A 288358-nucleotide genomic window follows, 5' to 3' on the forward strand; every position below is an offset into this window, starting at 1 on the left:
GAAATGGTAACGGCGTTATAGTTACATTCATAGTAATTAGTTAGATTACTCATTACTGAAAAAAAGTAACGGCGTTAGTAATTAGTAATTCGTTTTAACGCCGTTACTCCCAACACTGATCAAGAGACAGGCCGCTGACCGCTGTGTGAATGGGAAATCATTTAACGCCATTCACGGTGCCGGTTCAATGAGAAAGTCCCTCCTTTTAGGGAAAACAGCCAATCAGCTTGCTGGTTCAGCTTGAGGGTCAGTGTGAGTTTAGGCAGCTGGAGCAGCTGACGATAAAACATACATGGATATATGGCGATTTTTCTAAAAGAAAGGTAACTAACTGGTAGATAGTTTAAAAGACTATAGATTGTCTCCCAATCAAAACACACAGATCAAATGGATTTACTGATGGAATATATCTGGTTCATGTTCTTTAGTAAAAGCTTATGATATTATTTTTAGGCCACCAAAAGTCATTTTGCAGAATTTGTGCATCCTTTGTTCAATTTTAAATCCATTAAATAAAAAAATATATAACGTATAAGCATTCCTGGCAAAAAAGTTGAGATTTCATGTAAATATCTAGAAAAGTCAAATCAAATCAATTCAAATTTATTTGTATAGCATTTTTTACAACTGGTGTTGGCACAAAGCAGCTTTACAGAAACATGATCACAGGACAAAGACTCAGGCAAAACATTAAACACAGAAAATACAGAATACAGAACCCCCAGTGAACGCGGAGGCAAGAAAAAACTCCCTCAGAGCTGCAGGAGGAGGAAGAAACCTTGGGAGGACCAAGACTCACATATAAGAGGGGACCATCCTACCACTGGTCAAACAGCTTTTAAATTAATTTTAAAAAAGTCTTTATACATCCACATAGGTCTTATATATTCAGGAGTATAGCAGCACCACTAATGGCTTGGATGTAATCTGTAGTGGAGAGTAAGATGGATGATGAGCAGCTGATCTGTGGTGGTGGTGGAGAAGAGCTGACTTCAGAAACTTCCATCAGTCCGGCGCACAGAAGACATGAGATCCAGAGGGTCCAACATCCATCAGTATCGGGTCAGACAGGTGGGCAGTCAGTAACTCGGAGGAAGGCAGAGAGATGGAATTAGTTTAGACTGGATTTATGTAAAACAGAGAATATAAAACATTATCAGAGTGTGGCTAATGACTCCGGCAGATCTGAGTAAAACAACCTAACTAAAGGGAGAGAGCCAGAAGGTAACAAACACGAAGGCTCCCTTAAACCCCAGCATCCACCCACTCCACCGTCCACGAACCTGAGTGACCGTGTGCAGTGGGAGAACAGCAGCACCAGCATCTCAGTTTACCCACAATTCCCTCTGTCCATGAACCCCTGGATCTGCAGCCTTATCTAAAGGAAAAAACATGAATTACCAAAAGCTAAACTAAACAAGTAAGTTTTCAGTCTAGACTTAAAGATTAACAGTGTCTGAATCCTGAACATATTCGGGGAGATTATTCCAGAGTTGAGGAGCTTTATAAGCGAAAGCTCTTCCTCCTGCAGAGCTCCTCTGAATTTTAGGAACTACTAAGAAACCAGCACCCTGAGATCTAAGTAATCGCGGTGGTTCATAATAGGAGATGAGGTCTCGTAAATACTCAGGAGCGAGCCCGTGTAGGGCTTTATACGTTAACAGGAGAAGTCTATGCGGAATTCGACTGGAAGCCAGTGCAGTGCTGACTGGACTAATATGGTCAAATTTTCTAGTTTTAGGAAGGACCCTGACTGCAGCATTTTGAACTAGCTGAAGTTTATTTAAATTTACTGCAGGAACATCCAGACAGTAGCTCATTACAATAATCTAGCCTTGAGGTAATGAAAGCATGTACTCATTTTTCTGACATTGTATGATCACATATTTCTAATATAAATATGAAACCTCAAATGCACGACACTGATTGCATGAGATTAAGTTTGTTTGTAAATGGCAGCCCGTGCCCATATATATTTGTTTTAAATATATACGTCTGCCATATGTTGCCACCCCTCAAAATTTCCTGCCCCACTTCTGCCACCCCATGAATATTTCATTACAACATTACAGAAACAGCATTACTGGAAACAGCATTGCTGTAATACTGTTGTATCCCAGCAAATTAAAGACATTAATATTTTTTACTTGAGACTCAAATGCGTGAAATGTACTATATTGAATTTAGAATACACAAAAAATGTAGTTCTAACTACATTTGGCTTCTAACACTTCTTACTCCTCTGAAGTCCTGGACTGACTGTTCCTTACCCCTGTTCAGACATGATTTTCCCTTTTTCCCTCTCTCACTCTCTGCACCTATGATCACACTGACCACACTTAATCCAAATGTGCCCATGTAACTGAGAGCAGCTGTCTATGTCTCCAACTGAGACCAGAATCTGCAGGCCTATCATGGTGTTTCACTTTTAATAATCTGTACAAAATCTGTACAAAAATGTACATCAGTTGTAATAGCTTTTCACCTGCTATTAATGCAGAAGCAGCTGCTTTATAGTGTATTATTTTTGGTGTGCTGTACTCAAGACATTTTAAATAAGATAAGAAAGATCCAGAATTTAGTAATTGGCTAGTTTTGTGTGTAAAATGTAAGCACATTAGAAACTAATCAAACGCATATTGTGCAACAGCAACATGACCTGAATCAGTAGTATAGCCCACAACAGACAGTCGTTTAGAGTTTTAAAAATTGTGAATAAAAATTGGACAAAATTATGTTAATTACTGTACAAAAAAATATAAATGATAACAAATATTACACCCCAAACCAAGGATATATCAGCCTACCTCTCTCTGTCTTCATCTCATCATAAGTATTGGGTGTGTTTGTTTGTTTAGACTTAGCAGTAATTCCATTTCCCTAAGTAACAAATTTAAAGAAATAAAAAAATAAAAGAAAAGTGTAAAGGATGTGAAATTCTGTATTCTGAATAGTGACAAAACATATACTATAAATAATTGATCAGATTCATCAGATAACAAATCTGTAAGGGAGGAGTCAACAGGCCTATGCCTTGTCCTCCTAATGCGTATTCCGTCTAACCGGTACTTTTAGATGAGACTTAGGTGAGACACTAATTTAAACTAATCTGACTCCATTTATAATTATCAACTAGGTAAAGATTAACTGTTAACTATTAATAGTAGCACATCTACTAAGATTAGAGTCTATCTAATAAAACTAGGTCTTGTTAAATAGTTCAGTGATAGGAGATATGGGCATAAAAGCTAGACAACAATACTACATAACATGTGAGAACAGCCTGATACCTGGGTTGAGATGTTCAGCGGTCCAGAACTTAGTCTACACTAGCGGTTACAGAACATAACACTCAATCTTATCTATTTCCCTCAGAGGTTAGAGTGTGGCATAGCCAACAAAACTACATAACATGTGAAAACAGCCCGGCACCTAGGTTGAGATGTTCAGCGGTCCAGAACTTAATCTAAATTAATAGTTACAGGACATAACACTCAAACTTCATATTCCCCTCAGCGGTTAAGAGCTTAGTATAGCACCCAGTGAAACTCACTATATAACTATGAAAGTCTAGAAACTTAAAGAATCTCAGACTACAGACCTCTTTGGCTCCTAGGCTTACTAGGAAAAAGACTCAACAAAGTAATTTCTACAGATTAACAGTTAATGGTTTATTGTGACCTTAATTGACATATGTAACAATGTAACAATATTCCTAAAGTAATCTAAAGACAGATCTAAAGATAACAGTTAAGAATAGTGCACAGTACATTTGAAATACAATGTTGTATGGTATATTTGAAGTGATGGTTACATGCAGAGCATGGGAGGTCTCATACTACCAGACAAACTCCGAGAGTAGGTCTTTGTGCTTTCCTTAAATATCCAACCAGAACATTACACCTCAAATTTACATTGAGATTGGAATTTGGCACTATTTACCGACTATCACGACCATTTGTTCATCATGGCCTTTGATCATCACGGGGCAATCCTAAACCCATCAGGAGCAGGAAGGGGAGTGTCTCTCCAGAATGGAGACATTTCTCCCAAAGTTCAGAGATGTTTTATTAAGGTTATCTTTAACATTTCTTCACTGAGACCATTGTACTTCTCACACTGAGACCATTAAAATGATACCAAACACAAAGACATTCACATTTCATATTAACAAGATACATTTCAGATCCAGCATTTAAAAATATTCTTCAGCTCAGTAGACATCCTCAAGCAAGATGGTCAGTTGCCCTTTGGCCCCATCTTCAAGCAAGAGGTGTCAACTGCCCTTTTGGCCAGGCTTCATGATTTCATTTGATTAACAACACAATGCCCGAGGTGAGGAGCGGAGGTGTGCAAAGACAATTAGGGTACCCCATGGAATAGCCTTACAAATCTCACCAGCTAAACAGCTTTGCACCATAATTCAGTTCTAGCACTAATTGAAAATGCATTCTAAAACTAGAACATTTGATTATACCAGCCCAGTTCTATCAGCACTGCACTGGTTTCTAGTTAAATTTTGTATTGATTATAAAAAGTCTCCGGGCACTTCCGGTGGCGCGCTAGACGAGATGGCAGCTTAGTTTTAGAGCTCCGGTGTCAGCCTTTAATTCCCCCAATTCAAGAACTATAATTCAGTTAAACTAAGTTAGATTGACAAAATAATGAGTGGGGACAAAAATAGGAGAGTGGGATACGAGCTGCGAAGCAACCCCGAGCGAGAATCCGAGAAAGAAGCTTCGAACAGCATGGCCTCAATAGGACAAGATGGAGGCAGCGGAGAAAACGAAACTTTGGACTCGATCAGAGAGGTGATGAGTGAAGTTCTGACAGCGGGGATGGCGGCACTCCGTGCGGAATTAAAAACAGATCTTTCCGACCTCCGCGAATGTTTTCATGAGGACATTAAAAAACAGATGGGCGAACTTAAATCTGAGTTAAACGGGAAAATACAAGAAATCACGGGCCAGATGCAAGGTATAGCGGAACGCGTCGGAGGGATCGAGGAAGGTATGGCCGACATGGAGCGCTGGGATATCGGTGTTAAGGAAGCTCTCACCCAGCTGCTGAGAAACCAGCGAGTGCTGCAAGATAAAGTGTCTGATTTGGAAGGGCGCTCGAGGCGCAACAATATCAGAATCTATGGCGTTCCGGAGGAAGCAGAGGGCACTTCCACAGCGGCGTTTGTTACAAACATTATAAAGTCCGAACTGGGAGATGACCTCGATCTGGACCGAGAGAGCGACCTGGGAATAGAACGCGCACATCGCGCCCTCGCTCCAAAGCCACCCGCGGGTGCCCCGCCGCGCTCTATTGTGGTCCGCTTCCTCCGTTTCTCAGTTAAAGAAAAGATTCTCTACACGGCGTGGAAGAAGGAGGTCAGTGTCCTTAACAAGCGAGTATATTTTGATCACGATTACGCAGCGGACGTACAGAACAAGAGGAAAGAGTACATACCCATCAAGAAGGCGTTGAGGGAAAAGGGAATACGTTTCCAAACTCCATTAACCAGAATGCGCGTCTTTCTTAAAACGGGTACGGTTATGTACAACAGTGCGGAGCAGGCGGCCGAAGATCTGAGAAAACGAGGATTCCACGTGGGGGAGGTCTCCCGTGGGCCAAAGCACGAGGTAGTTACGGAGAAAACGCTGTCTCGACTTTTACCGTGGGAGATCCGGCATGGTGGAGGGAAAAAACAGTTCCAGCGGCAGATCCGGGAGAAACTGCAGGAGTACCGTCGAACGGACACCGGTGCGGCAGCTGGAGATGGATGAGCGGTTCAGCCGCAATCCCTCTCTTCCTCTTTCTTTTCTCATTTGGATAACAACACCGGCTGACACCCAGGTATCATAGACAGAGAGCCACAAAATATTTTTCCTTTTTTTTTTTCTTTCTTTAACTCTGCTAAAAGAGGGACCCCACACGGTGGCTATTTCCCTCACCATTGAAGGCGACATAGGACCTTTCTTGTTGGAAGTTCAGTTTCTGTATTATAGTTCCCTGGTTTTGCTTGATTGTGTTAGTGTTTCGAGGTCTGGGATGGCACAAGAACAACTATGCCAATGTGAAATTGATGCATTATCAAAGATATAATATTCTTTCTCTGAATGTAAATGGGCTAAATAATCCAATCAAACGCAGCAAAATGTTAGCTAAAATAAAAAGGGAGAAGATAGATATAATCTTCTGGCAGGAAACCCATCTCTCAGATGGCGAGCATGACAAACTAAGAAAAATGGGATATAGGAATGCATTTTTCTCATCATATAGAAATGGGAAGAAAAGGGGAGTTGTTATCCTTATTTCAAACTCTGTTAGGTTTGAACTGGTATCTGAAACAAAAGATAAGGAGGGCAGATATGTTTTAGTAAAAGGAAAAATAGACCAAAAAGAAATAACTTTATTCAATATATATGCCCCCCCAGGGAGCCATACCTCTTTTTTTAAACAGGTATTCAATCTTATAACATTAGAAACATATGGCACCCTTATATGCGGAGGAGACTTTAATCTGCTCCTTAATCCTGTATTAGATACTACAAATAAAGAGAGAAGGAGAAACCCAGTCGAAAAATATGTAAATAAGGTAATTAAAGACCTAGGTTTGAATGATGTTTGGCGTTCAATACATGGATCAGATCCAGGATACACCTTCGACTCTGCACGATATGCCTTACATTCAAGAATAGACTATTTCTTAATGTTTGCTAGGGACTTACATAGATTGAAGCATTGTAAAATAGGTTCGCGGGATCTCTCGGACCACTCAGGGGTTTACTTAAATGTACATTTGGATGGTAGACGGCGTAATACATTATGGAGGTTAAATGTTGGCCTATTAAATGACCCAATGTTTAAAGAATCTATGGTATCTGATTTACAGGCGTATTTACAGGACAATGATAAAGGAGATGTTAATCCCTGTATATTATGGGACGCAGCTAAAGCTGTCCTCAGGGGAAAGATAATAGCTAGGGCAGCACAGAGGAAAAAGGTAAAAAATCTAAACCTGCTGGCATTGCAAGGAAAATTGAGAGAGCTAGAACAACAGCAGACTGTAACTAAGGGTCAGCATATCATATCTCAAATCAGAACTGTGAAACAGGAAATAGATAAAATATTAAGTGAGGAAGTAGAGAAGAATATTAGATTTATGAAACAGCGGTATTACGAGGCAGGACCCATGGCAACGAAACTATTGGCCTGGAGGCTCAGAAAACAGAAAATGCTGTCCATAGGATAAAGGACCCCACCACAAATAAAATTCTTAACAATCCGGATGATATAGAAAAAACCTTTGAAGCATATTATAAGTCTTTATACTCTCAGCCGTATGAGACTAACAGACACGAAATCACCGAATTTCTCAATTCTTTAGACCTACCTACAGTAGGCAAAGAAATCAATGATAAACTTATTTTACCCATAACACAGGAAGAGATAGATAGGGCTATAGCAAGACTGAATAACAATAAATCACCAGGTACAGATGGATACCCTCCGGAGTGGTATAAAGCTATAAAGGAACACCTCCTTCCTGTGTTGGAATCCTGTTTTAATTATATCATGAAAGAGGGTTTTCTCCCTCCCTCTTGGAAAGAGGCTTACATATCAGTTATTGCAAAAGAGGGAAAGGACAGGTTAGACTGCACAGGGTATAGACCTATTAGCGTCCTAAATGCAGATTATAAAATTTATGCCTCTATTCTGACAAAGAGGATGGAAACTGTAATGCCCTTCTTGATAGATGAGGATCAAACAGGATTCATAAAGGACAGGCAGGCTCAAGATAATATAAGGAGAACTTTGCATGTTATTGAACAAATTAATAAAGAGAAGATAAGTTCTATTGTCCTCAGTCTAGATGCCGAGAAGGCTTTTGATTCGGTCAGGTGGGATTTCCTTTATCTCGTAATGGACAGATTTGGATTTAGTGCAGATTTTATACGTTGCATTCAAGTACTGTACTCCTCCCCTACAGCAAGAATAAAGATTAATGGTAGCCTCTCTAATACTATAATGTTACAACGGGGATGTAGACAGGGTTGCCCTGCTAGCCCTAGCCTCTTTAATATCTTTATCGAGCCTTTGGCGCAAGCCATACGCCAAGAGAAAAGTATAAAAGGTATATTAGTGGGAGGAGAGGAGTATAAAATAAGCATGTATGCTGATGATGTGCTGCTTACAATAATGGACCCAGAGTCAGGGTTGCCTCTGTTGCTGAATATGATGAAAACATACGGGATGTACTCAGGCTACGTCCTTAACATTCATAAAACACAGGTTTTAACATTTAACTTTACCCCCCCTCAAGAATTTGGTCCAAATTTAAATTTTAATTGGCATCTTTCCCATATCAAATATTTAGGAGTATATATACCCAAAGATCTGTCGCAGTTATTTGATCTTAATTACAACCACATTACCAAGAAAATTTGCAATGACTTAAATAGATGGGACCTGCTTCCTTTAGGTTTCGGTGACCGAGTTAGAACCATTAAAATGAACATCCTGCCTAGATTGTTATATCTTTTTTTGTCTCTCCCGGTAGAAATACCTCTGAACCAATTCAGAAATTGGAATAAGTATATTTCCCGATTCATTTGGGGGAAAAAAAGACCAAGAGTTAAACTTAGTACCCTTCATTTGCCAAGGGAGAGTGGAGGCATGGCCCTCCTATCTCTTAGGGATTACTATATCTCAGCCCAACTGAGACCACTTGTGTGTTGGTGTAACCCATCTTATGAAGCCAAATGGAAAACAATGGAGCTATCCTTGAAAGACATGCCCATACAGTCACTATTAGGTTTGGTAGGCAGGGAAAAGGACTTACTACAGACGGCAAACCAATGGGTGAATCTCTCATTGAAAGTGTGGAGAGAGGTGGTTAAACATTTCCAACTCCAAAAAGAAATTAAACTACTAAGGTGGCCAGCCTATGATACTGATTTTATGCCAGCATTACTAGACCATAGATATAAGCAATGGACTGGCTCCGGTATTACTGCATTATGTAAAATAGTAAAAGACTGGGAACTAAATAGTTTTGCCTCTTTATGTAAGTCACATGGGTTGAGTAGTCAAGATTTCTATAGGTATTTACAGCTCCGCAATTACTTTCATAAAAAGATAAAGGGTCCACATTTTAGTGAACTGCCAATTGTAATCCAGGTATTCATTAATGCTTATAACTCTGGAAATATGAAAAGCCTTATAAGCAAGTTATACAATGGCATCATAATATTGAAAAAGGATTCAACTGACTATGTAAAACATCGTTGGGAAAAGGAGCTGAAAATTGAAATAACTGAGGATATGTGGCTGACAGCCTGGAAAATACAGTCAACCACTACATGTTCACTGGATTGGAGAGATTTCTGTTGGAAGAACTTAATTAGGTTTTTCATCACTCCTAAACAGAAATCTAAACAGCTTGGCACTCAATTACAGTGTTGGAGGAACTGTGGAACAATCTTGGCTGATCATGCACACATTTTTTGGTCTTGCCCCTTCATTCAGTCTTTTTGGAAGGACGTGGCTGCGATTGTCGCAAGAATTCTGGGATTTGGCATTAACACAACTTTCACATGCATGTATCTCTGTATCTTTCCAGATGGTCTGAGTAATGATGACATGTATCTCCTAAAGATTCTATTAGCCGCAAGCAAGAAGGCCGTTACCAAATGAAAAAAAAGCTCGTACAGTTGGTACTTTTATCTCCATTGTTAAACAAATGCACCTTCTAGAACAGATGACCTTTTCAATAAGACTCCAGAAAGAACTGGGAGAAAAAAGATGGGGTAAATGGAGAGTTTATTTAACCAAACTGAAAGATAGCCCATATTGACTTTTGATTTAAAGTAAGTATATGGAATTGTCAAACCCAGCTATTCTGTGACCTCATGTGTCTTTTTTTTTTTTCTCCCTCCCCCTTTTCCCTTTTAGCTTTCTCACTCACCTTATTATTTGTTCCCTTTTTTGAACACTGTGTTAGGTTGTTTTGTATCTCAAAATTGTGAATAAATAAAGAGTATATAAAAAAAAAAAGTCTCCTGTTATAGACCTACATAGACTGTCTTTGGAATACCTGCACAGGACCACAAGGTACTGAATTCTTACTAGTTCTGGGAATTCTGAAAGTTTAAGAAGACAGAAGGGCCTTTTCTAGAAAGCCTTCCGACTCTGGAGTAGATTAACAGAAAATGTTTGGCACTTAATCTAGCGTCTAGCCTGAACACTCACCTGCTTAGTTAAGCTTTGTGTATTTAAAGTTTTCCTTTAGATACAGGATGCAGATGCAGGGATTTATAGGATTTGTGGTAAACTGAGATGCTGGAGCTATCATCCAGCCGTATTTTGATTAATCTACTTTGCTGCAATATGAGTTGTAAGAAATGATTTATATCTAGAAATTTGATTGTGCTTATCACAATAACACCATACAGTGCTGGTCTCTTTTAAGTGGTATCTTACCAATGGTATTAAAAGCAAATATTTTAATGATGATTCATATTTGATATATGATTCATATTTCTTGCTGTCTTTGTGCTATAATTGTTAAGTATTATTGTGATAAGGTCAAAAAAAGGAAATGTAACTAAAAAGAAAAAAAACGTTTTCTCAGTGACCAAAGTTTCTACTCCAAACCATGGGTTCAAAATCAGGTAAAATATAAAATTAAAATATTCTCAAATGTCCCACTATACCATACTTATGATAATGCCTAATTTAGAGCCCCAAATACATTTACAGTGTCATGCCTGCAGTTTTATACGCCTCTGAGGTCAATTTGTAGTCATTTGCACACACAAGTGCTGGACTAAACTGGTTTGATTTGTTTGATGTTTTGGAAAATCGCCCCTATTGGACTAAAGTATATTTCCAACAAACTACTGTATGATCACCGAGAGGGCCTGATTGGTGGCATTTGCCGCTGTTAATTAATGGCCAAGTACCAAGTGACATGACCTCAAAAGTCAATAGCACTGAGTTTGACTTTTAGCCCATGTGCTTTTAAAAGTCTGGGGAGGCAGTGTGAGCCAGATCATGCAGGCGGGTGGGGGCATAGCTGAAAGAGTGTGTTGTGTCCGTTCTTTAAAGGGTCAGCATAGCGATGTCCAGCATGCGTGGCTGCCTGATCAAAGGGCTGGTTTATTTAGAGACTGAGACAGATCAGTCATCAGCAGGCTGTCCTTAACTGCACACTTTCTCACACCCTGTGTGGGCAATATAATAAAGCTTAACATCCAACACACCCACTTAACAAACATCTAGATTTGAGGTCTCAGGACCAAACTTTAGCTTCGAAACTTTTAACAACAATTGTAGCAGGACAATATTTAGAAACTCCATTCCTGTCTTAAACAGCTAATGGTAAACTATATGACCATCAAAGTGTCTAGCCACACACACGCACACACGCACGCACACACACACATGCACACACACACACGCATACACACACACACAAACGCACGCACACACACACCTGCACACACCAATAGGCACAGCTGTTGGGTCCTGCTGATCATTGGAGAAAGAAAGCAAAGAAGTCTTGTAGAACTACAAGCAGTAATGTATGGTAAAATAGACAGTGCGTGTTGGAACACTGGTGTATATGGCGTATATGATTGGTGTATATGTTTATGATACACACATTCTGTTCTGATTCATTTCACCCAGTAGAGACAGTAAAAGCTTCAAAGGGTAAATAAATATGAATAATTTTACATTTTATTCTGCAAAAACACACCACTGCCTATAAGGCACAATTTGTGTTTTTGCTTTATTTAAAATAGCTGAATATATAAAATCTAGAATGTGAAATGTACAAACACTTTTTTTATTTAGTCCATTCATCATAAAGGACAGCTGTCAAATGTAATTAATATCAAAAAGTAAAAATAACTGATTTGTGTGAGAGTAAATATATATTTAATTCAGCAAAAAAGGAAACGGTGCCTAAAATGTGCAATAAAAATGTGTGAGGCAGAGGATTTATTTACTTATTTTCCCATAGAAAATCAACACAATGTGTTATTTGACAAGGGGTAGCCAACTTTTGTAAATGATAGTTATGGGAATAATCATCACTTGAGACCTATTGACACCAAGTCATATATTTTGCAAAAATGGAGAGAAATGGGAAGCGAGTGAGAGAGAAAATTGTAATCCCAGATCATAAAGAGACGCATATTCTTGTGAGACGCATTGTGCTTGACGTTGCTCTTTACTCTGCACTGGATTGTGATAAATGCAACACAATCCCAGTATCAACAGCCAACCACCAATAGTCATGTGCAGGCACACACACATTGCTTGAGACTGAATACACTCTACGTGCTTCTCAGCATGTATTTCTTGTGACAAAGGGCTTGTTCTGAGTTAACCACTTAATATCTGCCTGATGTTTCCTCCTTACACTAAGGCTGTTCTTTACATTACTTTTTACATTTAGTCCTGCAGAAGGATATTATTAAATGAGTGTTGTGTGTGTGTGTGTGTGCCAGCTGAAGCTTTTTTAGGAATAGATATTTAAAAAAAATAACAATGTGAATATCCAAACAGGTCAATTACTCTACACTCTAAGAAATATAAGTACAGATTTGTACTTAAAAGAGTACAAAGCTTGTCGCTGGGGCTGTACCTTATATTAAGGTTCAAAAAAGTACCTTTCAGTGAAAGTACTTTTTTGTACCCATGGTTTTTGTGCCAGCAAAGATTATAAAGATTATAAACATTGTCATCAACTAAAAATGTCTCAAAAACTTGATGATACAAAATTGTCTGGCTTTCAAATAAAAAATGTGCAATTTAAATATATACTGTTCATTAGTACAGTGATGCAGAATACTGAATGTACCTTTTGGCTGGTTAAATGGTACAAATCTGTACTTATTGCTGTTAGAAATGACTTTGTACTTCAGAGGGAACAAATCTGACCCTGTAAAGACCAATATTGTACCTTTGAGGGTACAATTATAAAGAATGTACCTTCGAGTACAAAAAAGTACTCATATCGTACCTCTGTTTTTTAGAGTGTAACACGCTATCAATGTATCTTACAGAACAAAGAGTCTATACAGTGTTTAGCATCTGTTTTCATTTTTCTGTCTCTTTCCTTATGTCTGTCTCATGGTTTGTAGAGCCCCCTGTGCTTATTCACTTTTAAAACTCCTCTTATTTTTTTTTCCTTCTGGGAAGAAAATCTATTCAAGGATATTTTGGCTTACTTTGACTCTCTTTCACTATTTCTGCTTCTAACCCTGTATACTTTCTCTTTGTAGGCACCCCCTCCTTCCCGTCTCAGCTGACAGTCTGACAGTGCAGCACGGCTGAACCCAGCACTTTGGCAACGTGCAGTTTGCCATGTCTGCTGTTGCTATGGGAACCAGCTACACAGTGGAAAAAGTGAGAGAGAGAGAGAGAGAGAGAGAGAGAGAGACCTTTAATGGTGAGTGAACAGTGGCCACTGCCGGTGAGACTGCAGACTCATTCAGGGAAAATGTGTCCGACAGAAGCAAGACTTTGCAGTCAAAGAACCGTCTGAGGCTTTTGGCCTTGAGCTGTCTGTTCTATATTTAGATTCTGCTGCAAGCATGACCAGGAGAAACCAAGTTCATTCATGGAGCGCCTTGTGTCACATATCACTTATATTTGGGTGGCAGGCATAGTTGAAATGATTTAGAATCCCATTCAATTCACAGTCCATCCATTTAAGAGGATAATTAGCAATTAGGCATGAAACAAGTAATGCAATATTAGGACAGTTGTGCCTCTTGCTCTGTATTTTGTTCCTCAGATATCAAATGACACTTAAGACTGAAGCTGGACTATGACCAGAAACATATTACTAAAGCAACGGAAGATATCTGAATATAATAATTTGCATAGGGACCAATTATATCCATCTACAATAGTCAGAAGAGACTAAAGTGGTCCAAGTAGTTCCAGTGTCAAAACATTAAACATGGTGATTAAATTGTTCTAGACGATGTCCAAAGCCACAATTTAGCCTGGCCCCATCCCATTGCAGCTTACAGTGCTGAACTGCTGGATGTCCAAGTGGTTTTGGTTAAAGCCTGGTCTTTTAGGTAGGGATGTTGTCCACCCCACCTGGGGATGCTGCTTGTGCTTACTGTGATGCAGCCTAACTTTTTAGTTAGACAGCAAAGTAGTATAAACAGCTGTTGACAATCCAGAGCCGGGTCCAGATATTAGTTGGATTTACTTGTTATACTAAAGATATTTAAAATGTTTGGAATCCTACACAACCAAGACCAGTTTGTAAAGATAAATTATCTTTAACAGCTTCATCCAAATGATCAAATTATATAAAAGTAAAAATTTGTCACCAAGGCTCTATTTTTTATATTACTATTATTTTTCATGTTATACTGTGCATGCTGCCACTGGACACATAGCATTAACTTCCACACAATGCCAAATATCAGCCAAGTATCCGAATGGCACATGGAGTTTGTAATTAAGGCACATTGTTTTTCTGGGAAGACCAGAACATCAGTCTTAGACTAAATTACACTGTCAGCAACATTTATCTGTTTAAAAGGCCAATGATTGAAAATCTAAGCCTAAGCATAAGTGCCTTAAAACTGGGTCTATTTCTCTCAGGCTAGATTTTTCTCAGAGCTTATATTGACAATTGATTTAATATTAAAAACACTGCCCCTAAATAATAAACTTGAATATGATTAAACCTGTAATTGCACATTTCATCGAAAATTTTATTCATGATTGTTATGATCAGGGGTAAAACACGGGACAAATAAAGCACACAGAGTACAAGTTGTGTCTGATAAAAGTTTTATCATTAACATCAACATTATTGTGGTGAATTGGAGGTATATAAACTAATGGTCATACTACAATTACATGTAATAATGCTTTGGTTACATTGATGTGCATACTGATATGGGTAAATAATAAGACTACTAAATTTTAATAAAAAAAAGAAAAGAAAATAAAAATAGCTGAAGTACAACAGAAGTCATCTATTGCATATATTGTACAATAAATACACTTAAACAGCTTCTCCCTCATCTCCTTGGCTAATGACTGTAATATCATCAGCAAAATAATAATGCATACAGACTTATATTAAAAGAGCTCAACTCATAGCCCTGTCGGGGTCTCAGTGCTTATAGTTCTGAAGCTGGATGAATGACTCTCTGACATCTGTCAGTTTAGCAGTCCAGCACAGCTGTAGAAGGGGGGTGTCATTCTGAAAGTTGGTAGAGGTGGTTATATAAATAAACCAAAGAAAAAAGAAAAAATATCTCGTAAAAATGATTTGTAAAAAAGGCAAGGTCAGGCTGTCCTGGCAAGTTCAAGGTAGCTCTTGTCACATTGTAAATTAATTCACCATCAGAAAGAGACAAAACCTGATTTGATTTTAATGGGAGGTGTGAAGCAGGAACTCATTATCAGCAAAAAACATCTCGACAATTACTAGGAGTAGGTCTAAAACAATGTCTGAAACAATGTGCTTTGGACAAATTAATCCGAAGGCAATCTTCTGTCTCTCACAAGTAAGCATAGCGTTGCATTTACTGTTGCTTCCCACTTTAATAATGTAACCGTGAGATTTTTTTCAAGGACTTCCTTTCAGGATGCCTATGAAGTGTTGTAAATTTTTGTCAAAGTGTTTTGATTTGGAAATTAAACAAGTTGTTGTAAATGTTGATAGGTTGTGCACAGATTTTCCCTGTTATATATCAAATATATGGTGATTGAGTATTTTTGGAAACAATTTGAATTTATTAAAAAATAAAACACATACTGTAAATTCAAACTATTCTCTATTTTACTCTACAGCATTTTAAACTGTTTTTTTTGGGGGGATATTTCTCAAAAAAAGTTAACTTAGTGGTGTAACTATTTTAATCAATGTTAATCATAGGAAGTCTTTTCCAGTGTGACTCTCTAATGTGCAGAGTTTAGGATAAAGTATGCCTGACCTACAAACACAAGGGCATATCACCCATGAGCACGCGCCTACACACTTTTAGTGTAAGGGGTGTGATCTCCAGCGTGACTTCACTGGGGAGCAGGAAGGGGCAGCTGAATGTGATTGGAGTAGCAACTGAGGCTCTGCAGCTGTGTGGGCCTACGTGAGTACTGGCATGAACACACTCCTCCCTCAAACACTCTCACTCTCGTCTACCCCTCCTTTATTCACTCTTTCTGTCTGTCTCTCTTTCTCTCTCTCTCTCTCTGGCTCAGTCTGAATCCTCTTGCCTCACCCCTCCACTTTCTCCTTTTCTCTCTTTGGCCTCTATTTCCCAAGACCTTGACAATGAGAGATGTGACACTTTCAGCCCTCAGTAGATATCAGAGACGTGTGAATAGACAGGCAGCCACACCAAAAGCCAGTTCCCAGACACACACACTTAACCTGTTAAAACGTGCCAGCCCTTTACTTGGAAATGGGAAGATGCTAAATGCAATAGCAGTTAAAGTGAGATGTTTAGCTGTGTGCTTTCTCTGTTTCTGCTCATGCTGTGGTCAGTCACACAAACTGGTTCTGTGTGCATTGTTTGATGAATATGTTTAGCACCTGTTGACCAATAAAATAGCAATCATTAACTACAGTCAAAAACATAATAAACCAGCATTTACTTGCACACACTAGCACACACAATTAACAGTAATATAAAGAGCATGGAAAAAACAGAGACACAGTCAAAAATGAATACACAAGCTGCTCTTTTAGCAGAACTCCAACTTACTGAATATAATGAGAAAAAAGAGCAGGTATATGGATCTCATATACGTTACACCAGTACTTAAGGTCATCTTCTACCATCACCACAGTTTAGTCTGTAACGCCATCCAGTGGTCCAGCAGCAGAACTGTGCTGATCATATACACCAATAAGCTTTATTGCTTTATTACTTATCACTTATTGGCACACATAATTTTATTCTGGCAATAATGTTTAATGAGTTAATGAATGAATGAATGGATGAATGATACCTTGAATCATATACCATTGTTATGTTATTGTCAGGGCCAGACAGGAATGAGACTGGTGCAGATACAATAAAATAACTTTATTAAAAGTTATAGAGCAGACAGGGGTAGTCAACGGAAACAGGGTCAGTACCAGTAATACACAGTGTAGAGAAACCATACCATAACCGGAAGACAGTCCAGAGTTCATACACAGGTAGGCAGTATCACAGGGTAGGCAAAAATCCAAAGTAGTAGAAACTAGTGATGCTACCCTTGAACCTGAAGCTTCGAGGCGTGTGTTGAAAAAACGACACGCATTGGTTCGAATCACTGAGCCGATGCTTGATTCGTTCTACAAAGATCACGTGACCAATGACGTCCGAAGCTTCATTTCGGCACACAACCACGTGACTGCTTCAGGGAAAGATTCAAAAGCGGCAAATCCTGGCGCGCAGTTCGAGGGTTGTTAGCGGAGATACAGATACAGAGACAGAGACAGAGAGCGAGAGAGAGAGAGAGAGAGAGAGAGAGAGAGAGAGATAGATAGATAGATAGATAGATAGATAGATAGATAGATAGATAGATAGATAGATAGATAGATAGATAGATAGATAGATAGATAGATAGATAGATAGATAGATAGATAGATAGATAGATAGATAGATAGATAGATAGATAAGATAAGATAAGATAAGATAAGATAAGATAAGATAAGATAAGATAAGATAAGATAAGATAAGATAAGATAAGATAAGATAGATCATATATAGATAGATAGATAAGATATAGATAGTAGATAATAAAATATTAGAATGGAACCAGTAAGAAAAAGAGGCCGTTCTGAAGTTTGGGAACACTTTGAACTTTTGCCATCAAATAAGGTAGAAAATTATTATTTAGAAAATATAAACTTTGAAAGAAAACTATGCCTTTTAGACATATGGCATTTTATTAGTTCTGTAAGAGTGTACAATAATTATATATATATATATATATATATATATATATATATATATATATATATATATATATCCTCATAGTTCAATGTGTGTACTGTCATGGCATACATCCAGTAAAAGTGTTGCCTTATGACAACATATTTTGAAATAACCAACTGAACCCCAGCACTGTGGAAAAAAAATTATTCCTAAATAAAAACTAAATTACACATGTACATAACCACGTCCATTAAATATGTGCCCCCTGCCCCTTACACAAGCACCTTCACCTTTATGAGCATACATTTCTTTCATCAAATTCTTCCATATCCCCCATGCAGCATATCTACATGAGCCTTGCCTATGGAAAAATAGGCAATGGACTAGTGATACATGTAAACATGTTACAAACCCTGCTTGGAAAGATGTGAATAATAGTGAATAATATAATTTTAAAATTTGGTATATTAACAGATTAATAACATGGTGAAGGGAAAAAAGCAACAATGTGAATGCAATTAGAATTATAAGTGTAGTTTCTCCAGTGTGCCTTATCAAGGTACATTCTAAGTGTATTATATATTAATTAAAAATATATTACAGTTATGTCTTTTAATATAATGCATTAAATTATCCAGACATCAAAGTATTCTTCCATTTCCTTTTTTCAGTTTTTATTTAAACCTCAAATGTCATGTAAATGCACTGGAACAGGTTTAAAAACTGTAAAAAGACCAAAAAAACGCCCCTCGTCCTTTAAATACACAAAGCACTTTCAGGTTTTGCCCACCAGGTGCCGCTGATGTCCACTGTGTTATGAAGCTCCGAGTAATGAACCTTTTTTCGATACAATTAGGAAAAAGGCTTCAGTGCTTCAGAAAGCCTCGGTTTGCCATCACTAGTAGAAACAGTCCAGGTCATACACGGATATCCAACACAAGGGAGTAGGCAAAAATCAACGTCGGTAGAAAACAAAAACAAGATCATACACGGATAAAGGCAAGGGCAAGAGAAACGCTTTGTATTGTAGGATTTACCAAACAGATACTCGGCGAGGTGTGAGCGTGAGCATGGTCCTTATATACTGAGGATAATCAGTACTCGGGACTTCCTGGTGGTGTCATGTGATGTGTCATGTGATCGGGAGTGTGTGTTGTGTCATGGAGTGGTGCGTTCTGGGTATTGTAGTTGTTACTGTGGGAATCGCAGATAGAGCTGGATGTGGGAGACTCAGACATGCTTTCAGCACCAGACATGACAGTTATATGTTAGTGTTCCTATTATTATTATTATTATTATTATATAAATATAAAATTACAATAACATTTAAATAAAATATTTAATAAGGTGAGCTAAAATAAGGAACTTCGTGAACAAAATAATAAACATAAAATGGTCAAGAATAAAAGGATAAGTGGACAGGCTAAAATGTAAAGCAATAAAATAAGCAGATAAATAATTAGAATAATAAAACAAAACAAACACAAAATAGAAGAAAAAAGGCTAAAATAAAAGTAGCTAAAAAAACAAAAGAAAGAAAATGATAGAAAATAAATAAAAGGGTAAACAGAGTAGAAAATACATAAAAGGACAAAATAAATGAAATGAAAATGTAAAAGACTAAAAGGTGAAACATAAAATAAAATAAATAAAAGAACAAAATAAATGAAATAAATATAAGTAAAAGAAAAACTCAGGCTGTCTGAAGGAGGTCAGCGTCCGAGTTTCTAGAGTGCCTAGAGTTTCCTGTAATGAATTCCAGCCAATGGTGCTCTGGAGCTAAAAGCAGATTTTCCCAGTTCAATAAAAAACGGTACTGAAGGGTGATTCAGGGTCGAGCAGGTCTGATAAATACTGTTTATAGAAATCATGGATGAGGCATATTAAATGAATAAAAGCGAGTATGTTTGCCATCAAGCTGCTAGTAAGGACCAGCCTACTTTTTGGTACAGTCTGCAGTGTTGAGTGCTGAAGGGTCACCAGAAATGAACCTCAGAGCACAATAAGAAACTGAATCCAGGGGAAGGGAAGAGAAAAAAACAGATATGTAAAAAATTAGACAAATATTAGGAAACAACAAATAGATCTGAACATTTACAGGAAAAGAATGGAGATATAAATAAGCAAGTAGATTTTTTTTTGCTTTTTTCCCTTCTTGTTTGATTTTATGTGGGAATAGATAGAGAGAACAAAAGAAAAGATGTAGAGAGAGAGAGAGATAGTAAAGGAAAAGTTAAAAACATGGTCAATATGTTCAATGTATTAAAGAGCAAAAAAACACAGACACACACACACACACATATATATATATATAAAGAATAAGGGTCAAACAATTCAAAATTATTGTAAAATATCAGGAAATCTGTATTCGGGAAAAATAATCATCCTAAAATAATAAACAATCATTAAAAAAAAATAAGTAGAAGAAATGTTCTTCCATAACACCATATTAATTGTTTAAATATTAATTAAAGTACAGTCAGTGTTGTCACTGCTATAGCATCAGATGTAAACTGTAATATAATGATATTAACATAATCAGATTTGGTTTTCTTTCCTCTTTTCTAAATGACTTACATTCTATTACTTTCATGAAACAACATGAGGAAACACACTTACCAATGTTTAATGTATATTTTATAGAAGTTTATTAAGTAGATCAAAGATTATTTCAAGATTTTTACAGTGTTTTTATTTTTAAGTAAATTGATAACAGGTGTTGTATATGGCCATATGTGTGTAGATGAAGTTGCAGCCCACACACAGACTTTTTCTCACAAAATCTTGTATGAAATGTTAAGGAATAAATCAGACGTTTATGACTTTTGTTACGGTATCTTCCCCTTAGAGTTCATTTAGTGCAGGGAAACATCCTAATGGTAAGCATTCCTCTGTCAGAAGCTCAGTTTTGTTGAGAGCTGTACCATCACAGCCCCAAGTCCCAAACAGCACATTAAATGTCTTCTTTTTAATCACCTTTTCTTTTTATGCTTCTGTCTTTGGGCCACAGTTTCTATGGGCAAGCAGTAGATGTGCATGGGTATGTTCTTATAGTAGCTTGTCACCCACGGCCTGCGAAGAACAACAGAGTTGTGACTGTTTCAAGTGACATTTTTTTAAAGATTCTAAATGACTGTTACAGTATCTGGTCAAGTAATGCATGTTTACAGCTTTATACCAGTCATGAGCATTATGCATTTTAAGTAAAATAAGCAAGCAAGTGTTTTCCTAATATATGCTTTAATTAATATAATAATAATATAATAACTGTGAAATAATATTTAGTTATGTAATAACTGTAAAAAGCATTGAAATGTTATTGTTACCAGCCCCTGTTAATTTAACTTTTTTTTGTATGTTTGCAGTGGAATTGTTGCAGAAGATATCACTGGATCTTAAAGATCTGCTTCGGTCAGTTACTGACACTCATACGTTAGGCTGTAAGTGTTATGCATCCAGCCTGTATTGGTTTAGTTATTATATGTTACACTCTGATCATTTTAACAGTTTTGGGTGACATATTGTTTGTTTTGAGAGACAGTCCTGAGCTTGGTTGTTGAATTTTAATATGAAAGGGATGTTTAGACTCAGGGTCAGGGTTTTAGATTGTAAGGTGTGGAAAGCTCATTTCACCTAGGGAATGTTTTAGTGATTGCACTGTGGCAGTTGATTGTCATGTTGACCGTGAGTGGAATGTTTGTTGTGTTCTGGTTTGGTTTGGTCATAACTGATCTCTATGGGAGCTCTGAATAGAAGAGCCAGAAAAAGCTTGAAGAAGTGTTCCTCCCCTTCGAGAAACTGGAAGAACAGCCTTTCTAGATCTTAGACAGTATGTTCAGCAGTGCCAGATGAGTACAATCATGTCACATCCTGATGGGGCACTAAACTGGGAAAGTGCATTTGCAGACCCCAGCATGACGCCAATCTCCAGCATGCTATTCAAACAACCATACTGTTTACAGTAGCTGCACAGAAAGTGTTGAATAGAACATCAAGAAAGTAATCCTCAGTCTGGCATTAGCAATCACTTATACATTTACTGGAGTATATTATTTTTATTGTTATTATTATTAACTGTCTATATAATAATTCGATGTGATAAAATAAGCTTTTTTAATATAACCTCCTCATTATTCTCCTCATGGCATTCCCTCATGGTTTCTTGGTTTTTATCTTTTACATTTTCTCTGTCAATAAATAAATAAATAAATAATGACTTTAATTATTTAATTATTTTCTATTCCCCAAAAAGAACATAGTCTTCTTATACGTAAAATAAAACATAACAGCACAAAACAAACGGCATCTTTTAAAACTGTTATCAAAAAAACAATTTTAACTGCATGTTCCTTTATTCACCAGTAGGGATGTAATCATGCACTGTGCTCCTGATTTGATTTCTCATTAGATTTTCTCACAAAACACAGAACAAATTTTGACTTTGGCTTTTTTGTCTTAAGTGTATAAACTATGCAACATGCTCTTTCTATATAAATGCTTCCTGTAAACATGTTTGAACAAGGACTTGAGGACTTGCTTTCAAATGGGGAACCCTGAGCACCATTAGCACCCTTTTCCTTCTAGATGAGCTGGAATGCTTGCCTTGCGACAGCTCTAAGCCATTATATAAGCCATTATATTGTACCTCCAGTGCAAGTATTCTGTGTTTTCACAACTTGGTAAAACATGCAGTCAGGTTCTGTATTCTTTGTACTGTAAAGAAAATATCAGAGAGGTGTGTTCTGATTCTTACTTCGTAGTGCGCTGGTTGAGGTACAGGAAGCACAGACTTCTCCAGCGCTGCTGGTTCTCCTCCTGCCTTATACGCTCCAACTCCTTCTGCCTCTCCTCCTCCTTTTGCAAACTCTCCCTCAGTTCCTGTTCAATACGCACTAGCTACGCATCACCAACACACAAACACAAAGATAGACAAACATCAAGAATTTCCAGTGGACCCAAGCAATTTCTTCTGTAGAGAAATCATAGTGATTACTTTTCTTTGCCAGCATACCAAATAATATAACTGTCACTCAGAGCTCTCAAGTGTAATAAGTAAAAGACTATACACTATTAAAGATTCCAGCAACATGAGCAACCTATTAATTGATATTGAACTTATTAATGATATTCTTCCTCAAACTATTATTCTTATAAAACACAAATCACAAAAATGAGACACATGGAAAATGCTACTAAAATTGCAGTGTGACCTGTATTTACTTTTTGATTGAGAACACTATTAACCCAAGATTTCATGTTTATTTCATTTATTAATATATATCAATTTCTGCATTCCTAAAGAATTTGGGACATTTGCCCCTTTATTATGTTGCCATTCTTTTGACAACTTTTGTTTAGGCACTTCTGATACTACTGATGAAGTGTTTCAGGTGTTTGTTTCATTAATCCTACAAACAAATCTTACTGTGCGACAGTACAGAATCATCATCACATATTTCATTTTAAAATTCTCCACACATTCTCTACTGTGCACAGATCAGATCAGTACCCATACCCTCTTCTTTCTCAGCCATGCCTTTGTGTGTGCAGCATGTACTTCTGCATCATCTTGTACCAGGCTAGAGATAAACCAACTCTGTACCAGACTAGAGTTAAACCCACTCTGTACCAGACTAGAGTTAAACCCGCTCTGTACCAGGCTAAAACTTAGCTTGAACTGTGCTGAGCTGTGTGATGTCACAGATCACCAGAGTATAGGGTCGTCACCTGTGTCTGACAAAAAACAGGACACTGTCATACTGACAGTTGCCCACAAATATACGGTTGATGTAACAGAATCAGAGACGGCTTTGAGAAGCAGGGTTGTTCAAACCTATGAATATTTTAAATACATTAGTTATGAGAAACTGCTGATTACCTGCTTATCTAAGTACTGGTGAGAGCTTTGTTGTGTTTGCTTTTGCACCCTCTTGGCAAAAAGGTTAAGGAGAGAGAGCACACCAGATGGAAAACTAGGTAAGGAGATTCTTATAATGTGTGTTTCAGGTTTATGTGTTTTCTTATCTTCACTTCTATCTTTTCAAATTATACACAGTTAATGTATATAGAGTTGTTTTAAATGTGGTGATGTTGAATCTCTCCCTCCTTATTATTTGATTCATCTGTAGGCGCCACCTGTACCGATTGGATAGTGAAGTCACATGATTCCACAGCACCAATTAACACTTTTCTACCAAAAGAACTCTGGTTCTTGAACCAGTTCTGTTCGGACTTATAAGAACCGTGGTGTTTTCAGCAAACCGGCCTGCGTTTCCACCAGTTTTAGTGAAACCATCAAAACGTCAGTAAACGTACCGGCACTATTGGCTGAAGTGGACGAAGTCGGAGAGCCAGGGTTGCACCAGTCCGCTGCTGTGACCGAATTCAGCACCCCAGCCATCTGGTTAGCTGACCTACTGTCCAGCACATCATAAAATGCCGGTACACCCCCCCCCCCCCCAGCTCCAAACCATTTTTTTTTTTATTGTTTATCACTTGCTCTTTCATGCGAACATATCCTGCACGAGATAAATCCACCTCTAGTTCACCATACAGTTTCTCCATCCTTGTTCTCCCTTCAAGTTTATCCTGAAACTCCGGAGAACACCAAATCCAGAGTAAATACTCTGTTTCCTAAGCAGACTCAGACTGCATTCTCAGACACGCCCACAGATGTCGTCACAGTTCGTGCTGAGGAACCTAGTATTCTTTTGTTTCCGGTGCGAACGAACGTTCTTGGTTCAGGAACCTACTTTTGCTAGTGGAAACACTGCAAACGGTTCAAAATTAGGTTCGCAAACCAGAACCGTGCCGGTTTCACATCGGTGGAAAAGCACTGAGGCACAATGGTGCATATCAGCAAGAAAACATATTTGATGCAGAAAAAAAAAAAAAAAAGAAAATAGTCAGCTAAACTAATCTAGTGAAAACCGGGACATTTTTTCCTGTGATTGTTTACATAGAATATAAGTCTATTTTCATTGTTTAAACAATAAATAAAACTACTAGAAATCATGTTTCTTAGCTCTCTGTTCTAAATTGTATTACACTTAATACAACATTCTTTGTTCATATTGTTGTGCATCTCTTTCTTCCAAAATAAGGGGATAACACGCAGCTAGTGATCTATTCATCATGGTCACAGATTGTTGATTTTATAGATCATTCATTAAAATATAATTAGCTGAATAGCTAAGAGTTTCTGTATAAAATGAATATATAGCTTCATGTATAAATTGACTGAACAAGACTTTTCTATATTACCTCTGCCAATAAACATTTGGTGTCTTCAACCGTGCTTTGCTGTTCAGGTAATGTAGCCAGGGATGGATCTTGTCTGACTGTCTTCTGGCCAGCAGTAGGGCCAGTCGGTGGGAAGAGAATTGAGCTGAGGGAAATAAAAATGCATGCTCAGTTGCATTCTTTATATGCTTTTAGAATGAATAAGACATACATCATGATATGAGAGGTATGAGAGGACACACTATTCATCAAGAACAGAAAAGCTGAATAAAAGTTTAATAACATTATACATCTGCTGATGCAGCTAAAATGAATTTGCTTATGTTTACATATGTGCTTTTTGATATTCGAACTTTCTTAATAAAAACATATGGACAACTGAATTTGAATTATAATTAAATTGACATTTATTTACAGTTGTATGAACATTTTCATGATCTTGCTTTACAAATCATTGGTTGTTTGGATCAGCAATTTCAGTTAAATATATAATATAACAAACTAACCCAGTGATATTTGGGAAATGTGATAGGATTTACATAAAGTGTGCAATGATTCTTTAAACAAAATTAGGCAGGTGCATAAATGTGGGCACCCCAAAAGAAAAACTACATCAATATTTAGTAGATTTAGTAGATTGCCAAAATAACAGCCTCTAAATACTTCCTACAGTTTCTAGCTAAAGGTAGTTTAAGTCATTCTTCTTTACAAAACATCTCCAGTTCAGTTTGGTCTGATGGTTTCTGAGCATGAACAGCCCACTTTAAATCAAACCACAGATTTTTTGTAATAGGTCTGGGGACTGAGATCATCAGTCCCTAGAACATTGTACTATGCTTTAGTAGATTTTGAGCAGTGTTTAGGGTCGTTGTCTTGTTGCTTCTTCTGAATTACTTTCCCATACAGCCCAAAGTGCACTAAATAGTTTTTGGAGCTGCTCTGTGGGTTGACTATAACTGTTCTCTCCATTCTTCTCCTTTGCTTATCTGAGATTTTCTTGACCTGCCACTTCAGGCCTGAACTATAACTGTGTCTATGGTCTTTCATTTTCTCACTATGTTCCTCTGAAACTGACAGCTGAAATCTCTGAAATGTAATTGCCTGTATTTAAATATACTAGATGTTGTGATTGTAAGCTTGGGGCCACAGAGACTCAGTATGTACCTGTCTACTGCCTTGACCACAAAAATGAATCTGAACTGTAAAAGAACTGCAGAGCTTATTTTAATAGTTTTACTGAGTTCTTAGCATGTAGGTCAACAAATAACTTTTTGTAGAATTACCTGCTGTAAGTACAGTGTATAGCACTATGTAAATAACACAATTTTCTTGCTTAATAAATGAGTAGAAGGACTGTAAAAGAAAGCAGAGCTTATTTCTCTGGTTTTACTAAGTTCTTACCATGTGAAAAATAGCAAGTGTAAAAAAAAAATGGAAGGCGTATCAGACCACTGCAAATCTACCAAGACCCGGCCGTCCCTCTAAACTTTCAGCTCAAACAAGGAGAAGACTGACCAGAGATGCAGCCAAGAGGCCCACGATCACTCTGGATGAACTGCAGAGATCTACAGCTGTGGTGAATATCATGAATCTGATTGGTTAGACTTGCTTTCACTTTGCAATATATATATTATATATTACAAAGGCCAGAGCAAGATCAGCCGCAGGGCCTAACGACATTGCATATAAAGTATACAAAAACTGTGAAAGGCTTAGAAGATGACTCTGGAGGTTACTAAGAGTGGCATAGCAGAAGAATTCCATTGCTGACAGCTGGCTGGTGGCAGAGGGATGCTTTATTTCTAAAGAAGAAAACTCTGTAGGTATCGAGCAATTCCGTACATTTTTACTTCTGAACATTGAAGGCAGATCTTCCTTGGGATTCTGGCAAAGGTGTCCCTTTGACAACTTTTATGTTGGACAACGAGTATATAGATACATCTCTGTGATTCTGTTCTCAGCAGTGACGAACCTCTATGTCAGCAGAGAAGCTGCGACGGGGGCTATGCTGGCAAATGGTATCCAGCAGGTACCTGTAAGAGTGTTTATGGATGACCTCACCATCACGGCAAAATCAGTACCAGAAGGAAGGTGGATCTTGGAGGACCTGGTTGAACTCACAGATTGGGCATGGATGGAGTTTAAACCTGAAAAGTCCAGAAGTCTGGTATTGAGGAAAGGACGTGTCCAGGACCGGATCCGCTTTAAGATCAAAGACAACATGATCTCGACAGTAAAGGAGAGGCCAGTGAAGAGCTTAGGGAAATGGCACAGGGAAGACCTTAATGACATTCAGAGCGTGAGGGAGATGCTTAGTCAAACAGACATCTGGATGACAATCCTGGACAAAAGCGGTTTACAAAGCCTGGGGGTATCAGCATGGGGTACTCCCTAGGTTGTTGTGGCCACTGCTTGTCTACGAAGTTCCTGTTACTATCGGGGCACTGAAAAGAATAATTACTACCTACCTAAGGAGGTGTTTGGGCATCCCAAGAACTTTTGGGGATTGAAGGTGTGACTAGGAAGTGGCTGGGAGCTTCCATCATCTATCAACCACAAGGAAGACTGTTAACCTGCCTCTAGAACCTTTTAAAGACTCTGGATATACTGGTGGGACTGTCTAAAATATGTTACACAATAGACTGTTCACTCCTTAAGCTAAGATTCCAGGGACTCCTTTTAATAGTTTGGTTTCATGATGTGGGTTTTGGGGTGGTTTGTATTAATGGTGTTTTGTAAGAAATACTAGACTAATGATTTATAATAATGTAGATGTTTTTTTTTTTTGTATTAGATGTAGATGTTTTTTTGTCTGTATTAAAGTGCCTAGAAGATGTCTTACATTGATTCAAGGCAGTACTTAAATAATTTCAGCAAACAAGGAATGTCACTGTAAGCTGTAAGAAACTGAATGTAGACAGAAACACTATTGCACTGGCTGTGATTAATGCAGAAGTCACCATCGCTGCACAAGGGCAGGACATTGGGCCACTTCCAGAGTTCAGAGAAGGTGAAAAACTGAATAATTTTGCTCAAAGAGGCAAGACCTTTCTAGGTAGCAAAGAAAAAGGGCTCAGGGACAAATCAAAGAGTTGAAAAAGGTCAGAGCTTCTTCTAATAAAGAAAAAGTTTCATAAATTTAGTAAAATAAACATGAGCTTTTCTATGTGTGCCTAGAAATACTCACTTTGTTTGTTGTTCTGAGGGTTAGATCTTTCTTATATAAATATGTTTACATTTAAAATAATCACATAATTGCTTCTATTAACTCTTTAGATCTGTTAGATTAGTTTATTTTTTAATGGAGCAGGTTGTCTGGACCAAATATGCTGCAGTGTTCAGTAGGTATGAATTAATAATCTGATCTGTTATGATCTGTTCATGTGGTATGAAATGTGCATCACACAGAGTGTAGGCTTCCAGTAACAATCTGAGTTGATTCACTGATTACTGAGAACGGGATAAAAAAAGGTTTAATTTAGAAACAAAAAAATAATGAAAATTTGAAAATCTAAAGGTATATCACTATAGACTAATGTCTTGGCTCTTCAGAAATGTACCAGTGTAAGAATTAGTTTTATAGTTATTACTGTATTTTTGTCAACACTGTCAAACACAATAAAGCACAATATGTTTATTTATTGGGTTGAGAATGTTTTTACATTTGAAATCATTATCTGGCATTCTTAGCAGAACCTAGACCAGAACCAATCAGGTTTTTAAAAAGAAAACTCAACTGAAACAGCTCTGTTGTAACAGAAGCATTGAAAACTGCCAGAGCGGCAGGACAGTCCTCTGTGCTCATTCTACTGGACGTCTCGGCCGCCTTCTACACAGTCAACCATGACTTCCTCCTATCTATTCTCCTAAACATGGGGATCTCAGACAATGTGCTCTCATGGTTTTAAATCATACCTCACTGGGGGCTCATTTAAGGTGTCGTGGCAAGGAAAGCTGTCCTCAGCCCACTCCCTATCCACTGGGGTCCCCTAGGGTTCGGTACTGGGACCCCTTCTCTTTTCCATATACACCACCTCTCTAGGTCAGGTTATCCGCTCACATGGCCTTTCCTACCATGACTATCTATCTACCTCAAGCTAAACCTTTCCAAGACTGAACCTCTGGCTATACCAGCAAAACCCTCTATCTAACACAACTTCACTATAACCATCAACTCACTCTCCATAAGATAAGATAAGATAAGATAATCCTTTACTAATCCCACAATGGGGAAATTTGCAATGTTACAGCAGCACAGAAGAAAGGACAGAGAAATAGGTAAGGAAAATATAAAAACAAATATTAATAAACATATTAAAACAAATATTAATATATATATATATATATATATATATATATGCATATATTATTATATTATGTTTTATGGGACGCAAAATTCTCTGAAAACATACATAATAAATACAATTAACAATGCTCTTTAAACCTTTTGTGGTATCGTTTGATTACAATTTGCTTATTTTGTAGGAATCCAAACATTTCTAAAATGTTACACTGTTTTACAGATAGGTAGCTGTCTTTCGGGTGTATATTTGTTGATTACAGCTTGTTAAATTATGTTTATTTAGTTGTATATCTATCTATAACTATAACTTAAACAAACGCGCTGGCTTCCAAATAAATCGGAGTAGTTTTATTTTGCGCACCTATCACAGTGTAAAGGTGGATCTCACGCGGGTCAGAGGGCAGGTTGTGTACAATGCCCAGCTCTGGTGTAGCAGATAGCTCTCTGCCTGCTATTCCCAGTAGTCTTCATGTTTACACCCGATAGCCAGAGGACAACATATATGAATATCTGCTTAAATTAGATGTATTACATTTTTTCAAGCACAGTTTGCACAAAAAGGATTTAGGATTAGCAAATAAATGGAAATACACATATTTGGGGTCATTTTAAAGCCAGCTGGGAGAGGTAAGCGCCATTAGACTCAGCTGTATTGTTTTTTTTTTTAGAAAAAAAGTCTCCTGTTTAAAATAACCCACTCGTTTGGCTCTAATTCAGTAACCGTGCATCCTACAGTAAAACGGTTACTTATAATTAGTTCCCATAATTCAAAGAAATTCAGCAGGAGGAAAGATTTTCATCATAATGACAATTATATTTTCAAATTTGGGAATAATCTCCCACATAATATTCAGTGTTTACCTCATTTAAATACACACACCATTCCTAATGTGGCATTTGCAAAAGCATAACCTAGAAGAAACACTGGAGTACCAACGCATGTCACCATGTGACTCTAACGTCTAACCAAAGACTTCAGTAGGCTCATCAATGATAAAATCTGCACACACCCGGTAGATGATGTAAGAATATCATATAACTTTAGTCTAAAAAACTGAATGTTGTTTGAAAGTACATTAGAGATCCAGTATCTTGTGTCTGAGTGATTATTTTTCCAAAGCCTGGACAATTATTACCTGAAAAGGTTTTCCCTAGACAGTTTTTTTCACAGTACAGTATTATTTAATCATACATTTTCATTGAGACAGAAGGTTAATACAAGTATGAACATAAACTTAACACATTCATATTCCTATATAGGAAACGTATGTACAAAATAGGTAGTGTGGACGAGTTAATAATAATATCCAACCTTGCATCCTTCCACTCTGCCTCATTCATCTGCTCTACTGTTTTAGAGAGTTGTTTCCAAATGCTTCTTCAGCAGCACCTGCTGGACAAAAGTAGAGTAAACGCTTTGGTTCAGACTTTTCTTACCTCAAACATGCAGTTTAGATTTAGTCTGTTTGAAGGCCAATCAGAAGGTCCTGCACAGCATTACTAAATGGACACTACATGTTTTAGAAAAAAAAAAAAAAACAGATCAAAACAGCATTTCATGTTGAATGTGGTTATTGCCACTGGATTTTACTTCAACCTGAGCTTTTTGTTGCTGTTTATAGGACAAAATACATTGCAGTTCATTAGAATATTCTGACTGCTTTTCTGTCTCTGTGGTTCTATAATTATTTTTATTCACAGCATCAGCTGCAGGCAGGCTTCATGTTGCCTGTGATGTACAGCTGATAGACTTTCTATAATCCATTAAAAAAGAATTAGGTTGAGCGCCAAAAAACACTTGATGCACTGATTGATTTTAAATATAAGGAAACCTATGGCTGATTTTCTAAACAATGTATGTACACCTCGTTAAAACCTTTGCCTTTAACACAAGTAAACTTAAGAGCATTTGAGCTTTTTCTTAACACCATTATAGTGATGGTGATAATATAACTAAGCCAAAAATACAAAACACTGAATCTGTTGGATCTAACAGGATTTTTTATTAAATTCTTTTTTAATAGTTTTACCTTCAATTACCATTTTTTAAAATAGGAAAACACCCTTCATATATTTTAGCATCTAAACATTAAATTAGTTGCACCACACCAGCTTAAATTGACTGAAATAGTTCAAAATTAAACAATGTTTGTCTGAGAACATTTGGAGAAAAAATAGGACTTCAGGAACAATGTGCTTTGGACACTTATATATGCACTTTGGGATCACCCTTATATAAGGAGGACAAAAAATAATAAAGGGTATATAATAGCTATAGGATGCTTTCCTTAGAAATGTCCTATAGCAATAGCACAAACTGGATCCTGAGATTTACAGGAGAAAAATGTGCACAGAACAAAGTGCATAGGGTTCTGATATATATATACCACAGATTGTGATGGAGCGATTGTAAAAACTGTAAAAACTATGCCCAGAGTGGGATAACGTGACTGCAAAATAAAACTTTAAACAGGATTTTTTAAATATTAACAAAGTGCAAATATTGTACAAATATACAAAATTTAGTTAATTTAATGTATATGAATACGTAATAACTCATAAAAAGATACTTGCCTGATTCCAGTGTAGGTAGTGTTGAAAATGAAGTGCGCTCCTGAGGTCACCTCACCTACACCAGGCAGGAGCTCTCCTTCTCACTGGAGTAGTGAAGTCACTCTTTTCAGGCGTCCTTTGCTCGTCATTGTTCTTTAATAATGCAGTGCTTCTATGGTTTCTCCTTCCATGACTTCAAGTTTCCTGCTGTCTGTCCTCACAAGCAATTAGTATATGTGAGCAATGCAGTCTTTACCCTTAAATAAGTCATAAGAATATGTGCCGAGTGTCATGTTTCTTCCTATTTGTGTTTGTGTTTTTTTTTACTAGGTGACACGTTTGTTAGATGTTGGCTGCTTTTCTTCTGCTTATCTCCCAACAAATCTTCAAAATTACTCTTAAAAAAAAAAAAAAAATCAATGCACTACTTCTTTCACCAGTCACACCACTAATGAATACCAGTGACCCAGTTCTATTAGCAGCAATTCATGTTGATGTACAGTCCCTCGACCATGTTTAATAAATTATGTGGTTTTAACCTTAGTTCATGACCCTCCTCCTTTTCTACTCCAAAAATGATGGTTTCATCTGTCGTTAGAATCTCATTTAGGAACTTGCTAGGCTTTTTAACGCAAATTTTTGTAAAGGTGCTGTGCGACAACATAAATCAAGTAAATAATAAAATCTATGAAAATATATTAGCAATTAAAACTACAGTCACAGGCAAAAGTTTTTTTTCCAGAAAATTATTGTAGTTACTCATGTTTATTTCCTTTGTGTTTATTGGAGCAACACAAAAAACAGAGAATACATATTATATAAATTACTGATATAACAGTTATTGGCACCCTCATCCCTTAAATGAACTGAAATCAAACGCTTCCTACAACCACCAACAAGCTTCTTACACTCTTACCACTCAACTGGAATTCTGGACCACTTATCTTCTGCAAACTGCTCCAGGTCTGTCATATTTGAGGGTTCCTTCTCTCAACAAAATTTTAAGATCTCTCCACAGGTGTCCATTGTAATTTAGATCTAAACTTTAGATTGCTGCCCATTTTAGAACTCTGGGTGCCTTTTGAAATATGTTTATGGTCATTGTCCTGCTGCAAGACATATTAACTAGTACACAAACCACAAACATTCAATCTTCTCAGCTTTTAGTCTTGGTCTCATTTGTCCACAAGAAGTTTTCTTTAAAAAATGTTGGCTTTCTCATGTGCATTTAGGTAAACTTTTAATGTGTCTGTAACTTTTTAAGCTAGCTTTTTTATATGTCTCTGTGTCAGCAGTGGGTTCATCATGGGTCTCCTGACATAGCGTTTTATTTAATTCAAACGTTGATGGAAAGTTCAGATTGCAGTGGTGCACCCTGGGCCTACAGGACAGCTTGCAATTATTTGGAACTTAGTTAGGCCTGCTTATCCACCATTCAAACTGTCCTGCATTGAAACTTTTCATAAATTTCTCATGAACTGCTCTATTTACTCTCAGTACCTACTGTTAATAAGGAATGGCACTGATGAGAGTCCCACATGTTTCAACTCCACTATGTTAAATAAACTGGACTATGTTTGTGTAAGTACCCATGTTACTAAGAATCAAACAACTATAGTTTTTTCTATGCTTTCTATTGCCATATTGTTATAATTATTGTGCATTTTTCTTATAAAATGATCAATGACTTTTCAGTTTACTGTATATATATGTACAATAAAAAAATGCAAAGTGGTAAAAGGTTAGTAGAACCCATGTTCAGTTTTTATTATGGACATAGGCTGGCTGACACAAAAACATACTGTGAATACACTCAACAATACAAATGGAACAAAATGTACCAAAAATGTTTTAATATATTTGGCAAAATGAAAATAGTATATTGGCTCCATTACACTAATGGAAACGGCTACTTCTATACAACAATTTTTGTTTCAACATCATGAACAGGTCATTAATAACAGGAATTGTAAGCCATATAGTGCCATGTTTCATTAAACACACACACACACACCATACAACTGTACAGCATTGGAGAAGCTGTTATTTTCCACTTTGGTGGTCAGTATCAGTTCATAGTGAGATATCAGGAAATCCTTTCATATCACTGGCAGCGGCGGTAGAAATGGAAATGGTAGTCAGTAAACAGCAATTCAGCATAGTTGGGGTCTGTGGCACAGTCAGCCTGACCCTGCAGGACACATAAATGTGGACTTTAGCTAATGGCAATTTCTGCATAATTTACATTTAGGATAATATGCATCCAGAAGCACACAATTAAACTTTAAAATTCAGTCACCTATATCTTAAAGTGTGTACTATTCAATACAAACTAGGCATGCAATATCATGTTTCTAAGTGGATAACCCTGCAGAGAATGCAAGAAAGGCATAGTGCTACAGATCCGTCAGTGATTAAATTTACATGCCCGTGACAAAGCTCAGTCAGAGATTTATTTTGACTGTATTATGTAAATATTTAACATAATTTGGCAGTTGATGCATGAAGGTGTAAAAAGAAACTCTTACTGCTACGGAAGCACGAAAGTGGTAAGATGATCTGTAATGTCGAGAAACCGGCAGTGGCCACTCATGTACATACCCCTGTAAAACAAACCAAGGTACTGGCTGTGATCAAAAGTGTTGTGAAAATACTCACAGGAATTTAACCCAGTCATAGACTATATTTTACTTTCAGTAAAACATTTACATTTAAAAAAGATTTTTTTACTAATTTAACCATCTTTTTATCTGGATCTCAAATACTTACATACTTACATACATATCAAAATACATTTATCCATACATCTTTAGAAATCAGTTTTTAGTATTGAGTTCAATAGAAATCTTATTCAGCTTGACCTGTTATTCTCCAGTCACTCAATGTCTTTAAACACTCTTATTCAAAAGAACCCCATAATAAACAGTAATCTTGCACTTATTAAAATCTAATGAAATGTCTTATCTCACAACAATAGACAAACACAGTCTGCTTAAACTAATACCAATTATGTGTTTGCATGGTTTTATTGAAAAAAACATGTTAACATTCACAGTGAGGGGGAAAAAGTATGTGAACCCCTAGGCTAATGACTTTCCTAAGAGCTAATTGTAGCCAGAATGTGATGATATTGGATGTGTTGGTTAAAGCTTCCCTGCCCTATAAACACATACCAGTTTTGAGTTTGCTGTTCTTAAGAAGCATTGCTTGATGTGAATCGTGCCTCACACAAAAGAGCTCTCAGAGGACCTACATTCTAGAATTGTTGACTTGCATAAAGCTGGAAAGGATTACAAAAGTATGTTCATGAGTCCACGGTAAGACAGACAAATGGAGAAAGTTCAGCATTGTTGCTACTTTACTTAGGTGTAATTGTCCTGTAAAGATGACTGCAAGAGCACAGCGCAGAATCATCAATGAGGTGAGGAATATTCCTAGAGTGTCAGCTAAAGACTTACAGAAATCTCCGGCACATCGTAACAATAAGGAAAATATTAAAGAAGAATGGGCTGCTTTGCTGCCTCAGGGTCTGGACGGATTGCCGTCATCAACAGAAAAATGAATTACCAAGTTAACCAAGGCATTTTGAAGTAAGACTTAAGACCATCGGTCCATCAACTGAAGCTCAACAGAGGATGGATGATGCAACAGGACAACAACCTGAAGTACATAGAAGTAAATCAACAACCGAACGGCTTCAACAGAATAAAATACGCCTTCTGGAGTGTCCTGACCTCAACACAATTGAGATGCTGTGGAATGACATCAAGAGAGTGAATCACACCAGATATAACAAGAATATTGCTGAACTGAAACAGTTTTGTGAAGAGAAATGGTTAAAAAATCCTCTGACTGCTGTTCAGGTCTGATCTGCAACTACAGGAAATGTTTGGTTTAGGTTTTTGCTGCCAAAGGAGGATCAACCAGTTATTAAATCCAAAGCTTCACATACTTTTTTACCCTGCACTGTGAATGTTAACATGCTGTATTCAATAAAACCATGCAAACATATCATTTTTGTGTGGTATTAGTTTAAGCAGACTGTGTTTGTCTATTGTTGTGGCTTAGATGAAGATCAAAACACATTTTTGGACCAATTTATGCAGAAATCCAAGTAATCCCAAAAGGTTCACATGCTTTTTCTTGCAACTTAAGGTATAGCACTGACTCACATCTGCCAGTATATTAGTTCAATCTTTAGATTATTTTCCTATTGATAATTCTAATAGCTATCTTTATATATGTGGATATTTGGGTGAATAAGATGGAAGGTGAAGGTAAGATGGTACAAGTTATGAAATCTGATTTAATTGATTGTTTGCACATCTACACTGTAATAGGTTGCCTCAGTAACAACACACCCAGATGCGCAGATGCTGATATTTACTGTTAACAACTTAACCGTATCAAATCCAACTAGCATACTTTCCACTAACTGTATTCCACAGAATTACTCAATCAATTACAGTATGAACAGAGCAGTACATTAGTGCACCTGGTCTAGAAAGCAAATCATGTTATCTAACAAAGCTAACAAATCTACAACATGAAGCTGCCAATAACTAGAACTTGCTAATCTAAATAAAAAAAACATTGTCTTGCAGTGGTTGAAAAATGGCAATCGATTTTTATTAGATAGTTAAGTTATTTAAGTAAGATTTAGAGAAAGTGTCACCTGTGTATTGGGAACAGTGTTGAATTCCAAGAGGCTGTAGTCGAACAGCGTGGCACATTCCGCCCTCAGGTCATACCCACACAAGCGGACCACCAATAGCTCAGAAGTGCTGTTCACAGAGACACCCATGATTACAAATAGGACCGTATTTGGGCAGAAATCACTGTACATATAGATAATGAGATAATGAGAAAATGAGAATGAGAAACTACAGAAAATAGTGTTCAATTTAGAAAGTGAATTGCATGAGCTGCCTCAGCGAGACAGTTTTTAGGTACTGTTGTGTTAGCTACGGTACCCGCTTTGTTGACCACACAGCTTTTTAACCTCTACATTAAACTATTTATAGCAGTGAACAAACATATCCACACTAGTGATTAAGTCAGTGACAATACATAACCACAACAGTGGGAAGCAAAATTTTGGTGCCTTGCCTGGGGATCAACCTTCCAGCCATGTAATTCTGTGTCAGAATTCTATAAGAAAAAAAATTGCTGTTTGCAGAAAAAAAAGGGTGAACTGAAGTGAAGTGAAGACTAGAAGGACATGAGTTTTGCTTGTGGAGCTTCTCAAAAGCTGCAGAGTGGCAGCCAACAGCCAATCAGATACAAATACCACATTAGTGTCAGGGCAGGGAGGTGGTGGGAGGGTAACTATGTTTAGTGAAGCTAAGCTAAGTAAACAAACAATTCTTAAACATCAAGTCAGACAAGTGCTGTATGTAAATCTACAAAGATTCATCTCCTGAAAACTGTTTATTTGGGAGGGTAAAGTACTCCATTTATTTACAGTAAGCTTAGATTTCCACTAAGGCTCGGTGCAGCAGCATTAGCGGCTAACTGCTAGTAAATGCCACCCAAAAGCACTACACTGAGAAACCCTGATTATTTCGGTAAGCCAGGGAGATATTAGCTAGTGGTTTATCCTACGTTGCTCATTTGAACATGGTAAACATGCAGACTACAGTCTAATATACTCGCCTCTGAATGGTGAAAGAGCTAGCGCTTAGCATGGTTAGTAGCTAATGCTGCTCCATCAGTTTGCAGCAGGCAACTAGCCGACAATACTTGTCTCTGAACAAAGAAAGAGTAAGTGCTTAGCAGCTAATGCTAATACTGCTCCAGCCTCAGTGCCAGAAAACTAAACTGTGTGGCTTTTCTGCTTGTTAATACCTGAGTGGATTAATTAAATTAAATAGAAATCGCAAAGCTGGATCATTTGTAAGCAAATAGAAGCTCTCTACACATGGCCACCCCTTAGGTTCTAGTCTGCTAGAAAACAAAGTCTTGTTAGGAACTTTACCCCTCAGCAGGACAACAATTCCTGCCGGGGCCAGTGCAGCTCAGGTGAATGTTTCTCAATGGTCAATTCAAAGTTTAGATATATAGCCATTAAAAAATGTGGCAATGTTTGAACAGCCTGGCCAACCTAGAGCAGTTCATTCAGGAAGAAAGAACAAAACATGCAAGATTATTACTTTTAAGGCTGAATAGGTTTTAAAGCAGACTTACTTCATCTGCAAAGTGATGGGCATGTTGATAGGAATGTGTTTACTGATAGGGATCAGATAGCTGTAGTTCCCTTTCCTGCCAAAAAGAGGCGATACAGGTTGAGAGGTATCAGTATATGACAGTTGTGCACCAACCTGGTCCAGTCCTAGTCTACCACCAGGCAGAGTTAAGCTACAATCCAGATCCAACACCTCTAACAAGGACAATACATGCTTTTTGATGGTGTCTGTTCTGTCTTGTTTAACCTAAACTGTAGAATGGCAAATCTTAAAGTCCAGGACTGGGTACACCTGCTTTAGAGCATCTAGTTTATTATAATCTATATTCGATAAGAAAAACATGATTAAACAATTAAAGAGGATAGCAAATAACACCTACCCGGAGTTTTCTTTGTCTATGTAATACTTGTCTATGACTTGTTGATTTTGTGTAATAAGAATTGACTGGATGGTTGTGTTTGTCCCTGTAGGGAAAGCACACACAGAGACATAGTTACTCTGCAATGAATTACATGTGTCTACACATACAGTTAAACACTGCAAACTATGCATTATTCTTAGTGTGACTTGTTCTACGTACAGTCACTGAAATGTCTGAGGTTTTTCCACCAAGCCTTATCTGGAAACCCAAACACACACACACACACACACAGATTAACTCAGTTCATGCCTTTACAATAAATATCATAATATTCATTATATATTATAATATATCATATCATAATATATCATAATATTCATAATATATTAAAGTGTAAAGTGTATTTTAGTATTGTTAGCTCAGACCTCCCAGGCTTTGAATAGCATCTAAAGGTGCACGTAAAGAGCCTGTTTGAACACTTGGACTTGTTGGACTTGTCATAAGAGAAATGTGGTCGCCGGCTGTGGTAAAGTGGCAGCAGTAAATGTCCTCGGAGTAAAACACACTGGAGAAATCCACATCTGGAGGCCAAGGGCGAGTTGTAGCTGTGGGAGACACTGTCAGTGGGATAATATTAAGACACATGTCAAATAATGGTCAAAGTAAAACGTCTACACAATGTTCCCTGAGAAGACAATAAGGCAAGTTGAGTTAAGGCAACAGTGTTTTAGTTTTAGTTTTCTTAATATATGTCAAGTTTTTCAGTGAGCAAATGGTTTAGTTGTATAAATATAAGCACCTGTGCAGCGGTTTGGGTACAGATTTAGTTATTTGGATAAAAGCATAGCCTGCAAACACTTTTCATAGCAGTCCCTTGCATGCACAACTTGTGTAAGCTCTATTTTCAGATTGTAAATGATGGTTACCGTATTTTAAAGGCACATTTAAAATGTTTTAATTGTCCCAAAAAATACCAGTGTGCCTTATAATCTGGTGCACCCTATGTATGATTTTTGCAGTCAGGTTGTAAGGAGCAATAAAGCCACTGAAGTGCAGTGTTATACAGGAGTTTCAGTTTAGCCTGAGGCACCAAGGCTAGAGCAGCATTAGCATTAAGCGCTAATGATAATACTGCTGCTGCACCCAGCCTTACTGGAAATCTGGAAATCTTAACTTACTGTAAATAAACAGAAGTGCATTATTCACCTAAATAAACAGTTTTCAGGATAGAAATCTGTGTAGATTAATATCCAGAGCTTAATTAACTTTAAAAGAAAATGAACATTGCGACATCCCATTCCTTGATGCGCTTCATTGTATGAAAATAGACAAGAAATTGACGTTTATTGATAATGCGCCTTATAATCCAGTGGGCCAAAATAGTGCAAAAAACTGTGAGGTGCACATAAAATCCATTAAGCCTTTTAACAGATTATTTAACATTTGCATCTTGGATTTGAAAGCACTTTGTTGAATCCAATCTTCTTTTCTCCTCAGCAGTATTGTCAGCCTAAATCACGATGGATAAAGCCTTAATCAAATGTATGTGATAAGGTAATGCCCCAATCTCCAGTTATTCCAATCTCTTTTTCAGACAGGTGGTTAGAAAACCTCATTCTCCAGTCAAAATTGAGTTAAATTTATGTTGAAGAAAACAAGCAATAGGTTTATTTAATTAAATTTCAATACCACATCCTAAAGAAATTAGGATAAGAGCATCACCTGTAGTCAGTGTGTTTGTGGTAGTGTGTGCTGGAAACACGCTGGAGTTGCTGTGGAACATTCAAAAAGACAAGGTCAAAAAAGGATTTGTACATAATATCTAATGGCAGTTTATATATACACTGCTCAAAAAAATAAAGGGAACACTCAAATAACACAATATAACTCCAAGTAAATCAAACTTCTGTGAAATTAAACTGTCCACTTAGGAAGCAACACTGATTGACAATCAATTTCACCTGCTGTTGTGCAAATGGAATAGACAACAGGTGGAAATTATTGGCAATTAGCAAGACACACTCAATAAAGGAGTGGTTCTGCAGGTGGGGACCACAGACCACTTCTCAGAACCTATGCTGTCTGGCTGATGTTTTGGTCAGTTTTGAATGTTGGTGGTGCTTTCACACTCGTGGTAGCATGAGACGGACTCTACAACCCACACAAGTGGTTCAGGTAGTGCAGCTCATCCAGGATGGCACATCAATGCGAGCTGTGGCAAGAAGGTTTGCTGTGTCTGTCAGCGTAGTGTCCAGAGGCTGGAGGCGCTACCAGGGGACAGGCCAGTACACCAGGAGACGTGGAGGAGGCCGTAGGAGGGCAACAACCCAGCAGCAGGACCGCTACCTCCGCCTTTGTGCAAGAAGGAACAGGAGGAGCACTGCCAGAGCCCTGCAAAATGACCTCCAGCAGGCCACAAATGTGCATGTGTCTGCACAAACGGTTAGAAACCGACTCCATGAGGATGGTATGAGGGCCCGACGTCCACAGATGGGGGTTGTGCTCACAGCCCAACACCGTGCAGGACGCTTGGCATTTGCCAGAGAACACCAGGATTGGCAAATTCGCCACTGGCGCCTTGTGCTCTTCACAGATGAAAGCAGGTTCACACTGAGCACATGACAGACGTGACAGAGTCTGGAGACGCCGTGGAGAGCGGTCTGCTGCCTGCAACATCCTTCAGCATGACCAGTTTGGCAGTGGGTCAGTAATGGTGTGGGGTGGCATTTCTTTGGAGGGCCGCACAGCCCTCCATGTGCTCACCAGAGGTAGCCTGACTGCCATTAGGTACTGAGATGAGATCCTCAGACCCCTTGTGAGACCATATGCTGGTGCGGTTGGCCCTGGGTTCCTCCTAATGCAGGACAATGCTAGACCTCATGTGGCTGGAGTGTGTCAGCAGTTCCTGCAAGATGAAGGCATTGAAGCTATGGACTGGCCCGCCCGTTCCCCAGACCTGAATCCGATTGAGCACATCTGGGACATCATGTCTCGCTCCATCCACCAACGTCACGTTGCACCACAGACTGTCCAGGAGTTGGCGGATGCTTTAGTCCAGGTCTGGGAGGAGATCCCTCAGGAGACCATCTGCCACCTCATCAGGAGCATGCCCAGGCGTTGTAGGGAGGTCATACAGGCACGTGTAGGCCACACACAATACTGAGCCTCATTTTGACTTGTTTTAAGGACATTACATTAAAGTTGGATCAGCCTGTAGTGTGTTTTTTCACTTTAATTTTGTGTGTGGCTCCAAATCCAGGCCTCCATTGGTTAATAAATTTGATTTCCATTGATGATTTTTGTGTGATTTTGTTGTCAGCACATTCAACTTTGTACAGAACAAAGTATTCAATGAGAATATTTCATTCATTCAGATCTAGGATGTGTTATTTGAGTGTTCCCTTTATTTTTTTGAGCAGTGTACTAATTATATCTTAAAGAGTTGGATGGTTAAACTGTACCTGGAAACATAATCAGAGTCTTCTTTTAGTGTAAGCATGTAGAGTGTAGTGATGCAGATGGCACTGAAAAAAAAAAAACAATTTCACGTGAGAAAAAAAGGTTTTGCAAAAATTAAAGGAGAACTCCGGTGTAAAATGGATTTTGGGTATAGTAAAACATGATAAAGAGTACTACATTTTGTTGAATAGTACACCTCCATTCTGCTATAGCTTTCCGAGATCCATTAATTTTGTGCCTTTTTTCCAGCACTCTTCTTTTTCTTTTGCCCCAATAAATCGCTTTATACACCGTTATCCAGGTTCAAAGTAGTTCCACACCTCCTTGGTAGAAAGTGCACAAGAATCTTGTTAAAAAACACTGTTTACTCTCCTGGGCATGTAGAGCTTCACAGGTTGCCACTGGAACACTTTTCCACTCGTCCATTACGAGATCACAGAGCTGGCAGATATTCAAGACTTTGAGCTCCTCTTCTGCTTGAGTCTGCATAGCCTGCCTTATGTCTGTCTTTAATACAGCTATCATAATCCCAACTCAAACATCTTTCTCAGTGTAAATAAATGCAGTGGGTGCCTGCTGTTATGCCAGCAGACAGGCTATGCAGAGTCTATATATATATATATATATATATATATATATATATATATGCAATGGAGGTGATTATTAGGGCTTCTAAGTGGGTCGTAGGCGGGGAAAGGCTGCATGATGGCACCCGGCTCCCTCCAGTTAGGGCGTTTATGGACGATATGACAACATTAACGACCACGGTGCCATGTACCCGGCGACTGCTAGGGAAGTTAAATGATAATCTTAGGCTGGCTAGGATGAAAGTTAAACCGAGCAAGTCTAGGAGTGTATCAATCGTTAAAGGGAAATTGATACAAGAAAGGTTTATGATGGAGGGAGAAGTCATACCATCTATATTGGAAAAGTCAGTTAAGAGTTTAGGTAGGTGGTATACTGCAGCACTGAATGATAAAGAGCAGGTGGAAGGGTTGAGGACAGAAATGGTGGAGGCCATTAATAGAATTGATAAGTCTTTTCTGCCAGGTAAATTAAAATTGTGGTGTCTGCAGTTTGGTTTGTTGCCTCGTCTAAGGTGGCCACTTACAGTTTATGATATTCCGATTTCTGAGGTTGAGAGGTTAGAAAGGGTTATGAGCAAGGCTATAAGGACATGGTTGGGGGTGCCGCGTTGCCTTAGTAGTGTGGCGTGGTGTGGGAGAGGGATGCTGGAACTGCCGTTGACGAGCTTGGTTGAGGAGTTCAAATGTGCTAAGGTAGGACGTGAAATGCAGTTGTTAGGGTCAAAAGACAGGCTGGTTAAAGCAACAGCACCAGTGACTAGGTCTGGGAGAAAGTGGAATGCTCGAGAAGCAAGGAGGGCACTGGAGCACAGGGATGTTGTGGGGCAGGTGCAAAATGGGAGGGCAGGATTAGGTTTAGGTGATTCTTGGAAAGCATTCGGCAAGGCCACATCACCTGAGAAAAGGCGTATGGTTACAGGGTTTATTCGTGAGCAGGAGGAGGAAGCAAGGAGGGCAAAAGCAGCAGGGCAGAGTAAACAGGGGCAGTGGATGAGATGGGAAAGTGTAGAGAAGCGGAGAATCACCTGGCGAGAGTTATGGGGATTGGATACAGGCCGTATAAAGTTTCTGTTGGGAGCTACATATGATGTTCTGCCAACGCCACAAAACCTTGCTCAGTGGGTGGGTGAGGATCCAAGTTGTAAGCTATGTGCAGGAAGTGGCACACTGAAGCACATTTTGTCGGCATGTAAGGTGAGTCTATCCCAGGGGCGCTACACATGGAGGCATAATCAGGTACTTAGATCTCTTGCAGGTGCACTTGATAAGAAACGGTTAGAAGTTAATAACATGCCCGTGGTAGGTTGCAGTAGGGTAATCACGTTTGTGCGTGAGGGGCAGCATAGTGGAGAAACAGCACAGTGCTTGAAAACTGCTGGTAAGTGGGCCAATGCACGAGATTGGAAGTTATTAGTGGATGTAGGTAGTAAACTGCAGATCCCAGAGTGCATTCTGGTTACAACCTTGAGGCCGGATGTAGTGTTGTACTCTGAAAGTAAGCGGATAGTGTATTTTATAGAGCTGACTGTTCCGTTTGAAGACGAGGTAGATGGAGCTTATGAAAGGAAAAGGCTGAAGTATACAGACTTGGTGGCTGAGGTAAGAGAGTGTGGGTGGCAAGCGTATATTAGACCGGTAGAGGTAGGTACTAGAGGCTTTGTTGCGAAGTCTGCCACAAGACTGCTGTCTGAATTCGGAAGTAGAGGTCGTGTGCTAAGGACTGTAGTGAAGGAGTTGTCAGATGTAGCTGAAAGATCTAGTCAGTGGTTGTGGTTCAGAAGGGCTGAGGCTGTGTGGGGAAGGGAGTGAGTTTGTGCTTCTACAGCAAGCTTGGAGGGGGGTGGGTCTGGGACGCCAGACTTCACTGTTGAGCCTTCTGGAGGTGTCGTGGGCCTAATTCAGCGAAACACTGACGAAGGAAGGTGCCTGCCTGATGACCCCTGAGAAGAGCTTGCACTGAAGTTTGTGTTAGAGTTTGGATGAAGGGGATTGGTGTGGTCCTGCTCTTGTAATAATTTGTCTCATGAGTTTTTGTAGACGTCTGAGTACTTGGCAGTTGAGGCACGGACCATGAACATAGTTCGCTATGCTTCTGGATTCTTGTCGAGCCAGTATCAGATGGTAGTGGTTGCTGTGTTCTGCTCACGCAACTTATAATGTGATTTATTGTGTGTGATTGTGCTTAGGTAAGTGTGTTGTTGCCATAGTTAAAGGAAGTGAGCTTAGATTAAGGAGGGATTCTGTTTGTTCATAGGTTATTTTTTGGTAGGTCTGTTACTTGGCAGTTGAGGCAATGGACCATGAACATAGTGTTAGGCTGTGCTTCTGGATTCTTGTCGAGCCAGTATCAGATTGTGGTGGTTTTGCTATTGTTGTTAGTTGAGTGAGTAGTAGATCCTGGCTGAGCCCTATGCATAACCCCAGCTGTTAGGTGCAGGATTTGTCAATTTCCTGTATTATATTACTATATATATATATATATGGGCAAAATGAAGCAGCCGTTGTAAAGAGGGCTGGGCAAAAATAACAACATTACTGGATCTCAGAAAGCTGTAGAAGAACAGAGGTATGCTATTCAACAAATGCAAGTACTCTTTATCATGTTTTACTACACCAAAGGTCTCTTTTGACACAGTAAACATCCAGCAAATACAAGTGACTGAATATTAATACATAATAAATCAAACAAAAGCAAATATTTAATAATACTTGTCAATTTAACTCTTTGAGTATTTGAAATGTAAAGAAATGTGTGAAAAGTATCAACTGATATTAAGTAAAAAAAGAATGTGAAAAAGTATATAAATTTAGATGGTCTGATAATAGATTTCAAATCATCTCTAAACAATTCAGTCATTCCATATATTCACAACCCGAAAATCAGAAAAGGTTGGAACAATATGGAAAATGCAAATCATTACAGTTTCTTTTACAGTGACTTTGATTCACAGACACTGTGAACACAAGGTATTTCATGTTTTCACTGCTCAACTATTGAATATGTCAATCCTGCAACACTTTTCATGAACAGTTGGGAAAGTAAAACATATACCAAGTTGAATTGGCATTCCTTCTCTGTACTGTGTGTGGTGATTCTGTGTATTGTGTGTAGTGATTCTGTGTATTGTGTGTAGTGATTCTGTGTAGTGTGTGTAGTGATTCTGTGTATTGTGTGTAGTGATTCTGTGTAGTGTGTGTAGTGATTCTGTGTAGTGATTTTGTGTAGTGATTCTGTGTAGTGCATGTAGTGATTCTGTGTAGTGATTCTGTGTAGTGTGTGTAATGATTCTGTGTAGTGTATGTAATAATTATGTGTACTGTGTGTAGTGATTCTGTGTAGTGTGTGTAGTGATTCTGTGTAGTGTGTGTAGTAATTCTGTGTAGTGTGTGTAGTAATTCTGTGTACTGTGTGTAGTGATTCTGTGTACTGTGTGTAGTGATACTGTGTAGTGTGTGTAGTGATTCGGTGTAGTGTGTAGTAATTCTGTTTACTGTGTGTAGTGATTCTTTATAGTGTATGTAGTGATTCTGTGTACTGTGTGTAGTGATTATGTGTAGTGTGTGTAGTGATTCTGTGTTGTGTGTGTGGTGATTCTGTGTATTTTGTGTAGTGATTCTGTGTAGTGTGTGTGGTGATTCTGTATAGTGTGTGTAGTAATTCTGTGTACTGTGTGTAGTGATTCTGTGTACTGTGTGTAGTGATACTGTGTAGTGTGTGTAGTGATACTGTGTAGTGTGTGTAGTGATTCTGTGTACTGTGTGTCGTGATTCTGTGTAATGTGTACTGATTCTGTGTAGTGTATGTAGTAATTCTGTGTAGTGTGTGTAATAATTTTGTGTACTATGTGTAGTGATTCTGTGTAGTGTATGTAGTGTTCTGTGTACTGTGAATAATGATTCTGTGTAGTGTGTGTAGTTATTCTGTGTAGTGTGTGTAGTGATTCTGTGTAGTGTATGTAGTGATGCTGTATAGTGTATGTAGTGATTCTGTGTAGTGATTCTGTGTAGTGTATGTAGTGATTCTGTGTAGTGATTCTGTGTAGTGTGTGTAATGATTGTGTGTAGTGTATGTAGTGATTCTGTGTAGTGTGTGTCGTGATTGTGGGTAATGTGTAGTGATTGTGGAATGTGTGTAATGTGTAGTGCTTCTGTGTAGTGTATGTAGTAATTCTGTGTACTGTGTGTCGTGATTGTGTGTAATGTGTAGTGATTTTGTGTAGTGTATATAATGATTCTGTTTACTGTGTGTCGTGATTGTGTGTAATGTGTAGTGACTTTGTGTAGTGTATATAATGATTGTGTGTACTGTGTGTCGTGATTGTGTGTAATGTGTAGTGACTTTGTGTAGTGTATATAATGATTGTGTGTACTGTGTGTCGTGATTGTGTTTAATGTGTAGTGACTTTGTGTAGTGTATATAATGATTGTGTGTACTGTGTGTCGTGATTGTGTGTAATGTGTAGTGATTGTGTAATGTGTGTAATGTGTAGTGATTCTGTGTAGTGTATGTAGTAATTCTGTGTACTGTGTGCCGTGACTGTGTAATGTGTAGTAATTGTGTAATGTGTGTAATGTGTAGTGATCCTGTGTAGTGTATGTATTAATACTGTTTACTGTGTGTCGTGATTGTGTGTAATGTGTAGTGATTGTGTAATATGTGTAATGTGCAGTGATTCTGTGTAGTGTATTTAGTAATTCTGTGTACTGTGTGTCGTGATTGTGTGTAATGTGTGTAATGTGTAGTGATTCTGTGTAGTGTATGTAGTAATTCTGTGTAGTGTGTGTCGTGATTGTTTGTAATGTGTAGTGATTGTGTAATGTGTGTAATGTGTAGTGATTCTGTGTAGTGTATGTAGTAATTCTGTGTACTGTGTGTAGTGATTTTGTGTAGTGTATGTAGTGATTTTGTGTAGTGATTCTGTGTACTGTGTGTAGTGATTCTGTGTAGTGTATGTAGTAATTCTATGTGTAGTGTGTAGTGATTCTATGTACTGTGTGTAGTGATTCTCTGTACTGTGTGTAGTGATTCTGTGTACTGTGTGTAGTGATTCTGTGTAGTGTATGTAGTGATTCTGTGTACTGTGTGTAGTGATTCTGTGTAGTGTATGTAGTGATTCTGTGTACTGTGTGTAGTGATTCTGTGTAGTGTATGTAGTGATTCTGTGTACTGTGTATAGTGATTCTGTGTAGTGTGTAGTGATTCTGTGTAGTGTAAGTAGTAATTCTGTGTAGTGTATGTAGTAATTCTGTGTAGTGTGTGTAAAAATTCTGTGTACTGTGTGTAGTGATTCTGTGTAGTGTGTGTAGTAATTCTGTGTACAGTGTGTAGTGATTCTGTTTACTGTGTATAGTGATTCTGTGTAGTGTATGTAGTGATTCTGTGTACTGTGAATAATGATTCTGTGTAGTGTGTGTAGTGATTCTGTGTAGTGTATGTATTAATTCTGTGTACTGTGTGTCGTGATTGTGTGTAATGTGTAGTGATTGTGTGTAATGTGTGTAATGTGTAGTGATTCTGTGTGGTGTATGTAGTAAGTCTGTGTACTGTGTGTCGTGATTGTGTGTAATGCATGTAATGTGTAGTGATTCTGTGTGGTGTATGTAGTAATTCTGTGTACTGTGTGTCGTGATTGTTTGTAATGTGTAGTGATTGTGTAATGTGTAGTGATTCTGTGTAGTGTATGTAGTAATTCTGTGTACTGTGTGTAGTGATCTTGTGTAGTGTATGTAGTGATTTTCTGTAGTGATTCTGTGTACTGTGTGTAGTGATTCTGTGTAGTGTATGTAGTAATTCTATGTGTGGTGTGTAGTGATTCTATGTACTGTGTGTAGTGATTCTGTGTAGTGTGTGTAGTAATCGTGTGTACAGTATGTAGTGATTCTGTGTAGTGTATGTAGGGATTCTGTGTAGTGTGTGTAGTGATTGTGTGTACTGTGTGTAGCGATTCTGTGTGGTGTATGTAGTAATTCCATGTACTGTGTGCAGTAATTCTGTGTAGTGTATGTAGTAATTCTGTATACTGTGTGTAGTGATTCTGTGTACTGTGTGTAGTGATTCTGTGTACTGTGTATGTAGTGATTCTGTGTACTGTGTATAGTGATTCTGTGTAGTGTGTAGTGATTCTGTGTAGTGTATGTAGTAATTCTGTGTAGTGTGTGTAGTAATTATGTGTACAGTGTGTAGTGATTCTGTTTACTGTGTGTAGTGATTCTGTGTAGTGTATGTAGTGATTCTGTGTACTGTGAATAATGATTCTGTGTAGTGTGTGTAGTGATTCTGTGTAGTGATTCTGTGTAGTGTGTGTGGTGATTGTGTGTAGTGTATGTAGTGATTCTGTGTAGTGATTCTGTTTAGTGTGTGTCGTGATTGTGGGTAATGTGTAGTGCTTCTGTGTAGTGTATGTAGTAATTCTGTGTACTGTGTGTCATGATTTTGTGTAGTGTATATAATGATTCTGTTTACTGTGTGTCGTGATTGTGTGTAATGTGTAGTGACTTTGTGTAGTGTATATAATGATTGTGTGTATTGTGTGTCGTGATTGTGTGTAATGTTTAGTGATTGTGTAATGTGTGTAATGTGTAGTCATTCTGTGTAGTGTATGTAGTAATTCTGTGTACTGTGTGTCGTGATTGTGTGTAATGTGTAGTGATTGTGTAATGTGTGTAATGTGTAGTGATTCTGTGTAGTGTATGTATTAATTCTGTGTACTGTGTGTCGTTATTGTGTGTAATGTGTAGTGACTGTGTAATGTGTGTAATGTGTAGTGATTCTGAGTAGTGTATGTAGTAATTCTGTGTACTGTGTGTTGTGATTGTGTGTAATGTGTAGTGATTCTGTGTAATGTGTAGTGATTCTGTGTACTGTGTGTCGTGATTCTGTGTAATGTGTAGTGATTGTGTAATGTGTGTAATGTGTAGTGATTCTGTGTAGTGTATGTAGTAATTATGTGTACTGTGTGTTGTGATTCTGTGTAATGTGTAGTGATTCTGTGTAGTGTTTATAATGATTCCGGGTACTGTGTGTCGTGATTGTGTGTAATGTGTAGTGATTGTGTAATGTGTGTAATGTGTAGTGATTCTGTGTACTGTGTGTCGTGATTGTGTGTAATGTGTAGTGATTGTGGAATGTGTGTTATGTGCAATGCTTCTGTGTAGTGTATGTAGTAATTCTGTGTACTGTGTGTCGTGATTTTGTGTAATGTGTAGCGATTTTGTGTAGTGTATGTAGTAATTCTGTGTAGTGTATGTAGTAATTCTGTGTAGTGTGTGTAGTAATTCTGTGTAGAGTGTGTAGTGATTCTGTTTACTGTGTGTAGTGATTCTGTGTAGTGTATGTAGTGATTCTGTGTACTGTGAATAATGATTCTGTGTAGTGTGTGTAGTGATTCTGTGTAGTGTATGTAGTGATTCTGTGTAGTGATTCTGTGTAGTGTGTGTAGTGATTGTGTGTAGTGTATGTAGTGATTCTGTGTAGTGATTCTGTTTAGTGTGTGTTGTGATTGTGGGTAATGTGTAGTGATTGTGGAATGTGTGGAATGTGTAGTGCTTCTGTGTAGTGTATGTAGTAATTCTGTGTACTGTGTGTCGTGATTTTAATTAGTGATTTTGTGTAGTGTACATAATGATTGTGTGTACTGTGTGTCGTGATTGTGTGTAATGTTTAGTGATTGTGTAATGTGTGTAATGTATAGTCATTCTGTGTAGTGTATGTAGTAATTCTGTGTACTGTGTGCCGTGACTGTGTGTAATGTGTAGTAATTGTGTAATGTGTGTAATGTGTAGTGATCCTGTGTAGTGTATGTATTAATACTGTGTACTGTGTGTCGTGATTGTGTGTAATGTGTAGTGATTGTGTAATGTGTGTAATGTGTAGTGATCCTGTGTAGTGTATGTAGTAATTCTGTGTACTGTGTGTCGTTATTGTGTGTAATGTGTAGTGATTGTGTAATGTGTGTAATGTGTAGTGATTCTGTGTAGTGTATGTAGTAAGTCTGTGTACTGTGTGTTGTGATTGTGTGTAATGTGTAGTGATTCTGTGTAATGTGTAGTGATTCTGTGTACTGTGTGTCGTTATTGTGTGTAATGTGTAGTGATTGTGTAATGTGTGTAATGTGTAGTGATTCTGTGTAGTGTATGTAGTAATTCTGTGTACTGTGTGTCGTGATTTTGTGTAATGTGTAGCGATTTTGTGTAGTGTATGTAGTAATTCTGTGTAGTGTATGTAGTAATTCTGTGTAGTGTGTGTAGTAATTCTGTGTACAGTGTGTAGTGATTCTGTTTACTGTGTGTAGTGATTCTGTGTAGTGTATGTAGTGATTCTGTGTACTGTGAATAATGATTCTGTGTAGTGTGTGTAGTGATTCTGTGTAGTGTATGTAGTGATTCTGTGTAGTGTGTGTAGTGATTCTGTGTAGTGTATGTAGTGATTCTGTGTAGTGATTCTGTGTAGTGTGTGTAGTGATTGTGTGTAGTGTATGTAGTGATTCTGTGTAGTGATTCTGTTTAGTGTGTGTTGTGATTGTGGGTAATGTGTAGTGATTGTGGAATGTGTGTAATGTGTAGTGCTTCTGTGTAGTGTATGTAGTAATTCTGTGTACTGTGTGTCGTGATTTTGTTTAGTAATTTTGTGTAGTGTATATAATGATTCTGTTTACTGTATGTCGTGATTGTGTGTAATGTGTAGTGATTGTGTAATGTGTGTAATGTGTAGTGATTCTGTGTAGTGTTTATAATGATTCCGGGTACTGTGTGTCGTGATTGTGTGTAATGTGTAGTGACTTTGTGTAGTGTATATAATGATTCTGTGTACTGTGTGTCGTGATTGTGTGTAATGTGTAGTGATTCTGTGTACTGTGTGTCGTGATTGTGGGTAATGTGTAGTGATTGTGTAATGTGTGTTATGTGCAATGCTTCTGTGTAGTGTATGTAGTAATTCTGTGTAATGTGTGTCGTTCTTGTGTGTAATGTGTAGTAATTGTGTAATGTGTGTAATGTGTAGTGATTCTGTGTAGTGTATGTAGTAATTCTGTGTACTTTGTTGTGATTTTGTGTAATGTGTAGTGATTTTGTGTAGTGTATATAATGATTCTGTGTACTGTGTGTCATGATTGTGTGAAATGTGTAGTGATTGTGTAATGTGTGTAATGTGTAGTGATTCTGTGTAGTGTTTATAATGATTCTGTGTACTGTGTGTCGTGATTGTGTGTAATGTGTAGTGACTTTGTGTAGTGTATATAATGATTCTGTGTACTGTGTGTCGTGACTGTGTGTAATGTGTAGTGATTGTGTAATGTGTGTAATGTGTAGTGATTCTGTGTAGTGTATGTAGTAATTCTGTGTACTGTGAATAATGATTCTGTGTAGTGTGTGTCGTGATTGTGGGTAATGTGTAGTGATTGTGTAATGTGTGTTATGTGCAATGCTTCTGTGTAGTGTATGTAGTAATTCTGTGTACTGTGTGTCGTGGTTGTGTGTAATGTGTAGTGATTGTGTGTAATGTTTAGTGATTCTGTGTAGTGTATGTAGTAATTCTGTGTACTGTGTGTCATGACTGTGTGTAATGTGTAGTAATTGTGTAATGTGTGTAATGTGTAGTGATTCTTTGTAGTGTATGTAGTAATTCTGTGTACTGTGTTGTGATTTTGTGTAATGTGTAGTGATTTTGTGTAGTGTATATAATGATTCTGTGTACTGTGTGTCATGATTGTGTGTAATGTGTAGTGATTGTGTAATGTGTGTAATGTGTAGTGATTCTGTGTAGTGTTTATAATGATTCTGTGTACTGTGTGTCGTGATTGTGTGTAATGTGTAGTGACTGTGTGTAGTGTATATAATGATTCTGTGTACTGTGTGTCGTGACTGTGTGTAATGTGTAGTGATTGTGTAATGTGTGTAATGTGTAGTGATTCTGTGTAGTGTATGTAGTAATTCTGTGTACTGTGTGTCATGTCTGTGTGTAATGTGTAGTAATTGTGTAATGTGTGTAATGTGTAGTGATCCTGTGTAGTGTATGTATTAATACTGTGTACTGTGTGTCGTGATTGTGTGTAATGTGTAGTGATTTTGTGTAGTGTATATAATGATTCTGTGTACTGTGTGCGTGATTGTGTGTAATGTGTAGTGATTGTGTGTAATGTGTAGTTATTCTGTGTAGTGTATTTCGTAATTCTGTGTACTGTGTGTCGTGATTGTGTGTAATGTGTGTAATGTGTAGTGATTCTGTGTGGTGTATGTAGTAATTCTGTGTACTGTGTGTCGTGATTGTGTGTAATGTGTAGTGATTGTGTAATGTGTGTAATATGTAGTAATTGTGTGTAGTGTATGTAGTAATTCTGTGTAGTGTGTGTCGTGATTGTTTGTAATGTGCAGTGATTGTGTAATGTGTGTAATGTGTAGTGATTCTGTGTAGTGTATGTAGTAATTCTGTGTACTGTGAATAATGATTCTGTGTAGTGTGTAGTAATTGTGTGTAGTGTATGTAGTAATTCTGTGTACTGTGTGTCGTGATTGTGTGTAATGTGTAGTGATTGTGTAATGTGTGTAATGTGTAATGATTCTGTGTAGTGTATGTAGTAATTCTGTGTACTGTGTGTCGTGATTGTGTGTAATGTGTAGTGATTCTGTGTAGTGTATGTATTAATTCTGTGTACTGTGTGTCATGATTGTGTGTAATGTGTAATGATTCTGTGTAGTGTATGTAGTAATTCTGTGTACTGTGTGTCGTGATTGTGTGTAATGTGTAGTGATTCTGTGTAGTGTATGTAGTAATTCTGTGTACTGTGTGTCATGACTGTGTGTAATGTGTAGTAATTGTGTGTAGTGTATGTAGTAATTATGTGTACTGTGTCGTGATTGTGTGTAATGTGTAGTGATTGTGTGTAATGTGTGCAATGTGTAGTAATTGTGTGTAGTGTATGAAGTAATTTTGTGTACTGTGTCGTGATTGTGTGTAATGTGTAGTGATTGTGTAATGTGTGTAATGTGTAGTAATTGTGTGTAGTGTATTTAGTAATTCTGTGTACTGTGTGTCGTGATTGTGTGTAATGTGTGTAATGTGTAGTGATTCTGTGTAGTGTATGTAGTATTTCTGTGTAGTGTGTGTCGTGATTGTGTGTAATGTGTAGTGATTGTGTAATATGTGTAATGTGTAGTGATTCTGTGTAGTGTATTTAGTAATTCTGTGTACTGTGTCGTGATTGTGTGTAATGTGTGTAATGTGTAGTGATTCTGTGTAGTGTATGTATTAATTCTGTGTAGTGTGTGTCGTGATTGTAATGTGCAGTGATTGTGTAATGTGTGTAATGTGTAGTGATTCTGTGTAGTGTATATAGTAATTCTGTGTACTGTGTGTCGTGATTGTGGGTAATGTGTAGTGATTGTGTAATGTGTGTAATGTGTAGTGATTCTGTGTAGTGTATGTATTAATTCTGTGTACTGTGTGTCGTGATTGTGTGTAATGTGTAGTGATTCTGTGTAGTGTATGTAGTAATTCTGTGTACTGTGTGTCGTGATTGTGTGTAATGTGTAGTGATTCTGTGTAGTGTATGTAGTAATTCTGTGTACTGTGTGTCATGATTGTGTGTAATGTGTAGTGATTCTGTGTAGTGTATGTAGTAATTCTGTGTACTGTGTGTCGTGATTGTGTGTAATGTGTAGTGACTTTGTGTAGTGTATATAATGATTCTGTGTACTGTGTCGTGATTGTGTGTAATGTGTAAAGATTGTGTAATGTGTAGTGATTCTGTGTAGTGTATGTAGTAATTCTGTGTACTGTGTGTCATGACTGTGTGTAATGTGTAGTAATTGTGTGTAGTGTATGTAGTAATTATGTGTACTGTGTCGTGATTGTGTGTAATGTGTAGTGATTGTGTGTAATGTGTGCAATGTGTAGTGATTCTGTGTAGTGTATTTAGTAATTCTGTGTACTGTTTGTCGTGATTGTGTGTAATGTGTGTAATGTGTAGTGATTCTGTGTGGTGTATGTAGTAATTCTGTGTAGTGTGTGTCGTGATTGTAATGTGTAGTGATTGTGTATTGTGTGTAATGTGTAGTGATTCTGTGTAGTGTATGTAGTAATTCTGTGTAGTGTGTGTTGTGATTGTGTGTAATGTGTAGTGATTATGTAATGTGTGTAATGTGTAATGATGCTGTGTAGTGTATGTATTAATTCTGTGTACTGTGTGTTGTGATTGTGTTTAATGTGTAGTGATTCTGTGTAGTGTATGTAGTAATTCTGTGTACTGTGTGTCGTGATTGTGTGTAATGTGTAGTGATTCTGTGTAGTGTATATAGTAATTCTGTGTACTGTGTGTCGTGATTGTGTGTAATGTGTAGTGATTCTGTGTAGTGTATGTAGTAATTCTCTGTACTGTGTGTCATGATTGTGTGTAATGTGTAATGATTCTGTGTAGTGTATGTATTAATTATGTGTACTGTGTGTCGTGATTGTGTGTAATGTGTAGTGATTGTGTAATGTGTGTAATGTGTAGTAATTGTGTGTAGTGTATGTAGTAATTCTGTGTACTGTGTGTCGTGATTGTGTGTAATGTGTAGTGATTGTGTAATGTGTGTAATATGTAGTAATTGTGTGTAGTGTATGTAGTAATTCTGTGTACTGTGTGTCGTGATTGTGTGTAATGTGTAGTGATTCTGTGTAGTGTATGTATTAATTCTGTGTACTGTGTGTCATGATTGTGTGTAATGTGTAATGATTCTGTGTAGTGTATGTAGTAATTCTGTGTACTGTGTGTCGTGATTGTGTGTAATGTGTAGTGATTCTGTGTAGTGTATGTATTAATTCTGTGTACTGTGTGTCATGATTGTGTGTAATGTGTAATGATTCTGTGTAGTGTATGTAGTAATTCTGTGTACTGTGTGTCGTGATTGTGTGTAATGTGTAGTGACTCTGTGTAGTGTATGTAGTAATTCTGTGTACTGTGTGTCGTGATTGTGTGTAATGTGTAGTGATTGTGTAATGTGTGTAATGTGTAGTAATTGTGTGTAGTGTATGTAGTAATTCTGTGTACTGTGTGTCGTGATTGTGTGTAATGTGTAGTGATTCTGTGTAGTGTATGTATTAATTCTGTGTACTGTGTGTCGTGATTGTGTGTAATGTGTAGTGATTGTGTAATGTGTGTAATGTGTAGTAATTGTGTGTAGTGTATGTAGTAATTCTGTGTACTGTGTGTTGTGATTGTGTGTAATGTGTAGTGATTGTGTAATGTGTGTAATATGTAGTAATTGTGTGTAGTGTATGTAGTAATTCTGTGTACTGTGTGTCGTGATTATGTGTAATGTGTAGTGATTGTGTAATGTGTGTAATGTGTAATGATTCTGTGTAGTGTATGTAGTAATTCTGTGTACTGTGTGTCGTGATTGTGTGTAATGTGTAGTGATTCTGTGTAGTGTATGTATTAATTCTGTGTACTGTGTGTCATGATTGTGTGTAATGTGTAATGATTCTGTGTAGTGTATGTAGTAATTCTGTGTACTGTGTGTCGTGATTGTGTGTAATGTGTAGTGACTCTGTGTAGTGTATGTAGTAATTCTGTGTACTGTGTGTCGTGATTGTGTGTAATGTGTAGTGATTGTGTAATGTGTGTAATGTGTAGTAATTGTGTGTAGTGTATGTAGTAATTCTGTGTACTGTGTGTCGTGATTGTGTGTAATGTGTAGTGACTCTGTGTAGTGTATGTATTAATTCTGTGTACTGTGTGTCGTGATTGTGTGTAATGTGTAGTGATTGTGTAATGTGTGTAATGATTCTCTGTAATGATTTTGTGCCCATATCCCATATTTATTGAATGCATGTCTACAGATGGTACAGCTTGTTCTTAGAAAAGATTTCTACAGATATTTAAGATACAATGTTGTTCAAGTCAAGATTAAACACCAAACGTAGTAGAATTACAACAACTAATATACACTAATCATGAAGTGTTACAACAGGGAACAGCTTGAGCAGCTTGAGTTGTGAGAAGTTCTCATTCGTGTGGGTTCCCATGTAAAAGGCGATGTATTCTACATGCAGATTTTGCATGATCTGTTCATGATCACGAATAAATACTGATAGAATGGAAAGTACTCACCAAAAAGCCATTGTTGCCACCAGAAGAATGATGCTAGCTTGAAAAATTCTGTGCTGAAGGCAGTACTGGTATTTCTCACGTACATACTCCTGCACCAGATACATATTTTTACAGTTTGCTTTTGATTAGCAAAGGTTTTTTTTATCACAACAGTACTTGTAATTGTTTTGTTACCTACTTTTCCAACTTTCAGTGAAGATGTTTTTTTGGGGGGCACTGATGTTGGATTTTTGTTACTCTTTGTGCATTTTCTAGAACACATATATAACAATGTGTGAGAAGGTGTGTATGAACAGCATTTCAGGAAGACATAAAAAATTATATTTGCAGACATTTTGACAATTAAATAAAGACCACACATCTATGGTACTTATGCTGCATTTAATGCCAGGTTCACACTACACGATTTTGGACCAGTTTTTCAGTCGCCGACAAAAAAGGGAGGAAAATCCGGGAATCGCTCCCTCTGTTGCATAGCGTGAACTACTAAAAGGCGTTTGTCGAATATTTCTTTAATTTTAAATTCTTTTATTTTAAGATGCAGAATAATGTATATTACTAAAAACTAAGAAAGTATGCCTGTATATTTCAGTTTATCTAAGAAAACAGGTTTTTACCTCAGATCAGATATTTACAAGTTCAGATTTTGCTCAGTTTGGCTCATATGAACCTCTTCATGATGAACTCATCACAAGTGTGTATTCTCCTCTATAGAAATTGAACAGCACAATGACTGAAGACTCAAAAAGTGGTGTAGCGTGAACCTGGCATAAATGGTTAGTGTGAGCCAATTACAGCAACAACAAAATAATGCCAAAACATCTGTGACTCTAGTCCTAATAGTCTTAATGCTTCAGATCTTTGGTACACACTTACTCTTTATCAGAATTGGCACTTTTGGTCCTCAAGCTCCCCAGGTTCTTGAGCTTGGCCAGGCGAGCATTCCACACCTCCAGCTCTTGGATTCGCATTTCCAGGTTATCTGTGAGTTTACATAGCTGCTTTACAGCCCCTACATTCTCCATAAAGATCTGCTCCTGTAGGAAAATGTGGGAATACGTTTATGCTTATTTAATAAAGCAAGCAATGTGGTTTCTACATGTCTGCCACTTACTTTGTCCACCATAAGGAAGTTGTGAAGCTTCTGTCCATCTGAGCAAGTGATATCTCCTACTTCCCTCACTGCTGTGGGAAGCAGCTCCCTCACCTCTTGGGCTATGATGCCTGAAAGCCAGAGAGAAACACAGTCCTAAAGAACCACACTGCCAGTTGTATGCTGAACTTCTTTTTGTTCGGATCAGTATGAATTTTAGAATGTTGTACTATGTGGACATTATCATGTAAGGAATTTGCTGCAAACAACGTTTCCATGTTGTACTTTTTTTTACTGCTTTACATGATGATACTGATTATACCTTTAGTGATGATACCAGTGTCAATTGGGCAATAGATGCTATTTCTATACATTCCTATATATATATATATATATATATATATATATATATATATATATATATTCCTATATATATTCCTATAAACAGTTAAATAAGAGAAACTGATTATTTTAAATAGATAGATAGATAGATAGATAGATAGATAGATAGATAGATAGATAGATAGAGAGAGAGAGAGAAAGAGGTGGTGGTGACTAATATTAACCATGTGTGAGTAACCAAATAAAAATACCTTGATCAGAAAATAACTTGGAGGCAGGAGTGATAGGAGGTGGCAACAGAGAGAGAGCAGAGGAGTTATCAAGCAGAAAGGGACGTATGGAGGAAGCAGTACAAATGGCAGTGTGTTGAACTTCTTACATTGTTAAAGAAATAGTTTGAGTCAGATTAAGATTAAGATATTGCAGGAAGAGGAAAAATAAGGTAATGAGATTGTGGAAAGCAGAGGCTATGAGGAAGGACCATGTAAAGATATCTTTTTTTAGACTGTAAATGTTTGTTAAAATCCTATTTATGAAAAATCTGGGAGACTAAAAGTGGAGAAGAAAGAGTTTGAGGAAAATTTACGGTGTTTATATATAAAAAGGGCAACAGAAGATTTTTTAATGGAAAACAGTGAGGTTAAAGAGAAAGGGATTATACCAAAATAGTGGCAAAGGGCAGGGGGTGTCTTTATATTAAAAGTGAAGGATTCTGTTGCCACTGAGTGGTTTCACCCTATAGGCTTGCTTAATGTGGAGGGCAAGATTTTCTTTAGTGTCACAGAGAGAACGGCTGTGTACCTAAAAACAAATAAGCTTCTAAAGCAGTCATATATGGCATCACATTCAGCAAAGACAGAGAGGATAAATTTCTATACAGTATTTTAAGACTCTGCTGATACTTTTGGTTGTGTGCCGCATACTATAACATGGAATACATTTGCATTTTTTAGATGGCACATATAATTAAAAGGCCAGATAAAGTCTAATTTGAAGATATTCTGTTTTGCTTTAGCTAATCTCATTTTAGGCATTTATAATGGACATGGAGGTGCTTATTGTGGCTTCTAAGTGGGTCGTAGGTGGTAGGAGGTTGCATAATGGTATACCTGGCTGATATTGTTGAAAACTGCTCTACGTACTTGGCGGCTCTTAGGCTGGCAAAAATGAAGGTTAAACCAAGAGGGGCAATTTCCTAGACAAGTCTACCCTTGAATGGAGATTTTCATAAAACAGAAAATATAGTCTATGACTAGGCCTAATCCCTGTCTGGTAAAAAAAAACAACCAACAAAGTCTAGAAATCCCCAATTCCTAACTCATTTCAAATATCTTTTTATAAAACACAGCTCCACTGCTCCACAGCTCAATACTCAGGGCTTTATACCCCTCTAGCCCGGGTCTGACATTAGACACTGTGCCAACAGGTTCATGTTTATCTGCCACTTGAAGTAGCTGAATGCATGCCTACATATTTTGCTAACTTAAGAAACCATAATTCTGACTAAATGCCACCAATAAAGCAACATGTTCCAGTATTAACATTAATTCCTCTGAATTTTTACTTGGAAAGTCTACATTGCATTTGTACAGTTTTTGTAATTGTGACCAGGCTTTATAGGTTGCCTTAAAACTTGGTGCTACAGGAAATTCTGTCTGTTTTTGATGAAAAAAACAGACCCCTAGGCATCCAAGATGACCCTATACTACCCAGCACAGGGCATTATAACCACACACAAATTTCAACATGCCTGATTAGCTTTAAACCCTCTACCAGACATTCATTTTATTAGAATGTGTGGTCTGACTCTGAAAGTTCACCTGTTTCGTGCATCTGGTCAATTCCCATCTTTGATGCAAACTCTGGCTTGTAGTCGTACTCCACAATCCTCATCTTAGCTATTCTTTTCAGTTGTTCTGTTGAGTCCACCTGGGGAAGTATACCAATAATAATAATAATGTATCAAAGCAGATCACTGATTACCACAGACAGAAAAAGTTTGGGCACCCCTATTAATCTTAATCATTTTTAGTTCTAAATATTTGGGTGTTTGCAACAGCCATTTCAGTTTGATATATCTAATAACTGATGGACACAGTAATATTTCAGGATTGAAATGAGGTTTATTGTGCAGAAAATGTGCTATATGCATTAAACCAAAATTTGACCGGTGCAAAAGTATGGGCATATGGGCAATACTCCTAACTACTTTTCACTGACTTACTGAAGCACAAAATTGGTTTGGTAACCTCAATGAGCTTTGAACTTCATAGCCAGGTGTATCCAATCATGAGAAAAGCTATTTAAGGTGGCCAATTGCAAGTTGTTCTCCTATTTAACTCTCCTCTGAAGAGTGGCATCATGGGCTCATTAAAACAACTCTCAAATGATCTAAAAACACAGATTGTTTAACATAGTTGTTCAGGGGAAGGATACAAAAAGTTGTCTCAGAGATTTAACCTGTCAGTTTCCACTGTGAGGAACACAGTAAGGAAATGGAAGACCACAGGGACAGTTCTTGTTAAGCCCAGAAGTGGCAGGCCAGTAAAAATATCAGAAAGGCAGAGAAGAAGAATGGTGAGAACAGTCAAGGACAATCCACAGACCTCCTCCAAAGAGCTGCAGCATCATCTAGCTGCAGATGGTGTCACTGTGCATCGCTCAACAATACAGCGCACTTTGCACAAGGAGAAGCTGTATGGGAGAGTGATGCGAAAGAAGCCATTTCACAGAGTTGCCTGAGGTATGCAAAAGCATATACCTCAGTATTGTTGAGCGATGCACAGTTATTATTATGGCCCACTCTGTGCTTATCTTGTTAAAACCTTTACAATGTGGAAATCAATACAGTAATGAATTTGAGACTCTCACCTCTTGAATGTTCTCTTTGGCTCTTCTGTCTGACGGATGCATAACCGTGCCCATTATTTTGGCATTCCCACAAATCACAAGAGCCTCATCTGGAGAGTCAGTGTTGACCCCAACCCTTCCTTGACACACCACTGAGTCAGAGGTCTGTCCTTTCTGCCAGAACACCTCACTGTCATTTTCAAACTGCCCAGGATTGGAGGCCTTACAAAGAGATATGCTGTGGTCAGTTACTATGCTATTTCCAGTCCTAGAATAGCATCATTCTTAAAGATGATTTAAACAAGAGATTAGATATAGAAAAGGCAAGCATCTAAGACAGTTCTTTTTAACCTGGAGCAAGGCAACACTTACCCTAACGATGATTCTCTCAGATATGTTTGCAACCAACATGTAACTTTTCCCCCTGACAGTTGCATAAAGCCCCACAACCATTAAAAAGTACCTGTCAAACAGAAAATATTACATCTTCACACTCATAACAACATCTAACCTCTAGTGCTTAACTGTCAGACACCAAAATTATGACACAAAGAGGAATTTTACAATAAATGTGTAGCACAAGCATATCTGGCTCACTGACCTCTGGTCAGGATTAGGCTTGCCTTTCTTCCTCATGTTATTGGCAGTGGTCTCACTAAAATGCAGTCGACTAAGTGTAACCTTGGTGATTTTGTTTCCAGGCAAATTCACTCTAAAAAAGATTGAGATCAAAGTGGCGATTAAGCATATTTAAAATGACATTTTAATGTCCTTAATGCCAATGTATGAAATGTGTATATTGTGTAACCGAGCAAGCTCTTTGGATTAAGGTCATGAATCATGTTGGTTATAAAGGTGACTTACTGAACTGGCCGGAAATGTTTTTTGCTGCGATCAGACTGTGATTGCTCTATTGTGATTTGGTGGTTCTGGGCTTCAAGCTGAAAGACAAGTCAAAGGGTCAAATCACAGAACAAACATAGATATTAGAATGATTAGCAGATGTATGTATACTACATTACCTTCACTCCAAAAACATTCACTTCGAATCCCTCTATTGGCATAGGACCTGCTGGGGTTTGCACATAGTTAGGGTCTCCAACCATCCCGATGTGAACTGTGACTTGGAAGTGATTCTTCTTCTGACATACAAAGGCTTCATCAGCTCTGGAATAGCTAAAACCTTTATCTGTGTCCACATGATAGCCAGGGGGTGGGCTATAAAATGCATGCACAGACAAGAAAACAGACATTTTGGAAAACACTTTTTACATTTTACAAATTTTAGGTCAAAGTTAAAAAACGACTGTAAGTTACTTTTCTAGGGAAAATGTCTTGTTGGAGTCTAACTTCAAAAGTATGGTTATTTACACACTCAGCACCCGGTGCTTTACATGAGTTACTACGTCAGTGCAGCATGGCATAAGGACAATCATCCTGTGAAACTCCCTCTGACACTGATTTCTCACCTTCCTCTTGAAAACAGATCCAGTTATATCATGGTCAGAACACCATTTAATAGCAATCTTGGCATAATAAGCAGGTGCCAAGTCCTGCTGGAAAAAAAATAAGCATCTGTATAGATTTTTTACAGCTGACTTAACAACAAAACGTACCAAACTCTTCTAGCCGATCGCTGACTTATGTTGGACTACATTATACACAGTGGACCAGCACCAGGCAGATGGCACCCTAATCACAGACTGTAGAAACTTCACACTGGACTTCAAATACCTTGGCTCTGTGCCTCTTCACTATTCCTTTATACTTCATGACTGTAATTTACAAATGAAAAATAAAATTGAATTTCTCCTTGCAATAGACCTGTTTTTTCCCCGGTCAGATTAACCAGATTTGTCTCCAGTTCAGGAGTGACTTGATACTAATAATGTGGTCTAGGGATATCTGCGCGTGGTGGATCTTGATGCCCTGAAACCAATTTAAGTTACTTAACCAGGAAACTTACAGTGTTTGATAACTGCTGGTGTAGAGGGAACTGCACTGGTTGGGCTGGAACCTGTCCCATGTCAGTAACTGGTAGGCCCCCATTACTGGACCTGCCCCATGGGCATCACCATCATAATGTGGCATCTCGCATGTCCCGTCCTCAAGACTTACTACAGTAACAGAAAAAAAAATGTTTGTTTAGTCTCTCTTTGCAATACAAACCAACTAATTGAGCCTTGATTTGTGTCCTTCACTCACAGACTGAAGTCTTGGTCCAGCCAGAGTCATTCCATTGACACTGGTCTGTGTCATCTTCAAAAGAACCTGAGCGCCTTCTCTTCTTTCTTTCGGGCACCATTTGCGTCCTGTAAAAGCAAACTGCACTAATGAAACTGTCGAGAGGTAAACAAAACCAGGATTCAATCCTTAAGAAAAACAAGCTGAAGCTCACCCTGAGTTCAGCTCAGGTTTGGGGGGCATGAATGGGTCTAGACATGCAGCATGCGGCAACGGATACGGGGAAGCGGTGGAGGTGCTGGCTTCTGTGCAGCCCCCTACTATGGGAAGATGTCTGCTTTCCCGTGTAACCTTGTGGACTGGTGCTGTGGGTGGTGTGCTGGCTTGAAAACAGCCCTCAGCTGGGCTTGTGTTGGCAGTATGTTTTTTAGGAGAATCACAAACAACCTGAGCTAATGCAGGTGTGCTGGACTTTATTTGGTTCAGAGCCCAGCCATGAAGGTGATGAGGAGATGCTGGAACTTCAGAGTGCTCAGACAGACTTTCTTTTTGGTGCCGTCCTGCCAAAGCAAGAGTGTCATGACTGCTCTGTTTGCTGGACCAATTAGAACCTAAGCAAACATCTGAAGAGACAAAGTAACAACATAATTATTAATATCTCTAACAAGGAGGCATATATTAATCAGATAAGAGATTAAAACACAAAGTGGTATAAACAATCTTCCTGAGTTCCTTTTTTGCATGTTTGTCACTCTGTTTTAGATCATCAACCTAATTTAAATATTAGTCAAACACAACACAAGGAAACCTCACGGTTTTCATTATTAAGGGAGAAAAAATCCAAACCTACATAGCCCTGTATGAAAGAGTGTTTACCCCTAAACCTAATAACTTGTTACGCCACCCTTAGCAGCAACAACTGCAATCAAGTGTTTACGGCAACTTGCACAGCACTGTGGAGAGCTATTGCCCCAACAGCATCTCAATCAGAACGCCAAAGTCTTCAGCCATTCAGAGGTGAACTTGCTGGTGTGTTTTAGATCATTGTCCTGCTGCAGAACCCAAGTTCGATTCAGCTTGAGGTTACGAACAAATGGTTGGACATTCTCCTTCAGGATCTTTTGGAAGACAGCAGATTTCATAGTTTCATTTATCACAGCAAGTCTTCCAGGCCCTGTAGCAGCAAAACAGCCTCAGACCATCACACTGCCACCACCATGTTTAACTGTTGGTATAATGTTCTTTTTCTGGAATGCAGTGTTTCTTTTACGACAGATGTGCTGAGACACGCACCTTCCAAAGAGTTCAACTTTTGTTTCATCAGTCCAAATAGTATTTTAACAAATGTCTTTGGGAAAAGAGCTGGGGAATTACCAAGCCTTAACCAGCCTTAAATGTTCTTTTTGCTCAGCAGTGGTTTTTGGCACTCTACCATGCAGGCAATTTTTGCCAGGTCTTTTTCATATGGTGGGGCATGAACGCTGTCCGTAAATGCCTGCAGTTCTTTAGATGTTGTTGTGGGGTCTTTTGTGACCTCCTGGATGAGTCATCGCTGCGCTCTCAGGGTAATTTTGGTCAGCTGGCCACTTATGGGAAGCTTAATCACTGTTCCTAATTTTTGGTCAGTTTCCTCTGCTGAGAAGCGTTGGACAAATCCAGGTAGCTGCACCTCTAAAATGGCAATCCACCAGAGCACACCTGGCTCTTAATGTAAGTGGTGACATGCTGATTGCAAGTTACACCCAAAACACACCCATGATTAAGAGAATTAATACATGCCTTTTGCATGTTTCTAGCCATGCAAAGCTTATTTTTCCCTTTGTTAGGATAGGAAAAGCTGCATGTTGCACGGTTGAAGGCTCGTCTAAAGATCACTTAAATAGGGCCCAATGGGTTATAAAATCTCTAACACTGAGGAATTTACACTCTAGATGAAACAAGACTGCTTTAAAGCTTGCAGCTTCTGTTACTGATAACAATGACATTCATGACAAGAACATATTCTTTTGTTTGATAAGATTAAAATGGGTCTTTATGGCAGACACCAAACACTGCACATCACCTCAAACACAACATCTCTACAATGCATCATTATACAGTATTTACCAGTGGCGTGCAGTGAATATAGTGGGTACCCCTTCTGCACCCCCGCAGATATGTGTATATTAAGTAAATCTTTTTATGGGACAACACTGACAAAATTACACTTTGACACAATACAATTTATAATGTTAAATACTACAAAAACAATGCAGTATTTATGGCTAGAAGAATATTGCGTAACGATTTTAAACCCTCCTAAAGTGGATAATACCATTCCATGTTAATAAGCTTAATAAGTTTACCTGCCTGCTGACTTATTATTGGTCACTCTGCTCAAGCTTTAGCATAACATGTAAGTATCTACTTAACCTTTTAAATATGCACCTTAAACACACTTTTCCTTACATAAATAACTCACATGAATTTGCTATCCCACCTTAAATGCTGCTGTTGCGGCACACAGGCTTCAGGCTGTAGTCGATTTTCACAGTACTTTTCACTGTGTGAAAGTGTCATTTTGTCAGATACTTAAATATCTGCAGAAATGTGAGAGGTGAACTCAATTTTGTGATACACTGTAGGGTATTATGTACAGACCATTTGTAAATTCCAGTCTGTTTATCAATATATACTGTATATAATGCTGTGATTTTAAAATATGCACATACATTTTTTTTTTGGTTTATAGTATACAAGAAGACTGATACATGTGACACTAGGCAGCATGTAAATAAGACATGATGACACAACAAATATATAAATTGGCAAATTGTGTCATCTAGTAATATTTAGCTACTTTTCAAACGGGCTGTAGAATCTGAATAAAGTTGCAATGCTGGACAGAATATGAATGTTCAGAAAGTCCTGATTCACATTATTTTATAAGTCTGTGATTAGGTTCCCAAAAGCATTGTTAATTTATTTTGTTTTTTTCCCTAATTCTCTTAAATGAACTAATGTGAACTTGCTCGCTCACAAATTAATGTCTACCCCAAGTCAAAGTACTTCTTTACCGTTCTTCTTTTCAAAACAGCAAAAGATGTCAGAGTCAGGGATCCAGATGAAATTGGTGGAAAAATAATAAAGAACATTTTTATAAATACATTCATTCTCACTATCCATTTGACCAGATCCACTTATCCTATCGATATTTTTTGATTCAATACTTCTGGGAAGTTAACACAGTTATGATCACCACTGTATTATGACCCTGTTCTTCAGGGGTCAGGACACCACAGAGCAGCTATTATTTGGGTGGTGGGTGATTCTCAGCACTACAGTTTTGATACTAATTTAAACAGGTGATCATTTTTAGTTGCAATAGTAATAGTTGAGTTTAATGGAGTTTAATGCATGTGTGAGGTATAACTTTTATTTATTTAGTAAATAGATTTTTATCTTTTGATAAGTCGTGCTTGGTGTGGCAGCAAGATCTGCTCATTTTATAAACTTTACCTGGCATTTGTGGTGGTGAACAAGGTTCTGAACCTGAATCTGGAGGAGATTCGGGTAACATACTAAAAAATATAGAAACAAAATTAAAGAAAGCATACAGCACACAACCAATATAACCAATAGAAAGGTACAATGGAAATCTCTTAAATAAAATCCTGCCAACACTGGTGTGTACATTGTTATAAATCCATTTAAATCATTTAACCACAATCAGGGTGTGACTAGAATTAAAACCTCTCTGGCAATGCACAAAAAGCACATTTAATACATAATATATAAGCAGAACTCACAAAGTGGGGTCAATATCATTGCTCAGATATTGTTCAAGAATGCTGGTGTCCACTGCTGCACTCTCCAATATGCCACTAACATCCTGCCCTGCAAAATTGGCAAAGAAGTTGAGCAACCATAAAATTCATTACAAAACCTCCAGTTGCTGGATGAGTTGTTGGAAAGGAAAGAAACTGTGTATGTGTGAATGTAATTATGGTATATCTATGTTGGAAATAAGTAATTACAATACCAGCATGAAAGATACGTTCCCCAATGGTGAAACAAACTACCTTCTACTACCAGAGCAGGATCATCCCTCGCCATCTTTAAGGAACTCCTGAAGACAGAGTACTTTAAAGAGCAATTACTCTCCTAACACCTCTAACACACTAACTACTTCTAACCCACTACATCCCTTTGGCCTCCTTTAGGACCTGCCTAAAGTTTTCGTTTATCTTGAACTTCTTTGTCTTCTATTACTAAATGTACATGATTATTTGTAAGTCGCTTTGGATAAAAGCGTCTGCCAAATGTAATGTAATGTAATGTAAACGTGCAAATAGGCTTAAGTACCCTGTTGGCCCACATTTAAGCTGGATACAAATTGAGATACGTTTGGACATGAAGGCATACAGGTTGTGTATAGCAGTCTGTGGCACACCTACCACCCAATGTCTAATTAGACCATACCCATAATCATTTATGTATCAGAGTTTCGCAGCAGTGTGGGTGTGTTTCTTTTTGGCCAAAAAGTGTATTAAAGCATATTGAGTCCACTATGACTACGCTGTAATTACTCTGACTTACAGACGTATGACCTCAAACCTGACCCTGACCTCATGATTGTATACTGCACCTACTCCAAGATTACAGCAGGAGCTGTTATCTATCCCGTTGAGTCATCAGAAAGAAAAAAAAAAATCACTAACAGGCAAAAGGTCTTAACTGGGAAATGTGATTACATTAAAAAAGTGATGGCAAGACAAGCTTTATAAACAATATACAATCATTCATATACAACACCCAGGACAGTTAGGACAGTACTTTCTTACATTGTTTCTTCAGTTCTCTCAGTGCAGTTTATATTATTTTTTTATGTACTAATATTAACAACATTTTGACACTGAGGATATTAAATGTTTCAGTGTTTGTCCCATTCCTCCTACAAACTTAAGATGTGTAACAATGCAGGATCAGTATCACATTTTTTTTATCACAAGTTTTCCACACATTCTCTACTGGGTTGAGGTCAGGACCGAAGACAGGACAGTCCAGTATCCATACCCTCTTCTTCCACAGGCATGATCACAGGAGTTCAACAGGGGTTCGGTTTAGGCTTTTGCCCTTGCCCTTTACACACAGACATTCCTCCTGAATACTTACTGTTATGAAAAACCTTCCAACAGTTTTCATGACACTGTTTAAATCTTTTCACACATTTCTAGTCATCTTTGCTCCTCAAAGGCATGTGCAAATATCCTTTGCAGAGGTCGAGTGTAGACAGAAACTCAGCTCCCCCAAACCTTTCAATAAGTTTATTAACTCTCACCATCATTTGAGAGGTTTTCCTTAAAGCTGCTTCAATTCAGTTGACCCCAGTTCTCCTATGAAAAGGCCCGTTGGAATAACTTTGGACATTGGCTCTAAATGATTATGTTGGTTTACGGCTAACCAGCGGTTATGTTAGATGATGCACATGCTTTACATTTCAGGGGAGGTGCGTGTCGGGCTACGACCTAGGTTCGACGCAGATGTACGAAAAGGTCAGAATGGAACATTTGTATTACATTCGTGTGCCTCTTTGTCATCAAGTGTTTGTGGAGGTCCAACAACCACCACTGCATATGTTAGCCATTTTCTCAGGACTTGTCATTTTGTTAGTCTGGGCCTCATGTTCTAATGCTCTCTCTGTGATTCATCTTATGTCATCTTATCTCACTATGGATCTTCAATTAAAGGGTAGGTTAAGCATAGGGTCTTGTTTTCACTTATTCTTAATGAAAAGTAAGAGGGATCTTAGACTGGACTGTAGGTTTACCTTCCAACAAGACGATGACCCTATTATGTATTGCATTTAATGTATGTAAATCAATATTTGTTTTACTGAAATAAAACAGCTTCAAAACAATATTAATACTCCAATTAATTTTTCGCAATGGAGAAAAGCATCTAACTGCACATTGGAGTTTAGCAGGCAGAGCAATGCTTGTGGGAACTGCATAAAGTTATATTTTTGTAAAATCCTGTAACATTAATCGTGTCAGTCCACATTAATCGTGTCAGTCCACAGGTTCTGTATCTCTTGGCTTGACTAAATATGCATTAAAGGAAAGTCTCAAAGAGTAAATTACACCTTTTGACTGTAACGAAGGCGCAAGTACAGTGCTGGTTTATGCCACGCACATTCTATAATATAAATACATTAATACAGATGATATTTAATCTGCCAATCTTAAAAATCTACAGAGTTCAAAGTGGACTTAAGTGCTGATCTTCCCAGATTATCCTGTACTGTGTGGTGTCTAAAATTTGGACTTAACTGTTCCGATCTTTTCTCAGGGCAGTCGCCTAGTTGTGATTGGATGTATAATAACTTTTTTAAAATCATTTAAAAGCTTTGTGACGAGTGGTTGGATGGTTCTCCCAAGGTTTCTTCAGCTCTGAGGGAGTGCTCACTGGGGGTTCTGGTAGTGCATGATCAATGTTTTACCTGATTCTCTGTCCTGTGATCACATTTACGCAAAGCTGCTTTATGAAGCATCAGTTGTAAAAAGCGCTATAAAAATAAGTTTAATTTCATTTAAAATATTTCGGTGTCCTGTAGTGCGGGGTGGACAGTTATTCTTTACTGTAAAATGAGACGCTGACTTTATGTCTGAAACATACTGCAACACAAGCATGAGGTAAATACAACATACAAATAGGATGCATAATAAAATTAAGTAAACTACTACAAATAAGCATTTGTGCACCACAACAGAACAAAGATTTTTCAAAAAATCTTAAAACCTATTTTAAAAAAGGAAATAATATTTCACAAAAAAGCTTTACCTTTTGCATTTATTTAATCAAAAGTGTTTTTGGGTGAATTAATTCTTACAGCCGAGAAAAACAGATTTTAAATATACAGGGTGTCTGTTTGTTTTTCTTCCTCTTGGCTTGTTTGCGTGGCGTAGCAGAGTGACAGAGGTTCAGAGATGTCCGTCAGGACTTTTTGTGTGCATAATCTGAAAGTGTGTGGCGTTTATTGTAGGACACCTTGTATACTGTTTTTAATGTAAATCCAGCACTGATCAATCAGTGAAAATTTTTTTTACACTTATTTATAATATTTGTATCACCTGACCTTTTCAAAATGATAGACCAAGCCATAGCTCACTGCTAATCGGATGCAACAATTATTTCTCTGAAACTCTTAAAGCCTTTAATTCTAAAGCTACCAGTTTAAACTGGAAAAGAAATGTAACTGAATAACTAAACTGAAAGACTTCAAGCACACTAGCAAAAAAGAAGATTATATAATTCAGTTTTTTTTTTTACAGGTCAAGAGAACAAAGTGCATTCAGGTTTATTGCTAGGACCTCAGGTATGCAGCTCTATATTTGTGTTGGGACAAAATTCTCATAAACACCCAAGAGTGTACATGTTTTAACAGCTTGCCAACACAATCTAAGAAAAAATGGTTTATTTGTTTTGTAGTTTATCTTGGATTGCTAAAGTATACTGAAAAAAATTTAATGAATATTTTTTTCAGGTTGATCAAAAGTCAAAAGCCTTAACAAAAGTATAACAACAATAACTGAATGTTGATTCAGCAAGAAAACATTTGTAGAGAATGTATACTTTACAAATAAAACTATTTACACTATATGTTGGCACAAAAATATGTTTGTCAACTTAGTTATACTTTATCAAACTGAACAAATTATTATCATGTAATATGAGAATCTGGATTACTGCAGATAAAGTATGTACATGTATATGTTTTGTCTGCAGTGACATGGGACAGGATTAAACTTATATATTACATACATGGGTCAATCACATCACTTGAGTCCATTATTTATATCATTACTTTAAGATTCCCTACCTCTTGTAAACCTATAATCAAAAACAAATGTGTTATATCTATTCGGATTTGTGTTCAGTTTCTGAACCGCTGTTTAGCTTAAATTGCAATCTTGGCTGTTTTATTGTATGATTAGAAAAAGCAGTTTTAAATGACTAGTATAAACTGAGTACTGTAACAAAAAGAACAAGTTCTGTGTGTAGTGCAAATCTAACACGCAGCTAGCTCCTGGTGGCTTAAATGCTGCAGGTTAGGTTCCCTGTTTCAACTGATCAGCTGACGAGAGGCTGTCATGACTTGAACACAGGTGCAATGCCCAGTCTGACATGACTTTTTCAATGAGATATACAATAACACAAACACATGCAGCAAATGGTATCTATTTATCTACCACATAAGGGCTCAATCTAATTCCAACCATAAACATAGTCATTGTCTTAGTACAGCCCCTGAAAGCAGAAAATCTAGCTCATGTTACTGTGGGACTTTTATTACTAGGCCTGAACTGTGGACAGAGCTTTAAAAGTGAACAGTCACCAGCTCTTATTTACCTCTTAAGATCACTGTTTAACTAAACACACATGTGATCCTGAGTAGTGGCATGTGGTGATTGAGGAAAATCACTGCACAAACTTACAGAAAGAGTTTGTGTGTATAAATTCCTGTTTTTGTTTTTTTTAAGCTAGTATAAGGCACGTTGATTGCAGGCTCCTTACCATTAAAAAATTGCTGGAGGGCCTCATTTTCTCCAAGCACATCCATTGGACTGTCTCCAACTTTTTGTGCTCCACCTGTTGGACAGATAGTTGTTTACCAGTTTGGCTGCTATTCATCCAATCTGCTTTTAATACAGCAGTGGGTGGTCAGCGGTGGTCACATGTAAATTAACTAATAAGGAGGCTCGTAGAGGACATTTTAACACAGCTTCTGTTATTTAATCTTTGGTACAGATGAGCTTTTTTATGATTATTCCCAACATTTTTCTTCTAGGTCTTAACATTAAACGTGTAACCATTATCGAAGTCTGCTGTATCTTTTCAAGTCAAAATACCTTTGGATATTTTCAAAGTAAACAAAAAGCATTTTTGTTTGTCACTCTGGAAAAGAGCCTCTGCTAAATACCTTAAATGTAAATATAATAAAGACAAATGGAGTAAATCAATCACACAAAACTAAAGGGCACAGCAGGGGTAAATATTAGGAATACATTGTTTTAATGTTTATTTTACATTAATGTTTGATTAATAAGAATTTAAGTGGCTAAAGGGGAGATGGAAAAATCAGAATAAATAATCTTTTTTTACTATTCATACTATCAGTGAAAGAAATGGGACTTAATTTCATTATTAAAACAGTCAAAAGCGTCAGTTTCACATATAGAATAGTTGGGACAGTACATTTCTACTCACATCATCAGATAAAGAGCTTACCTTTTCCTCAAGATGGAGGTGCCGGACTCTGTTGAAGTATCAGCTGACCAAAACCAACTTCTCAATCAAGTGCAATCCATTTGGCGATGTTCCATATAATTCCACAGGTGGTGGAATACCACCGGCAGTATTCAATTTAAAATTTGAACCTTTCCTAAATATCTCCTGCAGTAAATCGTAGAGAAATGTAGTTCCTCATTCAGTGAAAATGGCGGCTGCTGTGTCCCTGAATCTAACGTACTTTGTTCACTGATCAGAGGCAAAACTCCATCTATCTGCGCAGGCGTTCACCAGTTTGCATATAGAGGAGGGGCAGATGGCCTTGTTGCAGGCCATAAAAGAAGCATTCTTTATGGTCTTGTGGATGTGTGTACAGGCTGCTGTGCTGTAAGCAACACAGAGGGAAGTGTTGCTAGTGAGTAAAAGCAAACAGAGAAATGATCTCTGCTAGAGACAGTCTCCAGCTCCATCTAATCAAGGTTTGTAGCTACTCTAGACAGGCACTGTAACTAACAATTATAACCTGTACTGAAGACTGATAAGAACACATTAATAGTGGCTGGAACATACAGTCAGTACAATTTTATTCAGTGTTCCAGAAAGGCACTAAAATCAAAATGGGGAAGCTTAATGGTCTCTGGGTGAAAGCACACAAACAGTAAAGACATATCAAGAAAACATATGCACAGCACATTCCACACAAACACATATAACATCACAGTAACTTGTGGCTAGCTAAACTTAGGATTAACAGAGGGTTCAGGACATGTTCATTGGTGTAGACTAAAACTTTTCCTTTGTAAAACATACAGATTTGAACAGTCCTTTGTAATGTAAATCCAAAACCAATATACATACCCCCTCATCACACACAGACACACACACACACACACACACACACACACAGGAATCAAATTGACTTTAGCAGTGCATGTTGTACTTTGATTAGGAAGGGGACCTGATATATAGGTCCATCACGCATACTGAGAAACAGGACACAGCCTGTCTGCTGGAATGAGATGAAAAGCCAGAGTGTTGAGGAGGGGAGTAAGAGGTGGTCCCTGTGATGCCCCTTTTCAGCTGTTTGACAGGATGATTCTCACTGCTCACTGTGTTTTCACTGAGATGAGACAGCATTCCTATTCTCGAGGCTGACTGGTCACAGTTCATCTCTGTAGTAGCCAAGCTTAGCGTAGGACATCTCCTTCCGTAGCTGCATCACCTCCCAGAACATCTGTTCAGCTAAATGCATAAAACCAGACGACAGACATTCATCAGACACTTGTGGAATGTACCGGTATATAAGCTTAATACCCTTAATGAGGGTTTCCCAATGCCTGTGCACTTAGTCTATACAGTGTGTAATCTTTATGTGCACTGGGCTGCACTAAGATGAGTATTCTTTGTTAGTCTAGCACAGTAGCATTACCGGCGATAATAACACAGTTGTGAAACAACAGATCCATTCCAAAAGTAATGTTTGGTTATTAATTACTTACAGCTTACAGACTGACTTTTTGCCACATAGCTATTTTGTCTTGCTACTAGCTTAGTTACTCAAGCTAAATATTAGTAAGCTAGCTGGCCAACTATGTAAACATGGCCTTATTAGCTATTCACTAACCAATATGTTAACTTTGTCAGTTCAGGTTTCGGATAGTTCTATTTTGTAAAAATGAAAATGTAGCTAGCTGGCAGACTAACTTTAAATTAAATTGGATATAATTATTGCTAGCAAAATTGTTTGGAACTGGAAACTCTTTATTTCCAGCTGATTTTTAAATGACTCAGCCAACAGTGCGGTTATTTCTTTCCATTAAATATTAATTTATTCATTTCTAAATTATCTAACTAGATTTTTAAACATTTATCACCCCCTGACAGAATATTGTTCAAGCAAACAGCAATAATCATAACCACAGGAACCACAGCGTCAGCCTCTGTAAAGTTCCTCCAGATTTTAGCTCCAGTCCAAACCAGCCCACCTGATTCAGGCAATAATGGCCTTCAGGAGCATCTCAGCAACAGAAGCAGCTGTGTTGGATCTTAACTCACCAAGGAGGTAGATCTCCAGGACCAGGGTTGAACACACACATTTACAACAGAAGGGCTACTGTGGCACAGTTCACAGCAAAAAATTTAAATAAGGTTACAGAAGAAGGTTTCACCACACAGTGCTGTCAATTGTTGAAAATATGCAGTGGTTTCCTGTGAGGTCAGCTGAAAAAAACTTTTACTTAAGTAAAAGTAAAAGTACCCATCTAAAAATCTACTCGAGTAAAAGTAAAAAAAGTACTCAATTTAAAATGTACTTTGAGTAAAAGTTACATAGTTACTTTTAATTATTTGATGTAAAAAAGTAAAAACAAATTATACAATGATCCATTTTTTTTTCTTTACTGTTAAAAGGTTATGGTCGTATATGTGACTATAAAGCATAGTTTTATAGTTGTACAGTTCATTGTCATATTTTAACTTGCCATTGTTATGCTTTAACTGCTATTTACATGTTTTTTTTTTACATTTAAGCAGATCGTGTAATGATAAAAATACTCACCACCACATGCTTTCGCAGGTTTGGTGTGGAAGTTTTGAAAGCTGGCAGCTCTGTCCAGCGGGGCACATTTTGCATTGCATGAGGACTCATTATGCTCGTTATTGCACTGCCACGTTATTCCACGCGCGAGCATCCGTGCGCCGGCGTATCCGGCCAATTATTATTTTTTTAATTCAGACAATTGTTTTTTTCCCAGCATTTTATTTTTTATTCAGTAACGGTGAGTTTTCCAATGTAGCAAAGTAAATTACTTATGTCAAAATGTACTTGAGTAAAAGTAAAATGACCTATTTTAAAAACTACTTTAACAATTACAAATTACTATAAAATCTACTCAATTACAGTAACTTGAGTAAATGTAATTCATTACTTTCCACCTTTACAAGTATTGCTTTGGTTAAACATTATAATGCTTACTTCAATTTTACTTAATTCCACTACCGTACAGGCCACAGTCCTGCTGATTTTTACCTACTAGTAGACAATATTCATTTCCTATCCAGTCTGCCTGTTGAAAGTTCAGATATTATGTTTGTGGAAGCTCACCATCCTGTTGCTTGACCAGTCCTTGGTGGATATAGCGAATATAAGTGAAGAAGTTGCAAACAGATGTAATCTAAGAAATTGAGAGAAGAAGTTCAGCCATTAAGAACAATCCATACATACAGCAATCAAGCACACATCTGAACTATGTTCATCTTGGTTCTAAGGAGTACTTGCTTGATACCTCTCTAGACAATTTTGCTCTATTGAAAAGTGAAGCCTTAAAGCATATAGAATGGCCTGATCATGATTAGGTATGTGGAATACTAGTCATGGAAGAGAGTGAGCACTGAGCTGCAGGAACAAATTCATTACTTTTTTTTCAGGCACACTTAAAATCTTTTTATTTCTCCAAAAATCATCAGTGTGCCTTACGTATGAATTTTACCAGTCAGGTTTTAAAGAGCAGTAAAGCCACTCTGCTGAAGTACAGTGTTACACAGGAGTTTCAGTTTAGTTCTGAGTTTTATTAACTAACTCAGCCATCATTTTGTTTACTTAGCTTAGCTTTACTTATATACTTAGATAATAAGGAATTTGCCAAATCGTGCATTAATAGTGTTTTTTTTTCTACCTTTTTTACCCCAAATATATTAGTTCTTAACATGGCTAAAACTAGAACTGGATGCATAAGTTGCAATAATTATAGGACATGGTTAGAGAACATTGGATAGTTTGGTTTGTTGTTGACTGTTAAAACGTGGTGAGTGGTGAGATCCATCGAGATCTCTGATGCCTTCAGAAAGAAGGCTTTACTGTAGATTATTTTGAAAATAATTTAAGTCAAGAAGATATAAAGCATCTAACACAACCAGATCAGGCCATCCTAGCAAGTTCAGCCCAAGAGCAGACCGCAGCAATAGTAAAGAATCTACAACAATCCTAACATTTTATCACAGGACCTACAGATAGCTCTTACCACAGATGATGTCAATGTATGGTAACTACAATCAAAAAGAGACCAAACAAGTTTGATTTTCATGGGAGTTTTGCAAGGAGAAAACCCCCCAAAACTTTAGGCGGTCAAGACTGATTTGAAAGAGTCAACTGCCTGTTTGACAGTGAGGGTGTCCTCCTTGCATCTCCTCCGCCTCGTGATGGTATTTTAGGGTTGTTGGAGACTTCTTTATGCATTTAAAGATCCTAGTTTATTTACATATCTGAAATCATGTGTCGTGTTTAAAAGATACAAACACTGCTATATTTAAGATCAGTTTCCCAGACATGGATTAAGCCTAGTTTTGGACTACACAACATTTTATCAAGATTTTATATTGTAAGGAAAATATAATTCATAATCTCTGTCTGGGAAAGCAACCCGTAGAGAACATGTAGAGGACCACTGCTGTCCCTTGAGTTAGCCAGTTAATGTGGGAGTTCCTCTTTGTGAACAGCAGTTTAACCGAACAGTACATGTGGTAGAAGTACTCACCCTATACCTACAAAATGGGGACACATAGTAGTAGTTGCTGCAGTCCCCAAACTTGATCCTATGTTTGCAGGTTTTTGTCTGGCCACTGAGGGCACATTTTCTGTAAACAGAAAAACAGGTCTTTTGTAGTAAAATGCTTTACTGAGTGTATTTTCAGAATTGAGGAAAAAGTGCAAGGCTTCATGGGGAATGATAAAAAAAAGGAAACAGGAAGCAGGAGAAATACAGAGAACACTGACCACTTACGTGACTATTTGAGAACGTCTGCCACTAGTGGGTGCCCATTTTAGTGTGAAGAACACAACAGACAAAAAAAGAAATCAAAAGAAACAGAAAAATGGAAAAAAAAAATGCCGACTAAGCCAGCCAAGCAGACACTCTAAAGAGCAGCTTATGGGGAATCACTGATGCAGTGAGGAGTGAGAGAAGGTGAAATGCATGAAAGTTAAAGTCCAGATGACAGTGGACTTTAACTTTAAAATCCTTCACAGCGCTATGCTGTTATAGAGTCCTAAATCACCATGTTGTGAAGAAAAGTTTGAAATCTTATTGTTTTTAAATCAGTGAAGTCCTTTAATTGTGACTTCATTAGTGTAACATACAACCTTTACACAAAATTGTAAAAACAAAACAGATAACACATAGTCTTCCATCTACACAAGCACAACAGACCACAAACAGACCACGCAGAATATATACTACTGTTTTTCTAAAGCTATTATGTGTGTTTGGCAGTACTCACTTGGGGCCTCCACACTCCATGGCTGAGGCTTTAACTACAGGCAGTGGTTGGAAACCTACTGGCTCCACACTTAGCGTGTTCTGCTCCACTGCCTCCAGGATTGCTGACCCCAGCTATGGATAACAGTAAGAGGGTGAAGATAGAAAAATAAAACGGAATTCTCTTCTCTAAGCACAACTAGTGATACTCCAGACTTAACAACTAGGGACTGAGCTAAGCCAGTCTGCATTTTAAAAGACAAACTGAGGGCTTATCTACTGCTTTGCTCTTCAAACTTATATACACCACACCACACATGTGCTATGTATTAGTAGGTAGTATGACAACGCAGCTACTATAAAAGCGGCATAATAGTGAACTGAGTGAGAAGGAAGGCACAGTTTATCAAGGTTAAAAGATATAAAAGAAATTAAGGGGAAATAATCATATGAAAGAGGTTAATGAAACATTTAGGGTCATTTTTGGATTTACTGTGATCAATAATTCTATTCTAGCATCTGTTGAGGAGCATTTGAGTTTTTTGTCAGACATAAAACCCAACGGTGGTGATAGAAAACTGACATGACATGTTCTGGTTGTGCCAGTAGTTTAAGAGAACATGATAAACATGTGATAGCACGAGTGATCTTCTTAATAAAGTTAAAATGATTATCTCTATCCTGAGACAACTGGTTTTGAAGGCAATATGCCATAATTTAATCATTAAATTAATAAAAATGAAAAATAAACCTATTAAAGAATCTAACATGTAGGCAAAGGACCTGATTATAATCTTGATTCTTTTTATTAATAAAACAATTCTTTCTTAGTGGAACATGTTTTATTCACATTCTAAAGAATCAGTGGTATATCAAACTAATTATTCTGTAAGTTTTCCACACTATATACAGTATCTCACAAAAGTGACTACACCTACCAGCTACACCACTCACATATTTGTAAACATTTTGTTTTACATTTTCATGTAATAACACTGAAAATACAGTGCCCTTCATAATTATTGGCACCCCAGGTTAAGAAGTGTTCTTTGGCTTCTAATAAATTCTTTAAAAATAATAATAATATAGGACAACAATACAAAAAGAGAACATCTAAGCTTTAAATCAAGTGACATTATTTGTTGGGTAAAAAATTACACATTAAGAAATAAAACTTTTAGATGAAATCATGTGTGCCACAATTATTGGCACCCCTGGTGTTAGTACTTTGTTCATCTTTGTTCAAAGATACGCTTCTTTATTTACTGTTCCAGATGTTTTAAACTTTGTGATGAGATTGCTCTGACTGTAGATAAGTTAATCTGCAGGTAAGTGGCTATTTTCTTGTAGCCATTGCCTGATTTATGAAGGTCGACACATCTGCCTTACTTGAAATATTGTGTTCTCTTATTTTTACTATGTTTAAGAGTGAGTAAGAGAAATGGGCTTCTGTGTAACGCCATATTTATACCCTAGGGAAACACGAAGGGATTAATTACTAGTTAAAGGTTCCTAGATACTTTGATCTACTTTATAAACTACAGTAGAAATTACATAAATGGTTCAAATACAATATATAATTCTCAAGAAATTGGGAAAGGTCACAATAATTATAGCACAGGTCATTTTATTTCCCTCCCTGGTGTCACATTAAAGTTAGTGTTCCTGGTACAATTCCCTCTTACTGGCCACTGGATATTCAACACGGCACTTATGGCAAGAAAACTGAGAATTGTTGTAGGTCATCCATGAGATAAAGCACGATGACCAAGGTCAACGGCAGTTTTCCAGGAAGGGTTCTGCTTTTGTGAGATACTGTATTAATATACAGAATGGGCAGATAATAGTCATGTGGATATTTGTGAAAGCCCCCCTACCTACCTCACTCTTGCAGAACGTGAGGCACGGATAAATGTCTTCTCTGTAAATTCGGTCCAGAAAAGAACAGTCCCTCTCCAAAGTGGGCTCCTCCTTCCATGCCTTAAACTCACTGAACAGGAGGGAATCCACCTACACTCACACACAGAATGAGGGAGAGACAATTCCACCACTGTTATTGTCTATACTTTTGGGAATAATATAAGGTAGTTGTTAAAGATGAATGCACTGCAGTGAGAGCAAAGGTAAACAGCAGAAAATAAAACAAGCAAAATACAGTAGTGACACAGAACAGGCATCAAGTGTGACAGTGGGGCTGGGTATGACTTTAGTCAGCAGAAAGGCAAATGTGGATTAGCTAAAACGTTATTGTGCAGTTTGTAAAGCTGTTAACACAGACTTGTTGTGGGCTTATTTGCACAAAACAATGGCAACATGCAGTGCCTACCCAATATAACCCCTGTGAGGAGCTTGTGATCTGGTGGGTGGTTAAAATACTGGGCCCAATTATGAGGTCATGAAGTTGTATTGTTTCATTTCCATAATGTCCTTTTTAGAGGAACTATACACTTTAGCCGTTTAGCTCCAATTATGTGAACAGTTCCAAATTGGCTAAATTGATTCAAAGCAACATCATGAACAATGAATATTTACATCTTAATTAAGTATACATTTTCATGGGTGGATTTATCCTAATACACAACTAGGAAATCACAAGTGATTGTGAAATGTCATTACTGTTAAAATGTGAACACTGTTTTATTGAGCAATGCATTTGAACAATATTGCAGTTCAGTTATACAATGCAGTTCATAAATCAAAAGCAACATTTTTATCTCTGTATTCAAGCTGTTAAATGTGTAAAAATGGATGTAGAAAGTGTAAAAAAAATGTCTGTTTGGAAATCATCCTATTACTAGTCACTTCATCTGACAGAAGACCAAAATGACAGTCAAAAACAAAAGTGCTACATAAAGTTACTAAAGTAATGCTAGAAGATTCTTTAGATTTTTTAGAACCAGAGTTGTGAAAAATGGGAGTGTGAAGAAATTTTGTAATTGATTATATTTTTGAGAAGTAGCATGTAGTGTAATGCAGTTACTCTTTCACTGTTTAAAACAATGAGGCCTGTGCAAAAGTGAGATACTCAGCACAAGTTTTATTTAGCAAAGTTTAAGATTTTAATTGGCAAATCAGGCTTGAGGTATGTAACAAAGGAATTATGTTGCTAAGCTTTATCAGTTCATTTTTCCCCATATTCAAAACCAATCATACATGGGTTTCTCTAAGCAACTATTGAGAATATTAAGAAATTAATCTGACCCAAAAAGGATGAAGCACAGTTAATCTGAACACCATTGCTAGAACAAACAAAATGAAACCTTAACTGTGACTTTATCATAAAACTGTTTGAAGAAATGCTGCACAATATGGGCAAAATGTCTATCAAGATATATTTCTTAATTTCAATTGATATAATATAATTCAAATACTGATAATAAAAATCACAGCACCTTCAATGCCACGCTACAGTAGTCTTTAAGGAACTGACAGCTACACCCTGTAATCAACATCAGTCAGTAACAAATGCAGTAAATACTCTTACAATCTCTTACAACAATAGACCAGTTTATTATAGCTACACCTTTATTCACCTAAACATCACAAAGCATGTATATGAAACACAAATAGTTACCAGAGATTATTTACAGGAGATTTAGGCTACTCAAACATGTCTTAAGTCCAACTTAAATAAAATAGTCCAAAGAAAAACTGGAACTTTTACTTAATGAGATCTGGCCTGAGAACTTTTGCTATGAAACCTACAATAGCCTATTAGGCACAATGGCTAATAGATAACTGGCGATGCAATCTGTTTTCCTGAGCTGAATTAATGGCTGAAGCTTAATAACAGATCAATAACAATGTGCTGGTTAGATTAGTATGTTCTGTCTTTAGTTACTGAGCACAGAATACCAGCATGCAACTGTTAACTTAATGCTAGCTAACATACGCCTGGACGCTATGGAGCTGGCTGAAGGCCAATGAAGATTATTCTGAATTAAATTATGATAGAATGATGTAACTGCTGATATATAGAGTAAAATCTGCTGATATACAGAGGGAATTCTGCTGATATATTGAGTAAATTCTGCCGATATATAGAGTACAATCTGCTGATATACAGAGGGAATTCTGCTGATATATATCATAAATTCTGCTGATATATAGAGTGAATTCTGCTGATATATAGAATAAAATCTGCTGATAGAGTGAATTCTGCTGATACATAGAGTAAAATCAGCTGATATACAGAGGGAATTTTGCTGATATAAAGAAAAAAATCTGCTGATAGAGTGAATTCTGCTGATATATAGAGGGAATTCTGCTGATACATAGAGTAAAATCAGCTGATATACAGAGGGAATTTTGCTGATATAAAGAATAAAATCTGCTGATATATAGAGTGAATTCTGCTGTTTAATAAATAAATTTAGACTAGTCATTAGAGCAGTGTAAATGTAAACACACACACACACAGTGCAGTGGTCAACAGCCTCAGTTTTAATGAAAAGAGGTGTCTCCAAACTGTATAATAAATGTTAGGACATGTTAATTTATTGGCGAGGTTAGAGGCTGTGCTTATACTTTTGCAGTTACAACCATTAGTGTGAGCTAAGCATTTGGCAGCATGACTGTGCAATATCGATCATTCATTGCCACTAACCAGCCATATGTGAAACTTGGGTGAACATGCTAGGTGTCAAAGTGCTTCTTATGACAAGCTTCTTTGTCAATTTCTAGCTTAAATAATCACCCATAACCAAACCCGATCAGCTTACCAACACCTCTAATACTTTTTTTTTTTATGGAAGTGTCCAATCAGCAACAGAGTTACATGACGCCTGTCAGGGCATTAACATGAGCTGCACTTCATTTGATATCATTTTAGCTTGTCAGCTGACCTCCAACCCCCCTGCATCAGAATTCAATAAGTAGGCCAGGCCTAGACACAAGATGACATCACTGTACACGTGTGAATAGTACAAATGAATGCTTCTACTTTTTTTTTTTTCTCGATGAGATGACATTTACACTAACGTCAGCAGTGACAGGTTAGCTGTGATACAACTCTGCAATTACACTATTCCAATGAATGCATTGTTCAACCTTGCACTTTCCTGCTCACTTAGTGACACAGAAGTGAAGCAAGCTATTGTTTTATTAATGTAGGTCCGGTTAGCCCTGAAGCTCCTCGGCAGCTGCTCTGAACGCGACTGGCTGGATTGTATGGCGAGCAATCACAATTCTACTGGCATGTTTGTGAAGAACATCTGATATGCTGTACACAACTAGCGGTGTATGGTATGGACAAAACATCTGACGTGTGATGATGCTGTTTAATATCCCAAATCTATGTAAAACATGATACATTCAGAATGTGACATGATTAGTGCAAAATTTGAATATTTTGTTATTCACAATGTGCATGCAACACACACACGGTGCTCAGTGGATGAAGCAGCACAGACAGCGTTTGTCCATGGCAGTATATTATCTGGCTAATATATCGAATTAAACTGTGTCTTATCAGCAGTTTAGCTCAATCAAAAAGAAGTATATTTAATAGCTGGGTCGAATCGAGACACGGTCTTACTGCAAGCGAACTGCTCCAGAGTTTGTTTGTGACCTGTGACCGTGACTGTGTGTTAGGCGGGGAGTGGGGCAGATTACAGCAGAAGTTGGGGTGGCGTAATTAATTGCGTAATTGTGCATTACTGATTCAAAATTTGTTGCGTGTGTTATAACACTTTAACGTTGACAGCCCTGCTTTTTACAGGTTCAGAACAATCTAGTCTACCACATTCCCACACAGAGACTTCCTTGTTTCTTGTTCGTCCTTGTTCAAACTTCAGATTAGAATAAGCATTCATTGGAGTAGGTGGAGAGTCTTAAACCTGCACACAAGTCCAAAATATCATTAAAAGTGATAATGAGTATGCTTTTTCAAAAAACTAAAAGTATGGACCTGGATGCTCTGTTGTTTCTTCTAGTGTGAAAGCTTTAAACAAAATGGTTTCTCCATCACATGGCATTAGATCACTTCACCACATGTGTCAGTGTTCTACGTGGATTATGAGGATACCACATGGTAGATAATGATGTGTTTTGTCTCGTCTTCACTCAACTGCAGAACTTGTTCACAGTTGTGCTTTGTTTTGCTGTGATTTCAGGACTAAAGGACATGTTTTGGCAAAATAGTGCAAAAAGGTGTCAAACATGATCTGAGGTAGGAACGCAAATAAGACCATAATAAGGTCCACTACCAATATGTTTACTAGAAAAGGCAATATCTGAAACAATATGTTTAAATTACATTGCAGTATAAATGCGTGATACAGGTGTTACCCAACCAGAGGTAGACAGGTAACAGCAAATCAATCTGTGTGTAAATTTATGTTTTCGATTTAGGCTTTCATACTCTTATTCCCTGGCACAAATAAAACAGAACAATGGTGAATTTGTCATTAAAATGAAGATAACTGCCATGTTATATAGATGATACTATATAGATGTTCTAGGTTTTATTTTCTTAAGGTTTACCAGAGAATAATCTTACGGTGACAAGCCTGAGGTCATGCTAATGAATTCTTCTTTATGGCAGTTTTTGACAAATTTGCGCCTAAATCTATTTTGTCCTCAAGATTTACAGTATTCATATTAAAAGAGTGACATGTTTCGGACTTATTAATTGGAATGTTTCTATGAGCACAGCTTTATTGGTCTTGACAGTGCTCAGAGAGGTGATAACACAATGATAAAAGTGAGATCCTACTCAATTCCTTGTTGGCAACAATGCATGTGTGATGCGTTTATGGACTTGTATAGAGAGATTATAAAGAGAGCATAAATTTCTTGCCTCTTTACAGTCGCGCACTATGGGCTGGGGCATACTGAGCTCTTGCTGGCTGCCCAGCATGGCGCTGCTTGTGCTCTTGTTGCGGGCATGGCCTTTCTTAAACGGAGCCTTTGAGCCTGACGGCAGCTCCTTGCATGGTGAGGTGGGAGAGGTGGACAAAACCAGTGTCTTAAGAGCAGCAACTTCTGCCTGAAGAACATCAATCTGAAAGGGAAAGATAAGAGAGAAAATAGGAGGGAATAAAGACAATGGTAGAGGTTTGTAATTGTGTGTATGTATTTGACGCTGGACCAGATAAGTAGGGTATTCTATTTGATGGGTGCCAAACAGGGGCTGGAGTGATAAAAGAAAATGTGTCTGTTGTTTCTTATTGCATACAGTATCTCACAAAAGTGAGTACACTCCACAACTTTTAAGATATCACACTTTCATACAATGTAAAGTGCCCTCAAAACAACACAACACACAGCCACAATTTAGCTAACGAAAACTATGACGAAAAATATTAGTTGATATTCATCGTGACAAGCTAAAAAAAGAAAAATGAAACCTTAAAAACGAGAACTATAAATAAATGTATTAAACGTTTTGTCAATAAATACACCACAAACCTTATGAGCCATATATGTCACCGCTAAGACATTTAATAAGGTAGGTTAAGCTAATGAAGGTTTCGTACAGATTTCTGTAGCTCTGTTGGCTAATTAGCTAGTTTGATGTGTCTCCGGTTTAGTTTTACCAAGCATTGTTTAATGTGCAACCCATAATCATTAGCTAATGTGTTTAGGTTATAGGCCTCGTAAACTTGAGCGGTGAGACACAATTCATACATCCTTCACTGCATTACTATATACTATTAGTGTGAATTCACTTTACGTGGGAGTTAACTTTAACTCCAGCACGAACGAGTAATGCATAACTAAACTTTTCTTCTTTTTTTTATCCCACACTGTTTCTGTCAGAAACCCCTGAAGGCAAACTTCTCCCCTGTCTCTGTTAGTTCAGCGATTGCTTGGGTTTTAAAGGTTTTAATAGCTAGAGGGTTTGTTGTGCTGGATATTTTACTAAGTAGAGCAGATTGTATAATCTGTGTAGTTACATATGAACAGAGTTTGCTGGCTTTGTAAAGTACACCCACAGCTAACCACTGACTAAACACTGCTGTTTCTGGACTGGATGAGTTTACAAAATACCATTGTTAAGTAATTAACTAAGAAGCTGAGGCCACATGTTCAAAAAATAAGACACATTGTTGCAGAGCTTGTTGCAGAGGTGGGGGTCAGCCCACAGTGCTCAAACTAACCACTACACACTGCATCAACTCTGTCTGCAAGGCACTGTCCAGAAGGAAGCCTAAACTGAGTGGAAGAGGTTTTCAGTGGCAACCTGTGAAGCTCTAGTGAACTCCATGCCCAAGAAGGTTTAAGGCTGTGTGCGAAAATAATGGCGGCCACAAAAAATAGAGATTGGGCATAATTTGTCCATTTTCATTTAGTGGAGAACTCACTTTTGTTGCTAATGGTTTAGGCATTAAAGGCCAATTTATACTTCTGCAAAATTATTAATTGGCTTTAAGGGTTGAGTTTTTTTTAGGGCACAGCAAATGTACACTGTTACACAACTGACTACTTTACATTTGATCAAAATATCTTTAGTGTTGTCCCATTAAAAAAATATAATAAAATATTTACAAAAATGTGAGCGTTTGCTTTTGCGAGATACTGTATATGGAGTATAAATTAACAAGCTTAACTTCATCTAGGTTCAACATCTTCACTTTAATTAAAGAGGCTTTAAAAAATGGAACACTGCCCTCTTTGTGTCGACCTGCATAACTAATTCATTTACTACAGACATAGTACATATCCACATTTAATAGTTGGCTCTTTTTCCTACCTTTCCAAGGGCCTCCTTCAGTTGCTTTTCTGCAGTGGCTTGCTTCACATTCGCCTCCCGTACCATCTTATGAGCCTCCTGTGGAGACAATCATCACAATAGTCTTCAGTCAGACCTGCAGTAATTATCCGCACATTTTAACATTTTGCACGCTTCCCACAGTTCCCCACACCAAGAGACACCTAGCTAAAACAGTCAGCCTTACAGCCCACTGCAAGAGAAGCAGGTTTTTATAAAAAAAAAAAGAACCACCACCATGAAAAAACACTAAAGAAGAGAGAGAACTATTAGAACAGCTGCACAGCACATCCTCCGGTCTCAAGATTTCATATAATCTACAAAGCAGGTGAACAAGTAAACCAGGGGTTTCACTTCAATATGACTGAGTTGACAATAACATATCCAAATGCAATGCAATAAAATTATTATTTTTTTTTTGCATATAGTTTCAAAATGGCATTGTTAATAACTCTTTGAACTGCTGTGCTATGCAGCTTTGTATCTACTGTTGCCCAAAAGATCGCAAACACAAGAAACCATGTGAGTGATTTGAAATAATTTAAATAAAGGTAGATTGGGAGGAGAATGAAGAAGAAATCAAACAAACAAAAACAAACCTCAAACAGGCTAGCAGTGAGTTCCTCCAGCTCCTGCCCCAGCTGGTCCCTGACTTTAGAAAGCCTCTCACACTCTTCGTCTTTTAACTTAAGTTCCTTCAGGCAACATACCATGAAATGAACAAAAAGAAAATGGAAAAAAAATGAATGAATGAACAGAAAAGTGGGCAGGAAAACATGTCTTATTTCCTTCTCGGTGGTTCAGAAAAGAAAAAGTAAAAAAAACAATAAAACGTTGGACCTTATAATGTTTGTTGTGAAACACTGAACATTGTAAATGTGCCTTGGTTAAGCAGGCTAAAGAGTATAGTGTGGGTCTCTAAAGTTACAAAAGGCATGTTAAACCTGATTGGCTGCAGTGGTTTACTATTTCCACACATAGCAAATTCACATAAACATGTATGACAAGTAAATACTGAATTAAAAAAGAAAAAACCTATACAGTGACTGATTAACGGCTTATTTGTAGACTAAACCAGTGAACTGATATTCACACTTACTTTATTCAGTTGCTAAATTGTCAATTGGCAATACACAATAAACATTCCATTGTGTAAATTTCTCAGATTTGCAGTTCCAGAATCATGTTTATATTAAAAAAAGAATAATGCAATGTCTTAATATATAGGTATTATTCATTTTTACACACAGACTGCACTCAGAGCAAGCCTAAAATGTCACCTTTTTTCATTTTAAATAGCAAAATAAGTTTTTGGATACATTCATTATTATTGGCAAGGTATGGTTCACGAACCCAAGTAGTGTCTATGTGCAAGGTCACGACCCTGTGTATGAGATTTTACTGTGTGTGTGCGTGTTCAGGATATGTACATATTATGATTGCATTAAAACTGCAATTCACATATGCACCTAGCTTTTAGTACAAGCTGTGCTTGGTTTTAGAAATTAGTTATATATATAGATATACAGTACAGGCCAAAAGTTTGGACACACCTTCTCATTCAATGCGTTTTCTTTTATTTTCATTATTATTTACATTGTAGATTCTCACTGAAGGCATCAGAACTATGAATGAACACATGTAGAGTTTTATGTACTTAACAAAAAATGACCTGGCCTCCACAGTCACCGGACCTGAACCCAATCCAGATGGTTTGGGGTGAGCTGGACCACAGAGTGAAGGCAAAAGGGTCAACAAGTGCTAAACACCTCTGGGAACTCCTTCAAGACTGTTGGAAAACCATTTCAGGTGACTCTACCTCTTGAAGCTCATTGAGAGAATGATGCCAAGAGTGTGCAAGGCACTAATCAGAGCAAAGGGTGGCTATTTTGAAGAAACTAGAATATAATTTTTCTTTTTAGTTATTTCACTTTTTTTTGTTAAGCACATATAACTCTACATGTGTTCATTTATAGTTCTGATGCCTTCAGTGAGAATCTACAATGTAAATAATCATGAAAATAAAGAAAACACATTGAATGAGAAGGTGTGTCCAAACCTTTGGCCTGTACTGTATATATATATATATATATATATAAATAAATGTTTATAAATAGTTGTATGGTTGTTTTGATGAGCCCATGATGCCACTCTTCAGAGGAGATTCAAATAGGAGAACAACTTGCAATTGGCCACCTTAAATACCTTTTCTCATGACTGGATACACCTGGCTATGAAGTTCAAAGCTCAATGAGTTTACCAAACCAATTTTGTGCTTCAGTAAGTCAGTAAAAAGTAGTTAGGAGTATTCAAATCAATAAAATGATAAGGGTGCCCATACTTTTGCACCGGTCAAATTTTGGTTTAATGCATATTGCACATTTTCTGTTAGTACAATAAACCTCATTTTAATCCTGAAATATTACTGTGTCCATCAGTTATTAGATATATCAAACTGAAATGGCTGTTGCAAACACCCAAATTTAGAACTAAAAATGATTAAGATTAATAGGGGTGCCCAAACTTTTTCATATGACTGTAATATATACTATGATTCATAAGGATGTACAGTATACCTGTTAAACTTTGCTGTGTTCTGGATTTTTTCTAAGCTGGCGGGTTTGTCTGAGCTGTGCCTTAAGAGGATTATTAATCATTCCTCATATCCTTACCCTCCCCTCTGCTGCTGCCGCTCCAATCCTCTATCTATTTTCCTGTATTCATCTCAGTCACTCTTTACAGCTTTTATTTTTATTTTCTTTATATTAAAATCGCCTAAACACATCCACGTAGTCATCATAGACTGGCTATTGGTCTCATTTAAAATGGAGGTTCGGGAACATGGGAGCTATAGAGCAGCTTTCTCAATAGACCTCTTGTTCAGGGAACAGCCTGCATCTTTATCATGTGCAGTTCTCACTGCTCATCACTGTAATGAACACTTGAAATTAAACACTAGAGCCTGTCTGGCCAACTGAGAGAAGATGCTTTCTGCAGACACTGACAGGGCAGGAATTTATGTTGAAGGTAACACACACAATTACAGATTTATACATTATTACAAGTAAAGATATAAAAGCTTCATGCTATGGAAATGCAAATACAAAGGAATTTCGTTGCAGAAAGTATCAACCAAAGATATTTCATGTTTTGTCTGCTTAACTTTACTTAGTTTGTTAACATACATCTAAACTGGCAACATATAGAACAGGGGCAACTGTGATTTTGAACTGGCGACTGTAATCAAGATTTTGTCAAATGCATTACCCACGAAAGACTGGGACTTACCATGGCTTGCAACAGTATTTTGTCCACATTTTGTCACCTTACAACCACAAACTTAAATTTATTATATTGTATTGTCATGTATTTTATTAAGATTTAAATGATAGACAAACACAAAGTATTGCATAAGCGAAAATGATACATAATTTTTTTTAATCAAACAAAAATCTAAAAAGTGCGACATGCAAAAGTATTCAGCCCTATATCAAAAGTATTCAGCCTTATATTAATACTTATTAGAGCCACCATTCGCTGTAATTAAAGCTGTAAGTGCTTTGCGCATCTAGAGACTGAGATTTTTGCCCATTCTTCTTTATGAAACAGCTCAAGCTCAGCCAAATTGGATAGAGAGTGTCTGTAAACAGCGATTTTCATGTTTTGCCACAGAAGCTCAATGTGATTTAAGACTGGGCCATTCTAACACATGAACATTCTCTGATCTAAACCATTCCATTGTAGCTCTGGCTGTGTGTTTAGGGTCATTGTCTTGCTGAAAGGTGAATCTTCTTCCCAGTCTCAAGTCTTTTGTTGCCTTTAACAGGTTTTCTTGCAGGATCCTGTATTTAGCTCCATCCATCTTCCTACAACTCTGACTAGCTTCCCTGTCCCTGCTGAAGAAAAGCATCTCTACAGCATGATGCTGCCACCACCATGTGCCACCACCATAAGCAGTGTTTCTTTTCCTCCCCATATAGAGCTTTGCATTTAGGCCTGAAAGTTCAACACTGGTCTCATCTGACCACAGCGTCTTCTTCCACATGTTTGCTGCAACTGCAAACAGCAATTCATATGTTTCTTTAAACAATGGATTTCTGATTCCGTTCTTTCATAAAGGCCATACTGTGGAGCGACTGTGGGCTTATTGGCTCCTTCTCTGACCAGTGCTCTCCTTGCTTAATCTGTCAATTTGGGTGAACGGCCATGACTTTGCAGGTTAGAATACCGTTCCTATTTTTAGATGACGGATTTTACAGTACTACTTGGGATGCTCAAAGTTTGGAATATGTTTTTATAACCTAACCCTTCTTTAAACTTCTTCTCCACAACTTTATTTCTGACCTGTCTGGTGAGTTTCTTGGTCTCCATGATGACTAAATTACTCACAGCTGGATTAATTAACTAAGATAGTTGATTCCACTGGATTTTAATTCAGGGTTTTAGAGTAAACACTTTTTAGATTTTAATTTGATTTAAAAAAATGAAAACCATGTATCATTTTCGTTCCACTTCACACTTATGCAATAATTTGTGTTAATCTATCACTTAAAATCTCAATAAAATACCTTTAAATTTGTGGTTGTAAGGTGACAAAATGTGAAAACGTTTAAGGGGTATAAACACTTTTGCTAGCCACTATATGTTAACCATGTCTAGAAGTGTCGTTGACCTCTCTCTAGGCTCTGAGGCAGCTGGGATAAATCATCAGGCTATGCTAATCATCTATGCTGCAGGCTTGAAATGCAGGAATAATAAATAAAAGTTAAGCAGACAAAAGATAAATATTGTGGGTTCATACTGTTTACAATCGAATAATAGTTTGAAAAGTAAAAATAAGAAGCACTGCATTTTTTATTAGAAGTTTAAAAAGTGACAACAGACCTAACATGAAATTAAAAGGCATATAGTTCAATCACCTGAAATATAGTCCCAGCAGAAATCTGGACGTTTATTATTTTTTAGTGTTCTTTATAAAATGTTTACACAGGAGTAAAATAAATGAGTTATGTATAGGACCTCACTGTGGATTCACCCTGCTTCACATTTAATTATATACAGTACACTTAGTGCTGGCTCTTTGAATGTGTGTAAAACACCATGTTACACATCAAAAACTTGATTTACTTCTGCGAAATAAAAGCAGTAGTATCAAGTAGGGCTGGGTAATATGTAGGGGTGGGCAAAGTGGCTCTAAAATAATATCACAATATTTCATGATATTTTCACGATAACAATTCACTTGGCGACATGACAAAACACTGAATTACAGAATTATTTCAAGAATACACTGCTGCAACGAAATGCAAAATAAAATACATTTTATTATTGCATATGATATATGGCATACCCCTAACTGACATATTTAAAAATACAAGAATTTTATCAGATTTGTAACAGAAGTCAATGATCCAGAATATCATGATACTAATAATGCACTCCATTTATCTCTATATATCCAGGACTGAAAAAAATGAATGATACTGTACAGATATAATCGGTCTCTAGTAGACATATAATGGGAAATGAGAACAGCAAAAAAGCTGTTCTGATGTGATAATTAGGTGTGGGTGGTATTGGACCAATAATTTAGGGTATAATATCGTTCACGATATTAAAAAATGTTGCCAATATTATTGCGTTCAATACAATATGGTGCACCTCAAAAGGTTGTATCAAAAGGTTCCAGAGAAATGGTGACATATGATACAATATGACGAAAACATCAGTACATATTTTATTGGCTGGATTCTGCTATTTAAACTGCAATGTTTTTAATTATTATTATTTTTTTTTTTTTACAAAATGTGCATTCATTTTTGGAATAAATTGCAAATTATGATAGGGTCATTTTTATATCTGGATTTCAAATATTTATAGAAATTTAAGTTTTAGATTGCCCAGCCTTATTATCAAGTGGACAACCATGTCTAATTAATATAATTCTGTAACTTGACAAGTACTGCTTGTAATACTGAATGAACAGACTTAAGCATTCAGCTTAGCCACAGAATCAGAATCACTGATTATTACTGGCAGAATAGTTTGCCTATTAAGTTGCTCATATTGTGTAAAAGAGACTTATGGAAAGGATGGTCCACCTCCACAATTCATCTTTAGCAATGGTAGGAAAAGCTTCACTATACAGTAAGAGATTCACAGTAAAGATTAAATCAAAAACACGACTGCCGCTCCTAGAAAGGTAACAGAAAGGATCTCCATACCTGCTGTGCTTTTGCAAGCTCTTCCTTCAGCCTCTCATAACCTTTTTCCCTTACTTCCATCACAGAGGGGCTTCTGAGCCGTGATAGGCTGTCTGTGCTCAGTCCCAGTGCATCCTCTCCTTCAACACCCAATGAGGTACCCCCTTCAAATGCCCCCACTTCCTGGAAAGCAGCTGAGCCTGAGGCTGCAGCCTCCAATCCAGGCACACTGTAAAAAAAGAACCAAAAGAAAATTCACACTGGGGGGGGGGAACCTCACCAAATCCCCAATTTTGAAACCTACATAAGCTTTAATGGCTTCCCATTCTAATCCATATGCATTAACAGGAAGTTGCTCCCCTGATGTTGAAATATCTATGAAGGAAGAAATTTCATCATCTGACTTGTTGCATTGATGCCATTCTATAACTGTAACATGCTGAAATTCAGTAAGCTCTTTACAACCACTTGATTAGTTCAGTGATGAAAGGGTGAGCCCTTTACTTCACACCTTGTTCCTCACCAGTTTACAATTGAACATTTAACTTAAATGATCTAGTTTATATTTTTTCGCAGTATACCCAAAAGATCCAAATAATCAGATAACATCAGATCAGATCCAAATAACACAGCCCCTCATCTGTGGCCGAATCGTACCAAAGTAGTCTTGTTGGTTAGTGCTGCGTTAGCATTAGCGCTGTTGTGTTTTTTGAGATATTTAACATTATATATTTGCTGTTATCGTTATTGAGATATTTGACATCTGATTTCTTACCTGTTATGTAACACAGCCCCTCATCTGTGGCTAAATTGCGCCAAAGTTGTCTCGTTCGTTAGTGCTGTGTTTGTGCAGCAAACATTAGTGCTCGTGCTGTTATTATTATTGAGATATTAAACATTATATTTGCTGACATTAAATAGTGCGTTGTTTGTAAAATGTATTGTATAAAATAAGTTCAGTTTAGGGCACTAGAAAGGTAAGGGGGCAGTGCTCACATATTATTGTTGTTCACTTAGCATAAACAAGTTAACCAGTATTAAGGTAATAAATACATGCATTAAATATGTATTTTTTTAAGATTATCAAAAACCATAATCATGATTAAGCTATACTACACGATCAAAAGTGAGTGGACACCCCTTCTAATGAATTCACTTAGCTAAGGGGAGCACACGTTGCTGACCTAGATGTGCAAATGCACACAAAGCTTTTATAGTAATGTAGAAAAATATTGCCAAAAGAATAACTAGACAAGCTGTAACAGGTAAGAAATTTTAAAGTGTTTAATATCTCAATAATGATAACAGCACACACGCTAATTTTTGCTGCACAAACCAGCACTAACCGATGAAAACCTTTTTATTCCTTTTCTGATGATATGAGGGGCCAGCTTTACCGAGGTGTTTACACCTGGCATTAATGTGTTTTTTCATGATTGGATTGTGTGGATTTTGATTGGTTTTACTGTATAACTGCCTTAGTTCTTCTACGCTATTTACAAGCTCCCAGAGCAGGAGAGTTTTGTTGTAAACTACAGCAATACTGCTGCTGCACTCTGATTACCTGCCATTGTGAGGCTCATCATTGGGCAGGTTTCGAGGGGCAGGGTAAACTGGCTGCGTGGGCAACTGGTCAGCATAGAGTGTGTTGGGGGTACAGGTTGCAGATGTCAAGGAGTGGGTACGGTACAAGGCGCTTGGTGGGCCGCTAGGCTTCTGCAGACGGGGGTCAGCGACTCCATGCAGGTCCGGTGTGGTAGGTGATGCCAGGTTCACCTCATGGAAACCTTCAAGGGGTTCACTGGCCATAACTGCAGAGTCATAATACTCTTATCTGACCAGATACATGAAGCAGTTCTTGTTTAGAAGGCTATTAGAGAACACTGTTGTAGTTCAGCATCGTACCCTAAAAGCCAGGAACTAGGTGTAGCATTCTGATGAATGCGTTTGTAGTCAGGGACAAGTGGCTCTGTAGCGCGGAAACTGGAAAAACAAGGTCAGCAGGGTCTCCTCCTGTCCTTGTAATAACCTATGTATAAGAGAACAACAAAAAAGTAACATTTCACTGATAGATTTCAAATGTAAGCATTAAAACAGCAGTGAATGTGTTTACATGCACTAAATAATCGGATTTTGTCAGGAATCTGATCAACTCGTTTACATGCATTCGAGTAATCAGCCGATATGGAAACTCTGGGTTTACAAAGGTCTGGCAATAATGGATCACAGAAGGATGTGTTAAAACTGCATTTCACTATAGTCTTTAATAGAACACAACACTGCCCTTCCTACTGCCCTGCTTTCTTTCTATTACTATTTCTATTACTGCAAGGATGAAGACAAGCTTTTTAAAATGAGCATCTGTTACGTGAACTGAGAAAAGCAAAACAAATGTAATAACTGCCACTGTAAACACATTACATTATACTAATGTTTAAAGTTCAAATTTAAGTTCAAAAGCTTTAAAGTAAATAAAACCATACTGCCTACAGAAACATCAGAGTTTGGCAACAAATATCACTATCATACAAACAAAACTATAGTGAGAACAACATGAAAATTGTAAGAGAAGAACTGCTCAAATACAAATACCTGTATTTAACAGTCACGCCCAATCTCTCATTCCAAAGGTTAAACCATGTCAATGACCCCAGTGAAGAGTTTTTACTGTTGCATAAACAAAAACTCAAAAATAGTTCAACAGCTCAAGGCGCGGTAACAGGGTGAGCATTGGATAGGAACTAGTCCCTTCCTTGAACAGAGCAGCTACAACGGTCGACAAGCCACCCTAACATCCTATCCACTCTTTATGACTTTACAGTACTTAAAATAATATTCACCACTTTGGATAATTTCCCATTGAATTCCAAAAATGTCAAAGTAAAAACAGATACAAAATAATGAAAATATGTCCTGGAAATTAAGTGACTCCATACATGTTTGCCTCCTTTAAAGTGACTGAGCTAACACATTCATTGGAGCAGGAAGTTGGTGCTGCTAATCTCACAGTTAGTGAAACAAAGTCAAGTAAAAGTGTCTCAAGTGACAGCAGTATAAAGAGACCTGTCTGGACCCTACACCCACTGCTTAAACAGTATTTTTGGCCACAGATAAATCATGAATACAAAAGAACACGCCACACAACTCAGAGATAAGGTTATTAAAGAGTATCAAGTAACTGGATTGTGAGTAAATCTGCATACAGCAGGTGGTCCTCACACAGTGAGTAGGTGTGTAGGTAAGAGACTAGTGAGGGCAGACCACCGACCCACTTAAGGCTACCCTACTCTGAAGCAGCTTCAGCAGCCGAGATGGAAGAGACTCTGCACAACACAACAATTATTGAAGGGGAAAGCTACACTGAAATGGTTTTCAGTAGAGATGCACAGTATAGCATTTTCATCACATTTATTCTCCATATTTCATGCTGCTGGGCAATACATGGTTAAAGTATATTCCTGCAGTTTATTGTTTTCTTCTCTCCTCTGCAAATATTTTTGCGCATTACTGCAGGTGATATAGATAAAATTTGCACACCACACTATTTACAGTGGCTTGCAAAAGCATTCATACCCCTTTGAACTTTTCCACATTTTGTCACATTACAACCACAAACTTAAATGTTTTTTTTTGTGATTTTAAGTGACAAAATATTGCGTAAGTGTGAAATAAAAAGTATTTAGCCCCATTTACTCTAAAACCCCAAATAAGATTCAGTGCAATCAACTGCCCCTAAAAGTAAATTAATGAATAGAGTCCAGCTGTGTGTAATTTAGTCTCAGTATAAATACAGCTGTTCTGTGAAGGGTTCAGTGGTTTGTTAGAGAACACTAGTGAACAAACAGCATCATGAAGACCAAGGAACTCACCAGACAGGTCAGAGAAAGTTGTGGAGAAGAAGTTTAAAGAAGGGTTAGGTTACAAAGACATATCCCAAGCTTTGAGCATCCCAAGCAGTACTGTAAAATCCATCATCTAAAAATAGGAAAGGTATTCTAACCTGCAAACACAACAAGACATGGCTGTCCACCCAAACTGACAGATCAAGCAAGGAGAGCACTGGTCAGATGGCCCATTATTGTGAAATAGTTTCACAGTGAAGGACGGTCTTTAACAATGCTTTTTAATTAGATATTATACAATATCTGTCTCATTTGCAGTCGCAATTCCATGATAGTTAGCTAACTATCAAACTACGTCAGTATTTGTGCTGTTTCACGACTAACCAATTCATAGCCCCTTTATCAGAACACTAAGGAGGGGTTAGACAGCCATGGCCCCACCCCTGTAGTGAAAATCATGAATCTGATTGGTTAGACTGTCCTACGACTTCAAAAAATCAGTAGAAAGGGTACGCAGACACTGGGCAGAAGCCATTTTAAAAAGCAGTTTTGATTGGTTAGTACCACTGTCAGTCAGATAAGGTGAAACAGCTGGTCAGGATTCTCTCGATGTCTCCTCCATAGAAGGTGCTTATGATGGGGGTGGGGGCTCCAGCTCTTCTCAGCTTGCGGAGAAAGTAGAGACGCTGATTGGCCTTCCTGGGCAGTGATGCTGAGTTGGTGCTCCAGGAGAGGTCCTCTGTGACGTGCACACCCAGGAACTTGGTGCTGCTCACCCTCTCCACAGCAGTTCCGTTGATGGACAGAGGAGTGTGCTGTGTGTGAGTTCTCCTGAAGTCCACAACAATCTCCTTGGTCTTCTCTGCGTTCAGAGAGAGGTTGTGTTTGCACCAGGAGGCCAGCCGGCTCACCTCGCTCCTGTAGTGTGACTCATCGTTGTTGCTGATGAGACCCACCACCGTCGTGTCATCCGCAAACTTGACGAAGAGGTTGGAGGTGTGTGCTGGTGTGCAGTTGTGGGTCAGCAGAGTGAACAGAAGGGGGCTCAGGACATATCCTTGGGAAGCCCCTGTGTTCAGTGTGACGATGCTGGATGTGCTGCTGCCAACCCGCACTGCCTGTGGTCTTCCAAGAAGTCTAACAGCCAGTTGCACAGTGAATTGCTCAGCCCCAGACTGTTTGTGTATGAGCTGTTGGGGGACGACTGTGTTGAATGCTGAGTTGAAGTCTACAAACAGCATTCTGACGTAGGTGTTCTTCTTGTCCAGGTGAGTGAGGGCTGAGTGAACAACAGTGGAGATGGCATCATCGGTCGAGCGATTTGACCGATATGCAAACTGGTAGGGGTCCAGGGAGGGGGGGAGCGAAGACTCAAAGTGATGCATGACTAGTCGTTCAAAGCACTTCATGAGGATGGGGGTGAGTGCAACCGGACGATAGTTGTTGTGACAGAATGGCGATGCATTCTTTGGGACAGGGATTATGGTGGTGGCTTTGAAGCATGTGGGAACCACCACCTGAATCAGAGAGGTGTTATAGATGTCAGTATAAACCTCTGCGAGTTCCCAGGCACAGTCCTTCAGCACACGACCAGGAATGTTGGCTGGCCCAGGAGCTTTCCGAGCATTGATCCTGCTGAATGCTCTCCTCACACTGTCTGGGGACAGCGGCAGCACCTGGTCACCAGGAGGAGGGATGGATTTCTGGGCGGTGTGTTGTTGAGTGGCTCGAACCTTGCAAAGAATCCATTCAGGTTGTTCAGCAGAGATGTGTCGCTGTCGCAGGTCTGTGGATGTGGTTTATAGCCTGTGATAGACTGGATACCCTGCCACAGGTTCTGTGTGTCTCTGCTGTCACTGAACCGTTGGGAAATCTTCTTTGAGTAAAGCCTCTTAGCTTTCCTGATCCCGCGGGACAGGTTGGCCCTGGCTGTCCTCAGGCCTGCCTGGTCTCCTGTTGTGAAGACTGCATTTCTAGCCTTCAGGAGCTTGTGGACCTCTCCTGTGAGCCATGGTTTCTGATTAGCTCCAACGGTGATGGTCTTGAGGTCGGTTACATCATCAGTGCACTTGGTGATGTAGGCAGAGACAGTGTCCGTGTACTCCTGAATGTCTGTGAAGTTGATGTGGATGGCAGCCTCTCTGAACATATTCCAGTCTGTTGTGCTGAAACAGTCCTGAAGTGCCTCTGAGGAACCCTCTGGCCACACTCGTACCTGCTTAAAAACTGGTTTGGTGACTTTAACCAGTGGTCTGTAAGCTGGCATTAGCATAATGGTGAGGAGATCAGAGTCTCCAAGGCTCCAAAGAGTCTGGGTGTGCTGTCTGCTGTTCACTGATGTACTGGTACAGTTCATTCGGTGCTTCACTCCTCACGCTGTTGTTGGAGGTCAGAGGGAGATAAACAGCAGCGATCAGCACGGCAGAGAAATCTGGGTAGATAGAACGGACAGCACTTCATAATCATCAGTTCCACTACCGGTGAGCAGTGTTTACAGACCACAACAGCGTTACGACACCAATCATCGCTGATGTAAACACAGAGTCCGCCGCCACGGCTCTTACCTCCTTCAGCTAACGCTCTGTCTGCCCGATAGCATGTTAGCCGCTCCAGCTGAACGGCGTGGTCCGGTACGCTTTCGTTGAGCCAGGTTTCCGTGAAAATATAAACACAACAGTCTTTCACGGTCTTCTGAGTTGACTGAAGTAAGCAGATGTAGTTCAGTTTATTGTCCAAAGTGCGTACATTGGCCAGAAGCACGGTGTGGATAGCTGGCTTGTGTGGGCTAGCCGCTAGGGGTGGGCGATATGGCTCTAAAATAATATCACGATATTTCAGGGTATTTTTGCGATAACAATATACTTGGCGATATAGGAAAACTAAAATAATTAATTAATTTCAGAAATATAGTATAATAATATAACAGTATAATCATAATGTGGCAAAATAAATAATATAGCATAAAATAATATAATGCAGCAAAAAATATTGCATAATATTTAGTGCATGCATATAAACTGCAAACTAAAACAATTATACAATAAATACACTTAAAGCTTCACAGTGAATAATAGACTACTTTTAAGACAGAACAGCCCTATTATCACGATATGGATTTTTAATATCACGATATTTCTGTGTCACGATATATTGTATACGATATAATATTGCCCACCCCTACTAGCCGCTAGCCTCACATTCTCTCAATAAGCTTCAAGAGGTGGTCACCTGAAATGGTTTTTCAACAGTCTTGAAGGAGTTCCCAGAGGTGTTTAGCACTTGCTGGCCCCTTTGCTTTCGCTCTGGGGTCCAGCTCACCCCAAACCATCTGGATTGGGTTCAGGTCTGGTGACTGTGGAGGTCATCTGCCGCATCACTCCATCACTCTCCTTCTTAGTCAAATAGCCCTTACACAGCCTGAAGGTGTGTTTGGGGGTCGTTGTCCTGTTGAAAAATTAATGATCGTCCAACTAAACACAAACCAGATGGGATGGCATGTCGCTCCACATCACAGATCCTCCTCCATGCTTCACAGTGGGAACCAGGCATGTGGAATCCATCTATTCACCTTTTCTGTCCTGAACAGCAGAGGGTACTCTTGGTCGTCCTTTCCTGGGTCATGTGTGACAGTTTCGTTGTAGCGCTTGATGGTTTTTGCGACTCCACTTGGGGACATACTGACCTTCATTTCTTAAAGTAATGATGGCCACTCGTTTTTCTTTAGTTAGCTGATTGGTTCTTGCCATAATATGAATTTTATAAAGGGTGTGCAAAGCAGTAATCAGAGCAAAGGGTGGCTATTTTGAAGAAAGTAGAATATAAAACATGTTTTTTTTTCAGTTATTTTACTTTTTTTTGTTAAGTACATAATTCCACGTGTTCATTCATAGTTTTGATGCCTTCAGTGAGAATCTACAATGTAAATAGTCATGAAAATAAAGAAAACGCATTGAATGAGAAGGTGTGTCCAAACTTTTGGCCTGTACTGATACATGTATATATTTTTTATTTAAGAAAAAAAACAGAATTGCACTGAGAGAAAGAAAATTGCATATTTTTTGTTGTTTTTTTTAAGAACAATTCTATTTGGAAAAAAAAAGAAACAAAGAAACAAAGAACTAGAAAAGATGTCTGAGTGAAATTTTTTATTTTATTTTTGTACTGTGGTTTCTCCTTTTCTACCTCAAAAATATTTATTTTCTAAATGTTAAGGCAACCTTTGTGTTGTTACTCATTCATTGTTTGCAAACAAAAATGTTGATTGTGATAATAAATATTTTGTTGTCACGTACAATGTTTGGCGAAATACTATCCTAGGTCTTTTGGATCCTTTGGATCTATGAAGCTTAAATAGATATCCACAATACTAGCCCTGCATTTACTTGGTATCAGATCAATACAAAAATTACCAGTATTGCCCACCTCTAATGCACAGTAGAGTTTTAACATTTTATAAGTTGTTAAGAACTGAAAATGGTAATTTGTTGAATTTGCAGCACTAGGAGGTCGCATTTACTCAAATCAAAAGCTATTTAAATAAAAAATATCCTAATAGGCCAAGTTACATGTTAACATAGGAACACTTCTTTTTAAAGAGTTTTTAAAAAGTTTCTGCTTATTTTTTTAAAAAACCTTTCCACTCTTACCTATACAGCGGTATGAATAAGTTTGGGCACCCCTGATCATTTTCATAATTTTTCTTTATAAATCATTGATTGTTCGGATTATCGATTTCAGTTAAATATATCATATAGCAGACGAACACAGTGATATTTGAGAAGTGAAATTAAGTTTACAGGATTTACCGAAAGTGCGCAATAATTATTTGAGCAAAATTAGGCAGGTGCAAAAATTTGGGCCAAACAGAAAAATTCCATCAATATTTAGTAGATCCTCCTTTCACAAAAATAACAGCCTCTAAACTCTTCCTATAGCTTCCAATGAGAGTCTGTCTTCTGCTTGAAGATATTTTGAGTCATTCTTCTTTATAAAACACCTCCAGTTCAGTCAGGTTTGATGGTTTCTGAACATGAACAGTCTGCTTTAAATCACACCACAGATTTTCAATAATATTCAGGTCTGGCGACTGAGATGATCTGAGATGATTATTCCAGAATGTTGTACTTGTTCCACTGTAGGAATGTTTTAGTAGATGTTGAGCTGTGTTTAGTGTTTAGGGTCTTTGTCTTGTTGAAGTATCCAGCCCGGCGCAACGTCAACTTTCTTACTGATTCTTCAACATTGTTCTCTAGAATCTGCTGATATTGACTGGAATACATGCGACCCCCAACTTTAACAAGATTCCCAGAACCTGCAGTGAACACACAGCCCCACAGCATGATGGAACCACCAGCATTTTTAGGTAGCAATTGTTTGACTTGGAATGCTGTGTTCTTTTTCCGCCATACATACTGCACTCCAAATATCAACATTTTTGTTCATCAGTCCACAGCACCTTATTCCTTAATAAAGCTGGATTCCAGCTTTCCAAATGTGTTTAGCATACCTCAAGTGACTCTGTTTGTGGAGTGTGCTCAGAAAAAAGCTTCTTTTGCATTACTCTCCCATACAGCCTCTCCTTGTGCAAAGTGCACTAAATAGTTGAGCGATGCACAGTGACTCCATCTGCAGCAGGATGATGTAGGTCTTTGGATCTGGTCTGTGGGTTGATGATGATGATTATGATTATGAATCTTTGTTTTTTGGGTCATTTGAGAGTTATTTTGAGGATTCCATGTTGCCACAATTCATTAAAAAAAAATCATAAAAATATGATCAAGGGTTCTCATTTTTTTTGTTTGTGTTTATGAACATCTGTAGCTATATTTTTTGTTTGCTATTGTCTGTGTAATTGTTGTTGGTGATACATACAGGCCCCAAACCGTAAATATTTAATCTATGCATGCAAATGCTATTCACTATTTCTACATTACAACTGTCAAGTTTCTTGACAGTTGTCACGTAACTGTTTTGTTTTTCCATATTAAGCTGATAGTCGATCTATTAACTCTGTTCTTTAACTTACTGTCTTCCTGATTTTGTTTCCACTACCATGGCAACAAGGAAAAAAACATGTGATGGAATAAAATATCATCATCTTTATTCTAAATCTAAAAAGCACTGCTGTGCTACACCAATTCCAGACATATACAGAAAAAGGAAATAAAATGAAACAATTGTTAGCCTGTTAACTGATGCAGTTCAAGTCATATTTGCTTGGGCAGCGGGCTTTGTTATGTGGGGGGGTTGTCGTAAGCAATTCTGTCTACAAAGCTGGGCTAAAAGTGCATGTGTCATGATGTAACAGAGGTGCTACAGAAGTGCAACACTTCCCCACCCCCACATGAATAGTAACATTAGATTCTGTCCTGCAAGAAAGCTGCACACCTGTGGATCAAGTGTCAGCCCCCCCTACAGACCTGCTGTTACAACGGACTGGGAAACAGTCTTTAAAATCTACAGACAGAATATTCTTGACATCAGTGAAAGCTGTTATTGTGACCACTTCCCATTTTATTAGTAAAAATTGTAAAACACTTTTGTTGAAAGAAAACTGTTTAAATTAATATTATATAAATGTTAATTAGTAGTTCAACAAATATTAGCTATTTGAAATATATAAATATGTAATTGCACATTGCAATAAGCTTTGTGCCCATCTTTTTATTTAGCTAACTGAACATAATATAACGAGAATTTCTCATTCACTTATCTGCTAATAATGAATGCATGATGTATAAACATTTGTAAAAATCTAAGAGCATAAAAATATTAGAGAGTAATGGTACACGTTCTGTAAAGGATTAAAATGTCACCTAAACCCATGTTAACGGCACTAATATGATATCTAATATGTATACCACCCATTATACCAAGACTATACCTTCTCTAGTGCAGAAAGCCTTGCAGAGAGCATCACTTGCTTATACTGCATCTTTTGAATGAGGGGGAAGGGAAACACCAGGCAAGGTTCTCCAAACTGTTCCAATTAATCAGTTCATGTGTAAATATATATATTTCTGGAAAATATATGTTTATATTAAGAACTCTACAGGGCCTCAGTACATGCTCAGTTGTGGAGCACGTATCCGGTAACAAGGCACGATAAGAACTTGTAATGTAAGAAATGTAAGAGGAAAGATCAGGGATCTGCTGTGCTGTGCTGCACTAGCCTCTCCTGCTCCACTGCTATATGATAGCTCCTGTAGCCGCTGAACCACAGCAGTGTGCTAGCGCTTTTAATGGAAACAGCTAAGCTGATTTCACCGGGTATGCCCTGTGTTATTATTCAGCTCTGCTGATCCACCGCTGATCCTGAGCCTGTAGCCTAGGCTAACTAGCCTGGTTTAATAACAAACAGCGCTTCTGACACAGGAGTGGCCCAGACACCTTTATCAGACGGAAAATCCCGCAGTACAGTGTCGGAGGTTGTCTGTAGGGTTAGGCAGAGCCAGGCGGTGAGTGCCTAGCAGTAGTGTAGGTACTGAACCGGTCAGTGAATGAGAGAGAGAGCTAGCTAACCTAACCGAGCCCCGGCAGGCTAAACCCAGCGTCACCTGTCCGCATGACTGAACGTAAGCGGTTGTTTACGGGTTAACATACCTCTATTACAGGATCTCACTGCCTGCGGGGAACAGTAACGCCGCTCTTCATCAATTCATTTCCTTTAAATCCTCTCCGCGGTGAGCCTCCCGACGGATCCCCCTACTGGCGGCGGCTCGAGCTAAACACGGCGCATCCTAACCGACCGAACGACCCACCCCTACGTTGTTCTGTGGATATCTGCTTCCTGTCCAAACGTGCTACTATGGTAAAGGAAACACTGAATGTAGGATATTAAAACACAGAATGTAGGATATTATTTGGATATTAAAACACAGAATGTAGGTTATTCTCATAAATTGAAACGCCTTTTGTTAAAGATGCTTTCATCATACGTACACATACAATATCTGCATTACCTAAATAACTGTATTATGGTAAAAAAAAAAAAAAAAAAAAAAAAAAATATATATATATATATATATATATATATATATATATATATATATATATATATATATATATATATATTTGTACCTTTTTGTAACGAAAACGATAACAGTGAGGAAACCTGAGGAAAACAGAATGATCATGAACATTAAAAACGTGGCTCACCGCATGCGCATTGCCGTAAGTAACCAATATCGCTGAGTAACCCATCTCGGCAGAACACCGGCCGCCTGCGTCACACGCACCTTCCCCTTCTTCTGTGGGTCAGAACTCTCACATCTATATAATAAATAAATAATTAAAAATAAAATAACAATTAGTATCAAACTGTACAATAATAGCACAACTGAATGAAAATACTGTCAGAACGTAAATTTAATAAAAAAATTGAACTGCCCAAGCGTGATTAAAATGCACACTTACACTAACAATACCTTTACACTTTGAATTAAATTAAATTACTGAAATGATTTGTGCTTGTATATATATATATATATATATATATATATATATATATATATATATATATATATATATATATATATATGTATGTATGTATATATATGTATATATATATGTATATATATATATATATACATATATATACACAGTACAGGCCAAAAGAAACACCTTCTTTCTTTTTTAATGTGTTTTCTTTATTTTCATGACAATTTACAATTTTCTCACTGAAGGCATCAAAACTATGAATGAACACATGTGGAGTTACGTACCGAACAAAAAGGATCTCACCAATAACTAACAACATTCTAGTTTCTTCAAAATAGCCACCTGAAATGGTTTTCCAACAGTCTTGAAGGAGTTCCCAGAGGTGTTTAGCATTTGTTGGCCCCTTTGCCTTCACTCTGGGGTGAATTCGGCAGAACACTGGCTCTGGCAGTACGACCTGCGTTTAGACCCATGAGAATTATAATTTAAAGAACAGCGCCTCCTGGTGGACGCAGAGTTACCCTGACGTGTAGATCAACAGCAGTGCACGGCACTTTTACACAACAAACCAGCGGTCCTAAGGTCTAGGGAGAGGGGGTCAAAACACAGACAGCACTGCTCAAAACAAATAAAAAAGATAAAATTAAATCAAATTATTACCTTAATGAAATTAGGATTGCACAATACAGACAGACAGACAGGTCAGCTGTTCCTGGAGCAGGGGAGCTTTTGGAAATGTAAGTTATCTGGCAGGCGCAGTAAGGATAATGTAGTGTGAGTGAGCACAGAGATACATTTAGTCGTGTTAACTCAGGCGTGTCACAGTGACCCCGCGACTTTCCAGATACAGCACTTCTACCCTGCTGTCTCCACTCCACTGCCCGCTGCGGGGTTCAGTGATCAGTAAACAGCGGCGCGGGGCTCACACAGGACAGGGGGAGATGACCGTCACCTACTCCAGTAAAGTGGCTAACGCCACCTTCTTCGGCTTTCACAGACTGCTGCTGCGCTGGAGGGGCAGCATTTATAAACTGCTTTACCGAGAGTTCCTGTTCTTCGCTCTGCTCTACTCCATCCTCAGCCTCGTGTACAGGTAATTTACTCTAATCTGTGTTTCAAGACCTACATTCTGATGTGATTTAGTGTTGTTGAGGAGTATTCTGTACATGTGCCCAGTTACCACTTAAAAATTATGAGTTTCTTTGATTTTACTAAATTGAAAACCTCTGGAATATAACCATGAGGAAGATGGATGATCACAAGTTGTTATTTTATCCATTTCTCATTTTCAGCAAATAAATGCTTTAAATGACAAAATTGTTATTTGGAATTTAGGAGAAATGTTGTCCCTAGTTTATAGAATGAAACAACAATGTTCATTTTACTCAAACACGTAAATGCACGTTTTTTTATTTTTTTTACAATAATTTATAGTAGAACAGTTTTATTATTTGAGTGCATTTTCGCATTGCTGACTAGGTTGGCTACAGCTGCCAGCTGAAGCATGTTTGATTAGATTCTCTTATTCAGTTGTATATAGTATTGAACGTCTCAGTGCTACAGAATTGAACTGTTTATGTTGTATTATTGAACAACTTTGAATGTTTAATGCCTCGTGCAACTTTATATTTTATCATGTTCCACTTTCAAATGTCAAATATATAAAACATGTACCTAAGCTCCATAAATTGGCCTTATAAGTATATAAAAAGCTAAATATGATAATATAAAATATATTAAAACATTAACTGTTCCATTCTGAAGGCAGCTGCCCAACTGAGCAGTTTTTAGGCAGCATGTGCTCCAGAGAAAAGGACTAGGCCTATCCCATTTAGTAGGCAGCATATGATCCTTCATGAGCAGAGTTCTTATTTTACCCCGATTCTGACTTGTTGCTTGTAGTCTTGCAAGCCGCGGACAGACCTTTCTCGATTCTGAAGCAGCGTGAGATTAATCTTTACTTACGAAGGCAATCCCATGATGCATTTCAGCAGAGTTTCAGTGTTCAGGGTTAAAAACATGGCGGGCGGTTCGGCACTACGGGGAAAATTCTGTACAAATGTGAGTAATTTTCTTCTGTATTTTCACTCACTGCTGCCTGTGTTTACCAAACTAGTACATTTAATACTGCTTTAAGTTATTTTCCCATGTAGGTAATTTAAAGTAAGATCTGACCTGGTGTAGTTACCGTTATTTTAGCAGATTAGTCGATTCACCGAGGAAGCTACACGCATTAGCCGGATTTCTGAGTACCAAACGCGGCTGGAATGGTAAAATAACCCCCGCTAGCATGCTAAAATAATCTCACTGGTGCGCTTGTGGCGTCAGGCAGTCGTACAGTGAAAAAGTTTAACTGTTAGACTAAATAACTGTATATTAACCTGTAATTGAGTGATTTAATGTGTAAATAGTTTAACTGTTAGAGAGAATAACTGTAGATTAACCTGTAATTGAGTGATTTAATGTGTAAATAGTTTAACTGTTAGAGAGAATAACTGTATATTAACCTGTAATTGAGTGATTTAATGTGTAAATAGTTTAACTGTTCGAGAGAATAACTGTAGATTAACCTGTAATTAAAGGATTTAATGTGTAAATAATTTAACTGTTAGAGAGAATACCTGTAGATTAACCTGTAACTCAGTGCTTTAAAATGTAAAAGACAATGAATTAAACTCAAGATATGAGTAGAAAATTTGTTAAGTTTCAAATTTACAAATGAAGCAATGTTTATTAGCCCTTGGCCAAACATACTGTATGTAATATAAATGTGTAGGGGGGTGTTTTGATATATGTTTTTCACAAAAAATGAGCCAATGCCAATGAGTTAGAAAAAAAACGTTTTTAGTATCATTTGATGAAAAATAAAAATGGGTCCCACAGACCCGAACACCACACAAGGGTTAATGCATATTGCACATTTTCTGTTAGTACAATAAACCTCATTTCAATCCTGAAATATTACTGTGTCCATCAGTTATTAGAGATATCAAACTGAAATGGCTGTTGCAAACACCCAAATATTTAGAACTAAAAATGATTAAGATTAATAGGGGTGGCCAAACTTTTTCATATGACTGTAACTGTAGATTAACCTGTAACTCAGTGATTTAATGTGTAAATAGTTTAATTGTTGGAGGGAATAACTGTAGATTAATCCGTAACTCTGATTTAATGTGTAAATTGTAGAATTATGATAATGTTTTCCCTAAAGCGCTGTTGCTAATTCAGATTATTTTATCCCCAGGTATGAGCACGATTACCGGGCCGGAAAAGAGTCTCTTATAATGGGGGAGATGAACTCTGCACTCTTTCCTTAGAATTTGATAAAGGTTTCTCTCTTAACCTTGTTTATTTCACAATTTTATTATACTGATTGATTTATTACTGACTGCAGACAGTTTTGGGGATGTCCTCAACAGTGTGGTTCTCTTGTCGTTATTTATCAAACAAAACAAATACTTCTGAGTTCAGGTTCAGAGAAAAGCAGGGTTACTTGGTTCGATCACCTCATCCGGCTTTCAGAGTCGAACTCCATTTGCCAACTGTGGATCAGGGGGCTGTTCCACAAAGCGAGCTAACTCAGTAATCCAGGCTTTTAAAGACGAGTCTGGCTCATTTTGCCCTAATTTCGGTTCCCTGAAAGAGGCTAGACTTAGGGTGCGGAGTTTGGACGTCCAGCGCGTTCAGTCCCACCCACTTTGTCCACGCCTTGTCAGTCTCACAAGCTTGTAGTGTATACACAGTATTTATAACATTACATTTAGGCTGTGACCGAAATATTTACTAGTTAGGGCACTATTGAGTATGTCAGCCATTTTTCTTTGAGTGTCCAAATAATAAGGGGGGATTCGAGCGTGATTTTGAGGGCACTAAAAACTCCCATAATGCATCATGATTTATAGTAAACTTCGCTGCTTACTAAGCGAGCTGAATGTGTCCCAAAATGCTTTGCGGGTCTCGCTACTAAGCAACAGACAGCCAAAGAAACAGAGCGGACAGCGAGCCGCCAGGGTTGCCAGATTGTTACAGTGGGATTTAGATAAAACCAATTCACAGGGAAAAACGTGTTTCAAATCCACAAAATTACTGAGAAAACCACCGAAACAACTGATGTTCGTCATACCATTGTGGTAGGCCCCTGGGGTAAGGGGCGTGACCACAGTGACCCGGAAGGAGGAAGCACACAGAGAACACAGACACGGGGAGTAAATGGAACTCAAAGCATACCTTTATTCGGCTTTTAAACTGCCCTCCACCACACCCAAAAACAACTCAAAACAATGCTCAGCCCAATGGGGCTCTAGAGTCTGTAGAATTACTTTTAGTTTAGTTTTTAAGGTTTTAAGGTCCGTGCAGCCTCAGCCCTCTGCTCCCCAGTGTAAGTTCTCCCAAATGATGGCTGAGGCTGAGTTTATATGCCTGTCTCAACTGGCGGCTCAATCAGCCCTCATGCGGGCCAGCTGACACAGGCATGGCTTTGCGCTCTGGCGTGGGGCGGACCCACAACTCCCCCGCCTCCTCACGCCACAGTCCCTCCCCCTAAGCTTCCAGCCACCAGGGTCGAAGGTGAGGCGTGACCTGGTGACTGGAGCGAACGAAGAGAGGCGGGGTGAGGAGAGCGGGGGATGCAGTTCGTTCACTTGGGCCCCCCCCTCCAGAGAGAGGCCCGAGGAGATGGCAGCCCTCCTCCCAGCCTTAGTCCCCCAGCGGCTCTCGTCAGCGCCGTGGCGGGAGGTGCGGCGGCTCTCGGCAGCGCCGTGGCGGGAGGTGCGGCGGCTCTCGGCAGCGCCGAGGCGGGAGGTGCAGCGGCTCTCGGCAGCGCCGTGGCGGGTGGAGCGGCGGCTCGGGGCACCGGGACCGGTGGAGCGGCGGCTCGGGGCACCGGGACAGGTGGAGCGGCAGCTTGGGGCACCGGGACAGGCGGCGCGGTGGCTCGGGGCACCGGGACAGGTGGAGCGGTGGCTCGGGGCACCGGGACAGGCGGAGCGGCGGCTCGGGGCACCGGGACAGGCGGAGCGGCGACTCTCGGTGTCGGGACAGGCGGAGCGGCAGCTCGGGGCGCCGGGGCTTGCAGAGCGGCGGCTCTCGGAAGCCTAGGGGCTTGTGGAGAGGCGGCTCTCGGCAGCGCCGGGCCCTTCGGAGCGGCGGCTCTCGGTAGCGTCGGGGCTTGTGGAGAGGCGGCTCTCGGCAGCGCCGGGGCCTTCGGAGCGGCGGCTCTCGGTAGCGTCGGGGCTTGTGGAGCGGCGGCTCTCGGTAGCGCCGGGGCATTCGGAGCGGCGGCTCTCGGAAGCGTCGGGGCTTGTGGAGCGGCGGCTCTCATAAGCACGGCGGCTTGTGGAGCGGCGGCTCTCGGAAGCGCCGGGGCTTGTGGAGCGGCGGGTCTAAAAGCGGCGGGTCTAAAAGCGCAGCGGCTTGTGGAGCGGCGGCTCTCGGAAGCGTGGCGGCTTGTGGAGCGGCGGCTCTCGGTAGCGCCGGGGCTGGATGAGCGGCGGCTCTCGGTAGCGCCGGGGCTGGCTCGGCCTCGCTCTTGTCAGGGCCGTTCTCCCCCCTCCACAACTCCGACTCGGCCGCCGAAGAGTTTCGCGGGAGAGGTGGGTGCTGCTGCAGCCGCCTCTCGCTGGCGTCCTCCCACCGCTGACGGAGCCACTCCGGCAGGAGAGAGGAGAAGGGGAAATCCCCAACGTCACCGCTGCAGAGCGGTGGAGAGAAGCTGGGGGCGGGCTCGGGCTCGAGGAGTAAGGAGGCGAAGGGGAATTCCCCGGCGTCACACCAGTGCGGCGGTGAGTAGCCGGGGGCGGGCCTCCCCTTTTTTCTCCCGCGAGGCATTATTATAATTTTTTTTTTTTTACGAGAAAAAAAAGGCAAAACAAAACTGAGGTGTGGCTTCGGGCGGACAAACAAAGGCACGCTTTGAGAACATCACAGCCCCGTGTCGTGCTCCACTCCGCGGCTTCCTTCCAACCAGGTCACTGGACCCCGCCCAAAAGGGGCGGAGCCCGCATTCTCCACCACTGTGGTAGTCCCCTGGGGTAGGGGGGCGTGACCACAGTGACCCGGAAGGAGGAAGCTCACAGAGAACACAGACACGGGGAGTAAATGAAACTCAAAGCATACCTTTATTCGGCTTTTAAACTGCCCTCCACCACACCCAAAAACAACTCAAAACATAATGCTCAGCCCAAGGGGGCTCTAGAGTCTGTAGAATTACTTTTAGTTTAGTTTTTAAGGTTTTAAGGTCCGTGCAGCCTCAGCCCTCTGCTCCCCAGTGTAAGTTCTCCCAAATGATGGCTGAGGCTGAGTATATATGCCTGTCTCAACTAGCGGCTCAATCAGCCCTCATGCGGGCCAGCTGAGACAGGCATGGCTTTGCGCTCTGGCGTAGGGCGGACCCACAACTCCCCCGCCTCCTCACGCCACACCATATATATCTTAAATATCACTGATTACAAAAAATGATATTTAAATGAGTTTATCTGCATATTTGTATTATGTGTTTTGTGCTTTGTATCATTGGACACATGAAACAAAAACGTAAAAACAGTAACTTACATAAAAACAACCTTGCAAGCAATGAAAGAAAACTAAGCTTCAAATTTCCATTAGCAGGACTAAAAGCTCTGTCTCTGCAGGGGTAGATATCTAACTATAACACCACCGAGTTAAATTTCCAAACTCTTTACACTTGGTAGTTTTGTTTGTTTACCTGTCAAATCACAGCGTTTCCTCCATACAATTTCAGACACAATTCGACATTTGGCATCAAACCACCCAATCTGGCAACAGTGCGAGCGCTGCTATTTTTAAGGTTTTCTTCATGTAGTTCAGTAATGTGAGGATCATCTTTTAAACAGAGTAAATATAACAAGCAGATAAATAACTTCATGATCAGCTCAGAGCTTCACTATCTTTAATTCAGAGCTCAGTTCAGTGTGTTTATGGAGTTTTAAACACGGCTCAACCCCCTTCTCACCTGTGTGTGTTTATGCGACCGGTGCTGGCACATGATAATGATGAGTTAGTGTCCGAATTCACTCCAGTTTTACCACTAATTAGTGAACTTATTAGTATCTCCCTACATAGCACAACACTAATGAGGGAGTAGGGAGCCATTTCGGTCACAGCCTTAAAGTCCGCTAACTGCCCTGTACATTGTTTACTTCCGTTAAGAGGCGGAGCTAAGACATGATGCTGACAAAGTGGGCGGGACTTGACGGCATTACGCTAAGAAAGTGGGCGGAGCTGGATGCACTGGACGTCCAACTCTGCTTTCCTGCAGGCTGCAGTCAGTACCCTCTCAAAATAACCGGAAAAGCAGGAAAAATGAGCCGTGGATACAGTTACTTCAGCACAAGCTCGTCCGTTTGGTGAATTTGAACTAAACTAGAGTACTGTGTCTGAAGCTGTTGCTGCTGGTATAAAAAACACAATAGCAGCACTACTATGGAGAAGAAATGAATCTGTTCATTCATTTTATCCTGATCCTGGAAAGGCTTTCCACCGAATGAACCACCCGCTGAATTGTCAACACGCCAACTTCAGACGCATGTCCTTCTTAAACCAATCAGCGTCAAGTTAAGGAAAACGCATCGATACGTAAGTGATGATGAAAGGATGTAGGAGTATCACACAAAGGTCTTTGGTGCGCTCCCTAAACTGCAGTGTGAAAACAAAAATAAGCGGACCAAATATATACAATGTCGCAACACATGAACCTTGGTTCGGACCACGGTCCGGATTTTCAGGTGTGAAAGCACCCTTAAGCTTTGTTCAGTTACTACAGCAACATATACATTTTGTAAAAACCTGCTTGACGCTTAGCTGCAGCGCTTCTATTGGAGGAGCAGTGTGACGCCATAGCCTTGCGGGTGGGAAACAAAATCAAGGAACAACGTTCCACCAAGGTTTTATCGAATAAATTGCAGTGGATTCAGCAGATATATTTGCATAAACTCTATATCACAAAAACATATTTATTAGTATTAATGATGCAAGGGGACTTTAGATGAAGTTACTTTTAAGTATATTTGTAATCAAATAATTCTTGTTCAGATTTATTCAAGTGTTTATACAAATAATATCAATTCACATATGTGATCATATTTGTTCAACATAAATAATATAAATGTTTGGTCAACTTAATGATGCAAAAAGGGAATGGGTACAGACAACTACCTTACCAATATTTGCATACAAGTGATATAAGTTAGCAAACAATTTAGGCTATAAAAAGAGCAGACAACATTGAAGATTGTAGGCAGATAATGGCGGCCATTAGAAGACAATTCAGTAGATGAGGGAGCGCATGTAGTGCACAGAGCTTTAAGGCTCAAGGTCAAGCTCCAAGGTCATTCCGGGACAGAACAGATCCACTGTGAAATGTAAAGCCATCAAATATACAATAAAGGTTCCAATAAATTATATAATAATAAAATGTAATATCTGAGAAACAACTGAACCTACCCTGAACATATGGCTCTGTTGCATGGGGACAGACAGAATCAGATGATGTCCCTCCCACAATTCCTGCAATGATGGGACGTCTAAGGTTTTGTTTTAAAGCTAGGTCTTCTGCAGGAGTAAGGGCTGCTAGAGAAGGCCCACCACCAGTAGCAGCAAAAGCTGATTTCTTTCTGGTTGCTACAGTATTTCATGCAGTTAATTTATATCATAATAATACATTAAAATATGTAGTTTAGGGTTAGGTTATAAAACACATCCCAAGCTTTAAGCATCCCAAAGAGCACTGTTTAATTGATCATCCGAAAAATTTATTATACAACTGCTAACCTACCAAGACATGGCCATTCACCCAAACTGACAGATCCAGCAAGAAGAGCACTGGTCAGAGCAGCAGCCAAGAGGTCCTTGGTCACTCTGGAGTACCTACAGAGCAAGCGTGGAAGAAGGTGCTCTGGTCAGATGAGACCAAAGTTGAACTTTTTGGCCTAAATACAAAGTGCTTTGTGTGGCTAAAAAAAAACTAACACTGCTCATCATACTGAACCATCCCCAAAGTGAAACATGTTGGTGGCAACATCATGCATTGTGGATGTTTTTCTTCAGCAGGGACAGGGAAGTTGGTCAGAGATGATGAAAAGAAGGATGGATCTAAGAACAAGGCAATCCTGGAAGAAAACCCAGTCTTAAATCACATTGAGCTTCTGTGGCAAGACATGAAAGTTGCTGTTCACAGACGCTCTCCATTTAACTTGGCTGAGCTTGAGCTATTTTATAAAGAAGAATGGGCAAAAATCTCAGTCTCTAGATGCGCAAAGCTAGGTGAGACAAACCACAAAACACTTACAGCTTTAATTACAGTGAATGGTGGCTCTAATAAGTATTGATATAGGGGGGGTAAATACTTTTCAGATTTTTATTTGATACAAATTTTGAAAACCATGTATAATTTTTGTTCCACTTCACAATTATAAAATATTTTGTGTTTGTAGGTTTAATAAGCAGAATGACAGAATTTGTTGGACAATGTGATATTTAACAGCAAAAAAAAACAGTTACTCATTTTTTTCATTTATTTTTCTCACACACAATTATTGAAAAATAAAGTCTATTACATCAAGGTCAGTCTTACATATCCCTTTTCTCCTGTTCTTTTCCTGCTTTATCCAGCACCACTTAAACCTATTATTAGGGCTACCAACAATAAACTGTAAATTAGTAACACATTTAACAAAAATGAATTACGGCATCAAGATCTGCCCCACCCAACACGCAGATTTTTTCTGGAGCGTTTCTGTATTGAAGCAGCTTCACACTTCACAGATATAGGTGCTGGAACGCAGAACCTTCTCACTATATTTACTCTTTTTACTCACTATATTTACCATATGTGCTTGTGTGGTTTATTGTTCCACATTTTGGTGTGTTCGGGTTTATTCCTGTGTGAAACCAATAAAACAAACTCATTATCTAATCCGGACCATAGAAACCAACTACAGGTGTGAAAATGCCACTTTATATTCAGCAAATAAAGCTCTAATTCAGAAATCCTTACATCCAAAATGATATGTTTACAGTTAAGGGAAAAATAAGGTTTCCTCTCTACAATTTATCATCCATACTTTATTCCAGCGCCCCACGTTGTTTTTTATCTCTACTCAAACATACAAGTATATACAGTACAAGTATTTTAATTGACACCAATGATATAAATATAATTGCATTTTACATTTCTTACACTCATTCTTTTATTTACATTTAAATATCCTCTACATAAACAAGTGCGATTAATCGAAGTTAATCACAGAATATTGTTGTGATCAATCTGATTACACTTTTTAATCGATTGACAGCACTGATATATACTAGTGCAGAATAGCTATGTATTATATATATACTAGTAGGGGTGGGTATCGTCACTGATTTCAATTCACAAGGTACCAATTCGATTTAAAATCGATTCATTTAGGTAAATTTCAGTTACAATAAAAAAATTGTAGTTTAAATATAACCTGCTAAGCTAATCGTGGACTCAGCTGGTCAGGTCTTAGCTCAAATAACCTACAGGTGAAAACAACACTGGAAAACAACTTAAAACAGTGTTAAATGTAGTAATTTGATAAACACACACAGCATTGGGTGGAAACAGAAGAAAATTACTTACATTTTTACAGAAACTCCTCGCAGTGCCGACTCCTCTGCTCCAGCTCACTGGTGCCGTGTCGTTCGCGAACGATTCGTTCGAATGAATGAATCATTTGAGTAAGCTCACCCCAGCCAGAAAAGCGGTGCTTAAATGGGGAAAATGGGCTATTTCAAAAGATCAATTCAGGTTTACATAAATCAATATCGGATCATTCAAATGAAGATTGATTTAAATTAAGCATAAATTTTTTTAACACACCCCTATATACTAGTAAGAATATCATTAAGTTACTTTATTCAATTCAACATGTAAAACTCATATATACAGAGATCTCTTTTAACCTCATAATTAATATCTGCCTGTGTTTATGATTAAATATATATCTCAATAGAGACACCCTATATGCCATTTTAAAGCTTAAAATCTCTGCTGTTCAGTTATGTAACTGCCTCGAAGCAAAGGCAGACACAAGTGGCTTTCTCTTTACAGGTTTATTCGAATCTTCTCTCCAAAACCACCGTAAAAACTACATACAGTATTAACGGCGAATTAGCCACATTAGCTTAACATACAACAATAATACAGAAAAAAACACTTAATTCACCACCAGTAATATAGAAACAAATACCTCGTTGGCTGCATGCTATGTATAAGGGAATTATATTTAGCGAGGATTTCTTACTCCATTCATCATCACAGCTACCAGTAAAACTACTCAGCAGCACGAGAACTCCAGCTTTAGTCTAGCTTGCAGGTAAAGCTGTACTCCCGTAAGATTTGTGGCTTGCAAATGATTAAGAATAATAGTTCTGCTGCTAATACTAAATAAACAAATATATTAGAGTGATACATAAATTCGTATTAACCAAACATATATACATTATGTAAAATACATGCCATAGTTACACTTCCACCAAATCACACAAACCCTGATGTGGGGTTTCTTCAAACAAAGGTTTTCATTAGGTAACGCTCTCAATTCAAGTTCCTGTTACTTAATCATTTAGGGTGAAAGCATTAAACACCTTAGTCAGCTTCAAGCAGAGTAACAACCTTCTGGATATGGAATGTTATTTTAGTTGTGGGCTTCCCCATTTTGGTCAAATGTCTTGTCAACTTTCTCACTCTACCATCTAACCCTGCATGGACTTCTGTGACTCTGGCCAGCTTCCATTTGTTGAGTGGTGCTTGATCATGTAGTAGAAGAACAATGTCATTGACCTTCATGTTCCTTCTACTCTTGTTCCATTTCTGTCTAGTCTGCAAATTCAAAAGATACTCCTTTTTCCATCAAATCCAATAATTCATTGAATAATAATTCAACACTTTTGATAGTTCTTATTTGCCTTTCCCAGGCATCACCTCTGTGACTTGGTGCAGGGGGATTCATAAGAAACTCACATCCTAGAGCCTTTACTCTTTCTTGATTCATCTGTTTCATGATTTCTGCGAAATCTCTCTTCACACCAACAAAATTGGTTCCTTGGTCGCATCTTAGTTGATGAACATTTTTCTCTTATAGCAATGAATGATCTTAAAGCATTGATATATGCATCAGTTGTCAGATCGTCAATCACCTCTATGTGTATGGCTCTAGTACAGAGGCAGGTTAGGAAAATACTGTATTTCTTAAAATCCTTTCTTCCTTCTTTAAAGTAGATGGGACCAAAACAACCACCATATGAAGTATCGTTCAATCTGCATTTCAGCGATATTAGGTAGGTCTCTGAGCCATGACTCCCACCGAGGTTGAAAGTTTTCTGGAAGTTCGTCATCCCAGCCAACTTTCTCTTTGCACATTTGTTGGAGTATTTGTTTTCCCAAAAGTATGAAGGGTGCCATGAACCCAAGGGATCATACATAGAGGCTACAGTGGACAGCACATATGGTAAGCTCAAGTCCATGTCTGGATCTTCAACCATTGAGTGTTCTTCTTCTGGGATAGTTGCCATGACATTCCCACTATTAGACACAAACTTGTAGAGTCTTAACTTGCCAGTGATGCAAAGTTCTCTTGCCTTCTTGACAAGTTGAATGACTTCTTTCTCAGTTTGAAGACTTACAATCCGGTCGTCAACGTAAAAATTATTCTGGATAAAGTGTATGGTGTCTTTCTGAACTGTCCTTGGCCTTTTTCAGTCAGATGTTTTAGGCCGAAGTTGGCACATCCTGGGGATAAGGCTGCTCCAAACAAATTAACTTTCATTCTGTACACTGATGGTGTGGTTTCGCCATTTTTCCAACAGAAGAATCACAGGTAATCTTGATCTTCCCGTTTCACATGAAATTGGTGGAACATCCGCTTTATGTCACACATTACTGCAACAGAAGTGGCACAGGACACCCCCCAAGGAATTTGTTAAGTCAGGGCTGGTGAGAAGATGGTCGTTTGAGAGATGTTTCTTGAAACTTGGCAAATGTATATATGAAACTGTACTGTGGTCAAGTTCTTCCTCAAGGACCTTTTCTGCCTCATCACGTGAAAGGATGTCATTCATAAAGGTCACGTAGTCTTTGTAATACCTTTAATCCTTTCTTAATCTTCTTTAAAGACATTTTAGAGGTTGTATTGCACATATCTTTACACAGAATCATCTTCTCTAATTCTTTCTGAAAATTTTGATTCAAGCACTTTTATTATGTCTACTGGAGTGATCTCTTTCACCTTGATTCGGATCACATAGTGTACTTGAGTTTTCAGATTAACAGAAGTGTCTATGCTTGTTGTCACTACTATCCGATGGCGGATTCCAATGACGTCACCATAGTCCACACAGAGATTGCCATAGCTAACAATACACCATCCAAGGTCTGTGCTCTGGACATAAGGCTGATTTTCTTTGCCAGAAACAACTTCCCTTGGAAGCAGAGCCTGTTAGCAGTTATATCCAATGAGTATACCTACATCGTAGTCCTAAAGAGGTGCAATCTCATCTTGGAGGTGCTCTAAGTGGGACCACGCCTTTGCAGTATCATCTGTAGGTATATAGGTTCTGTTGGCTGGAATGAACTCACATGTGTAGACTGGTGGTAGATGAATCTGCTTATCACAGTAAAAGCCACGTACTTGGAGGTTGTTTACTCTCTGAGAGTTCACTACTGTGTTTCTTGATGTCATAGTAGCTGGTAGTTGTACCAGTTTTAGTGAAACCATCAAAACGTCACATCAGTAAACGTACCGGCACTATTGGCTGATGTGGACGGAGTCGGAGAGCCAGGGTTGCACCAGTCCGCTGCTGTGACCGAATTCAGCACCCCAGACATCTGGTTAGCTGACCTACTGTCCAGCACATCATAAAATGCCGGTACAAACCCCCCCCCTCCCCCAGCTCCAATCCATTTTTTATTTTTTTTATTGTTTATCACTTGCTCTTTCGTGCGAACATATCCTGCACGAGATAAATCCACCTCTAGTTCACCATACAGTTTCTCCATCCTTGTTCTCCCTTCAAGTTTATCCTGAAACTCCGGAGAACACCAAATCCAGAGTAAATACTCTGTTTCCTAAGCAGACTCAGACTGCATTCTCAGACACGCCCACAGATGTCGTCACAGTTCGTGCTGAGGAACCTAGTATTCTTTTGTTCCCGGTGCGAACGAACGTTCTTGGTTCCGGAACCTACTTTTGCTAGTGGAAACACTGCAAACAGTTCAAAATTAGGATTAGAGCTATTTGAGAATCCAACAGAGCATATACTAGGACTTCATGTGCTGGTTGGGCAGTGGATGAAAGCCAAACAGGAATTATTACAGCTGTTTGCAAGTTAAACTTGGGGTTCTCCTTGTAGTTTCCTTGGGTTGAACTTGGGTTTTCTTGACTTAAGTTTTCTTGCTTGGCTCGTGGTGGTTTTTAATGTTCTTTGGTTCTGGTTCTCTCTTCATGTAAATATGTAGGATGTTGTTTGTGGCATATATCACAAACACTTCTACAGTTGCAGCTGTCCTTAGGTCCTATCTTGGGCCATGTAAGATATACTCCCATATTATATACATTATGTGAAATACATGCAACAATTACAAGTTATCTAGCCTATTTAGTTGTATTTACTTTCAGGGTGACATTTAGGGCGAAATATGTCTTGTTTATTAAAATCATGAATCATATTTTTCATACTTTCATATATAAAGTGGTTGCCGGGTGGGCTAAAAGGCGTGCTAAAAACAAACAGCTTTGCAGAGGTTCCACGCTCTGCTCTGAGGTCTGCACTCCTAGAGGTCTAGAGGTCTGCACTCCCGCGGAACCTGTCAGAATATGTTGCGGCGCGGGACAGAACTGAATTGTTATTGGCGGAGTTTAATCAATCCAGGCGATGTGGGAGCTGGACCACATTACCATGTAGTCCCGCTCCCGCAAATTGATAAATAGTTAAGAAAATAATACTAATCATGCAATGATTCCCATGCAAGCAACAAAAAACCCTCAAGAAAAATCTCAAAGCAGAGGATGGACCAACACACACACACACACATACCGATAGGAGATTTTCAGCATCTCCAATTCACCTGACGGCATGGGCTTGGACTGTGGTAAGAAACGTGACAGCACTATTCAGCACTTATTTGCTGTTTTAATAAATACATAAGTACATTTGCAGCACTAAATGTAACTAATTCAATTCCTTTAGGGCCGCGGGACAGGAGCGGTCAAACCATCTATTGATTAATTTTGATTAACTGGGTAATAAGAGATCTACCAAAAGCAAGAGAGTCTTCTAGCGACCTGCAGTGTCTATCTCTGAGAACAGCCAACAGACTTTAGATACATCACAACTAACCTGTTATAACTGAAAATGCATTTTTCTGAAGGCTGGGGGAATTTTTTCTCCTGTTAACTGTCTTTCCATTTCCAGTGTCTAATTGCAGCAGTTTTCCATAAGCTAAAACTGGCACATTTTTATTTTCACCTATTTTCACAGGTGGGGTTACGCTTACAAATGAATTTGAAACTTGGCTGGAGAAGACCTTTCCGTTCATTACACTGAGTAGCTAATCATAGCGTTGTGTTTGAGCATCTGGCAACTGGTTATTTTTGTAAAATGTTTGCAACATAATTTGTTTGAAATATATATATATATATATATATATATATTTTTTTTTTTTTTTTTTTTTTTTTTTTAATATGGGCTGGAGAAAAGGCACATTTTCAGAATTGTGAGCTGTCCATCCTGACATGTTAAAATATTAATGTTTGTTAAAATATTTTTTGAAAATCAGAATGAATCTTTGAAACAGAAAAAGATTTTCATAAACAATTTAAAACATCTGCAACTCTAGGGCAATCATGTTTAAATCAAATGCCAAATTTTACTAAAATTGTCCAATATAAATTCTGTGTACAACCTCAATTCCAATATAGTTGGGGCATTGTGTAAAACATATATAAAAACAAAATACAATGATTTGCAACCTACATTCAATTGAATACACTACAGAGACTGTCATGGTGGGGTACAGAATACAGACACTCACGGAACCAGTTAAGGATTTTATGAAAAACCCACAGGGAATTAAAAACAGTAGCAGTGAGTAAACAACACCGGTAAACAGATACCTGGAGGCAAAGACCAGTACCGGATAGTGAGGCAGTCCAATGGTCATACACGAGGCAAGCAGTATCAGAGATGATCCAAAAACAGAAACGATACACAGTCCAGGAGTGGTCATATACGAGGCAGGCAGTTTCAGAGGTGATCCAAAACAGAAACGATAAACAGTCCAGGTAATACACGTTCCACATAGTAGGCTAGGTCATACACAAGAAAACAATCACAGAATTAAACGCTTTGTAATGTGGGCAAAACCAGGCAATACGCGGAACAGGTGTGTGTGTGAGCAGTCCTTATATACTGCAGAGAATAATCAATATTCGGGATTTCCTGGCCGGGGCAGGTGAGGTGTCACGTGATCGGCAGTGGGTGGTGCATTCTGGGTGTTGTAGTTGTCTAACAGTGTGGAAGGACAGGGAGCGCCTACAACACCAGACATGACAGAGACAATAAATTTAGTGTTCAAACAGATAAACTCTAATGATTTTTCAATCATTAATCAATCAACCTTTATTTAACCCTCATTTACATTGATGCTGAGCATTTACAGCATCAAAGGAATTGAAATCATTTATTAAGAAATTAGAAATAATAAGGAATAAAATATAAAAAAATAAAAGACCATAAAAATCAAAAGAATCAAAATATAAAACATTAGAATAAAAAATGAAAAAGTGATAAATACATTTAAATAAATTAAATTATTAAAAAATAAAATGATAAGAAAAAGATAAACTAATAAAAAAAATCATTTAAAACTCTCACAGGCTTTCTGATGGTGATTAGAAACAAAAAGTTTAAAATGGTTCAGTGATTCCAGCGAGCTGGGATTTTTCTTTTAGTGAATTTTCTGTAGTGAATTCCAGCTCGCTGGTGCACTTTAGTAAAAGCAGATTTTCCCAGTTCAACTCTTGGTACCTGACAGGTGATCCAGCCACTGGAACGAGTCTGACAATTACTGTTAATAATTAAGATTAAAGAAGAGATATAAAATGGCAAATTGCTAGAAAGAGATTTATAAATAAAAATAGCCAATAAGATTAGCCAATTATTCTCAGAGCAGAATAATAGATTGAGTCTAATGGTCTGAGAGCACTGGCGGACACTTTTTTTTATAAATTACATCACCATAGTCCAGGACTACAAGTATGGTTGCCTCCACTATTCTTTTTCTAGCGTGCACGGGTAAACAGGATTTATTCCAATAAAGGAATCCAAGCTTTTATTTGCACTTTGTGGCGAGTTTGTTAATATGAGATTTAAAAGAATGTTTTTCCTGGAGCCAGATCCAGAGATATTTATATTTGCTAACTTGTTCAATCGTGGATCCTGTCAGGCTAGCAATAGTACACTATTTAAAAATCTGGAAAACAGCATGAATTTGGTTTTATTAGCATTTAAACCAACTTTATATAGAGCAGTCTGTAAAGTGTTTTTTAAGTTTTTCTAGTGCAGCGTGTGCAGAATCTGCAAGGGGGCAAGATCATTGATAAAAAAACATTAAATAAAACTGGACCCAGATTGAGCCCTGTGGGACTTATTTTGTGTTTACCAATAGACACACATTGCTTTCTGCCATAAAGGCAGGAAATATTTCTTGCAAATATTCACTTCATTTATATTTGATGCCTGCAACATGTACCACAGAAGTTGGGACAGAGGCAACAAAAGACTGAAAAAAATTGAGGAATGCTTAAAAAACACCAGTTTAGAACATTCCAAAGGTGAACAGGTTAACTGAAAACAGGTCATTATTGGGTATAAAAGCATCCCTAAAAGGCTCAGTCGTTCACAAGGATGGGGCGAGGTTCGCCACTGTGAACAACTGCGTGAGCAAATAGTCCAACAGTTTAAGAACATTTCTTAGTGTGCAATTGCAAGGAATTTAGGGATTTCAACATCTATAGACCATATCGTCAAAGGATCATCAAAAGATTCAGAGAATCTGGAGAAATCTCTGCAAGTAAGCAGCAAGGCAGAAAACCAACACTGAATAAGCATGACCTCCCATTCCATTGCACTGCATTAAAAAAAACCACATCATTCTGTAACGGATATTATCACATGGGTTTAGAGTTGCAGCATCAAATTCCAAATGAGTTTTGCAAAAAACAATAAGGTTTATCTATTTAAACATTGAATATCTCGTCTTTGTAGTGTATTCCATTGAATATAGGTTAAAAATGATTTGTAAATCCTCATATTCTGTCTTTATTAATGATTTACACACCCTAACTTCACTAGAATTAATGTTGTAGTCTGAAGTCGTATGAATATGATAAATACTCAAAAATATTACAAATTAAATTTATTTTAAGATGTCCTGATAGTGACACAGTTGCTTTTTTAGAGCAACGAGATCAGAACATTTTACACCAAACCTCTCTGTTTTTTTTTTCTTTTTGTCTTCAAAAATCAGTGTAATATAATTCTAAATTAAATGTGAAAGATCAGTAAATTGTTCCTTAACTTCTTTCTAAATACTGTTTTTCCCTGGTGTTTTTAGGTGGGTGCTTACAGATCCTCAGAGGCGTCTCTTTGAAAAATTGTCTATATACTGTGACAGATATGCAGAACAGATTCCAGTAACTTTTGTACTTGGTAAGTGGCTACTTTCCATTTAGTAGATGGGACATATGTCACATGTGACCTGCTGTCTAAACCAAAGAGAGAGATTTTTTCTTGTTTTGATATCATAATGCATTATACCAGATTCCACTTTATAGTGTAACCAGGTATTAGCACTGCTTCTGCACTGATCATATTAAAACCACTTCCTCTGTCTTACACTCACTGTAAATTTAATCAGCTTAACTGAGCTGTATGAGCACATTGTAGTCCTGTACTTTGTACTCACTGTTCTTCACTGATCACAGGACCACCACAAAACAGATAGTATTTGGTGGTGGTGGGTCAAGGAGATTGTGTTAATGTTATACTTAAATCTGATGTACACTAATCAGCCATAACAGCATGGACTGCATAATAACAATTAACCGCTCTTTATTTCATTTTTTAAATTTTTTTTAGTTCTTGAAGGGTTTGCTTAAACCTCTCTTAACTATTATGCACGGATGGCCGTTAATCATTCTTTGAACTTATTACATTAGAAATGTTTTACTGGCTTCTGCAAATTGATAAAGATCCAAACAATCATTCTGGCCTCTGAGGACAGACCTTAAAAAAGCAGTGCATGCAGTGTGTACCCAGAATCTCACTGAACCTGAATCCTTTTGTAAAGAATTAGTGAAAATCACACAAACAACAACTGAACAACTGCTACAAAAGCTTTTATAAGCTGTGATATTGGTGTTACTAAGTACAGACTATGGAGGGTGTTGTGTTATGTTGAAAATGTAAAAGTAATCTTGCTTAAAATGTAACATTATGCCTTAATCTTACTCTTAACCTTTTTACATGCTCAGTTGTCATCAATAGCATAAATCTTGACGACCCAAATATATATTTTTTAAATTGCCTAACCTCTGTGAGTGAACATGCATGGCCAGCATGTTGGGCTAAGTGTCACCTATATTAAAGAGAAATCCTGATTTGCTGTTTGGGACAAATTATAAATTGATTATTTTTATTGAGATTTATTGTCAGCTGTTAAACACACAAAAGACAATGTATTGTGCAAAATTGTGAAAAAAAATTAGCAGACAAAATTAATCAGTTGGACATAGTGGCTAGCTTTTTCTTTACATTGTTTTTTACAAAGCAAATGTCTGAATAGCTTTTTAATGCAATAACCAATAGAAACTTAATTTGCACCATCGTACATCATCATCCTAAACCAGTGTGTGGTGTGGACACACTGAATGCACTTAACTGCATTATGTTGCACCCATTGCTGACACAGACCTGCAAACCACAGCTTATCTAGACCCTGTACAAAAATAGACATAAGAGAAAAGCTGCATAATACTCTTGATTTATTACTCTTGATTTCAAAAGTAACAATGGATAAGCAGGTATCCCAACTCAATTGTACATGTAGTGTGAGATAAAACTGATCTGTAACTCTTTCAGATCTTACATTAAACAGCATTTTTCTATTGAAGTAAAAAAACATGTACCGTATTTTTCGGGCTATAAGGCGCACTTAAAATACTTATTTTTTCCCAAAAATCGTCATTGCGCCTTATAATGCAGTGCGCCTTGTGTATGGATTTTGCTTGTGTTTACTGACCTCGATTTTATGTGGTACACGGCGCTCTGTTGTGCAGAATTCCTCACCCACGCCAGAAAAAGATCCCCCTCTTGGGCTAGCGCGCGGTTACCTTTGACTGCCGTACTGCCTCTCGGCTGTGGTTCAGGGTAGCTAGTTTCCACTGTAGCTCCGTGGCCAGAACAAGGTGCCGGTAAACTTTCCTTTCCACCCGTTCTGGGGTAATAGCACAAACTGTTTCTTTTTAGCGCCCACTTCTAAGTAAAGTTAACCTCTTAACACGCGCTGGCCCACCGGCGGGCCAGAAATATTTAATATTTCATAACTGGCTGTGTTTCTGAATAGTTACAGAACAGTTACAGGTTCAATATAGACATCCAATATACCATTTTAAAGCTTAGAATCTCTGCTTTTGAGCTATTTAGCCTATTTAGCGGAATATCCTTTCAGAAAATAAACATTTAGGGCGAAATATGCCTTGGTTATGATTTTAATAATTCATAACTCTCATATTTGCGTTTATCGTTCGTCCATATTTCATCGAATGCGGTCATGTCATACACCATTCGAACCGTCTGGCTCTCCGGATTCCAGAACTGTGCTTTTACTGTAGGATGTATGTTTCATGAATTAGAGCTGCGTCAGAGCGCATGTTTCCAGTAATAAAAGGCTCTCCTTTTGTCCTGGGGTAACCTCCGGTCACTGCCGCCACCCCCCGAACACACACACGCGCTCAGCCACAGGTCCTACCTTCAAAACGCGTCCAGACTAAAGAGAATCCATCAATCCAGTCTCCTGTAATCCACAGTTATATCCAAACAGCGCTGGAAATCACTTCATCCAGAAATGAAACTTATCCAATCTTTATCTCTGTTTTAAAACCGTTTTATTCACCGAATTCGGCACAACACGCTATTATAGTCAGAAGCCTCGCGGAGTAATGCGGTACTTGCTGTGCTTCAACATAATATTATGGTCTGTCGGAGCGTTGCGGCTACCGTTGTCAGGAGCGTCGCGGAGTAATACCTACTTGCTGTGCTTCAACATAGTAATATTATGGTCTGTCGGAGCGTTACGGCTACCGTTGTCAGGAGCGTCGCGGAGTAATACGGTACTTGCTGTGCTTCAACATAGTAATATTATGGTCTGTCGGAGCGTTACGGCTACCGTTGTCAGGAGCGTAGCGGAGTAATACTAACTGTGCTTCAACATAGTCTTACGGTGTGTGTGTAAGGACCGTGAAATGGCTCCAGTTAAGAGACATGCTTAAGAGACATTTAGTGCGCCTTATAATCCAGTGCGCCTTGTGTATGGACTAACACTAAAAATAGACCGTTCACTCATCGTGCGCCTTATAATACGGTGCGCCTTATAGTCCGAAAAATACGGTAAACTATATTGGCTTTGAATCCACATCTACATTCATTGTTGGTATTGTTTTAAAATACGAATTTATTGTGTTATTTTGAAAATGTGTATATGATCAGTTGATAATCTTGTTGGCATACCTGTGATACAGTGAAATCCGTGCATTAAGTATTTTTTTATTTGAATGTTACTTTACGTCTCTACTTTGTCTTAGTCCTGATTCTGTCTGCTCTTGTTGGTAGACCTCCTATGTGTAAACAATGTGTAATCTTATGTATGTTTTGTGTTACTCATCTTCTTATCTTTTACCAGTGATTAATCTGTTTTTGACCACAGAACTGGACCACTCTGGACCACCATAACAATGACACTTGTTACCTGATACAACTGTACCAGATTCTCACAGATTACCATGACATTACCATGAATTTGTTACTGAGAATGGTTCAACACCCAGTGTTTTTCCTTTTCGTTGATTGGATAAGGTCCATTGATGGCTCTTGGGCTGCTTTTTTAGGGTTCTATGTAACGCTGGTGGTGAATCGCTGGTGGAACCAATTCCAGAACCTGCCATGGCCAGATCGTCTCATGTTCCTCATCTCTAGCTGTGTTCAGGGTCAGGATGAGCAGGGACGGCTGCTGCGTCGCACGCTAATGCGCTACGTCAATCTCACCTCTCTGCTTATCTTCCGCTCAGTTAGCACTGCTGTCTGCAAGCGTTTTCCCACCATTGACCATGTTGTAGAAGCAGGTAAGCACTTTGTGGTAATTATTTCATTTTCAAAAGGCGTTTTTTTTCTAAGGCACTAAACAAAAAGGTGTATTAACAGCAAAAATAGATGAATAAGGATGATAAAGCTCCACACAGTGCAATTGTCTGTTCTAAATGACAGTTAGAATGATTGAATATAAACTTTTATAATTGGAGGATTATATTTAAACACAGAGCAACATTGTAAAAGTTACTTAGTGCTTAAATTGTACCATACTGCAGCCTATGAGCCTCCTGTGGTATCTTTAATGTTACCTTTAATGTTTTGTGGCTATCAGTGCAATGCTCTTGGAGTTACAGAGGCATAGCTTTGCTTTACACTTGACTTGCCCATGTTTAAAGTTGTTGTCCACACAAAAAAAATTCATCACCTGGATTTAACTAAGCAAATGATCTGGGTTTGCTGCAGTTGGTCAGGTCTAGGTTCAGTAACAGTATATGCTGAAAGAATGAGGTCAGCTGACTACCTGAATATACTAAATATAGACCAGGTTATTCCATCAATGGATTTTTTTTCTTCCGTGATTTATATTGTCTGCTACCAAAAATCTTTATAAAACATAGTTACTTTATTTTAATAAAAGGACACCATCGTAAGTGCTTTCAGTCGAGGACCCAGGACCCAACGCTACTTAGGTTTTTTTTAAAAGAGTGGAGTAAATAAAAAAATACAAATATACAAATAAATTGACATGCCAAAACGTAATGATAATAATAATAAAAATAATAATAATAACACCAACAACCAAATCTGTTTATTATTTTAAATATTAGATGATAACTGATCAGTCATATATGTATATAATTCACACATTACACACCTAATTTTTTTCGAACAGTAAATGTAATGTGGAGTAACGTGTTTAGGTTGTAAAGTCACCTTTACTTCGATGTAACTAATAATAAATAGAAATACAGAAAAAAAAGGTTTATTTGTAATTAAAAGTAATTCCACAAATGTTTTTCTAAGTCACTATAGGGTGGGATTTGATTCATATTAGCAAATGTGTCTCTCCCCAATGTCAAACCTGCTCCTACACCTTTGTATACATATATACCTGAACCAGTTTTAGGCAGCAGTCATGAACCTGCCTGGAACAGGATAAATCTTGGACTGATCGACCACATAACCTTCTTCCATTGCTCCGGAGTCCAGTATTCATGCTCCCTAGCTAATTGAAGCCGTTTTTGACAGTTTCTCGCACTAGAACTGAGTTCTAGTGTTTAAGATTTAATTTTACAAACCGTTTAAGAGATCCCCATTACTATCAATCAAAATTTTTCTGACAACATTCCTTCTTTGAAAATGATTTTTCCCCACTCTCCTTTCACTTTTTAATAATGCATTGGACAATTCTTAACCAGATTTTAGTAGGTTCAGCAATCTCCTTAGATGTTTTCTCTGCTTGATACATGCCAATAATTTGACCTTCTATAACAGATTAACATAATTTCCTTAACCACGGGACGTCTCTTTCCACGCCCAAAACACACCCATGATTAATTAGGAGAATTAGTACATGCCTTTTGCATGTTTTTGGCCACACAATGTGTACTTTTCCTGTCGTTATGATAGCAAAGACACACTGTCATGTCTTAAATCAAGCTGTGCGGTGCAGATGATTTACCTATAGACGGCTAAAATAGGGCCATTTATGTCCGTTTGTAGTTTAGAAGTATTTAGAAGTAGTGATGGGCTGATCCACTTTTTTCAGCTCCGATCCGATTCTGATATAAAACTGATATAAAACTGCAGATACCGATACAAATATCGATACAAAGGCTCTTTTAGTTTGGTCCTATGATTAAGGTTACATAATGAGGCTGAAACAGACCACACAGCCTTTTGAAGAGTATATACAAGTGCATTTAATGTTAATGCATTTCAAAGTCATTTATTTGACACACTTTACATACCACACACAATAGTTTTCTTTCAAATTAAATATTTTAATTTGTATTAAATATTTAATATTTAACTTTAAAAAATATGTTAAATATTAAATACAGGGCTCTTTGGGCTTTTTGCACTGGTTTGACACGTAGCATAATGGATTGGTTCAATGGCTAAACGGCAACGCTAACTGTACTTCTGAGATGAATTAATCACTGTTTTTTTTAAGAACAGATTTAAGAACATGATTTCTTAGTGCTGGTTAGAGTAGGACCTGTTGTTTAATATTTGATGTGGATTATGGCTCTAGTTCACTTAAGTTAGTTAATTATTACATTCACAACCCCAGAATGCAGCTGTTGGTCCAGTGCTTGCTAGTCTAAAAGACTGCTGGTGTTAATCTGTTCGGCCCTCGAACGCTGACTTTACAAATATTACGTGTAGCCATTTTGCTGTTTGGTGTTTCCAAAGTGAAAACTCAACATTTTTTTGTAGACAAACAGCTAAAGTTTACTCAGTCAGCCACAGACTGAAGCTGCTGGAGGTTCGGGGTAAACTGTGGAACTGGAATCCGGATCAGTGATGTGTTTCGTTATAACGTTACGGCGGGGGTGTTGTCCAGCTCAAGCTGCGGAATGGAATGTGGATTAGCCGCGCTCGCCCAATATCCAATTGGTTAAATTACGTCAATATCGGCCCCGATGCCGATACTGTATCGGAACACTCCCATCTCTATTTAGAAGTGTATTAACCACCTGCAGTGAGTCTGGCAGGTTAAGTACACAGTAAACATAGAGAAGTTTTAGTTTTAATGCGATGTAAACCACTGAGGTGAGATAACCACATGTATAGAAAAATAACATTTAACATATAATTTACTTATTTAAAAAGTATTTATCCAAAACTTAACTCTCACCATTTCTTAGGATTCATGACACCAGAAGAGAAAAAGATCTTTGAGAACCTTAAGTCACCACACCTGAAATACTGGATCCCAACTGTGTGGTTCACCAATCTGGCCTCCAAAGCAAGAAAAGATGGACGGATCCAGGACAGTGTGGATCTTCAGACCATTCTCACTGTAAGATTGTTACTGCCTTATTTCAATTCATTAAAAGCCTACAAGTCATCGGCTCTTTCTGTGTTTACTTAACGTTAACAAACTTAACTGAAGCCATTGGTTTTCCTCAACACTGTAACTCCCTGTGCTGTTAAAGTATTGAACACGGTCCAAGAAGGCGGGCAGCCAATAGAGTCACACATAGGCCACAACCTTGCTGAAGGTTAAGTTGCTGGCTCATGTATCCATGGAAGGACCTTAGCAGTCCATCTGGTGAGACATCTCTGGGAATGTCTACATGTCAACTTGGGGAACAAATAGGTGTTATCAGGTTACTGAGATAGAGTGGTTGGAGTTTAAACACTGAGGGAATTAGTTGACCTTTTGACTGGAAACTAAAGTCAGAAGATGACTAATAAACTGTCTTCATATTTAAATTCAGCTGATGTGTCATTGTTTTAAGATTAGACCACAATGAGGAGTGGAGTGGAGTGATGGTAGTGTTTCTGTATAGAACATGAGTGTGTGTTTGCTTAAAGGGGGTTGGTGTACATGGTACGCTCTCCCCACATCACTCTCAAGGTGAAGCTAGTCAGCATAGTTGTCTGTTAGCTGGTGTATCAGAGCTGGGACACTGCACTTTCCAGTGGGTGGTATTACCAGAGGTGGAAAAAAAGAATAAAAAATGGTAATTAGGTAAAAGTACCTTTACTTTGCTAAAATTCTACTCAAGTAAAAGTAAAAAAGTACTCAATTTAAAATTTATTTTGAGTAAAAGTTACATAGTTACTTTTATTTATTTGATGTAAAAAAATTGTAAATTGTATTTTTGTAGTTTTACAGTTCATTATTATATAACTTGCCATTGCTATGCTTTAACTGCTATTTACATGTTTTTTTTTGTTTTGTTTTTTTTACATCCAAGCAGATTGTTTAATGTTCCCAATAAAAGGAATTATCTTTTATCTATTAACTTCAGGAATTATCATGAAAAACAAGAAAACATACAAAAAAAAAATAATTTGGTCGGCGCATGTGCAGTGCCGTAAAGAAGCACATATCGATGGGTAGCATAACTCGACAGAACACCGAACCGCGCACACAGACCCCAGGCTACACAGCTAAACACTGCTGGGAAAAGTTCAGCTGCGCTGCCATGGAGAACAAAACTTTTTTTTTAATTCAGACAATTAGTTTTTTTTTCCCTAGCTTTTATTTGTTACTTAATAATGGTGAGTTTTCCAATGTAGCGAAGTAAATTACTTGAGTAAAAGAATTACCCCATTTTAAAATCTACTTTAAAAATAACAAATTACTAATAAAATCTACTCAATTACAGTAACAAGAGTAAATGTAATTCGTCACTTTCCACCTCTGGGTATTACATATCGTCGCTGTCCAATTAAAAAACAACAACATTTTTATTTTACTACATAATTTGAACAGACAAACTGTCCCTTAAACTCTTCAAAATGACCTGAAATAGATAAAGTTGACCTAAAAAATTTGAAAGGCTTTTGTCATGCCTGACTGTAAGCAGGCAGAGAGGAATCAAGAGACACTGCTGGGATGTAAACAAAGCAGTAAACTTTATTAAAATTAAACCCACAAAAACAACAAAATAAAACAATAATAAAGGGAATATTGCAACACACTATGGCTGGGGAAAAACTAGAAACAAATATAAAAACTGGCAAAAGAAACTGGACTGGGCCAACAGAAACAGGGACCAAAAAACTGTAAATAAGAGAAACTGCCAAAACAATAGGACCAGGAAGTAGCCAAAACAGTATAACCAGGAAGAGCACTGGAATGGAAAAAAACAAAGGAAGCACTAGACTAAACAAGCATACAGAAAACTGCTAAGCAGAGTTTAGAAAAAAACAGCTAGACTAAGAAATAAACTGGGGAAAACAAACAAACAAGAAATTAAACAGGGATACTTAGGCAGGAAGGAGTCCAGGGACACACCCGGAACTAGGGAGGACAGGCTTGGGAATAAGAACACTTTTTAGAGTAGCAAACAAGCTGGAACCACAAGGAAACACAGACCATGGCTGTATTCGGAATGGCATACTACTATATAGCGTACTGCATACTACACACTGCCCAGTATGTAGTATATTTAAGACTACAACACTTTTGAATGTAGTACCCTACACGGTCCCGTGACACACCACTCATTGCTCTGGAGTGCTCCGAATTCCTCAGAGTGAGTTGTAAACAGAAAGAACATGAAAAATGTCCTACCTTTTCATTATTAAGACTAATGAGATCTGCATATTGTCCAGAACAGCAATTGCTGCTTTTATTTTAGAGTTTAATGTAAGTGCAGTTAACCCAATTCTAACAACCATTTAGCAGCAGCCCCCACAACCCAAGTATGTTCCAGTTATATTTAAATATGTTTTCCTATTTATTTTAGTAGATTACTATTTTCATCCATGTAAGTACCAACAAGAAGACAACATTTAAATAAATTCATTCATATTTACACAATCTCAACAATAAAAGAAATGAGACATATTGCACAAGTGAAACAATTTTATTAATTTGTATTCAAATCATTCCCTTATTTAAAAGAAAAATATGTATTAAAACTGAGGGAATTATTTATTAAATCAACAGAACGATTTATTAAACAAAATTAATTATTTATTAATTTAACAGAACGATTTATTGGAATTATTTATTAAATAAAGAGATTAATTTATTAAAACTGAGGGAATTATTTATTAAAATAACAGAATAATTTATTAAAACGGAGGGAATTATTTATTAAAATAACAGAATAATTTATTAAAACGGAGGGAATTATTCATTAAAATAACAGAATAATTTATTAAAACGGAGGGAATTATTTACTACATCAAGGAAAGTAATGGCTCACCGCAATATTAAACTGTCCATAGCAGAAGGTAAATGTATAGTATGGAAACAAGTCAATTTAAAGTGGCAGCACTGTTGGGAGCAAGAGGTTAAAGGAAGACATTTATTCTCATTGTGTGCAAGAGTGACTGATTCAGTATCCTGTAAAAGAGGAGGGTGGAAAAGGAAGGATGAAGTCGTTATTTCTAGATTAAGACTAGGCCACACATATCTATTCCTCCTAGGCAGTGATGGTATAGTTACTTTGAAAAAGTAATCCGATTACTGATTAATGATTACTCCTTTAAAAAGTAACTTAGTTACTTTATGGATTACTTGATTTTAAAAGTAACTAAGTTACTTTACAAGTTACTTTATTAGTTACTTTCAGCAGCTGCAGACACCACCTCCCGCCGCCTTAACATAAACATTATAACCAGTTTTGCCAATACTCCCTTTATTGGAAAATGCATTTTAACAGCAACAATTTATCTCTATTAAGTTGAACTATTTCCTAAAAAAATAAGTTTTTTTTTTATAAAAATAAAAAAATTAACTTAACATATTTTTTTTTATATAAAAAATAAAGTATGGTCTTTCTTGATTTTACTAAACATAAATACTTGTTTTTATAAAAAATATATAAAATAAAGAAAGTCTTTCTTGACCTGACATATTTAACACTGTAAAACTGAACATTGAACTTGTTGTTCTCTGCAGGGCAGCAAGGAGTGGTTTTATAAAACAGAACCGTGTATATGGTCTAGACCAGGGATCACATATTTGCAGACTGCGGTCCGGATCTGGACCCAGACGTTGTCCAATACGGACCCATACCGGACCCAACTACTGAGAAGGATTTAATTCTGACAGTGTTCATTTAAAGCACCGGAACTTTTCTTGTCTTTACGGTATTGTGCGCTCTGCGCCACAGTGAACTTCCAATCACGTGTGGTGTAAAATCTTTAAATGCTCTCCTCTGCCAATCAAATTTGTGGCAGACCGCTGCCCTGGCTAGTGAATTGGGACGCGGCCGCAAAAACGCCTTTATAAAGAGATAGGGAGCCCGAGAACTGGCGAAAAACGGAAACGGGCGGAAACTAAAGACACGCTGAGCACACAGCAGAGGGTCCCGGCCACGGAGAACGTGCAGCCGCCTCATCGGATGGTCCCGGCAGCGGAGGGCCACGGCCGTGGCAGCGGAGAGGCTCGACAGCGGCAGCGGAGGGGCTTGACAGCACTGAGCCAATACTTTCCATAATAATCTAATTTAAAAATATATATATTTCCATAATTTAAAAATCTCTCGCACTCGCCACCATCTTGTTTTTTTTAAGCGAGCTGGAGAAGCCAGTCGCAATGCATGATGGGATGCAGTACAGCACGAAGATAGCTCCCCATGCACACTGCGAAATCGGAGCGGAGTAGTACACCATCTGGGTACCTGTAGTACTGCGTACTGCATACTAACTTTAGTAGGGATGGGCGGTTTGACACCGAGGCTTCGAAGCTTGTGTCACTTTTTCGACACATACTGATTTGACACAGTGTACCGGAGCTTGTATTGAAGTCGCTACTATCACGTGACTTCGAGCTTCGAACGGGTCAATGAACCACCGGAAATGGGCGGGACTGGTTCAAAGGTTTGGCGCTATCCCATGTCTCACTGACTACCTAATAAAGCAGTAAAGCTCTGGATGGCCCGTCTGTGTTGTACAGTATCATTATTGATCTTGCAAACAATATGGAATCTTACAGCACCTCTACCTTAACCAAGTGTTCCATTGCTTGGAAACATTTTGTGAAAATAGCGAGAAATAGGTACTAATTATATTTTAAAATCTTATCTACATTAATATTAACTGTATAATTTGTTATTTTAATAAATGTATTTATATTTTTAAGGAGCGTTGTCAGCTCTATTCCCAGGAGTTGGCATTTAATAATAACATCTTCTCAATGCTGAGACGAGAGCACCACATCACCACATTCCTCCAGTGACAAGCTTGGGACATTATTGGTATTTTCATATTTCATATTTAATTGTCAAAATTTTCATTTATTTTAACATGAATTCAATGTAAAAAAAAAAAAACAATGTATAAAAAAAAGTTTTAATAAACATTTGTGAATCATTAAATAAAAAAAGTCACCTTTATGATTTTTTTTTGTGAAAAAACAAATTGCCTAATATACATCTGCATGAGACGTTCAGATGTTTTAGAAATGTAAATCTACATTCAAAGGTTTTTCTTTGTCTTTTTTATTGAACATAATATATACAAATCTATGTGTGAAGTTCAAAGCATTCATGTTGTGTTCACGTTTCATCACACACAATCGTTCAAATGCCAGGGTCATATACTGGCATAATATTTCTTTTAATCGTATAAAAAAAACATTATATTCATTGTGATTTTTATTAATGACAACAACCAAGTATTTATTGCCTCACTTTAATAATAAAAGAGCAGCAGATCAGAACAGATACTGAGTGAGCCGTAAATCTCACAGGGTTCATTTGCTTCGTGGTAAAGTGCAGGCTGTAATAATTTATTTCAGCCACCAGATGTCACTCTTTCTGAGGCTTCAATGCCTCAAATCTTTTTCGGCACAATCAGGAAGAAGCTTCAAAAGCTTCAGTGAGGCTTCATCCGCCCATCACTAAACACTAGGCAGATTTAGAATACGAGTAGTATGTAGCATGCCATTCCGAATACAGCCCATGACAGCGACCAATACTCGGCGACAGCAGAGAGAAGCAGTGTGCTTTTAAGCAACTCTGCCCAGGTAAAGCTGATCTCTAATCAGGGCTGGGTCGCTGCGTGTGCGTGCCCTGATTAGGGGAAGTCCTTATTTGGGCATGGAGTGCCTCTCAGAGCTTGTGTGTGTGGGTGTGTGGGTACATTGCAGCATTGATAACATTTCTCGGATGTGGAGCCGCTCGCCTCGCTGACAGTCTGACGTTAAGTTTAAGGGTTAACTTTATCTAGCACTTCTTTAACTAAGGCTGTATCTTTGAAACTATTTTTGTCCTTTGAGTTTTAGAAATGTAAATTTGACTGTGGGGGGAGGCAGTGCTGCAGTGCCAATCAGAGGCAATATATTTGCATGTATGAATATTCATGAGCAATAGCCAAATCCTATCTTTCTTCAGAGACCACTATTTTAGTGGTCTCAAGCAGGGCTATACAGAAACACATGTCTTAAGTGTAAATGAGAGAAATATGTCTTTTTTTTCTTGTTTCTTTATGTTTAGGAGATGAACAGGTTCAGGACTTGGTGCTCTACATTGTTTGGATACGATTGGGTTGGGATCCCCCTTGTCTACACACAGGTGAGGATTTTTTCAGGTATGTATATAAACACACACATATTGCAAAACCAGTCAAGCCATAAGGCATAAAATTGCAGTCATCCTGAAACAGCACACTCCATCCCTCTCTGCCTGAACTGAAATTAGCTTTCCAGTAACCTTATAGCCAGATCAACATACTTATTTGGGCTAGAGGCCACATGAGACAATATTTTTTTCTGGCCTAATTAAAAGCTCATTACCATTTGTATTAATGAGATCAGGAGTAGGAAAAACTCGGATGTACTTTACATAATGATAAAGATAATAACATATTAAACAACAGTTACTTTTCTTTTGCATTGTATAGCACGTTTTACAACTGGTGTTGGCACAAAGAAGCTTTACAGAAACATGATCACTGGACAAAGAATCAGGCAAAACATTAAACATAGAAAATACAGAATACAGAACCCCCAGTGAGCGCGGAGGCAAAACTCCCTCAGAGCTGCAGGAGGAGGAAGAAACCTTGGGAGGACCAAGACTCACATATGAGGGGGGACCATCCTACCACTGGTCAAACAGCTTTTAAATTAATTTAAAAAGTCTTTAAACATCCACATAGGTCTTATATATTCAGGAGTATAGCAGCGCCACTAATGGAAGCAGTTAGATAATTGCATAATAAACTGTGCCTCTCATTTACAGGTTGTCACCCTGGCTGTGTACACATTCTTCTCAGCGAGCATTATTGGACGGCAATTTCTTGACCCTGCTCAGGGCTATCCGGGTCATGACCTGGATCTCTATGTGCCAGTCTTCACTTTACTCCAGTTCTTCTTTTATTCTGGGTGGCTTAAGGTCAGATAAACACTTCACGCTCGCATCCTTTCCTTACGCATGCCTTTTTAAATATTTAGACTAGACAAAGAAGGCTTGAAACAAAGGGGCTTATATAAACAAGGAGGGAACAGGAAACTGGAAACACCTGAGGATCAATCATGAGGGGGCGGGGTTACAAATAACTGATGACAGGGTGGGGCTAGGGCAGAGACAGGACCAAAACACAACAGTAACACATGGCTGGGAACACATGACAGGTAAACAGAGGGGCAGGAGCACAAGAGACCAAATGAGGGAGAAACACAAAACAGACATGGGCTAAGGTGTGACATAACTCCCCCTCAACGGCGCCACTACCAGAGACGCCGAGAGAGAGGGAACAGAGACTGGACAAAGTGCTTAGACTGGACAGAGGACATGGGCTGGACAAAAGACTGGACAGGGGACAAGGACTGGACAAAAGACTGGACAGGGGGCTTAGACTGGACAGGGGACACAGATTGGACAAAAGAATGGACAGGGGGCTTAGACTGGACAAAGGGCTGAGACTGGACAGAGGAGTGGACACTAGACTGGATACTAGACTGGACACTAGACAGGGGGTTGAAACACAGACTGGACAGTGGCTGGGAACTGGGACTGGACATGGGGCTGAACTCTAGACAGAAACGCAGATGGGGTAGTGGACGGGAACGAGGACTGGACAAGACTGGGCAGGGGAACTGGGACAAATACATTAACAGGGACGGACACGAACACAGTGACATGAACAGGAACTGAAACATGACTAGACACAGGTACAGGGATACAAACAAAAACTGGGACTAAGACAGGAACTGACACAGGTACAAATACAAAATTAGACTGGAGCCCAGGACTGGTAAAATTCAAAGTCTGTGGAACCAGCCTGGGCAGAGTTCGAGGGGCTGGAGCAGAAGACCTTGGAGCAGGTCTGGGAGCACACGACTTGGGAGCATGCTTAGTTCTAGGAGCGGGTACAGGATCAGAGGCCGCCGGGGCTGCGGCCACAGGATCAGAGGCGGCTGGGGCTGCGGCCACAGGATCAGAGGCGGCTGGAGCCGCGGGCACAGGGTCAGACGCGACCAGAACCGCGGGCACTGTAGCAGAAGCAGTGGGTACCACATGAGCGGCAGGCATTGCAAACACTGGAGCTGGGGCTGGAGCAGCGGGAGCTGCTGGTGCTGGAGCTAAGGTTGTAGCAGCGGGAGCTGCTGGTGCTGGAGCTGAGGCTGTAGCAGCTGGAGCTGTAGCAGCGGGAGCTGCTGGTGCTGAAGCTGAGGTTGTAGCAGCGGGAGCTGCTGGTGCTGGAGCTGAGGCTGTAGCAGTGGGAGCTGCTGGTGCTGAAGCTGAGGTTGTAGCAGCGGGAGCTGCTGGTGCTGGAGCTGAGGCTGGAGCAGCGGGAGCTGCTGGTGCTGGAGCTGAGGCTGGAGCAGTGGGAGCTGCTGGTGCTGGAGCTGAGGCTGTAGCAGCGGGTGCTTGAGCTGGGGCGGCGGGTGCAGCTTGGGCAGGCACGGTGGGTGGCGCAGGCAGCGCTGAATCAGAGGTGGCGGGTGCCGCGGGCAGCGCTGAATCGGATGCGGCGGGTGCGCTGAATCAGAGGCAGCGGGTGCCACGGGCAGCGCTGAATCGGAGGTGGCGGGTACCGCGGGCAGTGCTGAATAGGAGGCGCCGGGTGCCGCGGGCACCACTGAATCGGAGGCGACGGATACTACTGGAGCTGGGGAGGATGGACCACGCAGTTGGGAAGCCTGGAACAGGTATTCTTCCAGTTCCAGCAGTCTTTTGAAGGTCCAGTACTCCTCCCCAATCTCTGCCCACCTCTGCGAAGATATTCTGCGGACGGCAGACAAACCAACACGAACAAAAGAGTAGACAAAGAAGGCTTGAAACAAAGGGGCTTATATACACAAGGAGGGAACAGGAAACTGGAAACACCTGAGGATCAATCATGAGGGGGCAGGGTTACAAATAACTGATGACAGGGTGGGGCTAGGGCGGAGACAGGACCAAAACACAACAGTAGCACATGGCTGGGAACACATGACAGGTAAACAGAGGGGCAGGAGCACAAGAGACCAAATGAGGGAAAAACACAAGACAGACATGGGCTAAGGTGTGACACTTGTGGCTATCATTCATTCTTATGTCAGACAATCTGTTTCTTGTAATCTACGTTTAATTGTGTTTATCACGGTGGTAGATCACACATTTCCTCCACATACTGACAGTGCCCAGTTCATTATTACACATGAGGAGCCATCAAGCAAAACAGTATAATCTGAGATATCATAGAGAGCCAGACACATATTTCTCCTTTAGACTCATACAGTTACATACAGGTATATTTTTTCCTACAGGTCGCTGAGCAGCTCATAAATCCATTTGGAGAAGATGATGATGACTTTGAGGCCAATTGGTGCATAGACAGAAACCTGCAGGTTTGTTGATGAATGATGGACTGAATGACAGTATTTATACGTTTATAACACACATATATTTGAAGTTTATTCCAACAACTGTTTCTGAGGTTAAGTGAGAACCAGAATTGACAAAAAGTAGCCTTTATAACATCAAACAGTTGTTAGAATAACCTTTGCAGATATTCATGTAGGCTTATTTTAGTTCTCATTAAAGTGTACAGTCATGAGAAAAAATGAGTACACCCCATAAAACCTTTGTCTTTGCAAACATATTTAATCATATAAAGAGATGGAGCGCACCTAACTATATGCTGCACTTTTAATTTAATTAAACATTACACAACACGAACAGTTTAAAAAAAATACAGTTGCCTACCAGGAAAAGTCATAATCATAAAAGGGAAAAGTAGATAAATAGACCACTGAAGTCGTGTGGTCATTTTGTAGTCGGCGCCATGTAGTTCATGCCGTTATTTGGGGTTCCGAATTTGAATGGGCTTTCAAAAATTGCCCTCTGTCACATTCTGTGGTAAATAAATATGTTCAGAACCCTGTACGTTTTATTCTGTTTACATTTACCTCCTAAATATCACTGGATCCTCTGAATTTCAAGATCGTTTAAGGGGAGTAATCAGAAAAATGCTAACTTTAAGCTAATGCTTAACTGACATCACAGTACAGCAGCTGGAAATTTCCCCCTGACTGGATTCTGCACAACACCAGTGAACTCCCATCAGAAAGCATTTTGGATTATTATGCTTCTTCACAGAGGATCATTAAAGCATTTAAACAGGTGAAAACACTTTCAGTAGTGTTGAGCAGTGTAGGCTGTGTTAGAGCTTTAAAAGGCAGATAATAAGAGAAAATGGCTCTCAGTTCGGCAGCCCTTCCCCGAAGGGTTTAGTATTTAATTACGGTCATCGGTTTATACTTATTACAACACCTGACCCAAATAATCAACTAACATCTAACTAATCAACTAACTACCTGCCCTCACTGAGGTGACAACGAACCAGAAACACCAGTTTATTTCACTGCATAATAAAGATGGTAAATGTTAAAACGTGTTACAGCTGGTTCTGGAGTATCACTCTCCTGAACAGATTTCTTTACCACAGAATGTGACAGAGGCGGGTTTTTGAAAACCCCATTCATTTTTCTCATGGGGAAAAAACGCATAGACACGAAAGCCGTACGAGGACTACAGAATGACGCACGATTTCAGTGGTCTATTACGTGGGCTGCCAGATTAAGAAGCTCTGATCTGTTACAGGGCTGCTGTAAAAACCATAAGTTACATTTTTTTTAACTTGATGCTTATTAATGCTCTAATCTTACAGTTAGATAAGACAGAGTCCAGATGTTGCCATTGAGTAGTCGCTTAGCCCATATTGCGCTTTGGCACACCCTGCTATGTGATGCCTCTCGTGGCAGGAGAGCGCATTGGTTCGCAGAGGTGTTCAGCTTCTTTACTTTAGTTATTGCATACTGTGGAGCATGATCTGCATGTCAAAGTTATGATACAGAGTGGAATTGGGTTTATTGGCCTATTTTCAACTGCACACTGTAAAAATGAGAAAGAAAAATAATATAAAAATGTATATAATGGAATTTGGGACTGTCTATAAATAGCTCATATGAGACCTGCTTTAAATTTGTGACACTATATACAATTTCAAATAGCTGGTCTAAAATAATAATAAAACAATGTTTTGAGATGTTTATTTGAGTGAGCAATTTATATTATAAGTTTGATTAATCTGATTATTTAATCCTCTATGTTTTTTTATGTGTTTTAAAAAGAACAATAAACAGAATACTAAATTAAATAACATTGCTGTTTCCGTACATGACCTGCTCACGTACATTTACAGCATGCAGGTCAGTTCCTTGGCTGAGAAGCACAGAAGCACTGCGCTGTTAAAATACCAATCCACCAAAGTCAGAGCACACCTGGCTTTTGAAGGGAAAGAAAAATGGCACAGATTTAGGGAATGGCAAGTGGAATGCTGATTTGCTGGCTTCTCAGGTTACGCCCCAAAACACATCCATGGTTAGTTAAGAGAATTAGTTCATGACTTTTGCACATTTCTAGCCGCGCAAGGGGTACTTTTCCTATAGGTATGATACCAAAGAAACACTAACACACTTGGTTATATGAAACGTCTGACTAAGGTTATTTTAGCCAAAGGGGGACAAGCTGTTAGAGCAAAGGAGGTCCTACCGTCTTTTTTCACAAGAAATTATTATATTTTACTCATGTTTAAAGGTAATTTCTTTACTTTAATACTTAGATTTTCTAGGTATATATGCTTCACCTCGCAACACTTTTCAAATGATGCTCAAATGTCCATACGATTAAATATTTAAAAAGGTTGTCCTAATCGTTTCACGCGACTTTTAGCCTTAAGAATGCTACCCTACAGTAAATTGTTACTCATTAAAGAAAACCTCTACATCTAATATTAAGTCCTATGGACTGTGGAAATTGTGGAACTTATTTTGGTAGAAGGAGTAAATGGTATATTATATACAGCCATTTTAAGTTCTTATCTTGTTTGAACGGCTTGACTGACTGTTCTACAGGTGTCTCTTATGGCAGTGGACGAGATGCATATGAATATTCCTCGCATGACTAAAGATGTCTATTGGAACGACCCTGATGTACGGCCACCATACACACGTGCTGCAGCAGACTACTGTATCCCATCTTTCCTGGGTTCTACTACAGACATGGGGTGAGCAGGAGCAGTACTTGGTCCACATGTTCAGCTTAACCTGGCTCCAAGTACTGATTAAACACCTTAACTGTATTTTGCAGATAAACAACTAAATATATTTTTCCAAAAACCTAAACCTCAAACTAACTTTAGCCTGAACCCAAATGTAGAACTTTTTCAATCCTTGGTACTAAACCTAATTAAGGTCCTAACTCTAACTCAACAGAGAATTTGTGAACAATTTAAAGGCATGATATTGTTAAAGGTTGATCTTGAAACCATATTCTGTGCTTATTCTCATTTAACTCAACCTGGTGTTTTTCTTTAGACTCTCTGAAATCCTTCAAAATGAAGACACTGATATCCAGAACGCTCGGCGCCAGGGCTCAGTTCTAGGCCGCATGCGTCGCTTGCTTAGCGTCCAGGAGCCACCAGAGCTGCAATTCCGCCCATCTTTTAAACGACATAGCAGTGATATCTCCAGCTTCTTCCCCTTCATCCCTGATCACCGCATTCACCCTGGACATGCGGAGAGCATGGCAGATCAGCCCAGGGTATATTTTAGCCCCCATCCACATCCTGTACTGGACACTCTTTCCACCCTCAAGGAGGTGAACAGCACACCTTCTTCTCCTGACACCTCAGTGCGCTCAGCTTCCCACAACAGCATACCTGCGGCCATGCTTAGCGAAAGCAACCCTCATCTTGATAACTGTGATAGCAGTGTTGCTCAAGAAGTTTCACTGGAGACTGCAGTGCCTCTAGCTTCTCAGGAGCCTGAGCAGGAACAGGCCCAGCAGGGGCCCAGCCTTTTCTAGAGGACCATACAACCTTACACAGATAGAGCCAACAAGGTTTTAATGGCACATCCTTTAGCAGCAGGTCAAAAAAGAGGCAGATGTTGTCTCAGCAGACTCCATGAGAAGCATCGAGAAAAGTTAAAGCTTTACTGAGAAGGACAGCTCCACACTCATTAGCCAAAATGTCCCATAAGCCTACAATATGAAGTGGTCATGAATCAAGTGGTTACCAGCTTCACCCCAGAAAACTGCATCAAAGCCAACTGTTGAGTTGAGCTATCATTCCCGTGTGTGATTGTTGTGAATCTCTTATTCACAGTGGTCTTCAAAAAGTATATATTGTTCTGAGCTGCTCCTCCTTTTACTTATTAGATGCTATTCTGCTACAGTATGAAATCAGTTGCTGTGGCTGCAATGTTTGCTCGAAAAGCAATGGAAATGTTTTAAAAGATTTACAACACTGTGGTCCTGAAAGTCATCAGTGCAGATAAATACCTAAGGATACATTTCACTTGGGAAAGTGTTGTGTTCAAACCTGCCTTTTGAAACCACTGAAATAAAGTCAAATCCTAAAGGCATTTGCTGGTTAGTGCATACAATTTAAATGAAATTGAATTTATTTTGTCAGCACTTTTTACAACTGATTTTGTCGCAAATAGGCTTTAATAGAAATATCTGGACAGAGAATCAGACAAAACATAGAATACAGAACCCTCAGTGAGCGTGGAGGCAAAGAAAACTCCCTCAGAGGAGAGTTTTACATATGTCTGAGACTATACCTGAACCCTGAACATTTTTGGGAAGGTCAGTCCAGAATTGCGGCGCTTTTGCACGAAAGCCTCTTGATGATCCCCAAGACTACAAAAAAACTCTGTGGACTGACAAGAAAAAAAGTTTAACTTTTTGGAAAGAGTATGTCCCATTATATCTGATGTAAAAGAAACACCACATTTTAGAAAAAGAACATCATACCTCCAGTAAAACATGGTGGTGGTAGTGTGATGATCTGGGGCTGCTTTGCTGCTTCAGGACCTGGAAGACCATAAAAAGTCCTGACCTGAATCCGATTGAGATGCTGTGGCATGACCTTAAAAAGGCCAGTCATGTTTGAAAACCCTTCAATGTGGCTGAATCAGTCAATCAATCAACCTTGGATGGACATTGAGGGCAGCCCTCATTTCCAATGTAGCCGAGCATTTACAGAAATAGGGATTGACATGACAGAGAAAATAATAGCTAAATTTAATCATTTTAAAATAACAGTAAATATAATATAAACATAGATAAACAATAAAAAATAGAATTTGAATAAAATAAAACAATAATTTTAATTGACAGAAAATTAAGATCAAAATAAAATGAGAAAAAAAGCAGATTTTCCCAGTTCACTAAAAACTTTTGGAACCTGGCAGCTGATCCAATCACTAGATCGAGTCAGATAATTACTGTTATTTACATTCTTTAGTGAAGTAATGTATTCTGGCAAATGACTGGAGAGTTCCTTTATAAATAAAAATCAACCAGTGTGTTTTTCTTCGTATCGTTAAAGATGGGCAACCGACTTTTGCATAGAGCTCACAGTGAGTTCTGTACGGCTTTCCAGTAATGAACCTCAGTGCAGAGCAATACACTGGGTCCATTATTTGAGGGAGCTGGAGGGAGCATATTTATAAATAATGTCACTGAAGTCCAGCACTGATAGGAAAGTTGCCTCAACTAATCTTTTCCTGGCGTGCATGGGGAGTGTCTATAAAATAACACTTCTGTCTGCATTTACTGACTAGTTTATTTATGTGTTGTTAAAAAGTGGGTTTATCATCCAACCATATGCCAAGGTATTTATATTCTGTGACTCTCTCAATGGTGGATCCTTCCAGGGTTGTAATATTTACAGTACTGAAATCAGTATTTAGAGATCTGGAAAACGACATGATCATTATGTTCTGTTTTTTTGTTCACCGTTCGCATGATTATTTTGTTCCCACGGAATGAGATCTTGTGTGTGGCCCCACATAGAGGGAGATTATCAGTGGCCTTTTATGTCTTCCATTTTCTTACAATTGCTTCCAAAATTCTGTTCACGCCAACCTGCTTGCATATTGTAGATTCACTATTCCCAGCTTGGTCCAGGAATTTTCTTCCTGACGTCCTTCGACATCTCTTGGGTCTTGGCCATGGTTGAGTTTGGAGTCTGACTGTTTTAGGTTGTGGACAGGTGTCTTAATACAGATAACGAGATCAAACACGTGCCATTTTTACAGGTAATGTGTGGAGGACAGAAAAAGTTACAGGTCTGTGAGAGGCAGAAATCCTGCTTGTTTGTGGGTGACCCAATACATATTTTCTACCACAATTTACAAATAAATTCTTTAAAAATCCTGCAATGTGATTTCCTGATTTTTTTCTTATTTTGTCTCTCATAGTTGAAGTGTACCTATGATAAAAATGACAGTGCTCTCTCATCCTTCTAAGTAGGAGAACTTGCACAATCAGTAGCTGACAGCTTTGCACAGCTAGAGACAGATCTTTGGTTCATTCATCTTTGCAAAATAGCTCAAGGTCAGGCATGTTGAATGAAGAGTGTCTATGAACAGTCTTTCCACAGATGCTTCATGGGATATAGGTCAGGACTTCTATAGTATTCAACACATTTTTTTTTACTTTTAACCATTCCACTGTAGCTGTATTTTAAGAGTCTTCCCAGTCTCAAGTCTTTTGCATCCTTCAAAAAAGATTCCCATTCATCAACTTTGACCAGCTTCCCTGTCCCTTCTGAAGCCCCATAGCATGATACTGCCACCACCAAGTTTCACAGTGGGGACGGTGTGTTCAAGATGATGGGAGTGTTACTTTATGCCACACATAGCACTTTATATTTAAGCCAAAAAAATCAACTTTGGCACCATCTGAACATAGCAATTTCTTTCATGTGTTCCTACACGCTTGTGGCAAACTTCAAATATCACTTCCTTTGTCTTCCTTCAAAAATGGTTCTTCTTTCCACTCTTCCATAAAAGCCAGATGATAACTATAAGCCATACATGACTTATAGTTGTTCTGTGAACAGACTATTCCGCCTGAGCTGTGGATTTCTGCAGCTCCTCGAGAGTGACCTTTGCCTGCTTCTCTGACAAGTGCTCTCCTTGCTGGATCTGTCAGTTTGGGTGTACGGCCATGTCTTGGTAGGTTTGTAGTTGTAGAAAACTTTTTTCCTATTTTTGGATGATAGATGAAACAGGGCTCTTTGGGACGCTTAAAGCTTGGAATATGTTTTTATAACCTAAACCTGCTTTAACAGGTCTTCACAACTTTATCACTGACCTGTCTGGTGAGTTCCTTGGTATTCATGATGCAGTTTGTTTACTAGTGTTCTCTATAAAACCACTGAGGCCTTCACAGAACAGCAACTAATTAAGTGACTTTTAAAGATTTTTCTCCTAAAAGCACTTCTTGTGATGCTTTGAAAAAGAATGTAATTTTTACGTTCCATAGAGATTTTTGGCAGAAGTTATCTATGAAAATAAACGTTAGACGTCAGAAAACAACATTTGGATTCACCTGCAATCTCTCTATTTACTCAGGACATGTGATCTTACTGAGAACTACAAATGAACAAAGTCAGGTTAGAGCTGTTTCTCAACCCTGTTCCTGCGTATTCTACTGCATATTCACACTGTTCTGCATATTCTAGAGCTTCCTTTGCTTTAAAGGCACTTAATAAAGTAAGTGGTGATATGATGTGTCTAATATCAAATCAAATCAAATCAAATTTATTTGTATAGCGCTTTTTACAACAGGTGTTGGCACAAAGCAGCTTGAAACATGATTACAGGACAAAGAATCAGGCAAAACATTAAACATAGAAAATACAGAATAAAGAACCCCCAGTGAACGCGGAGGCAAGGAAAAACTCCCTCAGAGCTGCAGGAGGAGGAAGAAACCTTGGGAGGACCAAGACTCACATTTAAGAGGGGACCATCCTACCACTGGTCAAACAGCTTTTAAATTAATTTAAAAAGTCTTTATACATCCACACAGGTCTTATATATTCAGGAGTGTAATAGCGCGCCACTAATGGCTTGGATGTAATCTGTAGTGGAGAGTAAGATGGATGATGAGCAGCTGATCTGTGGTGGTGGTGGAGAAGAGCTGACTTCAGAAACTTCCATCAGTCTGGCCGGACAGGAGACCTGAGATCCAGAGGGTCCAACATCCATCAGTATCGGGTCAGACAGGTGGGCAGTCAGTAACTCGGAGGAAGGCAGAGAGATGGAATTAGTTTAGACTGGATTTATGTAAAATGGAGAATATAAAACATTATCAGAGTGTGGCTAATGACTCCGGCAGATCTGAATAAAACAGCCTAACTAAAGGGAGAGAGCCAGAAGGTAACAGATATGGAGGCTCCCCTAAGTAATTGCGGTGGTTCATAATAGGAGATGAGGTCTCGCAAATACTCAGGAGCGAGTCCGTGTAGGGCTTTATACGTTAACAGGAGAATTTTATAGTCTATGCGGAATTTGACTGGAAGCCAGTGCAGTGCTGAATGGACTAATATGCTCAGATTTTCTAGTTTTAGGAAGGACCCTGACTGCAGCATTTTGAACTAGCTGAAGTTTATTTACGTTACTGCAGGAACATCCAGACAGTAGCGCATTACAATAATCTAGCCTTGAGGTAATGAAAGCATGTACTCATTTTTCTGCCCCATGCAGGGATGGGGCATTTCTTAGCTTGGCAATGTTACGTAGGTGTAGAAAAGCTGTTCTAGTAACATTAGATATGTGTTTATGGAATGCTAGATCTGAATCTATAATAACTCCAAGGTTTTTAGCTGCTGAACCAGGTGTGATGGAGAAGTCGGCCAGATTTAGCATTAAGTCTGATATTTTATTTCTAGCAGCTTTGGGGCCTAATAGGAGAACTTCTGTTTTTTCACTATTTAATAGGAGGAAGTTGTGCAACATCCACAATTTCACATCTTCTACACAATCCTCGTTTTTCTTTAATCTCACTCTGTCGTCAGGTTTGCCTGATATGAAGAGCTGCGTGTCATCTGCTTAACAATGAAAATTTACGTCATGTTTTCTAATAACTTTGCCCAGTGGGAGCATATATAATGTAAATAATAACGGTCCTAATATAGAGCCTTGTGGAATTCCATATCTTACCTTAGTATAACTGGAAGACATATCATTTATCCTCACAAACTGGTACTCTAATACACTGCTGCTGAATATACATAATGATTAAACTCAGTAAAGGATTTTTTATTAGCTATTCAGCTGGATCAGGTGGAAACACACATTTTAAGGCAGACCAGAGTTAAGAAACTGCTTTAAACTACCGACATAAAGTATTGTACTAAATTCTGGCTATCCACAACATCCAGATTCTAGCTAACTATTTTTTTGTTCATTAGAGCTTACAGTAAGTCCTGTAATTCTAAATTAATGAACACAATTTGAAAATGAAATAGTGATTAGCTGATCAGGTAAATCCGGGCAAGCTGAACGTTACATAGTTTTTTTTTTCTTAAACCATGACTACCTATCTATCTAATTCCAAAGTTATGCTAACTGGATGAGACACAAGCTGTATTTTATTAAGCACGTGTCTTTTTAACCAGCTGTCATAAACAATCTCATCACAGCTTACATGGTTACCCTACCATTACCTTTCTTTTAGCATCAGCTGCTTAATCTCACAGCGAGGGAGGGGCTTCCCACCCCCCACCCCCCGAAAGGCGCTTCCCACCCCCCACCCCCCGAAAGGCGGAACCTCCTTGCTGAACCTGCTCCATGATTGAAGATTTCCCATTTACACAGCGGTCTGTCTCCACATTAATAGTACAGCTGAGCTGAGCGAAACTATATCATTTTTGGGTGGAACAAATCCACCTGTTTCTAATGTAATGACATGTTCCACCCATCCCCCTCGGTTCCTACGCCAATGTTTGTCACACCAATTTAAATATTAGTCAAAGACAACACAGGTAAACACAAATGCTATTTTTAAATGAAGGTGTTTATTATTAAGGGAGAAAAAAATCCAAACCTACATGGCTCTGTGTGAAAAAGTGATTGCCCTCTTGTTAAAGCATACCGTCACTGTGGTTTCTGACACCTGAGTATATTGTCTCTAGCCACACCCAGGCCTGATTATTGCCACACCTGTTCTCAATCAAGACATCACTTAAATAGGACCTGTCTGACAAAGTAAAGTCCACCAAAAGATCCTTAAAAGCTACACATCATGCCGATATCCTAAAATTGTAGGAACAATTGATAAAGAAGGTAATTGAGATCTATCAGTCTGGAAAGGGTTATAAAGCCATTTCCAAAGCTTTGGGAATCCAGCGAACCACAGTGAGAGCCATTCTCCACAAATGGCCAAGACATGGAACAGTGGTGAACTATCCCAGGGGTGGCTGGCTGCCCACAACAACATCCAAAGAACTGCAGGCCTCAATTGCCTCAGTTAAGGTCAGTGTTCATGTCTCCACCATCAGAAAGAGACTGGGCAAAAATGGCCTGCATGGCAGAGTTCCTAAACAAAAACCACTGCTGAGCAAAAAGAACATTAAAGCTTGTCTCAACATTTCCAGAACACATCTTGATGATCCTCCAAGACTTTTGGGAAAACATTCTGTGGACTGATGAGACAAAAGTTGAACTCTTTGGAAGGTGCGTGTCTCAGCACAAAGAAACACTGCATTCCAGAAAAAGAACATTATACCAACAGTTGGTATAACATGGTGGTGGTAGTGTGATGGTCTGGGGCTGTTTTGCTGTGTCAGGGCCTGGAAGACTTGCTGTGATAAATAGAACTATGAATTCTGCTGTCTACCAAAGGATTCTGAAGGAGAATGTCCGGGCATCTGTTCGTGAACCCAAGCTGAAATGAACTTGGGTTCTGCAGCAGGACAATGATCCAAAACACACCAGCAAGTCCACCTCTGAATGGCTGAAGAAAAACAAAATGAAGACTTTGGAGTGGCCCAGTCAAAGTTCTGACCTGAATCTGATTTAGATTCTGTGGCATGATCTTAAAAAGGCTGTTCATGGTGGAAAACCCTCCAATGTGGCTGAATTACAACAATTCTGCAAAGATGAGTGGAGCCAAAATTCCTCCACATCACTGTAAAAGACTCATTGCAAGTTATCGCAAACGCTTGGTTGCAGTTGTTGCTGCCAAGGGTGGCCCGACCAGCTATTAGGTTTAGGGTGCAATTACTTTTTCACACAGTGTCATGTAGGTTTGGATTTTTTTCTACAATAATAATAAACACCTTTATTTAAAAATAGCATTTGTGTTTACCTGTGCTGTCTTTGACTAATATTTTAATTGGTTTGATGTTCCGCAACATTTAAGTGTGACAAACATGCAAAAAATCAGGAAATCAGGAAGGAAGGAAACACTTTTTCACACCACTGTATATACATACATACATGGAGTCATATGAAAAAATTTGAACTCCCCACATGAAATAGTCAGCTCTTTATTAAGAAATGTTCACATATTAATGTCCAATCTTGTTTATTTCTGGAAAGGAAAGGTATTTCATTAACACCATTGAGACGCTTCTTGGAGCCACATACCAATTTCTGACATCGATGTGAAGAAAGTTTGCCCCACTCCTCATTGCAGAATTCTTTCATCTGTGAGGGACTTCTTGTATGTTCAGCTCCTTTGAAATCACAGCATCTCAATTGGATTGAGATCTGGACTTTGACTTGGCCATTCCAAGGCTCTCCACTTCTTAGTTTTTAGCCAGTCCTTGATGGATTTACTGGTGTGTTTTGGATCATTGTCATGTTTCAAGGTCCAGTTCTGCTTCAGCTTAAATTTCATTTTTACAGATGGTTTTGCATTTTCCTCAAGCACCCTCAAGAATCCCACACACTTTCTCTTAGTACATCATAATCAACCTGAAATCAAGCGCAAATGCACGAAAACATCACACCTGCCATGTCTCCTCCCTCAATTACGCAGAGTATAATGATAATAATAATAATAATAATAATAATAATAATAATAATAATATGCTAGAGTATAATATGCAAGTCAAGAAAGAAAAGTGTCGCAAGACGCGTAGCATAATAAGTAATAATTACCCAGGTTTTAAATTTATTATTCTAAGAAGGATAATAAATGCTTTCACTTAAATGCTTTAAATAAGTTGCTTACCAAGAAGCCACCTGTCACGCACTCAGCTTGTTTTCTTATCCTCTTATGCTCTTGGAAATCTAAAACGGCTTATAAGCCAGTCATCATCATGAGCCAAAAAAACATAATGGTCACAGAAAATGCGCTCTCTATGAATTTGGCCATGAGCAATATTTTCCAATAATGCCAACGCTGCCATCTTCAACAACTCCAGTGTTAAATTTTATGCATGTTTATATAATCTAGGCTAAGTGGAAACATGTTGAACGATTATTTCTGTAAGCCAATGAAATTATCTGATTAATTTACTTTATTTTACCCAGTAATGCTGTAGGGTAATTTACCGCAGCATGACTTAGATAAAACTCGGATGTGAGAAATCTCAGAACATGAAATGATGACCAATGAGTCAGAGCTTAGGATTTAAAATATATTAAAGTTTACTTGAAAAATAGTTTCAGCATTACAGATATATAAAAGGAACAAAAAATAATAGATATATATTAGAAAAGAGTAAAAGTACATCAACGAATACAATCTCGATAGATCAACACATTCGCAACCCAGAGAGAGAGAGAAAGAGAGAGAGAGAGAGAGAGAGAGAAAGAGAGAGAAAGAGAGAGAGAGAAAGAGAGAGAGAGAGAAAGAAAGAGAAAGAAACTAAAGCCAGTCGAGGGCCAGAGAGAACTCCTCAGACTTCATCCAAGCAGTTATACATTTATGCAAATGACGTGATTGGACAGAACTTATCAATATGATTACGTCAGCAGAGTCCAGTTAACAGTTTGTTGTCCAGTTTTAATGACGTGATCCGCTCCAGCCTGTCTGAGCAACAAGTTCTTATCATGATGTTGTTCAGCTCTGTGTCCTTCATGAACACAGCAGACAGTCCTTAAGTGTCCTAAAGTCTGTGAGAAGAGGAAACAGAGAGGAAAAAGAGTGGATGCAAAGATCTTCTGGCCTGTGTGCGACTTTACGGCGTGTAGAACAGGCATGTGCTGGCTATCTGAGGAGAGGTTCCCAGCACTTCACTCAGAGAGCTTGTTGTCTCCTAGTTCATATACACTGGTCCCAGAACAGCAGAACAGCAGTGAAGCTTCTCTGCCACTCAGGGTCACGTTCTCCTCACAGCTCTCATTGTTGATGAAAACACTCTGACCTTCCTGATTCCTGAAAAAGTAAAAACAACCTCCAAAGCCTTGTGTCATAGTGACAGTTAAAAAGAGAGCAGAGATCATAAGGTTATTAAGTGAATTATAATGTGAACAGTAAAAATAATAACTGTATATATAAATGTATAAAACATTTAAGAATAAGAGTGTGAAGGTGTGGTTATCTCCAATCAAACCCTTCAATGCTTACTACAATGTGTGCATAAAGGTTATCTTAATAGTTATAATTTCAATACATCGCCTCTAAGTGTCGCCAAATGACAAAAACACAATACATACGCACAAAAAAACTTGCATACACCTGAAACTAAAGTGCCGTGGGGGAATGCACTTTCTCACGTTCAAGTCAAATTTAGTACATCTGACCGTGAGCCTGAAATATGACGTACACAATGTTTTTTGCATACACACCTTTAGTACATGAGGCCTCAGGTGTCCAAATAATTCAACTTTAGACTCATCTGTCCAAAGAACATTATTCCAGAAGTCCTGGGGCCTCATGTACTAAAGGTGCGTACGCACAAAAACATTGCGTTCGCCATATGTCACGCTCACGGTCAGATGTACTAAAGTTGACTTAAATGTGAGAAAGTGTGTTCCCCCACGGCACTTTAGTTTCGGGCGTACACCTTTTTTTTGAACGTATGTAATGTGTTTTTGTCATTTGGCGACACCTAGAGGCAAAGCATTGAAATTACAACTAAGATTTTCAATTACGCACAGATTGTAATAAGTAATTATTGGGTAAAATAAAGTAAATTAATCAGACAATTAAACAGTAATTAATCAAACAATTTTATTGGCTTACTGAAATAATCATTCAAAGTGTTTCTGCTTAGCCTAGATTATATAAACATGCATGAAATGTTGTGTTGGAGTTGTTGGAGATGGCAGCGTTGGCATTATTGGAAGATATTGCTGATTCACTGAGAGCACATTTTCCGTGACCATTATGATTTTTTGGCCCATGATGATGACTGGCTTATAAGCCGTTTCAGATTTCCAAGAGCTATCCTCTTGGAACTCTGTGCTGAGTTGGGTCCCGTTTTGGAGAGAGAAACGGCGAGGAGTCGTGCATTGCCAGTTCCATTACAGATACTGACAACGCTCGGTTTCTTGGAAACTGGCAACTGGGGTCGGGGATGTCCCAGTCCTCTTTGAGCCGTGCCATGCCAGCTGATTTGGATGGGATCATCTGCATGTCAGCTAGGTATATAAGGTTCCCATATGATGCGGTTGACCAGGCAAACATCAAAGCGCAATTTGCAGCGATAGCCGGTTTTCCTAATGTAATCGGAGCGATCGACTGCACACACATTGCTATAAAGGCACCATCTGAGGAAGCATTTTCGGTAACACTTTATAATACTGTTCCATAGTTAATAGGTAACTAAGCAGGAACTAAGCAGTAACTAATTAATAGTGCTGCATTAACACCTAAATATTTTCTATTAACTACCAGGGAGTACTGAATAATTACTCAGTAGATAGTACTGAACTAATGATTATAGTAGTTCACTATTAACTCCACAATAATTACTGAGACTTACATATCTCTCAGAGAACTACTTACTAATGATGTCTTCTTTATAATAACTACTTATTAATTACTGCTCAAATCAACATTAACTACTGAAAACCCTTACATGCCACCTGGGGAACTATAGATCTAAATCAGTCTACACAAACAATTATTTGATCAGTGGTGATATTAAAGGCATATTTGAAGCCAGTGACACCATTTGTAGTAGTAGTGACATTAATTACCTTATTATCATCATTATCTTCCAAATATTAGCAACATATAGTAAAATACTACAGTGTGTTGTAATCTGCTTAAACTTTATAACTTAATATTATTACATAGTAGACATTATTTATGTTCTCCAGAAGGCATCTAAGACTGACTGTACTCAATTTTGTTTTAATGGTCACTGCTTTAATTTTAAGCACCAACCTTATAAACGTTCATCTTCAGCCTTGCAGTCTCACAGTTTTTTAGTGCGCATTATTAGGGTAATTACGGTAATTCCACAGCGCTGGACCGCTAGCCTCTATCAGTGTGTTTATCTGCTGCTGCAGGTTATTCTATCAGTGGTGATATTACAGTCAGTGATACCACTTATCATATATTAACCTTGCTTACCTTAGTATGCTCAATATCTTCCAAATGTTAGACACACTGAAATGTGCAGTAGTCTGCTTAACCCCCATTTTTGTAATATTCTGTCAGTGTGTTACAGGTGTTTATTCTAAACCTGTGGTCTTCTTCAGTCCTCCTGGAGATGTGCTCAGTAGAAGTGATGGCTCACATACAGCTTTACTCTAGGCTGTGTCCTACATCCTTATTCTGGAGGAAATCATGTTTAAATGAATAAATATTTGTGTTAGATAACGGACTAGGTGTCCCTGTGTTCTTCATAGATAATTAATAAGGGGTCCCTGTCTTCTTTTTTCGGGAGTTAACAGCAGCACATGGTAACCCATTACTAATGACTGAGGAGTTACTGTGTTCTTCTTTAGGAGTTACTGCAGATCATACCACAGTATTATAAAGTGAGAAAAATGGTAACTAATTACTAATTACTGAGGGGTTACTGTGTTCTTCTTTAGGAGTTACTGCAAATCATACCACAGTATTATAAAGTGAGAAACATGTTAACTAATTACTAATTACTGAGGAGTTACTGTGTTCTTCTTTAGGAGTTACGGCAGATCATGTCACAGTATTATAAAGGGAAATATACATTAATAATAATAATAATAATAATAATAACACACATTTAACCTAGCTTACTAACACACACACATTTAACCTAGTTAACTAACACACACACATTTCCCCTAGCTAACTTAGCTTGCTAACTAACACACATATAACCTAGTTAACTAACCCACACATAAAAGTTAACTTAGCTAGCAAACGAACACACATAACCTAGCTAACTAACACACATTTAAACTAGCTAACTAACACACACATAACCTAGTTAACTTAGCCAGTTAACTTACACACACATAACCTAGCTAACTTAGCCAGTTAACTAACACACACACATAACCTAGCTAACTTAGCCAGTTAACTAACACACACATAACCTAGCTAACTTAGCTGGCTAACGCTAACTACACACACAACTTAGCTAACTTAGCTAGCTAACACACATCCTAAAGCTGGTTAACAACCCACAAAGAGTCCTCCTCTGATCCGGGGGTAAAATCAGCTGGAAAAGATCTCAATATCTTGATTACTAGTTTATTTTCAATCAAATACAGAAATATGAAAGCAGCAGAGTCTCTCTTAATCCTCCTCCTCCAGCAGCAGCACAGCAGAGAATTTACACGAAGGACCAGGAGAGCTGCGTCCGCTGTGAAATTACCGTAATTACCCTAATAATGCGCAGTGAAATAAATCTCTGTGAGACTGCAAACGCTGAAGATGCACTTTTATAAGGCTGATACCTAGTATTAAAGCAATGATTGTTACATTATTACTGTCTCACAGTCATTCTTAGAGTCTTAGATGCCTTCTGGAGAACTTTCATCAATGTCTTCTATGCAATAATATTACGTTATAATGTTGTTTTTTTCTTCCAAAATTGATGGTTAAGCAGAGTAATACACACTGAAGTATTTTACTATACTGTATGTTGCTAATATTTGGAAGGAACTGAGGATAATAAGGTAATTAAGGTTACCACTACTACAAATGGTGTCACTTGCTTAATACAAAAATGCTTTCAATTATTATGCATTTAACTCAAATATGCCTGATTTAGATCTATAGTTCCCCAGGTGGCATGTAAGGGTTTTCAGTAGTTAATGTTGATTTGAGCAGTAATTAATAAGTAGTTATTATAAAGAAGACATCATTAGTAAGTAGTTCTCCGAGAGATATGTAAGTCTCAGTAATTATTGTGGAGTTAATAGTGAACTACTATAATCATTAGTTCAGTACTATCTACTGAGTAATTATTCAGTACTCCCTGGTAGTTAATAGAAAATATTTAGGTGTTAATGCAGCACTATTAATTAGTTACTGCTTAGTTCCTGCTTAGTTACCTATTAACTATGGAACAGTATTATAAAGTGTTACCGAATTTTCTTATGTGAATAGAAAGCACTTTCAATCCATAAACGTGCAAATTATCTGTGATGCAAAAATGTGCCTTACTAATGTAGTGGCACGGTGGCCTGGATCAACACATGATTCGTACATACTAACAAACAGCATGGTTGGGATAAGATTACGAGCTGGCAGAGTGCGTGATGGGTGGCTTCTTGGTAAGCAACAAATGTAAAGCATTTAAATAAAAGTATTACATATTTTCAGCTTAGAATTGTTCATTAAAAACATTGGTAATTGTTAAATTACTTAGAAGACAGCGGCTACGCGCTCAAGACGTGGCTGATGACCCCCCTTTGCAACCTGCAGACTGACCGGGAGCGGAGATATAATTATCTCCATTCTCGCACCCGGTCAGTCGTGGAGAGGGCGATTGGGCAGCTAAAAAGCCGGTGGCGCTGCCTGGACAGGACCGGGGGAATGCTTCTCTATCGGCCAGAGAAGGTGTGTCGCACTGTGAGGGTATGTGGGGTCCTGCACAATGTTGCGCACAGGTATGCAGTGCCATTGTTGGAGTTGGTGGAGAAACCAGCGGACCAATTAATGCGCTGCCTAACCCAGGTGCCATACAATCAAGGCAACAAATCATAGCTACAATATAAAAAGGTAAGAGACAACATTTATTTTTTAAACAATTTTTTTATTGAGTGGCTGATGCTAGTGAGTGCATCACTTATATTTTTAAGGTGAGTATTCATTTCTCCGATGCCCCTCACAATCTCCTCCTGTGACTGCAGCACAGCACGAGTCAGGACCCGACCGGTCGGCTGAGATTCAGCACTGGACGTGGAGGGTGCAGAAACACCAGACACACTGGGGACAGCAATCGGGGGACATACGGGCTCAGCTGGCGTGGACTGTGTGCCAATGGATGCTGTAGAAATACATAAAATAATTAAATACATCTCATTAACCCAAACAAGCTCTGTCTGTCTTTCTTATAAATAGTAGGGGGTACATTGCCATAATCAACCAACGTAGCCTACTTACGGGCAGCTATTAAAAAAGTAATAAAATAAAAAAGGCAAATAGTGTACTTGGAAAATTGCTCAAAGAACTTGAACTCTTACCTTCACCGGTATCCAGGGTAACATCAGTGTCTCCCTCAGCTTACCTATCTCTCTCATTACAACAGAGGTTTGACGAATCTTCGGTATCTGAGCTAGAATTAGTTAAAAGAGAACTAAATTCCATCCTCAAAAAACACGAATTCGAAAAAACGAATTTAAGAACCAGACAGTAATATTATTTTTATAGTATTCGTCCCAGTCATTTGTTAGCCCTTAAACTGCGTAAGAATAAAAGTTTCTCTGATATCCCTATCCCTCAGTGCCCACTAGATGTAATGACCACTGTTCCTTCCCAAATCAATCATATCTTCCAGCAGTTCTATGAAGATTTGTATTGTGCTTATCCTCTCTAATTTAGAAACTTTGAATTTGCCTTTCTTTTTCTAACGAAAAAGCAGATATTCTCTGCAAACCCTGAAAGAACTAAATACGGCCTTACTGACGAGGCTGAAGTTGGTTTGATATTCGCAGCTCCAGATTCGTTTGGCTCGATATTCGCAGCCTCGTATTCCCCGGCTGAAGTTGGTTTGATATTCGCAGCTGCCGCTTCACTGAACCACCGTGAACTAAAGGGAGCGTTCACAAACACCCGCTGTTTATATTAAACACCTCACAGATCAACACTGAAGGAGATAGAATGAAGAAAAGCAGTACATCTGTTTATTAACAATGTAAATATACAATATCGTATTAAATGTAATTTTGTATATTGTAAAACATTTATTTTAATTACTGAATTTATAATTATATATTACAATAAATAATTAAATATATATTTAATAAAATTATATTTTAAAAGCCATTGCGCTCAAAAAATATGAGGCAGATGTTCAAGTGTGATTTTGAAGAACTTTTTCATGTTGGGCCAGACCAAATACACATGATCTGAAGAGTACTAGTCTTCTTCTTTAAGGAAAACCTGGAATTAGCCTGGCCCAAGCTGATTTTATACTTTAAAATGAACTGGCAACATGGAATAACGATCCATAATGCACAAAAAAATTTAATATAAAGCTGATGTTCTAGTGTGATTTTGAAGGACTTTTTAATCTTGGGCCAGAACAAATACACATGATCTGAAGAGTACTAGTCTGCTACTTTAAGGAAAACCTGGAATTAGCCTGGCCCGAGCTGATTTTATACTTTAAAATTAACTGGCAACGTGGCCTACCGATCCATAATGCACAAAAAAATTGAATATAAAGCTGATGTTCTAGTGTGATTTTGAAGGACTTTTTCATCTTGGGCCAGACCAAATACACATAATCTGAAGAGTACTAGTCTTCTTCTTTAAGGAAAACCTGGAATTAGCCTGGCCCGAGCTGATTTTATACTTTAAAATTAACTGGCAACATGGCCTACCGATCCATAATGCACAAAAAAATTTAATATAAAGCTGATGTTCTAGTGTGATTTTGAAGGACTTTTTAATCTTGGGCCAGAACAAATACACATGATCTGAAGAGAACTAGTCTTCTTCTTTAAGGAAAACCTGGAATTAGCTTGGCCCGAGCTGATTTTATACTTTAAAATGAACTGGCAACATGGAATAACGATCCATAATGCACAAAAAAATTGAATATAAAGCTGATGTTCTAGTGTGATTTTGAAGGACTTTTTCATGTTGGGCCAGACCAAATACACATGATCTGAAGAGAACTAGTCTGCTACTTTAAGGAAAACCTGGAATTAGCCTGGCCCGAGCTGATTTTATACTTTAAAGTTAACTGGCAACATGGCCTACCGATCCATAATGCACAAAAAAATTGAATATAAAGCTGATGTTCTAGTGTGATTTTGAAGGACTTTTTAATCTTGGGCCAGAACAAATACACATGATCTGAAGAGTACTAGTCTTCTACTTTAAGGAAAACCTGGAATTAGCCTGGCCCAAGCTGATTTTATACTTTAAAATGAACTGGCAACATGGTATAACGAGCCATAATGCACAAAAAAATTGAATATAAAGCTGATGTTCTAGTGTGATTTTGAAGGACTTTTTAATCTTGGGCCAGAACAAATACACATGATCTGAAGAGAACTAGTCTGCTACTTTAAGGAAAACCTGGAATTAGCCTGGCCCAAGCTGATTTTATACTTTAAAATTAACTGGCAACATGGTATAATGAGCCATAATAAACAATGTTTTATGTAAAGTTGATGTTCCAGTGTGATTTTGAAGGACTTTTTCATCTTGGGCCGGACCAAATACACATGATCTAAAGAGTACTAGTCTTCTACTTTAAGGAAAACCTGGAATTAGCCTGGCCCAAGCTGATTTTATACTTTAAAATGAACTGGCAACATGGAATACGGATCCATAATGCACAATTGTTTTTATGTAAAGCTGATGTTCTAGTGTGATTTTGAAGGACTTTTTCATGTTGGGCCAGACCAAATACACATGATCTGAAGAGAACTAGTCTGCTACTTTAAGGAAAACCTGGAATTAGCCTGGCCCGAGCTGATTTTATACTTTAAAGTTAACTGGCAACATGGCCTACCGATCCATAATGCACAAAAAAATTGAATATAAAGCTGATGTTCTAGTGTGATTTTGAAGGACTTTTTAATCTTGGGCCAGAACAAATACACATGATCTGAAGAGTACTAGTCTTCTACTTTAAGGAAAACCTGGAATTAGCCTGGCCCAAGCTGATTTTATACTTTAAAATGAACTGGCAACATGGTATAACGAGCCATAATGCACAAAAAAATTGAATATAAAGCTGATGTTCTAGTGTGATTTTGAAGGACTTTTTAATCTTGGGCCAGAACAAATACACATGATCTGAAGAGAACTAGTCTGCTACTTTAAGGAAAACCTGGAATTAGCCTGGCCCAAGCTGATTTTATACTTTAAAATTAACTGGCAACATGGTATAATGAGCCATAATAAACAATGTTTTATGTAAAGTTGATGTTCCAGTGTGATTTTGAAGGACTTTTTCATCTTGGGCCGGACCAAATACACATGATCTAAAGAGTACTAGTCTTCTACTTTAAGGAAAACCTGGAATTAGCCTGGCCCAAGCTGATTTTATACTTTAAAATGAACTGGCAACATGGAATACGGATCCATAATGCACAATTGTTTTTATGTAAAGCTGATGTTCTAGTGTGATTTTGAAGGACTTTTTCATCTTTGGCCAGAACAAATACACATGATCTGAAGAGTACTAGTCTTCTACTTTAAGAAAAACCTGGAATTAGCCTGTCCCGAGCTGATTTTATACTTTAAAATGAACTGGCAACATGGTATAACGAGCCATTTTGCACAAAAAAAGCCACTGTTCCAGTACAATTTTGAAGAATTTTTTAATCTTGAGCCAGAACAAATACACATGATCTGAAGAGAACTAGTCTTCTACTTTAAGGAAAACTTGGAATTAGCCTGGCCCGAGCTGATTTTATACTTTAAAATGAATTGGCAACATGACATGAAAGCCATTTTGCACAGAAATAATGAATATAAAGCATTGATTTTGAGAATACCAGAACACTTCATCTCATGTGTATTTGGTCTGAAAAAAAAAGTCCAAAATCATACTGGAATATCAGCTTTAAATAATATTTTTTTTGTGCTGCCATGTTGCCAATTAATTGTGCAGTCTAAAATCAGCTCGGGCCAGGCTAATTCCAGGTTTTCCTTAAAGTAGCAGACTAGTTCTCTTCAGATCATGTGTATTTGTTCTGGCCCGAGATTAAAAAGTCCTTCAAAATCACACTAGAACATCAGCTTTACATAAAAAAATTGTGCATTATGGCTCGTTATACCATGTTGCCAGTTCATTTTAAAGTATAAAATCAGCTCGGGCCAGGCTAATTCCAGGTTTTCCTTAAAGTAGAAGACTAGTACTCTTCAGATCATGTGTATTTGTTCTGGCCCAAGATTAAAAAGTCCTTCAAAATCACACTAGAACATCAGCTTTACATAAAAAAAATTGTGCATTATGGCTCGTTACACACTAAGAAAAGTAAGTACAGATTTGTACCTAAAAGAGTACAAAGCTTGTCGCTGGGGCTGTACCTTATATTGAGGTACAAAAAAGTACCTTTCAGTGAAAGTCCTTTTTTGTACCCATGGTTTTTGTGCCAGTAAGGATTATAAAGATTATAAACATTATCATCAACTGATTATGGCTCAAAAACTTGATGATCTAAAATTGTCTGGCTTTCAAATAAAAAATGTGCAATTTAAATATATATTGTTTATTGGTACAGTGATACAGAATACTGAATGTACCCTTTGGCTGGTTAAATGGTACAAATTTGTACTTATTGCTGTTAGAAATTTCTTTGTACTTCAGAGGGAACAAATCTGACCCTATAAAGACCAATATTGTACCTTTGAGGGGACAATTATGGAAAGTGGACCTTTGAGTACAAAAAAGTACTCATATCGTACCTCTGTTTTTTAGAGTGTATACCATGTTGCCAGTTCATTTTAAAGTATAAAATCAGCTTGGGCCAGGCTAATTCCAGGTTTTCCTTAAAGTAGAAGACTAGTTCTCTTCAGATCATGTGTATTTGGTCTGGCCCAAGATTAAAAAGTCCTTCAAAATCACACTAGAACATCAGCTTTATATTAAATTTTTCTGTGCATTATGGATCGTTATTCCATGTTGCCAGTTCATTTTAAAGTATAAAATCAGCTCGGGCCAGGCTAATTCCAGGTTTTCCTTAAAGTAGGAGACTAGTACTCTTCAGATCATGTGTATTTGTTCTGGCCCAAGATTAAAAAGTCCTTCAAAATCACACTAGAACATCAGCTTTATATTAAATTTTTTTGTGCATTATGGATCGTTATTCCATGTTGCCAGTTCATTTTAAAGTATAAAATCAGCTCGGGCCAGGCTAATTCCAGGTTTTCCTTAAAGAAGAAGACTAGTTCTCTTCAGATCATGTGTATTTGTTCTGGCCCAAGATTAAAAAGTCCTTCAAAATCACACTAGAACATCAGCTTTACATAAAAAAAATGTGCATTATGGCTCGTTATACCATGTTGCCAGTTCATTTTAAAGTATAAAATCAGCTTGGGCCAGGCTAATTCCAGGTTTTCCTTAAAGAAGAAGACTAGTACTCTTCAGATCATGTGTATTTGGTCTGGCCCAAGATGAAAAAGTCTTTCAAAATCACACTAGAACATCAGCTTTAAATTAAACTTTTTTGTGCATTATGGATCGGTAGGCCACGTTGCCAGTTCATTTTAAAGTATAAAATCAGCTCGGGCCAGGCTAATTCCAGGTTTTCCTTAAAGAAGAAGACTAGTACTCTTCAGATCATGTGTATTTGTTCTGGCCCAACATGAAAAAGTTCTTCAAAATCACACTTGAACATCTGCCTCATATTTTTTGAGCGCAATGGCTTTTAAAATATAATTTTATTAAATATATATTTAATTATTTATTGCAATATATAATTATAAATTCAGTAATTAAAATAAATATTTTACAATATACAAAATTACATTTAATACGATATTGTATATTTACATTGTTAATAAACAGCTGTACTGCTTTTCTTCATTCTATCTCCTTCAGTGTTGATCTGTGAGGTGTTTAATATAAACAGCGGGTGTTTGTGAACGCTCCCTTTAGTTCACGGTGGTTCAGTGAAGCGGCAGCTGCGAATATCAAACCAACTTCAGCCTCGTGCCTTACTGACTATATGAAAAAGGGCAAGGCTCCAGGTCTCGATGGTATTCCACTGGAATTTTATTTAACTTTTTTTTCTCAATTAGGTCTTAGATTAGGCACCAAATATCTCGTCACCTTTAATGTTGCTATATTGTCTCTCTACGAAGAAACAGCATTTGAACGATTAGACTGGAATTTCTTAATGTCCGTGCTTGAAATAATGGGTCTCGGTCACAGCTTTATCAGAATGGTCAAAACTCTATATTGTAACCCCACTGCAGCTGTTTTAACTGGTACAAATTCTTCTTCTCCATTCTCAATTTCTCGTGGTTCTAGACAAATTTGCCCTCTATCACCATATTTATTTGCCCTGTCTCTTGAATCTTTGGCCCAATCGACACACCTATCCCATGATTCACTTATTAATATTCATAACAGGCAACACTATATTTTTTATATGCTGATGATATTTTTTTGTATCTTAATAATGTTCCTCAAACTTTTCTTCACTTATTATCCATCCTGGACACATTCAGTAATCACTCTGGGTACAAAATCAATAAGATTAAATCTGCTTTACTCCCCCTGAATGATGCAATGAGGAAACTTAAACTCACATTACCAATCCCTATAGTACCCCACTTTAAATACCTTGGCATTCAAATTTTCCCAAATCTAAATGCTACACTTAAATCTAATTTTACGTCTACTTTCTTTTTACGTAAACTTGATCAGCAATGACTTGAAACGATGGAATTAGATGACCAATACTCTTCAAACCCATATTTCTGTACTCAAAATGAATATTCTTCCTAGAATCAACTTTATTGCGTCAATTATTCCCCTCACTCCCTTTCTGGAACAAGCTTAATCCTGACATTTTATCTTATTTGTGGAAAGGCAAAAAGCCTAGATTTAAACTTCAACGTCACAAAACTGACAGAGGTCGCTTAAAGGGATACTCTATTGCTCCACATAGATTGCAAAATTTTATATACTCTAATATTTCCTTGAAATGTTGTAAAATGAGGTTATTAGTGCCAATGTACTCCATACTTGGAGAACGGTAGAAAGATGAACTAAAACAGCCACTAGATGGCATAGTTGTACTCCTATATTCGACAAGTATAAACTGCTCACTGGCAATAAACCTTTCACCTTTCCCCGTTGGCAACAAAAAGGCATTCATATCGACATAATGACATCATTAATAATTCTGGACTCCGGACATTCCAAGACCTACAACTATCTTACAATTTACCTGGATCTTTTTTTCTATTTTACCTTCATTTACGCTCAGCAATGAAAACATACAGGGTCCCCTGGCACAATGCTCTTCCTGTACATCCTTTACATAATTTATTTTGCAATAATATAAGTACCAGGGGACTTGTATCTCTCATTTATATTATTCTTCTTTGTGCTACATACAAACCGCTAAGTATTTAGACTATCTGGGAAAAGGAGCTTAAACTATGTGATAACCAATTTGATTGTCAAACTATTTGAAGTAATATTATTTTATCTTCTGAAAATCCTAATCATCAGTTTTAATTTTATTTTCAAATTTTACCTGACCCCCTGTAGACGTTATCATATGCACCTTACACCCTCTCCTCTTTGTACACTGTGCTCTGAGAACAAGTATGGCACATTTTTACACATGTACTGAGAATGCCCCAAAGTCCACAAATTTTGGTGTAAAGTCTCTACAACTCTATTTGTCATCTTACAGAAACCAAATACTTTATCAAATCAGCTATGCCTTTTGGATGACGATTCTTCTTGCAATCTAAGCTGTACAAAAATAAGAATTTGGATGGCTGGACTGACAGCTGTCAAAAAAAAACTAGCTCTACGCTGGCAATCTCCTCACTCTTTAAGTTGGAGACAATGGATTCCTTCATGTGCGGATGTCATTAATCTGTAATTGTCCACTGCCTGCATTCATGGTGAAAGCACATTAGGAGCCTGGGAAAATGCTGTTGATAAGTATGCAGAACTACTTTGATGCTCTGGTCCAAGCTCTGTCAACCTACCTTCAAATATTCTACACCTCTTATTCTTTGCAAATTTGATTGTCACTGTTGCTCATTTTTTACTGTGTTGTTCTGGCAATTACAAGGTGGGGTGGGGTGCCATAGGGAGGGGTTTTGGCGGGTGGAGTTATGGAGTGGAACAGGGACAGTGATTGCAAGTTGTAATATATGATTGTTTTCTCTCTCTCTCCCTTACTTTAAAATCTTGTGTTTATTTTATATATATATATATATATATATATATATATATATATATATATATATATATATATATATATATATATATATATATATATTATTTTATGTCTCTGCAATGTACCCTTATAGACCATCCTACTTAAAATGACATTTGATCACAAACCAAAAAAATTACAGGAAGCATTTGTGACATTTCAGCATAATAGTCCTCAATGATCAAAAGACAATGTATATGCTGTTTTCCTAAAATCTGACACATGACCTACATGTCTCTCAAATATGTTCACTGTCTGGTAAGTCAATAGAATTCATCTTATAAGTACTAATGCTAGATGGTAAGCTTTCTTTTAAAACACATTAAGTATATCACTAAAAGATAAACCTGAAACAGGAATTTTATTTTAGGAACCGTACTTACTTCACTCAACAAACTAGGAAAAAAAATACCAGTTTTAGATTATGGCATATATTATATTGACTTGCCCGAAAAACAACACTGCAAGCGCTGGATTCTGTTTATCCTTCTACACTACGATTTATAACAAGTGATTTATAACAAACCATTTTTAATGCATCACTGTACACTGTATGAAATAACTATCAGTAAGACGCCAAATACACTGGGCTGTTTTTGTGTATAAAGGAATTATTGGTCAGCTTCCCTTATACTTGTCTTGTCAATTTTTGACAAGAAACAGTTCTTTGTATAATTTACACACTAGTAGTTATAGAACATTGGATATTCCCGCTGTTCGGTCTGAATTTGGAAAGAAATCTTTTAGTTATGATGCACCTTCAACTTGGAATGATTTTTTAGAAACATTTTTATACATATGCTTGTTCTTGTTAAAGTATTTTGTTTGTATGTATATGTGTATAACTTCTCAATGCTATAAAAGAGTAGATTAGTTGGTTTGTGTTTTTGTGCTTGTCATACCTGACAGGGATCAGGCAGAGAGAGATAAGGGAGACACTGCTGGGATGGAATACGAAGCAGTAGTGTTTATTTAGAAACACAGGAAAAATATAAAACTCAAAATGAAAAACAAATGAAAACACAATGAATATGCAACAATAACTGTACGGGAAAAACTAGAAACAAACTCAAAATTGACAAATAAAATTGGACTAGGCAAAGTAAAGAAAACGCTAAAAAAAAAACGGGAAATCGGAAAACAGCCAAAACAATAAAAACAGGAAGTGGCCAAAACAATAAAACCAGGAAGTGGCCAAAACAATAAGACCAGCGCGTAGCGCGGTACAACAGGGAAAATGGGACAACTGGGCTAACAAATTAGAACAAAAAACTACTAAGCAGAGCTTAGGGAAAACTGCTAGACTGAGAAAATAAAACGGGGCAAATAAACAAAATAAGAAAATATAACAGAAAATACTTAGGCAACGGGGGGAAAACGGGAAGACAGGATCGTCAGGGAGAACGCTTTGTAAAGACAGCTAACAGACTGGAACCACAGGGATACACAGACCATGATAGTGACCATTGCTCGGCGAAGAGTGGAGGAGAGCAGCGTGCTTATAAGCTGCTCTCCGCAGCTGAAGCCAATCTGTGATCAGGGCTGAGCAGCCGTGTGTGTGTGTGCTCTGAAGGAGCGGATATCCTTATGTGGGCATAGTGCTCCTCTCAGTGAGTGCCGGAGAGGGGGCGCGGTTGCTCAGGCCCGACACAGTGCTGCTGTCTTGGCCAGGGATCACTTGTAAAAGAGATTCATCTCATTGTTACAACTCTGGTTAAATAAAGGTAAAAAAAAAATATATATATATACTATTATTAAATATTTTTTGTCAGAAATGGCCAATAAATCTAAATACTATACATTCTAATTTAATTTGCGCCAATTCTAGTTGTTTAATGCCAAATTTAACTAAGATAAATATTAAATCATTTACATACTTTTCCAGGAACTAGGACAGGGAATGAAATTAAAAATACGAAAATGAAAAACCAAAAGACAAAAGATGTGTATGTGTGTAAAAGACCCCACTTAAGAATTCATACACAAAAGATAATACCAATAACATGAAGACGAAAAATTAAGGATTGTTTTTCAATTATGCTTTTAATATGACAAATACTGATTAATTTGAAGAAAACTGTCAGATCTGAAACTGGCATTTAAAAATTATACATGCATCAGAAAAAATCCTAATTGAATTTTTAGATGGCATAATCCATATTGTATACAGGATTTTATATTAAAAAAACATCACATCAAGATGTTCCAATTACAATGGTTAAAAAAAAATAAACAGTGTTTCTTTGGTGGCACAGTTCAAATTAGTTCTTGTTTGTAAATATCTATTTGAGACTAATTAGAATATCCTTTAACAGCTTTAAAATTTGCCATCATTTATGTCATTACACCCTAAATTAGTTATTTGTAATTACATCCTTTTTTTAGGTAAAGTATATTAGAAAGTATTTACAAAATTGCACCTTTCTTTATAGCCTAAAATGCAGTTAAGCAGGCGAGTGCCCCAAAACAGCACCAGTTTTAACACCACAGCAACCGTATTTCACAGAAAGGCATTTATAAGTATTGAGAGCGTGTGCAGTGAATAAATGTTCTTAAGTGAAGATCTATATTCATGAGGAATGTCAGAGTGTCAGAATTTTTCAAAAAGGGAACAGCAGTTGGAGCAGGAATGAGAGGAGCTGGGGAGGTGGTGAGTAATATTAGAAGAGAGAAAACAATGTATGGGTTCTGTGATGAAGGGAAGTGGAGTTTAGAGCAATTTCTCAAAATTAAGTTAATATGGTAGTTTTTGAAGAAAAAAAAAGTTTCACGTCTGGATTTTTAGCATGACTTTTGCGCTTTTTGATTAACTCGAACAAAAATACCATTGGAAAAAAAAAACTAATTCAGTTTACACTGATGCAGCTATGTACAGTATATAAAACAGCAGGGGAATAACAAAATATGCATAGAATATAGTATAAAAATTCCATATATATATTGGTGGAATGGAATAAAAACTGGAATAAAACTTTTTTTATTTTTATTTTTTGATAAAAAAGATGAGAAAAAAGAAAACTACATTGATAGAATACTCAAAATATGTTTATAAATATAGAAAGAGCATGCACCCACTGTCACAGGGGTGAAGGTGGGCTTGAGGAGGACCAGCCAGCCTCATGACGGCTCATTCACCATCCTCTCTAATTCAATGACTTTTGGGCTGTCATGTGACCGCTGCTCTACTGACCTGCAAAAGGACACCAAGATGCAGTGAGAAAAATAAGTATTTGAAAACCCTGTGACTTTGCAAGTTCTCCCACTTAGAAATCATGGAGGAGTCAGAAATTTTCATCTTAGGTGTATGTCCACTGTGAGAGACATAATAAAAAAAAACTGGAATCACAATGTATTATTTTTTAAATACTTTATTTGTGTTACTGCTGCAAATAAGTATTTGAACACCTGCCAATCAGCAAGAATTCTGGCCCTCAAAGACCTGTTAGTCTGCCTCTAAAAAGTCAACCTCCACTCCACTTATTATTCTAAATTAGAAATCCTGTTTGAGGGCCTTACTTGCATAAAGACACCTGTCCATACCAAACAATCAGTAAGACTCCAACTACTAACATGACTAAGACCAAAAAGCTGTCAAAAGCTGACACCAGAGACAGAATTGTAGACCTCCACAAGGCTGGAAAGAGCTACGGGGCAATTGCCAAGCAGCTTAGTGAAAAAATATCAACTGTTGGAGCAATTATTAGAAAATAGAAAGCTAAACATGACTGTCAATCTCCCTCGGACTGGGGATCCATGCACGATCTCACCTTGTGGCGCATCAATGATCCTAAGAAAGGTGGGGAATCAGCCTAGAACTACACAGGAGAAGCTAATCAATTACTTGAAGAGAGCTGCACCCCCTGTTTCCAAGGTTACTGTGCGCAATACACTAAGACATCATAGTTTAAAGTCATGCGTGGCACGGAAAGTTCCCCTGCTTAAATTAGCACACGACCAGCCCGTCTTAAGTTTGCCCATAACCATTTGGATGATCCAGAGGAGACCAAAATTCTGTGGTCAGACGAGACCAAAATAGAACTTTTTGGTCTGAATTACACTCTCCGTGTTTGGAGGACAAAGAATGAAAGGTACCATACAAAAAGCACCATCCCTACTGTAAAGCATAGGGGTAGAAGCATCATGCTTTGGTGGTGCTTTTCTGCACAGGACAACTGCACAGTATTAAGGAGAGGATGATCGGGGACGTGTATTGTGAGATTTTGTGGAACAACCTCCTCTCCTCAGTTAGACCACTGAAGATGGGTCGTGGCTAACATGACAATGACCCAAAGCACACAGCCAGGATAATCAAGAAGTGGCTCCATAAGAAGCATATCAAGGTTCTGGAGTGACCTAGCCAGTCTCCAGCCATAAACCCTATAGACAATCTTTAGAGGGAGCTCAAACTCTGTGTTTCTCTGTGGCTATGTTTACATGCAAAGCTTTCCTTCAATACGATTGAAATCATTCCGATTCTAGAATCTGATTGAGGTGTTTATATGTACACTTTCCCCAATAGTCTGAGTAAACTCTCAGTTTATGTGCACGCTACAAGTAAACCGACCGGTATCGCTTAGTGTACTCGTAACCATGACAACGAGCATCAGGTGATGTCAGCCAGCGTGAGCGGACTAACAGCAACTGGATAACTAGCTCTGTTTCCAAAGTTTACAGTTGGTATCTGAGATGATCACAAGTCTTTGGTCACGAATCCAAGTCGAGTCTCAAGTCTCGTCTGGTTGTAATAAGCTTTCTATCGTCGTCTGCTCTCCAGTCTGCACAGCTACTACTAAGATACTGCACAGCTTTATGTAAAAAATTCAGGCAATTAATATTACGAGAATAAAATATAAATGCAGTTTAAGAGCAGGGCACGCACAGTGTGCAAATTTTTCTGCGGTGGGTGTTCTTTCAGTAGCCACGAGAAGCCTCCCGGGAGAGCGCGCGATGTTGCGCGGACATTTCGGCTGCCTTTTAGATCGGGTTTTGCGACCAAAGAAAAAAAAACATCCTAAAACTTTGTAATATAATTATTTTAGACCAGCTATTATACAATTATACAGTTTATTTTATAAAGTGTTACAGATAAGAAGAGAAGAACCAGCTTTTTGTTTTTATGCAACAAAGAAATGAAACAGTTTACCAGTTGAGATCAGGCAAGCAGCATCAGTAAACAGTTTCAAAAAGCGTCTGAAGACATTTTTTAATAAACTTTGTTTTAATAATTTGTGTTTGTATTATTATACATCGATATATGTATTGATCTACATTTTTGTTACTTTTTATTTTAATTGATTTATTTTAATATCATAGTCACATAGTTTATTGTGTTTTTTCCTTTTTCTTTATTACCTCTCTGTATGTACAGAAAATTGAGCTGAATTTTAAATGTATGAAAAGTGCTTTATAAATACAGTTTACTATTAATATTATTATTATTATTTTTTTTTTTTAAGGAACGAAAATCTCCGTACAGGAGTGCGCGCTCTTCTGGGAGGCTACCACAGGAAAATCTGAACACTATATTATGTACAGTAACTGTAACATTAACATTAACACTACAGCATTAATAATCAGCAGGTTATAAATGTAGATAACTGATGGTGATATATACCGTATTTTTCGGGCTATAAGGCGCACTTAAAATACTTATTTTTTCCCAAAAATCGTCATTGCGCCTTATAATGCAGTGCGCCTTGTGTATGGATTTTGCTTGTGTTTACTGACCTCGATTTTATGTGGTACACGGCGCTCTGTTGTGCAGAATTCCTCACCCACGCCAGAAAAAGATCCCCCTCTTGGGCTAGCGCGCGGTTACCTTTGACTGCCGTACTGCCTCTCGGCTGTGGTTCAGGGTAGCTAGTTTCCACTGTAGCTCCGTGGCCAGAACAAGGTGCCGGTAAACTTTCCTTTCCACCCGTTCTGGGGTAATAGCACAAACTGTTTCTTTTTAGCGCCCACTTCTAAGTAAAGTTAACCTCTTAACACGCGCTGGCCCACCGGCGGGCCAGAAATATTTAATATTTCATAACTGGCTATGTTTCTGAATAGTTATGAACAGTTACAGGTTCAATATAGACATCCAATATACCATTTTAAAGCTTAGAATCTCTGCTTTTGAGCTATTTAGCCTATTTAGCGGAATATCCTTTCAGAAAATAAACATTTAGGGCGAAATATGCCTTGGTTATGATTTTAATAATTCATAACTCTCATATTTGCGTTTATCGTTCGTCCATATTTCATCGAATGCGGTCATGTCATACACCATTCGAACCGTCTGGCTCTCCGGATTCCAGAACTGTGCTTTTACTGTAGGATGTATGTTTCATGAATTAGAGCTGCGTCAGAGTGCATGTTTCCAGTAATAAAAGGCTCTCCTTTTGTCCTGGGGTAACCTCCGGTCACTGCCGCCACCCCCCGAACACACACCCGCGCTCAGCCACAGGTCCTACCTTCAAAACGCGTCCAGACTAAAGAGAATCCATCAATCCAGTCTCCTGTAATCCACAGTTATATCCAAACAGCGCTGGAAATCACTTCATCCAGAAATGAAACTTATCCAATCTTTATCTCTGTTTTAAAACCGTTTTATTCACCGAATTCGGCACAACACGCTATTATAGTCAGAAGCCTCGCGGAGTAATGCGGTACTTGCTGTGCTTCAACATAATATTATGGTCTGTCGGAGCGTTGCGGCTACCGTTGTCAGGAGCGTCGCGGAGTAATACCTACTTGCTGTGCTTCAACATAATATTATGGTCTGTCGGAGCGTTGCGGCTACCGTTGTCAGGAGCGTCGCGGAGTAATACGTACTTGCTGTGCTTCAACATAATATTATGGTCTGTCGGAGCGTTGCGGCTACCGTTGTCAGGAGCGTCGCGGAGTAATACGTACTTGCTGTGCTTCAACATAATATTATGGTCTGTCGGAGCGTTGCGGCTACCGTTGTCAGGAGCGTCGCGGAGTAATACGTACTTGCTGTGCTTGTTGATTTATTGCTCAGAGATGTTGTTATTTTTCACAGATATTGTGAAGGATTTATTGCTCAGAGTTATTGTTACTGATATAAATAAAGTTTCATTTAGTGCGCCTTATAATCCAGTGCGCCTTGTGTATGGACTAACACTAAAAATAGACCGTTCACTCATCGTGCGCCTTATAATACGGTGCGCCTTATAGTCCGAAAAATACGGTAACAGCTCTTGAGCGCTTGTTTCCCTCTGCTCCGCTCCTAAACTACAGCTTAAGCAGTAAGAAATAAATATACATAAAATACTAAGAATATCTCCTCTCCTAAAATTAGAACTTTAATCTCGAAGCGAACTGTTTTTATTTTTAAGAGTGGCTCTAAAACGCTGTGGCACATGCACAGATGTACTTAAACATTCCGATTGGGGAGGTAATCGGGTACAGGTGTTTACAAGGCTGTTATTCTACTTTATATCTGATTATTTAAAGGATTATCCACCTCTTTCGATCGGATAGAAATTGTATTCGGAATGGCCTCAATCGGACTACTCTATTCCGATTGAGGTGTTTACATGGACGTGCTCTATTCCAATTGAGCCAGTAATCCGATTGCTAACGGATTATTAGGCTGCATGTAAATGTACCCAGTGACAGCCCAGAAACCTGGCTGATCTGGAGAAGATCTGTGTGGAGGAATGGGCCAAAATCCCTGCTGCAGTGTGCAAACCTGGTGAAAAACTACAGGAAATGTTTGACCTCTGTAATTGCAAACAAAGACTACTGTACCAAATATTAACATTGATTTCCATAGGTGTTCAAATACTTATTTGCAGCAGCAACACACAAATAAATTAATATTTGTGTTGTGATTTCCAGACTGTTTTTAGATTATGTCTCTCACAGTGGATATGCACCCGAGATGAACATGTCAGATCCCTCCATGATTTCAAGTGGGAGAACTTGCAGGGTGTTCAAATATGTATTTACCTCACTGTATTAAATACATTTAGCTAACTCTGCACTTTCTATATTAATCAAATTATAATTACATAATGAATAAAACTTTACTTATCTATTGCTATTATACACTCAGTACATAATTTTCACTTCAATATGAACTTACTAAACACAGAGACCCACCTGTGTGTGTGCAGATCTACGAGAAGAGGTTCTGTGTTTGTTCCATTGTTCTGATTGAAAGGTGGTTGGAGCTCTGCCACCTGCCACTCTGTCTGTTTGTGTTTCTGGTCCAAGCGTCGTGTTGTCATGATGTTCACCTTAGTGTCCCATTCTGGATACTCCCCTCCCAGCCCAGAGGGGTGCACGTCATCAAGCCCGCCATGGTTATCATAGGCCAGTAGATTTCTTGACTTTACTGTTCATTTGAACACAAGCATACAATTTAGTGCATAATTTCAATATTTTACATTTACAGTTAGCTGAGTTCTGCAGTTGCACATTCAGTTCTCTTAAAACTTACTGAAACACCAAGGTGCCTTAGTTTGTTTTTGTTACTAACTGATGACGTTAAGTAAGAAAAGATGAAGATAAAAACAACAGATCTGAATCAGATCAGGGTTTTTTGGTTACTGATTTGTTCAGTTCTTAATGTGTTACAAATGATTAAAAAGTATGCTTGTTGCCTAGGTGGTTTAAATCATGCTATTCTATTCTATTATCTTGGAAGATTTCAACAAGAAGACTAAACATTAATCTATGGCAAAAATATTAACTACAGAATTTTGAAAGAAAATCAGAAACATGTTCCAAAGCAACGGGTATAGTCAATTCAACAGTACAGAACGTCCTAAAGAGGACAGAGGATCCTGGAGGACTACAGACTGGAACCATAATGGGCCCTCTTACACCTTGCACAAAGTGCGACGTGATGTTCATTGTTATTTTACACCTTGCATTGTTAAAATAGCAACAATGCACAGTCAGACAAAATAAAATAACATTATTCTATATCAGCACAAAACACAGGTCATTGTCACATTACTTTTGTTAGTTTAGGTCAGTTTCCCTCGAAGTCAGAGCACATGACTCTTAAGGGACTGGCAGGTGTTACGGCCAAAACACACTACTTTTCCTGCTGTTACGATACCATACACACCCGGACACGCCCTTAATCTAGCTGTGCAGTGCGCAGTTGACAGATCGCCTAGAGATCGCTAAAACATGCCCCTTGATTTTAATGACAACTCCAGGTTCTGTTTGGGATCAGACAGTGGTCGGGTTGGAGTATGGAGGCCTCATGTTGTGCTTTAATTCTGTCTTTGCTGTAGAGCAACACACTGTTATTGCTTATACAGATCACTTTTTCATTAACACATACAAACCCTCATTAAATAAAATTAGTTCTTGCTGCATTATTTAAGTGTATTTAAATAACTGTTTATAACTAGTCTTTTTATGCCAAATTCAACTAAATGTTATTGCCTATTCTATCATTTGACATGAGAATAAATGTATATGCAATGAACAAATAAGTAAACAAGAATCATTTAAAAGTTGTCATTTATATGTATTCATATAGCTAATGAGTTGTTTATTCTGTTTATATACATTTGCTTATCTAACATATGGGTGATTATGAAAAAATCAAACAGATCTGATATACAGTTATGCAAAATGTGTACACCCCATAAAAACCTTTTTAAACATACTTAACTAAAACTCTGGAATCAATAGACCACTGTAAAATTATCTGAAAAATGTCTCTGGTATTACTCTTTATAGGTATGTTTGAGTAAAATGAACATTCTTAAACAAATTTAAAATTGTTTTGCAGAAAATGGTCAAAATAATGAAAAAGATGCAGAGCTTTCAGACCTCAAATAATGCAAAGATCAGATCACCACTGCCTCTCTAGGTCTCCGTCTAACCATTAGATGACCAGGTGTTGGGCAAAGCTGAAAATTGGACTGCTCAGAGAAGATGACCATACTCCAGTCCACTATGGTCCAATCCCTATGGTATTTTGGAAACAGTCAGTGGAGAGTCGATTTCGCCCTATGACGGTCTGTAGCTTTGTTGTTGCCAATGTCTGCTGCTTGACATTGTTGTAATGAAGTTAGGTCTAAGAAATTTTAAGGATGGAGTCAACATGATGCTCACTGTATCCCTCTGCCAGTAAAGCCAGAATTTAGCCCTTCTTTTCCTCATTCAATACTTTTCTTTTCAACTCCTTTGGTGTGGTTAATATTTCTTTTTTTAATTTCAATTACTTCTGAGCATTTCCTAGCGTTTGTTTTGTCTTCCAGCTTGTCCAATTGCAAGAGGATTGTGATGACCACAGCTGTGTTTTATACTTTTCCTCGTTAAATAAGATTTGGATCAGATGATCACCTAATCAGAAGCACATTAAGCAGAATGAGGTGTACTTGGGTTGAATTCAACTGAAATGGAATGACTGTCATACATGTAGAGATGCTGATTTTAGAAAACTTCGCAGTAGTCTCTCAATTTTTTCCAGAGCTGTATATATGTACAATTTAAAAAGCACTGAATAATGGAGCTTACATAACTAAACCAATCTGGTCTAACGTTTGTCTGACATAACCTCAATTGGATGTTACCTGTAGAAAGTTTTTCTCACTGCTTCATGCAGAATTTATCAGCTGTGTGATACTACAGATCTACAGATTGTCTCCCATTTTCCTCAAGCACTTTCTGGTGCAGTAAAGAATTCATGGTGGATGTATGATGGAGAGCTTGCCAGGCCTTGCTGCAGCCTTCTCCAATTCCGAGTTTTGAATAGGACAGACTCCTCAATTGTTCTCTAAAACTGTTTTCTAACCCTTTACAGCTGATGTGCTGCACTCAATTCTATTTATTTTACCTGGCAGTTTTCAAGAAAATGATTAAGCCTAGACTGCCCTTTTCTTTTCAATTGAGAGTAAGTACTGTGTAGTAAAAATGCTGTGTAGTCCAAGCCTAGGCCTAATCCCTGTCTGGTAAACTGTCCCTTTAAGCAGAAATAAATGGTGTCTTAACTTTTTCCTCACAAATTAGTTTTTTTATGCCATTCATTTTTTCATGGCCTTTTGCTTACTCAATACAGATTTAATGAAGCTTGAATGTTTGAATATTTTATGAATAAACATATTTAAACAAATGATTAAATACATTTTTTAAAATATAAGTTTTTATAAGGGACTATACATGTTGACTGCTTAGTCTGAAAAGCAACCGAGGCCCACAAAAAGTCTCTAAATAATAATAACCAGCACAGACTCAGCCAGATATAGTATCTGTGCTAAGACTGGGTGAAAAATGATGTGTTGTAAAACCAGATTAAGTGCACAATACCTGTAGCAGTGTAGGACTCCTGCGTGGCTTGTCCTTTAGACAGGTCTGTTTTTGTGATGGATGAACATGGGCTCAGACCATTGTAACTGCCCAGGAACACGGCAAAACAAAGCACCACAACCTAGAAAACAACAGAGTACCTGTATAAACATACGGATTGCAAAATTGCACTATAGGCTCTGAGTAGAACCTGATAGCTGATTTAATCCTTCCTAACTTTAGTTAAGAGGCTAAGCCAAATTTTGATATAGAGGGCCTGTTATGGGTGTCCATAACTTATTTGGTTATTAAATTTACCTTCCTACCCCACTCTTACCATCAATATACAACATTCTCATACTTTTTTGCTTTAAACATGCAGATCACTAGCTGACTTTCACACAACACAACACAGTGGTGTGAATAAGACTGCTGTTCTCACCATGAGGCATGTGGATGTCTGAGTGCCAGCCATTCTGCATGAGCGAGGGACCTTTCCAGCAACCACAGCCTGAAGAGACTGCAGTTGCTGCATCAAAGACCTGAGCCAAAGAGAAAAATAAGAAATTCAACGTCACACAATCACAATATGTAATATTGTCACCTGTTTTCAGAGCCCAGAAAAGGAACAATGTGAAAATAGAGCCGCATTCTTTTTACATAATTTGCTGTAGTACAACTATTTTAAAAAAATGATTTTTTAAAAGGAAAATAATAGGTTTAAACAATTAGTTGGAGAAGTCTTCATATACTCATCAAGGAGATGAATGTCATGTCATGGTAATATTGGGTTTCAATATTGTTTTACTATCTGGACCAGACTGAGTGTGTAAATAAATAAATAAATAAATAAATAGAAATGATAGAATGTTTTTTAGTTTTGGGGTTTGTATGCTTACTAATGACCTGACATACACGTTTAAACTGATGATTTTGGAATACGCAGTTGCTTAAAATGGCTCCAAGTGCCTTTACTGCCTTATTAAAATCTATGAAAATAGTAAAATAAGGTCTCTGATAGAGACATTTTGAAATCAGGACATCCACAACATATTGTTTTAAAACAATAATAACATTGTATTAATTTCAGAAATCCTGAAAACAATTAAAACTATTGAACTGAATTTAAGATTTCAGCCCTTAACACACAATTAAAAAAGAATAATACACATGCTGAAGTTAATTAACTATATGTAGTGTAATTCAGATGTCTGGACAAGTTGTTATTTAAGTGATAATATGCAGAGGCATCTCACTTGTTGGTGTTTTCTAGAGTCTCCATTTTTCTGCGCAATTCACTGTTTTCATTAGAGCAAGTCTCCACCCTGTGGGAAGAAAGATCACACACACAGCTACAATCACAGCAAACAAATGCCCACTTAACACACAACACTTTATTTTGTCAGATTTTGAAAGGAACGTAAATTTGAAAAAGGACATACTTTTTCTCAAGAGCATCCATGTACTCTTTCTTCTTTCTGCGGCTTTCCTGAGCAGAAATCTGACAAGGACAAATGTGTGACAACATTACATAAAAGTAATTAAATAACAATTTCATTAACATGTTAAGTAGGGTCAATCTTGGTTCGCAACGTGTACACACAAACACACACACACCTTGTTCTTTATTTTTCTCCGAATCTTTTTAAGGGCTTTCTCCTCAGACTTGGACAGAGGGAGTTTAGTGGGGACAGGATATCCCTCTGCAATCAGAGTCCGTCGCTCTTCTTCTGTCAGCAGGAGAGGCCCTGAGCCTTGAAGCTTCTGCCAGCAGAGAAGAAGCCACATCATAAGTGAGACTCGACAAGGGGGGAGAAAGGACAGGCATTAAGAATGAGAGAGAGAAAAGTTAAGCAGTAAGAGAGAGAGGAAAGGAGAGAGAGATTAAAGTTTTGGAAGGATTTGGATGGGTAGATAGAGGAACAGAAAAAGGTCACAAGTTATATATTGAGGTCACAATGAATATGTCAATATTTTGCAGCAGGCATACCATCTTATACTCACATGTGGGGCAGTGAGAAGCGGCGAGTTTGAGAGTGTGTTTGTGGCACGTGGGACCACCTTGAGGACAGAGGGGGTCTGTGTGGGGCTGGCAGGGGCACTGGGGTGAGCAGGGCTTTGACTGCCCTCTGAGTCACTGCCATGAGAACTAGGGGGAGTGGGGGGCATCTGGAGAGCTTCTGCAGAAAAACACAGTCAGTCTTTAGGTTCTTACAAGCCAAATATAAAGAAAAACAGGCAGAAAGTGTACAGTGCTCTGTGTAACTCTTACCTTTAGGTGAAAGATTAAGAAACTGATCCACTTCGTGTGGCTCCAGCTTAATCTGAGGGGTGGGACTACTGCCATCCTCCTTTGTCTACAACACAGTTCACACAAAAAATCTATTAATACTATGAGCTGCTGCTGTTATTTTTGATAACAGATGGACAGCACTGTGCTGGTTAGATTAGTAGGTTCTGGGTTTGATAACAGATGGACGGTGCTGTGCTGGTTAGATTAGAACGTTCTGGGGTTTGATAACAGATGGATGGAGCTGTGCTGATTAGATTAGTAGATTCAGGGGTTTGATAAGAGATGGACAGCGCTGTGCGGGTTAGATTAGTAATTAGATAACGGATGGCGAAGCTGGGTAGATTAGTAGGTTTTGGGGTTTGATAACAGATGGACGGTGCTGTGCTGGTTAGATTAGTAGGTTCTGGGGTTTGATAAAAGATGGACGGTGCTGTGCTGGTTAGATTAGTAGGTTCTAGGTAAAGATAACAGATGGACGGTGCTGTGTTGGTTAGATTAGTAGGTTCTGGGGTTTGTTAACAAATGGACGAAGCTGTGCTGGTTAGATTAGTAGGTTTTGGGGTTTGATAACAGATGGATGGAGCTGTGCTTGTTAAAGTAGTAGGTTCTGGGGTTTGATAAAAAATGAACAAAGCTGTGATGGTTAGATTAATACATTCTGGGGTTTGATAACAGATGAACGAAGTTGTGATGGTTAGACTAGTACATTCTGGGGTTTGATAACAGATAGAGGGCACTGTGCTGGTTAGATTAGTAGGTTCTGGGGTTTGATATCAGATGGATGCTGCTGTGCCGGTTAGATTATCTGGGGTTTGATAGCAGATGGACGGCCCTGTGCTGGTTAGATTAGTAGGTTCTGGGGTTTGATAACAGATAGACGAAGCTGTGCTGGTTAGATTAGTACGTTCTAGGGCTTGATAACAGATGGACGGAGCTGTGTTGGTTAGATTAGTAGGTTCTGGTGTTTGATAACAGATGGACGGAGCTGTGCTGGTTAGATTAGTAGGTTCTGGGGTTTAATAACAGATGCACTGAGCTGTGCTGGTTAGACTAGAGGTTCTGGAGTTAGATAATGGATGATGCTGTGCTGGTTAGACTAGTACGTTCTGGGCTTTGATAAATGGATGGAGCTGTGCTGGTTAAATTAGTAGGTTCTGGGCTTTGATAACAGATGGACGGCGCTGTACTGGTTAGATTAGTAGGTTCTGGGCTTTGATAACAAATGGATGGAGCTGTGCTGGTTAAATTAGTAAGTTCTGGGTTTGATAACAGATGGACGGCGCTGTGTATGTTAGATTAGTAGGTTCTGGGGTTTGATAACAGATGGAAGGTGCTGTGTTTGTTAGATTAGTAGGTTCTGGGGTTTGTTAACAAATGGACGAAGCTGTGCTGGTTAGATAAGTAATTTCTGGTATTTGATAACAGATGGATTACACTGTGCTGGTTAGATTAGTAGGTTCTGGGGTTTGATATCAGATGGATGGTGCTGTGCCGATTAGATTAGTAGGGTCTGGGGTTTGATAGCAGATGGGCAAATCTGTGCTGGTTATATTAGTAAATTCTGGTATTTGATAACAGATGGATTACACTGTGCTGGTTTGATTAGTAGGTCCTGGGGTTTGATAACAGATGGATTACACTATGATGGTTAGATTAGTAGGTTCTGGGATTTGATAACAGATGGATTACACTGTGCTGCTTAGATTATTAAATTCAAGTATTTGAAAACAGATGGATTTCACTATGCTGGTTCAATTAGTAGGTTCTGGGGGTTGATAAAACTTGGACAGAGCTGTGCTGGTTAGATTAGTAGGTTCTGTATTCTGATAATAGAGGACGGTGCTGTGCGGGTAAAATTAGTAGGTTCTGGGGTTTGATCACAGAAAGATGGAACTGTGCTGGTTAGATTAGTAGGTGCTGGGGTTTGATAACAGATGGACGGAGCTGTGCTGGTTAGATTAGTAGGTTCTGGGGTTTAATAACAGATGCACTGAGCTGTGCTGGTTAGACTAGAGGTTCTGGAGTTAGATAATGGATGATGCTGTGCTGGTTAGACTAGTACGTTCTGGGCTTTGATAAATGGATGGAGCTGTGCTGGTTAAATTAGTAGGTTCTGGGCTTTGATAACAGATGGACGGCGCTGTACTGGTTAGATTAGTAGGTTCTGGGCTTTGATAACAAATGGATGGAGCTGTGCTGGTTAAATTAGTAAGTTCTGGGTTTGATAACAGATGGACGGCGCTGTGTATGTTAGATTAGTAGGTTCTGGGGTTTGATAACAGATGGAAGGTGCTGTGTTTGTTAGATTAGTAGGTTCTGGGGTTTGTTAACAAATGGACGAAGCTGTGCTGGTTAGATAAGTAATTTCTGGTATTTGATAACAGATGGATTACACTGTGCTGGTTAGATTAGTAGGTTCTGGGGTTTGATATCAGATGGATGGTGCTGTGCCGATTAGATTAGTAGGGTCTGGGGTTTGATAGCAGATGGGCAAATCTGTGCTGGTTATATTAGTAAATTCTGGTATTTGATAACAGATGGATTACACTGTGCTGGTTTGATTAGTAGGTCCTGGGGTTTGATAACAGATGGATTACACTATGATGGTTAGATTAGTAGGTTCTGGGATTTGATAACAGATGGATTACACTGTGCTGCTTAGATTATTAAATTCAAGTATTTGAAAACAGATGGATTTCACTATGCTGGTTCAATTAGTAGGTTCTGGGGGTTGATAAAACTTGGACAGAGCTGTGCTGGTTAGATTAGTAGGTTCTGTATTCTGATAATAGAGGACGGTGCTGTGCGGGTAAAATTAGTAGGTTCTGGGGTTTGATCACAGAAAGATGGAACTGTGCTGGTTAGATTAGTAGGTGCTGGGGTTTGATCATAGATAGACGGAGCTGTGCTGGTTAGATAAGTAGGTTCTGGGTAAAGATAACAGATGGACTGTGCTGTTTTGGTTAGATTAGTAGGTTCTGGGATTTGTTAACAAATGGCGTAGCTGTGCTGGTTAGATTAATAAATTCTGGTATTTGATAACAGATGTACGAAGCTGTGCTTGTTAAATTATAGGTTTTGGGGTTTGATAACAGATGCACAAAGATGTGCTGGTTAGATAAGTAATTTCTGGTATTTGATAACAGATGTATTACACTGTGCAAGTTAGATTAGTAGGTTCTGGGGTTTGATATCAGATGGATGGTGCTGTGCCGGTTAGATTATCTGGGGTTTGATAGCAGATGGACGGCCCTGTGATGGTTAGATTAGTAGGTTCTGGGGTTTGATAACAGATAGACGAAGCTGTGCTGGTTAGATTAGTAGGTTCTAGGGCTTGATAACAGATGGACGGAGATGTGTTGGTTAGATTAGTAGGTTCTGGTATTTGATAACAGATGGACGGAGCTGTGCTGGTTAGATTAGTAGGTTCTGGGTTTTGGTAACAGATGGACGATGCTGTGCTGGTTAGATTAGTAGGTTCTGGGTTTTGGTAACAGATGGATGGTACTGTGCTGGTTGGATTAGTAGGTTCTGGAGTTTGATAACAGATAGAGAGCACTGTGCTGTTAGATGAGTAGGTTCTGGGGTTTGATAACAGATGGACAATGCTGTGCTGGTTAGATTAGTAGGTTCTGTGGTTTGATAACTGATGGAGGGAATGGTGCTTGTTGGATTAGTAAATTCTAGGGTTTGATAATAGAGGACGGTGCTGTGCAGGTAAGATTAGTAGATCTTGGGGTTTGATAAAAAATGGACAGTGCTGTAGTGGTTAGATTAGTAGGTTCTAGGGTTGAATTACAGATGGATGATGCTGTGCTGGTTAGATTAGTAGGATCTGGGGTTTGATAACAGATGGATTACACTGTGCTGGTTAGATTAGTAGGTTCTGGGGTTTGATAACAGATGGATGGTACTGTGCTGGTTAGATTAATAGGTTCTTGGGGTTTGATAACAGATGGACGGTGCTGTGCTGGTTAGATTAGTAGGTTCTTGGGTTTGGTAACAGATGGACGACACTGTGCTGGTTAGATCAATAAATTCTGGTATTTGATAATAGATGGATTACACTGTGCTGGGTGGATTAGTAAATTCTGGTATTTGATAACAGATGGATTACACTGTGCTGGTTAGATTATTAAATTCTGGTATTTGATAACAGATGGATTACACTGTGCTGGTTAGATTATTAAATTCTGGTATTTGATAACAGATGGATGGCACTGTACTGGTTAGATTAATAGGTTCTGGGGTTTGATAACAGATAGACAGCGCGGTGGTGGTTATATTAGTACGTTCTGGCGCTTGATAACAGATGGAGGATGCTGTTCTGGTTAGATTAGTAGGTTCTGGGATTTAATAACAGATGGAAGGCGCTGTGCTGGTTAAATTAGTAGGTTTTGGGGTTTGATAACAGATGGACTAAGATGTGCTGGTTAGATAAGTAATTTCTGGTATTTGATAACAGATGTATTACACTGTGCAGGTTAGATTAGTAGGTTCAGGGGTTTGATATCAGATGGATGGTGCTGTGCCGGTTAGATTATCTGGGGTTTGATAGCAGATGGACGAAGCTGTGCTGGTTAGATTAGTAAATTCTAGGGTTTGATAACAGATGGATTACACTGTGCTGGTTAGATTAGTAGGTTCTGGGGTTGGATTGCAGATGGACGGCGCTGTGCTGGTTAGATTCGTAAATTCTGGTATTTGATAACAGATGGATTACACTGTGCTGGTTAAATTAATAGGTTCAAGGTTTGATAACACATGGATGTTGCTGTGCTGGCTAGATTAGAAAGGTTCTGGGGTTTGATAACAGATGGACGGTGCTGTGCTGGTTAGATAAGTAGGTTCACGGGTCTGATAACAGATGGACGGCACTATGCTGGTTAGATTAGTAGGTTCTGGGGTTTGATAACAGATGGACGGCACTATGCTGGTTAGATTAGTAGGTTCTGGGATTTGATAACAGATGAACGATGCTGTGCTGGTTAGATTAGTATGTTCTGGGGTATGATAACAGATGGACGGTGCTGTGCTGGTTAGATTAGTAGGTTCTGGGGTTTGATAACAGATGGGCGGTGCTGTGCTGGTTAGATTAGTAGGTTCTGGGGTTTGATAACACATAGACGGTGCTGTGCTGGTTAGATTAGTAGGTTCTGGGGTTTGATAACAGATGGACGGTGCTGTGCTGGTTAGATTAGTAGGTTCTGGGTTTGATAACAGATGGACGGTGCTGTGCTGGTTAGATTAGTAGGTTCTGGGTTTGATCACAGATGGACGATGCTGTGCTGGTTAGATTAGTAGGTTCTGGGTTTGATAACAGATGGACGGTGCTGTGCTGGTTAGATCAGTAGGTTCTGGGTTTGATAACAGATGGACGATGCTGTGCTGGTTAGATTAGTAGGTTCTGGGATTTGATAACAGAAGGACGGTGCTGTGCTGGTTAGATTAGTAGGTTCTGGGGTTTGATAACAGATGGACGGTGCTGTGCTGGTTAGATTAGTAGGTTCTGGGGTTTGATAACAGATGGACGGTGCTGTGCTGGTTAGATTAGTAGGTTCTGGGTTTGATAACAGATGGACGGTGCTGTGCTGGTTAGATTAGTAGGTTCTGGGTTTGATCACAGATGGACAATGCTGTGCTGGTTAGATTAGTAGGTTCTGGGGTTTGATAACAGATGGACGGTGCTGTGCTGGTTAGATTAGTAGGTTCTGGGTTTGATCACAGATGGACGATGATGTGCTGGTTAGATTAGTAGGTTCTGGGGTTTGATAACAGATGGACGGTGCTGTGCTGGTTAGATTAGTAGGTTCTGGGGTTTGATAACAGATGGACGATGCTGTGCTGGTTAGATTAGTAGGTTCTGGGGTTTGATAACAGATGGACGGTGCTGTGCTGGTTAGATTAATTTTACAACCACATTACTTTTGCCAAAAGTTAAAAATAACTTCTACCTTGGTTGTGCTGGTCTGTGTGGCCTGCGGAAGGGTGAGCATTAGAGCTGGTCCATTGGTTATGGTCACAGGCTCAAAGGCAGGGCTCTCAGGAGACAGAGTAAGGGCCAACGTAGGCAGCAGAGACGGAGAATCACACAACAGTGGCTCCATTTTCAGCTGTTTCTCCTCCTGCTCTGCTGGCCACTCCTCCATGTCGGATTCTCCTGCAGAAAAAAACATTAAAGTGTCAGAGAATTGAAACTAACCCTAAAGCATAGCAATAATCGTAATGAACAAAAATAGAAGTATATGAGAACTAAGCAGCAATTCAAAGTCCCTAACAGAGCAGACAGCACTGGACTGAACATCAATCACATACAACATATTTTGGAGCTGCTTAGTGTTTTCTCTAGTGTTGCACTCGGGTTCCATGAAATTCTATGGTGCTATGGTGTTGCTTAGCAGTTGCTACAGTGTGCTAGGTGTTGCTATGTTGTTTCTAAGCAGTTGCTACAAGTTTGCTTTAATTTTTGATGTGTGACCGAGCGTAAGAAAAACAAGTTTCCTTATTGTAATGTGCAGGTTAAGAACCCCTGACTATGGTTGCTTAATGGATGTGAGGTGTGTAAGAGTGGGGTATTGTGTTTAAATTTTAAGAGAGTTTGTGTGGAGTAGCGTGTGTGGTGTGTCTGGGAGTCAGTGTGGTATGTAGCATGTGGTGTTTCTGATTGACTGTAAAGGGAGCCTGAGGGCGTTTTCACACCTGTAGTTCGTTTCTCTGGTCCGAATCAGTTAATGAGTTAGTTTACTTGGAGCGTTTTCTCGCTCTGTTCGGTCTGGTATAAATGTATAAATGTATAAATGTAAACGCACCAAAATGCACATCAATAAACCACGCGAGCAGCCTGTGTCCTCTGATTGGTCAGAGCTGTCTGACACGGGAGTACGTTAAATATAAATATACGAAAAAAATAAATACAGAAGATTTTGTGTTCCAGCGCAAATATCTGTGCTTTAACACTGAACACTGAAACGCTGCACTTTTAAACATAGCGTTTCTATGTGCAGCGCAAATTTATACATAATAAACAGAGTCACACGGCTGTGAGCAGTGAATGCGGCGCAGACGGCGCGTGCATGGACACAGTGTTTGTTCACAGCTGTGGTAATTCGAGTTATCTGGCTAATATATCAGTTTAGACTGTGCTTGCTTTATCAGCAGTTTAGCGCAAATAAATGGCTTATATTTAATAGCTGGATCCGATCAAGCCCGGATCACGTTCTCACCACAAGCGAACTGCTCCAGAGTTCGTTTGGCACCTCCTCTAGCTGGTCTCTGTCCGGTTCTTTTGATCCGCACCAGAGTGCGATTACTGTTTTCACACCTGCTCAATCGAACCGCACTAAAGTTACAAACGGACCAGAGTTCGTTTTAACCGGACCAAACAGTGCAGGAGTGAAAACGCCCTGAATGTCTGTGGAGTATGTCTCATGCTAACCATACACTAGACGATTTACAAAAGACTCTGAAGGCTTTTAATAGAGTAAAGTCTGACACCCTCTCACATCTAAAGACAAGTAACAGACTTTTTAAACACAGACTAACACTTTGACTGGGGATCTTGCAGGGTCCCTATCTGCAAGACTGCAAGTAGATTATTTATGAATAAAATTGTATTTATTTTATTTATTTATAAAAGATCTTTTTCATTCTTCAGCTTCAGTCTGCACTACTATAAATGGAAAGGGTCAAACTAGGAAATAGTGAAAATGTGTTAAAAATGTTATAATTAAATAACTTATTGCACAGCCTGGTGTCTTCACTATTTATTAACAGGTAGAAAAGTGGAAAGATATAGGAAGCCTCTTTTGTGAACCACTGGTTTTGCACACTCTGAAAAAAGGGTGTTCAAAGGTTGTGGAGTAAAGGCAGTGGTACTATATAGAACTGTGGAAAACATTTGAATGCACAGCAGTTTTAAAACACGAGTTGTTGTTGTTGTTTGCAGAGAATTTGAAAGATTCTTGCTGTTGTTCAGTGTTGCAGAGATACTACTGAAACCTAAGACACAGTGTAGAAACAAGCCCACCTATCACCCACCTCCGTTTACAGAAAGCTGCTTTGTCTGCACTTACCAGACTTGCTGCCTGCATCTCCAGGTAGGTGGGACATGGGGGACTGTGGACGCGAGTCCCCGCTCAGGGAGTAGCTGTGCTCCACCTGGATGTGCGGAGGCAGTGGAGAGGGGGGAATCATCTCCTCCATGGCTTCATCCCTGCCTGAAAGGAAGGGGTCACTAAGCAGTTGGCCCAACAAGGCTTCTTGGGAAAGGTCATCGAGGAGATTGGTGAAGTGCTGCAGGGATAAGACAGAGGGTAGAGGTTACTGACACATGCACTTATTATATGCTTGTTTAAGTTGTGGCCTACAAAAAGAAGCTTAGTGCTTCTCTGCTGACTGTGTGGATATCAGTAGGCCCCTCCTTCTTCCTGTGCATTTCTTTCTGCTCTCTTAATAGCAGAACCAGCTTCTCAATTCACTCCAATTTTATCATTTATCATTAAAATGAATTAATTCGTCTTTTTTTTTTGTTTACATTTTTCTCTCAAATTTAAAAAAAAAAGCATCAGCTTTGATATCTTTCTCTGGTAGTATTTGGTAATTTTGTCTGTTGAATTCCTTAACCTCTACTCTTCCCCTGGATCTCATCCAAAGATCACAATTCAGGTGCAGAGAGGAGTAGGAAAGGACAATACTTTTTTAACAAATCTGCTGTTTATACAACAATACAATAAGATGAAGTGACCAGCATAACCAAGCTGGATGAACAGCATGACCATAATGACCAGGCTGGTTGGCCAGCAGAACTAAGCTGGATGACCAAAATGACCAAGCTGGATGAACAGCATGACTGAGCTAGTTGATAAAATGAGCTGTAGTGTTAATCAGGTTTTAGGTGGTCTCTTGCTGCACTTTAGTGGGCATTTGGTGAAACAACTACAGGTTCTTAAATTGTAAAATATAAACCACATTAATCCTAATGAGAGCCTAGCAGCATAACTGTCAAGTCTCTCGTTTTGGCCGGGAAACTACTGTATTTTACTCCTCTTTCCCGCCGCCCTCCCGTATTAGTATTTTCTCGTAATTTTTCCATATTATATTAGAATAAAAAAAACTTTATTATTGAGGCAACAGGGCACTGGCCGCTGTGTGACTCTTAACCAATCGTAGTGCCGGTTCAAAGAGAAAGTCCCGCCTTTCAGGTGAAACAGCCAATCGGGTTCCTGGTTTTGAGGAGCGCAAAGTAGGAAAGTCCCGCCTCCCCTCGCTGTGAGAGCTAGTCAGAGCAGCTGACGTTAAAACATTGTCAGGGTTTGAGAAAAAAAAAATAATATAAAAAAATATATATATATATATATATATATATATATATAATGTTCAACCTGCCCTGATCAGCCAATAACTATTTCATTTTCAAACTGTGTTTATTAATTAAGCTATAATGAACGAAAATTCATTTATTTTATTAGTTCAGGGCTAGTTTTAAGGTTTGTTAGAATTTGTTCAAATCTCAAGTTTTGTGGTGTAATTTTTTTTTTATTATTTAGAAGGGGCAGAAGAGATGGAGAGAGAAAAAATGTGAAGAGGGCTGAAAGTAAATGAATTGATCAGGACTGGACTGATCAATAGAAAGAAGTATTAATGAAATTATTAATTGTGTAGGCCCCTTAGGACTAATACTTACTTATGGAATATATCTGGTCCATGTCCTTTTTGTAGAAGCTCATGATACTATTTTCAAGTCATCAACAGTCATTTTGCAGAGTTTGTGCACCCTTCAATTTCAATTTTAAATCTATTTTAAAAAATGTGTGTATATATATATCAGATTCTGATAATCTAATTGTAGTTTGTAAAAATGTACACAGGTGGTAATTTTAGATTTCTTGTAAACCTGTCTTAAAATGGTTGGGTTGGTGGGCGGCTCGAAGCGGGTGGCGGAAAATTTCCCTTATTTTTAAGTCCAAAACTTGACAGGTATGGCTTAGCAGTGAGGCATAAAAAGGCCACATATAAATAGCCCACATACAGTGTATTCGTTTTGAACTGATTGGTTAACATTCAGCCTGTCAAAAGCTTGCTGGAATGTAATGGCTAATAGTGACCACAAAAATTCACACATCAAAAGCTCCTTTGGTGTAGAATTAGTGCATGGGCAATAGATGATAAATGCCAAGGCTGAGCTTGATAGCTTGTATGTTTCAAGATGACAGTTATCTAAAATTGGCTCTGCCCCTGTGGTGTATGTCTACATAAACTAACAGGGTATCTGAGAATCATATTATGATCAAAGGAATGAAGTGGTATTAATGTCAGGTTAAGCATTCAAAAGTGGTAGAAGAAATTACGCTGCACCACAGTAGGACTAATTTGCAGATGGTGGTCATATTGTTTACAAATTTTAAGATTTTTTAAATAATTATTGAGGTTTATGCTCTGATGAGCTATTTGACACCAAACATGTCAAGAAAGCCAAGAAAAAGTTCTCAAAAGTAGGTTTTGCATATTATGCAAATTTGCAAAAAATGGAGCATGAACAAGAAAGACCAAGGTGGCTGACCAGCATGACCAAGAAGGATAAAGATGTTCAACCAGCAAGATTAAATGAGCTATAGAGTTCAGCAGGGCTTTAATTTAAAACTAACACTCTGTTGTTGTTCCAAAAAACAACCCCAAGAGTGCAGCAAGAGAGCACATTTAACCTGCTGAAAGCCTTGCACTGAGGGATAAATATGCTCATCAGTGGATTTTTTAAAAAGTCAAATTTGGCTCAACATTGGTAATCAAAATCATGTGGTCTGTATGTATATATATATATATATATATATATATATATATATATATATATATATATATATATATATATATATATAGGTTCCTGTATATATATAGGTCACTGTAGAGTAGGGTGACCAGACGTCCTTCCCGGACATGTCCTACTTTTGAGACCTAAAAAAATGTCCGGGGGGAATTTCAAAATCGTCCGGGATTTTGTTTGACAGCCCACAGTACAGTGCATTGTGATTAGAATTGCCACGCCGTTCCATTCCGCTCCATTCCAGGTTTCTCTGTATCGCTAATTAGTCACGCCCTTCTCCACAAACATATCTACTTTGCATTGTGTGTGTGTGTGAAGAAGAAAGGGTGGGCTTGTCAGTCTACCCCGAGTGTTTACAAGCGAAAGCACGTGTGTCCGCCGGTTCTACACCTTTTCTCTGCGTGGTACGTTCAGACCGGGAGAGCAGGCTAAACAGGTAGTAACATTAGTAAAGTTAGGATTACACAGGGACTTTGAGGTGATGGAGGTAACATTGTCTCTATTACATGAGAATGATGAGCAATGGCTGATGAAAATAGCAAACGGTGAAGACTGAGAAGTGTTGGATGAGCAGCAAGTGTGTATTTATGCTACATCATTTTAATTTAGACATTTGGGTTAAAAAGGTGTTGAAAGGCTGCATAGTTTGAGTTTTATAGTCTATTCGCTGTGGATTAAAAAGCACTAAATAAAGTGAAATAACAGATTTTAAAACAGATAAATGATAAATTAACTTAAAAAGTGTAAAAAATATGAAAGTAATATTAGCAAAAGGTATGCCCACACTGAATAAGAGTAAAACAGTGCCAAATGCTTTTAAGACATAGTTGTGTTGCAAGAATTCATAAAGCAGCCCTGTTTGTAGCCTGATACAAATACATGTTATAGCTGGAGGAAGCACCTTTAACCTGAAGAACTGAGAACTGAGCTGTTATATCAGTGAAATTCAGAAAATACATATTAGACATGAATTCATTGCCAGTTATCGGTTAAGCTTGACTGCAGTTTTTGGCACAAATCAAGTTATTTGGTTTAGGGGCAAACACCTTTTCAAACAAGGCCAGGATAGTTTGAGTAGATGTTTTAGTAATAAATGAAATGATCATGTAAGAACTGCTTTTTATATATTTTGTATATATTTTATATATACAAAACTGCAGGCCCGAGAATAAACAGCTACATTGTCTTTTAAGTGTCGCAACGGTTATAGATTTAGTGGAATATAGATTTATTGGATAGATTTTAGCTGCTTGCCAGCAAGATATTTTATTTTACTGTTCCACCTTAAATAGTGAAGGAGTTCAATTAAAGTGCTACAATTTGGATATAGCAATTATAAAACATGTCCTTCTTTTCCATCACTCTTTAGTTAATTTGCCTGTGTCAAGCTACTTTTCTTTAGCAACAGATGTAAAATGTAAATGTTGGAGATATCTTTAAATTTACTGTTCTTCAAAATGATCAAGAGGTTTCCAGCCTCTGACAGCAAAACAAGTCTCTAACCACAAGTTGGAAGGAGGTTTTTGTGTTTTTATTGCTTGTTTTTTAAATATTCCACATATTTTCACTTACAATACTTGGCCTTAGTTCAGTAAACTAAGAACATCATTTACTTAGGAACTACTTAAATGTCTGTTCAAGCTGACAACTATGGGTTACATGACTAAAGCAAGTGGTTGGGATTACATTGTTTACAGGTATCAAACACAGGAAGGCAGCACAGTCTACAGGTAAAGAATATTTAACAGTATATATAAAGAACATGTTATTTTAACAGAAAAAAACAAAAGGGGCTTGTCCTGAATATACACAGTATGAATCTTCAATAGTACATTTTAATAAATGCTATTTGTTGTTGTTGATTGGTTTTTGGCCTTTTACTTCCGGCGCTGACGCGAGTGGCTGCCTGTTCCAGTAGCTCCGTCTCTTTGTGTGTTTTTCTGAGTTTTTTTACGTTTATTTATCGTCTCTGTGCTACTACACACGTCTAGTGTGCATCTTATTTATATCCTAAGGATATTTTTGGTGTAAATATGCAGGGCAGCGAGGAATACCGTGTTTATTCCCGGGAAGAACTGCTAGCCCTCCGACCCGCGGGACGTGGGGGCATTGTCCACACAATACCGGATAATCTGAGAAGGAGGTACCGAGGTTGCAGGGCCGGCGCTATGCTAAAGGCTAAGCTAAAGGCTAAGAAGTCGGAGCAGCGCTGGAGGTACAAACCCTCAGTTCCGTCGGTGGTTATGGGGAATGTTAACTCACTGACCAACAAAACCGACGAGCTAGCCTGTCTGGTGAAGAATCAGAAGCTCTACAGGGAGTGTAGCATGCTGTGTTTCACCGAGACCTGGCTCACCCCCGACACGCCGGATGCTAACGTGCAGCTACCCGGCTTTTCTTCAGTGAGGGCGGATCGGGACCCGGTGCTTTGCGGGAAGCGGAAAGGTGGAGGAATCGCGCTGTTTATTAACAACAGATGGTGCAACCCTGGACATGTGTACGTGAAGGAGGTGATCTGCTGTCGGGATATTGAACTGTTAGCGGTGAGTCTCCGACCTTATTACATGCCGCGGGAGCTCTCTCACGCGATCCTCGTGTGTGTTTACATCCAGCCGAGAGCGGACATGCAGGCGGCGTGTGACGTCATCCACTCCACCGTCGCAGCGCTGCAGACACAGCACCCTGACGCCTTCTATGTGATCACTGGTGACTTTAATCACGTAACGCTGGACTCTACCCTGCCTGCCTTTTTCCAGTTTGTGGACTGTCCCACCAGGAAAAACAGGACCATAGACTTGCTGTATGCTAATGTGAAGGATGCATACAGGGCTATTCCACTACCACCGCTGGGGAAATCAGATCACAATCTGGTGTTCCTGCAGCCTCAGTACAAACCACTGGTACTGAGGCAGCCCACTACCACACGCTCATTCAGAGTCTGGTCTCCTGAAGCAGAAGAAGCCCTAAGGGACTGCTATGACACCACTGACTGGAGCGTGCTGCTGCACCCACATGGTGAGGACATTGAGGGGGTGACTCACTGTGTTACGGACTACTTGAATTTCTGTATGGATGTTGCTGTTCCCACAAAGACTGTACGCTGCTTTCCAAACAACAAACCCTGGATTACCAGCTCCGTCAAGGACCTCCTCAACCAAAAGAAGAGGGCGTTCAAAGACGGAAACTTGGTAGAGCTGAAGCGCGTACAGGGGGAACTCAAGGTACGTCTTAAAGAGGCCAAGGAGTCTTACAGGAAGAAGGTGGAAAGAAAGCTGCAAGACAACAACATGAAGGAAGTCTGGGGTGCAATGAAAACCATCACTGGGTGCAAGAACAACAACGGCAACCCAGTAGATGGCGGTGTGGACAGAGCAAACCAGTTCAACAACTTTTACAACAGGTTTGACTGTCCTGCTCCTGCTGCCCCCTCCTCCTACCCTCCTGCAGCATCACCAACATCTTCTCCATCTCTACCATCATCACCACCATCTCCATCACCTTCAACTCCACCATCTTCATCACCACCACCATTACCCTCACCTCCATCTTCATCAACATCATCACCGTCATCATCATCACCACCACCACCACCACCACCACCCTCACCTCCATCATCATCTTCATCACCATCAGCACAATCACCCTCACCTCCATCATCATCTTCATCACCATCAGCACAATCACCCTCACCTCCACCATCTTCATCAGCACCATCATCACCCTCACCTCCACCATCTTCATCATCACCACCATCAACACTATCAACTGGCAGACAAATCATCTCCTCCAGTCCACCAACCTTTACTGCTGACCAGGTCAGGAGACAGCTGAGGAGACTTCACCCCAGGAAGGCAGCTGGCCCGGACAGTGTGTGCCCCAGAATGCTCAAGGCATGTGCTGTTCAACTGGGTGAGCCCCTCCAACATGTTTTTAACCTGAGTCTGCGTATAGGGAGAGTTCCTGCCACGTGGAAGACAACCTGTCTCATTCCTGTTCCCAAGAAGGCACACCCGAAGGAGCTGAATGACTACAGGCCTGTTGCTTTGACATCTCATGTGATGAAGACCATGGAGCGACTGCTGCTGGACCAACTCAGACCTCAGGTCCACCATGCTGAGGACCCACTGCAGTTTGCGTACCGGGAAAAGGTGGGAGTGGAAGATGCCATCCTCTATCTCCTGCACAGAGCTCACTCTCATCTGGACAAGGGGGGAGGTGCTGTGAGGGTCATGTTCTTCGACTTCTCCAGTGCCTTCAACACCATCCAGCCCCTACTACTGAGAGACAAGCTGATGGAGATGGAGGTGGATATGCACCTGGTCACCTGGATCACTGACTACCTTACTGGGAGACCACAACATGTCAGGATCAGGGACTGCTCCTCTGATACAGTGATCAGCAGCACAGGAGCACCACAGGGGACTGTTCTCTCTCCAGTCCTGTTCACACTGTACACATCAGACTTCAAATACCACTCGGAGTCATGCCACATGCAGAAGTTCTCTGACGACACTGCAATTGTGGGGTGTGTGCGTAATGATGATGAGAGGGAGTACAGAAGCCTGGTTGAGGAATTTGTGATGTGGTGCAAGATGAACCATCTGCAGCTGAACATCTCCAAAACCAAGGAGATGTGCATAGACTTCAGGAGGTCCAGGCCCTCTGCTCAGCGGCCAATCTCCATTGAGGGGGTCGACGCGGAGGTGGTCAAATCCTACAAATACCTTGGTGTGCACCTGGACGACAGGCTGGACTGGTCAGTGAACACTGACTCCCTCTACAGGAAGGCCCAGAGCAGACTGTACTTCCTCAGAAGGCTCAGGGCTTTCAACATCTGCCAGAAACTCCTCCTGATGTTCTACCAGTCTGTGGTAGCCAGCGTCCTCTTTTACGCTGTAGTGTGCTGGGGAGGCAGCATCAGCAAGAGGGATGCTGGACGACTGGACAGGCTGGTGAGGAAAGCTGGTTCTGTGCTGGGATTAGAGCTGGAGTACTTAACACCACTGGCAGAGAGGAGAGCCCTCAGTAAGCTGCTGAACATCATGGACAATGTTCACCACCCTCTGCACAGCACCATCACCAGGCAGAGGAGCTCATTCAGCGGCAGACTGCTGTCCCAGTCCTGCTCCACAGACAGACTCCGAAAGTCTTTTGTTCCTCAGGCCATAAGACTGTTCAACTCCTCTCAGCACAGCAAACTAAAGACTCTGTGAAACTTTTTCATTCCGGCCACTCTGGCCACAACATGGACACACCCCCAGCTATGGACACACTCTCAGACTTGCTGATGCCTAGAACACTTTTTATAGTTCTACCATATTTTGCACTAGTAGTTCATTCACTAGTTAATTCATCTACTGTTTACGTATCTTTTGCACTGTTTACGTATCTTTTGCACTGCTTAATTTAATTTAAATTATTATATAACTGTGTATTTGCACTTTCTGTTTGGCTGACATCAGTTATCCTGACTGGTGTTCACTGTCTATTGTGTTCAAATGCACTACCTCCATTCTCCATCTCCATTACACACACACACACACGAAGACTGTACATTTACACTGTATATTCTATTTCTTATTTGATTGTATTTATATGTATCTTTATATTTTATATTTTATCTTTTTTAACTTTGTGTATTGTGTAACCTGCTGCTGGATGCCAAGAATTTCCCCCCGGGGATCAATAAAGTATCTATCTATCTATCTATCTATCTATCTATCTATCTATCTATCTATCTATCTATCTATCTTTGAAAGCAACTTAAAGTTTTCCAAACTTCACTCACACATAACTTTTCTTTTGAAATTACTTAATTTCAATTGCAACTCTATTGACAGGCTGGCAAACAGAAACGGGACCTGCCTGTGTGCAGGAATCCTTTGCCCACATTTTTCCAGCAGTCCCAGCTTCTTTTAAAAAACACTCTATGCTCACACACGCCAATGGACTGGGCTGGCCACGCCTTAAGTATGTGCCATGTACTATATGATTACGTGACATTCATGGATATGTGGGGAGGTGATGATGATCTTATCCTAAGTTGCCAGGTTGCAATATGTGAAAAATTGCTAAGAGACTGATACTGAGAAGATATGACGTTCTGAAAAACTGTAATTAGTCTAAGTGCTTATTACAAGTTCCTTCACTTTATTCCAGGATGAAAACAGACTGGGGGTCTAAGGACTGCCACATCAGAAGCTTATTTCTATTAATAGACAGTGCACATTAAAAGGGAGGCCTGCTGTTGAAACGCTTTCTGCTTCCTCTGTCACGCTGGCTTTTGGGGTCTTGAGAGCTGTTGGCTCACTGGCAATGACAGCACAGGGGGAAAGGGCTTCTTTGTTTGCAGCGTGTGTGTGTGCTTGAAAAGATAATTTCATTCATTTTTTGTGAATTAGGAAATTAATTCTGAAATCAGAGTGCTTTCTCAAAAGCAGGCTGGTTCTCTGAGCAGAGCAAAATCTAGATATACTAAGTAAACTGTCTCTACCTTCAGGGAGGAAGGGCTTTTTACTGAAGCAGTGCTTTAGAACAGCATGTAGGATGATTACCACCCTACCTCATCCCAACTCTTCAACTCAACCCAAAGGCACACACACAACCAAACACACACCCACCAATAAACACACACACTTACCACTCACATACTCCAGGAGCAAAGATATTACCTCTCTTGGGTGGATGTACCTTGGTCTTTAATCATGCTCTGATATGGTCTAGCACGTGTCCAATTTCATTTGGATTTCCACCAAGGTTGTGACAAACACTGAACTTAGGCCCAATTGCATCATCCCAACTCAGCTACAACACATACAAACTCCCTTTGTGATGAAAAACACACTTTAAATCTTGCCTTCATCTTTACTAAGAGAGAAAAAGGTCCAGGTCTGAGAAAGGGTCCAGAATGTGGTGACAGTGTTTCTTTAGGAGACTACACACAGCTCAAAGGAATTTACAAGCCACATTTTTAAGAGCAAGAGGTTTGAGTGTCAGCAGCAGCAGCATGCACTGCCCTAATTTGAACAAACAATACCAATAAATTATTGAGACATTTCTTGTTAATGTAACACTGATTTACCTCAGTCTTCCAGAGTGCTGTACTGTTTAGGACCACCTTATATAATAAGAACATAATAAAGTAAACAATCTTGATATTATGAAATTTTAAATACAAAACGGTAATACCTGTGATTCTGATGTAGTGCACATCCTAGAGGACTCCTTCTGCTAAAATGTAGTTTTTCTGTTCTTTGTGAAATATTATAGGTCTGTGTTGTTAATGCATGCTGCATATGAAACTGTTATTTAACCTACATTGTCTGCAGTAGCTAAGAAAAGAAAATACAAAAAAAATATTTTGGGAAGAATATTTCATATAAAATGTTTACACATTAAATTATAATATATTTATGTTTGTTACTACCCTAAACGTTTGCGCTAGTGCGCCACCATTTTGGCCGTGCAGCACTGGTGACGTAACGAGGTTGGTTGGTTAAAGAGCCCAGGTACATAGCTAGCGTCAGGGTTAAGGAAAATAGCTTGTTGTTTGTCGGGATTATGGAAGAAGACAAAGCTGAGCAGGGTTTTGATCAGGTTCCTAGAAACCCAATGGATTTTGTGTTCAAGCCGATGAGGAGACGAGACAGATTAACGCTACAAACTCTGATTTGTACAGAGGAGCAGCGGTTCCATACAGGTGGAGAGGGTCGATAACACTAACTTTACCTGGTGCAGATGCGGTTACTGCACTGCCGTGCTGCAACCAAGTGGATTTGCTGTCAGGAGGCTAACATGGACCATTTGCTCAGAGATCTTCCCGCATAACCCTGAGCAGAACTTTTCAGATGCTTTTCTGAGAGCAGGACATTTTGGAGGTGTCTCAGTTCTCTCTACGTGAGATCCATGCAAGAGCCCTGGAGCCTGTCACAGGCAGGTACTGCCATCCAGTGAACTAGCTTGTTTATATACATTTAGCTATTCAGCATGTAAAGTCCAGAGTTTATTAAGGCTAAATAAAACGTACATGATTTAAGTGGATATTGAAAAACGCAGGCGCTGTTTGGTTGATAAACCTTTTAGTTTGGAAGTTAGAAGGCTTGCTGGGTAGCTAGCTTCATCTAGTTAGTGTTAGATAGTTAGCTAGCGTTGGCTAGCTATCTTAACATGGCTAGCGTTAGCGCTTTAGCTAACTAAGTAGCTGATGCTAGCTTTGGTAAGATAGCTAGCTAAATAGCTAGTGCTAGGTATGTTAAGATAGCTAGATACGTAGCTAATGCTAGCTATGTTATCTTTTAACTGTCAGCTTATCTAGACTTTTGGTACCTCTTGCTGCTTTGCTGGGTGAGCGCATCCTTTGACACAGTCTTTGTGGCTCACAGCTGCTGCTTTCATAGTACCCCTATTCGAACGCTCTGTACATCCCGGCTGGGCAGAGGAAAAATAAAAAACGGCGGAAAAAGAATTTAATTTTAATACAATTATGATACAGAGCAGACTCTGGGGCTTCAACGTGGTGAAACTGCCCAAGCACCAAATCACCAAGTCTGAGGTAACAGTTTTGTAGCGTTAGTTTAGCTGAAAGAAACGTTATCAATGCTGCTGGGAGAGTGGTACCACTCGGCCATGGGGGGAGGGGGTTAGGTAGGGAGAAGCCGCAGCATTGATGACATTTCTTCGAGCTAAACTAATGCTACTAAACTGACATTAAGTGAAGTTTAAGGGTTAACTTTATCTAGCACTCAGTGCTATATCTTTAACTAAGGCTGTATCATTTGTTGGTTCCCTTATTCCAACACTTTCCCTGCACTGTCACAAAATGTACAATAAAATGTATTTTTAAAATGTCAAGTTGTGCATATACTCAGCCTCTTTCCAGATTAAATCTCTGGAGCATGTATGCAGAAATCTATTCTAGACTGCACACACACTAAGACAGAGACTAAAAGGCTAAATTATTTCTGGACATAACAGGCTATAGAGAACAAAATGAGCCTGGGTACATACAGAATGTGAGGGTGAGTGTGGGTTTAGCCTTGGGTCAGGTTGCAGCACACAAGGAAAATCATCTCAAGCTGTCCCAAGAAGTGAATGTGTGAATACAGGACAGAGAAGGAGAAAGTGTGCATGTTAGGGAATACTGTCTGCAGAACCTCCCAGAAGCTTTGAGTGCTGCTAGAACAAGCCAGGCTGTGTCCACCCTGCACCCGGTGAGGTAGGAGGAGAAAAGAGAGACCTCTGTGAGGAGAGGCCTGGCTTTGCCCGAACACGCACCCCAAGAAACAAGGCGTTTAATACAAGGCTGTAAGCAGCACATTCCTTATCCCTCTCACTCTAACACACACACACGCACACGTGTGATCTCATGTAATACCCCACGGGTATCAATACATTTGAGGTTATATTATAAGGAAACTTTATCCACAAAAGAAAATAAGACAAACAGTTTTTAAATACAGTATCTGGTTATGATGTCATACATTCATTATACTGAAAAAAATATTGAGACATCTTGTTTCATTTACTGCCATTAACACAGGTGTACAAAATCAAGCAACAAAACATCAGTGAAATGTATTCCCTCCAGATATTCACCCTCAACACTTAATGTGTGGTATTTTTAAAAGTGGAAATTTAACCACAACGTCTCAGGCATCATTTGAACCCTCTTCTTTTGTTAAAATCAGCACAATAATAAAAGTACCAGGAACTTTATGGCATGAGTGTTTTATTTTAGAATAGCTGTAGGCAAAACAAGCCTGGGTTTGGCCAAAAGAACATGCCAGCCTGACTGCACTGTGCCCGCTGAAAAGTTCGGTGGAGGTGGGATAATTCTAATCACTCCTCTGGGTGAATGACACATAAAAGCATAAAAAGGTGTCCTAAAAGATTTTGTGGGAATAATGTGTAGGTGTCTTAACACTTTTGTTCACATCACTATGTGGCAAGTAGCAAGGTTAAGAACTTTGTTGCTGTAACTAAATACACTTCTGCAGTAACTATACTTTACTTGAGTATTTCTGTCACTAAATACTTTTACTTTTATCCTCTTCACTTCTTAGGAAAAACAGTAAATACTTCTTACATTTCTTTAAGTATTGTAATTGGAATATTTGTACGTTTGTTTATGTACAGGACTTAGTGCACATTTGCTTTATATCACTGAGTCACATCATCTGGCTTTCAAGGACATGATGTGCAAATAAGTTTCAATTTAAGCAATTTGCAATTTTACATTACTGTCAAGACAAAAAAAATCAGCAGCAGCAAATATGGAGGATCCATATTTAAATAAATATTTGGCCTATTGAAAAAAAAAAACTCAGTTCAGGCCAATGTCTCATGTCCATGACCTTAACTTCCTAAACATGGTCGTAACTACACAGCACAAAACACAAAAAGCCACATCTCCTTGTATTTCAGAGCAAGCAGTACTCTTGTGACTGGAGGAACAGTCCTGTCCATTGTTTCTCTAGAAAAATCCTGTCTTAGTCTTAGTACCATAACAGGGGTAACAATGTTTAAGAGCAGAATTATGCAAGAGTTTTAATGTTTCGCACTGGGGTTTCCCCCACAATATGGAAAGTGCAATTTAGTTTGACAGCATTCTGGACCCAAAGGAGCAATGAAAATGACATTCTACTATTTTCAAAGTACATTTATCTAAATGGTTTAAAATGCTGTTATTTTATGGTTAAATGCTACATGTGTTAACTTTCAGAGTAAAAAAAATGAGAGTACAGAGAATCTGTACAGGGATGAATCTGATAGGGAGTTGTCACAAGCCAACAACTACTCTAAAGTTCTACTTTAAATGTATCCATCAAAGTCTTTGAAAACTAGATAGCTGGGCTGTGACTTCCATTTTGATTGTAGGTCAGTCTTAAATAATCTTTGCAAAGAAAAAAAAATTTTTCTTGTCGTCCTTCCTCACATTAGCACCACAGCTGTGGTCTGTTTTTGAAACTCAGCACATCTGTTATTGAAGTACAAGCAGCTCAGCACATCTGGCCTCCAAACAAGACTAAATGAATTGGTAATAGTAGTGGAGGTACAGGGTTATGCCAGACAATCTCATTACTATATTACTATTAGCAAGCTTACTATCAGCATTAAGAAACACTGGGTACAGGCCAGTTGACCCACTGTGCTTAGCAGCTCCCTATACCATCCCACTAACATTCACAATCTGGTGTCCTACATGACTCCTTCATTTATTACTCTTTGGCACACACTGTATAGAACTAACTCTTATTTTATTTTACCTATACGAATGTTGTTTGTGTTGCTGCCTTAAATACTAAATTTGTAAGTTGAGTTTACACGATTAACACCGTCTAGAGCCAGGGCCTTAGAGGACAGGCCAGGCTGCAGCTGAGAATAGCTGGCGCTGTTGTGAGGAATTCTGAGTCAACAAACCCCCCGGACTGAGAGACAGGGGGAAAGTGAGAAGGAACAGGAGGGGAGACTCCTTAGTAAAACCTGTGGACCGAGGGGCCTGACAAACACACACAGCCGGTTCTGTTTTCAAGCCGCAACATGAACCACTGGTTGACACATAAGGTATGCAGGGTCCTGGGGCAGGGTACCAAAGGCAGAGTTACCCCTGGACTTACAGGAGAAATCCGGTGTGAAATGAACTGGATTTAGTGAAACTTGATTACGCCTTGGCCGTTTCACACCGGATTTTCTTTTTTAAAGGTTTAGAAAGGTGAATTGCAAATATTAACATGTTTAAAGAAGCAGTCCTTAATATATTCATCAGAAGAGATGGGACAAAATTCATTTCTGTGCCCATTCCTGCAAAGCCACATATATTAGTTCTAAAAACGCTTTCTGACCACAGTAACTTTTGTTGGTTAGCTGAACAACTGTGGAGCTGGTGATATAAGAGCTATGGCAAACACAAAGATATCAAAACAGCCTTGCTGCTCTTTTACACATTGTTAAAATAAACAGAATCAGAACTGACATGCTAAACAAACTCTAAAATCAGCAGATATATTTACTGTGAAATAAGACTGCTCTGTGATGTAGGCTTTAAATTTCCACAATATACATTCTTAACAGACCAGACTAAAAAAAAAACGTAGTCACTTTAAAAGTAGCTCAACAATATTACATGCATTCAACAGCTTCTGGGCTTAGTTTTCTACCAGCTTTTAAGTCACCTCTGGAGAAGCGTGTAGCTAATGAAGACATGGTGTCCGGTACTGGAGTCAGGAAAAGCAACAGTATTATTAGTTTTATCTGCGCTGAGTGTAAACCTGTTGCCGCTCCGCTGTATTTCAGGCCTGCGGATCTCAACAGAGAAGTTGGTCAGCAGCTCCATTACAGTCATGATCTTACCGTGCTGTAGAGAACACTGTCGCTGTCGCAGGGTTCAGACAGCTCGCTGAGATTTCGGTCCCACTGTATGAACGGTTCTTCACTGCTGTCCAACACTTCCATCTCTCACTATTAGTCACTTTACGAGGCGAAACGTTGAGACTAATACTGTCATGAACTACAGCTCTCCTCAGTCGACGCTCGTCGGAGGCTTTTCCCGTCACAAAGTTATCACGACACACCGGGCGGCTACGACCCAGCACGGCTCTCTCTAGCCTCTTCCCCCTGTCTGCCCGCGGCGCGAGCTACACTACCCGCTCAGAGAGGAGGGCCGAGTCGTGTCCTGAACACAAACTCAAGATGGACTTTCTTTCTCTTCCTTCAGTTCTGCGCTTCTGCTCTGGAGATGAGGAATGTTGGGGGCGGAGAAACGCTGGGAGTAAAACACGTATTTCCTCATTCATCAAACGGATATTTATATTTTTATACAAACGTTTAACACTCCATAACCAAACAGTCTATTCTGTATATCACAGTGTAAACTTAATTTAAGCCTTTATCGAAACCGTGACTATATTTTTAAAAGATCAAAACATACACATTTTTAAAAACCCGCCCTCTCAATCCCACTGAACCAATCAAACGCGTGCTGTCGCGCACAGCGCAACTTCACGCTTATGTTCAATAAAGACAGACAGCTGGAACAGCCAATCAGAGCTTACCAAATCCGTTACCACTTTATTGATGTGCCCACAGTCCAGTCACACGACATGCGTCTCGAGTCGTCGGCGAACCGAATTAAGCCAAGAATCCCTAACAACAGGAACCGCCTTCAAGTGACATTCTGCATTAACTCACACGCTGGCCTCATCCTTACAGCTCATCAATTATAAAGGTAATATTTTACACATTTCAGCATAATAATTACAGTGTCTGAACAGGCTATCTAAATATATATTTTTCTTATGTGGAGAATACAAATAAACATGAAACTACAGGTCTCCTCAGCATGAAACCTTAAACAAAAAATTAAATGTTACAGTTGGTCACATTATTGTGTGTGAGAGAAAAAGAAAACTACAGGTTCAAAGAAAAAAAAAACATCTGCATAAACTAACAATAATGACACATATTAACACAGTTGGGAGAGCAGAACTTGTAATAGCAGTTGTTAAAACCCCCAGTATTTCAGGGTTATATGTGGAAGCCACTGCAGTTGACTTGTTTTGTCCAGTGTCAAATGACAAGGCTGGCACGAAGCTAAGCAAAACACAAAATATCCATCTTCATTTATTCCAAAACTCCACTAACACACTTCAGGATCTGTCCCGTACATTGTCACTTAAGAAGACAATGTTATCTGTGGAGAGAAGAAGAAAATAATAAAACAGATGTACAGTCAAAATAGTCATACATATTCTAATAAATCATGCAAGACAATAAGAACAATACAAACCACAGGTAATTATTTAAACAATTAAACACAAGAAGACGGCTGTGATGTTATGCGTAATAACACACAACCTCAAGTGTTCTATTGATTTTATACAACAGTTTTTTTTACAAAATGTATAAAGAAAAGTAATCAAAGAACTTTAAGAAATTCCGAATGAATATGCTTTAATATAGACTGTGCCTTCCGCCAAATAGTCGTTCCACAACAACTGTAACAGAACTGAAACTTAACTAACGGTGTATGGTTCAGGCAGACTTACACCACAAAAGATAGTTTGAAAGCATAAGCGAAGATGGTAACATTAGGACCGTGAAATGACTAATACTCTCCTCTCCTGCTCCGTGGAGTCGTCTTCAGGTGAACGCTGCTTATTTTTTGAGCATTTCTGCCTGTTTTGCTGGGTGGTGTTGGTTAGGATGCAGGCTGGACTGTGGTTAAGTTAGCGTAGCTTGCTTTAGCTCAGTATTAGCTTAGCTTAGCCTAGCCTGGCTGCTAAAGTTACCGTTCTGGCTGTCAGACGGCATTAGCCAAGCGTTTTTCCTTCCCCTGAAACCAGGTCTTGGAGAAATGAAATATGTCCTTGTCAGATGAGTCCTTTGACTTTATAATATGAACAGCAAGAAAGTATGCAATATTTCTCTAGGAAAGTGATAGCACACCAAAAAAAGTTGGTAGAAGTCTGATGCTCTGAGCAAGGTTATGTGAAACCCTGAGCCAAGGCATTCACACACTGGCTAGTTTTAAACTGCCTTCAATTTCTCGTATTTTTACCCAATGTATCCAAATGCAATTAACTCCAGGGTAAGTGACATGTTTATCTATCCATGATCTCAAATCTCAATAGGCTACCATCTTCCAAAGCTTAAACCTCTGGGCACAATAAGTGCTTTTAATAGTGTTATTGGAAGAGTGTGATGCACTGTGTGTCGCAGTACATTATTCTGATCATTATATACAACAGTCAGTCATTTAAAAATAGAATTTGTGACTGTTCAGAACAGAATAAATGCAGTGTTTTACCTTTACAGTATCTATTATTTTATTGCAGACAGTAATAACCCACAATATTTAGTTTTTTTTTATTAGCTTAATTTAATTTGCTAATATAAATCCACAGCTGTATTATATTATATAGATATATAATATATATTATATATTAAATATATATTATATTTATATATATATATAAATCCATTTAGGCCTGCAAAACATTACAATACGCATTCTTTTGTAATGTGAACAGAATGTGATTTGCATAGTCCTGTTGGAAAACATAACATAACACAAGACTCCTGGGAATACGTTTTGTAACACATGAAATGCAGATAAATCCGAAATTTGTAAAGAGAATTCTCACGTGCACACCTCACCTGCAATTATAGTGGTGGCCTGCCGCCTTACGTTGTTTTTATCCACATACTCCCCATAGTCCAGCTTCCCCTCAACAAGAATTCGAGACCTGAACAGTTAAGGAAACATAAAAAACAGCCATTACAGACGCTGAAAACACACACAAGAAGGTGGTAAAACGCTAGTTACGTATGTAACTGTGGTTATGTGAATAGTGGATGACCGCCAGGGCGGTGCTTAATGTGAATGTATTCCCTGCCGTGCCCACGGCGAACCGAGAGTTGTATACCAACGAAGTCACTACACGTGACACAGCGTGTGACGCAAGCGGGGTATAAATGCCCCCTGGCACTCGCTGCTCCTCCTCAAAACTTGGTTCTTCTCGCAATCCGAGTGACCAAGAACCCTGGCGGTCATCCACTATTCACATAACCACAGTTACATACGTAACTAGCGTTATGTTTCATAGTTACTGACCGCCAGGGTGGTGCTTAATGTGGATGATGCATACCAGCGATGTCACGAGGAGATTCCAGACAGAACCGCCGTAGATAAGCCCTCGGCGGCTGCCACGTTCACACTGTAGTAACGAGAGAAGGTGCATGGTGACGACCATGTGGCCGCTGCACAAATCTCTAGTAAAGACACTCCTTGAAGCGCAGCCCAAGATGTGGCGATGCCTCTGACAGAATGTCCTGTAGTCGGGGCAGGCAAAGGGCGATCTGCAGCCCTGTAGGCCCCCTGAATAACCTCCACAAGCCAGTGGGATAGCCGTTGCTTCGAAAGTGGTTTCCCCAACTTCGCAGCTGAAAAACATACAAACAGCTGGTCCGTTTGACGAACAGCCGTCGTAGCAGAAACATATGCCCGTAGAGCTCTTACAGGGCATAACTTTAGCCTCCTGGTATCAGAATCGTCCCCATAGGCTGGAAGATCAATGGTTTGGTTCACAAAAGCAGGATTCAACACCTTAGGCAGAAACGCAGCATTCGGCCTCAGTTTCACACTGCAATCATCCAAGCCCCACTGTAAACACAGGGGGCTGATAGACAGCGCATGCAGCTCACAGCTCCGCTTTGCTGTGCAAACAGCCAACAGGAAAGCAGCCTTTAGAGAGATCCATTTCAGCTCTGCCCGCTCTAGCGGTTCAAAAGGAGCCTTGCAGAGAGCGTTCAAGACTAGCGGAAGATCCCAGGGGGGATACCGCGGCTTACGAGGGGGAGCCAGTCTCTTAGCTCCCTTCAAAAAAGCAGTCACAAGCTTATGAGAGCCCAAGGAAGTACCGTCCGCCGGCATCACGTGACAGGCTAAGGCCGCCACCTATACCCTGAGCGTCGAAGCGGCCCTGCCTTCCTCCAGTAGCGTCTGGAGAAAGGACAAGACAGTCTGTAGTGTGCAGAGGTGTGGTACCACACCCTGGTTAATACACCAAGCTTCAAAAGCCTTCCACCTGCCCTCGTATAGAGCCGGCGTAGAAGGAGCTCTAGCATTATCGATCGTGCGTCTGACCTGGGCCGTGCACGAGTCTAATGTGCTGGTGGGCCTAAGGGCCACAGCCATAGCCGGAGTTGCTCCGGACGTGGGTGCCACACCTGTCCGTTCAGCTGTGAAAGCAGGTCTGCTCGACACGGAAGTTCCCATGGAATCCCATGGAGTAATGACAGCAGCGTTGGAAACCATGTTTGATACGGCCACTTCGGGGCCACCAAGAGGACCCGATGCTGTTCCAGGCGTACTCTGTCCAATACAGCGGCAGAATCAGAGGCAAAGGGGGAAAGGCATAGAGCAGAGTTCTCGGCCAGCTGTGAGCCAGGGCATCCTGGCCCAATGGGCTGTATAGTGCCATCTCCGAAAACCAGAGAGGGCAGTGTGTCGTGTCTGGAGAGGCAAAGAGGTCTACTCGAGCCTCCCCGAACCGTTCCCACACCAGCTGTACCACACGCGGGTGTAGCTTCCATCGTCCTGGGTGAAGAGAACGGTGAGATCCGCCGTGACATTGGTGGCACCTGTCACATGAGATGCTCTCAGAGATAACACTCTGGGGTGAGCCCACGTCCAGAGTTCTTGTGCCAGCATTAATAGCCTGCGGGACCGTGTTCCGCCGAAGTGGTTTACATGATAGACTGCTGACACATTGTCCGATCTCACCAAGACATGTCTGCCGCGGAGCACCGGGAGAAAATGTCTCAGGGCGAGCACTATGGCACGTAACTCCAGGATGTTGATGTGGTCTCGCGCCTGCCGCATGGACCAAACACCCTGCACTGCGCTGTGGTTCCAGACAGCCCCCCAGCCTGTGGCTGACGCGTCTGTAGTGATCACTTCTCTGCGAGAAGGAATCTGGCCCATCGTTACCCCTGACAGCAGGAAGGGTGCAGAGTTCCAGACATCGAGGGCAGCCAAGCACTCGCTGGTAATGCGAACGCGTGTGTGCCTGTGCCGTGCCGCATCCAGTTTCAGACTGATGAGCCACATCTGAAATGGTCGGATGTGGAGCTTCCCCAGTGCCACCACCTGTGCTGCGGCGGTGAGAAGACCTTGTAGTCGCAAAAGCCTCACATACTGCACCTTGGCGCCCCACCTGAGGCTGTGAATGGCCGATAGTACAGCCGCAGCGCGAGCTGAAGGCAGGGTGGCCAACATGCGACGTGAATCCAAGACCATGCCTAAAAAGGTTATGGACTGAGCAGGAATTAAAACACTCTTGTTCCAGTTCACCGCGAGCCCCAGCGCTTGCGTGTGCTGCAGTAATCTGAGTGTGTCTGTGTGAGCCCTCTGCTCCGAGGGGGCACACAGCAGCCAGTCGTCTAGATAGGGCAAGATTTTCAGCCCCTGAGCCATAAGGGGGGACAGGGCCGCCCGCATACATCTCGTGAACACCCTTGGTGCCAGTGAAAGGCCGAACGGTAGCACTCTGAACTGGAATACCCTGTCTCGGAAGGCGAACCTGAGAAACCGTCTGTGTTCTGGAACGATTGGAACGTGAAAGTAGGCGTCTTTGAGATCCACTAGGGTGAACCACTCCGCTTCGGAAACCGCGTGGAGAACAGTCGCGGTGTGTAACATCCGGAACGGAAGAACTTTCAAAAATTTGTTCAGGCGACGGAGATCTAAGATCGGTCTCAAACCGCCGCCTTTCTTCGGAACAACAAAATAAATTGAGTAGAACCCCTCGGGGTGAACTTGAGGGTCTACTAACTCTATGGCTCCTCTGGCCAGCAGGGAGCCTATCTCCTGGGAGAGACTTGCAGCCCGAACGGGATCCCGAACTTTGGTCACCGTAGGGCGAGAACATACTGGTGGCCGGCGGCGAAACTGCAGTATGTAACCCACTGTCATGGTGCTCAGAGCCCACGGGTCTGAGATCATCTTTGTCCAGTAGGCCAAATGTGATGGTGAGAGCAACAGCGTCACCGGCCGTAGCATGTCAGCGGCGGTCAGCAGCGGCAGCTGCACGCGGCTTGGAAGGGTGGGGGGGTCGCCTAGGCGCTCTCGGCGGGACCGTGGGGCCTGCGGGGCGCGGCGGCGGAGCTGCGGCTCCGAAGCGCCTCTCTCTATCGTGTCCTCGAGCCCTCTGTAGTGGGCGACGAAAACTCTGTGGCTGCCCGGTATTATGCAGCTTTCGAGCCTCCGTCAGGGAGGATCGTCGTTCCAGGGCTTCCTTGGCTGCTGGTCCGAATAGAGACCCGGGTTTGAGAGGCACGGACCGCAGCGTAGCTCGGCAAGGTTCGGGCAGAGAGGATTGGGCCAGCCACACCTGGCGCCGAGCATGCAGGCTCGTAGCGACGAGCCGACCAGTATCGTGGGTCATGTAACCCGCGGTCAAGAGGGCTAGATTCAGAAGCTCCTCCGAGCTATTTGAGTCCTCCGTGGATGCGGGGGAATTCTGCAGCGCAATGAGCAGGATGCAGAGGGAATTCAGCAGTCTCCCCATCCGCGTCGCTGAGTTGTGCATTTTAACAACCAGCTCGTCCGTGCGCCTACACTCCGCGCTCGGGCAGCGAGGTTCCGGCCGTAGCGCTTCGTCTGGCGAAACCACCGTGGAAGCCACACAGGGGTCGATCGCAGGCATGGAGGCCAGTCCATAGTCAGCCGCTCCGGCCATGGATGCTAGCAAGCGCGCCGTCTCCGTCGGGCCGACCTGCTTTTTCGCTCTGAAAGGCAGCCGAGAATTCAGACAAGTCCTGACAAGGCGGCACCGCGAAAGCACCCGCTTCCAGGCGTTTAAACAGCGCGTTAGAGCGTACGCTCCCTGCTGCTGGTGTATCCAGGCCTAGCCTAGCTAAGGCTAACTTAAGCGTCTCTTCCACTGAAGCCCTGCGAGAGGCTGCGGGGTGTGTGTCCTCACTTCCCTTGGCTCCATCCGAAGACAGGGAGTGTGGGGGTGCAGGAGAGCTATCGGTCGGAAAAGATCCGAACCCCATCTCGTGCTCAAGAGCCGACTAGGGCTGCCACAAACGATTATTTTTATAGTCGACTAATCACCGATTATTTTTTATGATTAGTCGACTAATCGGATCATACGTTAATTGAATATAAAACACAGTTTATCACAATAGAATGCAGCTGCTATTATACAACCAACATTAGATTTCAGCTATATGCTAACTAAAAATAAAAACAATTAAAATCATAGTTCATTAAACCTTTAATGAAATATGCAGCTTGTTGTAACAGACAATTATTTTACTGTTTAGCATAAAGTGTAAACAACTGTGTAAAATAAGGATAAGGCACTGGCATTTATGAAACATCTCAACCGTGAGGTTGTTTGAACTATTATGAAAAAAAAGTATATTAATAAAAAATGCCTCTCTGTCCAGATATTGTGTACATTACCGTACACAGGGCAGCGGTCTGCACAGATCTGACTGGCAGAGGAGAGCGTTTGGTGATTTTACACCACACATGACTGATCTGTGAGTTTACTGCACCGAAAAGCACTGAAAACAGAAGCCACTGTCAGAATGAAATCCTTCTCTGTAGTTTATCGGTTTGGGACGGCATTTGTGACAACGTCTGGGTCCGGATCCGGATCGCGGTCCGCCTATTAGTGACCTCTGTTTTAAAGCTATCAAGATGAGTAAGTTAAGTACTAAGTTAACGCTCTGTTTACGCTAATTTTAGCAGCTAAATAGCAATTTAGCTTCTTCGTCATTTAATCAGCCACAACATGCCTCCTTTTCAGGTGCTCGTGCATCGCGGTTGTGCTGCCGAGGAAGGCAAGTTCTTCATTGCAGATATTGCATTGCACGCGTTTCACTTTTATTTTCTTGGTGATCCCACACTTTTCTGTATCCCACAGTTCTGTAGCGGGGTAGCCATGAAACCAGAGCCTGTCTGTATAATGTCCTGAGATGTCGTCCACTACCTACCCCGGTTTCCACTACTGCGCATGTGCGTCCAGGACAGAAAGGCAGTCGCAGCAGTTTGGAGAGAAAAACAAAGAAAAAAAAAAACGACTAATCGACTATTAAATTAGTCGTCGACTATTTTAATAGTCAACATAATCGTGACTAGTCGACTAATCGTGGCAGCCCTAGAGCCGACCCTTGCGTAAAGTTCGCGTTGGAGGCAGCCGTTGAGAGAACGTCAAACTCAGCCTCCCGCCTTGGCGAAACAGACTCCTTAAACTCGACCGAGGGGCTCTCACCTGCTCGGTCCTGTGTCTGGCTGTTCATAGCTAAGATCAGGTTCTTTAGCTGGTGTAACTCCGATACAACCGAGTCCACACGGTTAGAGAGAGCTCCATAGCCTTTCTTTTTTCGCGGTGGCTCTAACGAGCTATCCGCGCTCCGTTTTCCCCGAGCCTTGGGCGTTGTCGCGGGGAGGGATGCCTCGCTTCGTGCTTCCAGGCCCGCTAGCCGCTCGTGGCGGATAGCCATGGGAATCATCGCGCAGTCGATGCATGGGTCTGTGAGCGCTTCGCGCAGATGGTCCAAGCCCAGGCACGACGGGCACAGTCGGTGTCCGTCGTCGGGCTCCAGGACGGCCTGGCAGTGCATGCAGCTAATCGAGGATAGCATAGCAGCGCTAGGTAGGCCGCGGCTCCGGGGGGGGGGTCTGACAGCCGCTCGCGGTGGCCGCTGGCTCGCTTCGGGCGTCGAGCGCCTCGCTGCCCGCTAAGTCACTCGGTGTACCGAGCACCAGCTAGCTGAAGCAGATAGCTCACGAGGAGTTTGCGCTAGTTAGAGCTACGGTTGAGAGTACTCACCGTGTCAGGCTCCGGCGAAAAGACACAGCAGTGCTGACAGCCGCTCGGCTGATTGCTACTCGTGGGGCCGCTATCCTCTGGTTAACCCCGGCGTCGAGCGATTCGTAGCCGGCTAAATGAACTCGGTGTACCGAGCACTAGCTAGCTAGGGCAGATAGCTCGCGAGGCGTAACGCTAGTAGAGCTAAGGAGAGAGTACTCACCGTGTCGGCTCCGGCGAAGACACCACAGTGTAGATAGCCGCTCGTGGGGGCGTTAGCTGAGGCTAATCCCGGCGCCGAGCGCTTCGCTGCGGTCAAAGTGAACTCGGTGTACCGAGCGCACGATAACTGAGGCAGCGGACAGGTACTGAAGCTAGGTTAGAACTACGGTGGGAGTCCTCACTGGTTTCGAGCTTCGACGGGAAATGCACAGTAACCCGAAGCTTGGAGCCCCAAGCTTCGTGTGGGTACTGGCGACGAGTAATCCAAAATAGGAGAAGAAAAAGGAGAAGAAAAAGATGATGAAAAAAACAGCTCTAGAGGTCGGAATCCGAGCTCTGAAGCGAGCTGCACTCAATCGGTTCTGGGCAAGAAGAAAAAGAGGCGGAGCAGCGAGTGCCAGGGGGCATTTATACCCCGCTTGCGTCACACCCTGTGTCATGTGTAGTGACTTCGTTGGTATACAACTCTCGGTTCGCCGTGGGCACGGCAGGGAATACATTCACATTAAGCACCGCCCTGGCGGTCAGTAACTATGAAATATAAGTTTTAATTATGTACATGTAAGTCTAATTCAATTATTTTCATTAGTGCTATATTACAACATCTATTTAAAGCATTTTCCCCCCTTTGATTAGAATGTTTTGAATATTTCTGTACATCCCTTTTTCACCAGGGCAACATGCCCTTCATTGCCAAGCAATTAACTTTAGCAATTTGTTTTTAATATTATTTTACCCTTTATTAAGATAAGAACCCTACATAGTGTAATACATTGCTCAGAATGACTGAGCTACATTTTACTGCATTTTGAAACTGTGATATTACTAGTGCTAGGTTATATGGTAAAAATATTGTATTATAATACAATATTTATCATTATTTAAATTGATTAAGTAGATGCAGATTCTTAAACAATAACACAGTTTTCAAATTGTGCTGCACTGCAATTAGGTTAAACATGATTAATCACACTACAATCAAAAGTACAATTGGTCAGTTTGATTGTTGAGCAAAAATCTACATTATACTAAGCGGTGCAGCTCATTTATCACGGCAACAAACTAATCACATAATACTAGGAAATAGTCATACTTTCCAGCTAAACTTATTACTTATTAATACTGAGAGCAAGCAGAAAAAAATAAATAGTTCAGTAATTCAGACATATAATTGGCATCACCTGCATATTCAAAACAATTAAAACTAATTGTGCAGCTCCAGGCACTTACCCTTTTTTCACATACTGATAGGCCACATCTCTTAAACCCGGCTTGAACACAGAAATTCTGTGCCATGTTGTCTTCTGACTGACATCGCCTGCAAAGACGACATGCATACAAACATGATATAGCCATAATTTTTCCACTTACGTATTCCAATCATTATAATTAAAGGGGCTCCTGGATCTCAAACTGCATTTTCTATGGCATGGCTGAATAGGTTTAGCACACTGAAGAGGCATACTGTAAAGGCCAACACAGTAAAAAGCAAACTGAAAATCCAACATAACCAAAAAAGTCTGTTTAATATTTGTTTTGCTATCTAAGCTGCGCTTTAGTTTTGTGCTATATTATTTATTTTTGTTACACTAACTTTATACAAAATCAGGGTCCTGGTAAGTTACTGTGTACTAAATGTATAAAAGTGTTATATTTATACCAGTGTTTTTTTTCCTGCAATAGTTTATTCTTGAAATAAATTGTTAAAAATAAAATGAAAAATAAAATTGTTGAAATAAAATGTTTTGTCATATTGATAAGAATACTGTTATGGCAAATATATAGCGATATTAGTTTAGGGCCATATTGCCCACCCCTACTGTACTATTGTGAGATATATTAAGAAAAAAAAGTGATACTACCCAACACCAGCTGCTGTAAACACTGGGGCAACACTAAGGTAAAATACACTACATGGCTAAAATTCTTACCTGTACTCATAGACTCTCCCTCACCAGAGCGCCACATTTCATTAGTTGCCACAGAAAAGATGGTAACTGGGTTTCTACCCTCTACCTGTCTCATAACAGGGTCCTGTCCCACTCGACCCAGCAGCTGCACTCGGTTTATTGCTATGAGAACAATACAGAGGAAAAAAAATAGGAAAATGCTAGTTAGGACTAGAAAAGCCTGTTTAAACAGAAGCTCACGAATATGCTCTGTTTTCCTAAGTAACCAAATATTTTTTTGGTTACTAATATGAAATGTATCTTTATTCTTTAGGATTAAACAAAATGGTTTGTAAATGTTCATTTTATGCATTATGTATATATGACCTATGTTGTTGCATGCCACCACACTGGATTGGAAATAAAATAAATGAAACGAGATGCAGATAAGTGTAGACTTTCAGGTTTAATTCAAGGAGTTGAACAAAAATATCCTCTGAAACGTTTAAAAATTGCAGCCATTTTTCTACAAAGCCTCCACATTTCAGGGGCTTATATATGGTAACAAACATACAATTAAACACAATAGACGATATCACGATGATCAAATATTATTGAGACCATGTCCATTTATTGTACAATAAGCCGATAATGTCATTATTGTGACAGGCCTAATTATAAGTTATTGTTATTATTATTTTTGTAATCACAAGGCAAACTACATCATTAAGTCTACATGGTGCTATGAAGGGATTTGGTACTGGTTCAGTTCTTTTTTTCCATAAAAAAAAAAATACTTTTATTTTGGACCACCAGACTAAATTTTCACATCTTATTAAGAGTGTACTCACATCTTTCAAGAATGAGGCTGGCATCTGTGGACTGTTTTCTGGCAAGCTGTCTAAATAACTGTTAAATAACAAATTAAATGATAAATAACAAAACGCATGTCAATAAATACAAAACTACCTGTTAAATATATTAACACTCACATGGGCTGACACTCTGCAAAGCATGGTGTGCTAGTGGCTGGATATCGTTTGCTGACTTTAAAACTTGACCAAGCCTGGAAGAAAAGGGTGAGCATCAGAAAGTAGCAGGAAGTGTGTTTCAATGTTGAGTGTAGAACTTGTGTAGAACTCCCACAGAGAGGGAGCAGGAGCCCTGCTGTAGAGGGCTCGCGCCGCCCCTGTTTGGTGTGAACACGAGCTGAAGCGCGCTGATCGAGCTGCAGTAATAGATCACTGTGAGCGCGATCACCCCGCGCTCGCGGGTTTAAATGTGAGGGAGAGGTAAATGAAATGAACTTACACTCAGACGCTGAACCGGAGAAGAGCGGGTTTAATCTGCACATGCGCCCTCCTGCCCGCTCAAAAACTTCTTCCTCCCTGAAACACAGTGCTCAAACAGGAAGTTCCGACACGCGGACCGGTCTGCACCACGCATGCGCACACCACAACACCTTTAACCTGTAGATTATTGCCAAACGCTTTACCTTTGACTGGAACATTACAGCCTCGTGCATTGCCTGCAGTGTCCCGCCCGCTGACTTCACTCATCCTCCTTCTCCACTACTCTTCATCCTCCTTCTCCTACTCCTCTTCATCAACATCCTCCACCCTCTCCTCTTCATCAACATCCTCCTACTCCTCTTCATTCTCACCCTCTTCTTTATCCTCATCTTCATTCTCTTCCTCCTTCTTCTCTTCATATTTCTCCTCTTCTTTATCCTCATCTTCATTCTCTTCCTCCTTCTTCTCTTCATCTTTCTCCTCTTCATCCTCCTTCTCTTCCTCCTCCTCCTCTTCATTCTCTTTCTCCTCCTTCTCTTCATCTTTCTCCTCTTCATCCTCCTTCTCATCTTCTTCATCCTCCTCTCCCTCCTCCTTCTCTTCCACCTCCTTCTCATCTTCTTCATCCTCCTCTTCCTCCTCCTCTTCATCCCTCCTCTTCATTCTCATCTTCATTCTCTTCCTCCTCCTTCTTTTCATCTTTCTCCTCTTCATCTTCCTTATCTTCTTCATCCTCCTCTTCATCCTCCTCTTCATTCTCTTCCTCCTCCTTCTCCTCATCTTCTCCCTCTTCATCCTCCTTCTCTTCCTCCTCCTTCACCTCTTCTTAATCCTCCTCATTTTCTTCATCAACATACTCCTCCTCTTCATCCTCCTCTTTATTCTCCTCCTCCTCTTCATCCTCTTTATTCTTCTCCACCTCTTCATCCTCATCTTCATTCTCTTCCTCCTTCTTCTCTTCATTCTCTTCCTCCTCCTTCTCTTCATCTTTCTCCTCTTCATCCTCCTTCTCTTCCACCTCCTTCTCATCTTCTTCATCCTCCTCTCCCTCCTCCTCTTCATCCCTCCTCTTCATGCTCTTCCTCCTCCTTCTTTTCATCTTTCTCCTCTTCATCCTCCTTCTCTTCCTCCTCCTCCTCTTCATTCTCTTCCTCCTCCTTCTCTTCATCTTTCTCCTCTTCATCCTCCTTCTCTTCCACCTCCTTCTCATCTTCTTCATCCTCCTCTCCCTCCTCCTCTTCATCCCTCCTCTTCATGCTCTTCCTCCTCCTTCTTTTCATCTTTCTCCTCTTCATCCTCCTTCTCTTCCTCCTCCTCCTCTTCATTCTCTTCCTCCTCCTTCTTTTCATCTTTCTCCTCTTCTTCATCCTTCTCTTCCTCCCCCTCTTAATTTTCCTTCTCCTCTTCATCCTCATCTTCATTTTCCTCCTCCTTCTCTTCATCTTTCTCCTCTTCATCCTCCCTCTCTTCCTCCTCCTTCACCTCTTCTGAAACCTCCTCCTTTTCTTTAACATCCTCCTCCTCTTCATCCTCCTCTTCCTCCTCTTTATTCTCCTCCTCTTCATCCTCATCTTCATTCTCTATCTTCTCCTTCTCTTCATCCTCCTTTTCTTCCTTCTTCCCCTCTTCTTCCTCCTCCTCTTCATCCATCTCCATTTTATTCTCCTCTTCATCCTCATCTTCATTCTCTTCCTCCTCCTTCTCTTCATATTTCTCCTTTTCATCCTCCTTTTCTTCCTCCTCCTTTTCCTCTTCTTCATCCTCCTCTTCAACATCCTCCTCCCCTCCTATTCATCCTCCTTCTTCTTTCTTCTCCCCCTCTTCATTCTCCTCTTCAACATCCTCCCCCCTCTCCTCTATATCCTCCTCCTTCATCATCCTTCCTATTCTCTTCATCCTCCTCCTTCTCTTCATCATCCTTCCCGTCCTCTTCATCCTCTTCTTCATCCTCCTCCTCCTCTTTATCAACATCCTCCTCTTCTTCATCCTCCTCTTCCTCCTCCTCTTAATTTTCCTTCTCCTCTTCATCCTCATCTTCATTCTCCTCCTCCTTCTCTTCATCGCCTTCCTCCTCCTTCTCCTTCTCTTCATCGTCCTCCTTCTCCCCTTCATCCTCCTCCTGTTCCTCCTCCTCTTCATCAACATCCTCCTCTTTTTCATTATCCTCTTCCCTCTTTTTTCATTAACCTCCTCATCTTCCTTCTCCTCCTCTTCATTCTCCTCCTCTTTCTCAACATCCTTCTCTTCATTAACATCCTTCTCTTCATCCTCATCTTCATTCTCTTCCTCCTCCTTCTCTTCATATTTCTCCTCTTCATCCTCCTTTTCTTCCTCCTCCTCCTTCTCTTCTTCCTCCTCCTCTTTATCAACATCCTCCTCCCTCTCCTCTTCATCCTCCTCCTCCTCTTCATCAACATCCTCCTCCTCTTCATCCTCATCTTCATTCACCTCCTCCTTCTCTTCATCTTCCTCCTCCTTCTTCTTCTCTTCCTCCACCTTTTCATTCTCCTCCTCCTTCTCTTCATCTTCCTTCCCTTCATTCTCTTCCTCTCCTTCTTCTCATCCTTCTCCTGCTTCATCCTCCTCCGCCTCTTTCTCTTCCTCCTCCTCCTCTTCATCTCCTCTTCTCCTCCTCTTTATCCTACTCCTCCCCCTTTTCCTCCACTTCCTCTTCATCCTCCTTCTCTTCCTTCTCCTTCTCTTAATCCTACTCGTCTTCAACATCCTCTTCCTCCTCCTCTTCATCAACATCCTCTTCATTCTCCTTCTCCTCTTTGTCCTCATCTTCATTCTCCTCCTTCTCTTTTTCTTCCTCCTCTTCATCCTCCTTCTCTTGTTCCTGCTCTCCTCTTCCTCATTATCTCTTCCTCTTTATCTCCTCTTCCTTATCCTACTCCTCTTCCTCCACCTCCTCTTCATCCCCCTCCTCCTTCTCTTTCTTCTTCTCCTCCTCCTTCTCCTCTTCATTTCCTCCACTTTTCCTCATTTTTATTCTACTCCTCCTCCTCTTCATCCTCCTCCTCTTCCTCCTCCTTTTCTTCCTCCTCCAGTAAAAATATTCTTGATGCGTTCCTTAAACTCCGCAATTGGAATCAGTCTCTAACTGTAGTGTTTTCACGAGGCTGAAGTTGGTTTGAAATTCGCAGCTACCGCTTCACTGGACGACCCTGAACTGAAGGGAGTACACACACACCCTGCTGCTGCTCAGATTATACTAAACACCTCAGACTAATACTGAAGGAGAAATAACGCTAATGAAGGAAAGCAGTATTGCTCTTTACTAACAATGTAAATATACAATATGTCATTAAATGTCATTTTATATACACAATGTTACATCACTTATTTTCTCCAGTTTAACTTCCAACATGAATTTGCTGTTCTAGTGTAATTCATTCATTTCCTTTAGGAAATATCTTAAAAAGAGAACTAGCCTTTTACTTTAAGGAAAACCTGGCATTATCCCAGTTAATGTAAAATATTTATTTTCATAATTTAATATATAATAAATAAATATTTAATTAAATTCTATTTTAAAAGCCATTGTGCACAAAAAAATAGGCAGATGTTCCAGTATGATTTTGAAGGGCTATTTTTAATCTTGGACCAGCACAAATACACATCAGATGAAGAGTTCTAATCTCCTACTTTAAGAAAAACTAGTATTAGCCTGGCCTGAGCTGATTTTATACTGTAAAATCAACTGGCAACATGGCATACAAATATGATGCAATGTTTGAAAGTCAGAAAATGGACCCTTCGTAAATCCTGCTACCTTATTTATACAATTACACTGTAAAAAATGCTGTGAAATCCACAGTAGTATACTGTGTTGTAGAAAAGAAAATGAAAGGTGGGCTACTCCCACCTCTCGTCCGGGGTACAACTCCCCTGCGTGTTCGTTTGATAGAGAGAGTCAGACAGATGGAGTGAAGTTGAAAGCAAACCAGGTATTTATTACAAACTGAATATTCAGGAGAACCAACACATGAAAGACCGTCTAACAGCCACCCAGCATAAGTTCTGACCCCCCTCTTATCTGACTCCATGTTTTATACCCAAAATGACGTGAAACCTGCTGATGAGGCGTTACTAACGATTAGCTCATGTTAATATGCATAATTTCACGTGTTAGTACTCAAGTTTCACGTGTCTGACCGGACCACTAATGTTTGGCCTTGACTGTGTTCTTCCAGAATGAAACATCGTGGCACTATCTGTGTGTGTGCGTCACCCCCCGCTTTGAAGCAGAGGTCTATTAGGGAGGCACTCACTCACCAAAAGGCTGCTTTGATCTAATAGCCTTTTTTGTAGCAATTTAGCCCCGTACCAGTCGAATTGATGACCGTTAGTTAGGGTCATGCAGTATTAAACAAAATACTTCAAGCCTGAGCTACATCTCATATGTTATATGTTAATGTGTTAGTAAATGTATCATGTGGGTTAAGTTGTCATATAATAGAGTCTGTGTTAGTCACATGCCTGATCCAACAATGTTTTACTATATATGTGCAGAATATATTGTGATTATTGGTTAATCTTTTATATAAATGTGTGTAAAATACACTGTGAGTAATAAAAATGATCAAATACAATGTGAGTATTGGTTATGCATATAAAATACAAGGTTTCACACAATGATTATGTAATTACAGATACTAAGATAAGTAATCATAATTGAAAGATATTTGTCAATACACTCAAGGTAAAATAAACAGTTACTCTTCAATTCTCCCTTTTGACGTATCAACCAGATACGTCAACACATCGTAATTCCTCCAAATATGTATATTCACATATGTTCAACACTTGATCAACACGTGAGTGAACATTTTGCTAACGGTGAGAGCGAAAACCTGTCGAGCAGCCTTCCAACCCATTTTGACAGGAAAAATTCTCTCACGACCCTTCTGCCCCCAGGCGGCCAATGAGACGAACTCTATCAAAGGAGGAAGTGACATCATAACCTTAAAGTAATCCCCAAGACTGGGTGGTTCACAGCATTTCCTCTTGCTCTTCCTCACACTCCAGTATAGGCCGATCCCCCCCATTATTTATCTATTGTGTTTGTTTGTGGCCTCGTCTGTGTCGATGGTCGGTGTATCTGTAACTCTAACTTTGATCCATCCGACAGGGTCGTTACCATTTACATCCACCCCGACCCCTATAAAAAATGCCGAAGATTTTTCCCCCTTAGGATCGGATTGCCACTGTAATGCAATGGATATCAGATTATTTATCGCACCATTATCCCTTTGTATGTTAAGTTTGTTCCATTTTTCCCGCTCACGAGTCGCCCAGCGTTTGCTTGGATCCCAATTGACATGTGTCGACCTAATTACGTGTTCCCACTTGTTACAAGGTCTGGCTTTATAAGCTGTTTGGTCGGTGTTATGAGTGATTCTCATGAAGCTGCAGGGAACATGTCCATGACAATTTTTTTTTAAATCAGTACTCAATTCACAAAGACTCTGATATTGTGTGTAAAGCAAATAGGTAGTACTGTATGGATCAATTTTTCATATAAAATTATTTTTATATAAATTAAATAAAAAATATATGGAAATTCACATTACCATTATGTGTCCGTACCCCTTCTTTCTAATTTTAAGTTAAACCATATTAAAAGTACTAAGCATATCGAATCAATAAAATAGATTAAAGTCATTTAAAATATCACCATTTATACATAATATAAATATTTTTGGTGTTGAACAAAAAATTTACTTGATTTTAAACAAAATAACTGTGTCCGAACAATTTTTCTCATTACCGTTTCATGATTTTACCCCCCTAAAAAAATTACACTGTGCCTTCAAATTGATCAGCTATCCCATGATGCATCAGTTCAGACACAAGCTTCAAAATGGAGATAAGGTCAGTTAGTCACTATTCTCTCCCTTTGAGAAATCTGTGTTAATATTGATAAAACTGTCCTCAGTTACACTGTGTATTATCATTACCGTTATGGTTTAATACTCATTACTTTTAAAAATATAAAAATAAATTATTTCATGAATATTATCACAATATAAGGCTTTGACAGCTGGCAAAGTTATAGGTTGTTAGCATATTAGCATTTTAAGTTATTTGTGAAATTAGCTAAGAGCATCTCATTACCGTTATGGATCTAAAATGTTAATTTTTTTTTTTAATGTTTCACATCTTATCATAACTTTTCGTCATTTTATTATAGTATACCCCTCACCTGTTGTCCACATGAGTTTGTGATCAAACATATTCTAAAATAATTTCCATTAATTAAAAAAAATTAAAAGATATTTTACAAATGTTGTATCGGTAATGAGAGTTGCTTAACTATAAATAAATAAATAAAAAAGATCAAAGTAATTGTCAAGGACTGTGCTGTTAAGTTGATGGGATGTGTTGTGGAAATATGAAATTAATCATCAAAAAATGTTTTGAACCGTTGATCTAGCTTCGTCATTTACTGTAACGGTAATGAGAATTATTCTGGATCATATAAGATTCAAATGATAATAAAATTCTATTTAAAAAAATATTAAAAAATAAACAATATAGTAAAATGCACATTCTATTTTAGCTTCTCAACTTGAAAAAAAATAATGTTGCAATGAGGTGAAAAACTTTTTATGTTAATGTGAAGGTCTTCGTGAGAATCACCCTTATGGTTACACTTAAGATTATCATCACGGGACCAACACAAGTACACCGCTTCCCCCTTGGACCCCTGCTTACCACAAGTAACCACGTCGCATAAGTTCACTGTCCATATGGTCATCTCACCCCAATAATAGTCTAATTCTATACCTCCCCAGCGCCTGATGCATTTTGAGTTAGGCTGATTGATGGTTGATCGTTTGGTTCTATTAAGCCGTGTGGGCTGGTCTGTAGTTGTTGCGTTTGTCGGGTGTACGGTTGCTGATGTGTTTACAATTGTTCCCTCTACCGTTGTTAGTTGTTCTTGTTTTGAGACAATGGTCAGTGTTATTATCATTATACCCATGAGGGCAACTGTTACTATTATCTGGAGCCATATGGGAATAACCAGAGGAAATGCTGGTCCGTTATAGTTTCCGTACTTTGACCTGTCCCACTCCCTTTTTCCGTACCAAGCCATTCTTAAACCATAAATGTGTTTTCCCTCTAAGTTTTCCACTATTTAGTAAACTTGTTATCTATAGCTCTATATGTGTAAGTGTTAAGGTTACAGAGTGTGTATATTTTTTTTTTACAATTTCGTTTTTTCAAGAGTCTTTCGGCCACCTGTAAAGGAAAGCAATGTTCAGTACAACCTGTAAAGAAAAAATAATGTGTTCCCCCCCTAATTTAGCAAATCACAGTTTATAACCCTATATGTGTAAATGTTAAAGTTGCAATGCGTGTTGTTCGTTTCTTCTTTCTTCTTGTTTCACGGTTCTGAAGGTAGACTACCTCAGCCCCACGTACGAAGAGCTTTATTCTTGCTCTTGATGTCTGCAATATCAGTGAATGAAAAGTATGAGTTGATGTGTGATAAGACTATGTGTGTTTTTAATGAGATGTGTTAAGAGTCTCTGTATGTAGTGTACTTTGACGCAATCGAAACGTTGTTGAATGAGTCACTCCCTCAATTCCTCTCCTTGGTCACAGCCAGGCTGTGTGCTGCTGCTGCTGTGCTCTTGAGAAATCTTTTCTCTGCTGTGGCCAGGCCAGGCCCGTGCTGCGGGGGCTCTGCTGCCCCTCCTTCCTGCTGCTGCTGCTGCGGGGTGAGTGTGCTACCCCTCCTTCCTGCTGCGGGCCTCCATCTGGGTCAGACGATTCAGCTGCTGTGCTCACCTCTCCCTCTGGCTCTCTAAGCGATCTCTGTTGTTGCACAGCTGTAGAACCCTCGCCTGTCAGTTGATCTGCATACGTTGTTCTCTCAGTCACCTGGAAAGGCCCAATCCAGCCAGGCTCGTTCCCCTTTCGTGCGTAATGGCGGAGGAGCCCTCACTCTGTCTCTGGACTGGTCCACCTTTGCACCACGTTCTCCTTCTCCCCCTGTGTAAACAGATCTGAAACGAGACTTTTGTATTCGTTATAATCATGTTTAAGGTTCTCTATTCATTTTGGAAGTCTTTTAGGGGTCCTCCGTGTCTCCTTCCTGCAAGTTAAAATACATGGTCAAAATACATTTATCACACTTAACTTGAGCTCTAATTTCCCCTTGGAAGTTAATTATTTCATATTTAAATTTTGTCTGTGCACAGATTTCAGCCCAATTTTTGTTTTCTTACCTTCTTCAGTTGTCTTTCAGTTATATTCAATCATGAGTTTTACTGTCAAAAGTGCTTTCAATCCGTAACATTTAGTCATTTCTTTAAATCCCTAACTTTTAGGAATTTTCAATTTTAAATTGCAACATTTAATTATCATCACCATTAATTACTTGCTTTTACCTTCCTTTTGTTCACATCCCTCTCCCTTTTAGTGTAACTGCTTCCCTGTGGCTCTGTTATATCCAAATTAGCTCTTACAAACACTACTAATGTTCACCACCCAGTTTACCACTAGACACACACTATTTCTCGTGCATGCACACACTCACAAACTCAAACACTTCCACTCTCACAAACACTACCAAAACACACCTCAACTCTGCAGTATCATCGTACAGACCATATTTTACTGCTTCACAGCCCAAAACTGCTGCTGTACACACACCTGCTCTTAAACCTACCCCTGAAAGCTTCCTGTAGATCTTCTCATATTGTATTGGTAATACTTTATAGATAATAAATAAGGAACAAACACTTGGAAATACATCTAAATCATGTTTTTTATATAGATAGCTCCATGCAAAGTTTTAATGATCAGCTGCTCTATTCTCCCATTCATCTCCACACTGATTGATAGAATATCAGGGCCCAAAGTTTTAAACTCAGCACAAACTACACATAATGTGGCTTCTGTCTCAGGAATGGTTCCATATTGATGTACTGGGCTTTCTTGGGTTACTTTTGCTTGGACTTTAGAATCACCGCTTGTGGCTATATTATTTTACCTGCCACTTTAATTTTCTGCGGTGTGCTATTTTACTAAGAAATTATGTTTCTGACTTTTTCAATTCCCAAGATTTTATAAAGACTTGATTTCTATATTTAGTTGATTTTATTTAGTGCTTTAAGAATTGGGATAAGTGGAACGTGATTATTTTTCTCTGTATCAATCGTTCCATTACAAACAATAATATTATCAATATTAATAAACACAGATGTTATGCTTTGCTTTGTCCACGTTATTTTAGCAAATAAAATCCAAACAATGCTTTTCATTTACTGATCAATATGTTCAATATGTATTTATGCATATACAATGCCAAGCAGATTGCTTTTCACAATTATCAACAATACATCTATTTCCTTAAACAATTTATCAAACCTCACACATTGTTTTTCTTGTTCAAAAAAATGGCTTACATGTTGAATAGTGAAAGTTAATTTTGTGTCTACATTTCATATTTTAAAGTTAGGATTGAGTTTGTCTTAAAAGCTAAAACTTTTACAATATTGCTGAAAGTAATTGCTCATCTGCATAGTGGTTGTTTTAAAACCAAACTTTAAAAGATAAACAAGCTAAAAGTTTGAAAAATGCTCTATATCTATAAAATAATGATTGGTCAAAAGATTTTAGTAATAGTGGTGAGGGATGAAAAAGGTAATAGGTTTAAAAAAGATAAAAAGTATAAAATAATTATTGGGCAAATAATGGTGGTAATAATGATCATCTATTCACATCTCCCCCTTTTCCTGAAACAGAATTTCTGTTTCAGAGAACTTAACGCAAAATTGCTTCACCCTCTTACTGTCCATTGGGCTGGTCTACCCCGCCCAGGCCTCCACTGACCCACACCCCATCACTTCATTCATCCACTCACTCTCCCCCTGGGCTGCGCTTCCCTTCCACGATGTTTTCTCCGGTTTCTGTTAAAATGCATGTGGTGGTCAGATCGAGACTGTGCCTGCCTTAGGTTGTCCCTTTGTAGTACGTTGGGATCTTACCCGTCTTCGGCTAACCAGCCTATCCCACTGAACCACACACAGCGTAGCAGCACTGTTTTATCAACATTCAGTGCCGTAGTGTTCCTGCAGGGCATGGTTAGGGAGCGCAAACCCAGGTATGTCATACTGTCAGAAACTCACACTCTGGTGTTTACCGTGAAAGCCTGTGCAAGGCACCAAGTACCCATGGTTTATTATTCGTTATTATTGTATACATATTTTAGTTATTACCATCAGTATCACCTTTTCTCTTCCACTTAATTTAGCTTAAATTATTTGCTTTGATGCCACTGCTCTGGAATAGACCCAAAAGAGTGCATGTCAATGAATTATTCAGATTTGGCATCTGTACCTTAAAGGTGTACCACAAGGTTAAGTTTTGGTCCAGTTTTATTTAATATATATACATAAATTATAGTGCTGGCTCTGCTGCTCAGACTGCAAACTGTACCACTATGCAGATGAAACAATTTTATATTGCTTAGCTGATTTTGTTCATGCTACAGCCAGAAAATTATGGATTTGTTTTATAGGTTGCATTGTATAAGCATGAAAACTAAATTTATGCTGTTTTCCAGATCTCTTTCCAGTCTAATTTAATACTATACAGAAAGGAAGCAAAGCAAGTTCTTCATTGCAGAAAGTAAGCATATCGAAAACAAAATAGAAAGCTCAATTTTTTTATTTTATTTTTTTTTTACATTTGATTATGTCCCCTTATCAGAAAGATACCCAATTCCCTGTAGCTTGAAATAGATGCAACACTGCGTTTCCTTAAAAAATAATAATAATAATAATAATAATAAAAATAAAGTCTGTCCTCACTGTTTTCTGAAATCTACTATCGCTCTTAAGATAATCAAAACATTAGCATAGACGGATATACATGAGATCATAGAGAAATTAGATATTACATCTGTCTTATATAAGTCTCATTCAGCTAGGACCGAACTGAGATCAGTCTGAATAAGAAACGAATAGTAAGATAATTAACTAAATCACCTGATAGAAAAAGCTGTGTTTGGAATGGCTCGCTCATTAATTCAGTCACCATTCACTATGTAGCATTTTCTATTTATTGAACTGGTTATTTAAGAATCAAACAAGAAACCATATTTATTTGTCCTGCTCTGAGGACAGCTGACACAACAGTACTGCATGGCATAGTATATTTTGGAATTTCTAGCATACATCTTCTGTACAATATTAGTATAATATAATGTAATTAATAGTGAACTATATGGGGAAAAAATATACTGCTGAGTTTTGACAAAGCATGGTAAAAATGGCCAATCCAAATTGCTTAGTATTTCTGCAATAGGAAACGATTCCGACACTGCCACACACCTTCATTATTTTCATTATTAGATTTGCTTATAGAATATAGAGTTAGACATATGTCCCTGTTAGGTTAGGGCCCCCAAGATATAGTCCAATACCCAAAATTAAGCTAGTTATTTTCCTCAATTCTGACTCCCCTTTTTCTTTTTTCTTTTTATTTTGTATTTGTGTTGCTAACCAACCCCATAATCCCTTTATTAAATTCTCTAAATTCTCTAATTATCTATCCAGTCACACACCTTCTCTGACATTATTCAACAACTTAATTATTTATATTAACACTTCCCCAACCTTGCTTACATTAAAGTACACTGTACTCATGATTGGGTATTCACATTTTCACATGTTCATTTTAGAACTGTCGTATAACGTATGCATATTTATATTATATTATATTTCTATTTCACATTAGTCACTGTCATAATAGATGTCATTGCACTTTACTCTGTTAATTATTTATGACCATTAGTAACATGTACTGCACTGCTCCGTTTACAGATAGATCCTAACCTTGTATAGTTAGGTTTCTTATATCCTTATATTTTCTTATATATATATATATATCTATCTACCCATACAAAAGCCTTTTCCCCCTGTTCACCTCTGTCCCCATTTTCACCGTGTATTACTCTATTTCCCTACTGAACTGATGTTCTATTTTCTATGATATCTCACAAGTGTTGATTCACAAATAACCCAACCTCTCAGTCTAAAACCAATAGGCTGAACCAACTCCACCTACTTCACCTTGGACTCCTCCCCTGCAGTGGGACTCATCCATTCCTATTTCGTTGACACACAAGAGTTCGTACACTCAACCAATCACACCGCTCACCGGAGCCCCGCTCACACACAGTTCCACACACACTCCAACACATACGCACACACTTCTGTTTCACGCACTCTGTCTCACACACACTCTTTAATTCGCTGCCACACAAGATACACATTTTCTGTTTCTCTCACAGGAAAACTGGACACGCACACTTTTAATCCCTGTAACAGACACTCGTAGACCCTTTTCTTTTTCTCTCTGTCAGTCGCACATACACAATCACAAAGTCAGACACACTCAGTCCCTGGAATAAGCACACATACACACGCATACTCTCTCACACTTATCTGTCTACCCGAACAGGCACAGCATCTGCTCTTTTCAACCGAATTAAAATAGAGAAGTAGTGTACAGTGTCTACCCGAGCAGGCACAGCATCTGCTCTTTTTAACCGAATTAAAATAGAGAAGTAGTGTACTTCGTCTACCCGAGCAGGCACAACTTCTGCTCTTTTTAACCGAATTAAAATAGAGTTGAGTAGGTACAGCGTCTACTCTGGCTTGTTTACGAGCGGATCAATCTCGAGGTGAGCCTTACACCTGGCCTTTATCCGAACTTCTCGTCAGAAGCCGGGGGGACACGCCAGCTTCCAATCCTTAACCCTTGAGTAGGAACAGCATCTACTCTTTTTTACAAACCCTTGAGTAGGAACAGCATCTACTCTTTTTTTACAAACCCTTGAGTAGGAACAGCATCTACTCTTTTTTTTTTACAAACCCTTGAGTAGGAACAGCATCTACTCTTTTTTTACAAACCCTTGAGTAGGAACAGCATCTACTCTTTTTTTTTTTACAAACCCTTGAGTAGGAACAGCATCTACTCTTTTGTAAATAGCTTGGGATGCTTCCCGCTCCCCTCCGGACAGCAGCCAGAGCGCCGCTCCACTCAAATTTGAAATAGCCAATATGCAGAATTTGATTAAACCGGCTCTGCTTACCTGTGTTTTTAAGTTCGGCCGTGAGTGGATCAGTGCCGGATGCTGTCCTTCGTCAGACTCGTTCAGAGGTCGGGGTCACCAAATTGTTGTAGAAAAGAAAATGAAAGGTGGGCTACTCCCACCTCTCGTCCGGGGTACAACTCCCCTGCGTGTTCGTTTGATAGAGAGAGTCAGACAGATGGAGTGAAGTTGAAAGCAAACCAGGTATTTATTACAAACTGAATATTCAGGAGAACCAACACATGAAAGACCGTCTAACAGCCACCCAGCATAAGTTCTGACCCCCCTCTTATCTGACTCCATGTTTTATACCCAAAATGACGTGAAACCTGCTGATGAGGCGTTACTAACGATTAGCTCATGTTAATATGCATAATTTCACGTGTTAGTACTCAAGTTTCACGTGTCTGACCGGACCACTAATGTTTGGCCTTGACTGTGTTCTTCCAGAATGAAACATCGTGGCACTATCTGTGTGTGTGCGTCACCCCCCGCTTTGAAGCAGAGGTCTTTTAGGGAGGCACTCACTCACCAAAAGGCTGCTTTGATCTAATAGCCTTTTTTGTAGCAATTTAGCCCCGTACCAGTCGAATTGATGACCGTTAGTTAGGGTCATGCAGTATTAAACAAAATACTTCAAGCCTGAGCTACATCTCATATGTTATATGTTAATGTGTTAGTAAATGTATCATGTGGGTTAAGTTGTCATATAATAGAGTCTGTGTTAGTCACATGCCTGATCCAACAATGTTTTACTATATATGTGCAGAATATATTGTGATTATTGGTTAATCTTTTATATAAATGCGTGTAAAATACACTGTGAGTAATAAAGATGATCAAATACAATGTGAGTATTGGTTATGCATATAAAATACAAGGTTTCACACAATGATTATGTAATTACAGATACTAAGATAATCATAATTAAGGTAATCATAATTGAAAGATATTTGTCAATACACTCAAGGTAAAATAAACAGTTACTCTTCAACTGTGTTACTGAACAATTAACTACTGTAAATACTTTTACAATATTATACTCTAAATACAGCCAAAACCACAGTAATTAGTCCCAAAGGCTTAGAAATTACTTGGAAATGACACACACTTTCCAAAAAGTATCACAGTAATAATCCTCCTACTGTAGAAATTTACAGTAATACACTAATAATCCACTAATGGACAATCAAAAGGGGGCAGTAGTCATTTGGATTCATTTTGGATTCAACACACCTACTGTAACGAAGAGGAGGAGGAAGGATGCAAATGCAAGTCTTTATTTTCCATATTTATAACTAACAAAAACAAAACACTAAAAAACAGAGGATAAACTAAAAGAATGAAACAAACAAGCAAAAATAACAAACAAAGAAACAAACTACAAAAAGCAAACCTGAAACACTGAAGACAAAAAACACAGCTGGTCTGAGGTTAAACAAAACAGATAAACTAGCTCTGAACAGAGTAACAAGACAGGTTCAGTCAAAAAGCGCGACAAACTACAACGGAGTACATGGGGTATTTATACACAGGCACACACTAGGGACACCTGTAGTGGTAATGAGGGGGGCGGAGTTACAAATGAGACAGGAGGGGTTACAGATGACAGGGGCTAAGGCGGAGACAGGACCAAAACACAACAGTAGCACATGGCTGGGAAACATGACAGGTGAACAAAACAAGAGAACAGAGCACAGGAGCAGGAAGGAACCAAAAAAGGAAAGACACTGGACAGACAGGCTAAGGTGTGACACCTACAACCTAAAGAAGAAGAAGAAGAAGAAGAAGAAGAAGAAGAAGAAGAAGAAGAAGAAGAAGAAAAAGAAGAAGAAGAAGAAAAAGAAGAAGTTTAAAAAATGGAGCAGCACTGAATATTATCTGAATATCATATTAACTTTTATTTTTATTTCTGTTTGGTTCCTTGTCAGAATGAATCCTGACTCCAGCAAGTGCAGTGCAAAGTTCAAGATCAGAAAACTGGAAGAACTGTAAAGCAGAAAACAGATATTAATTTATGCGTCATTTTTTTCACAAGGGACTCCAGAGTTTGATTGGCAAAATAATTCAATTAAACTGTTTTTCTTCACTTACTGGGTATTGTTTTCTGTGTCTCTGCAGTTTTTGTTGAACAATAAATAATGTCATGCAGTACATGGCATTAAAGAAATGCTTTTGTTTAACAGTGATTTAATACTGACTGCAAAATAAAGCAGTAAGGTATCATTCTGTTGTGAAAACACTTGTAAATGTAAATAAAAACACAATACACATAATTATTTTTTGTAAGGTTCTCATCAGTACAACTATACACAAAATTACAGTATGCATGAAACATTTTTGCAGACTAATTTACTATTCAGCTGCTGTTAGTTTATTTTTTTAACAGTGATTTTTGTTTTTACAGTAACTTACTGTTAAGTTTTTGCCAGTTAGTTACTGTCATTTGCTTTTGGTCCACAGTAAATTACACTTAAACTACTGCCAGTTAGGTACTTTTATTTATCTCACAGTAAGTTACTTGTCAATTACTGCCAGTTACCTACTGTAAATTTCACAGCACATTTTTTACAGTGTAGTTCTCTATTTAAGATATTTCCTACTTAGGAAATGAATGAATTACACTAGAACAACCAATTCTTGTAGGTAAACTGAAAAATAAGTGATGTAACATCGTGTATTTAAGATTACATTTAATAACATATTGTATATTTACATTGTTAGTAAACAGCCGCACTGCGTTCCTTCATCATATCTCCTTCAGTATTCGTCTATGAGGTGTTTAATATAATCTGCGCAGCAGCAGGTTGTGTGAACACTTATTTTGGTTCAGGGTCGTTCAGTGAAGTGGTGAAGCTGCAAATATCAAACCAATGTCAGCCTCATGATTTTTTCTGAAGTGTGTTCCAATCTTTGGCAGCAGATGCTTGAAAGGTTAAGGAGCCGAGAGCGGAGTGTGTTTTGGAGGATTTTAGTTGAATTAAATTAGAGGAACTGTTGTTATACTTAACAGATACTGGTTGCAATAGGTTCTGTAAGTAAGGCGATTTATAAAAAAAAAAAACTTTCATACGAAAGTTTGTGGTATGAGAGCAGAATGAGAGTGAACTGTCTAACCAAGGGTGTAGGAGCGGGTTTGATATTGGGGTGGGGGGGCACGTTTGCTAATATGAGCCAAAGCCCACCCTATAGTTTCCTAGAACAACATTTGCAGAATTACTTTTAATCACAAATAATCCATTTTTTCTGTTTATTATTAGTTACATCCAAGTAAATGTGAGTTTACAACCTAAACATGTTACTTTACATTACATTTACTGTTGTTGGAATTATATACAAATATGACAAAAACTGATCAGTTGTCACCTAATATTTAAAATAATAAAATAACAGATTTGTTATGTTGCGGATTTAGCTTTAAGATACATGAAATAAAACAGCTTAAACTACTTAAGACATATATAACCAACTGTCATGTCTGGTGCTGAAAGCCTGTCTGAGTCTCCCACATCCAGCTCTATCTGCGATTCCCACAGTAACAACTACAATACCCAGAACGCACCACTCCATGACACAACACACACTCCCGATCACATGACACATCACATGACACCACCAGGAAGTCCCGAGTACTGATTATCCTCAGTATATAAGGACCATGCTCACGCTCACACCTCGCCGAGTATCTGTTTGGTAAATCCTACAATACAATGCGTTTCTCTTGCCCTTGCCTCTATCCGTGTATGATCTTGTTTTTGTTTTCTACCGACGTTGATTTTTGCCTACTCCCTTGTGTTGGATATCCGTGTATGACCTGGACTGTTTCTACTACTTTGGATTTTTGCCTACCCTGTGATACTGCCTACCTGTGTATGAACTCTGGACTGTCTTCCGGTTATGGTATGGTTTCTCTACACTGTGTATTACTGGTACTGACCCTGTTTCCGTTGACTACCCCTGTCTGCTCTATAACTTTTAATAAAGTTATTTTATTGTATCTGCACCAGTCTCATTCCTGTCTGGCCCTGACACCAACAGCTTTAAGACACATATAATCAACAACTTAATTTGCTTTTAATTCATATAACCAAAGCATTAATCCATAGTTAAAAGCAAACATATATAAGCTTCAGCATACATAATCATCATTCTATTCATATATTTCATTATTTGTTAGAACTTACAATTTGATCACAAGTCATCGCAATTTCATGGGAATTTTTATGACCCATGAGTCAACTCGAGGTCAGGGGACTTTTGGCTTGCTTCCTCTTTTAGCATGAGGCCAAAACCACAGCCTCAAAAACTGCCGAGAGAGAACAGATCAATATATTTTTTCGGCTGCAGCTCTGGCCGAATGCATTAATCTATATATATATATATATAAACATATACACTACCGTTCAAAAGTTTGGGGTCACTCAAACAATTTTGTGTTTTCCATGAAAAGTCACACTTATTCACCACCATACATTGTGAAATGAATAGAAAATAGAGTCAAGACATTGACAAGGTTAGAAATAATGATTTGTATTTGAAATATCATTGTTTTTACATCAAACTTTGCTTTCATCAAAGAATCCTCCATTTGCAGCAATTACAGCATTGCACACCTTTGGCATTCTAGCAGTTAATTTGTTGAGGTAAGCTGGAGAAATTGCACCCCACGCTTCTAGAAGCAGCTCCCACAAGTTGGATTGGTTGGATGGGCACTTCTGGCGTACCATACGGTCAAGCTGCTCCCACAACAGCTCAATGGGGTTCAGATCTGGTGACTGCGCTGGTCACTCCATTACCAATAGAATACCAGCTGCCTGCTCCTGCTGTAAATAGTTCTTGCACGATTTGGAGGTGTGTTTAGGGTCATTGTCCTGTTGTAGGACGAAATTGGCTCCGATCAGGCGCTGTCCACTGGGTATGGCATGGCGTTGCAAAATGGAGTGATAGCCTTCCTTATTCAGAATCCCTTTTACCCTGTACAAATCTCCCACCTTACCAGCACCAAAGCAACCCCAGACCATCACATTACCTCCACCATGCTTAACAGATGGTGTCAGGCATTCTTCCAGCATCTTTTCATTTGTTCTGCGTCTCACAAACGTTCTTCTTTGTGATCCAAACACCTCATACTTGGATTCATCCGTCCACAACACTTTTTTCCAGTCTTCCTCTGTCCAATGTCTGTGTTCTTTTGCCCATCTTAATCTTTTTCTTTTATTAGCCAGTCTCAGATATGGCTTTTTCTTTGCCACTCTGCCCTGAAGCCCAAAATCCCGCAGCCGCCTCTTCACTGTAGATGTTGACACTGGTGTTTTGCGGGTACTATTTAATGAAGATGCCAGTTGGGGACCTGTGAGGCGTCTGTTTCTCTAGAGACTCTAATGTACTTATCTTCTTGTTTAGTTGTGCAAAGCGGCCTCCCACTTCTTTTTCTACTCTGGTTAGAGCCTGTTTGTGCTGTCCTCTGAAGGGAGTAGTACATACCGTTGTAGGAAATCTTCAATTTCTTAGCAATTTCTCGCATGGAATAGCCTTCATTTCTAAGAACAAGAATAGAATGTCGAGTTTCAGATGAAAGTTCTCTTTTTCTGGCCATTTTGAGCGTTTCATTGACCCCACAAATGTGATGCTCCAGAAACTCAATCTGCTCAAAGGAAGGTCAGTTTTGTAGCTTCTGTAATGAGCTAGACTGTTTTCAGGTGTGTGAACATGATTGCACAAGGGTTTTCTAATCATGAATTAGCCTTCTGAGCCAATGAGCAAACACATTGTACCATTAGAACACTGGAGTGATAGTTGCTGGAAATGGGCCTCTATACACCTATGTAGATATTGCACCAAAACCAGACATTTGCAGCTAGAATAGTCATTTACCACATTAGCAATGTACAGAGTGTATTTGTTTAAAGTTAGGACTAGTTTAAAGTTATCTTCATTGAAAAGTACAGTGCTTTTCCTTCAAAAATAAGGACGTTTCAATGTGACCCCAAACTTTTGAACGGTAGTGTATATATATATATATATATATATATATATATATATATATATATATATCATCACTGATCAATATAAGCACGCATTAATCAATATATATCATGCATTAATCAACATGATCACGCTTCAGCAGCAATAAAATGTTATCAGAGTACAAGATTAGTCTACAGAGCACCAGCGAGAACTTCCTCTTTTTCCAAAAAGCCTAACGCTGATAGAGAGAAGAAGCCTAACGCTGATAGAGAGAAGAAGCCTAACGCTGATAGAGAGAAGAAGCCTAACGCTGATAGAGAGAAGAAGCCTAACGCTGATAGAGAGAAGAAGCCTAACGCTGATAGAGAGAAGAAGCCTAACGCTAATAGAGAGAAGAAGCCTAACGCTAATAGAGAGAAGAAGCCTAACGCTGATAGAGAGAAGAAGCCTAACGCTGATAGAGAGAAGAAGCCTAACGCTGATAGAGAGAAGAAGCCTAACGCTGATAGAGAGAAGAAGCCTAACGCTGATAGAGAGAAGAAGCCTAACGCTGATAGAGAGAAGAAGCCTAACGCTAATAGAGAGAAGAAGCCTAACGCTGATAGCGAGAAAGAGCCTAACGCTAATAGAGAGAAGAAGCCTAACGCTGATAGAGAGAAGAAGCCTAACGCTGATAGAGAGAAGAAGCCTAACGCTGATAGAAAGAAGAAGCCTAACGCTGATAGCGAGAAGAAGCCTAACGCTGATAGAGAGAAGAAGCCTAACGCTGATAGAGAGAAGAAGCCTAACGCTGATAGAGAGAAGAAGCCTAACGCTAATAGAGAGAAGAAGCCTAACGCTGATAGCGAGAAGAAGCCTAACGCTGATAGCGAGAAGAAGCCTAACGCTGATAGAGAGAAGAAGCCTAACGCTGATAGAGACAAGAAGCCTAACGCTGATAGAGAGAAGAAGCCTAACGCTGATAGCGAGAAGGAGCCTAACACTGATAGAGAGAAGAAGCCTAACGCTGATAGAGAGAAGAAGCCTAACGCTGATAGAGAGAAGAAGCCTAACGCTGATAGCGAGAAGAAGCCTAACGCTGATAGAGAGAAGAAGCCTAACGCTGATAGAGAGAAGAAGCCTAACGCTGATAGCGAGAAGAAGCCTAACGCTGATAGATAGAAGAAGCCTAACGCTGATAGAGAGAAGAAGCCTAACGCTAATAGAGAGAAGAAGCCTAACGCTGATAGCGAGAAGGAGCCTAACGCTGATAGAGAGAAGAAGCCTAACGCTGATAGAGAGAAGAAGCCTAACGCAGATAGAGAGAAGAAGCCTAACGCTAATAGAGAGAAGAAGCCTAACGCTGATAGCGAGAAGGAGCCTAACGCTGATAGAGAGAAGAAGCCTAACGCTGATAGAGAGAAGAAGCCTAACGCTGATAGAGAGAAGAAGCCTAACGCTAATAGAGAGAAGAAGCCTAACGCTGATAGCGAGAAGGAGCCTAACGCTGATAGCGAGAAGAAGCCTAACGCTGATAGCAAGAAGAAGCCTAAGAAGCCTAACGCTGATAGCGAGAAGAAGCCTAAAGCTGATAGCGAGAAGAAGCCTAACGCTGATAGAGAGAAGAAGCCTAACGCTAATAGAGAGAAGAAGCCTAACGCTGATAGCGAGAAGAAGCCTAACGCTGATAGCGACAAGAAGCCTAACGCTGATAGCGAGAAGAAGCCTAACGCTGATAGCAAGAAGAAGCCTAAGAAGCCTAACGCTGATAGCGAGAAGAAGCCTAAAGCTGATAGCGAGAAGAAGCCTAATGCTGATAGAGAGAAGAAGCCTAACGCTAATAGAGAGAAGAATTCTAACGCTGATAGAGAGAAGAAGCCTAACGCTGATAGCGACAAGAAGCCTAACGCTAATAGAGAGAAGAAGCCTAACGCTGATAGAGAGAAGAAGCCTAACGCTGATAGAGAGAAGAAGCCTAACGCTAATAGAGAGAAGAAGCCTAACGCTGATAGAGAGAAGAAGCCTAAGAAGCCTAACGCTGATAGCGAGAAGAAGCCTAAAGCTGATAGCGAGAAGAAGCCTAACGCTGATAGAGAGAAGAAGCCTAACGCTGATAGCGAGAAAAGCCTAAAGCTGATAGCGAGAAGAAGCCTAAGGCTGATAGAGAGAAGAAGCCTAACGCTGATAGAGAGAAGAAGCCTAACGCTAATAGAGAGAAGAAGCCTAACGCTAATAGAGAGAAGAAGCCTAACGCTGATAGAGAGAAGAAGCCTAACGCTCAGCGAGAAGAAGCCTAACGCTGATAGCGAGAAGAAGCCTAACGCTGATAGCCAGAAGAAGCCTAACGCTGATAGAGAGAAGAAGCCTAATGCTGATAGAGAGAAGAAGCCTAACGCTGATAGCGAGAAGAAGCCTAACGCTGATAGAGAGAAGAAGCCTAACGCTGATAGAGAGAAGAAGCCTAACGCTGATAGAGAGAAGAAGCCTAACGCTGATAGAGAGAAGAAGCCTAACGCTAATAGAGAGAAGAAGCCTAACGCTGATAGAGAGAAGAAGCCTAACGCTGATAGAGAGAAGAAGCCTAACGCTGATAGCGAGAAGAAGCCTAACGCTGATAGAGAGAAGAAGCCTAACGCTGATAGAGAGAAGAAGCCTAACGCTGATAGAGAGAAGAAGCCTAACGCTAATAGAGAGAAGAAGCCTAACGCTGATAGCGAGAAGGAGCCTAACGCTAATAGAGAGAAGAAGCCTAGCGCTGATAGCGAGAAAAAGCCTAACGCTGATAGAGAGAAGAAGCCTAACGCTAATAGAGAGAAGAAGCCTAACGCTGATAGCGAGAAGAAGCCTAACACTGATAGAGAGAAGAAGCCTAAAGCTAATAGAGAGAAGAAGCCTAACGCTGATAGAGAGAAGAAGCCTAACGCTGATAGCAAGAAGAAGCCTAACGCTGATAGAGAGAAGAAGCCTAACGCTGATAGTGAGAAGAAGCCTAACGCTGATAGAGAGAAGAAGCCTAACGCTGATAGCGAGAAGAAGCCTAAGAAGCCTAACGCTGATAGCGAGAAGAAGCCTAAAGCTGATAGCGAGAAGAAGCCTAACGCTGATAGAGAGAAGAAGCCTAACGCTAATAGAGAGAAGAAGCCTAACGCTGATAGCGAGAAGAAGCCTAACGCTGATAGCGACAAGAAGCCTAACGCTAATAGAGAGAAGAAGCCTAACGCTGATAGAGAGAAGAAGCCTAACGCTGATAGAGAGAAGAAGCCTAACGCTAATAGAGAGAAGAAGCCTAACGCTGATAGCGAGAAGAAGCCTAACGCTGATAGAGAGAAGAAGCCTAACGCTGATAGCGAGAAGAAGCCTAACGCTGATAGATAGAAGAAGCCTAACGCTGATAGAGAGAAGAAGCCTAACGCTAATAGAGAGAAGAAGCCTAACGCTGATAGCGAGAAGGAGCCTAACGCTGATAGAGAGAAGAAGCCTAACGCTGATAGAGAGAAGAAGCCTAACGCAGATAGAGAGAAGAAGCCTAACGCTAATAGAGAGAAGAAGCCTAACGCTGATAGCGAGAAGGAGCCTAACGCTGATAGAGAGAAGAAGCCTAACGCTGATAGAGAGAAGAAGCCTAACGCTGATAGAGAGAAGAAGCCTAACGCTAATAGAGAGAAGAAGCCTAACGCTGATAGCGAGAAGGAGCCTAACGCTGATAGCGAGAAGAAGCCTAACGCTGATAGCAAGAAGAAGCCTAAGAAGCCTAACGCTGATAGCGAGAAGAAGCCTAAAGCTGATAGCGAGAAGAAGCCTAACGCTGATAGAGAGAAGAAGCCTAACGCTAATAGAGAGAAGAAGCCTAACGCTGATAGGGAGAAGAAGCCTAACGCTGATAGCGAGAAGAAGCCTAACGCTGATAGCGAGAAGAAGCCTAACGCTGATAGCAAGAAGAAGCCTAAGAAGCCTAACGCTGATAGCGAGAAGAAGCCTAAAGCTGATAGCGAGAAGAAGCCTAATGCTGATAGAGAGAAGAAGCCTAACGCTAATAGAGAGAAGAATTCTAACGCTGATAGAGAGAAGAAGCCTAACGCTGATAGCGACAAGAAGCCTAACGCTAATAGAGAGAAGAAGCCTAACGCTGATAGAGAGAAGAAGCCTAACGCTGATAGAGAGAAGAAGCCTAACGCTAATAGAGAGAAGAAGCCTAACGCTGATAGAGAGAAGAAGCCTAAGAAGCCTAACGCTGATAGCGAGAAGAAGCCTAAAGCTGATAGCGAGAAGAAGCCTAACGCTGATAGAGAGAAGAAGCCTAACGCTGATAGCGAGAAAAGCCTAAAGCTGATAGCGAGAAGAAGCCTAAGGCTGATAGAGAGAAGAAGCCTAACGCTGATAGAGAGAAGAAGCCTAACGCTAATAGAGAGAAGAAGCCTAACGCTAATAGAGAGAAGAAGCCTAACGCTGATAGAGAGAAGAAGCCTAACGCTCAGCGAGAAGAAGCCTAACGCTGATAGCGAGAAGAAGCCTAACGCTGATAGCCAGAAGAAGCCTAACGCTGATAGAGAGAAGAAGCCTAATGCTGATAGAGAGAAGAAGCCTAACGCTGATAGCGAGAAGAAGCCTAACGCTGATAGAGAGAAGAAGCCTAACGCTGATAGAGAGAAGAAGCCTAACGCTGATAGAGAGAAGAAGCCTAACGCTGATAGAGAGAAGAAGCCTAACGCTAATAGAGAGAAGAAACCTAACGCTGATAGAGAGAAGAAGCCTAACGCTGATAGAGAGAAGAAGCCTAACGCTGATAGCGAGAAGAAGCCTAACGCTGATAGAGAGAAGAAGCCTAACGCTGATAGAGAGAAGAAGCCTAACGCTGATAGAGAGAAGAAGCCTAACGCTAATAGAGAGAAGAAGCCTAACGCTGATAGCGAGAAGGAGCCTAACGCTAATAGAGAGAAGAAGCCTAGCGCTGATAGCGAGAAGAAGCCTAACGCTGATAGAGAGAAGAAGCCTAACGCTAATAGAGAGAAGAAGCCTAACGCTGATAGCGAGAAGAAGCCTAACGCTGATAGAGAGAAGAAGCCTAAAGCTAATAGAGAGAAGAAGCCTAACGCTGATAGCAAGAAGAAGCCTAACGCTGATAGAGAGAAGAAGCCTAACGCTGATAGTGAGAAGAAGCCTAACGCTGATAGAGAGAAGAAGCCTAACGCTGATAGCGAGAAGAAGCCTAAGAAGCCTAACGCTGATAGCGAGAAGAAGCCTAAAGCTGATAGCGAGAAGAAGCCTAACGCTGATAGAGAGAAGAAGCCTAACGCTAATAGAGAGAAGAAGCCTAACGCTGATAGCGAGAAGAAGCCTAACGCTGATAGCGACAAGAAGCCTAACGCTAATAGAGAGAAGAAGCCTAACGCTGATAGAGAGAAGAAGCCTAACGCTGATAGAGAGAAGAAGCCTAACGCTAATAGAGAGAAGAAGCCTAACGCTGATAGCGAGAAGAAGCCTAACGCTGATAGAGAGAAGAAGCCTAAGAAGCCTAACGCTGATAGCGAGAAGAAGCCTAAAGCTGATAGCGAGAAGAAGCCTAACGCTGATAGAGAGAAGAAGCCTAACGCTGATAGAGAGAAGAAGCCTAACGATAATAGAGAGAAGAAGCCTAACGCTGATAGCGAGAAGAAGCCTAACGCTGAAAGAGAGAAGAAGCCTAACGCTGATAGCGAGAAGAAGCCTAAAGCTGATAGTGAGAAGAAGCCTAATGCTGATAGAGAGAAGAAGCCTAACGCTGATAGAGAGAAGAAGCCTAACGCTAATAGAGAGACGAAGCCTAACGCTAATAGAGAGAAGAAGCCTAACGCTGATAGAGAGAAGAAGCCTAACGCTCAGCGAGAAGAAGCCTAACGCTGATAGCCAGAAGAAGCCTAATGCTGATAGAGAGAAGAAGCCTAACGCTGATAGCAAGAAGAAGCCTAATGCTGATAGAGAGAAGAAGCCTAACGCTGATAGTGAGAAGAAGCCTAACGCTGATAGAGAGAAGAAGCCTAACGTAGATAGCGAGAAGAAGCCTAAGAAGCCTAACGCTGATAGAGAGAAGAAGCCTAAAGCTGATAGCGAGAAGAAGCCTAACGCTGATAGAGAGAAGAAGCCTAACGCTAATAGAGAGAAGAAGCCTAACGCTGATAGCGAGAAGAAGCCTAACGCTGATAGCGACAAGAAGCCTAACGCTAATAGAGAGAAGAAGCCTAACGCTGATAGAGAGAAGAAGCCTAACGCTGATAGAGAGAAGAAGCCTAACGCTAATAGAGAGAAGAAGCCTAACGCTGATAGCGAGAAGAAGCCTAACGCTGATAGAGAGAAGAAGCCTAAGAAGCCTAACGCTGATAGAGAGAAGAAGCCTAACGCTGATAGAGAGAAGAAGCCTAAAGCTGATAGCGAGAAGAAACCTAACGCTGATAGAGAGAAGAAGCCTAACGCTGATAGAGAGAAGAAGCCTAACGATAATAGAGAGAAGAAGCCTAACGCTGATAGCGAGAAGAAGCCTAACGCTGATAGCGAGAAGAAGCCTAAGAAGCCTAACGCTGATAGAGAGAAGAAGCCTAAAGCTGATAGCGAGAAGAAGCCTAACGCTGATAGAGAGAAGAAGCCTAACGCTAATAGAGAGAAGAAGCCTAACGCTGATAGCGAGAAGAAGCCTAACGCTGATAGCGACAAGAAGCCTAACGCTAATAGAGAGAAGAAGCCTAACGCTGATAGAGAGAAGAAGCCTAACGCTGATAGAGAGAAGAAGCCTAACGGTAATAGAGAGAAGAAGCCTAACGCTGATAGCGAGAAGAAGCCTAACGCTGATAGAGAGAAGAAGCCTAAGAAGCCTAACGCTGATAGAGAGAAGAAGCCTAACGCTGATAGAGAGAAGAAGCCTAAAGCTGATAGCGAGAAGAAACCTAACGCTGATAGAGAGAAGAAGCCTAACGCTGATAGAGAGAAGAAGCCTAACGATAATAGAGAGAAGAAGCCTAACGCTGATAGCGAGAAGAAGCCTAACGCTGATAGAGAGAAGAAGCCTAACGCTAATAGAGAGAAGAAGCCTAACGCTGATAGCGAGAAGAAGCCTAAAGCTGATAGCGAGAAGAAGCCTAATGCTGATAGAGAGAAGAAGCCTAACGCTGATAGAGAGAAGAAGCCTAACGCTAATAGAGAGACGAAGCCTAACGCTAATAGAGAGAAGAAGCCTAATGCTGATAGAGAGAAGAAGCCTAACGCTCGGCGAGAAGAAGCCTAACGCTGATAGCCAGAAGAAGCCTAATGCTGATAGAGAGAAGAAGCCTAACGCTAATAGAGAGAAGAAGCCTAACGCTAATAGAGAGAAGAAGCTTAACGCTGATAGCGAGAAGAAGCCTAATGCTGATAGAGAGAAGAAGCCTTACGCTAATAGAGAGAAGAAGCCTAACGCTGATAGAGAGAAGAAGCCTAACGCTAATAGAGAGAAGAAGCCTAACGCTGATAGAGAGAAGAAGCCTAACGCTCAGCGAGAAGAAGCCTAACGCTGATAGAGAGAAGAAGCCTAACGCTGATAGCCAGAAGAAGCCTAACGCTGATAGCAAGAAGAAGCCTAACGCTGATAGCCAGAAGAAGCCTAACGCTGATAGCGAGAAGAAGCCTAAAGCTGATAGCGAGAAGAAGCCTAATGCTGATAGAGAGAAGAAGCCTAACGCTGATAGAGAGAAGAAGCCTAACGCTAATAGAGAGACGAAGCCTAACGCTAATAGAGAGAAGAAGCCTAATGCTGATAGAGAGAAGAAGCCTAACGCTGATAGAGAGAAGAAGCCTAACGCTCAGCGAGAAGAAGCCTAACGCTGATAGAGAGAAGAAGCCTAACGCTGATAGCCAGAAGAAGCCTAACGCTGATAGCAAGAAGAAGCCTAACGCTGATAGCCAGAAGAAGCCTAACGCTGATAGCGAGAAGAAGCCTAAAGCTGATAGCGAGAAGAAGCCTAATGCTGATAGAGAGAAGAAGCCTAACGCTGATAGAGAGAAGAAGCCTAACGCTAATAGAGAGACGAAGCCTAACGCTAATAGAGAGAAGAAGCCTAATGCTGATAGAGAGAAGAAGCCTAACGCTCGGCGAGAAGAAGCCTAACGCTGATAGCCAGAAGAAGCCTAATGCTGATAGAGAGAAGAAGCCTTACGCTAATAGAGAGAAGAAGCCTAACGCTGATAGAGAGAAGAAGCCTAACGCTAATAGAGAGAAGAAGCCTAACGCTGATAGAGAGAAGAAGCCTAACGCTCAGCGAGAAGAAGCCTAACGCTGATAGAGAGAAGAAGCCTAACGCTGATAGCCAGAAGAAGCCTAACGCTGATAGCAAGAAGAAGCCTAACGCTGATAGCCAGAAGAAGCCTAACGCTGATAGCGAGAAGAAGCCTAAAGCTGATAGCGAGAAGAAGCCTAATGCTGATAGAGAGAAGAAGCCTAACGCTGATAGAGAGAAGAAGCCTAACGCTAATAGAGAGACGAAGCCTAACGCTAATAGAGAGAAGAAGCCTAATGCTGATAGAGAGAAGAAGCCTAACGCTGATAGAGAGAAGAAGCCTAACGCTCAGCGAGAAGAAGCCTAACGCTGATAGAGAGAAGAAGCCTAACGCTGATAGCCAGAAGAAGCCTAACGCTGATAGCAAGAAGAAGCCTAACGCTGATAGCCAGAAGAAGCCTAACGCTGATAGCGAGAAGAAGCCTAAAGCTGATAGCGAGAAGAAGCCTAATGCTGATAGAGAGAAGAAGCCTAACGCTGATAGAGAGAAGAAGCCTAACGCTAATAGAGAGACGAAGCCTAACGCTAATAGAGAGAAGAAGCCTAATGCTGATAGAGAGAAGAAGCCTAACGCTCAGCGAGAAGAAGCCTAACGCTGATAGCCAGAAGAAGCCTAATGCTGATAGAGAGAAGAAGCCTAACGCTAATAGAGAGAAGAAGCCTAACGCTAATAGAGAGAAGAAGCCTAACGCTGATAGCGAGAAGAAGCCTAATGCTGATAGAGAGAAGAAGCCTAACGCTAATAGAGAGAAGAAGCCTAACGCTGATAGAGAGAAGAAGCCTAACGCTAATAGAGAGAAGAAGCCTAACGCTCAGCGAGAAGAAGCCTAACGCTGATAGAGAGAAGAAGCCTAACGCTGATAGCCAGAAGAAGCCTAACGCTGATAGCGAGAAGAAGCCTAACGCTGATAGCCAGAAGAAGCCTAACGCTGATAGAGAGAAGAAGCCTAATGCTGATAGAGAGAAGAAGCCTAACGCTAATAGAGAGAAGAAGCCTAACGCTGATAGTGAGAAGAAGCCTAACGCTAATAGAGAGAAGAAGCCTAACGCTAATAGAGAGAAGAACCCTGACGCTGATAGCGAGAAGAAGCCTAACGCTGATAGAGAGAAGAAGCCTAACGCTAATAGAGAGAAGAAGCCTAACGCTAATAGAGAGAAGAAGCCTAACGCTGATAGCGAGAAGAAGCCTAACGCTGATAGAGAGAAGAAGCCTAACGCTAATAGAGAGAAGAAGCCTAATGCTGATAGCGAGAAGGAGCCTAACGCTAATAGAGAGAAGAAGCCTAGCGCTGATAGCGAGAAGAAGCCTAACGCTGATAGAGAGAAGAAGCCTAACGCTAATAGAGAGAAGAAGCCTAACGCTGATAGCGAGAAGAAGCCTAATGCTGATAGAGAGAAGAAGCCTAACGCTGATAGAGAGAAGAAGCCTAACGCTGATAGCAAGAAGAAGCCTAATGCTGATAGAGAGAAGAAGCCTAACGCTGATAGTGAGAAGAAGCCTAACGCTGATAGAGAGAAGAAGCCTAACGCTGATAGCGAGAAGAAGCCTAAGAAGCCTAACGCTGATAGCGAGAAGAAGCCTAAAGCTGATAGCGAGAAGAAGCCTAACGCTGATAGAGAGAAGAAGCCTAACGCTAATAGAGAGAAGAAGCCTAACGCTGATAGCGAGAAGAAGCCTAATGCTGATAGCGACAAGAAGCCTAACGCTAATAGAGAGAAGAAGCCTAACGCTGATAGAGAGAAGAAGCCTAACACTGATAGAGAGAAGAAGCCTAACGCTAATAGAGAGAAGAAGCCTAACGCTGATAGCGAGAAGAAGCCTAACGCTGATAGAGAGAAGAAGCCTAAGAAGCCTAACGCTGATAGCGAGAAGAAGCCTAAAGCTGATAGCGAGAAGAAGCCTAACGCTGATAGAGAGAAGAAGCCTAACGCTGATAGAGAGAAGAAGCCTAACGATAATAGAGAGAAGAAGCCTAACGCTGATAGCGAGAAGAAGCCTAACGCTGATAGAGTGAAGAAGCCTAACGCTAATAGAGAGAAGAAGCCTAACGCTGATAGCGAGAAGAAGCCTAAAGCTGATAGCGAGAAGAAGCCTAACGCTAATAGAGAGACGAAGCCTAACGCTGATAGAGAGAAGAAGCCTAACGCTGATAGAGAGAAGAAGCCTAACGCTCAGCGAGAAGAAGCCTAACGCTGATAGCCAGAAGAAGCCTAACGCTAATAGAGAGAAGAAGCCTAACGCTAATAGAGAGAAGAAGCCTAACGCTGATAGTGAGAAGAAGCCTAACGCTGATAGTGAGAAGAAGCCTAACGCTGATAGTGAGAAGAAGCCTAACACTAATAGAGAGAAGAAGCCTAACGCTAATAGAGAGAAGAAGCCTAACGCTGATAGCGAGAAGAAGCCTAACGCTGATAGAGAGAAGAAGCCTAACGCTAATAGAGAGAAGAAGCCTAACGCTGATAGAGAGAAGAAGCCTAACGCTAATAGAGAGAAGCCTAACGCTGATAGAGAGAAGAAGCCTAACGCTCAGCGAGAAGAAGCCTAACGCTGATAGCGAGAAGAAGCCTAACGCTGATAGAGAGAAGAAGCCTAACGCTAATAGAGAGAAGAAGCCTAACGCTGATAGAGAGAAGAAGCCTAACGCTAATAGAGAGAAGCCTAACGCTGATAGAGAGAAGAAGCCTAACGCTGATAGAGAGAAGAAGCCTAACGCTCAGCGAGAAGAAGCCTAACGCTGATAGCCAGAAGAAGCCTAACGCTAATAGAGAGAAGAAGCCTAACGCTAATAGAGAGAAGAAGCCTAACGCTGATAGTGAGAAGAAGCCTAACGCTGATAGTGAGAAGAAGCCTAACGCTGATAGTGAGAAGAAGCCTAACACTAATAGAGAGAAGAAGCCTAACGCTAATAGAGAGAAGAAGCCTAACGCTGATAGCGAGAAGAAGCCTAACGCTGATAGAGAGAAGAAGCCTAACGCTGATAGTGAGAAGAAGCCTAACGCTGATAGCCAGAAGAAGCCTAACGCTGATAGAGAGAAGAAGCCTAACGCTGATAGAGAGAAAAGCCTAACGCTGATAGTGAGAAGAAGCCTAACGCTAATAGTGAGAAGTAGCCTAAAGCTGATAGAGAGAAGAAGCCTAACGCTGATAGAGAGAAGAAGCCTAACGCTAATAATGAGAAGTAGCCTAAAGCTGATAGAGAGAAGAAGCCTAACGCTGATAGTGAGAAGAAGCCTAACGCTGATAGTGAGAAGAAGCCTAACGCTGATTGCGACAAAGATTAGATGCCACTAGTTTCGAAAACCACTCTTTTTAATTAATTCAATATTATATTTGAAATAGCAGACGTAAAGCGGGAACTTTCACTCAGCATGCCAGACAATCACTATAGCAACCGATGTACGTCATAACAGACAATAAAAGTTGGGTCAGATGAGTACGAGGTCAGGTGAACATTTGGGCAACGATAGGTTACACTAGCTAGGCTGCATGTAATTGTTCTCCCCAGAATTCTGTAATAAATAACTTCACTGTTCACTCTGATTCTCCGTGTCGTCTCGCTTCCTTTGTATCAACGAACACACGGAACAACAGAAGAATTGTCCACAGTTATTATTATTATTATTATTCTTATTTTAAAATTATGTGATAACTGATCAGTTTTTGTTTAGGAAATTTAGGAAATATCTTAAATAGAGAATTAACCTTCACTTTAGGTAAAACCTGGCATTATCTGGGCCCAAGTTAATTTTATACTGTAAAATATTTATTTTAATTATTGAATATATAAATAATAATTTAATATATAATAAATAATGATTTATTAAAATAATATTTTAAAAGCCATTGTGCACAAAAAAAAAAACATGAGGCAGATGTTCCAGCATAGGAACAGGGGGGATGGGTGGGACATGTCCAACCCAAAATCAGAAACAAGTGGATTTGTCCCCTTCAAAAATGATACCGCAGAACAGGGGCGTCGCAAGGAGCGAATCGTTTCTTTCAGCTCAGCTTTTAATGAGTATACAGAATGCTGTGTAAATGGGAAATCTCTTAGCGCCAATCACGGAGCCGGTTCAGGAAGTAAGTCTCGCCTCTTAACAGGAACAGCCAATCAGCTGTTATATTATTTTAAACATTAGATGATACCTCATCAGTTTTTTCCATATATGTATATAGTTCAGACATTGCACGTGTAACGACCACTGCCAGTAAATGAGTCTAAAACCAGTGCTTCCACTATGTTTATTTTGAAAACATTCTGAAAAAGATTAAACCAAATAAATCTTCACATCTTGCAATGAACGGCTGCAGGTATAGCCCACATCCATCTCAGAGCTCTCACTCGTCTGACTGTTCTCTTTTTAAATCAATATTTTAATATAACATGTACGTGATCGTATAGCTTGTTTTTCTCATAAAAATATATTCAAAATTTAACAGAGGAAAGCATTTTTTTATCTTATAGCACAACAGCATTAAAAAATTAATTAATTAATAACATATTCAGAAATATTTATAGAGCATTTTTGGAGGGAAAATCTAGGAAGCAACATACCTGAAACAGATTAAACCAAATAAATCTTCACATCTTCCAATGAACGGCTGCAGGTATAGCACACTGAGGTTGTAAAAAAATAATAAAATCAAATAAAAGGGATTGGCTTAATTCACATTTTACTATAGAAAGCATGAGTTATATAATGCGGCTCGCATGTGCAGAGCACGTGTCTAGACTATAACTCGATAAAGTTAGCATTTCTTATCAAAACTGTCAGGTGAGGGTGCAGGGAGGACGCGGAGGTGGACGCAAATGCAAACAAATAAGGAATTTAATAACGAAAACAAACAAAAAATAAACATAAACTTAACAAAGAAACCAGAACTGAGTATAAACAGGAAAAACACAAGGACCACTAACAGATGTGAAACGTACAAATGAAATGGACACAAATGAAGACCGGGACTGGACACATGGCTGAACAAGGCACTGGACACTAGACAGGACAGGAGACTGGACATTAGACAGGACAGGGGACTGGACATTAGACAAGACACTGGGCACAAACAGAGATTGGATGTTGGACTGGACTGGGACCTGGGCAACAGACTGGGACTGGACAAAACAGGATGAGGGAACCGGGACGAATACACTCACTGGGACCGTCACAAACACGGGTTTCAGCCGCGAGAGTCATGGGGCGCGGCTTTGCAGGAAGCACCTCGGACTAAGGGGCGAAGTTACAAACTGAACACAGGTGAGGGCAAAGAAACACTAAGGAACCAGGGTCATGTGGGAGACACACTCACAGGCACAAGCAGACGACTGGCACAGAAAAGGTAAATAAACATAGAAACATGAGAACAGACAGGGACCACGTGACAAAAACTATATAATAAATAGAGCACTAGATATTTTTATAAAGTTATAGAACAGTGTTTTTAAAGTTTTTAAATAGATAAAGATTAGAAAATATATATTTTAAAGAGGAACTGCAGCAGCTACAAACCATCCATCTCAGAGCTCTCACTCGTCTGATGGAGGTACGGCAGCAGCAGAGGGACACAGCCTGCAGAGACGCCAAAGCAAGAAATGAAAAGCTCCCAAAAATATTTTAACCTTTTTACTAAAAGATAAACTTTTACTAAAATAAACATTTTACACATTTTTAACCCATTTCTATAATAATCAAGCAATTTTGTTGAAACTCATTAATTATATTATCTGTTCATTCTAACTCTGTTACACCCTCCCACACAGAATTTCACCAAAATGAACACACATATTGCTTGGGTACTTATAGGCACTCAGATAAATCACACACTAAATTTTCACTTTCCTTGGACACAGGTTATTCACAATTCTCCAACTTAAAAGAGTATCCCAACCAGGGATGAAAAGGGAAAGAGAATGGTGCCAATTCTCCACCATTTTCTGGAAGCAGGATGCAGTCTACATCCCACAGTAACCCTGTTCCACAATAACCTTACACTATATCACTGAGACAAAACAAAAAAAGAAATATAGCCGCAAGCGGCAATCATCGGGTTCAAGCACCAACTTGCACAATGGTGCCTACTGGAGCATTGAATGGTGATGTGTAAGAAGGTCTAATATGATTGGAGATGCCCTGTCACATTTAGAAATTATCAAGTTTTTCACCTGTTATTAATGTTGAGCAGAGGCCTTTCAACCTGATCAGTGCTTAAATTCACATGTAAATCTAGTGAACTTTGTAGGATATTCATTAAGTGAGTTAGAACTAGTCAAAAGGTGTCTACATGTTATTGGTATTGATCAGGTGGCTTCAACCAGAATGTTCACAAAGTGGTATTCAGATTGACCTTTGAACCTTTGCAGAACAAGCTGAAATGTTTGACCAAACAAGTTTAACTTAACACAAAGGAGTGAATGTTCTGATATGACATGTAATTACAAAGTTATTCTAAATCTAGTTCTGAATTAAATGGCGCTTCATCAAGCACCAACTAGCACAATGGTGCCTACTAGAGCATAGGATGGTGATGTGCAAGAAGGTCTAACACAATTGGAGACATTCTGTCACATTTAAAATGATCAAAAGTCTTTCACCTGTTATTAATGTTGAGAAGAGGCACAAAGGAGTGAATGTTCTGATATGACATGTAATGTCAAGTTATTCTTAATCTAGTTCTGTATTAAATGGCGCTTCATCAAATCAAATCAAATCAAATTTATTTGTATAGCGCTTTTTACAACAGGTGTTGGCACAAAGCAGCTTTACAGAAACATGATTACAGGACAAAGAATCAGGCAAAACATTACACATAGAAAATACAGAATACAGAACCCCCAGTGAGCGCGGAGGCAAGGAAAAACTCCCTCAGAGCTGCAGGAGGAGGAAGAAACCTTGGGAGGACCAAGACTCACATTAAAGGGGGGACCATCCTACCACTGGTCAAACAGCTTTTAAATAGAAATTTAAAAAGTCTTTTATACATCCATATAGGTTTTATGTACTCAGGAGTGTAATAGCGCCACTAATGGCTTGGATGTAATCTGTAGTGGAGAGTAAGATGGTCGATGAGCAGCTGATCTGTGGTGGTGGTGGAGAAGAGCTGACTTCAGAAACTTCCATCAGTCTGGCCGGACAGGAGACGCGAGAGCCTGAGGGTCCAACATCGGTATCGGGTCAGACAGGTGGGCAGTCAGTAACTCGGAGGAAGGCAGAGAGATGGAATTAGTTTTGACTGGATTTATGCAAAACTGAGAATATTAAAACATTATCAGAGTGTGGCAAATGACTCCGGCAGAACTGAATAAAACAGCCTAACTAAAGGCAGAGAGCCAGAAGGTAACATAGACATGGAGGCACCCTGAAACACCAGCATCCACCCACTCCACCGTCCACAAACCTGAGTGACCGTGTGCAGTGGGAGAACAACAGCACCAGCATCTCAGTTTACCACAATTTCCTCTGTCCATGAACCCCTGAATCTGCAGCCTTATCTAAAGGGAAAAACATTAATTACCAAAAGCTAAACTAAACAAGTAAGTTTTCAGTCTAGACTTAAAGATTGAGACTGTGTCTGAGTCCCGAACATATTCGGGGAGATTATTCCAGAGTTGAGGCGCTTTATAAGAGAAAGCTCTTCCTCCTGCAGAGCTCCTCTGAATTTTAGGCACTACTAATAAACCAGCACCCTGAGATCTGAGTAATCGCGGTGGTTCATAACAGGAGATGAGGTCTTGTAAATACTCAGGAGCGAGTCCGTGTAGGGCTTTATACGTTAACAGGAGAATTTTATAGTCTATGCGGAATTTGACTGGAAGCCAGTGCAGTGCTGATAGTACTGGACTAATATGGTCAAATTTTCTAGTTTTAGTAAGGACCCTGGCTGCAGCATTTTGAACTAGCTGAAGTTTATTTAAGTTACTGCCGGAACATCCAGACAGTAGCGCATTACAATAATCTAGCCTTGAGGTAATAAAGGCATGTACTAATTTTTCTGCGTCATGCAGTGATAGGGCATTTCTTAGCTTGGCAATATTACGGAGGTGTAGAAAAGCTGTTCTAGTAACATTAGATATGTGTTTATCGAATGCTAGATCTGAATCTATGATAACTCCAAGGTTTTTAGCTGCTGAACCAGGGGTGGCTGAGAAGTCAGCCAGATTTAGCATTAAGTCTGATAATTTATTTCTAGCAGCTTTGGGGCCTAATAGGAGAACTTCTGTTTTATCACTATTTAATAGGAGGAAGTTGTGCGACATCCATGATTTTACATCTTCTACACAATCCTCGATTTTCTTTAATCTCACTCTGTCATCAGGTTTGGCTGATATGAAGAGCTGCGTGTCATCCGCATAACAATGAAAATTCACATTGTGTTTTCTAATAACTTTGCCCAGTGGGAGCATATATAATGTAAATAATAACGGTCCTAATATAGAGCCTTGTGGAATTCCATATCTTACCTTGGTATAACTGGAAGACATATCATTTATCCTCACAAACTGATAGCGATCGGTTAAGTACGATTTAAACCATGCTAAGGCAGTTCCGGTTACACCGACCATGTTCTCTAGTCTTTCTAAAAGGATAGTATGATCTATTGTATCAAAGGCTGCGCTCAGATCGAGAAGTACGAGTAAGGAAACACAGCCTTGGTCGGCGGCTATAAGTAGATCGTTTGTTATTCTAACTAAAGCTGTCTCAGTGCTATGATAAGGCCTAAATCCAGATTGAAATTTTTCATAGATCTGGTTTCTTTGCAGGTAAGAGCAAAGTTGTTGGGCTACAGCTTTTTCTAAAATCTTAGAAATAAACGGTAAGTTTGAAATAGGTCTATAGTTAGACAGTACACTAGGATCAAGATTTGGTTTCTTGATCAGAGGTTTAATTACAGCTGTTTTAAAGGCTTTGGGTACATGGCCCAGGGCGAGCGATGAGTTTACTATCAATAACAGAGGTTTAATTATATCTGGCAGTACCTGTTTTAATAATTTTGTGGGAACAGCATCAAGTGTGCAGGTTGTGCTGTTTGAAGAGGAGATAATTTTCTCTAGTTCTAGCTGTGGAAGTGGGTTAAAGACTTCCAACCTAACTTCAGCAACAGGGTTTTGTTCTAGATCAGCCAGACCAGATGATAGAGAGGATGTAATATTTATCTGTTTAATTTTATCCCGAATGTTTTCAATTTTACTATTGAAGAAGTCCATAAAATCATTGCTGGTGTAAATGGCTGGAATCTGAGGTTCAGTACCTGCCTGGTTTTTAGTTAATTTGGAAATAACACTAAAGAGAACTCTAGGATTATTTTTATTTATCTCGATCTGTGAGGCCAGATATGCTGAGCGGGCTTTATTAAGTTCTTTTCTATATTTAACAAGACTGTCTTTCCACGCAGAGTGAAACACTTCCAGTTTAGTTGATCGATATTTACGCTCTAAATTTCGTACTAACTGCTTTAAGGTACGAGTTTGATCATTGTACCACGGTGCGAGCTTTTTCTGTCTCTCTATTTTGTGTTTAAGGGTTGCTACAACATCTAAGGTAGAGCGAAAGGTATTTTCTAAACCTTCGGTTAGTTTGTCTAGTTCTACTGGGTCTACAGGAGAGTACATTAGAGTTGATAAGTCTGGAAGCTTATCTGTAAATTGTTGGGCTGTAAAAGGCGTAATTGAACGTTTTACAGAGTAGCTAGGGGATGTACGTATATTATGACTAAGATGTAATTTAAATGAAATAAGGTAATGATCTGAAATTGCGGAGGTTTGAGAACGAATATTCGGGTTATCTATGCTCACACCCAGGGTCAAAACTAAATCCAGAGTATGATTACAGTAATGAGTAGGTCCTGTTATATTTTGAATAATACCAACTGAGTCTAAAATCGATGTGAATGCCTTTTTTAATGGATCATCCAATTTTTCGAAATGAATGTTGAAGTCTCCAACTATAATCACTTTATCATTACTTACTGCTAAGTCTGTGACAAAATCACTAAATTCTTTTAAAAATTCTAAATAGGGCCCTGGTGGTCTGTAGATGTTAATTAAAGAAAATGCATTCTTTTTTGTAACTGGATTAATTATACTGGTGTAAAGAAGCTCAAAAGAAGTAAAATTTTCATAGTGTTTCTGATTGCTAACTAAGGTACTTTGGAAAAGTATGCAGACCCCACCTCCTCTACCGGACAATCTCGGATTGTGTATATAATTATAGCCTGCAGGGGTGGCTTCATTTAATGCTACATATTCATTTGGCCTAATCCAGGTTTCTGTCAGACACAGAACATCGAATTTCTGATCAGTTATCATTTCATTTACTAGAACTGCTTTTGAATTTAGAGATCTAATATTAAGTAAACCAATCTTTAGGTTTGAAATGTTAGTACTACAGTCTGGATATGATTGTTTAATATAAGTTAAGTTATTTAGATTTACTGTTTTAGTTTTTTGATGTTTTTGTTTGACTCGGGGGACAGACACAGTCTGAATACATTGGTATCTAGGTAACGTCTCTTTGCAGCTCGCAGACGGTCGGTTAAGCCTCTCTGTCTGCGGCCTGGTCCCGGCTCTGGATTGTCAGCAGCTTCTAATACTACTCTGCCGACTAACTAAAAGACTATGAGCTATGCTGCATGAAAGTAAGGCAGCACCCTCCCGCGTGGGGTGGACACCATCCCTACCTAAAAGACCAGGCTTGCCCTCAAAGTGTAGCCAGTTATCTATAAAGCCCACATGATTTTCTGCACACCACTTGGACATCCAGCGGTTCAGCGAAGAAAGCCTGCTGTAAGCTTCATCACCACGCCTCATTGGGATGGGGCCAGAGCAGATTACCTCCTCTTCATCAGAGTGATATTGTACAGAGGTCTTTAACATTGTGAGATTACAGCAAATACTGCAGAGTTACAGCAATTTAGGTTAGAAATTCCAAGGACGCACAGATTGCTTGATGCCTGGAGAGTATTGTATGTGAAATTTTCACAAATGTTTTTAATGAACATTTACCTAGAGACTCTACAGTGTGCAGCAAGACTGAAATGGAGGTGATAGGCCAAATATCCAGAGAGTAGTTTCAATATAGCTATTTTCAAACAATTAGCAATTATGAATGAACAAAGCACTTTTTAAACATAGTTGTATTGAGAAATTTGTCAGAGCCACTGTACTAAATATGGCAAAAACAATTAGATGTCAAAATAGTACAGCATGATTGACATATACTCGTTTTTTTGGAACAGCGCCCCCCAGTGGGCGGATTGTTTCAGCACTTTGCAGGTCACTACAGTGTCTCCACCTAAACATAACTGCCAAATATCATCCAGATTGGGCAACATTCAGCCTGCCAAAATGTCTGCTGAATGCTGATTGGCTGATGGTGTTCAGCCATGTTGATTGATTAAGTTGCCCTTTGAACATCCTTTAGAGGCTGTATGATAGATTCTGCATGCAAAGTTTCAGTTTGCTAGGTTGCACGGTTGCTGAGAAACAGTGCCCCAAATTTACCTATTGAAGTGAATGGGGCATATATCCGGAAGGACTAATTTGCATATGGCGGCCATATTGTTTACATATTTCAACTTTTTCTTAATGAATATTGAAGCGCATGCTCTCACGAGTGTTTTGATACCAAACATGCCAGGATTGGTCAAAATTCCTAGGACTAGTTTGCAAAAGTAGGTTTTGCATATTATGCAAATTAGCACAAAATCTATATAGACGGAAGTGCATGGTCCAAATTGGAAAGTTGTTGGTATTGACCCAAGGAATCCATCAAAAAAAGAATTTTGAATGTAGGTCTTATGGTTTTTGAGTTATTGAGAAAATTGTGAAAAATGAATTTCCTTGTTTATAGCGCCACCACTTGACCAATCGGTGCCATTTTTGTTGTCCACCGAGATGCACTGATCCTACATCTACCTACCAAGATTCATTTCTCTATGACTTACGGTTTAGGCTGCACAACTGTTTTTACAGGAGAAAAAGAATAATAATAATAATAATAATAATAAATATAGCCGCAAGCGGCGATTTACGGGGTTCGAGCGTTACAGGCAAAGAGACCCCTGGAGGCCAGTTAGGCTTAAAACATGTTGCCGGTTGACCGGCATCGCCAAACTGGATGAGGATGACCAGCATGACCGTGAAGACCAAGCTAGATTACCAGCATGACTAATCTGGATGACAAACTTGTTGACCATATTGACCAAGCTGGAAGACCATAATGACCAAACTGGATGACCAGCATGGCAAAGGTGGTTGGCCAGTATGACCAAGCTGGAAGACCACCATTACTATGAGGACAAAGCTGAATGACCAGCAGGACCATAATGACCAATGTGAATGGCCAGCATGACCAAGCTGGATGGCCAGCATAACCAAGCTGGGTGACCAGCGTGACCATAAAGACCATAATGGCAATGCTAGATGAGTGGTGTGAGTAAACTAGTTGAAAAGCATTGATAAATTGAGCTGTAGTGTTCATCAGGTTTTATGTGGTGTCTTACTGCACTCTAGTGGGCATTTGGTGAAACAAATTCAGTTCTTAAATTGAAAAAACACAAGCCATAAAAAGGGCATATAAATAACCCGTATATAGTATATAAGTTTTGACCTGATTAACATTCCGCCTGTTAAAAGCTTGCTGGAATGTGATTGGCTAATAGTGACCACAAAAGTGTCCATATCAAATTTTCATTTGGTGTACCATTAGTGCATGGGCCATAGATGATAATTGGCTAGGATGACCTTGATAGCTTGTATGGTTCTAGAAAAACAGCTATCGAGCATTGGCCCCGCCCCCTGGGGGTGTATGTCTACTTAAACTGACAGGGTATCTGAGAATCATGTAATGATCAAAGGACTGAAGTGGTATTAGTGTCAGGTTAAGCATTCAAAAGTTATAAGTGTTAAAGAGATTTTACTGCACTATGGTAGAACTCATTTGCATATGGCGGCCATATTGTTTATAAATGTAAAGATTTTTTAAATAATTATTGAGGAGTAAGCTCTGCTGAACTGTTTGATACCAAACATGTCATGATTGGTCAAGGAGCCAAGGACAAGATCTCAAAAGTAAGTTTTGCATATTATGCAAATGAAAAAAAAATTAAGTGGGTGGAACATAAACAAGAATGACCCAGGTGGCTGACTAGCATGACCAAGAAGGATAAAGATCTTCAATTAAGCAAGACAAGCAAGATTAAATAAGTTCAGCAGAGCTTTAATTTAGAATAATTCACCTGTAGCTGTTTCACCAAATGACCACCAGAGCGCAGCAAGAGCCCACATATAACCTGCTGGAAATCTATCACTCTATAAGTAAGACAGAACATTCCCTATCAGTGTGTTTCTATTTATTACAAAGAGAGGAAAAGTCAGATTGGGCTCAAAATTGGTACTCATGATCAAGTGGTCTGTATATATATGTGTGTGAATTTGTGTGTTGATAGGGTCAAAGTTTCCTGACTTCTGTCCATTTAGGTTTGAAAAAAGCGATAATACAGGCTTATGGCCTACAAAATGGCTGTTGCTCTTTGGCCATATTAGAGGCAAAAAATATCTGATTTGGCTCAAAATTTGCAATCAAGATCACATTATCAGTCTATATATGTGTATAAATTTGTGTGTTGATAGGGTCAAAGGTTCCTGTCTTCTGTCCATTTAGGTTGGAAAATAGCGATAAATAGAATAAATTGAAAATAGTTATTTTTTCACTGTAGAGCCTACTGAAGACTTATTTGGGTCATACTTGGCAAATGTGCTTGAAATGTCATTGTTAATTAGTAGCTTCAACAGTTTTGACCTGTTTAAAACTTTGACAGAGTTTTGGCCAAATAACTCTGAAAAGGCTTTCACGTACATGTTTCTTCAAGGTTAATGGGCCTCAAATAGTTAAAATGTCAAGATTTGTTCGATAATTATTTACCTACAGGGTCTCAAGATCGCATCAAGACCAAATTTGTTTTGATTGATTGAGGACTTAAAGACAAGTTCGAAAAGAGCCATTTTTACGCTTTTGGCCATTGATGAAAATCTTTGCATTTTTGGTAAACACATGTAATTATAGAGTTGTAAAGGCTACAGCAAAGTATACAACTAAAAAAGAATAACAAGCCTAGGCCACTTGTACCTTTAGATATAACTGATTTTCTGCTATAGCGCCCCCTTGAGGCCAATCAATGCCATATTTTAATGGATGATAGAAGGCCCTCATATACATGTAGGGTATAAGTATCGTCCTGATTGGTCATTGTTTAGCCTGTCAAAAGCTTGCTGGAATCTGATTGGCTAATAACGATCGCAAAAATTTGCATATCAAATTTTCCTTCAGTGAATCATTTGGTAATAGGCCATAGATGATACATGCCAAAGGAGAGCTTCATAGCTTGTACGGTTCCTGAGAAACAGATTTTTAGCTTTGGCTCCGCCCCCTGGGGGCGTATGTCTACACAGATTGACGGGCTACCTCAGAATCATGTTGGCATCAACGGTCTAAAGTGGCATTAGTGTAGGTTTAAGCATTCAAAAGTTACAGCTGTTAGAGTAAATTTGGGTGTGCCACGGTAAGATTAATTTGCATATGGCGGCCATATTGTTTACAAATTTCACAATTTTTTTGATAATTATTGAGGTTGGGACTCTGCTGAGTTGTTTGACACCAAATATGACAGGATTGGTCAATGACCCTAGGACAAGTTCTCAAAAGTAGGTTTTGCATATTATGATAAATAGCAAAAAATCTAAGTGGGCGGAGCTTAGTGGTTCTATTGACCTTTTTGATTTGCCATTAACCAAGGAATCATATAATGCAAGAATTTTTGCTTTAGCTATCAGGGCGTGGGAGTTACGAGGCCAAACGCGTTGACCTTCGCCATAGCGCCCCCTTGAGGCCAATCGGGCTCATCTTTTGAATCTGAGTAGCGGTGAGAAGTACTACCATATGACCAAGTCTCAGCCCTGTAGGCCTTACGGTTTCTTCTGCCCAATCACTTCTATGGCAGAAAAAGAATAAGAATAATAATAAATATAGCCGCAAGCGGCGATTTACGGGGTTCGAGCGTTACAGGCAAAGAGACCCCTGGAGGCCAGTTAGGCTTAAAACATGTTGCCGGTTGACCGGCATCGCCAAACTGGATGAGGATGACCAGCATGACCGTGAAGACCAAGATAGATTACCAGCATGACTAATCTGGATGACAAACTTGTTGACCATATTGACCAAGCTGGAGGACCATAATGACCAAACTGGATGACCAGCATGGCAAAGGTGGTTGGCCAGTATGACCAAGCTGGAAGACCACCATTACTATGAGGACAAAGCTGAATGACCAGCAGGATCATAATGACCAATGTGAATGGCCAGCATGACCAAGCTGGATGGCCAGCATAACCAAGCTGGGTGACCAGCGTGACCATAAAGACCATAATGGCAATGCTAGATGAGTGGTGTGAGTAAACTAGTTGAAAAGCATTGATAAATTGAGCTGTAGTGTTCATCAGGTTTTATGTGGTGTCTTACTGCACTCTAGTGGGCATTTGGTGAAACAAATTCAGTTCTTAAATTGAAAAAACACATGGCATAAAAAGGGCATATAAATAACCCGTATATAGTATATAAGTTTTGACCTGATTAACATTCCGCCTGTTAAAAGCTTGCTGGAATGTGATTGGCTAATAGTGACCACAAAAGTGTCCATATCAAATTTTCATTTGGTGTACCATTAGTGCATGGGCCATAGATGATAATTGGCTAGGATGACCTTGATAGCTTGTATGGTTCTAGAGAAACAGCTATCGAGCATTGGCCCCGCCCCCTGGGGGTGTATGTCTACTTAAACTGACAGGGTATCTGAGAATCATGTAATGATCAAAGGACTGAAGTGGTATTAGTGTCAGGTTAAGCATTCAAAAGTTATGTGTTAAAGACATTTTACTGCACCATGGTAGAACTCATTTGCATATGGCGGCCATATTGTTTATAAATGTAGAGATTTTTTTAATAATTATTGAGGAGTAAGCTCTGCTGAACTGTTTGACACCAAACATGTCATGATTGGTCAAGGATCCAAGGACAAGATCTCAAAAGTAGGTTTTGCATATTATGCAAATTTAAAAAAAAATTAAGTGTGTGGAGCATAAACAAGAATGACCCAGGCGGCTGACTAGCATGACCAAGAAGGATAAAGATCTTCAATTAAGCAAGACAAGCAAGATTGAATAAGTTCAGCAGAGCTTTAATTTAGAATAATTCAACTGTAACTGTTTCACCAAATGACCACCAGAGCGCAGCAAGAGACCACATATAACCTGCTGGAAATCTATCACTCTATCAGAAAGACAGAATATTCCCTATCAGTGTGTTTCTATTTATTAAAAAGAGAAGAAAAGTCCGATTGGGCTCCAAAAATTGGTACTCATGATCAAGTGGTCTGTATATACATGAATGTAAATTTGTGTGTTGATAGGGTCAAAGGTTCCTGACTTCTGACCATTTAGGTTTGAAAAAAGTGATAATACAGGCTTATGGCCTACAAAATGGCTGTTGCTCTTTGGCCATATTAGAGGCAAAAAATATCTGATTTGGCTCAAAATTTGCAATCAAGATCACAATATCAGTCTATATATGTATGTCAATTTCTGTGTCAATAGGGTCAAAGGTTCCTGACTTCTGTCAATTTAGATTTGAAAAAAGCGATAATACAGGCTTGAGGCCTACAAAATCGTTGTAGTTTTCCAGCCGTTGTAGAGGCAAAACATGTCCGATTTGGCTGAACATTTGCAATCAAGATCAGATTATCAGTCTATATATGTGTATAAATTTGTGTGTTGATAGGGTGAAAGGTTCCTGTCTTCTGTCCATTTAGGTTGGAAAATAGCGATAAATAGAATAAATTGAAAATAGTTATTGTTTCACTGTAGAGCCTACTGACGACTTATTTGGCTCATACTTGGCACATGTACTTCAAATGTCATTGTTAATTAGTAGCTTCAACAGTTTTGGCATGTTTTAAACTTTGACAGAGTTTTGGCCAAATAACTCTGAAAAGGCTTTCACGTACATGTTTGATCAAGGTTTATGGGCCTCAAGTAGTTAAAATGTCAAGATTTTTTTGATAATTATTTACCTACAGGGTCTCAAGATTGCATCAAGACCAAATTTGTTTTGATTGATTAAGGACTTAAAGACAAGTTCGAAAAGAGCAATTTTTACTCTTTTGGCCACTGATGAAAATCTTTGCATTTTTGGTAAACACATGTAATTACAAAGTTGTAAAGGCTACATCAAAGTATACAACTAAAAAAGAATAACAAGCCTAGGCCACTTGTACCTTTAGATATAAATGATTTTCTGCTATAGCGCCCCCTTGAGGCCAATCAACGCCATATTTTAATGGATGATAGAAGGCCCTGAGATACATGTAGGGTATAAGTATCGTCCTGATTGGTCATTGTTTAGCATGTCAAAAGCTTGCTGGAAACTGATTGGCTAATAACGATCGCAAAAATTTGCATATCAAATTTTCCTTCTGTAAAACATTAGGACATAGGCCATAGATGATACATGTCAAAGGAGAGCTTCATAGCTTGTACGGTTCCTGAGAAACAGATTTTTAGCTTTGGCTCCGCCCCCTGGGGGCGTATGTCTACACAGATTGACGGGCTACCTCAGAATCATGTTGGCATCAAAGTTGTAAAGTGGCATTAGTGTAGGTTTAAGCATTCAAAAGTTACAGCTGTTAGAGTAAATTTGGGTGTGCCACGGTAAGATTAATGTGCATATGGCGGCCATATTGTTTACAAATTTCACAATTTTTTCGATAATTATTGAGGTTGGGACTCTGCTGAGTTGTTTGACACCAAAAATGACAGGATTGGTCAATGACCCTAGGACAAGTTCTCAAAAGTAGGTTTTGCATATTATGCTAAATAGCAAAAAATCTAAGTGGGCGGAGCTTAGTGTTTCTATTGACCTTTTTGATTTGCCATTAACCAAGGAATCATACAATGCAAGAATTTTTGCTCTAGCTATCAGGGTGTAGGAGTTACGAGGCCAAACGCGTTGACCTTCGCCATAGCGCCCCCTTGAGGCCGATCGGGCTCATGTTTTGAATCTGAGTAGCGGTGAGAAGTACTACCATATGACCAAGTCTCAGCCCTGTAGGCCTTACGGTTTCTTCTGCCCAATCACTTCTATGGCAGAAAAAGAATAAGAACTATAATAATAATAATAAATATAGCCGCAAGCGGCGATTTACGGGGTTCGAGCGTTACAGGCAAAGAGACCCCTGGAGGCCAGTTAGGCTTAAAACATGTTGCCGGTTGACCGGCATCGCCAAACTGGATGAGGATGACCAGCATGACCGTGAAGACCAAGCTAGATTACCAGCATGACTAATCTGGATGACAAACTTGTTGACCATATTGACCAAGCTGGAAGACCATAATGACCAAACTGGATGACCAGCATGGCAAAGGTGGTTGGCCAGTATGACCAAGCTGGAAGACCACCATTACTATGAGGACAAAGCTGAATGACCAGCAGGACCATAATGACCAATGTGAATGGCCAGCATGACCAAGCTGGATGGCCAGCATAACCAAGCTGTGTGACCAGCGTGACCATAAAGACCATAATGGCATGCTAGATGAGTGGTGTGAGTAAACTAATTGAAAAGCATTGATAAATTGAGCTGTAGTGTTCATCAGGTTTTATGTGGTGTCTTACTGCACTCTAGTGGGCATTTGGTGAAACAAATTCAGTTCTTAAATTGAAAAAAACACAAGGCATAAAAAGGGCATATAAATAACCCGTATATAGTATATAAGTTTTGACCTGATTAACATTCCGCCTGTTAAAAGCTTGCTGGAATGTGATTGGCTAATAGTGACCACAAAAGTGTCCATATCAAATTTTCATTTGGTGTACCATTAGTGCATGGGCCATAGATGATAATTGGCTAGGATGACCTTGATAGCTTGTATGGTTCTAGAGAAACAGCTATCGAGCATTGGCCCCGCCCCCTGGGGGGGTGTATGTCTACTTAAACTGACAGGGTATCTGAGAATCATGTAATGATCAAAGGACTGAAGTGGTATTAGTGTCAGGTTAAGCATTCAAAAGTTATAAGTGTTAAAGACATTTTACTGCACCATGGTAGAACTCATTTGCATATGGCGGCCATATTGTTTATAAATGTAAAGATTTTTTTAATAATTATTGAGGAGTAAGCTCTGCTGAACTGTTTGACACCAAACATGTCATGATTGGTCAAGGATCCAAGGACAAGATCTCAAAAGTAGGTTTTGCATATTATGCAAATTTAAAAAAAAATTAAGTGGGTGGAGCATAAACAAGAATGACCCAGGCGGCTGAACATCATGAACAAGAAGGATAAATATGTTCAATTAAGCAAGACAAGCAAGATTGAATAAGTTCAGCAGAGCTTTAATTTAGAATAATTCACCTGTAGCTGTTTCACCAAATGACCACCAGAGTGCAGCAAGAGACCACATATAACCTGCTGAGAATTTATCACTCTATAAGTAAGACAGAACGTTCCCTATTAGTGTGTTTCTATTTATTAAAAAGAGAAGAAAAGTCCGATTGGGCTCCAAATTGGTACTCATGATCAAGTGGTCTGTATATATATGTGTGTAAATTTGTGTGTTGATAGGGTCAAAGGTTCCTGACTTCTGACCATTTAGGTTTGAAAAAAGCGATAATACAGGCTTATGGCCTACAAAATGGCTGTTGCTCTTTGGCCATATTAGAGGCAAGAAATATCTGATTTGGCTCGAAATTTGCAATCAAGATCACAATATCAGTCTCTATATGTATGTCAATTTCTGTGTCAATAGGGTCAAAGGTTCCTGACTTCTGTCCATTTAGATTTGAAAAAAGCGATAATACAGGCTTGAGGCCTACAAAATCGCTGTAGTTTTCCAGCCGTTGTAGAGGCAAAACATGTCCGATTTGGCTGAAAATTTGCAATCAAGATCAGATTATCAGTCTATATATGTGTATAAATTTGTGTGTTGATAGGGTGAAAGGTTCCTGCCTTCTGTCCATTTAGGTTGGAAAATAGCGATAAATAGAATAAATTGAAAATAGTTATTTTTTCACTGTAGAGCCTACTGAAGACTTATTTGGCTCATACTTGGCACATGTGCTTCAAATGTCATTGTTAATTAGTAGCTTCAACAGTTTTGGCATGTTTTAAACTTTGACAGAGTTTTGGCCAAATAACTCTGAAAAGGCTTTCACGTACAAGTTTGATCAAGGTTTATAGGCCTCAAATAGTTAAAATGTCAAGATTTTTTTGATAATTATTTACCTACAGGGTCTCAAGATTGCATCAAGACCAAACTTGTTTTGATTGATTGAGGACTTAAAGACAAGTTCGAAAAGAGCAATTTTTACTCTTTTGGCCACTAATGAAAATCTTTGCATTTTTGGTAAACATATGTAATTACAAAGTTGTAAAGGCTACAGCAAAGTATACAACTAAAAAAGAATAACAAGCCAAGGCCACTTGTACCTTTAGATATAACTGATTTTCTGCTATAGCGCCCCCTTGAGGCCAATCAACGCCATATTTTAATGGATGATAGAAGGCCCTGAGATACATGTAGGGTATAAGTATCGTCTTGATTGGTCATTGTTTAGCCTGTCAAAAGCTTGCTGGAATCTGATTGGCTAATAACCATCGCAAAAATTTGCATATCAAATTTTCCTTCTGTAAAACATTAGGACATAGGCCATAGATGATACATGCCAAAGGAGAGCTTCATAGCTTGTACGGTTCCTGAGAAACAGATTTTTAGCTTTGGCTCCGCCCCCTGGGGGCGTATGTCTACACAGATTGACGGGCTACCTCAGAATCATGTTGGCATCAAAGTTGTAAAGTGGCATTAGTGTAGGTTTAAGCATTCAAAAGTTACAGCTGTTAGAGTAAATTTGGGTGTGCCACGGTAAGATTAATTTGCATATGGCGGCCATATTGTTAAAAAATTTCTCAATTTTTTCGATAATTATTGAGGTTGGGACTCTGCTGAGTTGTTTGACACCAAATATGACAGGATTGGTCAATGACCCTAGGACAAGTTCTCAAAAGTAGGTTTTGCATATTATGCTAAATAGCAAAAAATCTAAGTGGGCGGAGCTTAGTGGTTCTATTGACCTTTTTGATTTGCCATTAACCAAGGAATCATATAATGCAAGAATTTTTGCTCTAGCTATCAGGGCGTAGGAGTAACGAGGCCAAACGCGTTGACCTTCGCCATAGCGCCCCCTTGAGGCCGATCGGGCTCATCTTTTGAATCTGAGTAGCGGTGAGAAGTACTACCATATGACCAAGTCTCAGCCCTGTAGGCCTTACGGTTTCTTCTGCCCAATCACTTCTATGGCAGAAAAAGAATAAGAACTATAATAAATATAGCCGCAAGCGGCGATTTACGGGGTTCGAGCGTTACAGGCAAAGAGACCCCTGGAGGCCAGTTAGGCTTAAAACATGTTGCCGGTTGACCGGCATCGCCAAACTGGATGAGGATGACCAGCATGACCGTGAAGACCAAGGTAGATTACCAGCATGACTAATCTGGATGACAAACTTGTTGACCATATTGACCAAGCTGGAAGACCATAATGACCAAACTGGATGACCAGCATGGCAAAGGTGGTTGGCCAGTATGACCAAGCTGGAAGACCACCATTACTATGAGGACAAAGCTGAATGACCAGCAGGACCATAATGACCAATGTGAATGGCCAGCATGACCAAGCTGGATGGCCAGCATAACCAAGCTGGGTGACCAGCGTGACCATAAAGACCATAATGGCAATGCTAGATGAGTGGTGTGAGTAAACTAGTTGAAAAGCATTGATAAATCGAGCTGTAGTGTTCATCAGGTTTTATGTGGTGTCTTACTGCACTCTAGTGGGTATTTGGTGAAACAAATTCAGTTCTTAAATTGAAAAAACACAAGGCATAAAAGGGGCATATAAATAACCCGTATATAGTAAATAAGTTTTGACCTGATTAACATTCCGCCTGTTAAAAGCTTGCTGGAATGTGATTGGCTAATAGTGACCACAAAAGTGTCCATATCAAATTTTCATTTGGTGTACCATTAGTGCATGGGCCATAGATGATAATTGGCTAGGATGACCTTGATAGCTTGTATGGTTCTAGAGAAACAGCTATCGAGCATTGGCCCCGCCCCCTGGGGGGGTGTATGTCTACTTAAACTGACAGGGTATCTGAGAATCATGTAATGATCAAAGGACTGAAGTGGTATTAGTGTCAGGTTAAGCATTCAAAAGTTATAAGTGTTAAAGACATTTTACTGCACCATGGTAGAACTCATTTGCATATGGCGGCCATATTGTTTATAAATGTAAAGATTTTTTAAATAATTATTGAGGAGTAAGCTCTGCTGAACTGTTTGACACCAAACATGTCATGATTGGTCAAGGATCCAAGGACAAGATCTCAAAAGTAGGTTTTGCATATTATGCAAATTTTAAAAAAAATAAGTGGGTGGAGCATAAACAAGAATGACCCAGGCGGCTGACCAGCATGAACAAGAAGGATAAATATGTTCAATTAAGCAAGACAAGCAAGATTGAATAAGTTCAGCAGAGCTTTAATTTAGAATAATTCACCTGTAGCTGTTTCACCAAATGACCACCAGAGCGCAGCAAGAGACCACATATAACCTGCTGGAAATCTATCACTCTATCAGAAAGACAGAACATTCCCTATCAGTGTGTTTCTATTTATTAAAAAGAGACGAAAAGTCCGATTGGGCTCCAAATTGGTATTCATGATCAAGTGGTCTGTATATACATGTATGTAAATTTGTGTGTTGATAGGGTCAAAGGTTCCTGACTTCTGACCATTTAGGTTTGAAAAAAGTGATAATACAGGCTTATGGCCTACAAAATGGCTGTTGCTCTTTGGCCATATTAGAGGCAAAAAATATCTGATTTGGCTCAAAATTTGCAATCAGGATCACAATATCAGTCTATATATGTATGTCAATTTCTGTGTCAATAGGGTCAAAGGTTCCTGACTTCTGTCCATTTAGATTTGAAAAAAGCGATAATACAGGCTTGAGGCCTACAAAATCGCTGTAGTTTTCCAGCCGTTGTAGAGGCAAAACAAGTCCGATTTGGCTGAAAATTTGCAATCAAGATCAGATTATCAGTCTATATATGTCTATAAATTTGTGTGTTGATAGGGTGAAAGGTTCCTGTCTTCTGTCCATTTAGGTTGGAAAATAGCGATAAATAGAATATATTGAAAATAGTTATTTTTGCACTGTAGAGCCTACTGAAGACTTATTTGGCTCATACTTGGCACATGTACTTCAAATGTCATTGTTAATTAGTAGCTTCAACAGTTTTGGCATGTTTTAAACTTTGACAGAGTTTTGGCCAAATAACTCTGAAAAGGCTTTCACGTACATGTTTGATCAAGGTTTATGGGCCTCAAATAGTTAAAATGTCAAGATTTTTTTGATAATTATTTACCTACAGGGTCTCAAGATTGCATCAAGACCAAATTTGTTTTGATTGATTAAAGACTTAAAGACAAGTTCGAAAAGAGCAATTTTTACTCTTTTGGCCACTGATGAAAATCTTTGCATTTTTGGTAAAAATATGTAATTACAAAGTTGTAAAGGCTACAGCAAAGTATACAACTAAAAAAGAATAACAAGCCTACGCCACTTGTACCTTTAGATATAACTGATTTTCTGCTATAGCGCCCCCTTGAGGCCAATCAACGCCATATTTTAATGGATGATAGAAGGCCCTGAGATACATGTAGGGTATAAGTATCGTCCTGATTGGTCATTGTTTAGCCTGTCAAAAGCTTGCTGTAATCTGATTGGCTAATAACCATCGCAAAAATTTGCATATCAAATTTTCCTTCTGTAAAACATTAGGACATAGGCCATAGATGATACATGCCAAAGGAGAGCTTCATAGCTTGTACGGTTCCTGAGAAACAGATTTTTAGCTTTGGCTCCGCCCCCTGGGGGCGTATGTCTACACAGATTGACATGCTACCTCAGAATCATGTTGGCATCAAAGTTGTAAAGTGGCATTAGTGTAGGTTTAAGCATTCAAAAGTTACAGCTGTTAGAGTAAATTTGGGTGTGCCACGGTAAGATTAATTTGCATATGGCAGCCATATTGTTTAAAAATTTCTCAATTTTTTCGATAATTATTGAGGTTGGGACTCTGCTGAGTTGTTTGACACCAAATATGACAGGATTGGTCAATGACCCTAGGACAAGTTCTCAAAAGTAGGTTTTGCATATTATGCTAAATAGCAAAAAATCTAAGTGGGCGGAGCTTAGTGGTTCTATTGACCTTTTTGATTTGCCATTAACCAAGGAATCATATAATGCAAGAATTTTTGCTCTAGCTATCAGGGCGTAGGAGTAACGAGGCCAAACGCGTTGACCTTCGCCATAGCGCCCCCTTGAGGCCGATCGGGCTCATCTTTTGAATCTGAGTAGCGGTGAGAAGTACTACCATATGACCAAGTCTCAGCCCTGTAGGCCTTACGGTTTCTTCTGCCCAATCACTTCTATGGCAGAAAAAGAATAAGAACTATAATAATAATAATAATAATCAGAACAATTACAATAGGGTTTCTAGCACTACGTGCTCGAACCCCTAATAATAAATATAGCCGCAAGCGGCGATTTACGGGGTTCGAGCGTTACAGGCAAAGAGACCCCTGGAGGCCAGTTAGGCTTAAAACATGTTGCCGGTTGACCGGCATCGCCAAACTGGATGAGGATGACCAGCATGACCGTGAAGACCAAGCTAGATTACCAGCATGACTAATCTGGATGACAAACTTGTTGACCATATTGACCAAGCTGGAAGACCATAGTGACCAAACTGGATGACCAGCATGGCAAAGGTGGTTGGCCAGTATGACCAAGCTGGAAGACCACCATTACTATGAGGACAAAGCTGAATGACCGGGAGGACCATAATGACCAATGAGAATGGCCAGCATGACCAAGCTGGATGGCCAGCATAACCAAGCTGGGTGACCAGCGTGACCATAAAGACCATAATGGCAATGCTAGATGAGTGGTGTGAGTAAACTAGTTGAAAAGCATTGATAAATTGAGCTGTAGTGTTCATCAGGTTTTATGTGGTGTCTTACTGCACTCTAGTGGGCATTTGGTGAAACAAATTCAGTTCTTAAATTGAAAAAACACAAGGCATAAAAAGGGCATATAAATAACCCGTATATAGTATATAAGTTTTGACCTGATTAACATTCCGCCTGTTAAAAGCTTGCTGGAATGTGATTGGCTAATAGTGACCTTGGCTAGGATGACCTTGATAGCTTGTATGGTTCTAGAGAAACAGCTATTGAGCATTGGCCCCGCCCCCTGGGGGTGTATGTCTACTTAAACTGACAGGGTATTTGAGAATCATGTAATAATCAAAGGGCTGAAGTGGTATTAGTGTCAGGTTAAGCATTCAAAAGTTATAAGTGTTAAAGACATTTTACTGCACCATGGTAGAACTCATTTGCATATGGCGGCCATATTGTTTATAAATGTAAAGATTTTTTAAATAATTATTGAGGAGTAAGCTCTGCTGAACTGTTTGACACCAAACATGTCATGATTGGTCAAGGATCCAAGGACAAGATCTCAAAAGTAGGTTTTGCATATTATGCAAATTAAAAAAAAAATTAAGTGGGTGGAGCATAAACAAGAATGACCCAGGCGGCTGACCAGCATGAACAAGAAGGATAAATATGTTCAATTAAGCAAGACAAGCAAGATTGAATAAGTTCAGCAGAGCTTTAATTTAGAATAATTCAAATGTAGCTGTTTCACCAAATGACCACCAGAGCGCAGCAAGAGACCACATATAACCTGCTGGAAATCTACCACTCTATAAGTAAGACAGAACATTCCCTATCAGTGTGTTTCTATTTATTAAAAAGAGAAGAAAAGATTGGGCTCCAAATTGGTACTCATGATCAAGTGGTCTGTATATACATGTATGTAAATTTGTGTGTTGATAGGGTCAAAGGTTCCTGACTTCTGACCATTTAGGTTTGAAAAAAGTGATAATACAGGCTTATGGCCTACAAAATGGCTGTTGCTCTTTGGCCATATTAGAGGCAAAAAATATCTGATTTGGCTCAAAATTTGCAATCAAGATCACAATATCAGTCTATATATGTATGTCAATTTCTGTGTCAATAGGGTCAAAGGTTCCTGACTTCTGTCCATTTAGATTTGAAAAAAGCGATAATACAGGCTTGAGGCCTACAAAATCGCTGTAGTTTTCCAGCCGTTGTAGAGGCAAAACATGTCCGATTTGGCTGAAAATTTGCAATCAAGATCAGATTATCAGTCTATATATGTGTATAAATTTGTGTGTTGATAGGGTGAAAGGTTCCTGTCTTCTGTCCATTTAGGTTGGAAAATAGCGATAAATAGAATAAATTGAAAATAGTTATTTTTTCACTGTAGAGCCTACTGAAGACTTATTTGGCTCATACTTGGCACATGTACTTCAAATGTCATTGTTAATTAGTAGCTTCAACAGTTTTGGCACGTTTTAAACTTTGACAGAGTTTTTGCCAAATAACTCTGAAAAGGCTTTCACGTACATGTTTGATCAAGGTTTATGGGCCTCAAGTAGTTAAAATGTCAAGATTTTTTTGATAATTATTTACCTACAGGGTCTCAAGATTGCATCAAGACCAAATTTGTTTTGATTGATTAAGGACTTAAAGACAAGTTCGAAAAGAGCAATTTTTACTCTTTTGGCCACTGATGAAAATCTTTGCATTTTTGGTAAACACATGTAATTACAAAGTTGTAAAGGCTACAGCAAAGTATACAACTAAAAAAGAATAACAAGCCTAGGCCACTTGTACCTTTAGATATAACTGATTTTCTGCTATAGCGCCCCCTTGAGGCCAATCAACGCCATATTTTAATGGATGATAGAAGGCCCTGAGATACATGTAGTGTATAAGTATCGTCCTGATTGGTCATTGTTTAGCATGTCAAAAGCTTGCTGGAATCTGATTGGCTAATAACGATCGCAAAAATTTGCATATCAAATTTTCCTTCTGTAAAACATTAGGACATAGGCCATAGATGATACATGCCAAAGGAGAGCTTCATAGCTTGTACGGTTCCTGAGAAACAGATTTTTAGCTTTGGCTCCGCCCCCTCGGGGCGTATGTCTACACAGATTGACGGGCTACCTCAGAATCATGTTGGCATCATAGGTCTAAAGTGGCATTAGTGTAGGTTTAAGCATTCAAAAGTTACAGCTGTTAGAGTAAATTTGGGTGTGCCACGGTAAGATTAATTTGCATATGGCGGCCATATTGTTTACAAATTTCCCAATTTTTTCGATAATTATTGAGGTTGGGACTCTGCTGAGTTGTTTGACACCAAATATGACAGGATTGGTCAATGACCCTAGGACAAGTTCTCAAAAGTAGGTTTTGCATATTATGCTAAATAGCAAAAAATCTAAGTGGGCGGAGCTTAGTGGTTCTATTGACCTTTTTGAATTTCCATTAACCAAGGAATAATATAATGCAAGAATTTTTGCTCTAGCTATCAGGGCGTGGGAGTTACGAGGCCAAACGCGTTGACCTTCGCCATAGCGCCCCCTTGAGGCCGATCGGGCTCATCTTTTGAATCTGAGTAGCGGTGAGAAGTACTACCATATGACCAAGTCTCAGCCCTGTAGGCCTTACGGTTTCTTCTGCCCAATCACTTCTATGGCAGAAAAAGAATAAGAACTATAATAATAATAAATATAGCCGCAAGCGGCGATTTACGGGGTTCGAGCGTTACAGGCAAAGAGACCTCTGGAGGCCAGTTAGGCTTAAAACATGTTGCCGGTTGACCGGCATCGCCAAACTGGATGAGGATGACCAGCATGACCGTGAAGACCAAGCTAGATTCCCAGCATGACTAATCTGGATGACAAACTTGTTGACCATATTGACCAAGCTGGAAGACCATAATGACCAAACTGGATGACCAGCATGGCAAAGGTGGTTGGCCAGTATGACCAAGCTGGAAGACCACCATTACTATGAGGACAAAGCTGAATGACCAGCAGGACCATAATGACCAATGTGAATGGCCAGCATGACCAAGCTGGATGGCCAGCATAACCAAGCTGGGTGACCAGCGTGACCATAAAGACCATAATGGCAATGCTAGATGAGTGGTGTGAGTAAACTAGTTGAAAAGCATTGATAAATTGAGCTGTAGTGTTCATCAGGTTTTATGTGGTGTCTTACTGCACTCTAGTGCGCATTTGATGAAACAAATTCAGTTCTTAAATTGAAAAAACACAAGGCATAAAAAGGGCATATAAATAACCCGTATATAGTATATAAGTTTTGACCTGATTAACATTCCGCCTGTTAAAAGCTTGCTGGAATGTGATTGGCTAATAGTGACCACAAAAGTGTCCATATCAAATTTTCATTTGGTGTACCATTAGTGCATGGGCCATAGATGATAATTGGCTAGGATGACCTTGATAGCTTGTATGGTTCTAGAGAAACAGCTATCGAGCATTGGCCCCGCCCCCTGGGGGGGGGGGGTGTATGTCTACTTGAACTGACAGGGTATCAAAGGACTGAAGTGGTATTAGTGTCAGGTTAAGCATTCAAAAGTTATAAGTGTTAAAGACATTTTACTGCACCATGGTAGAACTCATTTGCATATGGCGGCCATATTGTTTATAAATGTAAAGATTTTTTTTTATAATTATTGAGGAGTAAGCTCTGCTGAACTGTTTGACACCAAACATGTCATGATTGGTCAAGGATCCAAGGACAAGATCTCAAAAGTAGGTTTTGCATATTATGCAAATTTAAAAAAAAATTAAGTGGGTGGAGCATAAACAAGAATGACCCAGGCGGCTGACCAGCATGAACAAGAAGGATAAATATGTTCAATTAAGCAAGACAAGCAAGATTGAATAAGTTCAGCAGAGCTTTAATTTAGAATAATTCACCTGTAGCTGTTTCACCAAATGACCACCAGAGCGCAGCAAGAGACCACATATAACCTGCTGGAAATCTATCACTCTATCAAAAAGACAGAACATTCCCTATCAGTGTGTTTCTATTTATTAAAAAGAGAAGAAAAGTCCGATTGGGCTCCAAATTGGTACTCATGATCAAGTTGTCTGTATATACATGTATGTAAATTTGTGTGTTGATAGGGTCAAAGGTTCCTGACTTCTGACCATTTAGGTTTGAAAAAAGTGATGATACAGGCTTATGGCCTACAAAATGGCTGTTGCTCTTTGGCCATATTAGAGGCAAAAAATATCTGATTTGGCTCAAAATTTGCAATCAGGATCACAATATCAGTCTATACATGTATGTAAATTTCTGTGTCAATAGGGTCTAAGGTTCCTGACTTCTGTCCATTTAGATTTGAAAAAAGCGATAATACAGGCTTGAGGCCTACAAAATCGCTGTAGTTTTCCAGCCGTTGTAGAGGCAAAACATGTCCGATTTGGCTGAAACTTTGCAATCAAGATCAGATTATCAGTCTATATATGTGTATAAATTTGTGTGTTGATAGGGTGAAAGGTTCCTGTCTTCTGTCCATTTAGGTTGGAAAATAGCGATAAATAGAATAAATTGAAAATAGTTATTTTTTCACTGTAGAGCCTACTGAAGACTTATTTGGCTCATACGTGGCACATGTACTTCAAATGTCATTGTTAATTAGTAGCTTCAACAGTTTTGGCATGTTTTAAACTTTGACAGAGTTTTGGCCAAATAACTCTGAAAAGGCTTTCACGTACATGTTTGATCAAGGTTTATGGGCCTCAAGTAGTTAAATTGTCAAGATTTTTTTGATAATTATTTACCTACAGGGTCTCAAGATTGCATCAAGACCAAATTTGTTTTGATTGATTAAGGACTTAAAGACAAGTTCGAAAAGAGCAATTTTTACTCTTTTGGCCACTGATGAAAATCTTTACATTTTTGGTAAATACATGTAATTACAAAGTTGTAAAGGCTACAGCAAAGTATACAACTAAAAAAGAATAACAAGCCTAGGCCACTTGTACCTTTAGATATAACTGATTTCCTGCTATAGCGCCCCCTTGAGGCCAATCAACGCCATATTTTAATGGATGATAGAAGGCCCTGAGATACATGTAGGGTATAAGTATCGTCCTGATTGGTCATTGTTTAGCATGTCAAAAGCTTGCTGGAATCTGATTGGCTAATAACGATCGCAAAAATTTGCATATCAAATTTTCCTTCGGTGAAACATTAGGACATAGGCCATAGATGATACATGCCAAAGGAGAGCTTCATAGCTTGTATGGTTCCTGAGAAACAGATTTTTAGCTTTGGCTCCGCCCCCTGGAGGCGTATGTCTACACAGATTGACGGGCTACCTCAGAATCATGTAGGCATCAAAGCTCTAAAGTGGCATTAGTGTAGGTTTAAGCATTCAAAAGTTACAGCTGTTAGAGTAAATTTGGGTGTGCCACGGTAAGATTAATTTGCATATGGCGGCCATATTGTTTACAAATTTCACAATTTTTTTGATAATTATTGAGGTTGGGACTCTGCTGAGTTGTTTGACACCAAATATGACAGGATTGCTTAATGACCCTAGGACAAGTTCTCAAAAGTAGGTTTTGCATATTATGCTAAATAGCAAAAAATCTAAGTGGGCGGAGCTTAGTGGTTCTATTGACCTTTTTGATTTGCCATTAACCAAGGAATCATATAATGCAAGAATTTTTGCTCTAGCTATCAGGGCGTGGCAGTTACGAGGCCTAACGCGTTGACCTTCGCCATAGCGCCCCCTTGAGGCCGATTTGGCTCATCTTTTGAATCTGAGTAGCGGTGAGAAGTACTACCATATGACCAAGTCTCAGCCCTGTAGGCCTTACGGTTTCTTCTGCCCGATCACTTCTATGGCAGAAAAAGAATAAGAATAATAATAATAATAATAATAATAATAATAATAATCAGAACAATTACAATAGGGTTTCTAGCACTACGTGCTCGAACCCCTAATAATAATCAGAACAATTACAATAGGGTTTCTAGCACTACGTGCTCGAACCCCTAATAATAATCAGAACAATTACAATAGGGTTTCTAGCACTACGTGCTCGAACCCCTAAATATAGCCGCAAGCGGCGATTTACGGGGTTCGAGCGTTACAGGCAAAGAGACCCCTGGAGGCCAGTTAGGCTTAAAACATGTTGCCGGTTGACCGGCATCGCCAAACTGGATAAGGATGACCAGCATGACTGTGAAGACCAAGCTAGATTACCAGCATGACTAATCTGGATGACAAACTTGTTGACCATATTGACCAAGCTGGAAGACCATAATGACCAAACTGGATGACCAGCATGGCAAAGGTGGTTGGCCAGTATGACCAAGCTGGAAGACCACCATTACTATGAGGACAAAGCTGAATGACCAGCAGGACCATAATGACCAATGTGAATGGCCAGCATGACCAAGCTGGATGGCCAGCATAACCAAGCTGGGAGACCAGCGTGACCATAAAGACCATAATGGCAATGCTAGATGAGGGGTGTGAGTAAACTAGTTGAAAAGCATTGATAAATTGAGCTGTAGTGTTCATCAGGTTTTATGTGGTGTCTTACTGCACTCTAGTGGGCATTTGGTGAAACAAATTCAGTTCTTAAATTGAAAAAACACAAGGCATAAAAAGGGCATATAAATAACCCGTATATAGTATATAAGTTTTGACCTGATTAACATTCCGCCTGTTAAAAGCTTGCTGGAATGTGATTGGCTAATAGTGACCACAAAAGTGTCCATATCAAATTTTCATTTGGTGTACCATTAGTGCATGGGCCATAGATGATAATTGGCAAGGATGACCTTGATAGCTTGTATGGTTCTAGAGAAACAGCTATCGAGCATTGGCTCCGCCCCCTGGGGGTGTATGTCTACTTAAACTGACAGGGTATCTGAGAGTCATGTAATGATCAAAGGACTGAAGTGGTATTAGTTTCAGGTTAAGCATTCAAAAGTTATAAGTGTTAAAGACATTTTACTGCACCATGGAAAAACTAATTTGCATATGGCGGCCATATTGTTTATAAATGTAAAGATTTTGTTTAATAATTATTGAGGAGTAAGCTCTGCTGAACTGTTTGACACCAAACATGTCATGATTGGACAAGGAGGCAAAGACAAGTTCTCAAAAGTAGGTTTTGCATATTATGCAAATTAAAAAAAAAAAATTGGGTGGAGCATAAACAAGAATGACCCAGGTGGCTGACCAGCATGACCAAGAAGGATAGAGATGTTCAATTAAGCAAGACAAGCAAGATTAAATAAGTTCAGCAGAGCTTTAATTTAGAATAATTCACCTGTAGCTGTTTCACCAAATGACCACCAGAGCGCAGCAAGAGACCACATATAACCTGCTGGAAATCTATCACTCTATAAGTAAGACAGAACATTCCCTATCAGTGTGTTTCTATTTATTAAAAAGAGAAGAAAAGTCCGATTGGGCTCCAAATTGGTACTCATGATCAAGTGGTCTGTATATATATGTGTGTAAATTTGTGTGTTGATAGGGTCAAAGGTTCCTGACTTCTGTCCATTTAGGCTTGAAAAAAGCGATAATACAGGCTTATGGCCTACAAAATGGCTGTTGCTCTTTGGCCATATTAGAGGCAAAAAATATCTGATTTGGCTCAAAATTTGCAATCAAGATCAGATTATCAGTATATATATGTGTATAAATTTGTGTGTTGATAGGGTGAAAGGTTCATGTCTTCTGTCCATTTAGGTTGGAAAATAGCGATAAATAGAATAAATTGAAAATAGTTATTTTTTCACTGTAGAGCCTACTGAAGACTTATTTGGCTCATACTTGGCACATGTACTTCAAATGTCATTGTTAATTAGTAGCTTCAACAGTTTTGGCATGTTTTAAACTTTGACAGAGTTTTGGCCAAATAACTCTGAAAAGGCTTTCACGTACATGTTTGATCAAGGTTTATGGGCCTCAAATAGTTAAAATGTCAAGATTTTTTTGATAATTATTTACCTACAGCGTCTCAAGATTGCATCGAGACCAAATTTGTTTTGATTGATTAAGGACTTAAAGACAAGTTCGAAAAGAGCAATTTTTACTCTTTTGGCCACTGATGAAAATCTTTGCATTTTTGTTAAACATATGTAATTACAAAGTTGTAAAGGCTACAGCAAAGTATACAACTAAAAAAGAATAACAAGCCTAGGCCACTTGTACCTTTAGATATAACTGATTTTCTGCTATAGCGCCCCCTTGAGGCCAATCAACGCCATATTTTAATGGATGATAGAAGGCCCTGAGATACATGTAGGGTATAAGTATCGTCCTGATTGGTCATTGTTTAGCCTGTCAAAAGCTTGCTGGAATCTGATTGGCTAATAACGATCGCAAAAATTTGCATATCAAATTTTCCTTCTGTAAAACATTAGGACATAGGCCATAGATGATAAATGCCAAAGGAGAGCTTCATAGCTTGTACGGTTCCTGAGAAACAGATTTTTAGCTTTGGCTCCGCCCCCTGGGGGCGTATATCTACACAGATTGACGGGCTACCTCAGAATCATGTTGGCATCAAAGTTCTAAAGTGGCATTAGTGTAGGTTTAAGCATTCAAAAGTTACAGCTGTTAGAGTAAATTTGGGTGTGCCACGGTAAGATTAATTTGCATATGGCGGCCATATTGTTTAAAAAGTTCTCAATTTTTTCGATAATTATTGAGGACGGGACTCTGCTGAGTTGTTTGACACCAAATATGACAGGATTGGTCAATGACCCTAGGACAAGTTCTCAAAAGTAGGTTTTGCATATTATGCTAAATAGCAAAAAATCTAAGTGGGCGGAGCTTAATGGTTCTATTGACCTTTTTGATTTGCCATTAACCAAGGAATCATATAATGCAAGAATTTTTGCTCTAGCTATCAGGGCGTAGGAGTTACGAGGCCAAACGCGTTGACCTTCGCCATAGCGCCCCCTTGAGGCCGATCGGGCTCATCTTTTGAATCTGAGTAGCGGTGAGAAGTACTACCATATGACCAAGTCTCAGCCCTGTAGGCCTTACGGTTTCTTCTGCCCAATCACTTCTATGGCAGAAAAAGAATAAGAACTATAATAAATATAGCCGCAAGCGGCGATTTACGGGGTTCGAGCGTTACAGGCAAAGAGACCCCTGGAGGCCAGTTAGGCTTAAAACATGTTGCCGGTTGACTGGCATCGTCAAACTGGATGAGGATGACCAGCATGACCGTGAAGACCAAGCTAGATTACCAGCATGACTAATCTGGATGACAAACTTGTTGACCATATTGACCAACCTGGAAGACCATAATGACCAAACTGGATGACCAGCATGGCAAAGGTGGTTGGCCAGTATGACCAAGCTGGAAGACCACCATTACTATGAGGACAAAGCTGAATGACCAGCAGGACCATAATGACCAATGTGAATGGCCAGCATGACCAAGTTGGATGGCCAGCATAACCAAGCTGGGTGACCAGCGTGACCATAAAGACCATAATGGCAATGCTAGATGAGTGGTGTGAGTAAACTAGTTGAAAAGCATTGATAAATTGAGCTGTAGTGTTCATCAGGTTTTATGTGGTGTCTTACTGCACTCTAGTGGGCATTTGGTGAAACAAATTCAGTTCTTAAATTGAAAAAACACAAGGCATAAAAAGGGCATATAAATAACCCGTATATAGTATATAAGTTTTGACCTGATTAACATTCCGCCTGTTAAAAGCTTGCTGGAATGTGATTGGCTAATAGTGACCACAAAAGTGTCTATATCAAATTTTCATTTGGTGTACCATTAGTGCATGGGCCATAGATGATAATTGGCTAGGATGACCTTGATAGCTTGTATGGTTCTAGAGAAACAGCTATCGAGCATTGGCCCCGCCCCCTGGGGGGGTGTATGTCTACTTAAACTGACAGGGTATCTGAGAATCATGTAATGATCAAAGGACTGAAGTGGTATTAGTGTCAGGTTAAGCATTCCAAAGTTATAAGTGTTAAAGACATTTTACTGCACCATGGTAGAACTCATTTGCATATGGCGGCCATATTGTTTATAAATGTAAAGATTTTTTTAATAATTATTGAGGAGTAAGCTCTGCTGAACTGTTTGACACCAAACATGTCATGATTGGTCAAGGATCCAAGGACAAGATCTCAAAAGTAGGTTTTGCATATTATGCAAATTTAAAAAAAAATTAAGTGGGTGGAGCATAAACAAGAATGACCCAGGTGGCTGACCATCATGAACAAGAAGGATAAATATGTTCAATTAAGCAAGACAAGCAAGATTGAATAAGTTCAGCAGAGCTTTAATTTAGAATAATTCACCTGTAGCTGTTTCACCAAATGACCACCAGAGCGCAGCAAGAGACCACATATAACCTGCTGGAAATCTATCACTCTATAAGTAAGACAGAACATTCCCTATCAGTGTGTTTCTATTTATTAAAAAGAGAAGAAAAGTCCGATTGGGCTCCAAATTGGTACTCATGATCAAGTGGTCTGTATATACATGTATGTAAATTTGTGTGTTGATAGGGTCAAAGGTTCCTGACTTCTGACCATTTAGGTTTGAAAAAAGTGATAATACAGGCTTATGGCCTACAAAATGGCTGTTGCTCTTTGGCCATATTAGAGGCAAAAAAATATCTGATTTGACTCAAAATTTGCAATCATGATCAAGTGGTCAGTATATACATGTATGTAAATTTGTGTGTTGATAGGGTCAAAGGTTCCTGACTTCTGACCATTTAGGTTTGAAAAAAGTGATAATACAGGCTTATGGCCTACAAAATGGCTGTTGCTCTTTGGCCATATTAGAGGCAAAAAATATCTGATTTGGCTCAAAATTTGCAATCAGGATCACAATATCAGTCTATATATGTATGTCAATTTCTGTGCCAATAGGGTCAAAGGTTCCTGACTTCTGTCCATTTAGATTTGAAAAAAGCGATAATACAGGCTTGAGGCCTACAAAATCGCTGTAGTTTTCCAGCCGTTGTAGAGGCAAAACATGTCCGATTTGGCTGAAAATTTGCAATCAAGATCGGATTATCAGTCTATATATGTGTATAAATTTGTGTGTTGATAGGGTGAAAGGTTCCTGTCTTCTGTCCATTTAGGTTGGAAAATAGCGATAAATAGAATAAATTGAAAATAGTTATTTTTTCACTGTAGAGCCTACTGAAGACTTATTTGGCTCATACTTGGCACATGTACTTCAAATGTCATTGTTAATTAGTAGCTTCAACAGTTTTGGCATGTTTTAAACTTTGACAGAGTTTTGGCCAAATAACTCTGAAAAGGCTTTCACGTACATGTTTGATCAAGGTTTATGGGCCTCAAATAGTTAAAATGTCAAGATTTTTTTGATAATTATTTACCTACAGGGTCTCAAGATTGCATCAAGACCAAATTTGTTTTGATTGATTAAGGACTTAAAGACAAGTTCGAAAAGAGCAATTTTTACTCTTTTGGCCACTGATGAAAATCTTTGCATTTTTGGTAATTATATGTAATTACAAAGTTGTAAAGGCTACAGCAAAGTATACAACTAAAAAAGAATAACAAGCCTAGGCCACTTGTACCTTTAGATATAACTGATTTTCTGCTATAGCGCCCCCTTGAGGCCAATCAATGCCATATTTTAATGGATGATAGAAGGCCCTGAGATACATGTAGGGTATAAGTATCGTCCTGATTGGTCATTGTTTAGCATGTCAAAAGCTTGCTGGAAACTGATTGGCTAATAACGATCGCAAAAATTTGCATATCAAATTTTCCTTCTGTAAAACATTAGGACATAGGCCATAGATGATACATGCCAAAGGAGAGCTTCATAGCTTGTACGGTTCCTGAGAAACAGATTTTTAGCTTTGGCTCCGCCCCCTGGGGGCGTATGTCTACACAGATTGACGGGCTACCTCAGAATCATGTTGGCATCAACGGTCTAAAGTGGCATTAGTGTAGGTTTAAGCATTCAAAAGTTACAGCTGTTAGAGTAAATTTGGGTGTGCCACGGTAAGATTAATTTGCATATGGCGGCCATATTGTTTACAAATTTCACAATTTTTTTGATAATTATTGAGGTTTGGACTCTGCTGAGTTGTTTGACACCAAATATGACAGGATTGGTCAATGACCCTAGGACAAGTTCTCAAAAGTAGGTTTTGCATATTATGCTAAATAGCAAAAAATCTAAGTGGGCGGAGCTTAGTGGTTCTATTGACCTTTTTGATTTGCCATTAACCAAGGAATCATATAATGCAAGAATTTTTGCTCTAGCTATCAGGGCGTGGCAGTTACGAGGCCTAACGCGTTGACCTTCGCCATAGCGCCCCCTTGAGGCCGATCGGGCTCATCTTTTGAATCTGAGTAGCGGTGAGAAGTACTACCATATGACCAAGTCTCAGCCCTGTAGGCCTTACGGTTTCTTCTGCCCGATCACTTCTATGGCAGAAAAAGAATAAGAATAATAATAATAATAATAATAATAATAATAATAATCAGAACAATTACAATAGGGTTTCTAGCACTACGTGCTCGAACCCCTAATAATAATAATAATAATCAGAACAATTTCAATAGGGTTTCTAGCACTACGTGCTCGAACCCCTAATAATAATAATAATCAGAACAATTACAATAGGGTTTCTAGCACTACGTGCTCGAACCCCTAAATATAGCCGCAAGCGGCGATTTACGGGGTTCGAGCGTTACAGGCAAAGAGACCCCTGGAGGCCAGTTAGGCTTAAAACATGTTGCCGGTTGACCGGCATCGCCAAACTGGATGAGGATGACCAGCATGACCGTGAAGACCAAGCTAGATTACCAGCATGACTAATCTGGATGACAAACTTGTTGACCATATTGACCAAGCTGGAAGACCATAATGACCAAACTGGATGACCAGCATGGCAAAGGTGGTTGGCCAGTATGACCAAGCTGGAAGACCACCATTACTATGAGGACAAAGCTGAATGACCAGCAGGACCATAATGACCAATGTGAATGGCCAGCATGACCAAGCTGGATGGCCAGCATAACCAAGCTGGGTGACCAGCGTGACCATAAAGACCATAATGGCAATGCTAGATGAGTGGTGTGAGTAAACTAGTTGAAAAGCATTGATAAATTGAGCTGTAGTGTTCATCAGGTTTTATGTGGTGTCTTACTGCACTCTAGTGCGCATTTGGTGAAACAAATTCAGTTCTTAAATTGAAAAAACACAAGGCATAAAAAGGGCATATAAATAACCCGTATATAGTATATAAGTTTTGACCTGATTAACATTTCGCCTGTTAAAAGCTTGCTGGAATGTGATTGGCTAATAGTGACCACAAAAGTGTCCATATCAAATTTTCATTTGGTGTACCATTAGTGCATGGGCCATAGATGATAATTGGCTAGGATGACCTTAATAGCTTGTATGGGTCTAGAGAAACAGCTATCGAGCATTGGCCCCGCCCCCTGGGGGGGTGTATGTCTACTTAAACTGACAGGGTATCTGAGAATCATGTACTGATCAAAGTACTGAAGTGGTATTAGTGTCAGGTTAAGCATTCAAAAGTTATAAGTGTTAAAGACATTTTACTGCACCATGGTAGAACTCATTTGCATATGGCGGCCATATTGTTTATAAATGTAAAGATTTTTTAAATAATTATTGAGGAGTAAGCTCTGCTGAACTGTTTGACACCAAACATGTCATGATTGGTCAAGGATCCAAGGACAAGATCTCAAAAGTAGGTTTTGCATATTATGCAAATTAAAAAAAAAAAATAAGTGGGTGGAGCATAAACAAGAATGACCCAGGCGGCTGACCAACATGAACAAGAAGGATAAATATGTTCAATTAAGCAAGACAAGCAAGATTGAATAAGTTCAGCAGAGCTTTTATTTAGAATAATTCACCTGTAGCTGTTTCACCAAATGACCACCAGAGCGCAGCAAGAGACCACATATAACCTGCTGGAAATCTATCAATCTATCAGAAAGACAGAACATTCCCTATCAGTGTGTCATCCGCCTGTTAAAAGCTTGCTGGAATGTGATTGGCTAATAGTGACCACAAAAGTGTCCATATCAAATTTTCATTTGGTGTACCATTAGTGCATGGGCCATAGATGATAATTGGCTAGGATGACCTTGATAGCTTGTATGGTTCTAGAGAAACAGCTATCGAGCATTGGCCCCGCCCCCTGGGGGTGTATGTCTACTTAAACTGACAGGGTATCTGAGAATCATGTAATGATCAAAGGACTGAAGTGGTATTAGTGTCAGGTTAAGCATTCAAAAGTTATAAGTGTTAAAGACATTTTACTGCACAATGGTAGAACTCATTTGCATATGGCGGCCATATTGTTTATAAATGTAAAGATTTTTTACATAATTATTGAGGAGTAAGCTCTGCTGAACTGTTTGACACCAAACATGTCATGATTGGTCAAGGATCCAAGGACAAGATCTCAAAAGTAGGTTTTGCATATTATGCAAATTTAAAAAAAATTAAGTGGGTGGAGCATAAACAAGAATGACCCAGGTGGCTGAGCAGCATGACCAAGAAGGATAAAGATCTTCAATTAAGCAAGACAAGCAAGATTGAATAAGTTCAGCAGAGCTTTAATTTAGAATAATTCACCTGTAGCTGTTTCACCAAATGACCACCAGAGCGCAGCAAGAGACCACATATAACCTGCTGGAAATCTATCACTCTATCAGAAAGACAGAACATTCCCTATCAGTGTGTTTCTATTTATTACAAAGAGAAGAAAAGTCCGATTGGGCTCCACATTGGTATTCATGATCAAGTGGTCTGTATATATATGTGTGTAAATTTGTGTGTTGATAGGGTCAAAGGTTCCTGACTTCTGTCCATTTATGCTTGAAAAAAGCGATAATACAGGCTTATGGCCTACAAAATGGCTGTTGCTCTTTGGCCATATTAGAGGCAAAAAATATCTGATTTGGCTCAAAATTTGCAATCAGGATCACAATATCAGTCTATATATGTATGTCAATGTCTGTGTCGATAGGGTCAAAGGTTCCTGATTTCTGTCCATTTAGGTTTGAAAAAAGCGATAATACAGGCTTGAGGCCTACAAAATCGCTGTAGTTTTCCAGCCGTTGTAGAGGCAAAACATGTCCGATTTGGCTGAACATTTGCAATCAAGATCAGATTATCAGTGTATATATGTGTATAAATTTGTGTGTTGAAAGGGTGAAAGGTTCCTGTCTTCTGTCCATTTAGGTTGGAAAATAGCGATAAATAGAATAAATTGAAAATAGTTATTTTTTCACTGTAGAGCCTACTGAAGACTTATTTGGCTCATACTTGGCACATGTACTTCAAATGTCATTGTTAATTAGTAGCTTCAACAGTTTTGGTATGTTTTAAACTTTGACAGAGTTTTGGCCAAATAACTCTGAAAAGGCTTTCACGTACATGTTTGATCAAGGTTTATGGGCCTCAAATAGTTAAAATGTCAAGATTTTTTTGATAATTATTTACCTACAGGGTCTCAAGATTGCATCAAGACCAAAGTTGTTTTGATTGATTAAGGACTTAAAGACAAGTTCGAAAAGAGCAATTTTTACTCTTTTGGCCACTGATGAAAATCTTTGCATTTTTGGTAAACATATGTAATTACAAAGTTGTAAAGGCTACAGCAAAGTATACAACTAAAAAAGAATAACAAGCCTAGGCCACTTGTACCTTTAGATATAACTGATTTTCTTCTATAGCGCCCCCTTGAGGCCAATCAACGCCATATTTTAATGGATGATAGAAGGCCCTGAGATACATGTAGGGTATAAGTATCGTCCTGATTGGTCATTGTTTAGCCTGTCAAAAGCTTGCTGGAATCTGATTGGCTAATAACGATCGCAAAAATTTGCATATCAAATTTTCCTTCTGTAAAACATTAGGACATAGGCCATAGATGATACATGCCAAAGGAGAGCTTCATAGCTTGTACGCTTCCTGAGAAACAGATTTTTAGCTTTGGCTCCGCCCCCTGGGGGCGTATGTCTACACAGATTGACATGCTACCTCAGAATCATGTTGGCATCATAGGTCTAAAGTGGCATTAGTGTCGGTTTAAGCATTCAAAAGTTACAGCTGTTAAAGTAAATTTGGGTGTGCCACGGTAAGATTAATTTGCATATGGCGGCCATATTTTTTGCAAATTTCAAGATTTTTTTAATAATTATTGAGGTTGGGACTCTGCTGAGTTGTTTGACACCAAACATGTCAGGATTGGTCAATGAGTTTAGGACAAGTTCTCAAAAGTAGGTTTTGCATATTATGCTAAATAGCAAAAAATCTAAGTGGGCGGAGCTTGGTAGTTCTATTGACCTTTTTGATTTGCCATTAACCAAGGAATCATATAATGCAAGAATTTTTGCTCTAGCTATCAGGGCGTAGGAGTTACGAGGCCAAACACGTTGACCTTCGCCATAGCGCCCCCTTGAGGCGGATCGGGCTCATCTTTTGAATCTGAGTAGCGGTGAGAAGTACTACCATATGACCAAGTCTCAGCCCTGTAGGCCTTACGGTTTCTTCTGCCCAATCACTTCTATGGCAGAAAAAGAATAAGAATAATAATAATAATCAGAACAATTACAATAGGGTTTCTAGCACTACGTGCTCGAACCCCTAATAATCAGAACAATTACAATAGGGTTTCTAGCACTACGTGCTCGAACCCCTAATAATAATCAGAACAATTACAATAGGGCTTCTAGCACTACGTGCTCGAACCCCTAATAATCAGAACAATTACAATAGGGTTTCTAGCACTACGTGCTCGAACCCCTAATAATAATAATAATAATAATAATCAGAACAATTACAATAGGGTTTCTAGCACTACGTGCTCGAACCCCTAATAAATATAGCCGCAATCGGCGATTTACGGGGTTCGAGCGTTACAGGCAAAGAGACCCCTGGAGGCCAGTTAGGCTTAAAACATGTTGCCGGTTGACCGGCATCGCCAAACTGGATGAGGATGACCAGCATGACCGTGAAGACCAAGCTAGATTACCAGCATGACTAATCTGGATGACAAACTTGTTGACCATATTTACCAAGCTGGAAGACCATAATGACCAAACTGGATGACCAGCATGGCAAAGGTGGTTGGCCAGTATGACCAAGCTGGAAGACCACCATTACTATGAGGACAAAGCTGAATGACCAGCAGGACCATAATGACCAATGTGAATGGCCAGCATGACCAAGCTGGATGGCCAGCATAACCAAGCTGGGTGACCAGCGTGACCATAAAGACCATAATGGCAATGCTAGATGAGTGGTGTGAGTAAACTAGTTGAAAAGCATTGATAAATTGAGCTGTAGTGTTCATCAGGTTTTATGTGGTGTCTTACTGCACTCTAGTGGGCATTTGGTGAAACAAATTCAGTTCTTAAATTGAAAAAACACAAGGCATAAAAAGGGCATATAAATAACCCGTATATAGTATATAAGTTTTGACCTGATTAACATTCCGCCTGTTAAAAGCTTGCTGGAATGTGATTGGCTAATAGTGACCACAAAAGTGTCCATATCAAATTTTCATTTGGTGTACCATTAGTGCATGGGCCATAGATGATAATTGGCTAGGATGACCTTGATAGCTTGTATGGTTCTAGAGAAACAGCTATCGAGCATTTGCCCCAACCCCTGGGGGGGTGTATGTCTACTTAAACTGACAAGGTATCTGAGAATCATGTAATGATCAAAGGACTGAAGTGGTATTAGTGTCAGGTTAAGCATTCAAATTTTATAAGTGTTAAAGACATTTTACTGCACCATGGTAGAACTCATTTGCATATGGCGGCCATATTGTTTATAAATGTAAAGATTTTTTTAATAATTATTGAGGAGTAAGCTCTGCTGAACTGTTTGACACCAAATATGTCATGATTGGTCAAGGATCCAAGGACAAGATCTCAAAAGTAGGTTTTGCATATTATGCAAATTTAAAAAAAAATTAAGTGGGTGGAGCATAAACAAGAATGACCCAGGCGGCTGACCAGCATGAACAAGGAGGATAAATATGTTCAATTTAGCAAGACAAGCAAGATTGAATAAGTTCAGCAGAGCTTTAATTAAGAATAATTCACCTGTAGCTGTTTCACCAAATGACCACCAGAGCGCAGCAAGAGACCACATATAACCTGCTGGAACTCTATCACTCTATCAGAAAGACAGAACATTCCCCATCAGTGTGTTTCTATTTATTAAAAAGAGAAGAAAAGTCCGATTGGGCTCCAAATTGGTACTCATGATCAAGTGGTCTGTATATACATGTATGTAAATTTGTGTGTTGATAGGGTCAAAGGTTCCTGACTTCTGACCATTTAGGTTTGAAAAAAGTGATAATACAGGCTTATGGCCTACAAAATGGCTGTTGCTCTTTGGCCATATTAGAGGCAAAAAATATCTGATTTGGCTCAAAATTTGCAATCAGGATCACAATAGCAGTCTATATATGTATGTCAATTTCTGTGTCAATAGGGTCAAAGGTTCCTGACTTCTGTCCATTTAGATTTGAAAAAAGCGATAAATAGAATAAATTGAAAATAGTTATTTTTTCACTGTAGAGCCTACTGAAGACTTATTTGGCTCATACTTGGCACATGTACTTCAAATGTCATTGTTAATTAGTAGCTTCGACAGTTTTGGCATGTTTTAAACTTTGACAGAGTTTTGGCCAAATAACTCTGAAAAGGCTTTCACGTACATGTTTGATCAAGGTTTATGGGCCTCAAATAGTTAAAATGTCAAGATTTTTTTGATAATTATTTACCTACAGGGTCTCAAGATTGCATCAAGACCAAATTTGTTTTGATTGATTAAGGACTTAAAGACAAGTTTGAAAAGAGCAATTTTTACTCTTTTGGCCACTGATGAAAATCTTTGCATTTTTGGTAAACATATGTAATTACAAAGTTGTAAAGGCTACTGCAAAGTATACAACTAAAAAAGAATAACAAGCCTAGGCCACTTGTACCTTTAGATATAACTGATTTTCTGCTATAGCGCCCCCTTGAGGCCAATCAACGCCATATTTTAATGGATGATAGAAGGCCCTGAGATACATGTAGGGTATAAGTATCGTCCTGATTGGTCATTGTTTAGCATGTCAAAAGCTTGCTGGAATCTGATTGGCTAATAACGATCGCAAAAATTTGCATATCAAATTTTCCTTTTGTAAAACATTAGGACATAGGCCATAGATGATACATGTCAAAGGAGAGCTTCATAGCTTGTACGGTTCCTGAGAAACAGATTTTTAGCTTTGGCTCCGCCCCCTGGGGGCGTATGTCTACACAGATTGACGGGCTACCTCAGAATCATGTTGGCATCAAAGTTGTAAAGTGGCATTAGTGTAGGTTTAAGCATTCAAAAGTTACAGCTGTTAGAGTAAATTTGGGTGTGCCACGGTAAGATTAATTTGCATATGGCGGCCATATTGTTTAAAAATTTCTCAATTTTTTTGATAATTATTGAGGTTGGGACTCTGCTGAGTTGTTTGACACCAAATATGACAGGATTGGTCAATGACCCTAGGACAAGTTCTCAAAAGTAGGTTTTGCATATTATGCTAAATAGCAAAAAATCTAAGTGGGCGGAGCTTAGTGGTTCTATTGACCTTTTTGATTTGCCATTAACCAAGGAATCATATAATGCAAGAATTTTTGCTCTAGCTATCAGGGCGTAGGAGTTACGAGGCCAAACGCGTTGACCTTCGCCATAGTGCCCCCTTGAGGCCGATCGGGCTCATCTTTTGAATCTGAGTAGCGGTGAGAAGTACTACCATATGACCAAGTCTCAGCCCTGTAGGCCTTACGGTTTCTTCTGCCCAATCACTTCTATGGCAGAAAAAGAATAAGAATAATAAATATAGCCGCAAGCGGCGATTTACGGGGTTCGAGCGTTACAGGCAAAGAGACCCCTGCAGGCCAGTTAGGCTTAAAACATGTTGCCGGTTGACCGGCATCGCCAAACTGGATGAGGATGATCAGCATGACCGTGAAGACCAAGCTAGATTACCAGCATGACTAATCTGGATGACAAACTTGTTGACCATATTGACCAAGCTGGAGGACCATAATGACCAAGCTGGAAGACCACCATTACTATGAGGACAAAGCTGAATGACCAGCAGGACCATAATGACCAATGTGAATGGCCAGCATGACCAAGCTGGATGGCCAGCATAACCAAGCTGGGTGACCAGCGTGACCATAAAGACCATAATGGCAATGCTAGATGAGTGGTGTGAGTAAACTAGTTGAAAAGCTTTGATAAATTGAGCTGTAGTGTTCATCAGGTTTTATGTGGTGTCTTGCTGCACTCTAGTGCGCATTTGGTGAAACAAATTCAGTTCTTAAATTGAAAAAACACAAGGCATAAAAAGGGCATATAAATAACCCGTATATAGTATATAAGTTTTGACCTGATTAACATTCCGCCTGTTAAAAGCTTGCTGGAATGTGATTGGCTAATAGTGACCACAAAAGTGTCCATATCAAATTTTCATTTGGTGTACCATTAGTGCATGGGCCATAGATGATAATTGGCTAGGATGACCTTGATAGCTTGTATGGTTCTAGAGAAACAGCTATCGAGCATTGGCCCCGCCCCCTGGGGGGGGGGTGTATGTCTACTTAAACTGACAGGGTATCTGAGAATCATGTAATGATCAAAGGACTGAAGTGGTATTAGTGTCAGGTTAAGCATTCAAAAGTTATAAGTGTTAAAGACATTTTACTGCACCATGGTAGAACTCATTTGCATATGGCGGCCATATTGTTTATAAATGTAAAGGTTTTTTTAATAATTATTGAGGAGTAAGCTCTGCTGAACTGTTTGACACCAAACATGTCATGATTGGTCAAGGATCCAAGGACAAGATCTCAAAAGTAGGTTTTGCATATTATGCAAATTTAAAAAAAAATTAAGTGGGTGGAGCATAAACAAGAATGACCCAGGCGGCTGACCAGCATGACCAAGAAGGATAAATATGTTCAATTAAGCAAGACAAGCAAGATTGAATAAGTTCAGCAGAGCTTTAATT

General features: G+C 39.4%; 5 protein-coding genes and 1 long non-coding RNA gene across 16 annotated transcripts; 2 read left to right on the top strand and 4 right to left on the bottom strand.

Annotated features, from left to right (window-relative positions):
* Positions 1 to 33745: 33745 nt before the first annotated feature.
* On the bottom strand, positions 33746 to 72889 carry LOC103032000 (myelin regulatory factor like). 2 transcript variants are annotated; one of them, XM_049474127.1, is made up of 26 exons: positions 72429 to 72889; positions 71715 to 71789; positions 66947 to 67034; positions 66657 to 66718; positions 63373 to 63781; positions 63180 to 63286; positions 62941 to 63091; positions 61997 to 62192; positions 61839 to 61915; positions 61576 to 61686; positions 61347 to 61437; positions 60996 to 61196; positions 59945 to 60053; positions 57804 to 57913; positions 57566 to 57726; positions 56868 to 56940; positions 56690 to 56778; positions 42018 to 42080; positions 40279 to 40328; positions 38982 to 39173; positions 38776 to 38814; positions 38575 to 38659; positions 38197 to 38271; positions 36686 to 36794; positions 34539 to 34613; positions 33746 to 34201 (listed from the first exon to the last, which is right to left on the bottom strand). In XM_049474127.1, the coding sequence occupies exons 2-26, from the start codon at positions 71758 to 71760 to the stop codon at positions 34115 to 34117; spliced, it is 2856 nt and encodes a 951-aa protein (XP_049330084.1). In that variant the 5' UTR covers positions 71761 to 71789; positions 72429 to 72889; the 3' UTR covers positions 33746 to 34114. The 2 variants fall into 2 exon arrangements, with proteins under 2 accessions (XP_049330084.1, XP_049330085.1); XM_049474128.1 differs by lacking the exons at positions 66657 to 66718; positions 66947 to 67034.
* A 106-nt stretch (positions 72890 to 72995) lies between these two features.
* On the bottom strand, positions 72996 to 104202 carry LOC111188170 (RAB3A interacting protein (rabin3)). Of its 4 annotated transcripts, none has more exons than XM_022667004.2 (12): positions 104041 to 104201; positions 94161 to 94625; positions 92618 to 92825; positions 86993 to 87088; positions 86376 to 86453; positions 84480 to 84683; positions 79562 to 79690; positions 77703 to 77815; positions 77207 to 77230; positions 76961 to 77060; positions 75532 to 75601; positions 72996 to 73670 (listed from the first exon to the last, which is right to left on the bottom strand). In XM_022667004.2, the coding sequence occupies exons 2-12, from the start codon at positions 94403 to 94405 to the stop codon at positions 73588 to 73590; spliced, it is 1350 nt and encodes a 449-aa protein (XP_022522725.2). In that variant the 5' UTR covers positions 94406 to 94625; positions 104041 to 104201; the 3' UTR covers positions 72996 to 73587. The 4 variants fall into 4 exon arrangements, with proteins under 4 accessions (XP_022522725.2, XP_049330086.1, XP_022522727.2 ...); XM_049474129.1 differs by lacking the exon at positions 104041 to 104201 and adding an exon at positions 103322 to 103342; XM_022667006.2 differs by lacking the exon at positions 86993 to 87088 and having other exon boundaries at positions 104041 to 104202.
* A 913-nt stretch (positions 104203 to 105115) lies between these two features.
* Positions 105116 to 144028, top strand: LOC103032327 (bestrophin-3). Its single transcript, XM_022667002.2, has 9 exons — positions 105116 to 105970; positions 123536 to 123630; positions 127086 to 127319; positions 130161 to 130315; positions 136422 to 136499; positions 137166 to 137318; positions 139679 to 139759; positions 142328 to 142479; positions 142790 to 144028. Exons 1-9 carry the CDS (start codon positions 105819 to 105821, stop codon positions 143277 to 143279), a joined length of 1590 nt encoding a protein of 529 aa, XP_022522723.1. The 5' UTR covers positions 105116 to 105818; the 3' UTR covers positions 143280 to 144028.
* A 22628-nt stretch (positions 144029 to 166656) lies between these two features.
* On the bottom strand, positions 166657 to 202876 carry creb3l2 (cAMP responsive element binding protein 3-like 2). Of its 3 annotated transcripts, none has more exons than XM_022667003.2 (12): positions 202432 to 202876; positions 187340 to 187559; positions 185222 to 185427; positions 179247 to 179331; positions 178979 to 179154; positions 178592 to 178735; positions 178417 to 178475; positions 178231 to 178326; positions 177417 to 177516; positions 176996 to 177116; positions 173822 to 174056; positions 166657 to 168899 (listed from the first exon to the last, which is right to left on the bottom strand). In XM_022667003.2, exons 1-12 carry the CDS (start codon positions 202531 to 202533, stop codon positions 168827 to 168829), a joined length of 1617 nt encoding a protein of 538 aa, XP_022522724.2. In that variant the 5' UTR covers positions 202534 to 202876; the 3' UTR covers positions 166657 to 168826. The 3 variants fall into 3 exon arrangements, with proteins under 3 accessions (XP_022522724.2, XP_007237834.3, XP_007237835.3); XM_007237772.4 differs by having other exon boundaries at positions 178592 to 178738; positions 202432 to 202864; XM_007237773.4 differs by having other exon boundaries at positions 178231 to 178299; positions 178592 to 178738; positions 202432 to 202858.
* On the top strand, positions 179338 to 185204 carry LOC125798346 (uncharacterized). Of its 5 annotated transcripts, none has more exons than XR_007437171.1 (7): positions 179338 to 179718; positions 182643 to 182744; positions 182846 to 182896; positions 184421 to 184521; positions 184723 to 184824; positions 184925 to 184975; positions 185026 to 185098. It is a non-coding gene; the product is annotated as an uncharacterized LOC125798346 (long non-coding RNA). The 5 variants fall into 5 exon arrangements; XR_007437177.1 differs by having other exon boundaries at positions 184774 to 184874; XR_007437183.1 differs by lacking the exon at positions 184925 to 184975 and having other exon boundaries at positions 184774 to 184874; positions 185077 to 185204.
* Positions 202877 to 203121: 245 nt separating the features above from the next.
* On the bottom strand, positions 203122 to 215085 carry ssbp1 (single-stranded DNA binding protein 1). Its single transcript, XM_007237771.3, has 7 exons — positions 214832 to 215085; positions 214513 to 214586; positions 214372 to 214429; positions 213563 to 213703; positions 212862 to 212949; positions 205237 to 205325; positions 203122 to 203770 (listed from the first exon to the last, which is right to left on the bottom strand). Exons 2-7 carry the CDS (start codon positions 214534 to 214536, stop codon positions 203727 to 203729), a joined length of 444 nt encoding a protein of 147 aa, XP_007237833.1. The 5' UTR covers positions 214537 to 214586; positions 214832 to 215085; the 3' UTR covers positions 203122 to 203726.
* Positions 215086 to 288358: the final 73273 nt, after the last annotated feature.

Source organism: Astyanax mexicanus, chromosome 2 (assembly GCF_023375975.1).
Source record: "Astyanax mexicanus isolate ESR-SI-001 chromosome 2, AstMex3_surface, whole genome shotgun sequence".
Classification (NCBI taxonomy): Eukaryota; Metazoa; Chordata; class Actinopteri; order Characiformes; family Acestrorhamphidae; genus Astyanax; species Astyanax mexicanus.

Coding starts and splice junctions, on each gene's coding strand:
- LOC103032000 (XM_049474127.1), bottom strand. CDS start 71,760: ATGGATGTGCTTGGAGAAAATGAGGCCCTCCAGCAATTTTTTAATG. Junction 63,287..63,372: donor AAACCTGAGCTGAACTCAGG/GTGAGCTTCAGC, acceptor TTGCTTTTACAG/GACGCAAATGGTGCCCGAAA. Junction 63,092..63,179: donor CTGGACCAAGACTTCAGTCT/GTGAGTGAAGGA, acceptor CTGTTACTGTAG/TAAGTCTTGAGGACGGGACA.
- LOC111188170 (XM_022667004.2), bottom strand. CDS start 94,405: ATGGCCAGTGAACCCCTTGAAGGTTTCCATGAGGTGAACCTGGCATCA. Junction 92,826..94,160: donor GATGAGCCTCACAATGGCAG/GTAATCAGAGTG, acceptor CTTTTTTTACAG/TGTGCCTGGATTGGAGGCTG. Junction 86,454..86,992: donor TCACTGCTAGCCTGTTTGAG/GTTTGTTTTTGT, acceptor TTGTCTCCACAG/GAGGCTCATAAGATGGTACG.
- LOC103032327 (XM_022667002.2), top strand. CDS start 105,819: ATGACCGTCACCTACTCCAGTAAAGTGGCTAACGCCACCTTCTTCGGC. Junction 105,971..123,535: donor ATCCTCAGCCTCGTGTACAG/GTAATTTACTCT, acceptor TGGTGTTTTTAG/GTGGGTGCTTACAGATCCTC. Junction 142,480..142,789: donor GGTTCTACTACAGACATGGG/GTGAGCAGGAGC, acceptor GTTTTTCTTTAG/ACTCTCTGAAATCCTTCAAA.
- creb3l2 (XM_007237772.4), bottom strand. CDS start 202,533: ATGGAAGTGTTGGACAGCAGTGAAGAACCGTTCATACAGTGGGACCGA. Junction 178,327..178,416: donor ATGGATGCTCTTGAGAAAAA/GTATGTCCTTTT, acceptor CTGTGATTGTAG/CTGTGTGTGTGATCTTTCTT. Junction 177,117..177,416: donor AGACATCCACATGCCTCATG/GTGAGAACAGCA, acceptor GTTGTTTTCTAG/GTTGTGGTGCTTTGTTTTGC.
- ssbp1 (XM_007237771.3), bottom strand. CDS start 214,536: ATGCTTTGCAGAGTGTCAGCCCAT. Junction 214,430..214,512: donor TTTGCAGAGTGTCAGCCCAT/GTGAGTGTTAAT, acceptor GTTATTTAACAG/TTATTTAGACAGCTTGCCAG. Junction 213,704..214,371: donor CAGCCTCATTCTTGAAAGAT/GTGAGTACACTC, acceptor TTGTTCTCATAG/CAATAAACCGAGTGCAGCTG.